Below are 288,358 nucleotides of genomic sequence, written 5' to 3'. Positions count from 1 at the left end.
GCCCTATAATGATTAAAAAAAAAAAACACTGTTTTTAATTAATCTGTAAAAATAATATCCCCTTTTTCAAATCGAGCCGTTCTCAGATGCCTGTCATTGTGGTGTCACGCCGACAGAGGCCGCTCCCACGATAGTTGATTGACATGAGCATCTTACCTCAGATCAGATGTAATAATGAACGTAGTGGTCGTCATTTACTCATCTGAGCCGCTGAAGATGCAGTGGATTACGTTTGTGAATGGAATGTGCCTCCCGATCTATATATATCCGTCCATGTCCACGCGAATCATTTGTGATCCAGTTTCACTTACAGCAGAAGTGAGTATAAGGGTTTTTTTTTTTTTTTATTAATCTTTGCGGTCGCCTTTCCTAACAATGTGCTAGTTAGCAAGTTTAGCACTAAAGTAGACAGGCTTGTCACTCCACAGAGAGATAAGAGGGGTGGGTGAGCAGAGCTCATTTGCATTTAAAGCAGCCTCGACCAGAGTGAGATGATTTTTGCAGAGCTGATTTTGGCAAGGGAAAAAGGTGTTGTTTTACACAACCATTGAGAATTTTTAACCAAAGTATATTATAGACTTTTCATTGAGACCCTAAAGAATCATATCAACTTGTGGAAAATGGGCATCTGATGACCCCTTTAATTATGAACACACTGGTTTGTATTGCAAACAGTTTAACAATTTTACGCACACTGTTATTCTTCTAATTATTTCCTTATAGAGTGTTTTCACGTTGCGTCATCAGTCAGCCATATTGGGAGCACTAAACCTAAACAATGCCACTGAACCGAACAAAACTTGCATATTTTGCTGGTTATTTCTGCTGTAAATGTTCAATTATTGTCATGTTTTGGGCTGTACTAATCGGTCAGAACGAGGAAAAAAAACTGTGTACTACAGACTGCCACAAGTTAAAACAAATCAAGGAGAAGAGTGCAAAATACTGAGGAACAAAAGGCATTTGTGGTTGACCAAACTGAACCATGATTTCCAGCGCAAGAATCTTGACCACATTCATGTTTGTTCTCATCATTTCCGGTCAGTTGTTTATTTAAAATGTATTTTAATGTAAACAGGTATAAAATATGATGAGAAAAACATTGTTAATGAGAAGACGAAATTGACAGGTTAAATTTATTTATCATTCAGAACGCACATTTGGAAGAGAAATATATTAATAGGAACATTTCAGCGGGTGATATGAGATGTAGGCCTAAACATCCTCAGTTTCGAAATGCGTACTCCCACGTAATATTTTAGAAGACCTTTATTCTTTCCTCTGACCAAAGCCTTTCTGTCATTGGTCAGATTTCGCCCTCATTTTTTTTTTTTACTGTATTTGGATTTACAGTAAAAGAAAAATACTGTATTTTAATGGCACCAAGAGGATATTTCCCATAATCCAACTTTAAAATACAGTAACAACCTGTATAACTGTTCTACAGTAAAGTACAGTTCATATTACAGTTAAATACTGTGTAATTTACAGAAATCGTTAACAGTACCCCCAACACTGGTAGCGATCAAAACGAAAGTACTTTAACACGTGTATGTATTGTAACGCTTATCCTCTTCCACCAGGAGGTGGCAACAACTGCCCCTTTAAAAAAAAAAGTATGTCATTGAATCATTCATTCAGGAGATTTCAAGTCAAACAAGTCTTAATAAATTGAGACACTGACTCCTTCATTGATGGTTTTTTTTTTGTTTGTTTGTTTAAATGAATGTATGTTTTTAAAAGACTTAAGCAATGAACACTTTGTCAGAACCACTACTAAGTGATGTTATTTTTAGTTTTCTGATCTTTTTTTCTCCAGAATCGTGAGAGAATCATGATTTCCAATTTATTAAAAACAACTGGGATTCTCAATTTATCCAGAATCATGAAGCTCTTGTTTAAACATTGTTTATTACTGCATTCTTTAAAATAGAAGTTTAATTTCATAAAGTTAAAAATGCACCTACTTTTTTTTTTTTTTTTTTTTTTTTTTTGCATTTTGTCTTTTTCAGTTGAATAAAAGACTATTTTCCCTATATATTTCATCATTAAGGATTCCTTTAAAAAAGTTATAAAATCTCGTGTCTCGTCTCGTCTCATGGGATAAGTGTCTCGTCACACCCCTAATAGTAATAAATAATAGATATGTAAAAATTTCTAAATAATTATGAAGTGAGCCTGGTCTCTGGTTTACTGAAGAATAATAATAATATAGTTATATTAATAATAGTATAATAATATAGTTAATATAGTTTACTAATAATATAATTTATGTCATACCAAACATTTTATGATGCGCCCTTGCATAGCAAGGGTCTATTATATTATTATTTTTTATTTTTAAATTATATACTACTTTTTTCCTGATTCTACCACACAAAAAATGATTATTATATAGTAGCAAATGCAAATTTCACATGCATCAGATATAGTGTTGTGGTTATTTCAAAAAGCAGTTTCATACAAATATGTTTCTTGCATTCAGTTTAACAAGAGAAAGAGAGCAAATTTTGTCATTCAAATGAACTTTGAATGAGTGGAATTGTCTATATTTAACTCAACTGCTTAAGTAATGTCAATGGTATGACAAGAAGTAAATCTTCATTTTAGGAATAGGTTTTATGAGCCTTCTTTAGGGGGGTCAGATGGCAGATAGCCATTGTAATGATGATCAAATCCTTTCTCTGTCTGTTTAATAAATAGTCCTCTTCCTCTGCAGACTGGAATACTGCTGTATTAGAATTGAAGGTTGTGCTGCTCTGGCTTCAGCTCTGAAATCAAACCCCTCACACCTGAGAGAACTTAATCTGAACAGAAATGCACTAGGAGATTCTGGAGTAAAGTTGCTGTTCTTCAGAATCCACAATGTAAACTGGAGAAACTACAGTGAGTGAGACTGGGTTTATACGTATCATTATTAAAAGTGTATGTTGCTTTTATCATATTTAATTTTCTATTTTATGTGATAGCATCACATGCCACACATACACACACACACACACATAACCAGGCCCAAATGCATGCAAGTACCCGAAAGAAACAAGTCAGAAACAAACTCTGTTAAATTCAGTTGTATAATGTTCTTACAGATGAAAACTGCAACAGGTCATTGTTTTTTAACTATAAACTTTCCACAAATACAACACCCAAAACAGACACACATTTCTGTACATTTTTTCTTTGAATGTTTTGCAGGTTATCTAATTGTTATATTGGAGATGAAGGTTGTGCTGCTCTGGCTTTAGCCCTGAAATCAAACCCCTCACACCTGAGAGAACTCTATCTCAATAATAATGAATTAGAACATTTAGGACTGAAACTGCTCTCTGCTCTAGTGAAGGATCCACAATATAAACTAGAGGAGCTACAGTGAGTTATTGATTTCCTTGGCAATTATATATGTGAAAATTTATAGTCATCATAAAAAGGTCACTAAAAATAATGTTCCCTTTTGATAACAATTATTATATAGGCAGTAATGTTTGATCTTTTTCTGCAATGTTTTATAGGATCTGTCCTGTACTATAAATGTCACAACAAGAGTTGCAACCAAAAAAACACAAATGTTTTCTGCCATGAAGAACAAACAGCTGCTTGCTTCCACCTAGTGGACAAACATTTTGTCTGTTAGGGTTATGAACTCACATGTAGTAATAACTGAAATATATCTGTAAATACATTTGTAAACAAGCAGTGATGTTAAAAGAACCCAGTGTAACATTCTTTCTCTTTGGATCCTGTTAAAAGTTTCACTACAACAAAATCAGTCAGCCAAATACATTTTATGTGTTCTGTTGTGCAAATTGTGAACATTTTGTCATCACTTACTCACTGTCCAAAGAGTATATGTCATAAATTTTATGTTGAATCAAACAAAATATTTCTTGCTGAAGTTACCTTTTTTAACATCTGTTTGATGCTTTACACAACAATGACTTTAAATGATCTTTTGGGAGTAATTTTTCAGCCAAATTTGATGTGCGATTAATTAGACATCATGTAATTAGTTAGATTTATTAATCGTTTATCATCCCTAATATATGTATGTATACAACTGTATGTATGCATGTATACAACCCCCCCCCCACCAAAAAATAAATAAACCTTACACAAATATGATTCGTATTTTTGTCTTGTCCTTGTTATCATTGAGAAAACCCAATTCTAAGATAGCTTATTTTACGATGATCAGTGAATTAGGTGTACCAAACAATCACTAAGCAAATAAGAATTAAATATCTAGCCGAGGAAATTAATATTGTCAGGAAATTAAGTGATTTTTACCTTTTGTGGGCATTTTTTAACCTTTTATAAAGCCATTCTTTTTTCTAAAAGTGTGCATTATCTGTTATTATCTTTTGCGTCAAATTCTTATATTTAATCAATAAAGTCATTTAGAATAATAAGACATTTTAGGCTGTTCTCAGACAAATAAAATCATTATCAACAAAATTCATTTTATAGAGGAAATATAGAGGAAACACAAACACTGCATCTGAATTGGCATTTAGATGTATTTACTCACTGTTTAATGCAGGACCTGAATACATTTAACCTGCAGTTACAAATGCATGAAAACTGTTTTAATACTTTAATCCATCTGCACTTTGTTACTTATAATGAGGGAATTCTAGAGTTCAGTCTGAACAAAACTCCAGGATTCTGATCGCCTCTGATTGGCCACTGCATTCTAAACTCAACAGAGTCATGTGTGATTGGTTATAATGCGCAACGCTGTAAAAACGCGTAAAAATAAAATGTGACCCTGGATCACAAAACCAGTCGTAAGGGTCATTTTTTCAAAATTGAGATTCATACATCATATGAAAGCTCAATAAATAAGCTTTTCATTGATGTATTGTTTGTTAGGACAGGACAATATTTGGCCGAGATACAACTATTTACAAATAAGGAATCTGAGGGTGCCAAAAAGATATTGAGAAAATCACCTTTAAAGTTCTTCAAATAATGTTCTTAACAATGTATATTACTAATCAAAAATTAAGTTTTCATACACTTACAGTAGGAATTTTACGAAATATCTTAATGGAACATGATCTTTACTTAATTTCCTAATGATTTTTGCCATAAAAGAAAAATCAATAATTTTGGCTTTTTGGTCCAGGGTCATAAATATGATTTAGTGAGCAGGTCTAAATTTAATACAGCAATCAAATCTTTTCATTTCATTTTCATTTTCACTAATTTTATGTTTAAAGTATTATATTTTTATTGAAAAACAAGGGGACCCCCCAAGCATATTTTTTTGGGTGTTACAGGGGTCCCTTATTGCTTATGGGAGGTCCGGGACCCCCCCAGCCCCTCCTCAATTCGAACACTGAACTGTATTCAGTTTTGGAAAGACATGAGGGTAAGTAAAAGATTTTTTTTTTTTTTTAACTGTTGTTTTGAGCCATCAAGCGCCCCCTGGAGGAAGAACCCCTCTGTGCCTCACGGGATTCCGTTATATACGTAAACGTTATTTACGCACACGTCAGCGTTCGGTGTTGTTTGGCTTTTAAATCGATATTGAAAATGTCTAATTCAGTGATTTCTGTCATTTCCAGGTTTTTGGAGGAATATGCGTCCAGCACGCCGAACAAACTGAAAGTGATAGACGCATATCTCTTCTACATTATGATGACGGGAGCGCTGCAGTTTCTCTATTGTTTATTAGTCGGCACGTTTCCGTTCAACAGCTTTCTGTCTGGTTTTATATCGTGCGTTGGATCGTTTATTCTTGCAGGTAATTGTTGTTTTTTTCTAAAGTAAATAACTATCCACTGTCGGTTTGTTTATGTTTGTGCTGTTAGCCTACTATTATTTAGAAATTCTTTATTTATAAACAAGCATTTTACTTATTTATCCTTGTGCTTTATTGCATTGTATTGATTATCAATTACTCCATATCCACTTTAGGTAATTGATTTAGTCTTGCGCGTTATTTGTTGATGTGCACAATAAAGTTAACATTAGGGAATAGTTTGTTATTGCTATTTAGAAAATATTCTTATGCAAATAAGTACTTTTATTTTTATTGCATTTAATCATGTCTTCATGTCTTCTTCAGTGTGTCTGAGAATCCAGATTAATCCTCAGAATAAAGGCGAGTTCTTGTCCATCTCACCAGAAAGAGCCTTTGCTGACTTCCTCTTCGCCCACACTGTGCTTCATTTGGTTGTTATTAATTTCATCGGTTAAAGCGTACACATGTGCTGATAAAAAGGTAAAATAAATTGACTTTAACTTAAACCCTTAGGAAAAATCTTGGCCTTAGTAGTCACTGTGTAATTTGTAACTTATTAAGTGTTGTGTTTTATCAATTTATGGCAACAAAAACATTAAAATATTGACTTAAAGATTAATGTTTAACAGATAACCTGTACTGTTAAACTGTAGTTTTGCATTTAAAATAATCATATTTGTTTTTGTCTTTAAAAATATTCTAAATATTTTCTTTCACACAAGCACATTAATGAATTTCTGTCTTTTTATGCAGATCGACTGTTGAGAAATGACCAAACCTGGAAAGCACATGCAGGAAGCAGAGAATAAATATCATGTGTGTGATAGTTATTTTCTTCCAATACTGACAGCACTTGCACAACTAATCAAGTTTTCCAGTGCTGTAACAAATCCTAAAACACTACTAAATAATATGTGATGGGCTACATTTTGGGCCCATTTATATAATCTGAGATGATTGAAGAGAATTCAGTCTAGGCTAATTTGCTCAAATGGAGTGTTGATTTATATTTTTTCTTTCAATTTCAAACATGTTTGTACATGCCTCATTATCAGTATTATACAGATATATATTTTTGATTTGATTCTGAAATAAATCATAATAAACCGTGCTGATTTATGTTGTCTCTGATCAGAGCATACACTACCTGTCAAAAGTTTTTGAACAGTAAGATTTATGTTTTAACAAAGTGTCTTAATTTATTTGTTTCAAACTACAGCAAAAGCAGTAATATTGTGAAATATATTTACTGTTTAAAATAACTGCTTTCTGTTTGAATATGTTTTCAAATGTAATTTATTTCTGTGATCAACGCTGAATTTTCAGCATCATTACTCCAGTCTTCAATGTCACATGATCATCAGAAATTATTCAAATATGCTGATTTGCTGCTCAAGAAGCATTATTATTATTATTATTATCAATTTTTAAAACAGTTGAGTATATTTATGTCAGCTTGGAGATGATGAGATTATGAAATGCTTGGAGGAAAGATCCACAAGCATTTATCTGAAATAAAAATCTTTTGTAACATTATACACTATACCTTTCAAAAGCTTGGAGTCAGTATAATAATAATTATTATTATTATTTTATTTTATTATTTTTGGGGGAATGAAATTATAGAAATAATACTTCTATTTAGCAAGGATGCTTTAAATTGATGAAAAGAGATGTTAAAGACATTTATAATGTTACAAAAGATTTCTATTTCAAATAAATGCTGTTCTTCTAAACTTTCTATTCATTAAAGAAACCTGAAAACATTCCACTCAGCTGTTTTCAACATAATAATAATAACATTAAATGTTTTTTGAGCAGCAAATCAGAATATTAGAATGATTTCTGGAGGATCATGTGACTGGAATAATGATGCTAAACATTCAGCTTCGAAATCACAGGAATAAATTATATTTTAAAATATATTTAAGGCAAGGCAAGTTTATTTATATAGCACATTTCATACACAGAGGTAATTCAAAGTGCTTTACATAAAAGGAAGTAGAACAATCATAAAAACAATGATCACAATAATAAAACAAAAAATGTAACATGTAAAAACTGATCGATATAATGATTTAAAAATGATTTAAAATAGAAAACAGTTATTTCAAGTAGTAAAAATATTTAATATTTTTACAGTTTTTGCTGTACTCGAATAAATGGAAGCTTGGTGAGCAGAAGAGACTTTAAAAATCATTAAAAAATCTTACTATTCAAAAACTTTCGACTGGTAGTGTATGGAAAAATACACACCTAACTGTTCTTTTGAATACACAAATCATCCAATCATCCATATATTAAAAAAAGAGAAAGAGCATCATTCCTATAGCTCAAACAACACCAAGTTCATGGGTTTGACTGCCAGCATTTAAGAGCATTTACTAATAAAAATGTGTTAAATGAAAACAATGCAAGTCGCTTTGGATAAAAGCATCTGTGAACTACATACGTGTAAGTGAAAAACGGAAAAGTAAATAAATAAATGCAAAATGCAGTACAACACTTAAGACTAATATGCAAATTTGATTTTTTTTTTATTTATTTATTATTTTTAATGTAATATTTTATTTCTTCCAAATGTTGCCTGCGTATACTTAAGTTTACTATGCATCCAAGTTGTTGTGAACTTTCCACAAGGGGGCGCATGGATGCCCAGAAAGCCCGAATCCTCCACTGTGCGTCATTGAAATGTCAGGAAAGTAACTGTGTATCATACTTCTTCAGCGCTGGACAATTAATTAAGTCTTAATAATGATACTAAGACAGTTGTTGAATGCAAACAATAAAAATATGAATAAAAAAAAATTATTTACTCTGCTAACCCCGCCCATTTTATCCGAGCGTGATGTCATCTACCCACTTCGATTTCTGTTGTTTTACGCGCATGTGACGTCACTAGAGCACATGCGCGGTAGAGTCTGTCTGCACAGCGCTTCCTAAACACGGATTCAAACTCTTGCGGGTAAAGTTTCGATTTATACTCTGTTTTCCTGTGTGTTATTTAAATTGCGTTTTGGATTCATTTCCCCCCTACACATGCGCACATGTTTATCGTGTTTCATCGCTGCCTTTTCGTATTTAATTCGGGCATTTTGGGCAAAGCCCAAACATTCAGCGATGAAACTCAAGACACTGAGTTGAAGGCTGTGAACGTGCTTACTGTAACTGATCATTATTAATGAATGCAGTAACTGATTATATGGTATTGAACATTTACCATGGTGTTTTCAAATGTAGTTATCATTCATGTATCAAAAATCTCTGATCTGAAACATCATTTTACCATGGTACCAACACATCATTCTTATTTGTAGGTGTGAACTGAAAGGGCAGTGAGTAAATTAACCACAATTTCCACCCCCATCAGATGCTGACTGACACCTGTCAGATGTTAATGACCTCATGGCATCGTCCTCTGAGGTGAACGTCCACATGGAGGAGGTGGTGGTGGTTACGACCCCTGACACGGCGGGTCAGACTTCGTCTGCCGAGGAGGAGAAGAACATACTGGTGGCGACAGATCTGGAACAGTCTGGGTGAGCATTTAACTATCTTGTGACTCGCCCCATGATCTCCCATCATGCTCCTCTTTCACACTCACAGCAGCTTTTGCCTTTTCATCCACAGAGAAAATATGATGGAGCAAACAATGGAGTCTGAGGCTGAGTCTAGTGCCACCATATCCCTGCCCAAGGACACTGTGTTGGGTAGGAATGGTGTTTTGCAGATTAAAGACACTCTAATGAACCAATAATCCACTTGAAGGGGTTCATTACAGATATTTTCCACCCAGTAAATCCACATTAGAATTTACTAACATTTTAGATTTTGTAGCACATATTAATTTCATTTATATACTGTTATAGATTGTTTTAATATTTTAAGTTGCCCTTTTTATAATTTTTTTTATTATTTTATTTAGATTTAGTTATTTTAGCACTATAAAACAAAAATAAAATTAAAACAGAAATATATATTTTTCCTTTAAATATTTTATAAACCCTGAATAAAATACCACAATTTATATTTACACAGTGAAAATATCTGAAGATGCAGATGTAGAGGGTGATATTCTCTACCCAATAACCTGTGGAGACAGCAAAGCCAACCTCGTATGGAAGAAATTTGTGTGTCCTGGGATCAACATCAAATGTGTGCAGGTAAATATGTGATCTAATGTTTAAAAACACACACTTGAAATCATTTATTTTTCTCTTTTTGATTTCAGATAATTCGATTCAGATAATTAATACAAATTTATAATGTTTTTTTGTTCAGTTTTTAGTTAATGCATTCATTTCCTTTGGAAATTTTAAAATGTAAATGATGTTATTAAGCTTATTTTATTATATTACTACTATTATTATATTATTATGTTTGCAGCAGTGCTGATTACTCATCTTGCATAAAAAAACAACAGATTCTGTATTTCTCAAACTGCATATATACATTATTAATATTTTTTTTATTAAATAATGTTATTATGGTTTATTGTTTGCAAATATAACTGATTGCCCAGTTGTCTTATGTAAAAACAATAGACTCTATATTTCTAAAATGGCATCAAAATACAAGTCTGCAATGATGTTTTTTTTTAACTAACATAAATAAATAAATATAATAATAATAATTAAAAATAAATAAATAAAATAATAATAATTAAAAAATCATTCAATTACAAATTCTTCTTAAAGTGATTATTAAGTCTTAATGAGCAAAATTGAATTTAAGAAAAAAAAATAACACTTTATAGGGCCTTCAAAATTAAATTTTTGTTTAACTTTTAATAAATTGCTGTTAAAAAGGTTCATGATTTTTTTTTTTAATTAGACATGCTTCTTAATTAATATTTATTAATATAACTATTAAACACAGTCTAAAAAAAAATAAAACTGGAAAAATGGTTCCAGAAAAATTTAAAAATAAAACGGAATTTGAGAAAATAATAAAACAGATTTCATAAGGCCCTAATGTTATTTCATGGTTTTCATGACTTTTCTATTATTCTAAAATGTGGTAAACAGTGATAATAAAGAATAAGCAGATGTGAATGATAATGTTTACTATCGTATATGTGACCCTGGACCACAAAACCAGTCATAAGGGTCTATTTTTTAAATTGAGATTTATACATCAAGTTTTCCACTGATGTATGGCTTGTTAGGAATAGGACAATATGTGGTAAGCAGTGAAAATAAAGTATTTATGTATTTGAAAATCTGCAATTTGAAGGTGTAAAAAAAATAAATATTGAGAAAATCGCCTTTAAAGTTGTCCAAATGAAGTTCTTAACGATGCATATTACTAATCAATGATTAAGTTTTGATATACTTATGGTAAGAAATCTACAAAATATCTTCATGGAACATGATCTTTACTTAATATCCTAATGATTTTTGGCATAAAAGAAAAATCGATAATTTTGACTCGTATTGTTGGCTATTGCTACAAATATACTCGTGCCACTTATGACTGGTTTTGTGGTCCAGGGTCACATATAAACCTTATCGCTCTGTAAACATTAAGAAAATAGTTCACTCATTATGAAAAATTACAGAAAAGCTCTGGAAGTACTGATTGTGAAGCTACTGCATTGTTTAGCTATAAATGTGCTGCTCTGAGTAACTGTTCTGGCCAGCCTCAGACAGTTTTATCTGTTCTTGAATTAATATAACTGCTTTCCATTTCCGGTGCTGTGGCCGTTCTCCTCATAATGCTCCATATTCATCACTGCTGTGTTCCAGCTGAACGAGCATCTCATCAGTCCAAAGGAGTTTGTCTATATAGCGGGAAAGTCTACGCTGAAGGACTGGAAGAGAGCCATTCGCCTTAATGGGACCATGTTAAGGTTTGTGGCGTAAAAAGAATATAAACTAGAGATGCATCCCAGCACTGGCAGTATTTATATTAGTATGGTAGAATATAAAGCACAAATGCTCATCCCAGATTTCATTGTTTATCAAACTGAAAATAAAAACACTGATGTTGATGTTTGGGATTTTTAAAATGTTTCTTATGCTCATCAAGGCTGTGTTTTTTGATCAAAAATACAGAAAAAAAAAATGGCCGTGTTGTGAAATATTATTACGATGTCAAATAATATTTTTCTATTTTAATACAAATTAAAATCGAATTTATTTCACATGATCCTTCAGAAAACATTCTAATATGCTGATTTGCTGAATATGCTATTTTTTGAAACCTGTAATACTTTTTTCAGGATTCTTTGATGAATAAAACATTAAAAAGAACATTTATTTAAAATAGAAATATTTTCTAATAATATATACTAGTGTTCAAAATTTTGGGGTCAGTACATTTTTATTTTTTATTTTTTTTAAGAAATTAATAATTTTATTGAGCAAAGATATGTTACACTGATAAAAAAGTGATAGCAAAGACTTATATTGTTAAAAAAATATATTTATTTTTTGAATAAATGCTTTTCTTTTTAACTTTTTATTCATCAAAGATCCTGAAAAAGTATCAAAGGTTCTCCAAAAAAAATGGATCATGTGACACATTTAAGACTGGAGTAATGGCTGATGAAAATTCAGGTTTGCATCAGAGGAATAAATAATATTTTAAATTATATTAACATAGGAACCATTATTTTATATTGTAATAACATTTATCTATTTTTTTTCTATATTTTTGATTAAATAAATGCAGCCTTTAATTCATTTCAACAAAAAGCTGTTATTTAGAATATTCTATTTATCACAGAAAAATGCATCATGGTTTCCGTAAAAATATTAAGCAGCACAAATATTTTCAGTACTGATTATAATCTTCCAATATGTGTTTCTTGAGCAGCAAATCAGCATATTAGAATGATTTCTGAAGGATCATGTGACACTGAAGACTGGAGTAATGATGCTGAAAATTCAGCTTTATATCACAGGAATAAATTACATTTTACAATATATTTGCATAGAAAACAGTTATGTTGATTTGTAATAATATTTCACAATTTTGCTGTTTTTGCTGTATTTTTAATCAAATAAATGCCCCCTCTGTGAACAGAAGAGCACTGAGGAATTGTTTACAGTAAGACCAGTAAATGGTGACATTTTGATGTTATGTTGAATGTAGCTCCTGGTTGTTTCTACAGGAAGATCATGGATTCAGGTGAGCTGGACTTCTATCAGCACTCCAGACTGTGTTCGAACACCTGCCGCAGTACCAAGATTGACCTGGTGGGGTCACGAGTGTCTCTCAGCAGCCAGCAGTCCACAGAAACAGCTCCTGCGACCCCCGCCTCCGTGGATGGTAAGAACATATAGATTGAATCTGTATAATTTCATGCATGTGCTGTATCATTTCAAGACTTTAATGCATGTTTATGACATCAATCATCTGTTAAAACCTTTAATAGTTTGAGCAGCAAGTAATTATTTGCATAAATTTGTATTGCTGTTTCAGTGAATGGATCCTCAACTTCATTTTCAGCAGATGTTGGTGACGACAGCACAGAATGGGTCACGGCTATCGGAGGTGAGAGACTTCTGTGATGCAGTTTAGTTATTCTGTGTATTTAATGAGTTTAACGATCTCACCGGCTGTTCTGCTCCATTACAGAGGACACCATGACGTTCTGGAGAGGACTGAAGGATGCTGGGCTGCTGGAGGAAGTGATGGAGGACCTGCAGAGAGAGATCCAGGAGATTCTCAAGGGCCTGGAGGAGCGAATCCATGACCCGCCACTACAGGTTAAAGGTCAGAGTTGCTGCAATCAGTTTAAACCCACTTACTGGCCAATCATTTGGATACATTAAATATGTTTCTAATAATCTTAAAACCCTTTTGATCTACAGGCTTTAATACTTCAGCGCATAAAATTAGTTTTATGGATCAATAGGCAAGCGGTGCTTATGTATGTGTTTAATATTAATGAATTTACAATTAATATATTAATTATATATTTATTATTAATATGATAATATCTGTATTTTTTATGGATTGTTAATATTTCAGAATATATTTCATAGATTATATTCATCTTGTGAGTGTATAAAATAATAATAATAATATATGTATATGAATAATCGATATAATTATATAATTATAAATTAAAAAAAATATATATATATATTTTGATAATATTATTCTAAATAAATATTTCAGTTTTCTATATTAATTAAATATTAATATAAATATTAATTATACAATATTATTTAATGTACAATTTTTAGAGGTTGTATTGTAATTATATATTTTTTTATTTCTATTTATCTATCTATCTGGCTATATATATATATATATATATATATATATATTAAAATTATGTTATTACACAATTTCCACACACTCCAAAAATATAATATAGGTATATATTAATTAATATATTATTTTATATAATAATTGCTCTATAATTATTGGTTATTAACATAATATATAAAACCTTTTATATAATATAATATAATATAATATAATATAAAAACTTACATGTATACACGCATAAAATTTATAAATGAATAATAATAATAATGATTTATCATTGTTCGTTACTGAAATCTGTCAACAGATGCTGCTCTGCTCAACAATATAGTCCAGAACTTTGGGATGTTGGACCTGGTGAAGAAAGTTCTTGCCAGTCATAAAAGCCAGATGGACCGCTGTAGGGAGCAGTACACACGCAGCTTAGTGGGTCAGTACCTGTTTTTGGGTATATCTCCTTATGTAGCCACAGACTTTTTGTGCATATACAGGAAAGTGATCCTCAACATTTTTGCATTTATAGCCCTAGAGCAACAGTGTGACGAGCATCGCAAACGCGCCAAAGAACTCAAGAGCAAATCGCAGCATCTCAACAACGTCTTGATGACCTTGACCCCCGTGACCTCCCCTCCCACCGCCAAACGCCCCCGTCTGACCCGTGCCGTCTCTGGTCCCGCCACCGTAGCCGCCACGCCCGCCCAGACCACGCACTTCACCCTCCCCATCACGCAGCTCACCGGCATCCCGCTGGACAAAGTGCTATCCGCTCCAAATCAGTCACCCCTGATCGGCGGATACACGGTGCTGACGTCACCCGGAGGGACCGAACTCCAGTCTGAAGGCTCTAATTTAACCGTCTTGAGCACTGCCGCAGTTCCGCAGGGCTCAGCGGCGCCCACTATTGTCAAAGTGGTCAGTCCGTTTCAGCTGGTCACATTGCCCACAGTGGGAGCTGGAGCCACGGTGCAGAATCTGACAGCACCAGTAGGGGGCGCCGCAGGCAGCACTGTAGTCGCGGTACCTGTCAGCACCGTCGGTAGCTTAAACACTGCCACCGTGGAGACCGTCGGGCCGCAGGCGGAAGCGGCTACAGAACAGAGAGACGACCAGAAGGAGTGAAATTCTGCTGAAACCGTGAAGCTTGGTTTTTGCTGTCAGTGTATCGTATAATTTGTATATAGAGGATGAGGAACTTTCTTGCTTTTTTATAGTTAATTTGCAAGTTTTTTGCAAAAACAGCCATGGCATGGTAATGAATGTCTTTATTTGCATTGCATTTGATTTAATTGTAATCTAATTACAATATGGTGAAATATAGGCTGAATTGTTTAAAGTGATAGTTCACCCAAAAATTTGTCAGCATTTACTCAACCTCAAGTTGTTCCAAACCTGTATGAATTTCTTTCTTCAGCTGAACACAAAAAAAGATATTTTCGAAGAATATTGCTAACCAAAGAGTTGCCGGTAGCCATTGACTTTCATAGCGTTTCAAAGCCAGCCAATGGCTACCGTCAACTGTTTCAGTTACTGACATTTTTCAAAATATCTTCTTTTGTGTTGAGCTGAAGAATAAAAATTCATAAAGGTTTGGAATGACTTGAGGGAGAGTTAATGATCACAGAATTTTAAGGGTGAACTGTCCCTTTAAGGATGTTTTTTTTTTTTTTATGAAACCTAAGGCACACTTTGTCCTTAAAATTTCATAGTTGACCAGTGTGTGTATAATTTGTAGTTATGTTTTTTGAATATAACGCTCTCGCCGTTATTTATACTGTTCATATAACGCATTTTCTTTATCGGTTTTTCCATATTGATGTTTTTCATTTTAGTATTTCTGAAAATACTTGTTACAGTGAAATCTGTAGTTGACGTAATTGATTATTTAAAATGCATTTTAAAACTTGGACCATGACAATCTTGTCTTTCAAAATAAATACAAATTGTAAAACAGCAAAATTGACCTCATAATCAACAACATAATATCCAAGATCTGTGAATGAAATGTCAGAATAGATGGTCATTGAAAAACCTGATTCTGAATATTTCTCAGTTCAACAGTGGAGTGTTTTGTATTTTTCTAACACACTTACCATAGTAAAACCAGGTATTTTAGCAAATTCACAAAAGAAGCATAAGCTCTGAGGTGCTTTTTCAGCACAAAACTCATGGGAAAAATAATTTCCAAGTGTTACATTTAACTTGTAATTCATTTGGCCAACAGGTGGCGCTGTTTACCTTAACATTATTGTGCAACGTGAGTTTTGACTCTCAGATGGACATGTCCTGAAAGGTACGTCTTTGTGGAAGAGAGTAAAAATGGTTTAAGCTTAAGTAAAATAGAAACATTTCATATTTAATTTATTAGAAATCGTAATAACGCGGGAAAAAACATGACTGTTTTAAGTTGGGGAGGGGAAAAAGTCACACAAAGCATTTACCGAACAATTTTAGCAGGTAAAGTTCTTGCCCTTTATTGGTCATCTTAAACAAGCATCATCTGCAGTATGTACTGATTGCTTACACAGGGTAAAGTTAACGGGAAACAACAAGTGGTCGGTCACTGAAACGTCCTGAGCGCATGATTGACAAGTTGACAGTGGTGATTGATGTCGTCCAGAGGTCAGCAGCTTTTTGGGATAGTAAAACAGCCTCAATACGTGTAAGATCATGATATTTAGGGGGAAAACTGAAATGCGTTGGCTTAATGAGTTCTGATTGGGTTATCTATTATACAAGAGCCTATAAAGCATAGTCCTCGTAGGATGAGGGCTCTTCGTCAGAGCGCACGGAGATTTTAAAATGGCGCCGTAAAAAGCCGCCGTATCGCTTTTGGTTGTCCCATCTCAACTTCGGGCGAATTCTTCGCATAAACCCGCCGTATCTCTTCTGCAGCGCCTGCGGGCTGGCGTTATCTACAAAGCTGCTTCTTTTTGGCCCGAATTTGCGGAGAAAGCCGCCGTAACGTTTAACTTCGTTTAAAGGAACGTCGTTATCATAAACTCCCGTTTCGTTTTCCGCGGTTACACCTTCGCCCTCATCGTCTTCCGTTATCGACGGGACGTCTCGCTCGCCCAGTTTCGAGAGCGATTCGCCGTATTTCTTCGCGAACAATCCTTTTAGTATGGCGTTCTCCTTCCAGGGTGAGGCGAAAAACTTGTTTTTGTTCTTATCGATCCTCTTGATGAAGCCCCCGTATCGTTTGACCAGGTTGGATGCTTTCTCTTGGAGGTCCTCCGCGTTTAACGCGCTTCGTTCTCCGTCGGCGTCTGGGTTGAGGTCCGCGAATTCATCTGAAAGCTCCTTTAAAGCCTTCTCACATCTGTCTAGCGTACTAGAAGATGGAACGGCGCCTTCACATTCTAAAGTACAAGTCTGGAAAAAGAAAAGTAGGTTAAGACGGACTCTTGTGGACTCTTGAAGTTTTGAGGATTTACATTCTGATACCCGACGTTCTTGAGAGAACGTTTCTTTAGTAAAACCATCACGTAAAGAACACAGAAACCGTTCTGCACTGAACATCAAGCGCCTTTAATCTATAAAGAACCACATACACTCTTAAAAATAAGGTTCCAAAAGAGTGTTTTTGCAGTGATGCCACAGAAGAACTGTTTTAGTTCCCCAACGAACCTTTCAGTGAACAGTTCTTAAAAATCTAGAGAACCTTTTCGAATATAAAGAACCTTTTCTGCATTTGAATGGTTCCATTGATGTTCAAGGTTCTTCAAGGAACCATCGATGCCAATAAAGAACCTTTATCTTTTTAAGAGTTTTGTCAATTAAGAACTCCATACAGCCAACATACTTCTTGATTAGATGGTTGTTTGAAAAAACATGTCATTTTTAAACTCTGCTCTTAATAAACATTAAGATTAGAACCAATTCGGGGTTTTATTGTCCGATACCATAAAGTTTTTTAAGTTATACGAATAACATTTTATCTAAAAACAGTTTTTTTAAACCGAAACGAATGCCGAAGCCGTAATTTGTAATTTTACAGCGGAAAGCAATACCTAATTAATAATCTCTTTCAGTATAGGTTTTCTCATTATGATTGATAATCAACAGGAGCGCGCTATTGTTGCGCTCTCCATGGTGCTGAATGCGCTCTCCCCAAAAGAGATGCGCCCAGTTTATCTGTAAATGACAAGGGATGTGACCATTTCTCAAATTTAAAATGTTTCTGTTACATAGAGACCTTTCTGTTGTTCATTTATAAGTGTTTGATTTGTATTCGATTAAGTTTAAAGCCATTACTTCTAATTTTTCAATAATTTGTCCATTTATTTGATATTTTACATTTGCTGCCATGCCACTCACGCTTCATTTGCTCAGTTTAGTCCGTGCTTTATACTGTTTGCACTTCTGATTACACGCTAGCTTTATTTCACCGTGCATAGTACAAATACAAAGCAAGTAACGATAAAGTTTAATGTATTATTTCAGTTTTGCCATTTTCACGAATTTTCCTTTTCATTCATTAAGTTTATGACCAAATTAATGCGCATGTAAGCAGAAGTGAGAGTAATCTTACCAAGCGGTTCACTGCAGAGTCCAGGTCGGAGATCTGTTGCGCGCATCTCAGGCATTGCGCTGAACAATCTGCCTGACTCAATGTTGGCAAGCTCAGCATCAACACCAAAACATACCACTCCATCATCTCCAGCGATTCCTGTGGTGCAAGAGAAGAAAACAGGCTTTAAGTGCAACATCTTCCTCATATAATCTTCTCTGCTGGGAGGTGTCAACATTGCATCAATTATGTTTGAGGTCATTGCTTTTCTAGGTATGTCTTTGTCTTACCAGTTTAATATCCAAAACCTTTTGTATACAGTGCGGCACGTGTGCCAAAGCAAATCTCCTGTTACCTTGAGTACCTACAAAGCTTCTTGTTCTCCAAGCGTCAAGGCGATCACTTGGGGAAGCTGGCTGAAACTTCTTTGTTCTCGTGTCCTTTGATAGAGTCACTCTTTATCCATCTACGGTTTGCTCTTACTTGGATTCAGTCTCCATACTTTTATTCACGCAGCCCACACAGCCACCTGAATGAACCAATGAGAACAACGAGCCGGCTGATTGATTGGTCCCACCCACGCGATGATGCAGCGTTTCGGCAATAATAATAAAAACAAAAACGAAATTAGCTATTATTAAGCGCAAAGCGGTGATTTAAAGCATTATGTAGATAGGCTTCAAAGTTTAGTGTAAGAAGTTAGTTATAATTATTTATTTAGCAAGGATATCTTTCACAAAATTAAAAACACACCCACTTTGAATAGGAGGATGTGCCTCGGGTAACCTGTATTACTGAGTTGCACTATTAGCTCAAGGCTGCAGGCTCGTCTCCTCTTTCTTTATTTCATTCCCATTCAACAAGTCCGTTAAATGTGCAGTGCAGGAAATCACAGTTCTTTGACATAAGCAATATCCAGACGACAGCAAGGCCCAGCACTCATTTCCACAAATGAGTCTTTGTCCTCCGTGAACCTCCCGGATTTAATGGATGTTCCGGTCGACAGTGCATTCCGTTCGTCCTTTATAACGCCCAGTTTCCGGAACTCCAAAATTCAATTCAGTGTGTACTGGGCAATTCAAGGAAAAACAGATGCAGTAAATCTGTGCTGTGGAAATAAGGTTTGATTATGACTCATTTCTAATAAATAGCTTCGTTTTTACTTAAACGTTCTTAAACAGAACTTCTTCGTTCCTAAACTGTGATATGCTAATCTATAATAAAGTAGGCCTAATATATCATACTATGTTTTTGTTGTAGGAAGGCAAAGTACTGTTGCTATGGTAACTTGATTTTTTTTTTTTTTTTTTTTACTACACGTATTTAAAACGCTCTTGAACTAATTTGTCTACGTTTTGGTGTGATGTGGGTTTTTGTTTTATTTTATTTTATTTTATCCACCTTTTTTCTCAACGCAGAAGTAAGCCTGTGGCTGTGGGTGAGACTTCCGGTTCATTATCCAAAATAAGGAAATAATGAGAAGAATAACATCGTGCAGTAAACGGTAAAACTGTTTGCACTACCAACCAGTGTGCTCAAAAATTAAGATAATACATTAAAACAATACGGTAAGACACCAATTTGCAATATCAAGAAGCAAAACTAGCTGTTTTGTACAGCCAAAAATAGCTAGAGGCGACCAGAAGCCACACCTATACAAATTACAAATGGCCACGCCCACTCTTACAGAAATAACAAAGTGGATACAATACAAGTGCGAATTACACACTGATCTTAGAGAAGAATTTTGTCTCTTTTTTTCTAGCCATGTTTTTTCTAGCCATGTTTAAATTCATCTGCCATGTTTTCTCTAGCGCAACCAAAAAGTCTTTTGCTAAGGCTAATTATCTAAAATACTAAAATTAAAAACACAAAAGTGATTATTCTTCTAATGTATAACTCAAAAAAGTGACAATGGTAGTAGTCAATTCACAATTTTACCATACTAATCTAAACGGAACCCCATCGATCAGCTGTTGCTATGGTTACCTTTGTCCATTTATTTTATTTTTCCTTCTGTTTAGTGCATTCTGACTAGTTGTAACGAGGTTTAGTGTTGATAAAGTGTTGTTTGCAAAACATTTAAATGATAGTAAATGTACGAGAACATTGTTAGGTAGGTTTGGGTTTTTGTACATTTAGAAAAAAATCAGTATTAAAAAGTAGGTTCTGGAACTCATGCTAACTACCCTTACAAAAATTAACCATGGTTTTAATACAAATAAAACCAAAACATGGTTGCTATACTTAAACCATGGTAACTACAAATTAATAATGTTTTGGTGTTCTAACCTTGGTTTAACCATGGTATTTATAGTAAAACTGTGGTTTAACAAATGGTAATCAATACGCCAAAAAAAAACAAAAAAAAAAAAAAAAAACATGGTTACTACACTTTTACTACAATGAAACCATGGTTAATTTTCGTAAGCGGAAGAGTTAAGTCTTTAATTTCATAGTATAAACTCCACAAAAACAGAAATAGATAACACGCCTAAGGCTAAAAAATGCACACTAGACTGTATGTTAGGTTGGGCTATCATTTGTAAATATTGAGTGCTCAAACCTACAAAATTTCCGTTACCATCTGAGATCTTTACACCTCATCCCCAACTCATCACCTCTGTAAGACCTGGAGCTATGTGATGTGATGTGATGCTGTCTCGTAGTACAGTGAGAGAGTCTCGCTGTCAGTGATCTTCAATAAATAAATGTCAGTTTCTAAGCAACCTCACCTAACGGTATAATGTGTGTTAGTCTCCTGAGCTCGTTTGGACATGTTGATCTTCCTGCTTGTTGCCAAAGAACCAAAGAAAAAAAAACTATTAATTTAGGTTGTCACGGAGGACGCACAAATTGATCTTCTCTCCTCCCAGGAGAAGTTCAATGACGTGTATGAGCCAAAAATGAAATGTTAGATCTGTAATTGTCTCCACAAACTCTATACACGCGAGGTTTTCACAGTAATAAAACAAAAACTGTAACGAACATAGTTCTAACTCTACGAAACAAGGTAAGCCTACACCGCAAATAACGGTTGATTTTTTGAACGTTTAAAACGGCCAATCAGAATCCATCCTGCGTCAAAGAGCGCGAATATTTAAAGCGGCAGAGACAAAACGAAAGTGCCCGCTTATAAGAATGTTATCGTGCGCTGGTGTTGGACACTAGTTGTCCTTATACTTATCGTTTTTGGTGTAAACATCTTTATAATTCCTTTATAAGCAAACACTGAAGAAAAGACACCAGAAACGTTGACTTTTTGAGACATTATTCCTCTGTAGTTCTCACATATGGGACAAGTCACACAGGAAATGTGCTGTTTTTTAACACTAACGCGTATTTTACCAGGTAATGCCTGTGTCTGAAAGCTGGAACATTCTTCCACACAATCCTGGAGGCGGTTCAGACAGAAGTGTGTCGTGTACCAGCTCTGTTGTAAGTCCTGAATAAATCATTAATCTAATGCTGCATCCTGTTCAAACACAATACTCAATTATCTATGTAGGCCCATCAGCGAACACTGTTTTTATATACTCTACCATTCTACTGTCAGTGTTTATCCTTCCCAGTAACCTGGAAACGAAAGCATGTCAATCCTGAGTCATTACAAATGGAAACATCCTGTTTTACATCTGAAATTGTCCTATGAAAATGCTTTTAAATGTTGTGCACGTGAGACCGGAACAGTGCCTGCAAATTAGCCTCAATTTGAAATACATTATAAAAACAGTGTGTTAATGGCCCTGTTCCACATCCTAATGACATAGAGAGTTTAAATCAATCCCTTACTATGTTAAGGCAGCTCACTAGGTCTTAGAATAGAACCATTATCTTAGAATAGAACCATTATATTGCTTTTATGATTATTCATTTGGCAGATGCATATGGTCAGTGAAAGCAGTTTAATTACATGTAAGTGACACTTTAAAAAAATAATAGTTATACTTTTGTATATACTTAAGCAAAGCAGCTAAGTAGAGAGCAGTATTTTATTTTATTTTTTTTTAAGTTTAATATCAATTAGATCATATAACAAAAAGTGGGGATCTCCATTAAGACCAAAGAATTTTGCTACAAAAGTATTCATTTTAGTGAAGATTGTTCAGATGGTTCACTGAATTCAAAAGAATCTGATTCAGCAGAATTCAAATGATTCAAAATCTTCTAATTCCACTGAGTTTAAATCATTCTCATTTCGATCTAACTGAATCAGATTAAACTGAATTTAAATGAATCTGATTCAAAAGAATCAGATTCACTGATTAATTTTGAAGTCAGTTCTTTTAAGGATTACAGTCGGTATCTAACTATTTAAATGACATAACTATAAATATATTTAAATATATAATTATTCATTTGAATTCAGTTAGATCAGATTCAACTGAATTCAACAGAATCTGATTCAAAAGAATCATTTTCAAAAGTGTTCTTTAACAGTCGGTATCTTCTTAAACTATTTAAATGGCATGTATTTAAATATATAGCTGATTATTTGAACTCAGTTAAATCAAATTAAACTGATTTCAAAAGAATCAGATTCAAAATAATCAGATTCACTGATACATCTAAAGTCACTTCTTTAAAGTACTACAGCCGGTATCTTTTTAAACTCTTTAAATGACATGTATTGAAATATATAACTATTCATTTGAATTCAGTTAAATCAGATCAACTGAATTCAAAAGAATCAGATTCAAAAGAATCAGATTCACTGATAAATTTGAAGTGGGTTCTTTTACAGACGTATCTTCTTTAACTATTTAAATGTCATGTATTGAAATATATAACTATTCATTTAAATTCACCTAAATCAGATTCAACTGAATTCAAAAGAATCATATTCAAAATAAGCAGATTCACTGATCCATTTGAAGTCAGATTTTTACAGTTTGTATCTTCTTAAACTATTTAAATGATATGTATTTAAAAATATGATTATTTGATTATTTCAGATTAAACTGATTTCAAAATAATCAGATTCAAAATAATCAGATTCACTGATTCATCTGAAGTCAATTCTTTTAAGTACTACAGTCTGTATCTTTTTAAACTATTTAAATGACATGCATTGAAATATATAACTATTCATTTGAATTCAGTTAGATCAGATTCAACTGAATTCAAAAGAATCTGATTCAAAAGAATCGTTTTCACTGATTCATTTGAAGTGTTCTTTAACAGTCAGTATCTTCTTAAACTATTTAAATGACATGTATTTAAATATATAACTATTCATTTGAATTTAGTTAAATCAGATTCAACTGAATTTAAAAGAATTAGATTCAAAATAAGCAGATTCACTGATCCATTTGAAGTCAGATTTTTACAGTTTGTATCTTCTTAAACTATTTAAATGATATGTATTTAAAAATATAACTGATTATTTGAACTCAGTTGAATCAGATTAAACTGATTTCAAAAGAATCAGATTCAAAAGAATCAGATTCACTGATTCATCTGAAGTCAATTCTTTTAAGTACTATAGTTGCTATCTTTTTAAACTATTAAAATTACATGTATTGAAATATATAACTATTCATTTAAATTAACCTAAATCAGATTCATCTGAATTCAAAAGAATCAGATTCACTGATTAATTTGAAGTCAGTTTTTTTCACAGTTTTATCTTCTTAAACTATTTAAATGACGTGAATTTAAATAAGTAACTATTCATCTGAATTCAGTCAAATCAGCTTCAACTGAATTTGAAATAATCAGATTCGCTGATTCATTTGAAGTCAGTTCTTTTACAGTCTGTATCGTCTTAAACTATTCAAATATCATTTACATATATATCTATTCATTTGAATTCAGTTAAATCAGATCTGATTCTCTGATTCATTTGAAGTCAGTTCTTTTAAGTAGTACAGTTCATATCTTCTTAAACTATTTAAATAACATGTATTTATATAACTATTGATTTGAATGTCATTAAATCAGATTTGACTGAATTCAAATGAATCTGATTTAAAATAACTGAAATTTTAAAACATACTTTAAAAAAACAATAATAAAACATGTTATTCACAAGACGGCACGTGGTCCTACTCTCTATTTATAGTGATTACATGCAACCATTTCCTACTGTCCTTCTCACCTGATTAGGTAGTGAGTCTGTAATGAGTTTTGAAAGCAGTGAATCCATGACGCAAAGACAATGAGGGAGAAACATTTATCTCATTTAGATTGAATTGCACCTGAACTTTCTCCTGCATGTGGTGTGATCGTAACCATAGCAGCAGAGACAATTGTATTGTTGCCATAAATAATTACTGTGGGAGTTGCAACTTTTAACTTCTCATTACATCCCTTAACCTCCGACCCATCCTCAAGAACTAACAGGCCTGGAGCAGCATTAAGAGGCGAAATGAGAAGACGCAAGTTTATTTATTTCACAGCTTGGTAAATAGATCGATGACACCGCATGACGTACTAGGCAAATTCAATGTTTTTCAAGAGCTCAGATAGAGACGTGGTGACAATGTTTGCAGTGATTCATTTTGATAAAAATACATCTCAGAAAAGGACCTGAAATATATGAACCGTGTTGCAAAGACCCGATCACGCTCTCCTTTTGAATTAGCAGATGAATGGAGTTATTTTAGTCCTTTTTCATACCGCATGTTCTAATGTCCTTAATATGATTTATTTCTGTACAACCATGTTCATTTACACAATTACAACAGAAATGTGAAGCACCATATATGACCGCATGTCTGACTCTTGCATAAAAAACATTTATGCAAGAAACATGGTTAAGAGCTGTGCACCTGAGAAAAAGATTTTTTAAAAACATGATGAAGGTCCAAAATCACAAGATGTGTTATTAGAAAACTATTTGCATGCCTGAAAAAAAGGATTTTGCCAAATAACAAAGATTTTAGACCAATTCTCGAAAAATAATTAATGTATCTTTATCAAGGACAGTTTGTGAAATGAAAAACAATGTTCATAAACTGTGCTTATTGGACTCACATTAAAAAACACAGGAAAAAATATTCACATATTCAGCCCAATTTTACTTTTTTTTGTTGTTGTTAATTTACAGTATAGCAAATTAAGTAAAGCCTGTTAGATAAATTCTATTAACCGAGAGGTGGAGTTTGCTTTAAAACAACAATAAACACTAATAAAACAAGAAGGAAAAAATAAGTTTCTTTTGCTAGTTTTGCACTTGAATTTTTCAGGTTAACTTCATGCATTGAATTTGATCAAATCCATATTTTTTTTAAAATGTTACATTTATAAATATACATATTTGCTCAAAATCTTGATCATAAAATGAAGCAACTAACCATAGTCATTATATAAACATCCCACAACATAACCACAACCTATTCACAATGATGTTGTTTCAATACTCTTTTTTTATCCAACATACATGAACATTAAACCATAACAGGTCTTTCCTGTTAATAAAAATGCCGTTTCAGTTAATAGCCTACAACAAAAATGATTCATGCATGTAAGCCTAGTCTCAAAACAAATAAAGCAAACTTCAGTTTGACACATTTTCCAAAAGTCATTTTAATTAAGTACATTAAATAAGCAGCAAAAAAATCATCAGCTAGTTTGAAAGTATTTTCTCCAGCGCTGAATGATATTTAGTGAGATCAACTGAAGATCAATCAGAAGCGGAGGCTTTGAGTCTCTGTTTAAAGTTCTGATTAGATGACTCGGAAGTCAATCCGTCTTAGTCACTAACACGCTTCATTTTTTCTGCCGTATCTTTGGAGACCAAGGTCACTTTCTACTGTACTAATTCTAGTGTGAATATAAGAGCTATTCAGACACAGAAACACATCACACGTCTTTATATTTTATATTTTACAGTGTTATTGCACTGACACGCTCACTGAAGGACAGGTTTAAGGACGAAAGGACAGGCCGATAAAGCTGTCGGCACGTTTAGCAGGAGCTTGTTGCGTCAAAGAAGCCACACGCCAGGATGAAGTTCGTGCTTTGCTTCTTTTAGGCTACTTTCTACCCAGCTAACAGGGAACATTCTCAGAATATTCTGTCGAGGTACTCACAAATTATTAAGAAATGTTTTTCTAGTAGGGGAGAGTGGGGTAAGATGAGCCATTTTTTACTTATGTGGTCCTCAAGATAAGGGAAAATGAAGGAGAAGTACAATGAAAGTATCTAAAGTAATTTCAGGATGTGTCCTATTATTTTAAATTATCTGAATATATCTAGGACAAAGGGTTCTTAAAATATGGCTTAAAATAAAAAGTGTTCCTGTGGCTCAATTTGCCCCAGGTTAGGGGTATGTTGACCCAAGTCAGTAGGTAAGATGCACCATCTGGGTTTTTTTTTGAAAACGAATTTAATAATCACATTTCATAGTTTGTTTCTTAAAGCTAACTTGAAATAAAACCAATCAAATAAAGTTTCGTTTTCAATCTTTCATTTTTTTGCATTTCTGAAACAATGTGTTAAACACTAAAGTTTTAACCTTCCTTAAAAACAGACCAAGCAAAGTTTGTTGAGTAAAATTAAATACAAACTGACTGTCAGTTAAACTAATAAACATTTTAGTCAAAAGATTATTGGCATGGTAGCTTTTCTGCAATGTTGAACAGGCCATTTGAGACTATAAAAAAAAGCCTCTTCTAGTTCTCAGAGAAGGATTTTGTGCATTTATACACTGTCCCTATCAAATAAACTACAAACAATATGTATATATATTATAAACTAAACCAGTTGTGTAATATCACATTAAAATACCAGTTTATAGAGATATAAGTTAACTTTGATAATTTAAGTGTTGGCTCAACTTACCCCACAGCATTTAGCTCACTTTGCCCCATAGCTGGCATTTTGGGGAAAAAAATAGCTAGCTTACCAATTCAGGCCAATATTTAGCTAAATGATTTAAACGGTTTTATATGTTGCTAAATCACCAATATGCATTGTAAATATTTTTAGACCTGTATATTTGCTTTGATGCAATAGCCATTACATCAGTTATGCTAAAAATGTTACTTTGACAAGCCAAAAATCTCTCACAAGAAAGTGTAAAAGTGTACAGTTGCCAAGACTTTCCCCACTCTCCGCTAATGTTAATAAAACGTTTGTTCAGAGCTGTCTAAGCTTTAAAAATGTGCTCAAAACATTAAACGACTCACAAAACATTATATATAATTCATGGAATGTTTAAATGTTCATCTAACCTTTTTGTTTCAGAATGTTCAGACAACATTCAAAAGTAACATTCCGTATTGTTTCATACTGTTCCATTCTGAAATAACGTTTTCAGAGAACATTCTAAAATAATGTTTTCATAACTTAATGAATATTAGCAATATATTTTTGCAGAATTGCACACCTAATTTAAGTATTGTATGAGCTATAATAATAGCCGCATGCTTTGTTCTCCAATGTCCATTCTTTGTTTGCAGTGTTGCAGCATAGTGTTGTTGCTCTCTTCATCATATTTATTTAAATACAAACAGCTCTCTTTCCTTTCTGTTTGACTGCTCAGAAATAATTTAAATCAGAGTCCGCTGCCTTTCTTCCCACAACCCTGATCTGAGATAAGTTTTTGAGATCGTCGTTAATATGCCACACTAGAGGTTCTGATCTGAGATCAGCATTTATAACGGGCAGAGCTCTGTGTGTCTCGTTAGCAGCATGAAGTCGTTCTCTGCGTGTGGAGGCTGAAAGCTTCCCGGCGTTTCCGGAAGGAGGACAAAAGCATTCCACTCCGACTCAGCAGGACTGGGCACCCGCAGTTCAAGGAGAACATGACGGGGGACAATGATTAGCACACATCTTTTGCTTCACATTTCTGACAATTAGAAAGAAAATTAGCCAGGTTGAAAGCCCATAAGGCATTAAAACACAAACGGCACTGATTGGACCTGATTGTATCGCTGATTTCACGAATCTCCTTGTGTGACTGTGTCCTGCATCCTCACCTTTTAGAAAGCATGCAAAGAAAATGTATATGCAGTATTTATAGGGATACATATTTGTTCTGATATAAACATAATACAGTGGAGATCAAAATATTGTTCATCTTAATTGCAAAACTGTAAGTATACCACGGTTCTACTAACATGTTTGACAAAATATTCAATTAATTTAAACAAAAACCTTTATTTTGTGAAACAGTGATGCAAATTAGAGAACAGCAACCACTGTAGCACAAAAGAAGATTACAACTAAAATATAGGAGGGTTATAGCTGTCAGAAATGAGTAGGAATTGTAGAGGCCCTTGCTTTGAATGACTTCAGCACATCTGCGGCCGCAGGACATCAGTAGTTTCTCACACTGCGCTTGTGTGATCTTGGTCTTCTTCTTTCACAGTTTGGTAATGGTTGTGTATTTCTTAGCCGTTATTATTCCTATATTCTTATCTTCAAGGAACTGCTATACCTGTTTTGAAGTGTGAATATACGAGGCTGATTGGGAGATGCTTGCAGGGAAGGAAATCCATGTGGCTGATAAACAGATTCTGATAAACATTTGCATTCATGCTGCCATGTATCTGTATAAGAGGCCCAACTCCTGCTGCAGAAAACATCGCCCCAATCATGACACTTTCCCCTCCACCTTTTGCTCATTTGTTTACGCACTCAGGCTTCAGTCTTTCTTCAGTTTGACGTCAGACAAAATGTTTCCCATTAGACCCAAATAAATTAAACTTGCTCTTATTGCTAAAGTGAACTTTGGACCAGTTCTCTCTCCACACAACGTGCTCCTCAGCAAAGGTGAGCTTAGCCTTTTGATTCTTTCTGCTGATGAGAGGCTTGGTCACTGCAGAGTGTAGTTTCAAAATGACAAGTCAGATCCGTACCCTGTTCAGCACTGAACTAGCAAGCAATTCCAGCTACAGTGTTGAACCGATTCCCCACTGAGAGTCTCCACATTATCCTGTCTTTCTGTGCATTTGTCTTATGTGGACGACCAGCCTCTTTGGGCAGCATGAATGAATTATTGTCATTGTAAACCTGCAATATTCAAGAAATCACTTCATATGCAGTGGCTGAAAGGGTCATCTCTGTGAGTTTCAGTCTGCTTACCCTTATAAAAAAGAAGTTTATTCAAGTGTGATATTAGTATACTTCTTTTAAACTACAAATAGGAAAGTATACTTTGTCTACTTTTTATGTACTTCTTAGAAATTACATTTAAGTATACTTGACTTATACTTAAATATACACTGACCAAATTAATAAATGCAACACTTTTGTTTAAGCCCCCATTTTTCATGAGCTGAACTCAAAGATCTAAGACTTTTTCTATGTACACAAAAGACCTATTTCTCTCAAATATTGGTCACAAATCTGTCTAAATCTGTGTTGGTGAGCACTTCTCCTTTGCCGAGATAATCCATCCACCTCACAGGTGTCGCATATCAAGATGCTGATTAGATAGCATGATTATTGCACAGGTGTGACTTAGGCTGACCACAATAAAAGGCCACTCTAAAATGTGCAGTTTTATCATACAGCACAATGCCACAGATGTCGCAAGTTTTGAGAGAGTGTGCATTTGGCATGCTGACTGCAGGAATGTCCACCAGAGCTGTTGTCCATGAATTGAATGTTCATTTCTGAATGTTCATAAGCCGTCTCCAAAGGTGTTTCAGAAAATTTGGCAGTACAGCTGCTGCAACAATCGGTTTGCATAACCAAAGAATTTCTGCACAAACTGTCAGAAACCATCTCAGGGAAGCTCATCTGCATGCTCGTCGTCCTCATCGGGGTCTCGACCTGACTGCAGTTTGTCGTCGTAACCGACTTGAGGGGGCAAATGCTCACATTCGATGGCGTCTGGCACTTTGGAGAGGTGTTCTCTTTATGGATGAATCCCGGTTTTCACTGTAGGCAGATGGCAGACAGCGTGTATGGTGTCGTGTGGGTGAGCGATTTGCTGATGTCAGTGTTGTGGTTTGAGTGGCCCATGGTGGTGGTGGGGTTATGGTATGGGCAGGCGTATGTTATGGACAACGAACACAGGTGCATTTTACTGATGGCATTTTGAATGCACAGAGATACCGTGACGAGATCCTGAGGCTCATTGTTGTGCCATTCATCCACGACCATCACCTCATGTTGCAGCATGATAATGCACGGCCCCATGTTGCAAGGATCTGTACACAATTCCTGGAAGCTGAAAACATCCCAGTACTCACCAAACATGTCACCCATTGAGCATGTTTGGGATGCTCTGGATTGGCATATACGACAGTGTGTTCCAGTTCCTGCCAATATCCAGCAACGTCGCACAGCCATTGAAGAGGAATAGACCAACATTCCACAGGCCACAATTAACAACCTGATCAACTCTATGCGAAGGAGATGTGTTGCACTGTGTAAGGCAAATGGTGGTCACACCAGATACTGACTGGTTTTTCTAAATCTAAGGCATAGTCTTTTTTTAGTCAAAATATATACAAATTAATACTCAAATAGGGACATAGTAGTATACTTAAAGTATGATGTAAAGTTCACTTAAAGAAAACTTACGAGTATACCTGCAGCATAAAACTACTAAACTAGTAGTTTACTGAGACTATACCTAAAAGTGTACTAAAAATGCTACTAAAAGTGTTTAATTAGTAAACTATCAGTATACCTATAGGTTCATTTTTTGTATAGCTGCAGAACAAACTAAAAACGTAGATATAAACTAGTATTCTCAAAGTTTACTACTGTTATACTTAAAGTATACTGAAATGTATACCTTTATATACTAGAGAGTGGGCCAGTTTAGTCCCAAGGAGTATTGAAATAGTACACATACAAGTATACTGGTACACTGACATTTGTATACTTACTGCATATAATATACTTAATAATATACTTGAACCTTACTTAAGTATACTTAATTACATAAACTTGAAATATACTTCTTTTTGGTAAAGGTAGCCTGCCATCTTGCAACCTTAGTGAAAATTGGATGAATGCTGACAAGTAAATAGGGTATGTCATCCCTGCTGAAAAAACAGCATATGCTGGTTAGGTAGGTTTTGATGCTGGTTTTAGCTGGTTTATGCTGGTCCTTAGCTGGTTTATGCTGGTTCTTTGCTGGTTTATGCTGGTCCTTAGCTGGTCATGTGCTTGTCCAGGACCATCTTAAACCAGCTAAGGAACAGCAAAAAGCCAGCATAAACAAGCAAAGGACCAGCATCCCAGCATCAAAACCTACTAGGTGCCAGATTAACACCAATAACTTGGCTTCCCTAAGCCAAGTAACTAAGGCTGTCACCGAGACAATTTTGAGCTCTGAAGATGTGTTTTTAATGATATCTGCCAGGCATCAGGGAAACTTAATGTAGCCTATGATATTAAAAGATCCTGCGCAAACGTGCATCTAAGTAGGCGTATCACACATCAAAGGTTTAAAAACATGCTTTTTGTGTCTAAAAAAAAAAGCTTTTTTCTGTGAGAAATAGAAGCGGAACATAGACACTCTTGTGGTGTAAACTGACGTCATATATATATATATATATATATATATATATATATAAGATATTGAAAGCTGGGTGAAATGGCCAGCAGTAGCATGATGCTTTCAATAGATTTTTATGTGTACGCGGGTTGCACATCACATCACATCACATCTCATGTTTGTCAGAATCTCAAAGTGTAGTTCTGTGTTCAGACAGAAAGGGGCGCCAGGCACCAGTCACCATTAATCACTGGGCAACAGACAGACAATACTCAAGACAATACAGGACCGCCCATAGTCAGTTAACCATATAAATATGTAAATTACCATGGAATTTAATCTGGTTTTTATTAATTGAGTTATCGTGAAGCCCAGCCTATTAGTTGTTTTATTCCTTTATTAATACACAGAGTCATTGTTTGAAACTAAATTGTTACATTTTTTACATTAGTACACTTTTCCCTCCCTTTTCTCCTATTTTCCATTTCTAGTGCTATTTACAACAAGGTGGTCTATATAATAATTTGAAAAATAAATAAATAAAAATGAGGGGTGCAAAAAGACAATCCTAATACAAAAAATAATAATAATAATAATAATAATATAATATTATCTATATTAATACTATATTTAATAAAATATCAGTTTAAAATATAATAATAATATTGCAGCAGCACAAATGCATACAACACACTAATTAGCAAATTGATGTGATTTGGGTTAATCAGCAGGTGTTACAGTTAAATAAAGATGAAAAACGAGAAGTGAACGAAAGAAATGAGTGATTGGATGTGAAAGCATAATTAGAGCATGTGTTTATAATGAAATTATAACGTATTGACAAATGTTTGTGGTTACAGAAAGAAATTCTGTGTTTTAGAGCTTGAATATGAGCTGCCTTTTTATCAGTGTTCATTTGAAGATCTCTGCTCTTCACAAGCTCCTTCTCAAGAGCTTCCCATTTGTAAATCTCCTCAGACAGACCTTCAAAGCTCTCACATCTTTTCCTATATGAGGCTCAGCTTCTATAATCTACTTCAGTATCCAAACAACATGTATATTGCATCATACGTTCATGAGTCTGTCAAGCTCCACCAGAGGTTGTTAAAGTAAGCAGTGAATAATAACTTGTTTTTTTTGTTTTAAATATTAAAATGCCATTGTTGTGATTTACGTAACTATAAACACAAATGTTTAGCTGATAATAATTTATTCATGGTGCCTTTATAAAAATATTTATATCATATACACTGTAAAACTTTTTTTTTTTTTTACATTAAAAAATGAGATTCAGTCTATCTACCTGAAAATTTCAAATATTTAAAATTTGAAAATGTAACATTTAAACTTCAAAATTGATTTAACATTTAAATTTCAGAATTTATGAGTGAAAACTGTCTTTCTAGAACATTAAATATATATAAACTGACCAAAATTATGAACGCAGCACTTTTGTTTTTGCCCCCATTTTTCATGAGCTGAACTCAAAGATCTAAGACTTTTTCTATGTACACAAATCTGTCTAAATCTGTGTTAGTGAGCACTTCTCCTTTGCCGAGATAATCCATCCACCTCACAGGTGTGGCATATCAAGATGCTGATTAGACTGAATGATTTTTGCACAGGTGTGCCTTAGACTGGCCACAATAAAAGGCCACTCTAAAATGTGCAGTTTTACTGTATTGGGGGGTCCGAAAACCAGTCAGCATCTGTTGTGACCACCATTTGCCTCACGCAGTGCAACAAATCTCCTTTGCATAGAGTTGATCAGGTTGTTGATTGTGGCCTGTGGAATGTTGGTCCACTCCACTTCAATGGCTGTGCGAAGTTGCTGGATATTGGCAAGAACTGGAATACGCTGTCGTATACGCCGATCCAGAGCATCCCAAACATGCTCAATGGGTCACATGTTCGGTGAGTACTGGGATGTTTTCAGCTTTCAGGAATTGTGTACAGATTCTTGCGACATGGGCCATGCATTATCATGCTGCAACATGAGGTGATGGTCGTGGATCTCGTCACGGTATCTCTGTGCATTCAAAATGCCATCAATAAAATGCACCTGTGTTTGTTGTCCATAACATAAGCCTGCCCATACCATAACCCCACCACCACCATGGGCCACTCGATCCACAATGTTGACATGAGCAAACCGCTCACCCACACAATGCCATACACGCTGTCTGCCATCTGCCCTTTACAGTGAAAGCCGGGATTCATCCGTGAGGAGAACACCTCTCTAGAGTGCCAGACGCCATCGAATGTGAGCATTTGCCCACTCAAGTCGGTTACAATGACGAACTGCAGTCAGGTCGAGACCCCGATGAGGACGACGAGCATGCAGAAGAGCTTCCCTGAGACAGTTTCTGACAGTTTGTGCAAAAATTCTTTGGTTATGCAAACCGATTGTTGCAGCAGCTGTCCGGGTGGCTGGTCTCAGATGATCTTGGAGGTGAAGATGCTGGATGTGGAGGTCCTGGGCTGGTGTGGTTACACGTGGTCTGCGGTTGTGAGCCCGGTTAATGTACTGCCAAATTCTCTGAAACGCCTTTGGAGACGGCTTATGGTAGAGAAATGAACATTCAATTCACAGGCAACAGCTCTGGTGGACATTCCTGCAGTCAGCATGCCAATTGCACGCTTCCTCAAAACTTGTGACATCTGTGGCATTGTGTTGTGTGATAAAACTGCACATTTTAGAGTGGCCTTTTATTGTGGCCAGCCTAAGGCACACCTGTGCAATAATCATGCTGTCTAATCGGCATCTTGATATGCCACACCTGTGAGGTGGATGGATTATCTCAGCAAAGGAGAAGTGCTCACCAACACAGATTTAGACAGATTTGTGAACAATATTTGAGAGAAATAGGCTCAGCTCATAAAAAATGGGGGCAAAAACAAAAGTGTTGCGTTTATAATTTTGGTCAGTATATATAAATCATCAGTCATAAGTGTAAAATTTCTTGAAATGGAGATTTATACATTGTCTGAAAGCTGAATAAATAAGCTTTCCATTGATGTATGTTAGGAAAGGACAATATTTGGCCGAGATACAAATATTTGAAAATCTGCAATCTGAGGGTGCAAAAACAAATCAAAATGCTGAGAAAATCGCCTTTAAAGTTGTCCAAATGAAGTTCATAGCAATGCATGGAACATGATCTTTACTTAATAACAGAAAAAAATTATAAACTTGGCTATTGCAAATACATTACGTTATATATTATTATTACATCAGTGGATATTACTGGATAATTAATATATCAGATCTGCTTTGTACCTCTCCAAAGACAAACATAAGCATGTTATTGTTAAGCTGCTTGCATGCTTTTTCTTTTATATTTGTGAAAAAGTAAAAATATCGGCCTTCATGTTGCTGTGGCAACGCGAGGTGACATGATGCATTGTGCAGTGTGTAAAAGTAAGAGAATGACGGAGAAAGCGAAGAAAGAGAGGCATGTGAGTCATAAAAAACTGTGACCCTGAAACTTGAGCAAAAAAAAAATCAGCCTACAGTAAGAAAGAATGAACGATATGGAGGGTCAAGAGAAATTTGCAGTCAAAATGACCTAAAATACAGACAATGGCCATTGATCGTGTTCGGTTAACTAGCTGGTGAGTCACAGAGAAATGTAATCAAATTGCTGAAATGCCTTAAGTGTTTGAGTGTAATTTCTAAACGTGAGTAGGAGAGGCAGAATTTAATGATGTGCAACCAGCGCAGTTGTGATTTGATCTTCAGCCGTCTTGTTGTTGTCACGTCTCAAAGAGGCCGTTCAGCCTGAAACCATCACTGGCATTGAGTGGGCAGCAATTAAAGCTGTAAACTGTTGAGCTCGGCCCCGTGGTGTTTGAATTCAATTACACGAAGTTGCTTATTGAAAGACGTTATATCCTTATATTCTGCAGGCTTTGTGTCCATTCTCCAGCTTTGTGCTTTGGAGAAATGGAGAAATCAATGATATCGATTTAATTCTTTTGTTTCACATAGTGATTTTACCTAAATTATGGTGCTATTTGACTTTTCACACTAAATTACAGAGAAAAGAGACTCTTTTCTTTGTAGAAGCTATTGATGTCTGTATAAATGATCTAAAATCATATTTCAGCTTTTCTTAACATAATGACAGGTTGAGTCTTGACTAAGCTATATATTTATTTGTTCAAAAGACACCTATTTTAACAACCTTTGCACCAATTATCAAACTTTGCTTGAATGAGAAACATCATAAAATTTGCTGCCATACAACTGAGACAAGATAAAATAATAAAAAATCCACTGACAAAAATTAGATTTTTGATAATGCTTTGGAAAATATAAAATTAGAAATTAAAAAAAATAAATTGAATGAAAAACATTTTTAGAAATAATAATAACATGAATAACATAAATCGCATCAGATTTACAATTATATATAACAGAGTCCCATTTACGCCCTGAAATATTGATGATAATGACTTTCCAAATAAATAATAAATAAATAAAAAGTAAGGAAAACTATTTAACTGATATGCAAAAGACAGCTGCCATCTATATGTGTGAACATTATTAAATATCATTTACAAAAACATTTAAAAAATAGCCTGCTGTAACAAAAAAATAGGGCTGTCAAACGACCGATCACAATTAATCGCATACAAAATAAAAGTTTGAGTTTGCCTAATATATGTGTGTACTGTGTGTAAATATTATGTATATATAAATACAAACACATGTACTGTATATATTTAAGAAATATTTACAAATGTATTTATTATATATTTTATATAATGTATATTATATATAAATAAAAATATTTTATACCTAAATAACATATTTTTTTTAAATATATACTTTAATTTGTGTGTATTTATATATACATAATAATTACACAGTACACACACGTTAGGCAAACTCAAACTTTTATTTTGTATGCGATTAACTGTTTGACGCCCTAAAACATGTAACATATATATATATATATATATATATACAGTACTGTGCAAAAGTCTTAGGCCACTAGTATTTTCATCAGCTAAAAAATGGTTTAAAATCAGTTAAAGTCGGTCTTTTGCTGTAGTGTGTCAGTAGGAAATATCAGATTACATTTCCAAACATTCATTTTGCCATTTTTCGTAATAATCCAGTGAGACTGTTGTTTGCACAAGGAGTCTGACAACAGCGAGTGCTCTGCACAGAGATCTGATGTCATCATCATCCAGTCTGTCTGGAATGACATGAAGACACAGAACAAACTCAGACAGACTAAATCCAGAAGAACTGTGACAAAGTCTCCAGGATGCTTCAAGAAACCTACATGCAAAGCTGCAGCACTCTTAAAAGTTTTAGGCACTTGTGTAAAAATGCTGTAAAATGAGGATGCTGTCATAAATAGATTTTCTTTATCAATTACCTTCTATTAAGTAAATGAAATCAACATTTGGTGCGACTATTCTTTGCGTTTACAGCATCTTTTGCTCTAGGTGCACTTGCGCAAAATTTTTCAGGTAGCTTTGCAGGTAGGTCTCTTGAAGCATCTTGGAGATGTTGCCACCTTCTTCTGGATTTACTCTGTTTCAGTTTGTTCTGTGTCTTCATGTCATTCCAGGAAGACTGGATGATGATGAGATTAGATCAGTGTGGAGCACTGGCTGTTGTCAGACTCTGTGTGCAAACAAAAATCTCACTAGATTATTACAATTAATGGCAAACAGAATGTTTGGAAATGTAAACCGATATTTTTTTACTGACACACTACTAGTGGCCTAAAACTTTTGCACAGTACTGTATATATATATATATATTGATGATTTATTAAACATCAAAAAAGGTAATAGAATATATATTCGGTTACATTTCTTGATGTTGAATAAATCAATTAGTATATGAATAAGCACATATTGTGATAAAACGAATATAACAAAAACAAAGAAGAAAACAAAGCAACATATACTGGCACAAAGAGACGTGGACACACATGAACGCAGCTCCCTGATGACGTCACGGTCTGTTTGTCCGTAGCTGCTGGAACACGCTGTACCGCACGTGCCTCCCTCCCCCGTCCCCTCACGTGCAGTCCCATGCTGCAGAGGATGGACCACCGCGCACCGACTCACACCGATCGGCTATGAAAAAAGGTTGCGAGATGCTATCATTACAGATCATAAAAATAGTTTTTTTAATCACTTTATGTTTGGTGAATTTCAGGCGCATCAATTTTTAATTAAGCGCAAATATGCCACCATTCCTCCACCCCTATGGAAGAGTGCATGGAATCCCCCTACTTAGCTACAGAATGACGCTGGGTGCGTTTATTATTTAATAAACCTGCCTCTTCTGTTAGCTACATTACACGAAATGTAAATATGGAGAAAATAAGCCTTTTTTAATGACATATAAGTTCAATATCTTAAAACAATTTTATGACTGAAAAATAAGAAACCTCTAATATGTGTTACTATCTGTAAACATTTTAATCTTTTATTTAACTTTATTTCTAACCTTTTATTTTATATAATATTATTATAATTATTATTATTAATGTATTTTGCTTATTCTATTGTACTGGCTGTGGTTATATATTTTTTCACATTATTAATAAATGTACATGACATTTTTTTAAATAAATTAAAACAAGAATTACGTATTCCCCATTCCCCATAAATATAGATTTTACATAATATTTTCTTTCATCCAGATTTCAGCCCATTTACAGGCACAAGTACATAAATAAAAACTATGATATAAGACATCACGTTCAAATGACAACACAAAACATAATTGATAATAATAATAATAATGTATTTTGTTTATTCTGTTATACTTCCTGGCTGTATGTGTAATTTTTTCACATTAATAATAAATGTATATGACACCACTCTACTTATAATAGAAAAAGGGGCCCATAAAAAACTTTTACCACATAGTATTACACCTATTCATAACACATAACATACTTTTTTTTTTTTTTAATAAATAAAAACAAGAATTATGCATTCCCCATAATTGTATTATAGATTTTATTGGACATACTATTTTATTTTATCCAGATGTCAGCCCATTTACAATCATACCCACTCCCCTTATTAAATTGCTTACAACTGTATAAATAAAAACTGTAATATTTTTTAGCATGTTCAAATAGAGAATTCAAACTCAGGTTAAGTGAGCCACTTTAAAAAAAACAAACAAACAAACAAACAAACAAAAAAAAAAAACAGCTTTTTTTATTTATTACTTTTGTTAACATTAAGGTCCAGCCATAATATTTCACTTCTATATAGTTAATCTAAAATGTTATTTGCAAGATATATGTGACCACAAAAGTAGTCTTAAGTAGCATGGGTATATTTAATTTTGAGTCAAAATTAATGATTTTTCTTTTAATGCCAAAAATCATTAGGATATTTAGTAAAGAACATGTTCCATGATGATATTTTGTAAGTTTCCTACCATAAATATAGCAAAACTTAATTTTTAATTAGTAATATGCATTGCTAAGAACTTCATTTGGAGAACTTTAAAGGCGATTTTCTCAATATTTGTTTTTTTTTTTTTGTTTGTTTTTTGTTTTTTGCACCCTCAGATTCCTGATGTCCAAATAGTTGTATCTCAGCCAAATTTTGTCTTATCAAATACACCATACATCAACTGAACGTTTATTTATTTGGCTTTTAGATGATGTATAAATCTCAATTTCCAAAAACCGACCCTTATGACTAGTTTTGTGGTGCTGGGTGACAAACAATAACCATTTTGAGATCATGCACTCCAGACAAATTTCTTCCCAGCTAGTCTGGTAAAGTGGGTCATCCCTTATTTATCAAAAATGATTCTGCAACTAAATTAAAAACACATGCTGTACTAACACATGATTAGACAAAGCATATTTAATTAAGAACCTTTGTTATTCTCTTAAAGTGTAAACCCTCTGAGCGCAGTACAAACTTAAACAGCCCACTTTACCTGAATTCAAGTGTCACGTTGTCACAAAGTTTTAATTTAACAAAAAAGAACAAAAACACCCTTAAATATTTAGTTTTGTAAACTTATATTTCCCTAAACACTGTGCGAAAAAATTGCTCAAATTGTATTAAACTAGAGAAAAAGCTTAAAAATAGGTCGCATTTGTGACACGCCTCCCCTGTGTTATGAATGAAATGGAACAGCCCGCGTATGCCACGCCCCCTCCGCTCTCTCCTGTTGATGTTATTAATGTTTATGTCAGTCAGACGTTTAATGGAGGAAGTGGCAAAAAACCCAAACAAACTTGTCGAGTTTCCCCAAGTCCGCAGCTTTTCAGGAACGTTATGAGAAATAGGGTCATTGCCCCTAAACATATGTTAACACAGGGGTTACAAACTCATGGAGCTGCGCAAAGGCACACAGGGGAGAATAACGAGCCTCCGGCGGGGCTGCAAGAGAGCCGAGCCGCCAAACGCGAACCTGAGGCGGGATGTCACTAAAGTTCTGCGCCCGCTGCCCGTGGAGACCAACGACGAAGAGGAGCTCATGGAGGAAGAGGACTGCTTCTCCACGGGCTTCCTCAAGAATGACAGTCTCTATCCCGCGATGTTCTTCAAGACACCCAGGTATAGCTTGATCCGGGAGGTGGGTCGCGGGAGCTACGGTGTGGTGTACGAGGCCATCGCCCGCAGGTCCGGAGCCCGGGTGGCCGTGAAGAAGCTCCGCTGCGACGCGCCCGAGAAAGTGGAGCTGGCGCTGGCGGAGTTCTGGGCCCTGGCGAGCCTGGAGAAGAAGCACGAGAACGTGGTGCAGCTGGAGGAGTGCGTGCTGCAAAGAAACGGGATGGCACAGAAAATGAGCCATGGGAACAAACGAAACAAGCAGTATTTGAGATTAGTGGAAACTTCACTTAAAGGTAAATAAACATTCAACCAGCACAAGATGAAGCTGTTTGAAAGCTTTTGCACTGAATGCATAATTCATCATATGAACTAAATGACTGATATTGATTGATATCTGATGCATTATTTGAGTTTTTTGTTGTAATACGTATGCATTCTGCGATGCGTAAAGCAATGCAACTTTCTAAACATGTTAAATTGCACGCTTTTAATGCAATGCATGCTATTAAATGCATGTCACCAAACGTGCACAAAGTAGGAAGAGAAGGCATTCTGTGCGTGAGGGAACATCATGTTCTAGTACCCATCATGCATTAACCCCTTCACGTCCGTAAAGGCCAGTTTGGATGTTCACCTCTGCTAATCAGCTTTGGTCTTTGTGTGCAGTTTTCAAAATTTTAGTCTTTTTTCCAGTAGATTTAATAATATTGTAATTTGAAGGCTTGTTGTCTAAATCAGATTTTGTCACTGAGCATTTACAGGATAAAGATTGATTTTAAAGCTAAATATAAGCTCTTAAAGTGTTTTAGAGTGGTGCATAACTTCAAGTTGTAAACTGGAAATAGACATTCTCATTCGCTGTTAAACTGGCATTACTTTTAAAGGCCTGGAAATTGTAATTTTTCCTGATATTTCCATGCACGTGAACCTTGGATATAGTTTTGACATTATTATTTACACATCTGGCAGCCTGAATAAATTTGATGTGTTTGTAATTTTTCAGATGGTGGTTTGGTGTGTTGAGGTTGCGTGTTTGTGGTGTCGTGTGAGCGCTATATTTGTGGTTATGCTCAGCAGTAGCAGGATCTATTTTGTGCTGACTGCTGTTATGTAAGTGTCACCAATCAGTGGCCTCGTCCACAGTGGAAAAACTAATCCTTATGTTGCAGGCTGGTTTAGAAATGAGTAGAAATGTCTTTCCGGATGCATTTTGGGTCATCTAATGTTGTTCTATAAATATGTGTTTGTATGAGTCTGGGAATTATTGACGTGTTTATTTGACATAGGCAAGATTTTTGTGTTTGTGACCTGTGATCAGTAGGTCAGTCTGCCTAATAAACACATTTACGGAGCACAACTTTGTTTATGACTAGAATTCGCAAGACCCCTTTAACCTAAAATGTCTCTTTAGTTCTAAAATATTTCTAAAATTTGAGTCAGGTTTGCATCTAGTAGATTTATTAATATGCTGTCATTGTGTAGAGTTGATGTACATTTACAGGATAAAGATTCATTTTTAAATCATTGCAATCACAAAAATAAATAAATAACTAAAATAATCTGGCTCATTAAATGTTAAAGAGTGGTGCATTAACTCTGCAATAGAAATGTCCAAATTTTTCCATGATTTTTTAAATATTTTCTATTTATTACAGAAAACTTATGCATTTACTGACTAGGCGTTCTGAATGTATGACCTTTAATGTAGGTCAGTTTTGCCAGTAAACACATTTATGGTTCATGCCTTAGTTTATAACAGGTATTGCCAAACTTCTTTGCCAACTAAACTCTTTTGACCTAAAATATTTACTTGAGGTACCCACTGAAATGTTCACATTCAGATATTCACAGTTCTGGATAGATTCTTTTTTTTAATCATTGCAATCACAAAAAAAAGTTTTAAAGTGGTGCATAACTTTAAAAAGGTAATTTGGAATTAGACATTTCTGTTTTTTATTAATAATTTATTATTTTATATGATTTTTTTTTTGAGTCTTAGAAGTTTTAAAACTTTTAAAATTCCCCAGCTTTGACATGAAGTATTGAATTTTTTAAGGATTTTACTTGTAAGATTTTTTACAGCAAAAACAGTAAAATTTTGAAATATTTTAACTATTTAAAATCGCTGTTTTCTATTTGAATATATTTTAAAATGTAATTTATTCCTGTGATCAAAGCTGAATTTTCACCATCCTTACTCCAGTCTTCAGTGTCACATGATCCTTCAGAAATCATTCAAATATGCTGATTTGCTTTTCACAAAACATTTATTATTATTATTATTATTATTATTATTATTATTCACATCATCATCAATATTTAAAACAGGTGAGTACATTTTCTTTCAGGATTCTTTAATGAAGTGAAGATCCAAAGATCATCATTTATTTGAAATAAAAAGCTTTTGTAACATTTTACACTATAACTCCTCAAAAGCTTGGAGTCATATTATAGAAATTAAAACTTTTATTTATACTTTTATTTAAATGCATTATGATAAAGACGTTTATAAAGTTACAAAAGATTTCTGTTTCAGCTGTTTTTAACATAATAATAATAATAATGTTTTTTTGAGCAGCAAATCAGAATATTAGAATGATTTCTGAAGGATCATGTGACTGGAGTAATGATGATAAAAATTCAGCTTTGAAATCACAGGAATAAATGACATTTTAAAATATATGCAAATAGAAAACAGTTAGTTATAATAGCAAAAATATTTCAAAATTTTACTGTTTTTCTGTACCTTGGACCAAATAAATGCAGGCTCAGTGAGCAAAAGAGACTTCTTTAAAAAAAAAAAAAAAACATTACAGATTTTACTATCCAAAAACTTTTGACTGGTAGTGTATTTATTACAAAACAAACAAATCACAGCATTAACAAAAAGCCTGTGGATTATTCATTTTTGTCTTAAATGTAAATGGCAGCAAATGTTTAATAACCCCAGTTTGGGAGTTTGGAAAATCCTGCTTCATGATCTACATTTGTTTTGTAGTTCCCAAGTGTTTATAAGTTCTTACAGCATTTGTATTGCTCACAGTCCACCTGTTCTCCATGCATTTCCCAAACCCTTGTTTCCTGATGTTAAGCTGAGTTAGTTATCACAGAACGCAGACAGATTATCAGTGCTTACTTTCATACAGTGCTCTTTGGAAGGCCTCCAAACGTGTCGCTTAGCGGAAATCTGCGCTTGGCTAGAGTCTGATTGGTGTTTTGCTAGCCTGTCTGAGTTAGCTAAACCAATATGTTAGTTTTACAGCTTGGAGTATGAACAGTAAAGCCGTTGTGGTTTGAACAGGACTGGGATTAATCAAAAACAACCATGTCTGTTTGTTAATGAGTCCGAAACAGCGGCTTATCAGTTAGAGACCAGCGACATTGAATAAAGAGCCGTTTCATCTGACTCAGCACAAATAACTCAGTGAAGCACATGAGTAGATTATGGAGTGGCTTTGATTTGCCAACTGTGGTTTACAGTAACCTCAAATGCTAGTTCTAACCAGAATTATTGAAGTTAACTGAAGCCAGTTGAAATTTTTACTGCAATAAATTATTAAATAACTTGAGCTGATTCATAGTTTAACTTGATGTACTAAAATACGTAAAACTATTCTATTTTAAAATTATTTTTAATTAAAGTGTGAGTAATTTTGTTGTGTGTTTTTGTCATTTGTACTGTATATGTGTATATCTGACAAAAACGCACAACAAAATTACTAAAATTTTAAGTTTTAAATTTTATTAAATTGACAATGGAAAATATTCAAAATATTACTAAATTATACAACAATAAATTTTAAAATACAGTTAAATAGAAATAAATATAAAAAATCTAAAATATATTGAATAAAAGATTAGTGTATATAGTATCTAAATATATTATCTGAGCAATACAATATATATATATATATATATATATATATATATATATATTTAAATTAATGTTTCAGTATTTTCAGTTTCAGTTTCATTTTTATATATATATATATATATATATATATATATAAAAAAAAATTACTAAAACATTTAAGCAAAATTAAATTGACTGGAAAATATTCAAAATATTACTAAATTATAAAATAATAAATTATAAAATACAGTTAAATATAAATACATATAATAAACTTCTAAAATATATTTGATAAAAATTAGTATATATAGTATATAAATATATAGTATCTCAGTGATACTGAAATAATATTGGTTCTGACATTTTCTTTTTAAGAAATGTGGATTAGTTGGGAAATTAGTTATTTATAAAAAATATATTTAATTTGAGTTTTTACGTTTTAATTTAAGGGAAAAAATTGTCTTTGTAATCTGAAACTGTTATGACTGACATAATACATAATTGGATTTATAATAATGAGAAAAAAAATGGAGCAGCAAATCAGCATATTAGAATGATTTCTGAAGGATCATGTGACACTGGAGTAATGATGCTAAAAATTCAGCTTTGCATGAGAAATAAATTACATTTTTAAATATATTCAAATAGAAAACAGCTATTTTAAATTCTAATAATATTTCACAATTTTACTGTATTTTTAATAAAATAAATGCATTCCTGGTGAGACTTCTTTCAAAAATGCATGCTAACCGCATTATGCTCTCATTCCAGGTGAGCGTGTCTTAGGTTATCCAGAGGAACCGTGTTATCTTTGGTTTGTTATGGAGTTCTGCGACGGCGGAGACCTCAACCAGTACATCCTCTCCCGGCGGCCCGACCCGCGGACCAACCATAATTTCATGAAGCAGATGACCAGCGCTGTGGCCTTCCTCCATAAGAACAACATCGTCCACCGGGACCTCAAACCAGACAACATTCTCATCTCACAGAAATCTGGCAACCCGGTAATCAAAGTCGCCGACTTCGGTCTCAGCAAGGTCTGCGCGGGGCTCAGCTGCATGGAGAGCGAAGGCGACAACCAGGTTAACAAAAACATGAACATTAACAAATTCTGGCTGTCGTCAGCGTGCGGATCTGACTTCTACATGGCACCGGAGGTGTGGGAGGGCCACTACACCGCCAAAGCTGACATTTTCGCCCTCGGCATTATCATTTGGGCCATGATCGAGCGGATCACGTTTATCGACGCCGAGTCTAAGCGAGAGCTCCTCGGCACGTACGTTCGACAGGGAACCGAAATCGTCCCAGTGGGTGAGGCCTTGCTGGAGAACCCGAAGATGGTCCTGAACATCCCGCAGAAGACGCGGAGCATCATGTCTGAAGGCGTCAAGCGCCTTCTGAAGGACATGTTGGCGGTCAACCCTCAGGACCGGCCTGATGCGTTTCAATTGGAGGTCAGAATGGACCAAGTCACATGTGCGGCGTAAGCCGACCCGATTGGCCAAAGCAAGCACGCAACTTCTTCAGGTGGGTTGCCTTTTTGTTATTGTTTTAGATGTTGTAGTCACCATTTTTGTTCACATCAGATCAAAATATTCAGGAGTAAAAGTCAGAAGTGTAGTTTAAATCGCATAATAAATCAAAACAAAACATCTTGGGTTATTTAAATGTTTTGGGCGCATACAGCGCTGCAGTGATATGTATTTTTGTAGGCCATTTGGCCTGATTTATCAACCTTCCTTGGCTAAATTTTGTTGTTACATTTTGTTTTGAAGAAAGACAAATATGAATAGTGATGAAAACCAAAAGTTTTCATTGTCACAGATGTATATTTGCTATTTTATCCACTATTTTATAGAGGGGATTACATGGAGTAATCCACTACTTTGTAGAGGGGTGTCAAAATAACAATTTTAAGATTTGGAGCCAAATCACATTGAGGAAAAATTACTTTAGAAAGATGGCAGCTTTGTTATTTTATTTTTGCATGGAGATTGGTAGCTTTGCTAGTAAAATCTGTTGACTTTAGTCATCTTTGTTGCATTGTATGCCATTGGTGATGGTTCAAAAATGGGAAAAAGCACTTTCTGAGTTGTCTTTTTCCAAAGTTTGCGTGGATGTAACTGAGGAAGTGTGCAAGATGTCTTAATATCCTTTTAGATTTTGTTTTTTAACAAACTGTTCTTTTGGTATCCTTATTTTTAAGGCCTTACAATGTTCAGTTCCAGAGATATTGAGATCTCAACATGGCTCTGAGAGTTAAATTGTACCAATTTTTATTGGTCAGAAATCAAATGTGGGTCACAGCTGATGTTGCCTACAGCTGATGCTTACTGTATTTAAAGAAGAATATCTGAAAAACAAATAATATTGAAGCTAGAAACGTATCTTGTTTCTTTCTACCAAAACAATTGCATGTAAAAATACATTACAGTCAAAATTTGTTGATATTTTTAATGTTTTTTAAAGAAGTTGCTTCCGCTTACCAAGCCTCCATTTATTTGATCCAAAGTACAGGAAAAACATTAAAATTTAGAAATATTTTTACTATTTAAAATAACTGTTTTCTATTTGAATGAATTTTAAAATGTAATTTATTCGTGTAATCAAAGTTACATTTTTAGCATCATTACTCCAGTTTTCAATGTCACATGATCTTTCAGAAATTATTTTAATATGCTGATCAAGAAACATTTTTTTATCATTATCAATATTTAAAACAGTTAAGTAAATTTTTTTTCAGGATAGAAATTAATACTTTTATTTAGCAAGGATGCTTTAATCCTTGATCAAAAAGTGATGATAAAGACACTTATAATGATATAAAAGCTTTCTCTTTTAGATAAATGTTGTTCTTATGAACTTAATGAACAATAATAAAAAAAATCCAGAATATTAGAATGATTTCTGAAGGATCATGTGACTGGAGCAATGATGCTAAAAATTCAGCTTTGAAATCACAGGAATAAATTACATTTGAAAACATATTCAAATAAAAAGCAGTTATTTTAAATAGTAAAAACATTTCACATTTTTATTGTTTTTGCTGTGCTTTGGATCAAATAAATGCAGGCTTGGTGAGCAAAAGAGACTTTTTTTATAAAAAAAAAACAAAAAAAACATTAAAAATCTTACTGTTTTACAACCTTGTACAGTACGTAAGTGACAGTAGTGTAAATTTATTCATGCATTACAGTACTCTAAGGTGCCAAATTGTTTTTTGGAGCTCGCTTCCCATAGTTCTTCACCTATTCAAGAGTTTCTCATCCGTCCTGCTGCTTTTGTATTTCTCTAATCATACCCACATATTTGGCCTCAGGGGCAGCATGTACCCTGCGAGGCTGCCCTGCCCTACCCATCGTACAACTCACAGGCCTGTTTGGTTTTCTGACGCCACACCCTGAGCTCCACGACTGATCTCATTAACAGGATCTGACACCTTTTTAGCAGCAGAATGCACTCTGCCAGAGGCGATAGCGTCAGAGTTTAATACATGACATACTCCAAACCAGGTGCTGTATGTGTTGGGTAGGAACCAAAGGTTATACAACGACAGTTTATTGCATTCTTTTATGGATGTTGCATTGGATGAGATTCAGCCGAAAAAGCCACAGGAAATTAAATGCATTTTAGAAGCCACTTTAGCATTTATATTTCAATTATACTGACACTGTTTATACAGGTTTAATTATATTCACACTTTCAGTGCCACAATACTGTAAATCTAATGTGCAATATAATTTAAATTATTCAAATGAATAATATTTAATATCAATGTTTTTATAATGTTTATATTATTTTAATTTTATTAATTTATTTTAACAATTTTATTTACATTTTTTTTATATGAACATTTATTTAAATATATTTTATTAAATTTGTTGCTTATTTATTTATGTATTTGTTTTTGTTTAAGGTTTTTTTCATGTTGGAAGATTTTAAATAGCTAAATCAGCAATAATCAGTATCAATAAATCAGTAAAATTAGCAAAATCAGTAATAAATATATTTCAGTAGTGATTGTCACATGCCACAATAATGTAAATGTACTGTAATGTGTAAAAATAATATTTAATATCAATGTTTTGTAATATTTATATTATTTTATTTTATCAATTTATTTTAACTATTTTATTTTAATTTTCATATATTAACATTTATTCAAATATATTTTATTTAATTTGTTGTTACTTATTTATTTGTTTGTTTATGGTTTTTTTCATGTTGGAAGATTATAAATTTGCTAAATCAGTAATAATCAGTATCAGTAAAATTTGCAAAATTAGTAATAAATATATGTCAGTAATAATTATAGTCATACGCCACAATAATGTAAATGTAATGTGCATTATAATGTCAGTTATTTAAATTAATATTTTTTAATATCAGTGTTTTTATAATATTTATATTATTTTATTTTATAAATTAATTTTATTTTTTAATTTTTATATTAATATTTATTTAAATATATTTTATTTAATTGCTTGGGTTTGTTTTTCATGTTGGAAAATTACAAATTTGATTAATAAATATATTTCAGTAATAATTAGTCACATCCCATAATAATGTAAATGTAATGTGCAATATTATGTAAATTATTCAAATTAATAATATTTAATATCAGTGTTATTTATATTATACAATACAACAATATTTATATTATATTATATAATTTTATATTATATTCATTTTAACTTTTTTTTAGCTTTTTTTTAATTTATTTAAGGGTTTGTTTTTCATGTTGGAAGCTTACAAATTTGATTAATTAATAAATATATTTCAGTAATAATTAGTCACATCCCACAATAATGTGAATGTACTGTGCAATATTATGTAAATTATTCAAATTAATAATATTTAATATCAAGGTTTTTAAAATGTTTATATTATATTTATATTATACTATATAATTTATATTATATTCATTTTAACTTATTTCAGTAATAATTATAGTCGTATGTTTTACTCTACCTTACTTTTTATTAAAATTTAGGACTGTTCGTCATGTAGACATTTACATATAATAAAAATAACAATTTATAACAAATAACAAAAAAATAACAATTCTTAAAATTACAATTTAAAAAATAACAAACTTAAAATTTACACTTGAAGTGTGACTCTTAATAACGCCAACGTTTCATACGCGCAACCAGGTGCCTTATGTTTTGGGTAGGAACATACTGTTATACAACATCAGTTGCTCCCACAAAGTTTATTGCATTCTTTTATGGATTTCGCTTTGGATGAGATTCAACAGAAAAGGCCAGAGGAAATTAAAAGCATTTTCGAAGCCGCTTTATAGCACAATTTTAATCAAGACTCGCTGGGTTGGTGTCCCGAGGCGAAAACGTACGAAAACAATGACTCGCTCAGACTAGCACGCATCTCCAGCGAAATGCGGTGACGACGGCTTATTTGGTGTCAGATGGGTTGAGCGTCGTGTGCACGGGACGTGTATGTGACTCGTGCGTCAGGGTTTTATGCCTCGTTCTTTCAGTGAGCATATAGAGCAGTTATGTAACACGCCTGGGCCCAAACCCTCCTTCCTCTCCCGGACGGCCTGAATGAAAGCAGCCATCCATCAAAACAAGCTGGCTGTTTGTCTCACAGGGGGTATTTTTGCGTATTGACACCCCGAGCGCTTTCCGTTCCCCTTAGACTGTTAGCCTGGTATAAGGAGATGATTGCAGCTGCGCACAGAAGCCCCCGTCTGTCTGTCCGCCCTCCCTAACCCCATACGAGGCACTGAGGTGTCTATGGTCTCACGTTCAGAACATTTTGTTCTTTGCCCGCCAGCGTCTCAATTGCTATTGTGTATATACTGCATATACTGCCTATGTATTACTGGGTACGTTACTCCCATGACAGGATTACAAATGTGACGAATCATTAAAATTATAAATATAGCAGAAATGATTCACACTTTCAGTAATTCACACTTTCAGTAATTCACACTACAAAAAAAAAGTATGAAAAGTATGTTACATGTAAGAGCATGTTTTTTTTTATGTTTTATTTATGTTTTTTAATGTTTCATAATTTTATGTAATTAAATGTTAATAAATTGACTTTTTTAACTTTAATTTTTAATATTTAATTTTATACTTGTATGTTTATTTATTTTTAGTGTTATTTTTAATACAATTATTTTTTGGTATTTTTATTGTTTTATTTAACTAGTAATAAGAATAAGACTTTTTATAATTAATATCTTATTTTATTATTTTTAGTACTATTTAGTTGCTTTTTTTTTTTTTTTTTAAATCACACTGCAATAATGTGTATAATTTTACATAATTATTATTATTATTTTTTTTTAATTTATTACTTTATTAATTTTATATGTAATGTTATTATTCCTTTATACGTTTTATTTTAAATAATTTATTTACGTTGTTTTATAATCATTTTAATTTGCTTATTTAATTTATATTGTTATATGTTTTTTTTAATTATTTAATTATTTAATATGTAATGTTATTATGTTTGATACTTTTTATTTTAAATATTTTATTCATATTGTTTTATAATAATTTTAATTTCCTTATTTAACTATTTAATATTTAAAATCAATTTTATTTATTTTAGATTGTTTTTTTTATATTTTTTTGTTTTAAATATTATTTTAAATATTTTATTTATAAGGTTTTATATGTAATGTTATTGTTTTGAATACTTTTTATTTTAAATATTTTATTTACATTGTTTTATAATAATTTTAATTTCTTTATTTAACTATTAAATATTTAAAATTGAACATATTTATGTATTTATTTATGTATTTTAGAGATTTTTATATGTAATGTTATTGTTTTTATACTTATTATAAATATTTTATTTATAATGGTTTATAATATTTCATACATTTTAATTTGCTTATTTAATTATTTAGTATGTAATGAGATATATATATATATATATATTTTTTTATATTTTATTTACATTGTTTTATAATCATTTTAATTTGCTTATTTAACTATTTAATATTTAAAATGAATTTATTTATTTATTTTAGAATTTGTTTTATATGTAATGTTATTGTTTTTGATATTTTTTATTTTAAATACTTTATTTGTAATGTTTTATATGTAATGTTATTGTTTTTAATACATTTAAAAATATATTTTATTTACATTGTTTTAATCATTTTAATTTGCTTATTTTATTTTTTGCTGTTTAATATTTAAAATTGAATTTATTTATTTATTAATTTTAGATGGTTTTATATGTAATGTTATTGTTTTTGCTACTTTTTATTTTAAATATTTATGATTTTTGTAATATTTTCATACATTTAATTTGCTTATTTAATATTTAAATTTTATTTTATTTATTTATTTCATATTGTTTTATATGTAATGCTATTGTTTTTTATTCTTTTTATTTTAAATATTTTGTTTATAATGTTTTATAATATTTCACAAATTTTAATTTGCTTATTTAATATTTAAAATAGAATTTATTATTATTATTGTTATATGTTAATACAGTTTATTTATATTTAAATGTGTTATTTTTAATATTACATTTATTTGCTGGGTTTTGTTGTTTGTATTGTAATAATAACAATTTTGGCAAATAGTTATATTTGAATCATAGCTATCATGTTTTTCCATTCTCTTTAACTGATTACAATTTAGGACAATTGAACACTTTATCAATTAAATAATAAAACTTAAATAATTAAAAATGAAGATAATTCAAATACGTTGCATTAATGTAAAAAAAACCCTTTAAAAACATTTTAAATCTATATTTTTAAATATTATCATTTTAAATTATTTATTTATTTTAATTTTTTAATATTTAAAAAAAAATGTTTTCATGTATTTGCCATTATTATTTTATTATTAATCATTTATTTATAACAAATTTAATTATTTTCAAAACTATGATTGACTGTGGTAATGTAGTGATTTTAGAAGTCAGTATATTGTAAATAAAGTCAGTAGAATCTTTTACAAATGTGAAATTCGCATTCACAGACACAACTATTTCTGTGCTCAGCTCATTCACAGACACAAAACCGTCTCAAGCCGCTCTCTAATTGTGTCTGTGTTGTTTCTGTGATCCTCGTCATTAGTTAAGTGGGTCATTGAGTTCACAGCAGCTGGAACATACAGTACAATGCGTTCCTCATGCTGCCTCGATAATTTTCAACAGCTTCTGTGCTCCCATACAATCATAGGTGATCTGAAAATGAGTGTTCATGTGAAAGTTTGAAAGTCGTTTGATCTGGAAGGAACTAAATGTAAGAAATGCATTGGAATGCACCAATATCAGTCATTTATACAGTCAGTTAAAGGAGCATTTGTCACTTTGCAGAACTCATATCTTGTTGAAGCTTGAACAAAACTACCATTGTTTGTTTGCGTCGTGGACAATCAGGCTCCTTCGGGAAAGCTGAGGTTAGTTTTGGAGTGTTTTCCAAGATTGCAGGGGAGGTTTTGCCGGAGCGAGTGTTTATAGACTGTTATGTAAGATGGAATAACATTTAGCTGATAATTGTGGAAAAACATGCTGTTTTTTCCATTTATTTAGCACACTTTTCCAATCCGAGGCTGCTTTTTTTTATTGTTAGTCTTAAACTTTCATGAAAGGTCATTTTTTAAATCTATCAGATGAAGTTAGATGTATAACATTTTATTTTAATTAAAGAAAAAACTTTTCAAACTACTAAATTAAAAGCCAAATGTAAACTGAAGTAGTTTGTATACTGTAAAAACTATTTATGAAATTATTTTGGTCATTTGTCTTAAAAAGTAAAATTATAAGATTAAAAAATCAAAATTATGACATTAATCTTAATTATGACATAAATCTATACCTTAAAAGTCATAATTATGGCAGAAAGTTAAATTATGAGTTATGATTAAGATAAGTAGCAATTATGAGATTAAAAAAAAAGTCATAAATGTGACATAAAAGTCAAAATTATGAGACACTAAGTTATAATTACAACCTAAAAAGTTATAATTATGGCAGAAAGTTAAATTATGAGATGTAAAAGTCATAAAGATAATGCACTTATGAGACAAAAAGTAATTATTTTGACACAACTTTAAATTATGAGATAAATGAGATAAAACATTATGAGATAAATGAGATAATTACAACCTAAAAAGTAAATATTGGGACTTAAATCATAAAATTATAAGATTAAAAAAGTCAAAATTGTGTCTTAAATGTAAGTTAAGAGATACTTAACCTAAAAAGTCGTAATTATGGCAGAAAGTTAAATTATGAGATGTAAAAGTCATAATTAAGACAAGCAGCAATTGAGACAAAAAGTCATTATGTTGACAAAATTAAAATTATGAGACAAATGAGATAAAAAGTCATAATTATTATATAAGTTAAAATTATGAGATAAATAAGATTAAAAATCATAAATATGACATAAAAAGTTAAAATTGTGGGTTAAATGTGATAAACATCATAATTATGACATAAAAAGACAAACTTATGAGATGCTAAGTGATAAATACAACCTAAAAAGTAAAAATATATATATAATTTTTTGTTTATTTATAATTTTTTGTTTTACATTTTTTTTCATTAATATTTTTCACATATTTTCCATTATTTTATTATTGATAATTTATTCATAGCAAATTTCATTATTTTTAAAACTATTTAAGAATTGTTCATTTTACACCACAATGTAATGTACATGACATGTAATTTGTAACGTTATGTAAATTATATCACATCAATGTTTTGTGTTTCCCAATTTTATATAATTATTTTATTTATTTATTTATTTAATTTTCAGTAGTAATAATACTTTTTAATACTTTATTTATGTTTCATTTTATTATTTTTCATAATTTTGCATTGTCACATTGAGTTAAACATGAAATTATGTAGGGTAGAAACACTTTTGTAAGTGGGGAGACAGAAAAAGTAATTTCTTGTCAAATCTAATACAATAATCTGTTTTATTCACAACACTTTTTTTTTTCGTTGTATCGATTTCTGTGAAAACTGTAGACCAAGGTTTTTTTCAGTGTGTGTCAGAATAACAGGCTGAAGGTGCCTTATTTACCTGATTTTGTTTATGCAGTCGTTTTTTAAAAATATTACTGCAAAGTACATTTGATCAGATCAAACTTAGAAAAACAATTGGACAGACGGCATTATTGGATTGCTTACAACCATAGTTGGCAGAGGATGAAATCGGATCTGATGTAGAAACAGCTTGCATGACAACATGTTGCATCAGTAAATCATTTACTGGCCAGCTGTCCGACACATGGACCTCCGATTACAAATACCAGCAGAACAACAAGCCATGTAGCCTGTGATTATAGTGAGTAGAATGTAAAGTAGAAATATCATCTCCATCATAGAAACACTAAGTCAGGTTAGTTCTGAGGTGAACGAGAGCAAGTTTCCATGTGAGGTTTGAAAAGGAAGCCCACATGTAGTTACACAACAGCTCTCAGCTCATAAATTTACAACAGCTACTGTGGTGGCATTGTGCTGACTCAGATCACACATCCATCAACACCTCCATGTTATTGTGTTCACCTCAGATATCAGCTGCGATCAGTAACCAGTGTTTAAACAGGTCTGATGTGTAAATGTTGAGTGTGGCTCATGTCTAGACCGGCTGAATTATGTTTTCAAATAAGTTATTCCTGATATTTGCTGAATATAATTATTACTTTATTTTCATAGTTTTGGTCTGTCTGGCATTTGAGCATGCAAGCCTTTCAAAGAAAGCTTAAGAAGGTTTAATTATGAGATGAGAAAAGTCATATAATAAAGATAGCAATTATGAGATGTAAAAGTCATAATGTTTAAATTATGAGATAAATGAGATAAAACCTCAGATATGACAAAAAGTTAAAACTGAGATAAATGAGATAAGTTATGACATTAGAAATCAAAATTCTGTAATACTAAATGATAATTATAACCTTAAAAGTAAAATTTGTGACTTGAAAGATAAGTATGAGATAAATTAGAACCTAAAAAGTCATAATTATGACAAAAAGTCAAAATTATGAGATGTAAAAGTTATAATTATGTTCTAAAAAGTCAATTATTGGATAATTTATGAGATTATTAAAATTATAAGATGAATTAGATAAAACATCATAAATATGACAAAAAATTTAAATTGAGGTAAGGGACATAAAAAGTCAAAATTATGTGATAGTAAGTGATAATTACAACCTAAAAAGTAAAAAATCGTGACTTACTAGGTTTAAATAAATTACAACCTAAAAAGTCATAATTATGACAAAAAGTCAGAATTATGAAATGTAAAATCATAATTAAGACAAGTAACAATTGTAAGACATAAAACATTATGAGATACTAAGTTATTTTTTTAAAGTTAATTTAAACCTAATAAGTCATAATTTTGACACGTTAAAATTATTACATAAAAAATTAGATAAAATGTCATAAATATGACATAAAAATTTAAATTATGAGTTGAGATATTTGAGATATATTTATGAGATATATTTATATTTTTATATAAAATAAAATATTTATCATTTATATAAAAATTGCAACTTAAAAGATACAATTATGAGATAAGTTACAACTTAAAAACTCGTAATTATATGACAAAAACTTAAAATTACAAGATGTAAAAGTCATAATTAAGAAAAGAAGCAATTATGAGACATAAAAGTCATAATTATGACATAAAAAGTCAAAATTATGAGATAATTGTGTTTAAAAATGATAACCTAAAATGTTAAAATTCTAACTTAAAAAGTTTTAATAACTAGACTTTTATATAATGAATAATTGGTCCCTATAAAGAAAAACTATGAGATAAAATCATAATTACAAGATATAAAATGCATAATTATGAGATAAAAAGATGAATTATGAGACACTAAGTTAGAATTACAACCTAATAAGACATAAGAGTGGCAGAAAATTAAATTATGAGATGTAAAAGTCATAATTCAGATAAAAAGCTATTATGATATATAAAAGGTATAAGACAAGTTAAAATTATTAGATAAATGAGATAAATCATCATAAATATGACATGAAAAGTTAAAATTATGAGATAAAAAGTTGTGGCATAAGTCTGAATTATGAGATACTAAGTAATAATTACAACCTAAAAGTCATAATTATGGCAAAAAGTCAAAATTATGAGATATAAAATGCACAATTATGAGATAAAAAAACGAATTATTAAATAATTATGAGATACGAAGTTATAAATGTTGCCTAATAAGTCATAATTATGGTAGAAAGTTAAATTATGAGATGTAATAACTGTGTTTACAAATTATAACCTAAAACATCAAAATTCTTATATAAAAAGTTAAAATTATGAGACAGACTTTCATGTAAGTAATAATTATTAGCTAATAAATTATGACATAAGTTAAAGTTATGAGATACTAAGAAGTAATTACCTAAAAACCCAAAAAGTCATAATTATGACATAAATAGTTAAACATTATGAGGCAATTTATGAGATATAATTGTTTATAACCTAAAATGGCAAAATTCTAACATAAAACTTTGAAATAATGAGACAGACTTTTATGTAAGTAATAATTATGGCCTTAAAAGTAAAACCTGAGATAAAATGTAAACGTTATGACATTAACGACCAAAATAATAAGATGCTAAATAATAATTATGACCTAAAACGTAAAAATTATTACTTAAAAAGTTAATATTATAAGATAAAAAGTCAGCGTAATGAGATATAAAATTCTGAATTATGAAATAAAAAAGATTAAATGATATTTGCAAACATCTTTGTAAATTTATTAGATAATAAACTATGACACAAGTTGTGAGATACTAAGAAGTAATTACAACATAAAAAGCCATAATCATGACAAACGTCAAAATTATGACTTTACATGAAATAAACACTGACTTTTTATCTCCTGACTTTTGCTTTTTCTGTCATAATTTAGACTTTTGTATTGTAATTGTGACTTGATTTGCCATCAAAATTTGATTCACCAAAGCATGTTTTTTTCCCTGTGTGTTGGAGAATGGCTATGCATGGTTGAGTAACGGTTTTGTTTTGCTCTCTCTACAGGTTTGCAGGGTAGGATTGCCCACGGATGAAAATGAAAAAGGGACAGCGAATCCTGGAACTGTGAATTACATTTCGTGACCGCTTCCAAAAAGCAGAAGTGAAATCAAATGACTTTGATATCTATATTTAAAACCCCTCACGAGGAAATGCTATGCAGGTTTCTTTATCAACGCACTCTTTTTTCTACTCCGGTGCTTTCTAAACTGACCACGTCTTCTCCTACTCCGATCTCACCAGCAATGTTTTCAGTTCTCCCTCGTTCTCTGCTGTGACTCGTGCTGTTGTTTTGGACCAGATTTAGACACACACGTTGCACTATGTCCTCAAACAAACAAACATATCCACTCTGCACCTCCGTGAAAGCTACCTACTGCCCCATTCGTCTGGAAAGGGGTTTACCAGAGAGTATATAGATGTAAATAGTTAGACGTAGAAAATGAAGCACTAGGAACGATCGAATGTTGATGAATGCTCTAAAATATTCACAGGACAACAGAGAAGGAAGTTATTATAGTTATTATAGAACTCACAACCATGAAGACATACTGTGAACGATATAATGTGAATGGCTGGGTACATAGCAACCCCGTCTCTCCTGTAGGTGTAAATGCTTCTGATCAGAAAAACAGCACCTCTTAAAAGAAAAAAAAAAACCTTTGTGCCTTATTTTTAAATTTTAAGAAAGTGTTTGGATGGTTCTCATTATTATTTTAAATTTGTCATTTTTTGGGGGGATTTTTAAAATGATTTTATTTTATCCAAAATGTCATCACACACACACACACACACAAAAAAAAAAAAAAAAAAATATATATATATATATATATATATATAATATATTCATTTGACAGGATCCATTAATGCAGTTGCAAGTTGTCAAAGAATTACATTTTTTTTAATTCAAATTTTCCCTTTTTTACTCTCTTCATCAAGATACAGATCAGGTATAAACAAAAAGCAGACTATTTTTTGTACTAATGCCATTGAAAAGGAGATTATTTGATTTTCTATGCAGACTCGACTGTTGACGTTGTGTAAATAATTTGGTGAGGGATCAAATACGTTATGTTGTTAATTTTGGTTTTCGTCTGACGGACTTCACATTGTTGTAGCAAAAAATCTGATTTCCTTTTGGCTCTTTACATCAAAAAAGGCTTTAAAATAGACGTTACATTCACATTGTTTTGGTTCCGTTGGAACAGTTTGAATTGTTAGAAAATGTAGCAACTCACGTCATGTGATTCCATACGGAATGTTGCATGATTCTGTTTCTGTGGGCACCGTTGAGTCACTGTAACTTGATTTCTCTTCAGTACTGTTTGACCCAAACACACTACTAGATACTTTAGAGATGTGTCAGATATCAAGTCTAGACCTCTGTGAAAAATGTGTTAAATATTTGGTTTAATTATAAAGACAGATGTTAATTGTACTCCTGATCACATTCAAGGTTAAAGAAATGAAAGGTTAAAAAAATGAAAAGTTGCTGGAAATGTACTCACCCTCAGACCATCCAAGATGTAGATGAGTTTGTTTCTTAATCAGATTTGGAAAAATGTAGCATTACGTCACTTGCTCACCAATGGATCCTCTGTAGTGAATGGGTGCCGTCAGAATGAGAATTTGATAAACAAATCAAAATAATCCATAAGTAATCCACACCACTCCAGTCCATCAGCTAACAACCTAAAAAGTCATAACTATTACATAAAAAGTCAAAATTATAATTGTTTAAAAATTATAATCTAAAATGACATAATTTTAGCATTAAAAAGTTTAAAAATTCTGAGACAGCCTGTTATCACTATAATCCACAAGTAATCCACAACACTCCAGTCCATCAGTTAACAACTTAAAAAGTCATAATCGTGGCCGAAAGTTAAATTATGAGATGTAAAAGTCATAATTGAGATAAGTAGCAATTATGAGATACGAAAGTCATCATTTTGAAGTTAAAATTATGAGATAAATTAGATAAAAAGTCATATTTATGACATAAAAAGCCAAAATTATAAATTGGGACTTAAGTAAAATTGAGGTAAAATTATGAGTTAAAGTCAACATTATGGGTAAGTCTGAATTATGAGATACTAAGAGAAACTAAGTAACAAATTCAACATATAATGTCATAATTATGACAAAAAGTCAAAATTATTAGATGTAAAAGTCTTACTTAAGACAAGTGGCAATTATGAGACATGAAAGTTATAATGATGACATAAAAAGTCAAAATTATTATTATGTTTCAAAATTATAACCTGAAATGTCATTATTCTGATATAAAAAGTAAAAAATTATGACTTGCTCAACAATGGATCCTCAGTGAATGGGTGCTGTCAGAATGAGAGTCCAAACTGCTGATAAAAACATCACAATAATCCACAAGTAATCCACACCACTCCAGTCCATCAGTTCACATCTTTTGAAGTAAAAAGCTGCATCATTACAATATTTTTAACTTTAAACCACTGCTTCCAGTTAAAATGCAAGTCCATAATATTGCTTCCTCTTGTGAAAAAGTCATATGGTTTGAATTAGGAGAGAAATATGCACAGATCAAGTACTGTTTACAAGCCAAAACAGACCAAAACAGTTATAAACCAATATGTCGGTGGATTTTGATGTGAGAAGACAATGGAAGATGTTTTTTTTCACTGGAGGAAACATTTTGTTTTGTTTTGTTTTTTGGGTTTAGGTTAAAATGACCTAACAATGAATTTGTTTCTTGATTTGGATTAATTTGTTTCAAGTTTCTAGAGTGGTGTGGATTACTTGTGGATTATTGTAATGTTTTTTTATCAGCTGTTTGGACTCTCATTCTGACGGCACCCATTCACTGTAGAGGATCCACTGGTGAGCAAATGATGTAATGCTCCACTTTTCCAAATCTGATGAGGAAACAAACTCATCTACATCTTGGATGACCTTATGGGTGAGTACGTTTTCAGCAAATCTTATTACTATTTCACAAATTTGAGGTCGCAATAAGAAGCTAGTCGATATTTTTCCTCTTAACTGGACATTTGTACCGGTTTTCCTTCTGTTGGTTAGAAATTATTTCTATTCAGTGTTTTGGTTTACATACTCAGTGTTTCTACCTCACTTTTCCTCACTGTTGTGTCACATTTAGCTCTGTCTTTTGCTGTTTGCATCTTTTCAGTGGCAGTACTTTTATTCGTAATGTATTAAACGTCTCGGACATTGCATTTCACTGTTTGTTATGTTGGGAGTCGCAGAACGAGATTACCTGTAGTAGTGTTTCAGATACTTTCTTCAGGTTTCTTGACTTGGGGAGCTTTTTATCAAAACAAAATCCACAGGAAGGTCATGTTTTTCAAAGGACGTTGTTAGAATCGTACTTTTAGTCTCATCTTGAAATACCAAAAAACCTCATAGACTGGCAGTAAGGTCATGTTTCTTGTCCCTCAGGTGTTTACTGAAAAATGTTTGCAGGTCAAACAAACACGACGACCATTTAACAGTCCATTTTCTCTCAGTTCTGAGCAATACTAACCTGACCAGAGATACGCACATTGACTAATCACTACAGACACGGAAACCAAACTGTTATCTTTCTACTGAATCGTTTTCTTTCTGAGTTTCACAGATTATTTTGAGATTGCAGATGTTTTATATTGTACAAATGTCTTCTTATTGTTAATATTGAACTGGGTTTGGTTTATGATGCTATGAGCCATGTGATGTTTTTGCAAAGCAGTCTTTCTTAAATGTATGTAGCTTCTTGTTTTGTTGAAATAAAGAAATAGAAGTAAATATTTCTGTCTTGATTATTGTGTATTATGAGGTTTTGTCACAGTTATGTCTTTTTATCTCATAATGACTATCATTTGACTTTATTTCTACTTTAATTGAACTTTTTATCTTATAAACCCAATTATTCTATGACTTTTTAATCTCCTAATTTCTATTTATGTCATGATTACGACTTAAGAATTTTCTACTTCTACTTTTTATATGACTTTTTATCTGATGATTATGACTTTTTATGTCATAATTTCTACTTTTTATCTCAATGACTATCATAATTTGACTGTTTGTTTCTGCTTATGTGGCTTTTAATCTGATTGTTATGATTTATCTGATAAATATGAATTTCTACTTTTTGTGATGATGACTTTTTATCTCCTAATTTCTACTTGTGTGTGTATGTATATATATATATATATATATATATATATATATATATATATTTTTATATATTTATTTATTTATTTATTTATTTATTAACTAATTCATAGTTTTTATATAATTATGACAGTTATAGTATAGACTTTTTGTCACCTTATTTAACTTTTTTTTGTCACATAATATAACTTTGTCATAATTTCAACTTTTTATTTCCTAATTTGTTTTTTATGCCGTAATTTCAACTTTATGTGTCATAATTTCAATTTTTTATCTCCTAATTTATGCTTTTTATGACATAATTTCAACTTTATATCATCATTTCAACTTTTTATTTCCCAATTTATTTTCATGCCATAATTTCAACTTTGTGTCATTATTTATTTTTTTTTCCTCTTAATTTCTGCTTTTTATGTAATAATTTCATGTTTTAATCTCCTAATTTCTGCTCTTTATGCCATAATTTAATTTTTTTTTTTATCTGCTAATTTCTACTATTTGTCATTATTTTGACTTTATGTTGTAATTTCTTATTTATTTTGGTCATTATTTTATGACTTATTATGATTTATCTCATAAATATGAATTTCTACTTCATGACTTTTTATCTCCTAATTTCTACTTTTTGTCATAATTTTGACTTTTTGTAATAATTTCTTTAATGCCATAATTACAACTTTGTCATAATTTCTTCTTTTTATGCCATAATCTTTTTATCTTGTAATTTCTGTTTTTTTTTTTTTTTTTTTGGCCATAATTTCAACTTTATGTGTCATAATTTCCCATTTTTATCTCCTGATTTCTGCTTTTTATGCCATAATTTCACATTTTTATCTCTTAATTTCTGCTTTTTATGACATAATTACAACTTTGTCATAATGTTGTTTTTTTCCTCCTCATTTCTTACGTAATAATTTCATCTTTTTATCTCCTAATTTCTGTTTATGTCATAATTTCAACTTTTAATTTCCTAATTTCTGCATTTTATGCCATAATTTCAACTTTATGTAACATAATTTCACATTTTTATTTCCCAGTTTATGCTTTTCATGCCATAATTTCAACTTTGTGTCATTATTTGTTTTTTGTTTTTTTTTTATGTAATAATTTCATGTTTTTATCTCCTAATTTCTGCTCTTTATGCCATAATTTAAATTGTTTTATCTGCTAATTTCAACTATTGTCATAATTTTGACTTTATGTTCTACTTTCTCATTTATTTTGGTTATTATTTTACATTTTTATGTCATAGTTGTGATGTAGAATCTCAACATTTTGACTTTTTTGTGTAATTATAATTTTTTAAATGTCATTTCTGAAATAGAAATTAATATTTCTGTTTTGATTATGCTGTGTTAGGCCTGCTATTGCTTCAAAATTTTGAATTATCATTACCAACCTGGTCACATTTGGCACAATTGAAAATATAATCATTTTTTAAAATTGTATGTAAGGTTCACTTGACTTCTCGTAAACATGTCACAGTAGATGTCTGTCAAACTTTCCAGCCTTTGTTTTTCACCGTTGGCCTGTATAAACACGTCTAATTACCTACACAAATACTTGCACGACATGCCGTGACTTTGTGGTGAGCTTCTGTCAAATACGTGACTGACTGAGACATGTGAAGCTTCATAACTTCCTGTTCAGTGAGAGCATCCTCACGTAATGATCACAAAACATGAGCTGAATGTAAGGTCACCACTGAGGTCGGTGTTGTGCTAAAGGGTCTGCTAAAGGAGGTCAGTAGTGCACGGCGGATCATAATCTGTTGTAATCAGTTTTGCAGTGACGGCTCAAGCAAGTAAAATGCAAATGCAGCTAATGGCATTAGAGGTCAGTTGTGTAATAAAGTCAAGCGCTTCTAGAGAGCCGTCATTTGCATTCACACTCATTAGTTACTGAGCTGCTGCAGGTGTACAGTATCAACTGTACTGTATGAGCTTCATTTTTGTTTAGTTATTTTATTTTATTTATTTATTTTTTGTCAGGATACAAGGCTGCTTGTCATAATTTTGAAGTAATTAATGTCATAATCTATACTTCTTATGTCACAATTTGAACTTTCAATTTATCTCCTAATTTCAGCTTTTTGTCATGACTTTGTGTCGTAATTTTGACTTTTTATCTCCTAATTACAGGTTTTTGTGTAATAATTTTGTCTTTTTATCTCCTTTTTCTGCTTTTTGTCATAATTTTTCGACTTTATTATTTTTATCTCCTAATTTCTGCTTTTTATTTCATAATTCCAATTTTGTCATAATTTATACTTTATTTAATCTCCTATTTCTTGCTTTTTGTCATAATTTCATTTTTTATCTCCTAATTTTTGCTTTTTATGTCATAATCTCAATTTTGTGTCATAATTTATACTTTTTTTTATTTCCTATTTCTTGCTTTTTGACATAATTTATACTTTTTTATCTCCTTTTTTCTGCTTTTTGTCATAATTTTTCGACTGTGTCATCATTTCTACTTTTTCTCTCCTAATTTCTGTTTTTTATGTCATAATCTGAACTTTGTGTCATAATTTATACTTTTTTTATTTCCTATTTCTTGCTTTTTGTCATAATTTCATCTTTTTATCTCCTAATTTCTGCTTTTTATGTCGTAATTTCAACTTTGTGTCATAATTTCACATTTTTATCTTCTAATTTCTGCGCTATGTCATAATCTCAACTTTGTCATAATTTATACTTTTTATTTCCTATTTCTTGATTTTTGTCATAATTTCATCTTTTTGTCTCCAAATTTCTGCTTTTTATGACATAATTTTAACATTGTGTCATAATTTATACTTTTTTATCTCCTTTTTTTTCCTGCTTTTTGTCATAATTTCAATTTATACTTATACTTTCTTAGCTCATAATTCTTGCTTTTGTTATAATTTCGACTTTGTGTCATAATTTCTACTTTTTATCTCCTAATTTCTGGTTTTATGTAATAATTTAATCTTTTTGTCATAATTTTGACATTGTGTCATTATTTCAGCTTCTTTTTATCTCATAATTATGGCTGTTGTCATTTTGACTTTTGATCTAATTTCTACAATTTGTCATTAATTTAGGGTTTTTGTTATAATTATGTCTTGTCTCCTAATTTCTAATTTCTTTTAGTCATTATTTTACATTTTTATGTCATAGCTATGATGTAGTATCTCATCATTTTGAGATATTAAAAGATATTGCAATTAGAGGTATTACAATTTTTCTACTCTGTTTATGCGGTGACACTTTTTTTTTTTTTTTTACAAATTTTATGCTTATATTATATGATAAAATTTACTAATATAATTAGTATGGTAAGTAGTATAATAATAATTTCTGTTGAAATAATATTTTACAAGAAAGGAAGAAGTTTTGTATAATTTCAAAATAATAAGCAATTATAAAATATATTTTCACACATATATTGAAATTATTTTTCTCTTTTGTTAATTACAATGATCATTATATTCTCTGTTGGATCATATTTTACACAGACATACAAACTTAATATAATTTATACATATATACATAATATATTTTAATATAATTTTGTAGAATTATATTCAAATATAAATAATTTCTGTTTAGATCATATTTTATACACTTAAACACATATATATGATTAGTAAATAGTTTCATATTTCATTTTTAATAAGTTTCACAAATAATAGATCATTTTACAACTTAATTGTAATATTTTAATATATATCACGTATATACACGCTAATTTTCCATATCATTTTCACAATAAATATTGAATATAATTACCATTATTCTGCACTGTTTAAAAAAAAAAAATAATATATATATATATATATATATATATATTTTTTTTTTTTTTTTCATCAGATAGTGTTATTCATATATAAAAGTCATTATCTGTAAGGCTACAGAAAATAAAAGACACAAATCGGTTTATATTGATTTTTAATAGTGTCTGTTTTTAGCTGGACACTTTTAAAATGCCATGAAATATATGAACGTCAGAGGATTTGTAGACACTTCTAAAGAGGAAGTGTGTTGTTTTTTCATTCCACATGCTCTAATCTGCAAGGACAGGAAGTGTTAGAGCTTTTCCTTTCCAAGCTGCTGTGACTGGATGATATTATTACCATGACGACTGCAGCACATCAGGACAGATGATGACCAGCGACAGAGTGGGAATGAAACGCTGTTCACTCTTGTCTGTCAGTGTCACGCTGCCCTCACACTCCGAAAGTGTTATTTATGCTCTTCAGGAAGTTGATCTGATGTTTCAGATGTCTGAAATTCATGACTGAATCTTAAAACAAAATTATGTTAAATACAGATTCAATTACACAACAGTCTGTAAGATTTAATGTTGTTTAATGTTGTTGAAAGTGTCTCTCCTTCGCATCAAGACTGTATTTATTTGATCAAAAATACAGTAAAATACAGTAAAAATGTGAAATGTTATTATGATTCAAAACAACTGATTTCTATTTAAATATATTTTGTAATTAAGTTGGCTTAAGAAAGCCAATTTACTGATCTACTATTTAAGATTATTATTCTTCTTCTTCTGAGCCAAATTTCAGTATCTGTCTCCTCCTAGAGTTTTCAAGCTAGAACCACCAAACTCGGCCCAGACCTTCAGACTGGTCTGACTCAGTGTGCTGTATCTTTTCAGACTGATCCGGCTTACGGTTTTCGTAAACCAGACTTTCCAAACCACCAAAAATCCCATAGACTTACACTGACGGAATGTTCAAATGAGCAACACTCTTTAAATTCCCAGAATCCCTTGAGGCTCAATCAAGCTTCCCTTCTATGTACTATTTCTAATCCATTTAGACTCATTTAAGCTTCCACGCTAATTTTTCTAATATTTCTAGCTATCTAAATCATGCTAGCAACATGCTAGTAATTTGCTAATCATGCTAACAAAATGCTAGTAACTTGGTAATCATGCTAGCAAATGTGCTAGTTACATGCTAATCATACTGGAAAAATGTTAACAACATGTTAGTAACATGTTAATCATGCTAGAAACATGCAAGTAACATGTTAATCATGTTAACAACATGCTAGTAACATGTTAATCATGCTAACAACATGCTAGTAACTTGCTAATCATGCTAGCAGCATGCTAATCATGTTAGACACATGCTAGCAACATGCTGTTAACATGCTAATCATGCTAACAACATGCTAGTAACATGCTAATCATGATAGAAAAATGCTAGCAACGTGTTAACAAATCATGTTGTTAACTTGGCAATCAACATGTTAATCAATCATACTAGAAACATGCTAACAACATGCTAGTAACATGCCAATCATGCTAGCAACATTCTAACAACATGTTAGTAACATGTTAATCATGCTAGAAACATGCTAGTAACATGCTAATCGTGTTAACAACATGTTAGTAACATGTTAATCATGCTAGTAACATGCTAATTGTGTTAACAACATGTTAGTAACATGTTAATCATGCTAGTAACATGCTAATCCTGTTAACAACATGCTAGTAACATGTTAATCATGCTAACAACATGCTAGTAACATGCAAATCATGCTTGCAACATGTTAGTAACTTGCTAATCATGTTAGCAGCATACTAATCATGTTAGAAACAATGCTAGCAACACGCTAGTAACATGCTAATCATGTTAGCAGCATGCTAGTAACATGCTAATCATGATAGAAAAATGTTAGCAACATGCTAGTAACATGCTAATCATGCTAACAACATGTTAATAACTTGGTAATCATGTTAGCAACATGCTAGTTACATGCTAATCATACTAGAAACATGCTAACAACATGCTAGTAACATGCCAATCATGCTAGCAACATTCTAACCAAATGCTAGTAACATGTTAATCATGCTAGTAACTTGCTAATCATGCTAGCAACATGCTAGTAACATGCCAATCATGTTAACAACATGCTAGTAACATGCTAATCATACGTAAAACATGTTAACAAGCTAGTACCATGTTAGCCATGTTAGAAACATGCTAGTAACATGCTAATCATGCATGAAACATGCTAGTAACTTGCAAATTATGTTAACAACATGCTAATCATGCTAACAACATTGTAATCAGCCTATAAAAATACAAACAACAAGCTAATCATGCTAAAACAAGTTAACAACATGTTAAATCATGTAAGCAATGTGTTAATTGTAATATTTTAATATATATCATGTATATACACGCTAATTTTCCATATCATTTTCACAATAAATATTGAATATAATTACCATTATTCTGCACTGTTTAAAAAAAATACTTTTACAACTGCTTCAAACTTTCAGGCTAGGCTTTCTCAAGCCAACTTAAAGTTTGCTCTCAAACTTTGCTCATCTACTTTATTCCTGTGATGCAAAGCTGAATTTTCAGCATCATTACTCCAGTCTTCAATGTCACATGATCCTTCAGAAATCATTCTAATATGCTGATTGGCTGTGAATATTTTCGTCAAAACTGATTATTTGATGAACAGAAAGTTTGAAAGCAGTTATTTAAAACAGAAATCTTTTGTAACACTATAATTGTCTTTACTGTCACTTTTGATCAATGTAATGCATATTTAGGCTACTAAATAAAATAGTACTATCGTACGTAGTTATATTTATTTATTCATTTATGACAATTACCGTTTCTTTTCACTCTAGAGGCAGTACTAGTTTTTCATAGCTTTTATTACATGTAAACCTTACTGTGACTTGATGCTAAATAACAAATTAGTATATTACGTGAGTTTATATAAACGCATGGTTGATATCGATGAAGAAGGACTAAAACAGAAGATGAAACGAACATATTACACGTGTTTCATCTATCTTGTTGATAAATGTGACTCTTTTGTTGTGTTATTCATCACTGAGATGCTCTTCATTATCTGGCCAAATGTCAAATTAATTGGCGCTCATTCAAAATGGCGAAGGTTCATGTTAACCATTATCAGCTCCTGCGCTCTTTACGTGCATTATGAAAAAGCGGGAGAATCAGACTGAATGTAATTAATCTCATTGAGTTTAATAAATACCTCGGGAGACCCTTTGTATTCAATCTTTTCATCCTGGGTGAAGAACTACAGCGAGAAAGAGACGAGAAAAGGTGGATGATTCGAGTGCGAGGCGGACTTTCTTCTCATGTCACCGTCACAAAAGACTCCATCAACACATTACGAATATACAGGTTTGTGCTTCTCTGTGACTAAAAGGACCAGCATTGATCTCGCTTATGGACGGACGTGGTTTGAAATGCAGAAAAAACAGGTGAATAAACAAACATCAGTCCACCTTCCCTGTTAATGAGCTTGTCGGGCAGGACAGACATCAGGCCTGAACTCTCACGTTGAGTCACCGCGACGAGCACAAAAGAGCCGAAGCTTTGAAAGGCGACAGAAGTGCGGAGAGCTGAAAAGGTAAAAACTAATGGAGGACACTTTATTGTCTGAAGCCTTTTCACGCTGAGAGACGCTGTGAGTCAGTTATTAAGGAGACAGACTTGGGGATCCATTAAAAAGTCGAAATTTCATTTGTACATCTATGTTTGAATATTGTGTGTGTGTGTGTGTGTGTGCAGATTATATGATGAAACACAACATCTATATAAAATATAGAATATAATATAAAATATAAAGTCATTAAAAAATTAAATTGTGAGTACCTAATTTTTTAGTTTAAATGCAATAATAATAGGCCTATATCACATTATATATATATATTAGGGGTGTAACATGTATTCGTACCGAACCGTCACGGTACGGGCATTTCGGTTCGGTGCCTTAGGCCTCACAACGAATACAGGCAATTCACCCTTAATCCAGAAGGGGGCGCCCGCAGTAATGCAATGCTGTTTCATAACCACTAGCAGAACAGCGAATGCCAGGAGTTGCACACTTGAAAACAAAGACCACTAGACAGTGACCATGTGCCGATTCTGAACGCTTCTCTCACTGACAAAGGAGTATAACATTACTTTAAAGGCTTGCGCACTCAACTGTCTGCGACATGGAGCTTTGTGCTCTTGTATCCTACCTCTCTCGTTCAGCACAAATCCAAATATTCCATATTATTTCCATATTTGCGATGCATCCAAATGCTAAACTATTATTTATTATGTAAATGATAGACTTTGTACTTCAGTCGTGTTCTAACGGTGACACAGTGAGGCGGGCGCGCTGATGTTTAGTTCACTGTGTTTTATTTTGATAAAGTACCAACTGCGCTGTCAAGTTAGTAATGCTAGAAGCCTGAAACTGATATGTTTTGTGTTTGTGTGCACCGGCGCAATTACTTCAACTTTCCTCATACCAGCAAAATCAACTTAAAAAACAAATAGGATGTCACTTTCTGCCATTTGAGTTTCCTTTCTGTCACAAAACTGAACTGAAACTCAGCAAATATAGGCTACGTTACGTGTTGCACTGTTTTTTCCCCTTGTCTGTCAGTTAACTAAATTAAATATATTTCAAGTATTTATTCCTTGTATGTATATATGTACTGCAGATTTTATAGCCTACATATGACATTTATTTTATATATTTAGTATTTTTACGTGTAGGTAGAAAAAAATGTAATTTTGTACTACTGTCTGTTTAATATAAATGAAAAGAAACCTAGCATAGTAGATTTGTTTTTGTTTTTGTTCTGTTGGACTGAAATTGTACTCTCAAACTGAGGTACGTACCGAACTGTGATATCTGTGTACCCTTACACCCCTAATATATACATATATTATACCTAATATATACGTTCAAAAGTTTGGGGTCAGTAAGACTTGTAATAGTCTTTAAAGAAGTGTCTTATGCTCATCAAGGCTGCATTTATTTGATTAAAAATATAGAAAAAAAACAGTAATATTGCAAAATGTTTTTACAATATAAAATAATGTTTTTTATTTTAACATACTTTAAAATAGAATTTATTCCTGTGATGAAAAGCTGAATTTTTATCAGCTGTTACTCCAGTCTTAAGTGTCACATGATCCTTCAGAAATCATTTTAATATGCGGATTTATTATTAGAATGATCAATGTTGGATAATATCAACAGTTGTGCTGCCAAATATTTTTTGGAACCTGTGATTTTTTTTTTCAGGATTCTTTCATGAATAACATGTTTAAAAAGTACAGTGTTTATTCAAAATATAAATATTTTATAACAATGTAAATTATTTATTATTAACTTTTAAGAAACTTTTAATTATTAACTTAATACATCCTTGGAGAATAAAAGTATTAATTTCTTAAAAAAAAAAAAAAAAAAAAAAAAAAAAAAAAAAAAACAATAAAAATGTACCGACCCCAAACTTTTGAACGGTAGTGTATATATATATATATATATATATATAAATGTATGTAATTTATACAAAAATATAATTAAATGTTACTAATTGAATTTTTTTGTTTAAATGTAATAATAAGAGGCCTATATTTTATACAGTATATATTTATATATTTTTAGAAATATATTTATTTCACATATTGCATATGAACTTGTATTACAATCTATTAATTCAAAAATGAATGCAATAAAAACTACAAAGTGAATAATTGAAATATATATATATATATATATATATATATATGTATGTATGTATATATATACACAATTAATTAAAATAATGAATAATTATTAAATTAGTTTATATGTAAATGTATATAATTTATACAAAAACTAAATGAAATGTTTGTCCAATTGAATTTTTTTTATTTAAAGTTAATAATAATGGACCTGTATATTATATTTTATTTCATATATATTAATTACATTTCATTAAAAAAAAAAAAAAAAAAAAAAATTCAATAAAAACTACAATTAAATATGAATAACACTGTTAATAATATATATAATATATATATATATAATAATATATATTTATATATTATGGATTTTTTATACATACACACATAAAATTATTAATAAAATAATACTTATTAACTACATTTATATATAAAATAATTTTATATAATTTATAAAAAAAATTAAATGTAAGTAATTGAGTGTAGTTTAAATGTTTGATGAAATATATATATATATATATATATATATATATATATATATATATATATCTACATCTATACATCTATTACAATCTATTATAAAATAATTGTTAAAAAAATTATAAACCTAAAATAATTATATATAAAATATATATTTATATATAAATTATATATTAATAATTATATATAAAATTACTTATATATATATAAAACATTTATATAATTTATACAAAAATTAAATGTTAGTAACTGAAATATTTTGTGTGTGGGTGTATATATATATACATATGTGTGTGTCTGTGTGCATACACTGTACATTTACACCTGAAACACCTGAAAGAAAACAAAAATGTATATACTAATGTAATATATACTCTGGGTTTCACGCAGCAACTGATGCATCTTGATGCTTTTTAAACTCAAAACGTGTCGCAAAGGTCGTTTCATTAATGCCCTTCAGCTTTTAGTTGTGTGCAGAAATAAAATATTAAATTCACTCTAAATTAAGACTAGTGAGAAAATATGAAACCCTAAAGGAGAACATTTAACAAAGCTGTATTTGATTAATCACTAGTAACCCTGGTGTACAAGATCACTTTGACTAGTGCAAAAACCTAAACCTAGTGACTGTTGCAAGCACATCTGCTGCTTTAATAGGACCATAAATGAGCAGAGATGAGCTTAAGAGGGATGCAGAAAACCTGAGAGATGAGAAGAAAGGGATGCAGACAGAAGACAGCAGTGGTCATTTGTTGGTCATGACCTGACAGACGCAGACAGAACAGAGACAAGCGGGACACGATGTCCCAGAACAGTTTGTGTCGGCTGACGGATCTGACCCACTTCTACAACTCGGCTGTCTCAGCTGGTATGTGCCACAGCGGCGCCAGACCGCCAGACACCCACGTGACCAGAGAAGCCCTCGGCCCAACGCTTCTTAAAAACACACTCAGTATATTGCAATGCAACCATTAATTTTTGCATTTAACCATAAACTCTTGATTTTCATATATGTGTATATATGTGTATATAAAAGATGATAATTTAACATTGGAAGGATCCAGGTATCCCACTGGCTCTTCCGATCCTTTTCATCAACACTCCTGGATGGGGTTAATCCTGTTTTCTGGGAATAGAACTGCTAATCTGTTCTTGGCCCAGAGCAAAGTGACACAGCACAAAGTCAAATCAGACTATACATGCTGTGGGAAATACCATGCGTCATGCATGCAAAAGTGGCCCGCAAAAAAAGCCATTTTATGCTTACAGGGGATATTGGATGCAAAATTGTTGTGAAAATGTTGTTGTATTGTATGTCATAATACATTTATTTGATTATTATTTATATATATATATATATATATACTCACACACACACACATATAAATATATACACTTTGAACAGTAAGAGAACAGTAATGATTTTTAAAGAAGTCTCTTCTGCTCACCAAGCCTGCATTTATTTGATTAAAAATACAGCAAAAACAGTAAATGTTTGAAATATTTTACTATTTAAAATAAATGTTTTCTATTTTAATATATTTTAAAATGTAATTTATTCATGTGATTTCAAAACTTTTATTATTATTATTATTATTATTATCAACATTTAAAACAGTTGAGTACATTTTTCAGGAGTCTAAATAGTCTATATATAGATGTTAAACTTTATATATTCCATTACCTTTTAATTTTTATATAAATTATATAAATGTTTTATATATACATAATTTTATATATAATTTATATAAAATATATATTTTATATATAATTATGTATTTATGTTTTGTAATTATTAATACATTTATTTTTAACAGAATTCATTTTTTAGAATAGATTGTAATAGATGTGTGTGTGTGTGTGTGTGTGTGTGTGTGTGTGTGTGTGTATTTTATTGAATTAATCTTTTAATTTTTTTAAATTAATAGATTGTAATAAATGTTTACATATATAATTTGTGAAATGAATAAATATATATGAAATAAAATATAATATATAGGCCCATTATTACCTTAACATGTAATTTAGTTTTTGTATAAATTATATACATTTATATATAAATTAATTTAATAATTATTATTTAAATTAATAATTTATTTTTTAATTGAATTATTTTTACAATAGCTTGTAATAGATGTTCATATATGTGTGTGTGGAAAATATATAAATATATATTATTATATATTTTTGACAATTTAATATATGTATAATACTTTTATTTAGCAAGGATGCTTCAAATTGATCAAAAGTGATGCTAAAGACATTTATAATGTTACAAAATATTTCTATTTCAGATAAATGCTGTTCTTTATTTTCATCAAAGAAACAAAATCTAAATCTACTCTACTCAGCTGTTTTGAACAAAATAATAATAATACATGTTTTTTGTTTTTTTGTTGTTGTTTTTTTGAGGAGCAAGTCAGAATATTAGAATGATTTCTGAAGGATCATGTAGTAATGATGCTAAAAATTCAGCTTTGAAATCACAGGAATAAATTACTTTTTAGAATATATTCAAATAGAAAGCAGTTATTTTAAATAGAAAAAATATATCAAATTGTACTGTTGGATCAAATAAATAGAGACTTCTTTACAAAACATTAAAAATCTTGCTGTTCAAAAACATTTGACTGGTAGTGTATATAAAATTTAAAAGGTATACATTTATATTACTTAAAGTATCTTTGGATAAAATGTATAGACCTAACTGTAAATGCTCTGATGCAGAAACAATTTTTAAGCATGGCTCTAAAATGTTTTTTGATACAAAGGTGCTGATACTCAAAAACAACAGATGGAGGCGTATGAGCTCAACACAGCTGTATTTCACATGTGGGAGAAAGTTTCACAAACTTCAGACACTGAAAACTCTTGTAGTGATAAAGGTCACAGATATCCATCAGAGGCCTGTCTAAAAAGACCTTTGACCCTCTGATATATTTATATTTTATAAAACAGCCCTTTGCGCACTGACTAATTTTGTTTTCGCCTGCATTGATGTACTTTGTCATCCAGAAATGTTATGTAATTCCTAGTTTTAAAGAGGTTGTAGACCCAGAGGAGTCTGATGTGGGTAAATAAAAGGTGGCACACACTAAAATATCGCTGCTGCGTGATGACAGAGCGCCTGCAAGGTGTTGTGGTGGGATGTGGGAGTCATTCCCACTCTGCGCCGGTGGCACGAACACACAGCCGCCCACTAAGAGTCATGGCAGAGGCCAGATCTCCATCGCTCTGTGCTCAGTGCTGCGAGGGACATGAGCAGGTTACAAACGCTGTAGGAGGAGTGAACACGGTACAGCAGGGGTGACTGCTGTTATAACCCTCAGACACACAGCACTGCATTGTTGTGCACTGTGTAGTGGGCATGTTTTATTTTTGTTAACACTTCTGAGAACGTGTTATGACATGGTCAGTTGGTTTCGGGTCCTGGTGTATGTTAATGAGGACATAAATATGTTATATGTTACATATATATGTTAAGATATTTAATATATTAATATTAAATGTTGTAGAAATGCAATGATGCAAAATCAATATCTTGAAAGAAGAAGAAAATTTAAAAACAAATGACTTGCAAAAAAACTTTGGTTCTTTTTTTTTAAGCTTTGCCTTTTGTTTAAACGACAGAGGAACGGACGCGCGCGCCCCCCAGCGGTGAACACGGGGAAGGCGTCGTGTTTGTAAACTACCGACTGAAACGAGCAACACATCAGCCTTAAGACACGGGATTATTATAGGATTTTGTACAGTATAGCTTTATGTAGCCTAAGTAGTGATGAAATCTGTGAAATGCTTCTTTTTTATAGACCCCAATAAAACATTTTTAAGTTTGTCTTTTGTAAGATAATATTATTCCATTTTTGACACTATTGTGGCATGAATAATAAAACGAACACTTAAACCACAAGCATAAGTTAGACAACACACATAAGCCTAACTGTAGAAATAATTGAGGGAAAAAGCCTTAAGATAAATGTTTCTAACGTTTTGAGCTGCATACAGTCATGTGAAAAAGTTAGGACACCCTACTGAATTTCTATGGTTTTCCATGTCAGGACATCATTTAAAAAAAACTGGTCCTTGGCTGGTCTTAAATTTTTGAAAATAAAACCTTATTTACTGAACAAAAATAAAGCCAAAATGGAAAAGCCATGTGTGACAAAGTTAGGACACCATTACTGTTAACATCGGAATTAAGAGGGTAAATAACAGTCAGGCACTGCTAATCAAATACTTTTGATTAACTGATCATCAGCAAGTCTGAGCGCCTCTATAAAAGCATAAGCTTTGGCAGTTTGCTGGTCTGGAGCCTTCAGGTGTGTGTTAACACAATGCCAAGGAGGTAAGACATCAGCAAACATCTTAAAGAAGCAATTGTTGCTGCCATCAATCTGAGACGAGTAATACGGCCATTTCCGAACAATTTGAAGTTTATTCACAAATGGAAGACATTTAAAACAGACACCTCTCCTTCCAGGAGTGGACGTCCCAGAAAATTCACCCCAATATCAGACTGTGTAAAGCTCAGAGAAACGGCAGACAACCCAAGAACTACACCTCAGACTCTACAGGCCTCAGTTAATATGTTAAATGATAAAGTTCATGACAATACCATTAGAAAAATATGGGACAAAAATGGCATGTTTGGAAGGCTTTGCAGAAGAAAGCCTCTTCTAAACCAAAAAACAAAAAACAAAAAACATTGCAGCACAGTTTAGATCTGCAAAGTTGCATCTGAACAAAACACAAGTCTTCTAGAATAATGTCCTTTGAACAGACGAGACTGAAGTGGAGATGTTTGGCCATAATGCACAGCGCCAAGATTGGTGAAAACCTAAAGAGCATATCAGCACAAACACCTCATACCAAAAGACAAACATGCTGGAGGAGGGCTGATCATTTTGGGCTTGTTTTGTAGCCACAGGACCTGGGCACCTCACAGTCACTGAGTTGGCCATGAGCTCCTCTGTATATCAAAGTATTCTAGAGTCAAATGCGAGGGCATCTGTCCGACATCTAAAGTTGAACCAAAATTGTGTCATGCAACAGGACAATGATCCCAAGCACACCAGCAAATCTACAACAGAATGGCTGAAAAGAAAAGAATCAAGGTATTGCAACAGCCCAGTTCAAGTCCAGAGCTCATCCTGACTCAAATGCTGTGGTGAGAGCTGTGCATAAGCAAATACCCACAAACCTCAATAAACTGGAGGAATGTTGAAAAGAAGAGTGGTCCAAATTCCTCCAGAAGGATGTGAGAGACTGATAAAGTCACACAGAAAATGAATGCTTCAAGTTATTGCTGCGAAAAGTGGATCTACAGGCAGTTGAATTATAGGATGTCCCAACTTTGTCACACATGGCTTTTCCCTCTTGGCTGTATTTTTCTTAAATAAATAATGACACTGTGAGATATGACATGTGATGATGTTTATCTGAGGATTTATTTTCCAGATTTTAAGACCTGCCAAGGACTAGATAATTTTTTATTGTGTCCTGATACAGAAAACCATGAAATTCAATAGGGTGTCCTAACTTTTTCACATGACTGTATTCACATACCGATCTAAATCAAATGATTCACGATCATTTCACGACGAAATGATTCAAATGATACGCGCTCCGAAGTCCCCATTAAAAGTTTCACAAACCCGCTCGGTCTGATTAATGATTCACGGGCTTTAAGTCTCGATTTGAATCAGAAGATCTGATCTAAATCAAATTCTGATCTAAATCAAATGATTCGCGCGCGATTTGAAGTTCCGATCTGAATCCAAAAAAAACGCGAACCCGCTCAGAACCCGTTCTGATCTAAATCAAATGATTCACAAAACACGCTTTGAAGTTCCGATCTGAGTCCAAAAATCGCGAACCCGCTCCGATCTAAATCAAATGATTCACAAAACGCGCTTTGAAGTTCTGGTCTGAATCCAAAAATTCATGAACCCGCTCCGATCTAAATCAAATGATTCACAAAACGCGCTTTGAAGTTCCGATCTGAATCCAAAAATTTGCGAACCCGCTCAGAGGTTCTGATCTAAATCAAATGATTCACAAAACGCGCTTTGAAGTTCCGATCTGAATCCAAAAAATCGCGAACCCGCTCCGAGGTTCTGATCTAAATCAAATGATTCACAAAAGGCGCTTTGAAGTTCCGGTCTGAATCCAAAAATTTGCGAACCCGCTCCGATCTAAATCAAATGATTCACAAAAGGCGCTTTGAAGTTCCGATCTGAATCCAAAAATTTGCGAACCCGCTCAGAGGTTCTGATCTAAATCAAATGATTCACAAAACGCGCTTTGAAGTTCCGATCTGAATCCAAAAAATCGCAAACCCGCTCCGAGGTTCTGATCTAAATCAAATGATTCACAAAACGCGCTTTGAAGTTCCGATCTGAATCCAAAAATTCGCGAACCCGCTCCGATCTAAATCAAATGATTCACAAAACGCGCTTTGAAGTTCCGGTCTGAATCCAAAAATTTGCGAACCCGCTCCGAGGTTCTGATCTAAATCAAATGATTCACAAAACGCGCTTTGAAGTTCCGGTCTGAATCCAAAAATTCGCGAACCCGCTCCGAGGTTCTGATCTAAATCAAATGATTCACAAAAGGCGCTTTGAAGTTCCGGTCTGAATCCAAAAATTTGCGAACCCGCTCCGATCTAAATCAAATGATTCACAAAAGGCGCTTTGAAGTTCCGATCTGAATCCAAAAATTTGCGAACCCGCTCCGAGGTTCTGATCTAAATCAAATGATTCACAAAACGCGCTTTGAAGTTCCGATCTGAATCCAAAAAATCGCGAACCCGCTCCGAGGTTCTGATCTAAATCAAATGATTCACAAAAGGCGCTTTGAAGTTCCGATCTGAATCCAAAAATTCGCGAACCCGCTCAGAGGTTCGGTCCGATCTAAATCAAATGATTCTTTGAAATCAAAAAATTGATTCAAATCAAATGATTCACAAAACGCGCTTTGAAGTTCCGATCTGAATCCAAAAATCGCGAACCCGCTCCGAGGTTCTGATCTAAATCAAATGATTCACAAAACGCTTTGATTCACAAAAGTTTGAAGTTCCGATCTGAATCCAAAAATTTGCGAACCCGCTCCGAGGTTCTGATCTAAATCAAATGATTCACAAAACGCGCTTTGAAGTTCCGGTCTGAATCCAAAAATTTGCGAACCCGCTCCGAGGTTCTGATCTAAATCAAATGATTCACAAAACGCGCTTTGAAGTTCCGGTCTGAATCCAAAAATTTGCGAACCCGCTCCGATCTAAATCAAATGATTCACAAAACGCGCTTTGAAGTTCCGATCTGAATCCAAAAATTTGCGAACCCGCTCCGAGGTTCTGATCTAAATCAAATGATTCACAAAACGCGCTTTGAAGTTCCGGTCTGAATCCAAAAATTTGCGAACCCGCTCCGAGGTTCTGATCTAAATCAAATGATTCACAAAAGGCGCTTTGAAGTTCCGGTCTGAATCCAAAAATTTGCGAACCCGCTCCGAGGTTCTGATCTAAATCAAATGATTAAATCAAATGATTCACAAAACGCTTTGAAGTTCCGATCTGAATCCAAAAATTTGCTTTGAAGTTCCGCTTTGAAGTTCTGAATCCAAAAATTTGCGAACCCGCTCCGAGGTTCTGATCAAATGATTCACAAAACGCGCTTTGAAGTTCCGATCTGAATCCAAGTTCCGATCTGAAAAAATTTGCGAACCCGCCGAGGTTCTGATCTAAATCAAATGATTCACAAAACGCGCTTTGACGTTCCGATCTGAATCCAAAAATTCGCAAACCCGCTCCGAGGTTCTAATCTAAATCAAATGATTCACAAAAGGCGCTTTGAAGTTCCGGTCTGAATCCAAAAATTCGCAAACCCGCTCCGATCTAAATCAAATGATTCACAAAACGCGCTTTGAAGTTCCGGTCTGAATCCAAAAATTTGCGAACCCGCTCCGATCTAAATCAAATGATTCACAAAACGCGCTTTGAAGTTCCGATCTGAATCCAAAAATTTGCGAACCCGCTCCGAGGTTCTGATCTAAATCAAATGATTCACAAAACGCGCTTTGAAGTTCCGATCTGAATCCAAAAATTTGATCCCGCTCCGAGGTTGAATCAAAAAAATGCGAAGTTCCTGCTCCGAGGTTCTGATCTAAATCAAATGATTCACAAAACGCGCTTTTAAGTTCCGATCTGAATCCAAAAATTCGCGAACCCGCTCCGAGGTTCTGATCTAAATCAAATGATTCACAAAACGCGCTTTGAAGTTCCACGAACCCGCTCAGTCCGATCAATAATTCACGTGCTCCGAAGTCTCGATTATAATCAAAAGATTCGTGAAACCTCTCCAAAGTTCTGATCTAAATCAAATGATTCACAATACATGCAAAAGATTCCCGAACCGGATCAGTTCCGATCTGAATCAAATGATTCGCGATCCCGCTCTGCAGTTCCTATCTGAATAATTCGCGATATGCGCTCCCAAGTCCCGTTTTGAATCAAAAGATTCACGAACCTGCTCCGAACTCCGAAGGTTCGATCTAAATGATTCAGCATACGCATTTCGAAGTCTCTCTTTAATAATAATAAAAAAAAAAAACACACACGAACCCTCTCCTGTAAATTATACGCGCTCGAAGTCCCGATTTGAATCAAACGATTCGCGAACCCGCTCCGAAGTTCCGATCTAAGTCAAATGATTCACAAAATGCACTCCGAAGTCTCGATCTGGACCAAAAGATTCGCGAACCGCTACGAAGTTTCGATCTAAATAACAAACATTGTGAATCATTTTGCGATGCAATGGTTTAACTGATTCGAAATTTAAAAATTAATGGCTCTTCAGAACTGTGTTTCGCTAGACAATATCTTGAAATGAATGATCAAAGATTGAGTTTGAGTTTAAATCAATCAGAGCGGTTCCAGCGAAAATGACTCACTCAATTGAATCGTTTGTCTTCCGCTTCCGCTCCTTTCGCCATGTTTAAAACAATGTTTGATGGAAACATTGTAGATTATGATCAAGTTTGTAGCTTAATTCTCTATATTTGTAATTGTTTGACTGCTGCAATTCAACTGGTGACAGTTCAATAGAAAATCAATTGAAAGCATCCAGTTATCCTCATACAATTTAAGTCAATGTTAAATTTATCAGTATATATTGTAATAAATATATTAGAAACCATAAATAAGTGTCTCAGTGGCCAAGGACGAAAGATCCATGACATGATGTGTTGCAAACAATAAAAAAAAAAAAATTAAATATGCAGGGGTTAGGGGCTAGTTGTCAGTTTTTACTGGAGTGAATGTTGTTTAGGATGGGGATGATTTTTATAGTTGGTTTCTATGCATATATTTCTATATGTCTGTTTAATTCAATATAGCCATGCTTTACTGTAAAAAAAAAAAAAAATTCAAATCGGACTTATAAATTTATATGTTTGTGTGTGTGTGTGTGTGTGTGTAGTAAGGTTATCTATCATAATTTTCAATTATAATATAATACTCGTTAGCTCAGCATGTCCAGGCTTTATGTACCATGCATCTTCAATCCATATGTTTGATGCAATCTCTGTAAAGAAATGAGCACATTACTGGACTCTGAAGGCATATTTATGATGCTGGATTAAAGTTCATTCTATGCAGAAATGGCTGGAGGATAAAATAGCAGGTGGTTTTTATGACTGCATAAATTGTTTGCATCTGTTGTTGCTGTACAGTGTAATGGCTTTCCACTAAAGTGCTGTTAACATTTGTCTTGAGTAGCGCCGAAGCTCTTGATTTAATATCTGTGTGGATTTTTTAGCCCTTGAGATCTTCAGCATTCATAGTCTGAGAAAGACGCTCTCCGCCGGGGATCGAGCTGTTTATTTCTCAAATAAGATGCGGGACCTGGAGATCTTCATGATTTTATGGCTGTAAAGATTTCTGACTGTCATATATTAAAGCAAAAACACACACAGCCTGTGCAAATGAAGCATGCACACACACATACAAACACAGATTAACATATATTTGAAATAACAAATGACTTCAGGATGACAAAGCATAAAAAACTGAAATGTGAATGTGTGTGTCCTTCATGTGCTCTTCATGTCTTTGTTCTCTGGTGGTCGTGTTTTAGTGTGAGTATTAATGCCACTGAAGTTTAATTCCTGTCTTTGGTGATAATGAGTCAGGAGATTCATAAAAAAAACGTTAATTAAGACACACAGGGTCTGTCGTGCGTCACTGGAGGACACACCATCCTTAAAACTCTTCTCAATGTCCGCCGAGGGCAAAATCGCTCAATCAGTGAGCGGTGGATCTGAACCAGCGTTTGAATACTAGAGTCACATTGTCATCAATGAAAGCTATTAGCATCCTAGACCTTTACAACACTGGGAACTGAAGCTCTCAAAGACAAAAACTCAAGGCCTTTGACTCAGATTAGTAATGATGTCATTCAGTGTAAAATCCTATATATATACAGTGGGTACGGAAAGTATTCAGACCCCCTTAAATTTTTCACTCTTTGTTATATTGCATCCATTTGCTAAAATCATTTAAGTTCATTTTTTTTGCTCATTATTGTACACACAGCACCCCATATTGAGAGAAAAACACAGAATTGTTGACATTTTTGCAGATTTATTAAAAAAGAAAAACTGAAATATCACATGGTCCTAAGTATTCAGACCCTTTGCTATGACACTCATATGTTTAACTCAGGTGCTGTCCACTTCTTCTGATCATCCTTGAGATGGTTCTACACCTTCATTTGAGTCCAGCTGTGTTTGATTATACTGATTGGACTTGATTAGGAAAGCCACACACCTGTCTATATAAGACCTTACAGCTCACAGTGCATGTCAGAGCAAATGAGAATCATGAGGTCAAAGGAACTGCCTGAAGAGCTCAGAGACAGAATTGTGGCAAGGCACAGATCTGGCCAAGGTTACAAAAAAAATTCTGCTGCACTTAAGGTTCCTAAGAGCACAGCGGCCTCCATAATCCTTAAATGGAAGACGTTTGGGACGACCAGAACCCTTCCTAGAGCTGGCCGTCCGGCCAAACTGAGCTATTGGGGGAGAAGAGCCTTGGTGACAGAGGTAAAGAAGAACCCAAAGATCACTGTGGCTGAGCTCCAGAGATGCAGTCGGGAGATGGGAGAAAGTTGTAGAAAGTCAACCATCACTGCAGCCCTCCACCAGTCGGGGCTTTATGGCAGAGTGGCCTGACAGAAGCCTCTCCTCAGAGCAAGACGCATGAAAGCCCGCATGAAGTTTGCTAAAAAACACCTGAAGGACCCCAAGATGGTGAGAAATAAGATTCTCTGGTCTGATGAGACCAAGATAGAACTTTTTGACCTTAATTCTAAGCGGTATGTGTGGAGAAAACCAGGCACTGCTCATCACCTGTCCAATACAGTCCCAACAGTGAAGCATGGTGGTGGCAGCATCATGCTGTGGGGGTGTTTTTCAGCTGCAGGGACAGGACGACTGGTTGCGATCGAGGGAAAGATGAATGCGGCCAAGTACAGGGATATCCCGGATGAAAACCTTCTCTAGAGTGCTCAGGACCTCAGACTGGGCCGAAGGTTTACCTTCCAACAAGACAATGACCCTAAGCACACAGCTAAAATAACGAAGGAGTGGCTTCACAACAACTCCGTGACTGTTCTTGAATGGCCCAGCCAGAGCCCTGATTTAAACCCAATTGAGCATCTCTGGAGAGACCTAAAAATGGCTGTCCACCAACGTTTACCATCCAACCTGACAGAACTGGAGAGGATCTGCAAGGAGGAATGGCAGAGGATCCCCAAATTCAGGTATGAAAAACTTGTTGCATCTTTCCCAAAAAGACTCTGTATTAGATCAGAAGGGTGCTTCTACTAAATACTGAGCAAAGGGTCTGAATACTTAGGACCATGTGATATTTCAGTTTTTCTTTTTTAATAAATCTGCAAAAATGTCAACAATTCTGTGTTTTTCTGTCAATATGGGGTGCTGTGTGTACATTAATGAGGAAAAAAATGAACTTAACTGAACCCACTGTATATATATATATACACACACAAATTAAAGTTCATATAATGTATATTTTATATATACATATTATATACATGCTGATACATATTATATCCATTAATTAAATTCTATTCTATATAATCTATTTTATCTATATATTAAATTCTAATATATACTCTATATATTCTATATAATTTGTATATTAAATTCTAATATAAATAACAGTATAAACATTTAATATTTTTTATCTTTTTTAAGGTTACTGCTGAACTGTCTTTCTTAATCAATGTACAGAAATATTTTTATTTATGAAATATATGTATATATATATATATATATATATATAAATTGTATATTAAAATATATATGGATTAAAAATAATGTTAATTTAATTTTGTATTTTTATATAATTAAATAATACTTATTAACAATATTTCTTTATTATGTAGGTTTATATTAACTTAGATTTATTCTGTTATATATATATATATATATATATAAAAACTATATATAGATAATATATGGATTAAAAATGTTTATTTAATTCATTTGATTTGGTAAAAAATAAACAATATTTATTTATGAAGTAATAGATTCTGTAATAATATTTATTTATTAATAATAATACTATTTTATTCATAATACTGTTAATTAATAATATTATTCATAATAACTAATATTTATATTTTCATTATATAGGTTTATATTAATTGATAGATTTATGGATTTTTATATATATATGGATTCAAAATAACATTTAATTTATGTAATTTTGTATTTTTAAATAAACAAACAATATTTATTTATGAAATTAATATTAATTTATTAATAGCTGTATAAAGCATATATGCATAATGATGGTTAAAAAGAAAAATAGACCATTAAAAAGCTAAAGCTAAAGAAAACCTACATTTGTAGAAAAATAATCTAAAAAATAAAAATATAAAAATACAAAGTTTATTTTTATTTATTTTTTTGCGTTATACACAAAATTAGTCATTAATTCTGTTAATAAATTGTTAATTGTTAGCATCGGAGTCATCGGAGCGCATTTGTGAGAACAACTCTATGTAATATAATATTTCACAAAGTCATCCATATAAAGGACACGTTATTCCTGTCATGTGTGGAACAGATTTCATCTTTATGAAAACAGAGTGACCTTTCAGTCGCTTTATTATTATCTTATCTTTGAATGTCCAGCAATCATCTAAGCTTTCAGTGTGAAGATCACTGAACTGAATATTTCTCTTTCTTTCGTCCTGCCTGATTTGCAGGTGTGATGAGTTCTCCGTCTTCATTCGCTCGCGTGTGATCCAGCATCAGAGCGACGGGATGCTCATCACATGTGTGGGTGTTTGTCCAGCAGGCTCACGGCGGTCATGACAGATGTGTTGCTTTGCAGGACGAGGTAAAGCTCTCCAGCCCGGTGGAACGCAGTAATCCTGCAGTTTTAGGCCGAGATTCATCATGATGAGGGCCATAAATCTGAACATCAGGCCTGTGGAGACCCACCGAGACGCTACTGGATCATACAGTGTGAGAGAAAGTGGAAGATGAGTAGGTGTGATTTCTTGAACTTATAAGGGGAAAATAATACTAAAAAGAACAAAAGCTTGTCAAAGAGTTGTAAGCCAGGAACCAAACCAGTCAGCCCTCAGATAAATTCACAAACTCTGATTTGAAACTAACAGTTTAGGAAAGTCTGAATAAGTGAGTAAATAAATAAAATAAATCAATCAATTAATTCAATAATAAATTTAAATAATAAACAAACAAACCATCTTAAATTATCTTAATTCTACATAAATACATTTAAATAATAAATGAATATAGAAATGAAAATAAGTGAATTGATAAATGTAAATAAATAATTGTAAATATTTAAAATAATTACAATTAAAGAATAAATAATTAAAAAATCTGAAATCATCCTATGTAAATAAATTAATATAATAACAAATGCATTCAAATAAATTAATTAAAACAACAAACAATAATAAATATACAATGTTTATAAATAAATAACTACACTTATATATATATATATATATATATATATATATATATACTTATTTATATTTTAACTACACTTTTACACATATACACATATTATAACTTTTAAATAATAAATAAATGAGCCTTCTTAAATAAAGAATTGCTTACTTATTTACATACATAAACTAAAGCAATTGTAAACACATAATTTTAAATAAGTGAATACATTTAAATAAATACTTTTAAACATTTAAAATAAATAAATTTAAATAATACATAAGTAAACAATCTCAACCATAAATAAATCATTTTAAAATAATAATTAAATAAGCAGTCTTAAATAAATCATCTTAAATAGTAAATATTTAAATATAGTAATTTTTAAATAATAAATAATTAAATAAGAAGTCTTAAAAAACCATCTTAATAAATATGCATATGTAATATAAATATAATATTTATATTTATTATAATGTTAGATTAATATTATTATAAGAATGTAATTATTATTATTTATATAAATAATAATTATTATTTAATATATGCCTTCTTAAATAATTACTTATTAAATTATAATAATTGATTTATTATATGATTAATTATTATAATAATGTAATTATTAATATTATGATTATTATTATTGTTATATATAAATAATTATAATTATATATTATAAGCCTTCTTAAAGAATTACTTATTTGTTAAATTATAATGATAAACACATTAATATAAATAAATATGCAATGATTATAAATTAATAAATGCTTACATCAACGAAACTAATTTTAAATATATAATTTTAAATAATTGAAAAAATATATGTAAATCATTTTAAACATTCAAAATAAATAAACACATTAAAATAATACACAAGTGAACAATCTTAACCATAAATACATTATTTTAAAATAATAAATAATTAGCAGTCTTAAATAAATAATCTTAAATATTTTAATATAATAAATATGTAAATATAATATGATGTATGAAATATATATATTTAAATATATTTATTATATAATAATGATGATTATTTTTAATTATTATAATAATGTAATTATTTTTATTGATTGCTAATAATAATAATAGTAATTATATAATATTATATTAATAATATTAATATAACTATACATAAATAAATACATTATTTTAAATAAATAAAGAAATAAATATTTTTTGTATTACTTTTACAAGCAGACAAGCATCGTAAGTTGACTGACACTTTTCCTTCAGATCCTCTGTAAAAGGCACGACATGAGGTCTGTTTGCTTTTGCAATTAAGCTTGTTTGTTATGTCATGCGTCAGAAAGCCAGGGTGCTTTGACGCAGCCGAGTGAACGTCGACAGCAGCAGTGTCACACTTGGGACGGATTAACGCGAAACACGACGGGCGGAAAGTTCAAGTGCCCTTTGGTTTGCTGAATGAATGGATCTGATCCCGTCGCACAGATGATCTGTGAGATGCTGACATTTGCTTTGTTCTTTATGTAAATGTTAATCAGTCCTGCTGAACAGTGTTGATATTATGAGGAGATTCAAGAGTGTTTGGACAAGTGTTTTAATCCTATTACGCTGAATGAATAGAAATAAATCATTTTTGAGGCCCTTGATTTGATCCGATCTGAACACGTCAATAAGCGTTTTCAAATTTGCATTTGTTTTTATTTATTTGTTAGTGGTAGGCTGCGGTGTTAATTTACTGTCATAAGGAGAGTAATGTTTTTGTCATTTTAGTAGGGTTTTTTTTATAATTAGTGTATATTAAGTGTTTATAAATGTTTATTTCAGTTTAGTTTTAGTTATTTAAGATGACTAAATTAAATGAAATATTACCCTGGCAATCCACTGAAATAGAAAGTTTTTTTTTATATTTTATTTTAGCTAACATTCATTTTATTTCAAGTAATGTTTTTTGTTTGTTTGTTTTGTTTTGTTTTGTTTTCATTTTCATTTTAATTCAGTTTTAGCTAAAATAATGCTGCTGTGTGTGTATATATACTATAATATAGTAATATACACAGTATGCTTATGCAAAGAAGCAAGCAAATAATTAACCATAATTAAAAAATAAATGAAAATGTCTGCTTTTTTAATTATTTTATTTAACATTCATTTTATTTCAAGTAATTTTTATGGTTTTAATTTTAATGCAGTTTTAGATATCTATAATAACACTGTTGTGCATAATATAATATAATATAATATAATATAATATAATATAATATAATATAATATAATATGCAAATGAAAACAAGAAAGCAAATAACTAACCAAATCTAAATAATAAAAAAAAATATCTGCTTTTTTATTTTATCTTAGCTAACATTCATTTCATTTCAAGTAATGATTTTTGTGGTTCTAATTTAAGTTTTAATTCAGTTTTAGGTAGCTATAATAACACTGCTGTGTATTAATATAATAATATAAAATAACGTTATATAATATAATATAATAATACACACAATATGCAAATGCAAACAAGCAAGCAAATAATTAACAATATTTCAAGAATAAATAAAAATGTCTGCTTTTTTATTTTATTTTAGCTAACATTAATTTTTTTTCAAGTAATGATTTTTTTGTGAATTTAATTTTAGTTTTAATTCAGTTTTAGATAGCTTTAATAACGCTGCTGTGTATTAATATAATAATACAATATAATATAATATATAAATCACACAATATGCTTATGCAAAAAAGCAAGCAAATAACAATATTTAAAGAATAAATAGAAATGTCTGCTTTTTTATTTTATTTTAGCTAACATTAATTTTACTTCAAGTAATAATTTTTTTGTGGTTTTAATTTGGTTTATAAAATATAATATAATATAATATAATATAATATAATATAATATAATATAATATAATATAATATAATATAACATAACATAACATAATATAATATAATATAATATAATATAATATAATAATACACACAATATGCAAATGCAAACAAGCAGGCAAATAATTAACCATATCTAAAAAATAAATAAAAACGTCTGCTTTTTTTATTATTTTATCTTAGCTAACATTCATGTCATTTCAAGTCATGATTTTTTGTGGTTTTAATTTAAGTTTTAATTCAGTTTTAGGTAGCTATAATAACACTGCTGTGTATTAATATAATAATATAAAATAACGTTATATAATATAATATAATAATACACACAATATGCAAATGCAAACAAGCAAGCAAATAATTAACAATATTTCAAGAATAAATAAAAATGTCTGCTTTTTTATTTTATTTTAGCTAACATTAATTTTTTTTCAAGTAATGATTTTTTTGTGAATTTAATTTTAGTTTGAATTCAGTTTTAGGTAGCTTTAATAATGCTGCTGTGTATTAATATAATAATATAAAATAATGTTATATTATATTATATTATAATACACACAATATGCTTATGCAAACAAGCAAACAAATAATTCACAATATTTCAAGAATAAATAAAAATGTCTGCTTTTTTATTTTATTTTAGCTAACATTAATTTTATTTCAAGTAAGGATTTTTTGGTGGATTTAATTTTAGTTTTAATTCAGTTTTAGGTAGCTATAATAACGCTGCTGTGTATTAATATAATATAATATAATATAATATAATATAATATAATATAAATAAATCACAATATGCTTATGCAAAAAAGCAAGCAAATAACAATATTTAAAGAATAAATAAAAATGTCTGATTTTTTATTATTTTATTTTGCTAATATTCATTTTATTTCAAGTAATGAATTTTTGTGGTTTTAATTTGGTTTATAAAATATAATATAATATAATATACTATAATATAATATAATATAATATAAATCACACAATATGCTTATGCAAGCAAGCAAGCAAATAATAAACAATATTTAAAAAATAAATAAAAATGTCTTCTTTTTGTCCTACATATGGTGCAGTTACAACAACTACCAGCAGTGGCAAACTAGACAGTGTTTACCAAACAAATATTCACACCTGTTCAAGTTAATACTGTTTAACTCATAATCTTAATATTTCTCATAAGGTTTACACCATAGATATATGGTTTACACCTCTATTTAATGAGTTATGTATTTCCTGTTGAAACAGGAAGCTGAGGTACGACATCAAAAAAGGCGTTTCCGTTTTTTAAATTCCCAACGGCTTTTAGTTTACACACAGACCAGCTAAACTACCCTCAGCAACTTCTTTAATGGTCAAAAACAACTTTGATATCACCAGCCTCACATACGACTGCAAACCTTCAAGATTCTAAGGATGAGGATGATGAAGATGAACGTGAACCTGTGTTTTTACGGTAACTGTTACGTATAATTTATTTGAGCCAAGATGGCTGCCAGTAATGAGGCGCGCAATTTCTGTATGCTAATGTTTGCTAACATTTGATCGGACGAAATGCACAATCTAGGGTTTTAGGCTATTTTGTTCTGTTTTTATCACTTTTTAAATATGTTAATTTGCTAAAGTTTAATATATTGGACATCAGAGCTAAGAGACGTAGATTATATGTTTTTAAAACATAGGTTTTATTGGTCGTTGAACATACAAGACAGTCACTTACACTGAGTCTATTAAAAACATAGAAATGTCAACAGTTTTATTGAGTTACACTGCCATCTAGCGATGTGTGTTGTGTCCAACAACTTTATAATCTGAATTATATTTGATGGAGATGATCGATAACGTTATTGCCTATATTTTAGCGATCTTCCATCAAGTGTAAACAAGTGTGCATAGAAGTTCTCTCTGTAAAAATAAGGACAATAGTAAACATTTAACCATTTATTTATGAAAATGACCAACATAGGTCATTTTAAATTATTTTAATACATCATAATCAAGTCAACAATATAAGGTCTGCTTCCAGTTCATTCAGGTTTTTCCATTCTAGTTTTTGTCTATGAAGAGTTTGGATTTTAACACAAAATAAATGTCATTTATGTAGCCAACATACAATACATGTCATGTTTATGAACTTTCATGAGAGTATAATGTATGTCTTAATCTCGAAAGGTTAATTACAACGAACTATATTGTAAATCTATAAAAAGCATGATTGTCATGCAAAAGCATTACGCCTGCTGCATCAAACGCTACACAAAGTCAATCCTTGAAGATAATTTGCAGCAAAAATAATCGTCTAAAGACGATGAGATGAATAGATGATCAAAAACTGTCTGCTTGTATTAAAAATGATCTTAAAAACATCTGAAAACAGTTTTTCTTTCACTATATATAAAGCTGCAATAGAACAAATGGTAAATTTAATAAAAAAAACGTGCTTGTTACTTGTTGAATTGCATATAAAATTTCCATCCATGTGGATTACACAGTTTTAACATTAACTAATAAACAAAATGTGATGCATATTTGTCTGTCATACATGAAACAACATGTAAGAAAAAGGTAGGACTTCTTCTTTTTATTCATTCAAACTGCTTAAAATCAGCACAAATCTTTTATTGTGATTTATTTTTTTTTAATTGTTGTTAATTTATGTTAAAACTGTAGTTTATGTTAATACGAATCCAAATTTTATATGCAATTCAAATATAAAAACCTTAAATTTACACCTAAATAGACCTAAACTGTGTTTCTTCCCATGTTTTATAGTGTATAATAATGTCACCACAGCCCTAATTCAAGTCTTTTGTCATAATGAGTCAAAAGTTTTATAAAAGACATCGATTTACATTGCAAAGTCTTTTGCACGTCACTATAAGATATGCACAAATCCTACCAATGTCAGCCAAGAACAATATCACTCAAGATAAGAGATGAATGATGTTTGCGAACAAAAATATTTACACTCATTAGGCCTAATCCACAAAAACCTGTTCATTTATCCTTAAGCTTTTCTGAGACCTGTGTAGATGTCAAAGAAAGTTTCAAAAATTAGGGCTTGAAGCTTCTGAAAGTGTCAAAAATGCTCTAGATTTGTGAAAAGTGAATTGTTTTTAACTGTTATCCAATGTGACGTATTTCATGATTGATGCTGCTTGTTTATAAGAAACAGATCCATCATTAAGATGTCTTTTTATTTTAAACCTTCTGGTCAAAATATGAGTCTGTAATTCATAATAATGCTTCTTTCAGTGAAAAAGTCTGTCTTGTGTTGTCTTCTCACATCAAAATCCAACAACTTGTTTGTTTAAAGCTGTTTTAGGCTGTTTTTGCTTGTAAACGGTGCTTAATCTGTGCATATTTCTCTCCTGATTCAGACGAAAGCAAGATTATGGACTCGTATTTTAGCTGGAAGCAATGGTTTGAAGTTAAAAACGTCTTAATGATGGATTTGTTTCTTACAAACACACAACTTTTGGCTTCACAAGATGTTAACTGATGGACTGGAGTGGTGTGGATTAATTGTGGATTATTGTGATGTGTTTATGAGCTGTTTAGACTCTCATTCTGACGGCACCCATTCGCATCCATTGGTGAGCAAGTGATGTAATGCTGCATTTCTCCAAATCTGATGAAGAAACAAACTCATCTACATCTTGGATGGCCTGAGGGTGAGTACATTTTCAGCAAATATTCATTTTTGGGTGAGCTGTTCCTTAAAACAAATGTTTTGTGTCTGTCATCAGGTTCTCATCCCTTACAACACAAGAGCCGCCAACAGCAAGACAGACATCACCAGAAGAGCTGAGACACTTTCCATCTTGTATCCATGGTTGAATTCTCCTTCCCTGCCTATTTCTACAGGTATAACGTGCACTTGTGTGGGTTCTTTAGGAACAGCGTCAGGCTCCGTCGTCATTAGTGGACGCCCAGGTAAGACAGTTGGAGCATCGGTGTCTTCTGATTCCGGCTCCTCGGATGGACGAAAGAGATTCTCAACTACTGTGAGGAAGAGAGAGTTTTGAGTCATATTTTAGTTTTCTATGACCATTTTCCACCCTTTTTTATTTTATGTTAACTTTAAATTGATTTGATAAAGTCTTCACATTACCGCACATGTTGTTGTCACACACTGGTTGCTCATCTGGACACTTTGAACATGGATCTCCAGATTCGTATGGTTTTTGTCCCTCAGCATTTCCTCTAATAAAGGAAAAAGGAAGGGATTATTTGATAGATGTTTTATTTTATTACACTGAAGTAAAGTTGGTGTAGGACTTACTTCAAAAACTTTGTTTTGACTCCAAAATTGCTATTAAATTTTACAAATAATTACAAAGAAAGGGCAAGTAACTCATTGAATAAACATTAAATTTTGAAGTAGATAAACTGAGATAGCATTTGTTGTAAAACATAAAAAACAGGCTTTTAAATGAGCGAAACAGCTAAATCAATATTAAAACAAACATCATATTAATTCATTAATTTATTAATTCATTCATTTGTTCAGCTCAACATCTGTCATTTTTATTTAAGAACCAGGATGGAAAACATTGACATATTAAAGAATTTCTAAAAATACTATAGTAGAAATTTTGAATATATATATAAATGTGCAAATTAAAGAATTTAGTTATCATTACTTAAATATAATTTATAGATAGACAATTTTAATACATAGATAATTTTAATATGATTAAATTTTCATGTTTTTAAAACATATATATATATATATATGTATTTTTATTTATTTATTTGTTTTTTTTTCAGTTTATTTAAGAGGTATTTATTAGTTTTGATTCTAATATAATTCTAATATAATTATTGTGAATAGTGTTGTTTTTACAATTTACAGTAACTACTTAATTAAATAAATTATCATTGATTTTGAATTGTTACTGTAAATAAATAAAGAAAGAAATAAAATAAATTGTATTATAATTAAAATATTAAATAAATAGGCTTTTAAATTAGCTAAAACAGCTAAATCACTTGAAAATCTCAAAAAATCTCATTAATTTATTAATTCATTAATTTGTTCAACTTAACAACTGTCATTTTCCATCAAGAACCAAGATGGAAAACATTGGCATCTTAAAGAATTTCTAAAATTGTACTAGTTTTATATTTTTTTTTTTACTAGTTTTACTAGTTATGTCAAGCTCTAATATATTTACAAATTCTGAATATATATATATATATTAATTATGAAAATTATAATTTTACCTAAATACAATAATTACAATTATTTAAAATAATAATTATACTCTTAAAAAACTCTACGTTTTCATTTAAAATTTCATTAAAAAATAAAAATAGAAATATTTAGTTATTTTTACTTAAATATATTTTTATATAATTGTAATATGATTATTATGATTATGTAAATATGTTTTAAATATGTAAAAATGTTTTTAAAATATGAATATGAATATTTAATGTTTTGATTATAATATAATTCTATATATAATTATTGTGAATAATATTGTTTTTTATTTTCTTTTAAGTTAAGTTATTATTGATTTAAATAGTTACTGTAATTAAAGTAAAATAAATGGGAAAAAAAACAATATTAAGCGTAATTATATTAGAATCAAAATATTAAATAAAATGCAAACACAAGTAAATTTAAATAAAAAAAATTAAAAAATAAATAAAAAATAGACTAAAAATAAAAAAAAACTGAATACAAAATAAAAAAGACTGCATCTGTATTTATATTTGAGCTCATATGGTGCTAAGTTAGCATCATAAATACTGTAAAAGTGTTCGGGTCATGTTCAGTGTGGATCATTCTAACACTCTTACGGAGGGAAGTAATTGCAGACGAGAAGAGTGACCTTCTCAAAATCCAGATATTCAAGTTTGTCACAGAGATGAGTAGCACAGCCAATTTTAAAGCTGTTTGCCCAGACCATCTGTAACAACAACAGAAAAACTCATCGTTACATCTGTGCATTCAAGCTGTGAAAACCAACCAAACGTGGCGAACGGAAATGATTTTCACCTGAGTGTAATGGCCACACATTTTGTCTTCAGAACAGTTATTGCTTTCGTAGTTATAATCCACATGCTCTTCAAACCTGTGTGTGCAAAGAAATGAGGTGTAATTCTGCTTATAGATAATATTCCTGAATATCACAAATTTTTTATGGTTTAGTGAAGACATTTGTCATACCAGCCCAGCATTGCTTTGGTTACATTAAATGGTCCAGTGCCTACAAAGAGATTTTCACCAATTGTGAGTTCCTCAAGTTCAGGGTTATGATCCCAGATGCATTTTGCGGCATATGCTTCCGCCACCACACGCAGTGCCTCGCTCCACACCTCAAACGAAACAAACAATTTTGTCGTTGACTTTAAGTTATTTTTACTCACATTTTATATAAACTATTTAAAAGATATTTTGTATAGATCAGTCAGTGAGGGAATCTTGCAATGCTTCTTGCAAAGAAGAAAAATATATTTTACATATTCAATGGAAAAAAAAAAGATAAATAAAACAGGGATTATTGGAATATGTTTTACAAAAATAAATTTCTACTTCAAATTTAATGTAATTTCACATAAATTCTAACTAATTGAAAGCCAAGTTTTTTAAGAGTAAACTTGTATTTAGGCAAAGTTATAATCTTCATAATTAATATGGCACATGAGTATTAGAGCATTAAAACAAAAAAATGTTTTCATTACCATAATGTAAAAAAATGAAAATTTTAATAGTAAAGTATTTATATTGTAGTGTAAAGTATTTTATTTTTATGGTAGTGTTTGTTGTTCTTCCTTCAATTTATGAATGAGTAAATAAATGAATAAGCTTTGTTTTCTTTATGCAAAATAACATTTCTATTTTAATTTTTAAATGAAATTTTAAATGAAAACAGAACGTTTTTTAAAGAGTATAATTATTATTTTAAATAATTGTAATTATTGTATTTAGGTAAAATTATAATTTTCATAATTAATATTTCAAATGAGTATTAGATCATTAAAATATAATGCAAAAAAAGTAATGCTTTCATTACCATAATATAAAAAAAAATCATTTTAATAGTAAATCATTTATATCGTAGTGTAAAGTATTTTACCTTTATGGTAGTGTTTGTTGATCTTCCTTTAATTTATGAATAAATTAATCAATAAATAAGCTTTGTTTTATTTATAAAAAATAACATTTCTATTTTTTTTTGTTTGTTTTTAAATGTGCATTAAAATATAATGAAAACAGAAACTTTGTGACAATGTAAAGAAATGATAATTTTAATAGTAAAGTATTTATATTGTAGTGTAAAGTATTTTGTATTGTAAACTATTTTATTTTTATGGTAGTGTTTGTTTTTCTTCTTTCAATTTATGAATGAGTTAAAAAATGAGCAAGCTTTGTTTTTTTATGCAAAATAACATTTCTGTTTTTTATTTTTAAAATGCATTAGAATATAATGCAAACTGTTTTTTTTAAGAGTATAATTATTTTTTTTTTAAATAATAGTAATTACTGTATTTAGGTAAAATTATAATTTTCATAATTCATATTTTACATGAGTATTAGATCATTAAAATATAATGCAAAAAAGTCATGTTTTTTATTACCGTAATGTAAAAAAATATAGTAAAGTATTTATATTATAGTGTAACATTTTTATGTTGTAGTGTAAAGTATTTTTGTAAGTATTTTATTTTTATGGTAGTGTTTGTACTTAAAGAATGAATGAATAAGCTTTGTTTTCTTTATGCATAATAACATTTCTTTTTTATTTTTAAATGTGCAATAAAATGTAATGCAGACAGAAAGTGTTTTAAGAGTATAATTATTTTAAATAATTGTAATTATTGTATAAAATTATAATTTTTATAGTTAATATTTAATATTGAGTATTAGATCATTCAAATATAATGCAAAAAGTAATGCTTTCATTACCATAATGTAAAAATATATATATATATTTTAATAGTAAATCATTTATATTGTTGTGTAAAGTATTTTTGTATTTTAAACTATTTTACTATTTTTTTTGGTAGTGTTTGTTGATCTTCCTGTAATTTATGAATAAATTAATACATTAACAAGCTTTGTTTAACATTTCTAACATTTCTATTTTTTTATTTTTAAATGTGCATTAAAATATAATGCAAACAGAAACTTTCTTAAGAGTAGATGTATTATTTTAAATAATAGTAATTACTGTATTTAGGTAAAATTACAATTTTCATAATTCATATTTTACATGAGTATTAGATTATTAAAATATAATGCAAAAATGTAAAAAAAAATGATAATTTTAATAGAAAGTATTTATATTATAGTGTAAAATTTTTATATTGTAGTGTAAAGTATTTTTTTGTATTGTAAAGTATTTTGTTTTTATGGTAGTGTTTGTTGTTCTTAATGAATAAATGAATAAGCTTTGTTTTCTTCATGCAAAAAAAATTCTATTTTTATTTTTAAATGTGCAATAAAATATAATGCAAACAGCAAGTTTTTTTAAGAGTAGAATTATTATTTTAAATAACTGTAATTATTGTATTTAGGTAAAATTATACTTTTTATTATTAATATTACAAATGAATATTAGATCATTAAAATATAATGCAAAAAATAATGCTTTCATTACCATAATGTAAAAAAAACAAAAATGATAATTTTAATAGTAAATCATTTATATTGTAGTGTAAAGTCTTTTTGTAATGTTAAGTATTTTATTTTTGTGGTAGTGTTTGTTGATCTTCCTTTAATTTATGAATAAATTAATAAATGAACAATCTTTGTTTACATTTCTAACATTTACAAGCTTTGTTTTCTTTATGCAAAATAACATTTTTTAAATATGCATTAAAATATAATGCAGACAAAATTTTTTAAGAGTGAAATTATTATTTGACATAATTTGTAATTAATGCATTTAGGTAGAATAATAGTTTTCATAATTCACATGAGTATTGGAGCATTAAAATATAATGCAAAAAATAATGTTTTCATTACCATAAAAAATTATCATTTTATTAGTAACGTATTTATATTGTAGTGTAGTTTGGTAGTGTTTGTTGTTCTTCCTTTAATTTATGAATGAATAAATAAACTAATAAGCTTTGTTTTCTTTATGCAAAATAACATTTTTAACATTAAATGTGCATTAAAATAAAATGCAAACAGAAAGTAATGTTCTCAGTATGACATTGCACAAAAGAAGAAACAAATAAATAAAACATAAATAACCAAGTTTTGTTTATCTTCATGCAAGGCCATGTTTTCTTTTCATTTTGCAGTGAAATATGACCCAGACAGTACCACCCTATTGTTGTATAAATGTAAGTGAACAAAACATGTTTCGCAAGAGGGCCAAAAGCTATGAATCTTTCCTTAGCTATGCACTGAATTTCACCCACAATACAAACACGAGACCGTAAGACAGGATGACCACATGGGGCTTTATTAAAACACTCACACTCAGCACAGTATTCCTGCGGTTTCATATAACATGCACATTCCTCAGCGTGTCACACACACACACACACACACACACACACACACACACACACATACATTGCACAACAGTATCAGTACATCCACACACCCACACATACTCCATCCAGTCAAAAGCAAGCCGCTTCATGGTTTCTGTTCAAAAAGTCCCTCTTTATCAGATAAAGCATGGTCTCATGCATTATAATACCAGCTTTGTGCTGCTGTGATTCTTGCATTCACATGATAAAGCTGGGGTATGTTTCACACAGCAACAATGTTTAAAGAGACAGTTCACCCAAAAATGAAAACACTGTCATCATTTAGTTACCAGTCCCCATTGACTTCCATAGTAGCAAAAAGATTTGGAACAACTTAAAGGAGAAGTCCACTTCCAGAACAAAAATTCACAGATAATTTACTCACCCCCTTGTCATCCAATATGTTCATGTCTTTCTGTCTTCAGTCGTGAAGAAATTATGGTTTTTGAGGAAAATATTTCAGGATTTTTCTCCAAATAATGGACTTCATTGGTGCCCCAATTTTGAACTTATAAAATGCCGTTTAAATGCAGCTTCAAAGGGCTCAAAATGATCCCAGCTGAGAAAGAAGGGTCTTATCTAGTGAAACGATCGATCATTTTTTTTTTTGGAAAATAATGTTTTTTTTATACTTTTTAAGCACAAAAGCTTGTGTAGCACAGGCTCTGGGATGCGTGCTCACAACACTACATACTATTGAATCACGTCGAAAGGTCATGCGGAACTACAGACCCAGTGTTTACAAAGCGAACACGCAAAGACTAAGAAAGTGCAAGTAAGTTTGCAAACGCCGTTTACAAACAAAAAGGTACAACCATGTCCTTCTCTCAAGTTGTAGGAGAAAATAAAATGGAGTTGTTCGCCATACTCAGTACACAGACGATGAACTTACACGTGATTCGTAGTAGTGATGGGAAGTTCGGATCATTTTACCGACTCGGACCTTTGAGTCTCGTTCAGGAAAATTAACAAATCTTTTTTCGAGTCATTTCGTTCATTTTAGCAAAATATAATTAAAATTTTACGTGTTACTTCCCTAACACATCTACTGCTTACACAAACGTTGATCACACTACAAACAAGACAAAACTATAATGCTATAAGAAACAGAAAAGATTAATTCATTGTTTACCTGGGACTTTAGTCTATGATTAGCTCACCTCACCTCTTATCTGACAAGTTTTCAGATTTGAGTCGTTCGTTCATCTTTTGGGGCTGTCACGTGATGAACGAACGACTCAAAAAACCCGAAGACTCGAAACATGTGAACTAATTCCAGTGCAGAACCTAATAGGATGTTGCGCATGCGCAACTGAATGAATCACTCCCCGAGACGACTCGTTCTTCCTGAGTCACGTTAAAGATTCGTTCAAAATGAAAGAATCTTTCAAGAACGACCCATTACTAATCCGTAGGATCGTGGACGCGCATCCCAGAGCCTGTGCTACATGAGCTTTTGTGCTTAAAAAGCATAGAATTTATTATTAGATTTTTTTTAAATGACCGATCATTTCGCTAGATAAGACCCTTCTTCTTTGGCTGGGATTGTTTAAAGCCCTTTGAAGTTGCATTTAAACTACATTTTATAAGTTCAAAATCAGGGCACCATATCAGTCCATTATATGGAGAAAAATCCTGAAATGTTTTCCTCAAAAACCATAATTTTTTCACGATTAAAGACAAAAAGACATGAACATCTTGGATGACAAGGGGGTGAGTAAATTATTTGTAAATTGTTGTTCTGGAAGTGGACTTCTCCTTTAAAGATGACAAAATGTTCATTTTTGGGTGAAATGTCTCTTTAAATGAGACTAAATATTGAGCGATTTATTACATGTTTCATTTGGAATAAGTATAATCATGATTATAGTATTACTTAAACTCTCTTGTGTTTCAAAAGTAATTGCGCCGCATGAATATGCATCATGACTCAATTACTTTGGATATTGATGTGCTAATTATTGTTTACAGCAGTAATGAGATCTAATTCCAGTGATTGATGGAAGATGATGAGATGCTCTGACCTCATAACCCATATGCAACACACAAACTTTGAGCTCAAAGCCAAAAACATTAACAGCCCTCATGAGATGAAAGATCAGACTCATCAGAAATGTTTCTTGAGCAGCCAATCAGCATATTCAAATGATTTCTGAAGGATCATGTGACACTGAAGACTGGAGAATTGATGCTGAAAATTAAGCTTTGCATCACAGAAATAAATTACACTTTATAGTATATTCAAATAGAAACCAGTTATTTTGAAATATAATAATTTTTCACAATATTACACATTTTACTGTTTTTTCAATTAATTAAATGCAGCTTCGGTGAGAATAAGTGACTTATCTACAAAAAACATTTAAAAATATTACTGACCCCAAACGTTTTAATGGCACTGTATAATAAATATAAAAATTCTATATCCAAGTGCATTTTAATTTAAGAAGGTTCAGCTAAAAATTAAAGATGTTATCATAGTTTACTCTTCATTGACTTTTTGAAGAATATACACTACCAGTCATAAGATTTTTAATGTTTTTTTAAAGAAGTCTCTTGTACTCACCAAGCCTGCATTTATTTGATCCAAAGTACAGCAAAAACAGTAACATTTTGAAATATTTTTACTATTTAAAATAACAGTTTTCTATTTGAATATATTTTAAAATGTAATTTATTCCTGTGATTTCAAAGCTGAATTTTTAGCATCATTACTCCAGTCACATGATCCTTCAGAAATCATTATAACATTCTGATTTGCTGTTAAAAAAAGACATTTATTATTATTATTATTATTATTATTATTATTATGTTGAAAACAGCTGAGTAGATTTTTTCAGGTTTCTTTGATGAATGGAAACTTCATAAGAACAGCATTTATGTGAAATAGAAATCATTATAAATGTCTTTATCATCACTAGTTTAAATATTTGAATTTTGAAGAATATTTAGTGCTGTCAAACTCAAAAATCCTCAAAGATTTAGTAAGATCCATTTCTTTCAAAATTCCGCAGAGGAAAGAAAATCTTACTGGTTTGGAGCGACATGAGTGTGTCCTTAAATAATGACAACATTTGCATTTTTGTATGTACCTTTACTTTAACTTTTAAGACATCTTACTCATTACTTTGGTTACACCAAAGAACCAAAGCCAAATGTGTTGTGTCAGGTGCATCTCTTACCACTTTCTGCATGAAGGCGGCGCTGGGCTGAACCTTAGAGCGAACCTCATTGTGCATGTCCACAATAGTTGATTTCTCCTGCTCGGTCAGGTGACCAGTGGCTAAACTCAGAATGACCCAGAGCCCGACGCTCCGGAGGGCCACGTTCCAATACATGCTGCCTCTCCCCCCTGAGAAGCCTAAACAAGCCGTCGGCAGTCGAATGAAACCTCTCCTCTAGTTGCCCTCAAGTCTGTCAGTTGCTGTCCTTAAAGTCTTCAGAGCAAGTGAAAGTGTCTCTCTCTGGACTGTTAGTGTGTGGAAGAGGGAGAGAAAGTTAGTACGGGACCCTCACAGCACGCCCATGGTCATATTACACATCTCACACGCACATAAACTTAACTCGCATTGCTCGGCTTCCTTACCTCATCTGAAGGTTTCACATGACTCATTTACAGCTGTCTGAGTCAGATCTAACAAGGAACACACTGAAACGGTAAAGATTTGAGACAAGATTGTGTTTTAGTCACTCGGCCTGTCATACCAGCTTGAGAAATGCCTGAGATAACATGGATTTGATTTGATTTGACCTCCCCGTGTTTTCCATACAGTCCTGGTCTCATTTCCTCAGTACCAGGCTCTGCTGTCTCTGGCAGGGATTCACCCTTATATTCAGCCCGTGCGCCCTACAGTGGGTCCCTCCCTGCCGCGGGTTACGCTAAACCAGCTCCCGTTTACTGTAAGTAACGCCAATGGAATTCTTTACCGCCTTTCTAGCTGAGCTGCAAACAGAGAGGATTATTTCATTGAAAGGATAATTATTATTAAAAATGATAAGCTGCTCTGGTTGCCCTACAATTAAAGTCACAATATTTCAAGCTTTCACAAGCTTGAAGCAAAATGTAAAGAAAAATTGCTTTTAAAAAATGTTTGTAGTTTTTTAGTTGTTTTTTTTTTGTGTGTGTAAAAATCATTGTATCAGTGCTAGAGTCCTGTGGGTCGTAGCTAGGGCGTGCTGCTTGGTTGCTGGGGTGTTGCCATGGTGTTCAGGGACTTGCTATGTGTTACTATGGTGTCGTGTGTGGTTGCTAGGGGGCTGTTCAGTGTTCTTGGTGGTTGCTTGTGTGTTGCCACAGTAGGCGTTTGCTAGGGTGTTTTGGGTGGTTGCCAAGGGGTTTGTATGTGGCTGCTAGGGTGTTCTGGGTGATTGCCAGGGGACTGTTACTGTGTTCTGGGTGGTTGCTAGGGTATTACTACAGTAGGATGATGTTAGTGTGTTCTGGGTGGTTGCCAGGCAGTTGCTATGTGGTTGCTAGGGTGTTCTAGATTATTGGTAAGGGACTGTTACTGTATTCTGGATAGTTGCTGGGGTATTACTACAGTAGGATGTTGCTAGTGTGTTCTGGGTGATTGCCAAGGAGTTGCTATGTGGTTTCTGTAGTGTTCTGGATAATTGCTAGGGGGTTGTTACTGTATTCTGGGTGGTTTCTGGGGTGTTGCTACAGTAGTTTGTTACTAGGGTGTTGTGTGTGGTTGCTAGGGTGTTCTGGATAATTGCTAGGGGGTTGTTACTGTGTTCTGGGTGGTTTCTGGGGTGTTGCTACAGTAGGTTGTTACTAGGGTGTTGTGTGTGGTTGCTAGGGAGTTACTATGTGGTTGCTAGGGTGTTCTGGATAATTGCTAGGTGGCTGTTACTGTGTTCTGGGTGGTTGCTGGGGTGTTGCCACAGTAGGCATTTGCTAGGGTGTTTTGGGTGGTTGCCAAGTGGTTTGTACGTGGCTTCTAAGGTGTTCTGGGTGATTGCCAGGGGACTGTTACTGTGTTCTGGATGGTTGCTGGGGTATTACTACAGTAGGATGTTGCTAGTGTGTTCTGGGTGATTGCCAGGGAGTTGCTATGTGGTTTCTAGAGTGTTCTGGATAATTGCTAGGGGGTTGTTACTGTGTTTTGGGTGGTTTCCGGGGTGTTGCTACAGTAGGTTGTTACTAGGGTGTTGTGTGTGGTTGCTATGGAGTTGTTATGTGGTTGCTAGGGTTTTTTGGATGTTTGCTAGGGGGTTGTTACTGTGTTCTGGGTGGTTTCTCGGGTGTTGCTACATTAGGATGTTACTAGGGTGTTATGTGTGGTTGCTATGGAGTTGCTATGTGGTTGCTAGGTTTTTTTGGATGTTTGCTAGGGGGTTGTTACTTTGTTCTGGGTGGTTTCTGGGGTGTTGCTACATTAGGATGTTACTAGGGTGTTATGTGTGGTTGCTATGGAGTTGCTATGTGGTTGCTAGGTATTTTTGGATGTTTGCTAGGGGGCTGTTACTGTGTTCCGGGTGGTTTCTGGGGTGTTGCTACAGTAGGTTGTTACTAGGGTGTTGTGTGTGGTTGCTATGGAGTTGCTGTGTGGTTGCTAGGGCGTTCTGGATAATTGCTAGGTGGCTGTTACTGTGTTCTGGGTGGTTTCTGGGGTGTTGCTACAGTAGGTTGTTACTAGGGTGTTGTATGTGGTTGCTTGGGAGTTGCTATGTGGTTGCTAGAGCGTTCTGCATGATTGCTAGGGGGCTGTTTAGTGTTCTGGGTGGTTGCTAGGGTGTTGTCACAGTAAGCGTTTGCTAGGGTGTTCTGCGTGATTGTCAGGGGACTGTTACTGTGTTCTGGGTTGTTGCTGGGGTATTACTACAGTAGGATGTTGCTAGCGAGTTCTGGGTGGTTGCCATGGAGTTGCTATGTGGTTGCTAGGGTGTTCTGGATTATTGCCAGGTGCTTCTGCTGTGTTCTGAGTGGTTGCTAGGGTGTTGCTAGATGGTTGTTAGGGCATTCTGAGTGATGTGGAGGTGGTTTCAAGGTTTTCAGTGTGGTTGTTGAAGTATTGCTAGGTGGTTATAAGGCTGTGCTGGGTGGTTGCTAGGCCATTGCTAAGTTGTGCCTAGGTGTTCTAAGTGGTAGCTAGGTAATTGCTCTGTAGATGGTAGTCTTAGGTGATTACCAGGGTATTGCTATAGTTGGTTGCTGGTGAAGTGTTGCTAAGATGGTTTTCAGAGAGTTGCTATGTGGTCACTAGGTGGTGCCTCACCGTCAACAACAAACCTTGTAAAGTAAGGTCATAATGTCCTTACAATTATAGGGCTTTCTCAGCAACATGTAGATGTGCATCATATATTGTTCTCTGAGTGACATCTGCATGTCAGGGAAATTATTTTCACATACCTGGCAGTGTCTTGTATGATTATATAATGTGTCATGTGTTAATGAGCTGATGGATTGTGTCTAAACCAAACAAAATTCTTCAGTTATCATTTTCAGTCGTAATTCACTTGTATGTGGCTCTTAAGTAATCTGTTCATGTGAGTTGCACTATAAAGTTTATATTGCTGGTTTTAAAAGTAAAGGCTTGATCGTACTGGTGTTAAACTGGTTTATTTTCTCTCAACTGTAAGGCGTTGTTCAAGGCGTGGACACTTTCACTGTTCAGATTTTGATTTCCAGCTGCCAGATGTACAGGCATAGCAACACCAGACTCCAAACACCATAACACTGCACATGTGTGCAGCTCACGGCCAGTGACGTCTTGCAGCATTGTTCAGAAATGCACCAAAATCCCCTTTATTTCATATGTTTGGGTTCTGAAACTGTTTTGCATTTTAAAAATAATTGCACTTGTCATTCTGCTTTTGTTTTCTGTTTATTCTAAATGACAATAATATCGTAAAATCCCCAGTTGATGGGTCACCTAGGAGAAAAATGATGTGATGTGGATTTGTGGTTGAAGTTCTAAGCTTTTTTCTACACTGTTTGCCTTTAGTTTTAATGTAGTGACAACACATTCTCATATATATATATATATATATATATATATATATTATGCATAGTACATACTCATATTACAGCGTATGCAATGTTGGGTGATTTGTTTAATGGACAGAGATGCTTAGAGATAGGAAAACAAAAACAGTTCATCTGATCAAAACCTCATCCAAACTGCAGATAAATCTCTGCTCTGTATTTCCCAGATGTGTATGTGTCTTCCTGTGATTGCTCATCCATTCAAGCTTTCCAGTCTCAAGTGGATCTTTAGTTTGATTCCCTGAGATCATGTGTGGAATGGATTTAATGCTATGATGTGTGCTGAAAAAATAGAAAAATAAGTTGAGTAATGATGTAAAATGTTATATATATATATATATATATATATATAAATAAATAAATTATTCTAATAATATACTCTGTAGTGACCCAAAAAAATAGAAATAAATTTGATTAACAATTTTAAAATATATATTTTTTACATTTTACATATATGTTATAACTATATATATATATATATATATATATATATATATATATAACTTATACATATATTCTATTATAAATGATCTTTAGAAATTTTACATATGAGTTATAACTTATGTTATATATATATATATATATATATATATATATATATATATATATATATATATATATATATATATATAATTTTTTTTAATTATAGTTCATAAACAATAAATAAATAGATGCAATTATTTATTCCTTAATTCATATATTCATTATTTTGATTTTTAAATAAAGATACAAACTGTTACCATATAGGAAAGCAAAACGTGCAATATCCTTTGTCCAAAAAAAGATCAAAATAGTTGTTCAAACAGTTGATATTGCCACAAATATATTTTGTATATATGTATATATATACATATAGAGGCTATTTATTTATTTAAAGAAAAGTTACTCTAATTGCAGAATCACCCCTGCATGAATGATGTATTTTGTTTAATGAATCACATCAGAGCAAGACGTCTTTAAACCTGATTAAAGTGATTTTCATGGGTGGAGAGCATTTTACCCAGCATCCTTCACTCATGAATCACACACAAGTTTGCATAAGTTTGTCTTTAAACGACTTTGCACATGATGTTAGGTGATGTCATGTACTAATGTACATCTCATGTCAGATGATTCACAGGTCATTGACTGCTGTTAAATTGTCTGCCTGTCATTATTTAACACATTGTAGTGTATTGATATTTAAACTGTATGACAGGGCAGTTGCAGAGAAGTGCAGCTGAGATTGTTATTGTGAATATGGGAATGTTTGTCATCGCCGCTGACCCTGCCTTTGCTGTAAGTGTAGAAACAGCCGAGAGCAGTTCCAGATGTGTTGGGAGGGGCGCTGAATGTCTCTTTAGGGAACTTATACAGCCGGGCCTCTGTGATTTCAGCAACTGCCCGTCCCGCCCTGAATATCCCACCCTTCAGCGGTCTATAGTTCAGTTTTACTTCACTGCAACAACACAATGTCCTGACGAAGATTTAAATCGGTCAAATGATATAATCAAAATAACATTATGATATAATGTTTGGGTTAGTTATGTCATGTCTTTTCATTAAAATTTGCCATGACCTACAAATACTGTTTTAAGCTTTAAATTATAATTTAATATTTTAACATTTTAAATATCCAGTATTTCTGTTGTAAAATATATTCATGTTTTGATTGATTTTGAAAAAAGGTGAATTAATTCTAATAATATTATATATAGACTAAAAAATCATTCATATACAAAAATAAATTTATTTTTTATTCATTTATTCATTTTGCTTTTTTAAATAAAGATACAAGCTTAAATTTCCAAAATTATCCAAAATTAATTTAACATTATTTTAATTTAACAAGGAAGCAAAAAGTTCAGCCGTTTAGCCTTTTCGTTTTAATTTATATTCAAATATTTAAAAACATAATATTTTAAATATCCAATATTTCTATTTTAAATTATATTTCATTATATTCATTCATTCATAATATTAGATTTAATTTGAATTTAATAAATTATATTAATCATATATGTAATATTTATAACCTGGTTATATTCACAATTATAATATTTTCACATATATAATATCCAATGCGCTGTAATGTCCCGAGTAATTTTTAGTTTTGATATTTGCGTCTGATTGATAAAAATATTTATGATGTTAATAATAAGTCTAATTATATTTTAAGATAACTGTGTTTATTTTAAAATCTATTTAAAATGGCTAATATGTTAGAACTATAAGTCTATTTTAGATGTATATAGGTAAATTTAGGTTAAAAATAAATAAATAAATAAATAAATAAATAAAAATCAACCTACGATGCAGCCAATGATCTCCACTGAAAATTTCTAATAAATAATTATTTTAACAATGATTTGCTAAGATATTCTTTATGCTGCTTTTAATTTTGCCCTTTCATTTCTTCTCCTATAGATGTCCCTGTTGGGCTCATGGACTAACAAAACAGGACTTCATGGCTCCAAACCAAGATTTGATTCAGGAACCCCCATGAATGCCATAAAATCTGTCATCTTCGCTCAGTTGGTTTTTTGAGACGATTGCTTGAGTTGTAATAGGGGCTAATGTTTAAAGTAGCTCGGTATATTTCTAATGCATCTAAATTGTTCTCTATTAAATGTGACTAATTAGAAACCCACTCTGGTTGATCTGAAATGTACTGATATTAATGACTATGTTTGTGCTTCTGTTTTAGCTGAAAGACATTAACAAGCTACAGGTAAGTATATTAAGTTCACGTTCGGATGCGACACAGTTGTAGTTTTAGCAGGCGGTGGGATTAAGACACAGTTGGTAAAAGTGGATTGAGAGAAGTTAATTCAGGCTAATCTGTGAGTTTTGGGGTTAATCATGTTAGGGACCGGTGTGACAAGAGATGTGCTCAATGAAAACAGCAAAAAAGCATGAAGGATCCCTCAAATCACTGGACTGCAACTCAGTTCAAACACATCAGCAGTAAATTTTCGAAGGGATTTTTATTTTTTTAATTATTTACTTTTTTTGTGGTTTGGACGATTTATGCAAGTCATGTTAACACTTACATTTTGCGTCATAATATTTTCCTTTTGAGTTTCCAGTTCTTGCATTATTTTCCAACAGTACAAAAGGACATTTCAAGGGAACCTCCCTTTTAATTGTCACATCTTGTCCTTTGCTTTTACGCGTGATGAAAGCGAGAGTGAGGTCACCTTCTGTAGCATCAATCTTTGAGCTCCATCTCATTGATCGGAGCTTATGCACCTCATTTTTGAGTATAATTTGTGGATAATTGTGTCAGTTGTGACTCATAAACTGAGGTGAATAAGCTCAGATCAGTGAGGCCTACAATCAGTCAGTTCCAAACAGAAATGCAGAACCTGTTTTGACTGAAAGAAAACAATTTGATAAAAAGATTAAATCAAAGAGTTAGTTTTAATACAGCATAGCGAGAAATTTAAAAGCAATTTTTGTGGGCGTTTAACATTTTTTGGGGTCAAGAAAGTTCAGAACACAACATAAGGTTTGTTGTTTAATGATTATTTCCTTCACTTGAAGAAAGAACCAGCGAAGAAATGTTTCTGGCTAATTTAACCTGAATCCAGATTACACCCAGAACTCAGGCGGGTTTACATTGATTACATACCATAAACTTGATAACCGTAACCAAGTCAATGAATGACCAGGGGGAATGTCATGGTTAAACAAAAGCCATGAGCTGATTTCACAGAGCTTCACTTTTGTTAGCTTTTGCTAATAGAGGAAATGGCAAAATATCTGACCTATGTACCAGTGCCCTCAAAGGAAAGTAGGCCTACATTTGTTTAGTGAAATAAAATTAAATGCATCTTATTCTACAATAACAAAGTGATAAAACGTGACTCACGAGTCACAATTTGTTTTTTTAATATGATTATATACACTAAAGAGGAAGTATAACAACAGCTTGTACAAGTTAAGGCTCGTTCATACCAAGACGGATAACTAAGGCATGGTAAAGTTGTAATCACATTGCTGCAGTTTTGTTGCCTGCTGTAAGTGCTTTAAAGTCAGGTGGACTAACCACAAATTAGCCATGGTTTTGCTACACTAACCATAGTTTAACCATGGTATTTGTAGTAAAATTGTGGTTATCCTATTTTAATTTATATACATATATATATATATATATATATATATATATACAGTAGTCAACATTTGAAGTGGATCAAAAAAAGTGAATCAAAGTTGTCCTAAGACAAGAACGGGTATTGTTTTGGTTTTAGGACAACTTTGATGAAAGGTTTTGATCCACTTCAAATGCTGACTACTGTATATATATATATATATATATATATATATATATATATATATATATATATATATACAGGTCCTTTTCAAAAATTAGCAAAAAATATATTGTGATAAAGTTCATTATTTTCTGTAATGTACTGATAAACATTAGACTTTCATATATTTTAGATTCATTACACACAACTGAAGTAGTTTCAAGCCTTTTATTGTTTTAATATTGATGATTTTGGCATACAGCTCATGAAAACCCAAAATTCCTATCTCAAAAAATTAGCATATCATGAAAAGGTTCTCTAAACGAGCTATTAACCTAATCATCTGAATCAACTAATTAACTCTAAACACCTGCAAAAGATTCCTGAGGCTTTTAAAAACTCCCAGCCTGGTTCATTACTCAAAACCGCAATCATGGGTAAGACTGCCGACCTGACTGCTGTCCAGAAGGCCATCATTGACACCCTCAAGCAAGAGGGTAAGACACAGAAAGAAATTTCTGAACGAATAGGCTGTTCCCAGAGTGCTGTATCAAGGCACCTCAGTGGGAAGTCTGTGGGAAGGAAAAAGTGTGGCAGAAAACGCTGCACAACGAGAAGAGGTGACCGGACCCTGAGGAAGATTGTGGAGAAGGACCGATTCCAGACCTCGGGGGACCTGCGGAAGCAGTAGACTGAGTCTGGAGTAGAAACATCCAGAGTCACCGTGTACAGGCGTGTGCAGGAAATGGGCTACAGGTGCCGCATTCCCCAGGTCAAGCCACTTTTGAACCAGAAACAGCGGCAGAAGCGCCTGACCTGGGCTACAGAGAAGCAGCACTGGACTGTTGCTCAGTGGTCCAAAGTACTTTTTTCGGATGAAAGCAAATTTTGCATGTCATTCGGAAATCAAGGTGCCAGAGTCTGGAGGAAGACTGGGGAGAGGGAAATGCCAAAATGCCTGAAGTCCAGTGTCAAGTACCCACAGTCAGTGATGGTCTGGAGTGCCATGTCAGCTGCGGTCAATGCAGCTAGCTATCAGGAGATTTTGGAGCACTTCATGCTTCCATCTGCTGAAAAGCTTTATGGAGATGAAGATTTCATTTTTCACACGACCTGGCACCTGCTCACAGTGCCAAAACCACTGGTAAATGGTTTACTGACCATGGTATTACTGTGCTCAATTGGCCTGCCAACTCTCCTGACCTGAACCCCATAGAGAATCTGTGGGATATTGTGAAGAGAAAGTTGAGAGACGCAAGACCCAACACTCTGGATGAGCTTAAGGCCGCTATCGAAGCATCCTGGGCCTCCATAACACCTCAGCAGTGCCACAGGCTGATTGCCTCCATGCCACGCCGCATTGAAGCAGTCATTTCTGCAAAAGGATTCCCGACCAAGTATTGAGTGCATAACTGAACATAATTATTTGAAGGTTGACTTTTTTTGTATTAAAAACACTTTTCTTTTATTGGTCGGATGAAATATGCTAATTTTTTGAGATAGGAATTTTGGGTTTTCATGAGCTGTATGCCAAAATCATCAATATTAAAACAATAAAAGGCTTGAAACTACTTCAGTTGTGTGTAATGAATCTAAAATATATGAAAGTCTAATGTTTATCAGTACATTACAGAAAATAATGAACTTTATCACAATATGCTAATTTTTTGAAAAGGACCTGTATATATATTTGCATTATTGACACACTATTTGCTATTTAATACTGTAAAGCTGCTTTGACACAATCTGTATTTTTAAAAGCGCCATATAAATAAAAGTGACTTGACTTGACAAATGGTAACCAAAACCATGGTTACTACACTTTTACTATTATAATATCAAGGCTATTTTTTCTTAAGGGATTTGTATCTGTGTATACTTACTTTTCTCTTTATTTTGTTTTTATAACTGTATGATTTGATATTTTGTTTAGTTTGGTTTAATAAAAAAAGAGAGAAATCAGGAAAAAAGATTTGCTATACATACTCCGAAGTCACGATCTGAATTAAATGATTCGCTAATATCGCTATACTCGCTCCGAAGTTCCGATTTAAATCAAATGATTTGCAAACCTGCTCTGAAATCCCAATCTGAATCGAATGATTCACAATACGCGATCTGAATAATGATTCACAAACTGGCTCCGAAGTTCCCATCTGAATCAGATGATTCGTGGACCCGCTTCAAAATCCCGATCTGAGTCAAATGATTCCCGATTCGTGACCCCATGCTCTGAAGTTCCGATCTGAATAATGATTCGCAAACCCTTTCCGAAGTTCTGATGAATAAAAAGATTCGCGATACGCGAAGTTCTGGTATGTAGAAACTATCAAAAGTTCTGCTAATCTGAGTTCATTCTCTGTATTCATCCTTTGTGCCATCCTAAGATGTAATTTTATTACCCAGTTTTTTTCTTTTTGTTTGTTGCCCTGGCAACCAATGTGTGTTGTATTGTGTTTTTTTTTTTTTATTATTATTATTATTTTGTCTGTAATTGTACTGTCTTGACGTTTTGGATATCTGTAATGTTTAATAAAAAAAAAGCGGTCCGAAGATCTGATATAAATCAAAAGATTCACGAACCCGCTCCAAAGTTCCGATCTAAATCAAAAGATTCGCGCTCCGAAGTCTCGATCTAAATAATGATTCGCGAACCATCATTTCAGATCAGCACTTTAGAGTGCGTATCACGAATCTTTCAATTCGCGAAATGATTCGCGATACGCGCTCCAAAGTTCTGATGAATCAAAAGATTCGCGATACGCGAAACAACTAGAGCGCTTCGGAACAGTGAATCATTTTGCTGCGCATGTTTAGGCTAACTGATTCGGAGTTTCGAAAAGCTCTGTTTCACCAACATTAGTGCTTTTTAAAATCATTAATTTCGAAATTCGAAAATGAATGGCTCTTTTAATCTGCTTTTGCTGGTGAATCGAATTCGAGTTTGAATCAATCAGAGCGGTTCTAGCGTAAATGACTCACTCAGTTGAATCGGTTTGTCTGTTCCTCCGCTTTTTGCGCTTTTAGCCATGATTATAAGACACCGTCAGTACTGTCAGTACTACTAGCCTACTGAATTAGTTTGCTAGTTGTATGACAGTAACTGAAAAAAAATATTATGTTTACAGATGTTTGCATATTTCTTTTCAGACGATAATTGCTTTCCACGTGAAAACTTCCAACATAAATCTACTAACATATTCAGGTGAGGTAACCGGTTTACTGCTAACTAGTGAAACACCTCATTTAAATGACGAGCTGCACCTCAAAATACATGCCAGATGTTAAGTTGGTGACAGTTCAATAGGAAATAAGTTCACTGCATCCAGTCATACCATTGAAGTAAATGTTAATTTATATATTGTATCATATTTAATTAGTATATGTTGTAATATTTAAGAAATTATTGTTGTATCTGATTGTATTAGTCTATACGAAGTGATAAGTTAATGTAAAAAGAGCAAATTGGTTACTACTGAGGCATTCTGCATTATGTTTTATCTACTGTTATAGACAGTGTTTACTATGCAGTAAGATAATATTTCATTCTGAACAGCAGCGTTTACAGTAATCTCAGGCTTTCAGCCAATCAGCTGCGGCTTTGTGTGTAAAACATGCCCTGATTGGCTGAGAGCGCTGCGCTGGTGAAAAAACTCACACGCTCTGTGTTTTACTTTAGAACAGCTAAGAGACACACAGGTGAGCGGCTGCGATTCCTGACGGACAGGTAAGACTTTATCTGCCTTTTGATGGATCTTTGACGCGATTTCAGACTCTTGTAATGACCGAGTGTTTCAAATGCGTTCATAATTAATTAAAAAGACGTAAAAACTTAAAGTAAACAAACTATCGTAGCGTAAATGTAGGTAACAGGTTACCTGTAGAGTGTGTCAGTAGTAGTTTTTATGGCAGTAGGAGTTTGTGTGGCAGATGGTAAATACCTGTTCACTTAAACTTTGAAGATAATGTTACTTTACTGGATTTTCTTTAAAAACAATAGGTTTATTCCTAATTCAAAAGGCATTTCCTATAATGCAACTTTTACAATTGCATATGGTCCAAAACATTATTTTAGAACTATCAAAAGTCATTCGTTCAGCAGCTCATATGTTTAATGCATTTGATGAAACTGAAAGCTTGTTTGTTGTGGTTTAACTAGTGTTCAGTGACACCTAAACAGTTGAGGGCTGGTCTTAAATCTTTCCAGGGTGTAGTGTTCATATATGGGTGTTGTTTGTGAATGATGTATAGGTTATATTGAATAATGCAAACAGAGAGGTCTGTTGCTTTTTTATGTGTACTTTGCAGGTGAATGTGGACTATGTGTGTTTATTCTCTGTAAATGATTGGCCAGGAGCAGCAGATGACTGGCCTTCATGTCACTGGCTAAATATTTCACATTTTTGTCACATTATTCTCATGGAACATTATGTAACTAGTCTGGGATGATGGTCAATTATACAGGTCAGCATCATTAAACTAAAATATACGAGCACAGAATGCTGCTATTGTCCAATCGGAATAGACCAGTCAAGAGAGCAGTGTAATATAAAGTTATAAAGTTATGTAAAATATAAAGTTATATGAAATATTTTCCATACGACTTGAATATTCTGAATGCACATGTTAGTCTTTTTCAAACACGTTTACTGTAGTACAAAGTACTTCCAAAATATAATGCGTTTTTTAATAATGATCAGAAATTAAATCAGAAATAGATAAAATTGTAGTAACGCTAGTTAAACGTTTTGAATAAAGATCATGGATTCAGAAAAATTAGCATTACATCAATTTCACATTCTCTGGCATATTTTTAAATAATTAAAAAAATGTAAACAAATGCTGATATTTGGCGGTTCTATCTAAAAATGCATAGTACACAAAAATATTCAATGAAACGGTTTCAGTTACATAACTGAAATTAGGGATATTAACTAAAGTTAACTAAAACCATAAAACAATTTTTGTTACTTAAAATAAACTTTGACTCAAAAAAAGAAAAAGAAAAAAAAAAACCTGCTGTTAAACGATTAATTGCGATTAATCGCATCCAAAATAAAAGTTTTTGTTTACATAATATAGGTGTGTGTACTGTGTGTATTTATTATGTATATAAATACACAGACATACAGTATGTATTTTGAAAATGTCTACATGTATATATTTATATTCATATAACTGGTATTATATATAAATAGTTTTAATGTATAAACAACATATTTTTCTTAAATATATACATGCATGTCTGTGTGTTTATATATACATAAATATAAACAGCACCCACACATACATTATGTAAACAAAAACTTTTATTTTGGATTAATCGTGATTAATCGTTAAACAGCCCTAAAAACCCCACAAAATTAGTAAAACTTTAACTAAATTGATTATAGAAAAATAATTACTAATTCAAAATAATACTAAAATAACCCTGATTTAAATTATTAACAAAAAATTATTTATTATTATTTTATAATTTAATTAAATTCTTTAATTAAAAATTGTAATATTTAAATCAAAACATAAAAATCCTAAAACATTAAAGAAAACTGTAATACTATATTAAATAGTTTTTTATTTTAATGTATTTTTATTATGGATTCTTATGTTCATTTTATGTTATCGAGCTTTCATCAATTTCTTATTTTCTGGCATATCTTGTCCACTTCATAAGCTGATGCTGAAGTTACATTTCCCTTTTTTTTTTTATAACTATCAAGTCACAAACTTTCAATTAAATTAAACAGCTGATATTTGATGGCTATGCTTTCACACTGACATCCTGGTTCTTGTTCTGTCTATTTTGAGCCGGCACTCCCTCAAATAAACAGAGAAAACATGAAGACATTCACTTTATGAAAACAATAGTGCTGTGTGGGCTCAAGGGCAAGACCGATGATACGCCGCAGAACCTGATTACTTCATGCTATTTCAAAGCTTCATTGAGCTCACTTGGCACATTATACCGATCTGATTTCACCTGTTTGCATTTTGATCATAGCTGAAGACAAACCATCCTGAAGCCAAAAGGCAAAGTGATTCTGTTAATACATAAATAAACTGAGCGAGCAGCAGGAATTTGCAGAGATCCATTAGGCGCAGTGGCATTCCTGGGCAAACACAGGCTTTTCTAGGTGTTGGCCGAAGCCATCGCCCTCTTCGTTGTGTTGTTTCTCGCACAGAGAGGTGTGTGTTTGTAATTAGCTCACCTCAGCGAGGCACAGCACCTCAAATATGCTGAATGACTTGAAAACTTTCGCTAACAATGGCTGGCATTCACACTTGTTCACATTTCTCCAGGCGCTGCTGTCGTCTGTTTTTCTGGCTTGATCTGCTTTGCTTTTTGATCATCTAGGGGGGCGTTCACTTATTTTTACCATTTAAAAGTTTGGGGGGAGTAAGACTTTTCTTTTTAAAATAAAGAAATGAATGTTTTTATTCAACAAGGATGCATTACATTAATCAAAATAGGCATTTATAATGTTTAAAAAGATTTTGGTTTCAAATAAATGAAGCAGCACAACTGTTCTGAACATTTAATAATCAAAAATGTTTTTTGCGCAGCAAATCAGCATGTTAGAATGATTTCTGAATGACCATTTGATACTGAAGAGTGAGTAATGATGCTGAAAATTCAGATTTGCATCACAGAAATAAATTGCATTTTAAAATATATTCAAATAGAAAACAGTAATTTTAAATTGTGATAATATTTCACAATTTTTTGTGTTTTTGCTGTATTTTTTATCATTTAAATGCAGCCTTGGTGAGCCTTTTTTCCAAAAATAAGAGAAATCTATTGTATTTTTATTATTGGCCTTTGTAAACTTTCATTAGACAAAATGTTCTTGGATATTGTAATGCATTATACTTAAAAAAAACTTAGATATACTTAAAATTAATTCAATACTAATACACATATATATAGTCAAACAGAAATATTATGTAAAATAATTGAAAAATAATTAAAAATACTTTAAGCCAAAATTTGTATGATGTATTATGTATTTTTAATGTTATGTAATTATTTTTAAATATTTAATTTATTTTTAACTAAAACAAAAAAGCAGATTGATTAAAAATGTGTTATTCATGATGTATTTTTAAATAATGTAATTCTTTTTTAATTAATTAAATTTTAATTCTTAAAAATGGTTGGATGGTTGATTGAAATTGTCAATTTTAAGCACATCCTTTTTTTCCCAACAAGATTTCAGCAAAGTAAATTTGCAGTGCTGCTTTAAAATTCATTCACTGTAAAAAAAAAAAAAAAAAAAAAAAAAAAAAGATAGTTGTTTCAATTTGTTTAAATTTAAGTAATAATTTGTTACTTAAAATGTTTAGTTTCAAATCAACTAAAATATTTCAATTTTTGTGTTTTTACAGTATTTTTGATCATTTAAATGCAGCCTTGGTGAGCCTTTTTTTCCAAAAATAAGAGAAATCTATTGTATTTTTATTATTGGCCTTTGTAAACTTTAATTAGACAAAATGTTCTTGTATACTGTAATGCATTATACTTCAAAAAACTTAGATATACTTAAAATTAATTCAATACTAATTTATATATATATATATATATATATATATATATATATATATATATAGTCAAACAGAAATATTATGTAAACTAATTGAAAAATAATTAAAAATACTTTAAGCCAAAGTTTGTATGATATATTATGTATTTTTTATGTTATGTAATTATTTTTAAATATTTTATTTATTTTTAACTAAAACCAAAAAAGCTGGTTGATTAAAAATGTTATTCATGATGTATTTTTAAATAATGTAATTCTTTTTTAATTAATTAAATTTTAATTCTTAAAAATGGTTGGATGGTTAATTGAAATTAAGTCAATTTTCAGCACATCCTTTTTTTTTCCAACAAGATTTCAGCAAAGTAAATTTGCAGTGCTGCTTTAAAATTCATTCACACTGTAAAAAAAAAAAAGAGTTGTTTCAATTTGTTTAAATTTAAGTAATAATTTGTTACTTAAAAGTTTAATAGTTTAGTTAGTTTAGTCAAATAGTTTAGTCAACTAAAATATTTCAGTTGTCACTTAAATTAACATTAAGTAACTTTCAAGTTGATTAAACTAAAAATTTTAAGTCAGAGGGGTAACAAATTGAAGTTTAACTTGAAATATTAAGTTGAAACAACTTTTTGAAATATTTTTTTTATTACAGTGCAAGGCGGGATAATCTTGCAAGTGTTGACTTCATAAGTACACCTGTGATTCCCTACAATGCTTCTAGGTTTCAGTGCTGTGAATCCCAGAATCCCAGAATCCCAAGATCCCATTCAGCTTTAGATTTCACCTTCAGCAGTTTCATTCTGAAATCACATGCTCTCCATTAGTAACATTAGTAATCTGGGCACATCGTGTTCTCTAGGCGTAGTCTTTTAGTGTTAGCCTTTATTTTGATTTGCTCATCTCAATAGGTGTGTCAGGCATGCTTATATTCTTTCATGTCACACTGTGCTTGTGTAATGGGTGGATGCAGGTATTTACTGAACGTCTAGCCATCTGTGCTTAGACATTCATTGATTAATGAATCGATTCGCAGCCTGTGCAATCTAACATTTTGCATGCAAAAAGTGCAAATCATTGGTCACAGGTCTGTCCTGATGGGTCATGGACAGCAGGGACAAACAATGATAAATGCAAATACCCAAATGCAACTAAACACACATGGTTAGGAGAGCAAAGAAACAGGATTTCTACTGTGCATCTGAGCCAAAAAGCTGTGTGTCCAGTTAAACACTACTGTATTTTGGTCAGTCATTCAGTAGAATATAGTCAAATTATACAGATGCAAATCTGGGTTATTATAGTTAACTAAAACTGAAACTAAAAAAATAAAGTGAAACAAATTTCTTTTTTAAGAATTTTCATTTACTTTAAATAAACATGAAATAAAATAAAATCTTTAAAGAAAATAATGCATTCATTTGATCAAAATAGGCATTTATAATGTTTCAAAAGATTTCTGTTTCAAATTAATGACATTTTTAAATTACATTCTAAAATATATTCAAATAGAAAACGGTTATTTTAAATTGTAATAATATTTCACAATTTTTAGTGTTTTTACTCTATTTTTGTGCAGAATAGACCTTTTTTTCCAAAAATACTAAAAAAAAATCAACTAAAATATTTCAATTTTTGTGTTTTTACAGTATTTTGGATCATTTAAATGCAGCCTTGGTGAGCCTTTTTTTCCAAAAATAAGAAAAATCTATTGTATTTTTATATTTGGCCTTTTTAAACTTTCATTAGACAAATATACTTGTATGTTGTAATGTATTATACTTTTAATAATTTTCATTTACTTTAAATAAACATTTACTGAAATAAAAAATAATATTTAAAGAAAACATATTTCAGCTAGTAGCCAAGGTAGCACTTCTTATTTTCATATTGTTTAAATTAACCAAAACAAATTACTTTAATAATGAACTAATACTGAAATAAAATTATATAGGCAATAAATAAATAAAAATAAATTACTAAAACTTTTAACGAAAATAAAAGTAATTTAAAATATTAATAAAAACTAAAATAGCATCTCAGTGATACTGATGCAAACATGCTTACGTTCATGTCCAGAAACAATGAACAAAACTAGACAAGATGAAATCAGATTCAACCCGGACTACTAGTTAAATTGTCTGCTTTCGAGTCTGCTAAACTGATATCTCACACATGTCTGTACAGTGTGGCGTCGACAGTGTGACTATGGTCATTTTTACCGAGATGGAGATGGAGATAGAGACACTCCTGAACAGTTATCAGATGGGGAATACCATTGTACTTTGAAATACATCATGGCACTTTGATTCATATTCATATACTGCAGTATGCAGATGATACTCTAAGTTCTTCAAAAAGCTAAGCAGCTAAATCATATTGGTAGTGTCCAAAACACTATGTCCAGAAAACATCATTTATTATCAAATCATTATCAAATATATTTTTACATTTATTCACTACCAGTCAAAAGTTTTTGAACAGTAAGATGTTTTTAAAGAAGTCTCTTCTGCATACCAAGCCTGCATTTATTTGATTCAAAGCAAAAACAGTAAAATTTTGAAATATTTTTACTATTTAAAATAACCATTTTCTATTTGAATATATTTACTATTTTAATATATTTTAAAATAATTTATTCTTGTGATTTTTTTTTTTAAGCATCATTACTCCAGTCACATGATCCTTCAGAAAGCATTCTAATATTCTGATTTGCTGCTCAAAAAACATTTACTATTATTATTATATTGAAAACAGCTGAGTAGAATGTTTTCAGGTTCCTTTGACGAATAGAACATTCAGAAGAACAGCATTAATCTGAAATAGAAATCTTTTGGAACATTAAAATGTCTTTATCATCACTTTTTTAGGGCCCTGTGATGAAAACGCGGACAGAATCACTGAATCCAGTCATAAAAACGGAATTTATTGAATAATGCGGAATGTCACAGAATTTGTCAAAGTTTGAATGAATTAATCAAAAGTGCATCGTTAAACTTAAATGTTGAAAACATTTGCAATATGGACTAGTATCTGTAAATATCACACCGCAAAAATACCATTTAAATGTGAATCCTGCATGTTCTGTGTGTCTCTGTTTTAATGAATGGAGCAGATGAGAGAGTTTTGTTTACTACACACACTGAAGCGCGTGACGCTCGCAGTGATTTCAGCGTCTGTCGTCTCACTAAATGAGGACATAAATACATGAACAATATCTGCTGAGAGTCACTTCATGAGCATTTGACCGTTCCATTTTAGGAAAACTAGCGTTATATCATAGACACAGAAATGTAAAGGTAGACACGGCAACCCGTCAAAATAAAAGTCCGGTTAACTTGAAGGCATAGTGCCAGACATATATTACTACTTTTACTACTACTACTACTAAAATGAAACAAACATTATTTTTTAGGGTATAAGTCACTCAACATTTCTTCCATGTTTTAATTTTAATAGTAAATTCCCCTTTGTTTGGCAAAAAAAAAATAGTTTAATTTTCAATAATTAAAATATAAATGAAATTAATTTTTTATGCCGTCATTTGATAACCAGAACATTTTAAATACACAACACAGAATTTCTGAGGGTAAAAAAAACCTTTCATAAGGCTATTTTAAGAATAAATTTGAATAAATTATGTATAATTAGACATGCTAAAACACAGAATTTGATAACAATAAAACATGGTGAGAAAAAAATTAAACACTTCATTTTTGTTAAACCTTTATTAAATTGATGTGAAATTGTATAAGTTTCATGATTTTAATTAATTAGACATGCTCTTTGATTAATAACATTTTATTTAACCATTAAAAAGGAGTTAAGAAAAATTAAAACAGACAAAACATTTGGAAAGTATTTGAAAAAAAAAGTAAAAAAAAAAATAAAAGTATACATTTCTAAAATGTCTTTCCTAAAAATGGGAAATTATATAGTGTATAATGTTACAAAAGCTTCTTATTAATTCTGTTCGTCAAAGAATACTGAAAGAAATGTATTCAGCGGTTTTAAATATTGATAATAATAATAATAATAATAATAATGTTTCTTAAGCAGTAAATCAGCATATTAGAACGATTTCTGAAGGATCATGTGACACTGAAGACTGGAGTAATGATGCTGAAAATTCTGCTTTGATCACAGGAATAAATTACATTTTGAAATATATTCAAATAGAAAACAGTTAATTTTAATAGTAAAAATATTTCAAACTTTAACTGTTTTTTCTGTACTTTGGATCAAATAAATGCTGGCTTAGTGAGCAGAAGAAACTTATTTAAAAAAAAAAAAAATCTTACTGATTTTTTTTTTATTTGTTATATATTCATATATTTGAATTAAACTTTTTATTATTTTGTTACTATTATTGTTTTATCCGTATGTTTATATATATGTATTTTCTTTATAGATTGGTCCTCTATTTTCCACCGCTAAATAAGCTACTTAAAGACCCGCACCAGTAACTGAACTCCTCCAATGTGCAATGCCAAAAAGTGACACCTGGCCCGGGGGCGTTTCCACTGAATCTGTGTCTGGTATGGACAGTGCAGGAAGCTGTGATAGCGTGCTCAGCATCAACTCTGGATTTGTGAGTATGATGCAATTCATTCATTTCCTAGAACATCTATGATTTCATCGTAGACCCTCACTGATTTCCTAGAACAGTTTATCCAAAATAAACACTGATTCATCCTTATGTAATTTCAAACCTGCTATTGCGGTTATATTTTCCATGGAACGATCTTAGATCTTTTCCATGCAAAGACAGTTTACAGTAATCATATCTGCTAAGCTCCGAAGACACTAGACAAGTATCATAAAAGTGACTGGATTGGATGACGTTTTAAGTTTGCGCTTGATACAAGATTAAGTGAAATATTCACTCGTGGGTTAACCACTTCTTTATCCAACGTTCGATTTTTCAAACATGAGGAACTGAGTTGAAAAGCTGCTTTTTTACTCATTACTGCTCAAAAGAGGAACAAGGAAACATTGTGTTATCTTATTTGAACTTATTGAAACTCATTAATTTTTAGGGAAGCTGTGTAGTTCTTCTGTCACTGTTTACTCATTATGTTACTACAACCCTTTGTGACCTTATTTCCTCTGTGGAAAACAAATGCCGTTCTATGCATATATAATGAATAAGCAGCTTGCAAGCTTCAAAAATAATTTTGAAAGAACTCTCTTCTGCTTACCAAGTCTGCATTTATTTAATAAAAAACAGTTAAAAACTGTAATATTGTGAAATACTATTACAATTTAAAATAACAGGTTTCTATGTGAATATATAGTAAAATGTAATTTATAACTGTGATGCAAAGCTGAATTTTCAGTATCATTACTCCAGTCTTCAGTGTCACATGATCCTTCAGAAATCATTCAAATATGCTGATTTGCAGCTCAAGAAACATTTCTGACTATTTGACTATTATCCATGTTAGAAACCATGATAAATGTTACTTTTTGTGTTATTTTCTTTAACGAATAGATAGTTCAAAACAACAGCATTTGTTTGAAACTAAACAAAAAACTAAAACACACAGAATCTGCAAAATGTTAATTATTTTACCAAAATAAGTGGGATCATACAACATGCATGTTGTTTTTTATTTAGTACTGACCTGAATACGATATTTCACATAAAAGACATTTACATATTGTTCAGAAGTTTACATACACTTGATTCTTAATACTGCGATTCTTAATACTTGAATGATCCACAAATGTGTTTTTTGTTTAGTCCCTCATTTGTCCTGAACAGTTAAACTTTCCGTTATTCTTCAGAAAAATCCTTCAGGTCCCACAAATTCTTTGGTTTTTCAGCATTTTTGTGTATTTGAACCCTTTCCAACAATGACTGTATGATTTTGAGATCCATCTTTTCACACTGAGGACAACTGAGGGTCTCATATGCAACTATTACAGAAGGTTCAAACGCTCACTGATGCTCCAGAGAGAAACACGATGCATTAAGAGCCGGGGGGTGAAAACTTTTGAACAGAATGAAGATGTGTACATTTTTCTTATTTTGCCTAAATATCATATTTTTTCCATTTAGTACTGCCCTTCAGAAGCTACAGAAGATACTTATACGTTTCCCAGAAGACAAAATAAGTTAAATTTACCCTGATCTTCAAATTCCAAAAGTTTTCACCCCACGGTTCTTATTGCATCGTGTTCCCTTATGGAGCATCAGTGAGCGTTCTGTAATAGTTGCATATGAGTCCCTCAGCTGTCCTCAGTGTGAAAAGATGGATCTCAAAATCACGCAGTCATTGTTGGAAATGCTGAAAACCAAATAATTTGTGACACCTGAAGGATTTTTCTGAAGGACAACAGGCAGTTTAACTGTTCTGGACAAACAAGGGACTCATGAACAACTATCACTAAACAAAAAAACACAGCTGTGGATCATTCAGGTAACAACACAGTATTAAGAATCAAGTGTATGTAAACTTTTCAACAGGGTAATTTTTATAAATTCAACTTATTTTCTCTTGGACTATATGTAAACATCTTTTAAGTGAAATATACAGGGCAGTACTAAATAAAAAATAACATGCATTTTGAATGATGTCTCTTATTTGGTAGAATAACTAACATTTTGCACATTCTGCAACCTCATTACCCTAACTGTAAATGTCTTCACAGTCATTTTTGAACAATTTACTGCATCCTTGCTGAATAAAAAGCACACTTTTCTTTGTGTGATAGAGCGATGATAGTCTGGAGCACCTTTCTGCAGAGGAAAGAGCCTGTCTCATGTTCCTGGAGGAGACCATTGAGTCTCTGGAGGCAGAAGACGACAGCGGTTTGTCTAACGACGAGCCTGATCAACCATCTAATGGCTTGAAAGGGAAAACCGCTCAGCAGACATCCATCTACCAGAACAAACCTGAGGGTAAGCAGTGTGCCTTCAAACACAAAGTACCTTTAAAGATGATTTGTTTCAATAATGGCTCACAAATGTTCTCTTTCAGAGCTGTTAGCCCATGAGGATCCGAACAAAGTGATTGGAAGAAATCATAAACCAGCTCAGAAGTACCTTGTGCCAACTCCATTACTCCTTGCCAGTGCCAAGATAGTCAACAAACCAATGGAGTCGTCTCCCAAAGAAGCACCTGTGGCATTTATTGATGCTCCTGATGGGTTTAGATCAAGTCCTGACCTTCAACAACCTGGACAGACAGTTCCAGAAGAACCTGCTCCAAAAGTAGGAAGTTCAAAACCAAGCATTGGACAGTCAAGTGATCTAGTGGACTTGCCTCCTTCGTTCATACCCGAACCTCCAGTCAGAACAAGTTTGCTTAACAAGTCGAAAGCCAAAGAGGATGCCCTGAAGAGTTTCGCTGTCAAGTCTCAGGCGAAGCAGGAGAAAGCTTCCTCAGAGGAATCGATGGAATTCATTCCTCCACCTTCAGACTTCATGGACGAACCAGCGCAGAAGATAAGCCTTGCTAATTCGCCAAAACCTCCAGTTAACGATGGGCCACCAGAATGGGTTCCCGAACTCCCCAAAGTGGAGTCTCACGTTTCTGGTGCATCCATCAAGCCAACTGAGGTGACCAAATCAGACCCTGAAACGCCAAGCGGACCGTTGTCCCACAATGACATCGAAAGCCTACGCAAGAAGGCTTCCATGAAGAAAGTACCTCACTTGGCTCCATTAATGCTTGGGCACCATTCTGCATCGGACAAACCGATGACGCCTTCGCCGTCTTCAGAGCACGTGCTGAAAGACTACACCGACTCCAAAAGCCCACCGGTTGTGGCGCCCAAACCCAAGAAGCTCCCGTCAAATATCATCCTCAAAAGCCACAAGGACACAGGTGCAACACATTCATTACTTCCTCAAGCCGAGCGTCCACAGATGGATCCGCAGAAGATCCGAATGGAGGCTTTGAAAAAATTAGGCCTGCTGAAGAACGAAGAGGTTGACTCGGGCCACGGCGTGCCTCCTTCTCATTCGCCAACGTTCAAAGCTAAAACTCGGCCTCAGTCGCTTTGCATGGCATCAGAACCCGTTCAGGAAATATCTAGACTTTCCGAAAGCCCCGTACCGGGGGACATGCAACTTCTTGCAGACACTCTAAAGCACCAAGACCAAAAAACCAGGGAAGGTTCTTTGAAGAAGCAACCGACGAGGTCCTACGAGATCAAAACGGCGTCGCTGGAGCGTACAAGGTCAAGGAGGGTTGAACCGACCCCGGAGGCGACGGTCCCAGACAGGACCCAAGTTGAGTTGTCGCCAGGCCAGTTACGAAAGACCAGAGATCGACCTCCTTCTGCAGGGAGCGCAAAGGACTTTGGTATTGGCCAGCAGGTTGAGGATTCAACCAAATCACTCAATGCTGCTGCGGTTCAGCCTGGGAATGACGGGCAAAAATTGCCTCGCTCCGGAATAAGCGTGATGATTTCTCCGCACGGTAAAAATGGAGAGAACCGAAAGGAAGCCTTGAAGAAACTGGGACTGCTGAGGGACTAATGGATGACGCCACTGGCCTTTCTCGGGGTACTAAATTCGCAATTTATTTGGGGTATTAGGAACATTAGCACTGAAAGGGCAATTGCTGATGATACAGACTTTGACATCATTTGTGATGCTTTTGGTTTTCGGCTTGGTGGTCGAGTTGCATCTTTAGCTACCTGCTTAAGTAATTGACACAGCGTAATATATGCACTTTCTTCTAAATTGTTTTGGTAAGGCTGCGTCCACATGAACTTGGATTAATCTGAAAATGTTTTCTGCTTTTCTATCGTTTTCCAAAAGTTGCTTGTCAACTTGAAACCATCTGCTTAATAAGTAAGAAAACTCACTGAGATGCAAGTACAAGTAATCAGATTACTTTTTTCAAGTAACAAGTAACAGATTACTTTAAGATTTAAGTTTAAGATTTACAAGAAAGTAGTTACTTTTTCAAAAAAGTAATCTTTTTTTCCCATTTATCTGTCCTGTCTCTGTTCTGAGAGAAACTGGGAGTGAGGTGCAGAGGCACTTCCTTCAGGCTGGTGTAAAAGTTCCCAAAAATATCTATAGTTGTGTAAATATATTTTTGCCATCTTTTGTATATTTTTGTCACTACATTGAAAAAATATTAATATATTTTAAGAAATAATTAAAACTTATATTTTAATACTGTGTGATGGGAAATGTATTTTCTTGCCCCTAAAATACATTTTGAAATATATTTTATATATATATATATATATATATATATACACTATCGTTCAAAAGTTTGGGGTCAGTTCTTTTTTTAAAGAAATTAATACTTTTATTCACCAAGGATGTATTAAGTTAATAATTAAAAGTTTATTAAAAGTTAATAATAAATAATTTACATTGTTATAAAATATTTATATTTTGAATAAACACTGTACTTTTTAAACTTGTTATTCATGAAAGAATCCTGAAAAAAAAAAAAAAAAAAAAATCACAGGTTCCAAAAAATATTTGGCAGCACAACTGTTGATATTATCCAACATTGATCATTCTAATAATAAATCCGCATATTAGAATGATTTCTGAAGGATCATGTGACACTTAAGACTGGAGTAACAGCTGATAAAAATTCAGCTTTTCATCACAGGAATAAATTCTATTTTAAAGTATGTTAAAATAAAAAACCTTATTTTATATTGTAAAAACATTTTGCAATATTATTGTTTTTTTCTATATTTTTAATCAAATAAATGCAGCCTTGATGAGCATAAGAGACTTCTTTAAAGACTATTACAAGTCTTACTGACCCCAAACTTTTGAACGGTAGTGTATGTATATGTGTATATGTGTATATGTATGTATGTGTATGTATATATATATACACACACACACACAGTGCACACATGTTATGTAAACAAACTTATTTTGGATTGTGATGACAGAACTATATACTACATAATATATTATTATAATAGAAACTGTATCATTTTTGCCATTTGGGGGGGGGGAATTGGTTTTGGTGGACAAACTTGCCTCAAAAGATGTGTTTTCAAATTGATCCCAATCAAGTGGACGTGGCCCAAGAAAAAAAATGTAAATGGATATTATTTTGCCATGGCATTAAGATAATTATGGTTTTCAGATCACTTTTACTTTTTTGTAAAATGTAAATATAGTTGCAGTATTTTCCTCTGAAAAAATGACAAACATAAGATTTCCACAAGATGAATTTTTAGTCATTATAGATTCTGATTGTATGTTGACTCAAATCTCGTCTCATCTCTGGTGTATATATTTCTTTGTTTAAAAGTGCCATTCACACCATTTTAAAAACTTTTAAATAAAAGTTATTCTTGTAAAATAACACGCTGTGCAGAAATGTTGGTAACACATGGAAGTAATTCCATATATTTATAAGGAATTTCTAAGGAGTTTTAGAGGAGTTCTGTAAATATGATTCATATGAAATCCTTGAAACTCTTTGGGTCAGAGTTCGTTGTCCTTGTCTCTGACGCACAAATAGCAATCCATGTTTTTCTTGTCAACAGAGTCTGGCTGAGGTAACATTCTGAGAGTTCCTTTCATAACATCAGCTGCTTCTGTCAGGCGGGAACTCGTCCAACCTGATCCGAAGCAGCAGAGTTGTGTGTAAATGACCTGCTTTTCTTTGTCAGCAACCATTTGAGCCTGAAGTGAGTTGGGCAGATCAAGTTTTCAGCTCATTTACGTGCTTCGGCAAGCGTAAGAATATCATAGCATTTGAACAGGTGCAAGAGTTTGTGTGCCGTTTGGCTTAAAACATATAATAACTAGCCTACAACAGCACAATAAAGCAAGCACTCAGGACAATGCAGTACAACACAAAAGATTTAAAACACTGGAACAAAATGATAAAAGTTTCGAATCTTCAAAAGTCAAGTCAGACTCTGGAATGATCAAACGTGCCTTTGAGAGTGAAAGACGCGTCAGAAATCACTCGCGTCACTAGGTTTACAATCCGATTTGACATGAGAACTGATAAAACATACCTGAGATGTTTCACCTGCACGTTTTGGGTGTTTGGGTTTTAACTAACCCGTGAGACTAGATCTACTAGTGGTGATTTCATTACACTTCCGTTAATTCACTTTTCATATGATCTCAGCTGGTCGTTAAAAACCCATATCATTCGGCAGCTATTCAGAATATAGTCCTTTGTTTACATGGATAGTAAACTTTCTTCATAATGGTGTCAGGACAGTCCCATGCCGATTTTTTGGATCATGAATGACTGCAGTTTCTTAGGCCTGTGACGCCCTCTAGTGGAAATGTTTATTAAAATACCCATGTGCAAAAACCTGTTCAGTTTACTTAAATATAATAAGAAAAAAAAAAAAACCTTTTGTATGTATTTCTAATTCCCAGCTTTGCATTGGACTTGATTGTGAGCGATAATGTCTAAATTAAGTGTTATTTTATAAGTTATTTTATAAGCATTGTGGGATCAGTGTTATTTAATTATACTTATATGGTCATTTAGATTTCAGCTTCTACTTATTTTACTTCAGTTAATGGCCAAGGCAATGTTTCTCATTTTCTTTTAAGTTTCTCATCTAATATCTATATTTCATGCCAGCTCTATTTCAATTAATAAAAACATTTATAGTTTTAGTATTAGTTTTAATGAATGATAACCACACTATGTGTTTGCAGTTTTCATTATAATTTTAGTTTGTTTTTTTAAATGTTGTACTTTTATTTTTAGTTTTTCTTATTTTTAATTATAGTTGTAGTAATTTAGTACTTAAACAATATTATCATTTCACTAATTTTCATTCAAGTTTTGATCATTTTTATTATTTATTCATTTTTATTTATTATTATTTAAACAATTTGTTGTGCTTTTATTTTTAGTTTTACTTATTTTTAATTATAGTTTTAGTAATTTAGTACTGAAATAATATTATAATTTTTACTAATGTAATTTTCGTTCAAGTTTTAATCATTTTAATAACTTATTATTATTTTGTAATTTTGTGTGTGTGTGTGTGTGTGTGTTAGTAATTTTAATATTTTAATTTGTATTCTCAGGCAACATTTCTACTTTGTTTTTTAAGTTCAAATTTTCATCTAATATTTTATTTAGCATACTAACATATTATTTCTGCCATGAAAAAACGTACAGTACTCCATTTCAAATTCAGCCCATGCTTGGAAAATATACAGGAAAAAATATACAGATGAGGTCAAAAGTTTGCAGAATGTGCAAAATGTTAATTATTTTACCAAAATAAGAGGAATCATACAAAATGCTTGTTATTTTTTATTTAGTACTGATCTGATTTAGACTTTTATGTATCACATAAAAGACGTTTACATATAGTTCACAAGAGAAAATAATAGTTGAATTTATAAAAATGACCCGGTTCAAAAGTTTACATATGATTGATTCTTAATACTGTGTTGCTACCTGAATGATCCACGGCTGTTGTTTTGTTTAGTTGTTCATGAGTCCCTTTTTTTGTTTGTCCTGAACAGTTAAACTGCCTGCTGTTCTTCAGAAAAATCATTCAGGTCCCACAAAATCTTTGGTTTTTCATCATTTTTCAGGACCATTCAGTAAGAATACAGTATTGAGAATCAAGTGTATGTAAGTGTATGTGGACTAAACATCTTTTATGTGAAATCTTATTCAGGTCAGTACTAAAAAAATAACATGCATTTTGAATGATCCCTCTTATTTTGGTAAAATAATGAACATTTTAATGATCCTGCAAGGTGTATGTAAACTTTCGACTTCCACTGTACATACTATATACTGCTGCAATAGTAAAAGTATTATGCTAATATGACATTCCAAACATAAACATTCTGAAAATTCAAATGATGTAATCTGACAGTGGTATCAACACACACCAGGTGGCCACAGACCCTGCGGAGAATGTAAATCAGTGTAAATCACCATAGCGCTCTTGTATGGACAGGGATGGTAACCAAAGGTTGCAGGTTCAAATCCACCAAAGACTGGTTTGTGAGCTATCATCACTGTGCCCTTGAGCGAGACATCTCAGGGTACCGCAGGAGAATCGTCCTCGCAAAGTGAACTGTAAGTCACTTCGGATAAAAGCCTCGGCTAAATGAGTAAGCAGTAATTAAAAAGCCGCAGGAGGTCCAGATGGTCGGTTTCTAGGGGTCAGAGCTGTTTGCGGCCTCTTTAATGATGGATGAAGGGAGAGCAACATGTTTTTTGCTCTCTGGTGTTACTAAACAGCAGAACACACTATAGTTTACCTGGAGAGAGCTGTTAGCAAACAGGAACAGGAAGAGTGTGCTCGGCTGTGCCAGGCCTGTGTGACAAAACTAACTCAACTAACCATAGTTTAACCATGGTATTTGTTGTAAAACTAGACAAATGGTAATCAATACGTCAAAAACACCTACACCTTTACCATAATAAAACCATGGTTAGTTTTTTATGGGATTTGTATCTGTGTATACTTTTTCTTTTCTCTTTGTTTTGTTTTTATAACTTCACTGCCTTAATGTTTTATACTGTTTAATAAGAAAGAAAGATAATTCGAAGTCCCGATCTGAATCAAACGATTCGTGAACCATCTCTGAAGTTCTGATCCAAATCAAATTATTTATGATACGCACCCCGAAGTTCCGATTTGAATAATGATTCGCTAACCATAATTTCAGATCGGGACATCTGATCATGTAGGCCTATCAGGAAGCTTTTAATTTGCGAAATGATTCACAAACACGTTTCGAAGTTCGGATCTGAATCAAATGATTCGCGATCCACACTCCGAAGTCCCGATCTGAATCAAATGTTTTGCGATATGTACTCCACGATCTGAATCAAATGATTTGCAAATCCGCTGCGAAGTCCTGATCTAAATCATGATTTGCAATACACACTCCGAAGTTGCGATCTGCATCAAATGATTTGCGAATCTGCTGCCAAGTCCTGATCTAAATCAAATAATTCGCAATACGTGCTCGTCACGATCTGAATAATGATTCACAAACCCGCTCTGAAGTTCTGATCTGAATCAAATGATTCACCATACGCGCTCTGAAGGTGCGATCTGAATCAAATGATTTGTGAATCCACTTTGTAGTCCTGATCTAAATCAAATTATTTGCCATAGGTGCTACGAAGTTGCGATCCGAATCAAATGATTCGCGAATCCGCTGGGAAGTCCTGATCTAAATCAAATGATTCACGATACACACTCCGAAGGTGCGATCCGAATCAAATGATTTGTGAATCCACTTTGTAGTCCTGATCTAAATCAAATTATTTGCCATAGGTGCTACGAAGTTGCGATCCAAATCAAATGATTCACGAATCCACTGGGAAGTCCTGATCTAAATCAAATGATTCGCGATACACACTGCGAAGTTGAGATCTGAATCAAATGATTCGCGAATCCGCTGGGAAGTCCTGATCTAAATCAAATGATTTGCAATACACGCTCGTCACGATCTGAATAATGATTCACAAACCCGCTCTTAAGTTTTGATCCGAATCAAATGATTTGCGAATCCGCTGCGAAGTCCTTATCTAAATCAAATGATTCGCGATACACACTCCGAAGTTGCGATCTGAATCAAATGATTCGCGAATCCGCTGGGAAGTCCTGATCTAAATCAAATGATTCGCAATACACACTCGTCACGATCTGAATAATGATTCACAAACCCGCTCTTAAGTTCTGATCCGAATCAAATGATTCGCGAATCCACTGCGAAGTCCTGATCTAAATCAAATGATTTGCGATACACACTCCGAGGTTGCGATCTGAATCAAATGATTCGCGAATCCGCTGGGAAGTCCTGATCTAAATCAAATGATTCGCAATACACGCTCGTCACGATCTGAATAATGATTCACAAACCCGCTCTTAAGTTCTGATCCGAATCAAATGATTTGCGAATCCACTGCGAAGTCCTGATCTAAATCAAATGATTCGCGATACACACTTTAAGTTCTGATCCGAATCAAATGATTTGCGATCTGAATCAAATGATTCGCGAATCCGCTGGGAAGTCATGATCTAAATCAAATGATTCGCGATACACACTCCAAAGTTGCGATCTGAATCAAATGATTCGCGAATCCGCTGGGAAGTCCTGATCCAAATCAAATGATTCGCAATACACACTCGTCACGATCTGAATAATGATTCACAAACCCGCTCTTAAGTTCTGATCTGAATCAAATGATTTGCGAATCCGCTGCGAAGTCCTGATCTAAATCAAATGATTCGCGATACACACTTCGAAGTTGCGATCTGAATCAAATGATTCGCGAATCTGCTGGGAAGTCATGATCTAAATCAAATGATTCGCGATACACACTCCGAAGTTGCGATCTGAATCAAATGATTCGCGAATCCGCTGGGAAGTCCTGATCTAAATCAAATGATTCGCAATAACCGCTCGTCACGATCTGAATAATGATTCACAAACCCGCTCTTAAGTTCTGATCCGAATCAAATGATTTGTGAATCCGCTGCGAAGTCCTGATCTAAATCAAATGATCCGCGATACGCGCTCGTCACGATCTGAATAATGAATCACAAACCCGCTCTGAAGTTCCGATTTAAATCAAATGATTTGCGATATGCGCTCCGAAGTTGCGATCCGAATCAAATGATTCGCAAATCCGTTTCGTAGTTCCGATCTAAAACAAAAGATTCACTAACCCACTCCGAAGCTTCGGTCCAAATGATTCGCAGTACGCGATTTGAAGTCCCGATTGGAGCGATTCAAATCATTTTGTGCCGACATGGTTAGCTGATTCTGTGTTTAAATCATTGCAAGCGATGTTAAAATTCAAAAATGAATGGCTCCTTTGAACTAGTAAATCATTTGAAATGAATGTTTGAAGCCACGATTTGAGTTTGAAGCAATCTGATGTTTACAATTAAAATATCCATATTTCCAATCAAAAGATAACAGCTTTCAAACATCCAACACAAATCTACAAACATATTCAGGTGAGCTAACGGTTTATTGCTAATTAGTGAAACACATAATGACGAGCTGCACTTCAAAATACATGTTAGATGGAAATATTGTGCATTATGATCGAGTTTGTAGCTTAATTCACTATATTTTAAATAGTATCCCTGCTGAAAAAAACAGCATATGCTGGTAGGTATGTTTTGATGCTGGGATGCTGGTTAGGTATGTTTTGGTGCTGGTTTAAGCTGGTCCTTTGCTGGTCTGTGCTGGTCCTTAGCTGGTTTATGCTGGTCCTTTGCTGGTCCTTGACCAGCAACATGACCAGCATAAACCAGCTAAGGACCAGCTTAAACCAGCAAAGGACCAGCTTAAACCAGCAAAGGACCAGCATAAACCAGCTAAGGACTATCTTAAACCAGCAAAGGACCAGCATAAACCAGCAAAGGACCAGCTTAAACCAGCAAAGGACCATCTTAAACCAGCAAAGGACCATCTTAAACCAGCAAAGGACCAGCATAAACCAGCAAAGGACCATCTTAAACCAGCAAAGGACCAGCATAAACCAGCTAAGGACCAGCTTAAACCAGCAAAGGACCAGCATAAACCAGCAAAGGACCATCTTAGACCAGCAAAGGACCAGCATAAACCAGCAAAGGACCAGCTTAAACCAGCAAAGGACCAGCATAAACCAGCAAAGGACCATCTTAAACCAGCAAAGGACCAGCATAAACCAGCAAAGGACCAGCTTAAACCAGCAAAGGACCATCTTAAACCAGCAAAGGACCAGCATAAACCAGCTAAGGACCATCTTAAACCAGCAAAGGACCAGCATAAACCAGCAAAGGACCATCTTAAACCAGCAAAGGACCATCTTAAACCAGCAAAGGACCAGCATAAACCAGCTAAGGACCAGCATAAACCAGCTAAGGACCAGCATAAACCAGCTAAGGACCAGCATAAACCAGCTAAGGACCAGCATAAACCAGCATAAACCAGCTAAGGACCAGCTTAAACCAGCACCAAAATCTACCTAACCAGCATCCCAGCATCAAAACATACCTACCAGCATATGCTGTTTTTTTCACCAGGGGTATGACCGCTGCAAATCAGTTGGTGACAATTCAATAGGAAATCAGTTAAAAGCATCGTCATCTCATACCATTAACTGAACGTTACATTTGTTAGTATATATTGTGATAAATATTTGTTGTTGTATGTGATTGTATTAGTCTATATGGAGTGATAGTCACTGTAAAAAGAGTAAATGAGAGATGCAGATTAATACATTTAAATTCATACATATACACCCTTTAATGCAATTGAAACATACAGTACTTTATTAAAATGCTTCGACTGAGTAGCTTTTTGCACATTTTTATTCAATTACCAGGATTTTATTAGGTCTAATTAGCAGCAGAAGAGAGCAGTCTGCAAAAGTAAGTACTTCGGCCTGCTTTAATACTCCTCCTTCACATCTGCTGAAAAAGAGGAAGCAACAAATTTGAAGAGAATGCCTTTTATTGCGACATCCTAGAGCGCTTTAACCACAGAGACTCAGGCCACACATCTGGATGAAGATGGTGAATCAGAGCCGCAGGATGGCGGCGGGGTTACGCGTCCGGCTGCCATCATGATCTCCTCAAAATCACGTTACTGTGGTTTTCGACAACAAAGTTACGAAACCTTTGAGGTTTGCCAGGAACCTCTTTAAAGGCCTCCCAGAAGAGCTCGCACTAATAATTACATTTTTCATATATTTGGACGTTTCTACTGAGTGACTGGACAATTAGGACACATTCAGAGCTGATTTATTTGGGCTTTTCTGTTTGTTTGTTGATATTGAGAGGGAAGCAGTGTCCCGGGGGAATAATAGTTTGCATTTTTTATTCAGAGCCAATGATAGTCTGCGTCAACAAAATTCCAACAAAATACTTTTCATGTGAGTGAGTCCATTGTCTACAAATTGTAAAAACAGTAAAATTGTGCACACACACACACACACACACACACGCACATATACATATATATAAAATGACAAATTAAAATACTATAACTTAACTAAACTTAAAATGAAAACAGAAAAATGGAAAATAATTAAAAAATAATAATAAAAACTGTAATAAATGAATAAAATAAATTAACACTGAAACTCTTTATTTACATAAAAAATAAACAAATACATAAATAATAAAAATGATAAAAACAAAACGACTCAAACTTTAAATAAAACTGAAATGAAAACAGAAAAATAAAAAATTGAATAAAAATAAATATAATAAAAAACTAACTAAAAATATAAAATAAAACAATATATTATTTAATATTTGACGTTAACTGAAATAAAATTTAAAAGTGGTGTACTAAAAAAACTAAAACTAAACTGGAAATAAAATTGAATAAAATATCATTATGTAATATACTGACACTTACAAAATAAATAATAAAAATGAAAAAATCTGTGTTATAGATAGTTATAGTATTTTAATTTTTGTATTTAATTTTGTCATTAAAAAAACTATAACTAAAACTTTAATTGACAATTTAACAACACCAAAAACTAATAAAAATGATAAAAACAAACCTAAATTATTAACATTTTATTTAAAATTGAAAATGTAAAAAGAAAAAGAAAAAAAAATAAAAAATTAATTTAAACTCTCTCTCTCTATATATGTATCATATTATTATTATTATTATTATTATTATAAATTATTATTATTATAAATATTATTATATTATATTATATTATAATAATATTATATTATAATATAACTTGGAATAAAATCAGCATTAACTTAAGTAACATAAGGTATTTATTTTTTTTTTTTTTTTATTTAATAATATTTTATAATGAAATAAATGAAAAATTGTATAGTTATGTTATCTACCAGCAGGGGCACTGTGCTGAAGCTAACCAGCTAAACTGCCTTAGGGTTTGACGACAACCGATTGGTTGACATCTCGGAGGGCGTGGCTTTGGAGAAAAGGGTGTGGCTGAATGAACTGGGTGTGGTTTAATTCAATTGCTCCTTTGGGATATTAGCATTATGGCTAACCTCTCATTGTTGCTTTTGTATCTTATAGGTCAAGGCCTGAGGAGAGATGTGTTTGCTTGCAGACCAGCACGTACCAGAAAAACACCAGAGATAATGATGTCATGGGATTATTTTCACATTATGCCCGTATGATGTGCGCAGGCCCAAGTGTCTCATCCTGCAGGTAGGCCGAGAGCTCATGAGAACCTACTTACACGAGCTGATTACCACTGCAATCACCACAGATAATCTCCTGAACTCATATCTTCAGCAATTACCCTCACAGCTACTCCAAATGAACACAGATTAGACACAATCATCCCAAAATAGACCTAAGGGTGCAACACAGTTACAAGGAGGTTGTTTGTAAATGCTTTCTTTGGTTTATTGGCTCATAAGAGACCCTTCAGAGACAAACATGTCTCCTGTAAGCAATGTAGCAGGATGCATTGTGTTTTGCCTACTAACGGAGCATCTCATTGAAATGGAGTCTAATATTTTGAATTAGATTTTATTTGTATATTTTTTTATATATTTTAGTTTTTAAATTACTTTTTTACATGTCTACATAGTATTTGTTAGTTTTTATTCATTAGTTTTAGTTTATTTGTGACCCTGGACCACAAAACCAGTCATAAGTAGCACGGGCATATTTGTAGCAATAGCCAAAAATACATTGTCATTTTTTCTTTTATGCCAAAAATCATTACGAAATTACGTAAAGATCATGTTCCATTAAGATATTTTGTAAATTTCCTACCTTAAATATATTAAAATGTAATTTATGATTAGTAATATGCATTGCTAAGAACTTTATTTGGATAAATTTAAAGGTGATTTTCTCAATATTTAAATTTTTTTGCACACTCAGATTCCAGATTTTTAAATATCTCTGCCAAATACTGTCCTATCCTAAAAAAAAAAAAAAAAAAAAAAAAAAAAATGCCATATTTGCCATTTGCCATATTTCAGATGATGTATAAAAATCAGTTTCACAATTGACCATTACGACTGGTTTTCTGGTCCTGAGTCACATTTACTTTCAGTCATTTAGTTTCAAAAATAAATGAGAAATTTTGCCTTGTTAAATGTATTTCAGTTAGTTGCTATATTTTTATTTTATTTTACTTTTTATTTTATTTTATTTTATTTTTAATTAGTTTAAGTTACAATTAGTAACAAAAACAAGAAAAAAAAATTTTTTTGTTTATGGTTTTAGTGTTAGTTAACAGCAACTATAATCACATTTAAATTGAATTTGCCATTAGTGTGTTGCATAGCTAATATTTTATGTGTTAATGTAATATTTTAACAATAATAAATCATATATCTGTCATGCAAACATTTGCTTAAATAATCGGTTTGTTATTTGAATTAAATTTATTTATTTATTTATTTATCAAATATTTATTCTAGTGCTGTGCAATGATTATCATGATTACGTTTTTGTTTGACCATTTGTTTACATAATATATGTGTGTACTGTGTGTGTTTATTATGTATATATAAACACACACATGCATGTATATATTTAAGAAAAATGTTTATATATTAAAAATATGTATGTATAATATTACTTATGTCAATTAAATATATACATGTAAATACATGTGAATATTTTCAAAATATATACTGTATGTGTGTTTTTTTATATATATATATATATAAAAAAAAAAAATATACAAATATATAGGAAAAACTTTTATTTTGGATGCAATTAATCGTGATAAAAAAGTTGCACAGCACTAATTTATCCATTAAGTTTTTAAAAAATATATATATTATTATTATTATTATTTTATTTTTTATTTTTTTTACTGAACATGTCACATTGGATTTTGCTATTATTTATATTCCCTTTAAATAATATATGCAATGCTGAATTTCTGAATTTGGCCAAATGAAGTTAACCTAGAAGACAACATAATGTTTCTGCATACAATTTAGGACATCCCTTGTGTCATATAATAAATTATATTTTTAATTGTTTAATGTTATTCTTATTTAATGCAAAATATTTAATAAGAAATGATATAATTTGCATAACAACTTGAGTTTATTTGACTTAAAAAAAAAAAAAAAAAAAAAAAAAAAAAAAGTTTTTAGTATTTGTCACATGACTTGTGTTTTAATGCCAGCATTTGACGTGATTTTACAGTCTATGATGCTTTAAATTGCTGCCAGCTTACCAGGTTCTGGAACAGAGCTTTAATCTCGGTCACATATCGTTTAACTGTGTCCAAATAGGTTTCCACCTGATCTCCTCAGCCCTGATTGTGATAGCAGACCATGTCGTGATTAAACTGTGGGCCAAAACACGTCAAATCATCCGATCAAAAAACAAACCCACATCCCTACATCATACCTGTGTCTCCACCAAACTCTGACCTCTAACTTATTTAATGTGGTTTCAATCCTGAACAAGTTTCTGAAGAATCCATATGAACTTATTTTAAGGTGTTTTAATGATGTTTAATTATTTAGTTGATCCTTTTTATCCTTTATCCTCATTTCAGTTGTTCTACTTCAAAACGTCAAGTTTAATTCTAAGTGTCAATTGCAAGTAAATTATTATTATTAGTGAAATGCTTGTTATAAATATTAATCAGCACAACTGTTTTCAAAATTGATGAAAAAATCAGAATATTAGAATGATTTCTGAAGGATCGTGTGATGCTGAAGACTGGAGTAATGATGTTGAAAATTCAGTGTTGAAATCACTGGAATAAATTATATTTTAACCCTTTAACTGTCACTCCCATTTTTGAACACAGACATAAAAATGTACTATCCAGACTTAAATTATTATAATTCATAAATGAAAACATTTGTAATATAATTTTGATGTACATTTTCCATGGTAATGCAATGTCTGATTTTAAAATGCCTTTCAAAGGATAAATTTTGAGATTTTAAGTTTTGAACTGATATATAATTTCTTATGATTTCTAAAACATGACAGGGAAAAAGGCAAAGAAGAAAGTCTTTTGTGCCAAAGGTCAGAACTCATGTTATGATGTAGATTTTTTTATGTTGCACTCCTGACAAATTTTAATCTATTATTTTTTCCTACGTAATTTCAAACACAAAAATATGGTAGAATATCTATTTAGGAATTTTAGACTTTTCCAACGATGTATAGTTTGTCATGATTAGATTAGGATTTAATTGTGATATGGTAAAGTAAACCTAGGCGTCCCACAGGGTGGACGGTGACAGTTAAAGGGTTAAAGTATATTAAAATAGATATCTGATCTTTTAAATTGTAATAATATTTCACAATATTGCTGTTTCTACAGCATTTTGAATCAAATAAATGCAACCTTTATGAACAGAAGAGACTTTTCTTTTTTAAAAATATATAAAATCATACTGATCCCACACTTTTGAAAGATAGTGTACATTTTAAATATCCACCAAACTCTGACCTCATCTTATTTGATGAATAAGCTTTAGAAGAATTTATATGAACATACAAACTTATTTTAAGGTGTTTTAATGATGTTTATTTTATTTTTTTATTATTAATTATTTTATCCTTTATCCTTATTTCAGCAATTCAACTTAAAAACATCAAGTTTATTTCAAAGTGCTACTTGCAATTGAATTATTATTAGTGCAGTACTTGTTATAAATATTAATCAGCACAACTGTTTTCAACATTGATGGAAAAAAACAGCATATTAAAACGATTTCTGAAAACAGGAGAAATGATGCTGAAAATTCAGCTTTGATCACAAGAATAAATTACATTTTAAAATATATTCAACTAAAAATGTGGTATTTTAAATTGTAATAATATTTCACAATATTACTGATTTTACTGTGTTTCTAATCAAATAAATGCAGCTTTTATGAACAGAAGAGACTTATTTTAAATATTAAAAATCATACTGATCCCACACTTTTGAATGATAGTGTATATATTAAATATCCACCAAACTCTGATCTGTAATTATTTAAGTTTGTTTTAATCCTGATCTATAGATTTATTTGATGCTGTTTTAAGGTGTGTAAACAAGGACAGAGTGTTACTTTTCATTTTTCTCTTCTGTTGGTCATCATCAGCTGTATGTTGTGCTGCTCATCTCGACCTCTAGATGTCCCTAGAGCGCACCTTGAGTTTCCACCAGGTTACATAAATCTGCCTGATACTTTCCGCAATCTTCTAAATCTGTTTCTCCTTTGAAAGATTAAAGTCAGATGAGTCAAGCCCTTCAGAACCCCATCAAGCAGATAAAGAGGGAATTGTGTCGGCTTTCCGAGTGTCTCTTTCTGAGACGCAGCGAGACTGCGCTTGGTTTAGTCTAATTGCATGACTCAGACTCTAGTATACTCAAGAACTGTGTGGGCAAATCCAGGTTGATGAAGCTTACAAGACAATCAAAATATCCTGCCTGATGTTACAAAACATCTGTCCGCTGGGTGGTCCGATGGACTTGTGTGACTAATGGGAAAATATGTGATAGAAAGAGTTGAAAAGTCTGAAAATGTGTTCTGATTTATTGGGAAATGTTTAGTTATGGTTTATATGATCAGGGAAACAATTTTGTTGTTTGTTTGTTTGTTTGTTTGTTTGTTTTTTTGTAAATAATGAAAATTAATACTTTTAATCAGCATTAAATTGATTAAAAGTGACAGGGAAGACATTTATAATGTTATAGAAGATTTCTGTTTCAAATAAATGCTGTTCTTTTGAACTTTCTATTCATCAAAGTGTCCAAAAAAATCAACAATGACAATAATCAGAAATGTTTCTTGAGCAGCAAATCAGCATATTAGAATGATTTCTGAAGGATCATGTGACACTGAAGACTGGAGTAATGATGCTGAATTTCAGTTTTAATCACAGAAATAAATTACATCTTTAAATATATTCAAATACAAAATGGCTATTTTAATTGTATTAATGAATTTTTTTTTTTTTTTAATTCTGCAGCCTTTGTCAGCATTAAAAAAATATACATACATATATATATGTATGTATGTATGTATGTATGTGTGTGTGTGTGTGTGTGTGTGTGTGTGTGTATAATGTGTATATATTTATTTGAACTGTAAGATTTTAAATGTATTTTTTTTTTTTTTTTTTTAAGTCTCTTCTGCTCACCAAGCCTGCATTTATTTGATCCAAAATACAGCAAAAGCAGTAATAATGTGATTTTTTTTTTTTTACTATTTAAAATAACTGCTTGCTATTTGAATATATTTAAAATTTGTAATTTATTCCTGTGATCAAAGCTAAATTTTCAGCATCATTACTCCAGTCTTCAGTGTCACATGATCCTTCAGAAATCATTCTAAATATATATATTAAAACAGTTTTTTTTTTCAGGATACTCTGATGAATAGAAAGATCCAAAGACCAGCATCTCTCTCTCTCTCTCTCTCTCTCTCTCTCTCTCTCTCTCTCTCTCTATATATATATTTTATTTATTTATTTTTTTTGAGGAAAGAAATTATAGAAATTAATACTTTTATTTATGTTATATTCATCAAAGAAAGCTGAAAAAATTCAGCTGTTTTCAACATAATAATAATACATTTTTTGAGCAGCAAATCAGCATATTAGAATGATTTCTGAAGGATCATGTGACTGAAGTAATGATGCTAAAAAAATCAACTTTGACATCACAAGAATAAATTACATTTTCAAATATGTTCAAATAGAAAGCAGTTATTTTAAATAGTAAAAAATATTTCACATTTTTACTGTTTTTGCTGCACTTTAAATTAAAAAAATGCAGGTTTGGTGAGCAGAAAAGACTTCTTTAAAAAACATTATACTTATTATAACAGTCTCATATTAGCATAATATCATCAGCTGCATGCACAGTGACTAAATTAAGCATGCTTTTACCAAATTTTGAATAAATGTGTCTGTGAGGACCAAAATATAGATTCGGTGTTGAAGGAAAGGTATTTGAAAGCTGCGCGCCGTGACCCAGTTCTCACATCCAGGTTCACGACGTCGAGAATATTACAGAGCAGAAAGGTGAAGTCATGCGAATCAAGCAGTTCATTTGAAAAAAGGCAAAGCATTAAAACTAAACAGTAACTTTGGCGAGCGCAGTAATGATGGAGCAGGGGACAGGCTGAAGCTTGCCTCCGTCTGCCTTTGTTGAACTGTACTGGGGCTTGACAGCAGGAGGAAGTTTGGAGAAAAACTCGAGCTGAATGTTTAATGACAGCATGGAATCTGTTATTCGGAGGAGGAGTGACCTCGAGTTAAAACATGAGAGCCAAAGGAATGTCCCGAACAATTATCTGGCGATATTGAGAGAAAAAAAAGAAGTCTATTGTGATTTCATTCCGCTTTGTTTGGATGTGTGAATAATGAGTCCGACTTTCTCCGGGACAAAAGCTGCGGTAAATTCCCTGTTATGAAACCGGCAGAAAGGCCAAAGGTAAACGCGAGCTGCAATCGCACCAGATGTCTGAAGTCGTGAAGGACCCTTCAGACAAGGGTGACTAAGTTTCCGAGAAAACTCCATCCAGAAGTTTAATTTTCCATCTTTTTTTTTTTTTTTCGAGAGGTTTAAGTATGAAGTCACACCTCTGGCATGTTTTTTAATTGTTGCAGGGGTTAATTGTCCTCTGTAGAAAACCCTGAATCATTTTTGTGTTTGAGCAGGCCTGTTCTGACACGATTATTCTGGCTGCCTACGATCTTTCAGTACGTGGGATGCGGTGCACGCTCAGCCCGAAATGCCTTCGGGATGCGAATTTGCGAGACGGATCGACGCAGCCGAAATATGTAACCGAGGATCAATTATCAGTTGCCCAACGTGTCTCGGCCGCGCATACTTTCTGGAGTTTTGTGGCGAGATTAGAGGGAATCCGTGAATTGCACGTGGCTCCCGGAGCGTCTGACCTCTGTTGCCCCACGGAAGCCGTTTCCATGGCAGCCCCCCACTCACCCGCGCTCCGTCCCGCTGCTGATTGTGAATTCCTGCAAGGTCAGAAAGAGAGAAACTCGTCTGTGCACTTGGTGGAGCGAAATGTGTTGCCGCTCATACAAGAAACTGCTGTGCAGTGATTTAAAGGAATGGGTTACTCACCCTCAGGCCGTCCAAAACGTAGACGAGATCAGATTTGGAAAAATGCAGCATTCCATCACTCGCTCACCAATGGATGTGAATGGGTGCCGTCAGAATGAGAGTCCAGACGGCTGATTAAAAACATCACAGTAATCCACAAGTAATCCACACCACTCCAGTCCACCAGTTAACATCTTGAGAAACCAAAAGATGTGTGTTTGTAAGAAACAAATCCATAGTTAAGACATTTTTAACTTTAAACAAGTCCATAATCCATAATATTGCTTTCTCAAGTGAAAAAGTCAAGCCAAAAGAGTCCAAAACAGCTATAAACATTAGATTTTGATGTAAGAGGACAGCAGAAGATGGAATTTTCACTGGAGGAAGTGTTATTGTGGATTATGGACTCATGGTTCAAGGTTAAAACATCCTAATGATTGATTTGTTTCTTACAAAAACACAGCTTTTTACTTCTCAAGACATTATTTGATGGACTGTAGTGGTGTGGATTACTTTTGATGGAAATGTCACCCTCAGGCCATCTAAAATTTTGACAAGTTCAGATTTGGAAAAATGTAGCATTACATCACTTGCTCACCAATGGATGTGAATGGGTGCCGTCAGAATGGGAGTCCAAACAGCTGATAAAAACATCTCAATAATCCAAAAGTCATCCACACCACTCCAATCCACCAATTAACATCTTGAGAAACCAAAAGCTGTGATTGTGAGAAACAAATCCATAGTTAAGACATTTCTAACTTTAAACAAGTCCATAATCCATAATACTGCTTTCTCCAGGGAAAAAAGGAGAGTCAACGGTTCGAAGTTAAAACATCCTAACAATGTATTTGTTTCTTACAAACACACAGTTTTTACACACAGCCTCAAGACATCAATTGATGGACTGGAGTGGAGTGGATTATTGTGATGTTTTTTATCAGCTGTTTGGACTCTCATTCTGACGGCACCCATTCACTGCAGTGGATCCATTGGTGAGCAAGTCATGTAACGCTACATTTCTCCAAATCTGATGAAGAAACAACCTCATCTACATCTACATTTTTAGCAAAAGTAATCCACACCACCCCAGTCCATCAATTAATGTCTTGAGAAGTAAAAAGTAAAAAGCATTCATCATTAGGATCATTGTTGTTAAAATATGTGGCTATAATCCATAATTTTTTTGCTGTCATCTTACATCAAAATCTAATGTTTATAGCTGTTTTGGCTTGACCTTTTCACCGGAGAAAGCAATATTATGGATTATGGATTCATATTTCAGTCAGAGGTAATGGTTTAAAAAATGTCTTAATTATGGATTTGTTTCTTACAAACACAGTTTTTCGCTTTACAAGATGTTAACTGATAGACTGGAGTGGTGTGGATTACTTTTGCTGAAAAAGTACTCACCCTCAGGCCTTCCAAAATGTAGACGAGATCAGATTTGGAAAAAAAAGTAGCATTACATCACTCGCTCACCAATGGATGTGAATGGGTGCCATCAGAATGAGAGTCCAAACAGCTGATTAAAAACATTTCACAATAATCCACACCACTCCAGTCTATCAGTTAACATCTTTCAAAGCAAAAAGTTTTTTTTTTTCTTTTACTTCTGACTCAAATATGAGAAATATGCTTTCTCCAGAGAAAAAGTCAAGCCAAAACAGTACAAAACGGCTATAAACATTAGATTTTGATATGAAAGGACAGTAGAAGATGGACTTTCTCACTGGAGGAAGTGTTATTAAGGATTATGGACTCATATTTTAACAGTTTGAAGTTAAAACATCCTAATGATGGATTTGTTTCTTACAAACACACAGCTTTTTATTTCTCAAGACATTAATTGATGGACTGGAGTGATGTGGATTACTTTGGCTGAAAATATACTCACCCTCAGGCCATCCAAGATGTAGGTAAGTTTGTTTTTTCGTCACATTTGGAGAAATGTAGCTTTGAATGCTCAATGAATGGGTGCCGTCAGAATGAGAGTCCAAACAGCTGATGAAAACATCACAATAATCCACACCACTCCAGTCCATCAATTAATGTCTTGAGAAGCAGTAGCTGTGTGTTTGTAAGACACAAATCCGTCATTTGGGTGTTTTAACTTCAAACTGTCACTTCAGGACAAAATATAAGCCCATATTCTGCTGTCCTCTCAATAAAAATGTAGTGTTTATAGCTGTTTTGTACTGTTTGGGCTTGACTTTTTCACTGGAGAAAGCAATATTATGGATTATGGACTCGTATGTTAGTCAGAAGTAATGGTGTCAAGTTAAAAAAAAAGAAATGATGGACTTCTCTCTTAGAAACACAGCTTTTTACTTCATAAGATGTTAATTGATGGACTGGAGTGGTGTTTATTACTTGTGGATTATTGAGATGTTTTTATAAGATGTTTGGACTTTCATTCTGACAGCACCCATTCGCTGCAATTGATTCATTGGTGAGTAATGTAATGCTCATCTACATCTTGGATGGCCTTAGTGACTCCATTTTCAGCAAAGTTTAATTTTTGGGTGAACTGTTCCTTTAAAATTGTTCTTCCGACTTTATTGTTTAACCGTTAAAACTGAACAAATCGAATTAAAATTCAAAATCCTTTTAAAATAATAGAGAGAAATGAGGTACCACTCCTGCAAGGTCTGAAAGACCTTGTACTAACATTTTAAACTTCAAATAAACAACATTAAGTGAAAATAAGACTAATAAATGACTGTATGATGTTGGAGAAATTTGTTTTATTTAGCTGTTCCTTAATGCATGAAGACATTCACAGCATGATAATAAAAAAATATGAAAAACAGCCGTTTAGAAATAAACATATGCAAAAATGACGTCGGGTTTTTTCTTTTTCCACATTTACCAGTTAAAAGCGTGTTTGCCGTTTTTTAGTACGCTTTCTTGTGTTCTTACATTTAAATAATTAGCGAACGCATTAACCGCACAATTAAAGTTTTGCATTTTATTATTTCTAGAACTTTTCAATTCTTTTAAATTGACCAATTAAAGAACCATTGACTAACAATTAGAGAAAGAGAAAGAGAGAGAGAGAGAGAGCAACGCGCTGTTGTGCATCTCTCCTCCCCCTTCCTTCCCCTCTCTCTCTCTCTCTCTCTCTCTCTTTCTCTCTCTCTCTCTGTCTGTGTCTCCTGCAGGACTGAAGATCATGAGCGCTCAACTCGACCGTGTTTCTCCTCCTGATCTCCGCGCACACAATCTCCGCAAGACCAAGAAATAAAACGCACACACACACACTCTCTCTCTCTCTCTCTCTCTCTCTCTCTCATCCAACAGACGCTCCGTGTTCCAGCGCCGGGAATAAAGCTTGGTCATCCACGTTTGGACTCAAAGTCTCGCAATTGTCCGCTTTGGTTTTATTTGCCCCCTCAAGGTGTTTAATATGATGTTCATTGCTGTCCTGATGCGCGCTGGCTTTGGATTATTCAGCGTCGCTCTGATCGCCTTTGTCCAGCAGCCAGCCGGCGCTTCTGCCAGCAGAAACCCGCAAGGTAAGTTTCCCTTTTCACCCTCCACATGATATGTACCTTTTGGCTGAGGAATGACTCCGGGAAAAAATAACTGTTTGATGATTCGTGCTCAGTAAGAACAACTTAGGGGACGCAGTTTTCCCCAAACAGCGCTCAAGTAGACTTAAACAGGTATTTTTAACATCTTTGAATTGTTTATACCGTGCAGGTGTGTTTATTAGAACGTGTGGAGAATTTCGTGATAGATTTATTTGCTCACTGACAGCAATAATGATGCACCTAACTGTAAAACATACCGCATTTTAACAACTTTTGCTAGATGTTCAAGAAAGCAGTCCTGCCTGCCAGAGTCAGTACGTTTTTGCTCACTGCACATGCATGGTGTCAAATGTTTGGAAAAAAGCAGATATTTAGAAATTAGGCGGTGTCAGCCATGGGACAAGTCCTTAGAATGGCTCTAAAATGAAATGATTTTGAGTTCAGTCTCTAGATGTGTAGTGTAGAAATGGGGGTTTCACAGAAATGCTGTAGAAGAACCATTTTTGCTTCCCTAAAGAACCTTCAGTGAACTATTTTGTTAAGAACTGTATAAAGAACGTTTTAATATTCTAAAGAACACTTGGTGCAACGTAAAGATTCCATGGATCGCTGATGCCAGTAAAGAACATTTACTGAGTGTAGAATGAATCATTCAAGAGTCCAGAGGGCAGTGCCTGGTTGCAACAAACTTCTAAAGTTAAGACAAATCTTAGTTATAATTAAAAACAAATGATTACTAACGTTTTTCTTAACTTAAGGGGTTTGTCGCAATCGTCTGCAGTTCCTTCTTAAGCATCTGTAGAATAAAGCAGTTTAGAGTTCACAGGTTCGTGCACCTCTGGAACACCTCTACAATGGTATGATCTAGTATCTAAATGAAGCATCTCTAAATTACATCATTTCTGACTGTTGCTTTGAAAGTGTTTAGTGATGGCATAAAGATCCAAAACCCATAGAACTCAAATTCCAGGCACTTTATTTCCCCTGCCCATCTAAAATAAAAGCTTGAATTTGAATAAATTGCTTGGGAATTAAATGACGTGTGTTTTCAAAGAACAAAGAGCAATGCAATATGCCTGTTTGTGGGCAGGTTAGTAATGTAGTGAGTTATGTCAACATTTGGCTGTAAAAGTACACTTCAAAGTAAAGGTTCTTCATATGCATTGATTGTTCCATAAAGAATATTCCAATGCACAAAAGGTTCTTTAGATTATAAAAATGCACTGTGAAAGTTCAAAATGGTGATGTCATAGAATAACCATTTTTGGTTCTCCAGATAACCAAACCTTTTTCTTAGTATTAAGAAGATTTTGGTAATCTAAAGAACCTTTTTCATAGTCTTCAAAATAAAGGTTCTTTACACTCTTAAAAATAAAGGCTCCAACTGGGTGTTTTTGTGGTGATGCCATAGAAGAACCATTTTGGTTCCCCAAAGAACCTTCCAGGTTCCATGGATGTTCAAGGTTCTTCACGGAACCATTGATGCTAATAAAGAACCTTTATTTCTAAGAGTGTATTGGCATATATGGTTCCACGAAGAACCTTTAACATCCATGGAATCTTTCATTCTTTAGTTTATTAAAATACTCTTCACACTAAGAATACATGAGAACTGTTTACTGAAAGGTTCTTTTGGGAACCCAAAAAGTTCTATGGCTTCTATGGCATTACTGTGAAAGCACACTTTTGGAACCTTTATTTTAAAGAGTGTAACAAACCTTTTGTGCAACAAAAAGATTCCATAAATGTTAAAGGTTCTTAATGGAATCATGGAATCATAAATCATAATTTTGTTTTTATTTGAATTTTTTTTTTTTTTTTTTTTTTTTATATAAAGAACTGTTTACTGAAAGGTTTTTTTTTGGGGGGGGGGGACCCAAAATGTTCTTCTATGGCATCACATTTTGCAGTCAACATTTTGTGCTATAAAAAGATTCAATGAATGTTAAAGGTTCTTCATGGAACCATAAATGCCAATAAAGAACCTTTTTCATTTTTAGAATGGTTATTTTTAGAACTGTTCACTGAAAGGTTCTTTGAGGGGCCAAAATGATCTTTTATTGCATCACTATGAAAAAGGTTCCAAAAGTGTGTTATTTTTAAGTGTTAATGAATTCCATGAATGTTAAAGGCTCTTCATGGGACCATAAATGCAATTAAGAACCTTTTATTTTTAAAATGGTGTTTTTAAAAACTGTTCACTGAAAGGTTCTTTGAGTAACCAAAATGTTCTTCTATGGCATCACTGTTAAAACCACTGTTGGAACATTTATTTTTAAGAGTGCAATCAATATTTTCCACAGTGAAAACATTCCATGAGTGTTAACGATTTTTCATGGAACCATAAATGGCAAAGAAGAACCTTTTTATTTTTAAAATGTTCTTTTTAGAACTGTTCACTGAGGTTCTTTGAGGAACCAAAATGTTCTTCTATGACATCACTATGAAAACACCCTTTTGGAACCATTATTTTTAAGAGTGCAATCAACATTTTGTGCAATGGAAAGATGCAATGAATTTTGGAACCATAAATGCCAATACAAAAAAAAAAAAAAAAAAAAACTTTCAATTTTTTAAATGTTTTTTTTTTTAAGAACTGTTCACTGAAAGGTTTTTGAGGAACCAAAATGTTCTTCTGTGGCATTAGACTGCAATCAACATTTGGTGTAATGAAAAGATTCAATGAATGCTACCGCTTCTTTATGGAACCATAAATGCCAATAAAGAACTTTGTTCTTTTGGAAACCCAAAATGTTCTTCTGTGGCATTACTGTGAAAATGCTTGTTGGAACATTTATTTTTAAAAGTGCAATCAACATTTTGTGCAGATTCAATGAATGTTAAATGTTCTTCATGGAACCATAAAATAAAGAACCTTTTTATTTTTAAAATGGTTCTTTTAAGAACTGTTCACTGAAAGGTTCTTTGAAGAACCAAAATGTTCTTCTATGGCATTAGAGTGCAATCACTTTGTACAGTGAAAAGATTCAGTGAATGTTGAAGGTTCTTCATGGAACCATAAATGCCAATATAGAATCTTTTTTTATTTTTTAAATGGTTCTTCTAAGAAAAAATGTTCTTTGAGGAACCAAAATGTTTCTTGTTCTTTTGGAATTTTTACTTTTCAAAAAGTGATGGAACCTTTCCATTGCATTGCAGGTTCTTTTCATTCCTCAATTAAATTCCTCAAACTAAAAAAATGCTTTTTAAGAACTATTTATTGAAAGGCTCTTTAAGAAACCAATAACGACTATGTAGAACAGCTCTGAAATGAGGTGTTTTAAGGGTCTCTAGAACACCATCAGAATGAAGACGTCTCAGGTCCAGAAGGGCAGAGCTCTAGATCCCAGCTGAGCCCTCATTCACCTCCATTCCCCATCACTCACCGACATGCTCTCCGCACAAACAAATGTCAACAAATGGCGACTCCCGGGGCTCGATCCATGCCGACCACATGTTGCTCAGTTCCATATGTGGCCGAGAGCTGGAAAACAGTCTCAAGGAGGCCATTTAAAGGTATTTAGCACCATAAAGTCAACTATTTGACGTTCACCTGTGACTCTTAAGGCGGGCGCTAAACCGCTGGGTATTTAGCACGCTTTTGCATGAGGACGGGAGGAATGGATGTTACGTTTCGTTTCGTTTCGTTTGGAGGTCACGGCTAATGGGTTGTTACGCAAGTGATGTCAGCAGTCACTCATGTACGCATGTGCACGTCTGGTATGTGTGCATTTACGTTTAGTGATGCTCTTAAGGTTTCCTTTTCCTGTCGCGCTGACGGGACGGCCGAGAGAAAGAGACAGAGAAGGGGAGCAACGGGAGGGAGGGGGTTGGGGGTTGTTTTGCATCTTGGGTGGTCTGTTTCCCATTGTGGGAAAACTCAATATTTACATTTTGTAATTAGAACTACTTTCACTCTTTCATTTTCCACAACAAGGATTTACGCACATCTTACAGGGGAAGGTGGCAGCGTCAGGCCTAATGACCTGCACCTGTTCGTCACCGCCGGACGCTCAGGTCAGCGCTGGATGTGCGCATGTGTGTTTGGGATGATGTTGCGGAAATGTTTGGGGTCGTTTATGAAAGCTGTTCTGTTTTTTGAGTCTTGTGCTCCAGATGTGATAGCAGAGCTGTTGAGTTTGAGGTAACGCACTGAAATCTGTCATAGCAGAGTGTTTCATTGTTTATTTCGCTATTTCTTTTGCTCATTTTTTTTGTTGCTCTCCCTTTTTCATTGCCTATTTTGTGTCCTGTCAGATTTATTTCTTTCTTGGTTTGATCTTCCTTTTGCTTTTTGTAATTTTCTGTAACTTGTTCACCAATTATTTTTCTTTCTTCCTTTGCTTTTTGCTCTTTCATGCTTTTCTTTTCATGCTTCTTTGCTCTTTTTTTTTCCTTCTTTTGCTCTCTTTTTGCTCTTTATTTCAGTTGGTTTATTTCACTTTTTAAAATTCTTTATTGTAATGTAACGTCTTTTTATTGTTGCACAGTTGTTTTTCTCTCGTTTTTATGTTCATTCTTCATTCTCGCTTCTGTCTTCATTAGTTGATGCATTACTTTTGTTGCCGTATTTATTAATCTTTAATAAATAACTGTTCTTTGTTAGTTCGTGGTAGCTCCTCTTAAGTTCCTCTTAATAATGTGTTAGTAAATGTTTAAATGAACTTAATTAGTTCATGTGAATTAATGTAACAAATGGAAATGAGTTTTTGTCTCTGGACATGAGTGTTTTGTCTGTCAAACGCATCAGTAGCGTATAAAACCGACAGTGAGTGATTAAAGGGTGTCGTTTGTCAGGTCAGTATTTATTAAACGCAGATGTTCACCATGAGCGTCTTTGTCCTTCGTCAGCGTCACCATAATTGCAGGTTACCAGCACCGTGAAATGATCATGATTCATTATAATAATCATAATTCCGAGTAAATGGGATAAAGAGGCTTTTAAAAACCCATGTGTAATAAATGACTTGGCGAAAAAAGTAAACCCTGATGTTACAGGAGGAGAACGGCTCGGTTTAGCTTTTCGCTCTCCTGGCCCGGAGCTGCTGGCTAACAGTGCCAAGGCAACCGGCGGTGAGGATGTGACATGCCGCAGCGGTGTGTGTGTTGATGTAACCTCTAGTCCGTCTCCCCGTTCACCCCGAGGCAAAACCCCTGCCGGGCAGACCCTGCTGGACAGCTCCAGTGTGGGAAATACACATTTCCCCTGAATAGCAGGAGCCCGGGAAGGAGGGGAGAGCAGCGGAGGCCTGCCGGGGAGGGGTGGCGTGACAGCGGTTTGGGGGTTTGTTTGCTTTGTGTTGCCTTTCACTCAATGAAGTTGGAGTATTCTTTTGTGAGTCTGGAGCAATGGCCTTGTCAGAGGCGGGGACGGATGAGCTCTCGCCGCTTCGATTTAGAGAATATCTGGAAGCGAACAACCTTGTATGAAAGAGAAAATTGAGAATGGGGTCTCTTTAATCTGCATTTTTAGCATGTTGTGAGATTAAAGATAATGGAGAGTTTTGCTTAAGTTTCATGCTTCTCAGATGTTCCTCTTGGGATAAAAGTCTTTCCAAAGATTTTGGAAAGTATTTTAATGTCTCAACTTTGCAAAAAATATTAAGATTTTAGTAATATCTCACATGTTTCTTCTAGACTTCAAATTAAATGAAAGGAAATTAACACTTGGTTCATCTCGAATGTTTCACTTGAGGTAAAAAGCCTTCATAAGTGACTCCTTAGAAATTTGAGGACATTTAATGTCTCAAACTGTGCTTCAATCAAAGGTGATCACTATGAACTTCAAATCTTTATCATAAAATCCTAACAAAAACAGATGACCAGAGCATGCATTTGCATGGAACTTCTTCGTTTTCACCAAGACTGTCATTAGATTAAATGGAGAGAAAATTGAGACTTAAGTTTCATGCTTCTCAGATGTTTCTTATGTCTCAAACTGTGCTCTAATTTCACAAAATGTAATCCGACGTAATTTCAATATAAACTTTGAATGTTTATCATAAAATTCTCTACAAAACAAATGATCTGAGTATGGATTTGGACAGAAAATCATTAAGATTTTAGTAATATCTCAAATGTTTCTTCTAGACTCTCAATACATTATATGGAAGGAAAACAAAGGTTATTGAGCTTCTCAAACATTTCTCTTAAGGGGAAAAAAAGCATCTCCTTAGGAGTTTAAGAGGACATTTAATGTCTCAGACTGTGCTCCAATTTGGCAAAATCGAAAATCAAAGGTGACTTTACTATAAACTTCAATTGTTTATCATAAAATTCTAACAAAAACAGATGATCTGAGCGTGCATTTGCATGGGGAAAAAAACAAACACTTGAGATCTCTATAATATCTCAGTTTTCACCAAGACTGTCATTAGATTAAATGGAGAGAAAATTGAGACTTAAGTTTCATGCTTCTCAGATGTTTCTTATGAGGAAAAAGACCCCATATGTGTCTCTTTAGGAATTTCAGAGGACATTTTAATGTCTCAAACTGTGCTCTAATTTCACAAAATGTAATAAGATGTATTTTCAATATAAACTTCGAATGTTTATCATAAAAGTTTTACACAAAACAAATGAACAAATGATGATTTGGACAGAAAATCATTAAGATTTTAATAGTATCTCAAATGTTTCTTTTAGACTCTCAATATATTATATGGAAGGAAAACAAGGGTGTTTGAGCTTTTCAGACACTTCTCTTAAGGGGGAAAAGCCTTCATAAGTATCTCCTTAGGAGTTTCAGAGGACCTTTAATGTCTCAAACTTTGCTTCGATTTGCCAAAATCAAACATTTAGCATTAAATTCTCACAAATACAAATGATCTGAGCATGCATTTGGATGAAAAACACTGAGATCTCTATAATATCTCAATTATTTCTCCAAGACTGCCTTTGACTCACGTTTCATGCTTCTCAGATGTTTCTCTTGAGGAAAAAGCCCCCATATGTGTCTCCTTAAGAGTTTCAGAGGACATTTTAATGTCTCAAACTGTGCACTAATTTGCTGAAATCTGAAATCAAAGGTGATTATTACTATGAACGTCAAAAATTTATCATAAAATTCTCACAAAAACAGATGATCTGAGCATGCATTTGGATGGAAAAAGACACTGAGATCTCTATAATATCTCAATTGTTTCACCAAGACTGTCATGAGATTAAATAGTGAGAAAATGTAGACTCATTCTCTTGAGGAAGAAGACCTGACATGTATCAAAAATCTATAATCACAGGTAAATTCAGTATGAACTTAATCATTAAAGTTTCCCAAAACAAATGATCTAAGCATGTATTTAGACAGGAAAAAACATTGAGATCTCAATAATATCACAAATGTTTCTTCTAGACTCCAAATATATTGAATGGAGGGGAAATGAAGACTTTTCAGCTTCATGATTTTCAGATGTTTCTCTTAAGATAAAGATATGCGTCTCCTTAAGATTTTGGAAAGTATTTTAATGTCTCAACTGTACTAAAAATATTGAGATTTTACTAATATCTCACGTTTCTTCTAGACTCCAAATTAAATGTATGTTTCTCTTGAGGTAAAAAAAACCTTCATAGGCGTCTCCTTAGGAGTTTTAGAGGACATTTAATGTCTTGAACTGTGCTGGGCAAAATCTAAAATGAAAGATGATTTTACTATGAACTTCAATTGTTTGTCATAGAATTCTAACAAAAATAGATGATCTGAGCATGCATTTGCATGGGGAAAAAAAAACTGAGATCTCTATAATATCTCAGTTTTCACCAAGACTGTCATTAGATTAAATGGAGAGAAAATTGAGACTTAAGTTTCATGCTTCTCAGATGTTTCTTATGAGTAAAAAAAAAAGACCCCATATGTGTCTCTCTAGGAATTTCAGAGGACATTTTAATGTCTCAAACTGTGCTCTAATTTCACAAAATGTAATCAGTTGTAATTTCAATATAAACTTCGAATGTTTATCATAAAAGTTTTACACAAAACAAATGAACAAATGATGATGTGGACAGAAAATCATTAAGATTTTAGTAATATCTCAAATGTTTCTTTTAGACATAAAATTCCCCCAAAACAAATGATCTGAGCATGCATTTAAACATAAAAAACAATATCGCAAATGTTTCTTCAAGACTCCCAATATATTGAAAGGAGGGGAAATGAAGACTTTTCAGTTTCATGGTTCTCAGATGTTTCTCTTGAGGAAAAAGCCCACATGTGTGTCTCCTTAAGAGTTTTAGAGGACATTTTAATGTCTCAAACTAAAATCAAAAATCAAAGAGATTTTACTATGAACTTCAAATGTTTATCATAAAATTCTCCCAAAACAAATGATCTAAGCATGCATTTGGAAAGAAAAAACACTGAGATCTCAGTATTATCTTAGATGTTTATCAATATATGAAATGAAAGGAAAATGAATACTTCTGAGTTTCATGCTTTTCAGATGTTTGTCTTGAAGGGGAAAAAGCCTTCATAAGTGCCTCCTAAGGAGTTTCAGAGGACATTTAATCTCCCAAACTGTGCTCAAATTAGACAAAATGTAAAATCAAAGGTAATTTTAATACAATCTTCTAAACAAATAATCTGAGCATGCATTTGGATGGAAAAACACTCAGATCTATATAATCTCATTTATTTCTCCAAGACTGCCATGAAATTAAATAGAGAAAAGTAAAATTTCAAATTTCATGCTTTTCAAATGTTTCTGTTCAGGAAAAAGCCCCCATATGTGTCCCCTTAGGAGTTTCAGAGGACATTTTAATGTTTCAAACTGTGCTCCAATTTGCCAAATCTAAAATCAAAGATAATTTTACTGTGAACTTCAAATGTTTATCATTAAATTCTTAGGATGGGGAAAGAAACACTGAGATCACTATAATATCTCAATAGTTTTGTAAAGACTGCCATGAGATTAAATAGAGAGAACTTTTTCTCTCGAGGAAAAAGAAATCACATGTGTCTACTTAAGATTTTCAGAGGACTTTTCAATGTTGCAAACTTTGCCAAGACACCAAAATCTATAATCAAAAGCAATTTCCGTATGACCATTTATCATGAAATTCTCCCAAAACAAATGATCTGGGCTTCTAGACTCCCAATATATTGAATTTTGAGTTTTATGCTTCTCAGATGTTTCTCTTAAGGGGAAAAAGCCTTCATAAATGTCTCCTTAGGAGTTTCAGAGGACATTGAATGTCTCACACTCTGCTCAAAATTTAAAATAAAAGGTCATTTCAATACAATCATTAATCGTTCAGCATTAAATTCATACAAAAACAGATGATTTGAGCATGCATTTGGATGGAAAAACACTGAGATCTCTATAATATCTCAATTATTTCTCCAAGACTGCCACAAGATTAAATAGAGAGAAAAGTGAAGACTCAAGTTTAATGCTTCTCAGATGTTTCTCTTGAGGAAAAACCCTAACCCCATATGTGTATTTTAAAGATTTTCAGAGGATATTTTAATGTTTCAAACTGTGCTCATATTTGCCAGGACACCAAAATCTATAATCAAAAGAAATTACACCATGAACATTTATCATGAATTGCTCCCAAAACCAAATGATCTATGCATGCATTTGGACATGTCTCCTCTAGAGTTTCGCTGGAGGTTTTAATGTCTCGAATTGTGGTCATTTTTTGGGATCCCCAAAATCTGTAATTAAATGTAATTTCACTAAATCTATAAACATTTATCATCGAATTCTTCAAAAAAACAACTTATCCAAGTTGAAAGAAAAAAAAAAAAAACACTGAGAATTTAATATCTCAGCTGTTTCTCCTAAACAGTAATGAAATTAAAATGACAGCAAATGAAAACTTTTTCTGCTTCCCAAAATTTCCTCCTGATTAAAAAAAAAAAAACTTTACAGTACATTCAAAAGTCAGAGGTCTCAGTATTTCACATTAAAACATCTGTGTGGCTATCTCTCTGTGTCAACTATATTTTTATGACACCAATTTTTACTTCTTTCTTTCAGAAGCACCTCAGGCAAAGTTAATTTTAGTACAAACTTTTAGCTAATAACAACTGTTCCATTAAATCTCCTGTGCAATGGCAGAAACCTGTCAAAACTAATTTCCACTTTAAGAAATGAGAATATGGTGGCTCTTACGAGGTATTTTATGTATAGCTGTTTTGTTGTACATTTGGTGATGTTTTATCGTGTTTATTTCATGGATATTTCCCCAGTTGTTGTTGTTTTTTTTTTTTTTTTAAACAGTTCCTCTCTGGACTTAGTGCACGTCTTTCTCACAAATGTCTCGCTTTCTCTCCATTTAACCCACAATCCAGAAAATCTCTCACCAGTTTTCCTCCTTTATTTTTGTCCCAAAGTGGAGTGTGCATTTTTGAGGCAAGAGTTGAAGCATTTATAGTCGGCCACATGGCGAAATATGTTTACTGTTCAGTCTGATTTGAAGTGTGCAAAACCCAAAACGAGTTTGCCACTGCGAGAGTTTCGTGAAGCCTACAGATAAGACGGATCAAACTTGTGTTTGTCCTTAGAAAGAAAAGTACTATGGCATAGAGTTTTGCGACATCAAAACCCAGAACATTAATTCACTGTAGAGTCTCTTGAGATTTTCCTATGCACTCTTAAAAATAAAGGTGCTTCACAATGCCATAGAAGAACCTTTTTTGTCTAAATGGTTCCATAAAGAACCTTTAACATCTGAAGAACCTTTCTGTTTCACAAAAGGTTCTTTGTGGTGAAAGAAGGTTCTTCAGATTATAAAATGGTAAGACAGAGATGGTTCTTTAAAGAAAAAATGGTATCAGTGTGAAGAAGCTTTTAAAGGACCTTTATTTTTAAGAGTGTTGGTTGTAAATGTTTTTTTCTTCAATTTATGAATAAAACATGGTCTTGTGGTAAATTTCAATTCTCAATTCTTGGATGTTCCACTCTTTAAACGTAAAGTACACACACCCATACCAAAAACACAAATTTTGAAGTTTTGTTTATTTTTATTTTTAAGAATGTAATTCAAGATGAGTTTGTTTCTTAATCAGATTTGGAGAAATGTAGCATTACATCAGTTGCTCAGCAATGGATTCTCTGCAGTAAATGGGTGCCGTCAGAATGAGAGCCCAAACAGCTGATAACAATAATCCACAAGTAATCCACACCACTCCAGTCCATCAATCAACATCTTGTGAAGTGAAAAGCTGCATGTTTGTATTAAGATGTTTTTAACAGTCGCAATCTATAACATTCTCTTCACCAGTGAAAAGTTTGAATCAGGAGAGAAATATGCAAAGATAAAGCACTGTTTACAAGCCAAAACAGTCCTAAACAAATATGTGGGTGGATTTTGATGTGACAACAGATGGAGTTTTTCCACTGGAGGAAACATTATGGATTCATATCTTAGTCAGAAGTGACAATGTAAAGTTTATCATGTGCCTTGATGGATTTGTTTCTTAGAAACATGCAGCTTTTGGTTTCTCAAGAGGTTAATTGATGGATTGGAGTGGTGTGGATTACTTGTGGGTTAATGTGACGTATCAGCTGTTTGGATTCTCATTTTGACAGCACCCATTTACTACAGAGGATCCATTGGTGATGCTACACTTTTCATTTTTGGGTGAACTATTCCTTTAAGAAACTATGTCATGTAGTGCTATGAGTTTATATCTTAAAATAAAAGGCATTTGGAGTGGAACGGCTTTTCTGTATAACTTAATTGTTGGTGACTGTTAGCAGGCAAGAGTGGCAGTACAGGCTTTTTTTTCCTCTCGTCGCAGGCATCGTTAGGAGACAGAAGGAAAGCAAACATGCTTTGGCTAATTAGCGGGTTGGGCTGGAGGTATATACATAGCTTGTGTGCGCTTTACGCTCTAACGTACAATTACTAAGCCAGAAGTGACACTGCTGGGTTTAGATCATTAAGAGTTTACACTGATGGTGCGGTCAGCTTCAGAGGAAGTGTGGAGACCACATCTGTAGGTGTTAGTGAGAGCGCGTGAATGCCTTCCTAGTTAAATGTGTGAATGTCACATGAAGAGGGAGGAAATACATCTTAATTGAAGGCTTTTATAGGGAAATCAGTGTTGGATTAATGCATTAAATGACCGCGTTTTGCGTTTCTTAACACGGCGTGCTCTTATTCTTTTTAGGAGTTCAATTCAGGGATGTTATTTACGAAATACAAATGTGAAATGTATGATAATCTGAGCGTTTTCACTGTTGTACCTCGTGCTTTCTCAAATCTTCGCATGCATGTGTAAAATCCAGAGTGTCTTAGAGAGGAATCTATTTTAAGCATGTCAGCGGCAAGGGTGGAGTTGACACTAGGAATAGGTGAAGTCCTCTTAAACATGAAAAACGAAATTTGTTTTTATGCTATGCTTTCATTTTAGTGAAATTGCACACGTTAACCGTCCATACCGTACAACAGAGTGCAGAAGAGATTATGTGTTTTTGTAGGCCAAAACCCAGAAGCAAGCATTTTAGCTCTTTCGTTTCCATCGTCCTGAAGCCAATGAATGGGTTTTTGGTTAAATGCCTAAAATAATTGGTCGTGAACTCAAGCTTAAGCTATTTTCACGTTTTATTCTACAACATAAAATACACCAGTACAACCTCCTTAAAGCTTTACTTGTCTCGGAAAATGCATTAGCTAACAAGTGACTAAATGAAGCTACAGAGGTTGTCAGGCACATTGAGCGTCATCATGTTGAACAGGTAAACTCATCTACTCACTAGTTGCTTTCACAGCCTTGTTTGTTTATAATCATGCTCTTGCAAACTATTCCAACTCAAACTTTAAGGAAAATGTTTTTAAATAAAGGCTGAAAGAGTTGTCGGAAACTTAACGATGGTGACGTTAAACTCATGTCACTTAGGCTACGTTTGGCTTTTTACTTCTGCCGATTGTATTCAGGCTTCAGCTGATGATGAGCAAAATGTGTAAGAATCTATGATTCTTTTGTTGGTGTCAGAGCTAATTTTCTGCATTAAATTAAAGGCCACTGGAAAAGTCCTGTTGTGTTTTTGTTGGCCTACAAAAATACATCATCCCTGCATAATTAGTGATAATCAGGTTGACCCACAACCTACTCGTCGTTGAAACAGACACTGGAAAATGACTAATTGCTATTTTAACTTTTACAAAGCTCAGTTTTAGAGGTTGTTAGCTTTCTTAACACGTATGACCCTGGAGAAAAACATTGTTTAAATAACTTGTATTAAGGTTTGCACTTACATCACCGCTTGGTCAGCTACCCAGATGTGCAGCCATATTGGAGATACTCAGATGTAAACAACAGCATGGATTACACGGTTAATGCACTACTGAATAATCATATAGAGAAGGACTTAGTAAGCAGGAAAGGCCGCAATGTTTTAACAAAGTAAAGTTAATAGGTGGTAAAGATATGTACGAGCAGTATAAATTTTAGACATTAGCCTAATATTTCACCTACCTGACTGGAAATGATAAGAACAAACTCGAATGTTACCAAGATTATTGCTCTGGAAATCTTGGTTCAGTCTGGCCAACCACAAACACCTTGTGTTCCTCAGACAGTTTTTTTGCATTCCTCTCCTTGATTTGTTATAATTTTTGGCAGTCTGTAGTACTCCAAATGTTTTTCCCGGTCCGATTGATGAGTAAAGCCCAAAACATGACAATAATTGACTATTTTCAGCAGTAATAATTGGCAAAATATGAGAGTTTTATTCAGTATAGTGCCATTGTTTACATTCCATGCTGCCAATATTGCCGACTGATGACACGTCGTAAAAACACTCAGTGGATTTGCAGTAGATGTGCAGTAGATATGGGTATTTTCTGTGTTTAATAAATGGCTTAAAGGAGAAGTTCACTTCCAGAACAAAAATTTACAGAAAGTGTACTCACCCCATTGTCATCCATGATGTTCATGCCTTTCTTTCTTCAGTCGTAAAGATTATGCTTTTTGAGGAAAACGTTTCAGGAATTATCTCCATATAATGGACTTCAATGGTGCCTGCGAGTTTGAACGTCCAAAATGCAGTTTAAATGTAGCTTCAAATGGCTCTAAACGATCCCAGCCGAAGAATAAGGGTCTTATCTAGCGAAATGAAAAAATAATAAAAATGTATATACTTTTTAACCTAAAATGCTTGTCTTTTCTAGCTATGCGATGCACATGCGTACTGTGTAATGCGGGTCAATACACTTAGGGTATGTCAAAAAACTCCCATCTCATTTTCTCCACTTTTTTTGCATGTTCACTTTGTAAACACTGGGTCGGTACTTCTACAGCGATGTAGGATGAATTTAAAGTTGGAGGAGAAATTGAGATGGTAGTTATTTTTTCTATATACCCTAACTGTATTGACCCAGATTACAAAGAGTACGCATGCGCATAGCTAGACAAGATGAGTATTTGAGGTTAAAAAGGATCTACTTGTTTTTTTTGTTTTTGTTTTTTTTTTTTTTTTGGAAAATGACCGACTGTTTCGCTAGATAAGACCATTCTAATTTGGCTGGGATCATTTAGAGCCATTTGAAACTGCATTTAAACTGCATTTTGGACACTCAAACTCACGGGCACCATGGAAGTCCATTATATGGAGAACATTCTTCAAAAAACAATTTCTTTACAACTGAAGAAAGAAAGGCATGAACATCTTGGATGACAATGGGGTGAGTACATTAACTGTAAATTTTAGTTTTGGAAGTGAACTAATCCTTTAATGAAGAAAAGCTCAGATCTTATATTTTAGGTAAAACCAACCCAGTCTCAAGGGAACACAATTATTTTACGATTTTGCATGAAATAGTTTTATGACCAGTTTCAAGTAGTTATGGCCACTGAAATTTCTCCAGTCACTGACAGGTGTGGCAGAAAGTTAATTCTGGATCCTTCCTGTAAGAGTATCATGAGAGCGGCTTCGCGTCTGCCGAAACAGATGGCAGGGAGCTAGTCGAGAAACTTCATGTTGAGATGATCTGACCACAGCTGGCCATTAAAGAAGAGCTTCTAGACCGAAATGAGAGAAGAGAGCTCTCCTCACCCTACAGGAGGGATGTTCAAATATAGAGAGGCTCTTTTCCTTTTAAATGTACATGAGGTTGGTGTATAGGCTGTTTGAGTATGAATTCAGACAGGATGAAGGCTTTGATGATAAGAGTAGCTGAAGTCAAGGCTGACAGTCAAGTGAAATGACAAAGCTCTCAAACCTTGTAAAAAGCTTAAGTGATGCCGATGAGAAGGAATGGGCCTGTGTTGAAGTAAAAGTGCATTAAGTATCTGTTATTCTGTCTGTTTAGCTAATTTCTGTTTAGAAATTTTATGTAATTATGTAAAATAAGCAGTTTTGTCTTATTTGCTTTGATCACATTGCATTATACACTACTATTCAGTAAGATTAGATTTTTTTTTTTTTTTGAAAAAACCTCTTCTGCTTATCAAGGCTGCATTTATTTGTTTAAAAATACAGTAAAAATAGTAATATTGTGAAATATTTTTGCAATTTAAAATAACTAATTTATGTTTGAATATATTTTAAAATGTAATTTATTGTTGTGATGCAAAACTGATTTTTCAGCATCATTACTCCAATCTTCAGTGCCAGGTGATCCTTCAGAAATCATTCTAATATGCTGATTTACTGCTCATTTGCTGAAAACGGTTGTACCGCTTTATATTTTTGTGGAAACTGTGATGCATTTTATTTTTCAGGATTCAAACAACAGCATTTATTTGAAATAAAAATCTTTTGTAACATTATAAATGTCTTCACTGATCAATTTAACGCGTCCTTGATGGAAAAAAAATCTAATTATTTAAAAAATAAACTCTTACTGTGTGTGTATAGCCTTCACTAAAAGTAATGTATTTAAACTGAAATAGTGCACTGTTCATTTACAAGGCTGTCAATACATTGCATGCTATTCAGAATGACCACTTCAGTTTTGTGCAGTATTTTGTCTCATAAAAATATAAAATTTAATCTAAGAACTAGCAAAACACTGCAGGAGTAGCATTCACCATATGTGCAGATAATACACAGTTGAAAGCAGCAGGTAGCAGAAGTGTGGAAAGTAATGCGTTTTGGTTGTCAGAATCTTTAAGCCGTGAACAGAATTAAGAAGGCGGTCACCTTGTCTGAACATCCCGGCCTGATTGGCTTCATTTTGCGGCGTACATAAACTCTCAGCCGGAACTAGTCACAACCCTGAACGGATTTAAGCGAAAGTGACTGTGGATAAGAAATCCAGCCTCATTCTCTTTAATTAGGATTTTCTTGCCTGTCACGGATGGCCGTGTCCTCAGACGAGCCGTCAGAGCCGTGCCGGAATCTGAGTTGTCGCGGGTCGTCTGTCAGCGGCCCGGCAGGTAACGGCGCTGTTTGCACAGAGGTGTTTGTGATAATCCGACTCCTGTTAAGAAAACACAAGCAGGGCCGCCGGAGCAAAGCGCCGGCTTATTCATAGTGATGTCAGGCACCGAGTGGGATTATACGACAGCAATGTCAGACATGAGGAGAATCTATATTTAACAGGAATTTCATATATATGTTTTCCTGTTGAGGCTTTTTGTTATTCGTTGAACGTCAACAGTTCTAGAAGCGACGGCACAATGGCTTGTTGTATTCATTTTAATTCTGTTGTAGGTCTGCAACACATTGTTCCCGCTCAAGGGAATTAATTCTTTTCATGAGACTTCCTTCCATTTGTTGTGGCGCATTTATCGATATCAGGACTCAGACGCCGAGGGCTGAGCAGCCGCAATGTCAGTATAAAAACCCTCTGACTCACATTTTCCTTCATGACATTGAATTAATGCCATCTCCATTCCCAAGAACACGCAAACCATGCATACTAAGGACAGAGGTCCTGAATTTATAACTAATACTGGGTGGTTGGTTTGCAGGGTGGAATGTTACCAGTTTATTTGTAAGCACTGTTAATTTGGGCACATCTGACTAAAATGTGTGTTTATCAAGACCTTTCGAGATGTTTTTGCTTAAATAATTGAAGCTACAGTTGAGGTCAAAAGTTTACATACACCTTGCATCTGCAAAATGTTAATTATTTTACCAAAACGAGAGGGATCATATAAAATGCATGTTATTTTTTATTTAGTACTGACCTGAATAAGGTATTTCACATAAAAGATGTTTACATATAGTCCACAAGAGAAAATAATAGTTGAATTTATAAAAATGACCCTGTTCAAAAGTTTACATACACATGATTCTTAATATTGTGTTTTAACCTGAATGATCCACAGCTGTTTTTTCCCCTTGTTTGTCCTAAACACAAATTCTGTCCCACAAATTCTTTGGTTTTCCAAAATTGTGTATTTGAACCCTTTCCAACAATGACTGTATGATTTTGAGATCCATCTTTTCACACTGAGGACAACTGAGGAATTCATATGCAACTATTACAGAAAGTTAAAACGCTCACTGATGTTCCAGAAGGAAACACAATGCATTAAGAGCTGGGGGTGAAAACTTTTGAACAGAATGAAGATGTGTACATTTTTCTTATTTTGCCTAAATATCATATTTTTTCATTTAGTACTGCCCTTCAGAAACTACAGAAGATACTTACATGTTTCCCAGAAGACAAAATAAGTTAAATTTAACCTGATCTTTAATTTCAAAAAGCTTTCAGCCCCCAGCTCTTAAATGCATGTTTTTTTTCTTCTGGAGCATCATTGAGCGTTTGAACCTTATGTAATAGTTGCACAAGAATCCCTCAGTTGTTCTCAGTGTGAAAAGATGGATCTCAAAATCATACAGTCTTTGTTGGAAAGGGTTCAAATACACAAAAATGCTGAATAACCAAAGAATTTGTGGGACCTGATGGATTTTTCTGAAGAAAAGCTGGCAGTTTAACTGTTCAGGACAAACACAGCTGTGGATCATTCAGGTAACAACACAGTATTAAGAATCAAGTGTATGTAACTTTCAGAACAGGGTCATTTTTATAAACTCAACTGTTACTTTCTCTTTTGTGGACTATATGTAAACGTCATTTATGTGAAATACCTTATTCAGGTCAGTACTAAATAAAAAATAACATGCATTTGTATGACCATTCTTTTTTTTTGTTCAAATAATTAACATTTTGCAGATTCTGCAAGGTGCGTGTAAACTTTTGACCTCAACTGTACTATTTTGACACTATACTATTATAATGGAAATCTTAGCTTAGATTTCCATGAACACTAAAGGTAGCAGCTCTACTGTCACAACATTCATCTACAATGCCCGACAAGCTCATTTTTATCTAATCTTCCTCTTTTTTTCACTCATTTGTACTGTAAGCGTCAGTGAATGCACACAAGCATGGAGTCCAGATTCTGCTGACCTCGACCTCTCCAACAGCACATTTATTTATTGGGTCATAATGTAAACAGCATGCCTCAGATTATGTCTACAATGCAGCTCTTCTGGGATCCAGAAGTCTTTTGAGTGTACCCAATTTCTTTAGGCCAGATGGAGCTGAAAGCTGAGACTTTTGGAAAGAGAGTAAATTATGGCCTGTTGATGATGCAGTGCATTTTGGAAGGGCAGTGGGTGGCATATTGAGATATAGGTAATGGTCAAATCTTAAAATATCCTACTTAAGTCTATAGAAGCTTGCGGCTAGTTTAGCTTGTTCAGTTCGCAAGCACATTTTAGTTGTTTGCATTATAGAGGGTTTGCACTTGCATCACATTTTGGTCAGTTACCCGGTTGCGTGGCTATGTTTGCGATATTTGGATGTAAACAACAGCATGGATTGCATGGATAATGTACTACTAAATGCGTTGTTCTGCTAATTTATGCTGTATTAACCACAGAAAAAAACGTGTGGAAGCTGCTAAATTATATAGAGAAGGACTTAGTAAGCAGGAAAGGGCACAATATTTTGACAAACTAAAGTTAATAGGTGGTAAAGATATGTAAAGGCAGAATTAGCCTAATATTTCACCTACCTGACTGGAAATGATAAGAAGAAACATGATTGTTGTCAAGATTCTTGCCCTGGAAATCCTGGTTCAGTTTGGCCAACCACAAATGCCTTTTGTTCCTCAGACATTTTTTTTTTTTTTTTTTTTTTTTGCACTCTTCTCCTTGATTTGTTATAACTTTTGGTAGTCTAAAGTACTCCAAATGTTTTCCCAGTTCGACCAGTTAGTATATCCCAAAACATGACAAAAACTGTCAATTTTCAGCAGCAATAATCAACAAAATATCGAAGTTTCATTCAATTCAGTGGCATTGTTTACATTCCTTGCCACCAACTGCAGAACCAAATGCATAAAAAAACACTCTTTTGAGTTGTCGTTGTAACTTTGCATCAATGAAACTGACAAAAATTGATATGACACTTCAGACAGACTTGTGTTTTGGATAATTGTATGAACTTAATTTATCAGCATTCATCAGCAAAATGTATTAAGTTTATTTGTATTAGGGATATTTACACCTATTTCAATTTGATTTTGGATATCAGATACAATACTTAGCAAATTTCCTTAGCTAATGCCGTAAACTATTAGTTTATACAGGTAACATATACATTAGTATAATATTAAAGGGAAAAATTAATCTTAGGAGTCTAAATTCAATTGGTATTTATTTTTTAGATAAAACAATCAACACACAAATAAAAGCTGAGTCCTATATAAACATTTAAATAGCACAAAAATCCCTTTAATATCAAATTTATAATGAGATTGGCCTAATTATGTTTCTAATCCAGTTCGTTGTTGAAATATAAGCATTTAAACCGTGGTTCCTCATGGCTGTAAGTGTTTTCATAACCGTTTTATTCAAACAAATGAGAAACGAAACATGACTAGCATGTTAAATAAAAAGATTATAATGTATATATAATGTAGTGCTTCTATTTATCAAAATGCTCCCATCTATAGTATTTTTTTTTCTAGCTAGCTATTGAGCCGTTGTCACTTAATGTCTATCCTGAGGGAAATATGACAGTTATTTTCAAGCTGTTTTACTGACGTCTTTTTGCGGTTTAAACACCGAATAAGCGACGACATGCGACCAGATACGATACATTTCAGTAAGCTGTACTGTTTCAACATACCTTTTGTTCTGATGTTCATTCATTCATGTGTATTTCATCATATTAGTTGTAAAGCGGAAGATGATCGAGCGCGCCGTGCTGCAGTTTGAAGTGAAGCGGCCGCAGCGATCTGTCACGTGACATCAAAGAGCGCCAAAACGGTATTTGTTGTTTGAATTTCATCATAAAATTGACAGAATTTGAAAGCTCGGAGTTCGTTTCTTGTCAAAAATAACAAAACACAAAGCTTATTGTGACTGGATGGCAGGCGCTAGAAATAATATTTAGTGGAGATTCGTTCACACTTCAACTGAAAATTAACCATGGTTTTATTATAGTAAAAGTGTAGTAACCATGTTTTTTGCCATATTGACTACCATTTGTATAACTACAGTTTTACTACAAATATCATGTGTAGCAAAACCATGGTTAATTTGTAGTTACCATGATTTAAGTATGGTAACCATGTTTTTTTTGTTTGTTTGTTTGTTTGTTTTATTTGTAGTAAAGCCATGGTTAACTTTTGTAATGTTGTCGACCCAGCTCTAATTTGAATTTTCTGGAGAAAAACGTAGATTTTTGCCTATTTATTAGCATCATTTATTGGTTTATCAGACATTTTTTGAAGATAGGGTTAGGAGTAAACATTTAAGCCACTTATATCTATCTATCTATCTATCTATCTATCTATCTATCTATCTGTCTATCAGTCTGTCTATCTATCTATCTATCTATCCATTGGCCATTTATTATTTATAGGTATGTGAAGAAGGGACAGGAAGTGCTGCGTGAGGATCATTGCGCCTTTGACTTACAGACCTGATTTTTACAAGATGTTTGTTTAGAAGACAAATCAGCATCATTGATTACATCATTTAAACCGCTACATATCGACCAAACGCATGTCTTCTTAGTTCGTCATGTCGTTAGGGTAATTCAGATGGCGAACGCAAAACAGCACAATGCAGACAATGTTGTTGTAGGACAGCAAGATGGATGTGTGTGTTTGTGTGTGTATCTCAGCGAGTGTGTGTTTGTGTGAGTCTGTTTACAGACTGCATGTGTTTACATTCCGGGGAGCCGGTCCAAGCTTCAGAGACTGCAGTAAATGAATGAAAGGAAATGCTTTATTCTGCTCGGTAATGGAAAAACACTCCACGAATTCAGCTGTGGTGAAAATGAAGCGTTCGTCTGCCAGCTCGCACCAAGATGGCACAAAGTCCCCCGACGCCATGAGAGGAGATCCTGGGAAACGCCGGGAAACTCGTACTAATTCAGTTAAATGTCTCCTGTGTGCCGAATCCTTGTGACTCCATAGGTGGGGTTTTAAAGCATAATTACAGCTAACAGGGAACATTCTCTAAACGTTGTGGTATGGTTTTCTCAAAGTTAAGAACTTACAGATTGGCTACTTGTTAACGCTCTTCCAATAACGTTAATGGAACAAAAAATTGTTTATGTATTGTTCATGGAAAACATTTTAGTTAAACATTTGTCTAATGTTTTTTAAATGTTATTTGTTTCGGAACGTACGGAAAACTTTCAAAAGTAACATTCCAATAATGTTTTGCAATATGATAAAATGGAATGTTCCCTTAACATTTGCAAAACGATGGAAAAATGTTACTATTTTATGCAAATGTGAAGGCTGCATTACAAATTTGCTTTGCGTAAATGAGTTCATTAAAAAGCAATCCAATAGGGCAGATGAAATAAGTTACATTTTTTACTAGACAAAAATGGTTTAATATTATTTAAAAGTTACACTTTCTACCAATATTTCTGTGTTCTATGTGTTGCTGTCTATAGAGTACGTTGATTTTTACCTTTGCAACATGTAGTTTATCAAAGGTAAGATAGCAACAAAATAGTAGTTCAAAATAGTTTAATATACTTTAAAAGTGACCTTTTTATACAATATTTGTGCTTTAAATGTGTTTTTATATTTGTTAGAGTACTGCATTTTAACTTAGCAGGATGTTAAACAAAAAGTAGTTTATCAAAGTTAAACTTTCAACAAAAAAGTATTTTAAAATAGTTTAATATCATTTAAAAGTGATGTTTTTATAGAATATTTGTGCTTTAAATTAATTTTTATATTTGGTAGAGTAACTTGGCAGCATGTTAAACAAAAAGTAGTTCATCAAAGGTAAACTATCAACAAAAAAGTAGTTAACAATAGTTTAATATAATTTAAGTCACTATTGTACACAGTATTTGTGTTTCATATATTTTTATGCTTATTAGAGTACTGCGAATGTAAACTTAGCAACATGTTAAACAAAAAGTAGTTTATCAAGTATAATGTGTCGACCAAAAAAGTAGTTTAAAATAGTTTAATATAATTTAAAAGTTACATTTTTAAAACAATATTTGTGCTTTATATTTTGTTTTTATATTTGTTCGAATACTGCATTTTAACTTAGCAACAAAGTAGCTTATCAAGAGTAAACTATCAACAAAAAATAGTTTAAAGTACTTTAATATCATTTTAAAGTGACTATTGGTCCTAATATTGTTTTCCATATTTTTTTTTCAATGATTATCAGAGTACTGCGATTTTAATTCAACATGTTAAACAAAAAGTACTTTATCACGCATAATGTGTCGACAAAAAAAAAGTAGTTTAAAATACTTAAAATACTTTTTTTTTTAATGTGACTATTTTACACAATATTTGTGCTTTAGATGTATCTTATACTTATTAAAGTACTGCATTTTAACTCACCAACATGTTAAACAAAAAGGTAGTTTATCAAGAATAAACTACCAACAAAAAAAGTTAACATCTGTGTCTTTTTTGTATTGTAGTTCTGCATTTGTAGCTTTGCAGTTTTTTTTTAATGTCATATTCTATTGGAATCAAGTCAGTTTGAACGTAGACAGTATTAAGATGTGATAAGTGAATTAATTTAATGTAAATTAATCACTGATTAGGTTAATGAGCTGAATACATTTGGTTTGGATATGGGCAGAAAATGGGAAATTGTCAGATGCTCACATATTCACTTGCTTGCTATCTGACCTGTCGAAACCCTTATGTTATGAGCTGAACGTTGATTATGTATAGATTACGAACTTAAGTTTGCATTTAAATTCTCGTTCAACATATGAGAGTATCAGCTGGATTTCTGCATGCATGCAATTGTTCATGTATGCATTTTACTCTCCGAATGGCCATTTACATTCACATATTGTATGATTTTATGCACATCTTTTTTTGTGCTTGACCTAATCAATTCCGAGTGCATAAAATCAAGTGCAGACCATTTTCTCTTTGCATATCCTGTTGCACTTAAAAATACGTCGGAAATGGAAGTGAAGTTGTTTGCGAGAAGGGCTGAAGTGTGCCTGAAAGGACTGATGTCTGTTGACAAACCTCGATTCATATTCTCACCTCAATTTTTCAGATCAAAAAAAAGTCACGTGACTCAACCCCGGCCAAACATTGCACTCTGTGATCCGCTCAGGTTGTCTGGATGCAGTGCTTCACCTCTGATGGAAACATCCTCTGGCTCTTTCAGACTTGGACTCTTTTCATGTCTGGGTTTTGGCATTGCTCGTCGTTGTCTGTCGGATGAGCCTCGAGGGCCGTGAGATAACGATCGCTGATTTTGTCAAAGATAGCGTTCCTCAGACACTTGGTGATTGTCAAAAGAAAGTCAGACTTTTGTTGCCTGAGCATGCATTAACATCAAAGGTGTGATGAAGTGATAAATGCTGTCAGTTTATGTTATTAGTATGATGCCACGGCTTATGAATGAACTGAAGACACCACAGGAAATTTGTGATAGAACAATGGTATGCAGCTTTACAATACTAAAAATATAGAATTTTTTTAAAATGCTATGGGATATTAATATACATTTTTGTTTGTTTGTGCATCCTGTGCATTTTATTTTATTTGTGCGTCTGAGAATTTAATGCATAGCCTAAATGCTTCTGCAATGCAGTATGCAAACTATGCAAAGTGACTATTTTATCTAATAATTACATGTGCTATATATTTTTATGCTACTTATTTAATGCAAAATTCCATTGGAATCAATTGTTGCTACTTTAGAAAGCAGCTGCCTTCATAGGCAGTATTTAAATAGGGAAAATGAATTAATCTACTGTTGATTATGAAAATTAATCAGGTTAATGCGTATACATTAGTCTACATTCATCAGTGTATTTGTTCTAGAATCATTATGCATTTTTGATATAAATTTATGCATAATAGTTCAGTGCATAACCTAAATGCTTCTTCAATGCGAGATGCAAACTATGGTGAATTTAAATAAAAATATGGCCTTATATAAAGCCCTTTTACTCAAATAGAGGTCAGTTTGCTGTAAAAACTCAATGGCACTCGGATGGCTTTAAGAGTCCAACAACAAGAAGTCACCTTGATTAACTCTCCAATTTAAGCTGTCCTTGAAGCCATTGCAGTTACTTTTTAAGAAAGCCCGTTTACGTCAGCAGCTCAACAATTCTTGAACTGTAAGTATGCATTGAAAAAGTTCATTTGAGATTTTGCAAGTCATTTTTGACGCCCGCACAATTTACATTCAGTCTGTATCAAAAAGCTGACTTCTTGAGGACCCCCTGAAATTAAAATGGGTGTTAATTTGGTCTCTGGCCTCATTTATATGCTAGCGCAGTCCTAAAAATGAAACTTTTAGCAAATATGCACATGTAAAATTGATGATATGTCTTGTTCACTGGATCTGGACTGACTATCAATAGAAAGTGCTGGTTTCAGTGCGTGGTTAGTACAAGTCCACATTGCTCATTTTTATTTATTGTACTGGAACACAGCAAACACATAAACTGTAGACATAATACATAATAAAATAAATAAATAAATAAATGAAAGACTGCAACAAAATTACTAAAACTTGAAACCAGGAGATCATTTTAATTATTAAAAAATATATATAAATAAAATAAAAACGATTTTTTTTTTTTAAATGATAGCTTAAATTAAAATAAAATATAAAATTTATTTCAGCTAGTTACCAAGTCCACATTGCTCATTTTTAGTTTATTTTGATGTACAAAAATGACTAAAACCAAAGCTGAAATGCATTAAAAAGACATAAAAATAAAAATAAGAATTAATAATAATGTAATAATAACAAAATTTCTAAAACTTTAAAATGACAGCAGAAGATGGATTTTAGATTTTCTAAAAATTGAAAACAATGCAAAATAATAATAAAAACTAGTATTTCAAGATTCAGTGTTGCTTCATTAACTAATATAGTTAATAAAAACTAAAAACATAAACAAAAATAATTTTAATTACCTTAAAGTAAAAGAAAATGTAAAGAAAATAAAGAAATAGACAGAAAAATAATTTATGTCAGCTGGTTACCAAATCCACATCGTTTATTTTCATTGTTTAACTTGCTGTACAAAAATAACTAAAACTAAAGCTGAAATGCAATAAAAAGACATATTTAAAAAATAAAAAAATGACAAAACCAATGAAATTTAAAATGGAAAAAATAAAAACCAGTGCAAAATATTAATAAGAACTAGTATTTCAAAACTTGAAATGTGCAAAATAACTAAAACTAAGACTGAAATGCAATAAAAAGACAAATAACTTTAAAATGAAAATGGAAGATAAAAACAAACAAACAAACAAACAAAACAAAAAAAAAAAAAAAAAAAAAACACAAAATATTACTAATAACTCAGGTTTAATTTCAAGGTTCAATACAAGGTTAATGTAGTTAATGCAAACTAAAACCATAAAAATAATTAAAATTATTTGAAATAAAATTAATGTTAACTTAAGTAAAATAAAATAAATAAATAAAAATGATTTTATTTCAGCTAGTTACAAAGTCCACATTGCTCATTTTTTTATTTAGTTTAATCTGTTGTACAAAAATCATATAAAAAGGCAAATAAAAAATGACTAAAAATTGCTAAAACTTAAAAATGAAAATGGATGATATAAAAATAAAAACCAATGCAAAATGTTACTATAAACTAGTATTTCAAGGTTCAATGCAGGCTGATACCATAAAAAACAATTGAAATTATTTGAAATAAAGTTAATGTTAACTTAAGTAAAATAAAATAAATAAATAATAAATGTAAAAAATGTTATTGATTATATTTCAGTAAACATTGCTCTTTTTTTTGATGTACAAAAATGAGCTAAAACTAAAACTGAGTATCAATCAAAACTATGCAGACATATTTTTTTTAAAAACAACAACAAAATTGCTAAACCTAAGTAAAAAATAAAATGGTTATAGTGGATGTTTTTATCAGGAACCAGTTGCATGAAAGACTGTGTAGGTGAGACATATACCCCCCCAAATTCCTTATTTAAATATTTAATACATCTAACCATTTCATGGGGTCTGTCATAACTGGATGTTGTTGGCGTTCGACTAGACGTCGTTTAACAAGTTGAGCTCCGTCTGGAACGCTCGGAGTTATTCCAAACCGGGCCAATGGCACTGGGTGCAGTTTTATGAGGTGCTGAAAAGACGACAACCTTAAGCAGGTCCTCTGCCAACCCTGAACCTCCACCCCGACCGACTCGTCTGTTAGCAGACTGCTTTCAGTCTGACAGCGTTCGTCTGAGAGAAAACCTTGATCACAACCCGTACTGGAGCTTTGCCTGTCTGTGATTGACGGTTATGAACTGTCATATCAGCAACACGTCATTTGTGCAACATTTTCTCTGTGCGTCTGATTTCTTTGCACCACTTTCCCATTGGCTGGTTTTGGTTTTGTCTGCGTAGTCTGTCTAGACTAGTTTTAGATGACTAAACGAAATGTGCGGGTTTCATATTTTGAGCAATTCAGCATGTTCTAACTGTATTGATTCTACATTGGGCGCCACCTCTTTGGGTTAGTGTTGCAAACTCAGACAAGCTTTGTTAAACATCTTAAAGGAATGAGCTGGGGATTTATGTGGTTTTTGGTAAAATGTGCTCATAAAGTGGTCAAATTTTGATTGGATATTATTCATATATGAGCTGGATTGAACTGTGACATTGCAAACCATCGCTATTAACCATTTTTCTGATTTTAAAAAGTGCTTACAATTATATCTGACTCACACTGAAAAAAAAATTGGTGTATGTTGCAAAAGATTTAGCATGAAAACAATTTTCACTCAATTTTCACACTTATAAAGAAACAGCAAGCACAATTAAGCATGATATTTTGAAGTAGAAAAACTAAAATAGGGTTTTCTAGTAAAATGTACTGTAACAATAATTTTTTTATTTATAACTTTATTTTTCATAAGAAATTTCACAAATAATTATGAAGAAATGGCAAGTAACACATTGAATTAAACATGAAATGTTGTAGAAAGTAGATTTAAGACTAAAGTAGACTTGAATAGTATTTTTCTTGCCCTCTGTGTAAATCATTTGTTTCTTTATTTATTAAATATTTTATTTTTAAACAAATATTTTATTTTTTGAATATTTTATTATTTTTAAAATATTTTTATTTGTATTTGAATAAATCAAAATTTAATTTTGTATTTTTTTAAAGATTTTATTTTATTTTTTTTTTTTTAAATACTTATTTTATTTTATTGTAAATGTACTCCAATTATCTTTTTTAAATTTACAGCTTAACACATTGAATTAAACATGACATTTTTAAGTTGAAAGTAAAGAAGAGTTAAACAGTATTTCCTTGCTCTCTGTGGAATTTATTTATTTATCTGATTGATAAAAAAAAAAAAAAAAAAACTCATACAGATTTACATACAGACAACATAAATCATGGCAGAATTGGGTGAACTGTCCCTTTAAGAAGAGCCTTGAAGAAGAAAATTTTCTATTATTTGCTCACCCTCAAGTTGTTCTGAACATGTTTGAGTTTCTTTCTTCTGTCAAACATATAAAAGATGTTTTGAAGAAACAAAACATCTATTATACAATTATTTTGGCATTGAACAAAATTCTAAAATAAAATAAAATAAAATATTTAACAAAATTGAATAAAATAAACACAGTTAAAAAAAATTATTTTACAGAAATAAAATATAATACAATAAACTCTTTAAAAGTTATAATACAATAAAATCTTAAAAAAAATACAAACAAAATACAAAAAAAAACAAATAAAACTAAATAATAACAAATAAACAAAATAAAATAATACAAAAATATTTTATTAAAAAAATCTAACAAAATAATACTGTAAAATATTATAATATGTTTGCCATATTTTCTGTTAAATCATAAATTTAAATGAATCTGTAAATGAAAAAAAAAAAATAGATAAACTGATAAATCTTTTATAAAATGATAACTGGAGTACACTTACAAAAAAAATAAAATTAGTAAAATCTTTGAAAATAAAAGGATAAATAATAAAATAAAAATTAAATCTAAAAAAGACAAAATATAATACAAAATTAAATATTTAGCAAAAATAAAATATTTAAAAATATATATATACTATGGAAGTCAATAGCTACCGTCAACTAACTTTTGAAGCAAATAATTTTATACTAATTATTTATATTTTATTAGATTTTTTTTAATTGGACTGTTTTAGGATTTTGTTGCACTAATTTTGATTTTATTGTGTTAATTTTATTCAATGCTGCTTATTTTATTTTATATTTTTTTATTTTATCATTTTGTTCAGAGTTCTAGCTCAAAATAAATGTGTAATTAATAATAATTATATAATATTAAATTAAATATTTAGCAAAAATAAAATACTTCCTCAATGGCTATCGTCAATTAACGATTTCTAAAGAAACTCTTACAAGTTTGGAACAACATGAGGGTGAGTAAGTGATGCTCAGTTTTCATTTTTGTGTGAACTGTCCCTTTAAGCAAAAGGTCAACTGCACTGCAGTTTGGGCAGTTCATAAACTCTGAGCTTTAAATGACCGTGGTTGTTGTTTGAAGACGGCCAGCATCACTCAGCGCTTACAGTAGCGCTCACTAAGGACGCCGGGCACAAATAGAAGCAGGCGATATTTCTTTTACGAGCTGTTCGGAGGACAAACACTGGGCTCCTTCATTAGACGTAGGCGATCTGGGAAGAGGCGTCGGGGGGAGGATGCTAAATTTTGCTCTAATGTTGACGTCTGCATTTCATCAACACCCTTTTTTCTTTCGTCCCGTCTGTGCGTCGCCTAATAGCCCATGAGATGAAGACTTTGTGCTGGCTTTGCATGTGACGGCCTGCCAAACGACACCTCTCTCTCTCTCTCTCTCTCTCTCAGAAGCGATTAAACATCGCTGCGCCACATGCTAACGGATGTTTGGCCAGAAACGAGAGGTTGTCTCGCCGCTACTGTATCTGGCTTTCCACCAGCACGTCGGATTGCCTGCCAAACTTGTGAGGGCAAAGTTAGACCCACTTGCTGGAATAATATTGATTTAGTTGGGGGAACTACCTGAGAGTGAGTGTAAAGTGGTCGGGATACTTTTGGATTTTGCTCTGCAAGAGTTTGGATCGCTGCTTCGGAATACATTACTGCATACATTAGTACAATATTACTGCCAGTTTATCAGGTGTTGTCAAAGAACAGGTTCATTGGTTTTATCGCACCGTCTCCAGTCCATAGCGCCCTCTGTGGAGAAATGTTGACGAAATACGTTTATTCGATTTTTTTTTTTTTTATTAATTTATTTTAAATATTATTTTATTTTATTTTTTAAATGTGTTTTATGTTAATATTGTATTTTATTATTTTGTTTAATTTTATTAGTTTTTTAAGGATTTCATTTTTTATTTTATTGTAATTTGTTTTTAATATTTTCTGTTAGATTTTAAATATTTAATATTATAATATATTTAATCAATATAATAAATTTTGACTTTATATATAATTATTTTAAATTTGTCGTATTTGATTTTTATTTTAATATGCTTTTATTTTTATTATATGTTATGTTGTTTCATATTTTACAGTATTATTTTGTTAGATTCATTTAATAAAATATTTTTGTATTATTTTATTTTGTTATTTTGTTTATTATTTTTATTTGATAAAGATTCATTTTTTTGTTTTATTATTTAGTTTTATTTGTTTTTTTGTTTTTTTTTTATTATTTTATTTTGTTTAAAATTTTATTGTATTATGTATTTTATGATTTTGTTCAAAGTTCCAGCTCTAAATAAATATAATAATTATTTTTATTAATTTACATGTTAAATTATCAGAGTGAGCATATGGCTCATTTATATTTATTTATGTTTTTTTTTCTTTTTTAATTTTTAAAGATTTTATTGTATTAGATTTTATTTCTGTAGAATTAGATTTTTTTATTGTGTTTATTTTATCAATCTTAAGTATTTTATTTTATTTTAATTTCTTTTAATGTATTGTTTTTTTTTATTTTACTTTTTTAGGATTTTATTGCACTATATTTGATTCTTTTTAAGATTTGATTTTTTTAAAATGTTTCTTTTAATCTTGAGTATTTTATTTTATTTTATTTTAGAATTTTGTTCAATGTTCCAGCTCAAAATAATTTTATAATAATTATTTATATATTTAGACTGTTCTAAGATTTTATTGCACTAATTTTGATTTTATTGTGTTAATTTTATTCAGTGATTTTTATTTTATTTTATTTTATTTTACTTTATTTTATCATTTTGTTCAGTGTTCTAGCTCAAAATAAATGTATAATAATTATTTATATTAATTTACATTATAAATTAGCAGAGTGAGCAAATGGCTCTGCATATTATTATACATTTATTTTGAGCTGAAACATTGAAGAAAATGTAAAAATAAAATAAAATAAATAAAATAAAATATATTTAGAGTTTGAACTTAATATATCATAGCACTCTTTTGATGTAGACCACTAAGTAATTACCTAGCAACCACCTAAAACACCCTAGCAACGCCCTAGCAACCACAACATACTAGCATTGTGTAGTCAAAATTTCTTCATAAAATCATACATTCTTCTTTATTCTAATTCTTTTGAACAGTTTCATGAAGTTTGCTTACTGAAACAATATTTTTGTGAACATAACATTTTATTATTAATTATTCATAAAGTTTTGCATGTAAGATATGTGCTGTCTGCATTAATCTTTCCTCTCTTCTGAGATTATTTCTGTCCGGGGTGAGTTGTTTTAAGAGTAAAGCGGGGCCTGGACAAACACTGAGGGTCTCACTGCGAGCAAATATCATTCTGTGTTTGAACTGCACACCTTCAGCGCCGTCCGTCCGTCCATCCATCCGTCCGTCCGCTCGACTAAATATACTGAGCAGCGCTGACCCCATCATTAATCAGTGAGGAAACGCTCCTCTCATGTCTGAGCCAATTGAGCACAACATCCAGAAAAAAAACATGCACAAACTGCGCTTTCAAGAAATGCTTTAAACTTCAAGGCGTCGAGGTTTGGCTCGGTTGCGTGACCCTGTTGCCCTCGCTGCTGGATGCAGTTACTACACCTACACCGTTTTCCATTCACAAACATTATTCTGATAAACTGGATTAAAATCAGCGTTTATGCAACTAATATAGTAGCTCAAACAGTCAAGCATACAGCTAGCAGCACCGAGGTCATTGGTTCAATTCCCAGGGAATGCATGAGGTTAAAAAAGGTATTCTGTAGCTTGAATGCAATGTAAGTCACTTTGGTGAAAGCATCTGCAAATGCAATAATGTAAAAAGCAATATTTTGTTTTTGTAGGTTGTGTGAAATGGATTTTTTTCCCTTCTGAAATATTTCAAAATACAGTGCATGAATTATATGGACCATTTTTATTATACATTATTATCTGTATTTTTTATTCAATCCCATAAACTATATATATATATATATATATATATATATAGTTTATGGTTTATATAGTTTATATATAGTTCATTATTAATAACTTAATTTAGCTTTCATTTCAAATAATTTCTACTGTAGACTCTTATTTATATACTTTTATTTTTATTATTATGTATATAGTATTGTATTATTAATAGTATGAATTAGTTTTTATTTTAATTTGGCAAGGCAACTTTTATTTTTTGGCATTTTTAAATCTAATATTTATATTTTAGTTTATTTTCACCTTTTTCAGTATGAAACTAGGCTCTTAAATGTGTGATTTTAATATTGTTAATATACTATTATATTATTAATCATTTCAGTTTTTGTTTTAATTTTAGTCTTAGAAATGTTAGTAATTTGACTATTACTTATTTTATATTATTTTTATTTATATTCTTTTTATACTATTATTAATAGTTTAAATTAGTTTTGATTTTGATTTTTTAATTTAAATTTTAAAAAAATTAATGTAAACATATTTTAATTCAATTAGTTGGTAAGGAAACATTTTTTTTTTTAATCTAATATTTATATTTTATTTAATTTCAGCTTTATTTCAGTATTTTCAGTAGCAAAGGCTCCTAAATGTGTGACAAATAATTATTATATTATTTATATATTATTATATTATTAATAATTTGAATTAGCTTTATTTTTATATTTTCAGTTTTAGTTTTTGTTTTAACTTTAGCTTTAGAAATGTTAGTACTTTGACTTAAACTTATTTTATATTATTTATATTTATATTATTTATATAGTATTATTAATAGTTTGAAGTAGTTTTGATTTTTTGTTTTATTTTTCAAAGTAAACTTATTTTAAGTCAGTTGGTTGGCAAAGCAACATTTCTTTTTTCCATATTTTTTTTAATCTAATATTTTTATTTTATTTTATTTCAGCTTTATCAGTAGAAAAGTAGGCTCTTAAACGTGTGACGAAATATGTGTTATTACATTATTAATAATTTGAATTAGTTTTATTTTTATATTTTCAGTTTTAATTTAAGTTTTAGAAATTTTAGTAGACTACTTTTACTTAAACTTATTTAAGTTACTTTGTAATGCAACATTTCTAAAAAGTTTTTTCATCTAATATTTATACTTTATATTTCAGCTTTCAGCATTTCAATTAACTAAAACAAGGCTCTCAAATGTGTAAAAACTGAATTTTTCCTCCTGTCTTTAATGTTACAGATAAAGATTTCCGGATAATTATTTTACGTTTCCAAAAGATAACTAGATAAAAAAAAGTTTGTCAAGGCGAACTTTAACTAGACCAGAAAGTTTGAAAAAAGTTTGAAAAGTTACATTTTTTAAAAAAGTTTAAAGAAGAAAAAAAAACTGTTTTATGTTTTCAGTGTGAAATAGGTTGAAGTTTAAAATGGTTTTAAAAGGTTAAAGTTTGAATGTTTTGAAACATAGATATATAGGCTCAGATAGTTACTAGCATGTTTTTAACATGATTAGCAAGTTGTTAGCATAATTAGCAAGTTGTTAACATGTTTCTAGCATGATTAGCAGGTTGCTAGCATGTTTCTATCATGATTAGCAAGTTTTTAGCATGCTGCTAGCATGATTAGCAAGTTGCTACCTTGTTTTTAGCCTGACCAGCAAGATGTTAGCATGTTGCTAGCATGTTTTTTATCATGATTAACAGGTTGCTAGAACGTTTCTAGCATTATTAGCAAGTTGCTAGCATGATTCTAGCATGATTAACAGGTGTTAGCATGTTTCTAGTATGATTAGCATGTCGCTAGCATGTTTCTAGCATGATTAGCAGGTGCTAGCATGTTTCTAGCATGATTCTAGTATGAATAACATGTTGCTAACATGTTTCTAACGTGATTTTGGCATGATTAACATGTTAATAGCATGTTGCTAGCATGATTAGCAAGTTACTAGCATGTTTCAAGCATGATTAGTAGGTTGCTAACATGTTTCTAGCATGATTAGCAGGTGCTAGGATGTTTCTAGTATGATTACATGTTGCTAGCATGTTTCTAGCATGATTTTAGTATGAATAACATGTTCCTAACATGTTTCTGGCATGATTTTGGCATGAGTTAATAGCATGTTGCTAACATGATTAACAAGTTACTAGCATGTTTTAAGCATGATTAGTAGATTGCTAACATGTTTTTACCATGATTAGCAGGTTGCTAGTACGTTTCTAGCGTGATTACCAAGTTGTTAATATGTTTTTAGTATAATTAACAAGTTGTTAGCATGTTTCTAGCATGATTCTAGTTGCTAGGCTTGTCTAGATAGATAAATAGATTAGAAATATTAGAATGGAAGTTTGAATTGATTAGAAATAGTACATAGAAGGGACGTCTTGATTTAGTCTCAAGGGATTCTGGGAGTTTAAGTTTGAATAGTGTTGCTCATTTGAACATTCCGTCAATGTAAATCTATGGGATTTTTATGATTTTTAATCTTTAATTTTATGAAAACTATAAATTGGATCGGTTAGAAAATATATAGCAACCCGAGTCAGATCAGTCTGAAGATCTGGGCTGAGTTTGGTGGTTCTAGCTTGAAGCGTTCAGAAATTTGGCTAAGAAGAATAATAATAAAAAGCTTAAGTAGCAGATCTTGAGAAAGCCAACCTAATAATTTAAGAGAAACTGAACGAGTAGTTTGTTCTTTGCATTCAGCCACCATATGTGCTTGTGGCGTCTTCAGCCAATCAGCATCAGCTTTGTCATGACATCATGCAGCTCTTGAGCATTTCACAGCAGGTCGTAATTACCGTAATTCCGAGATGACAACGCGTGGCATTTTACTCATAGCTTTCCATGCTGTCGGACTCGGAGGTAGCGCCTAAGTAGCGCCAAAACAAACCTGTTGGCGGTTCAGGAACACGTGATTGCTTTGGCGTTGTTAGTGTTGCCATAGAAACACACAATTCAGATAGAGTAGAATGTCACGTGTTTTCATCTCGGAATTACGGCATGGCGTGAATGCAGCATGAGATACGTTAATGCTAACGACTAACACAAAGAAACACACAGAATCCTCAGATGTGTTGCTAGTAGAAACAGCCTCTCATAAACAGAGAGTTGAGTTACACAGAAAGATTACAGCAGCCGTGAATACTTTATTGAGCATTCTTAAAGGTTTATGTTTCTAGGTCAACAGCGAGGAAAGTATTCATGAAGTCACTTTTCATGCTAGCCAAAGTAATAAAGACATTTTATGTTCTGCTGGAGCACATAAATCTCTCTGAAGTGTGGGCAGATAATGTGGATCCTCACAACATTTGACATGTTTAGGGAAGTTTTTGACATTGAGTTTGGTTTTCTCGTGATGGAGTAGCTGAATATGAACACGTGCAGAAAATCAACAAATATTATTCAAACATGTTCGGCTTCAGTTTGAGCTCTTTAAAGGGATAGTTCATCCCAAAAAATGAAAATTCTGCCATCATTTATTCTGTATGACTTACTTCTGTGCAGCACAAAAAGTGAAATTTCATGCATCTTTTGACTGCTTTGTGTGAGGAAGAGATCATATTAAGTGATTCTTTTACGAGATCAAACTCAAAAGAATGATTGATTAAATAATCATTAATGGTTTTGGTTTTCACCTCTTTAAAGGAGAAGTTCACTTCCAGAACAAAAATGTATCCTTCATCTTCATCCAAGATGTTCATGTCTTTCTTTCTTCACTCGTAAATAAAATGATGTTTCTTGAGGAAAACATTACAGGATTTTTCTCTACTTATAGTGGATTTCAGTGGTGACCATGAGTTTGAACTTTCAAAATGTAGTTTCAATGCAGCTTCAAAGGGCTCTAAACGATCCCAGGGTTCCCGAGGAAGAAGGGTTTTATCTAGTAAAGCAATGTCATTTTCTAAAAAAAAAAAAAAAATACAAGTTTATTTACTTTTAACCTCAAATGCTTGTCTTGTCTAGCTCTGTCACGCGTATGTGTACTCTGTGTAATCTGGGTCAATACAGTTAGGGTATTTCGAAAAAACTCCCATCTCATTTTCTCCTCCAGTTTTAAAATCATCCTACATCGCTATAAAAGTACCGTCCCTGTGTTTACAAAGTGAACGTGCAAGGAAAATCAAACACCCTTTACAAAAACAGCGATGTAGGGCAGTTTTGAAGTTAGAGAAAACATAATTTCTTTACGAATGAAGAAAGAAAGACATGAACATCTTGAATGACAAAAGGGGTGAGTAAATTATCTGTTAAATGTTTAATCTGAAAGTGAACTTTTCCTTCAATGGTGCTTTTCTGAAATTTCACAAAAAAAAAATTCTTAAAAGTGATTATTGATATATTGTTATAGCATTTATTGTTTTGATTAGCTTTTATTTTAATTTTCATATTTTCAGTTTTCATTTTAATTTGTTTAATTTTTCTCATTTTTGTTTGTTTTTTTAAACACTTCTATTCAGCTTTCATTTATATTTTATTTGAGTTTATTTTTAGTACACATTTTCTGTTAGTGCCAAGGCAACATTTCTAATTTTCGTTAAAGTTTTTAAGTTCTTCATCTAACATTTATATTTTATTTCAGCTTTATTGTAAATATATTTTATTTAAGTTCCGTTTTATTTCAATTAACGGAAACAAATTTTCATAATTGTGGTTTTAGTTACCAGTAACAACACTGCTGAAATCAAGCTATTAATATGTGGGGCATTGAAATCACTTTTGAGTCACAACTTCACGCTCGCTTTTTACTTTCACTTTCGAGATTCGCCATCACACATACTCCATGTAAACTGTGGAGTGGCAGTACTTACCACACATTTTACAAAATTAGATGTTTGTCACTTGTGCTCAGAATATCCAAATTATTTGCCATTGTCCTATCAGTCATCTCTCTTTACTCTGTTTATGTGGTACAGGAAATTTTATGTACTTGTAATGGTACAGGTTACCGCTAGCAAGTGGCTAACCATGCCTCTTTAGGGGCTCCGTAGAACGTGTTATTATTTGTTTTGCGTGCCTTTACGAATACAGGTTCACTGTTTGGGCACAACCTTAGACAAAATGTAAAAACTTCTCCATTTTTAGTTGAAAATGGTGTCGCCCCCTCAGTTAACAATGCTTTAGAAATTCTGCTTTTGTGTTCCATGGCAGCAAGAATAAATCACTGGGGTGAACTATCCCTTTTAAAACCTTCTCAGCCCACATATTTTCTTTATATCCATCAGTGCAATCAGTCTCTCTCGTTTTAATCTCAGCTGTTGTTTCCACTTTGAAATGCACAAAAGAAAGAACAAAGAGGCAGAAAAATAGTTTGGCATCTCCTAAAATATGCCTCCCTCCCTTCTCTTCCATCGTGCCGTAGAAGGTTCTCTAATCTCATAGACAGATTAACAGTGACATGTTTATTTTCTCTGTAAAACAGCATTTGGGTTTACAACCACCCAAGCGCTTTGGGCTCATTGTGATTGATTTAGCAGTAATAAGGAGTCTGTTTCGTCCGTTTTATTACATGAGAAATTGTTTTCTTTCTTCTGGGACTGAATGGAGACGCTGATTGATTTTGCCGTGCGAGCATGATTGCAGCTAATTGGTCTCATTGGTTCTGCTGTGCGATGGTGATTGTGGGTAATGGGTCTGATTGGCTCTGTTGTAGAAGTGGGATTGTGGTCAGTGAATCTGACTGATTGTGATTGGCTAGAGCTTTCACATGGGTCAGGGTTTGCCTCTGCTGGTTGAGTTTTTAACTGCAGCATGCTGGACTAACTAGACCAAGCTAACCAGCCTGCCATCTTATTAGTTCTTAACTCTCTGTATTGCATGAATCTGATTGGTTGTGTTGTATAGTTACTGGATTGTTGATAATTGGTTTGCAGTACGGTTGCAATTTTCTTTCAAATCATTTAGCAGTTTCCAGCCTTCCTCCATTAAACAAATGACTTCTCATTTTCCAGCTATTGTATAGTAGGGTTGAATTGGTCTGACCTTTGTGCAAAAGCCTGTTTTCTCATTTACTAAAGTGTAAAGACTCTTCGTTCTTTCGCACTGAGCTTTAGCTATGGTTAAATTAACATTCCCCAATAAAATAACTTTTATTGGTATTCATTTTATATCAAACCAAACAGTACTGTTAAAGTGCAAGAGGTTTTAGTTTTTTCCATGTTTTAAGTGCACAAGATTTTAAGTGCATTTTAAGATTGGGTGAAAAATCTGACCCTATATCATTCCATCTTTTAATAGGAATAGTTTACCTTAAGACTCATGCTCGTGCACTTTTCCAAGCATGCATTTTCCAATGAGCAGACTGAAATAAGTCATTATTCAACAAAAACTTCAAAACTTGTATTTGCATCAGTGTTGAGATGCAAGAAATGGTGTGCCCAAGTGGCTTGCCATATTTGATGTAGTGGATGCCAAATTTCATTGATCCTTGCATGTGTCGCTACTAAACTGAATTTAAAAAAATGACATTTTTTGCTGAGAATAATGGAATAATGACTTAAATTTCAGTCTGTTCCTCACACAAACATATAAAAGCCTGTTAATGCACGCTAAATAAAAAAATTGCAAGATATAAACTCTCAATTGCTAGAAAAAGGTTTTTCAGACTTTATAACTTGCATTTGAAATAAAGTCAGACTTGCAAGATATAAACATGCAATTCTGACCTTTTTCTCACAATTGCGAACACTCAGGCTTTTTTCTTGCAATTCCAACTTCTCTTCTCAGCAGTAAGATATAAACTTGCAATTGCCAGAAAAAAGACTATTTATATACAATTGCAAGTTTATATCTTTCAATTCTGACTCTATATCTCGCAATTCTGAGAAATAAGTCAGAACGGCAAGATCTAAACTTGCAACTGCGATAAAAAAGTCAGACTTGTGAGAATTTGGAATTATTTTTTATTCATTTGCAGAAACGGGCTTCCATTCAAAGCTCTTATATGGATTAAAAAGACTTGAAATATTGTCATATCGGCGTTGATGGTTTATTCAGAAGCTTTAGGGCATAATGTTCAGTTGTTGCATCTAAAAAAACATCTACATTCCTCTTTTTGTGTTGTGTGAAAGTTAGAAAGCCGTGTGGAAGTTAGAAAGCCATTTGGAACGACTTGAGGTTGAGTAAATGATGACAGAAATTTTATTTTTGGGTCTTTATGACTGGGCATTTGGACAAATGGGTTTCTGACTTTAAATGTTGTTGAATGCATTATTTTTCTTCCTTTCACTGGCCTCAGTGCGAGATCTGATGAATGGTGTGTTTTATAGTATTAGGGCTCTTAAGGAAAAGGACCTATTTGTCTTCTTTTCGCAGCGGGGAGACACTTCAGTAATGAACAAGCACTCTGGGTGCTGTACTAAACTCCTAAAAGCTTTGTACTGTAAACAGCATGTGAGTAATTTAATGACTAATGCCACCATAAAGAACGTCCACCGCTTTCCTGCACCATCAGCAGAGAGATTCCCGCATTTGTAACAAAGATGTGAAGGACGTCTGTGGATTCTAGAGTGAAAACTAAGGTTTCAACTTGATTAGATGTTGGTTCGAGTGTTGGCCGACAAGTGTTCAAATGAAATGGTTGTCGTTTCTTACCAGCAGCGATGAGGAGGCTCTGTGGAAACTGGCTCGGGATTGTTGGAGCTCTAACCCTGTAATAAGCTCTAGCCTCCTGCTTTGATGGGCATCTGTTTCCTTACAGCAGCGAGACAGAACTGTACTGTGAAGACATATTTGACTGTTCAAACTGTGTGGAATCACTTTTTTACAGCCGAAGCCAAACAGTTTTGTAGTTATTTTGATTTTGCAAAACGCACCCTCATGTTCAACACATACTTGCCAAAGAGCTCTTAGAATTTACTGCATAATTTGATTTATGTCTGGCGGTTTGACTTGGGCCTGTATGAAACCACTTAATAACCACTCAGAACACCCTAGCAACTGCTCAGAACACCTTAGCAACTGCATAACAATGCCCTGGCAACCACTCAGAACACCTTAACAACTGCATAACAATACTCTGGCAAATGCCTAAAAGAGCTTAACAGTTGCATAGCAACACCCTGGCAACCACTCAAAACACCTTAGCAACTGTATAGCAATACCTTGGAAGTCACTCAAGACATCTTAGCAACTGCATAGCAACACCTTTGGCAACCATCCAAAATATTATATTAACTGCAAAATATTATATCCAAAATATTATATCAACTCCTTGCCAACCACTCAAAACACCTTAACAACATCCTGGTCACCACTCAATACACCCTAATAGCGCCCTGAAAACTGCTCAAAACACCTTAGCAACTGCATAGCAGTGCCCTGGCAACCAGTCAAAACATTTTAGAAACTGCATAGCAACACTCTGGGAACCATCCAGAACACCTTAACAATTGCGTAGCAACACATTGGCAACCACTCAAAAACACCTTTAGCAGTGCCCTGGCTCCCACTCAAAGCATCTTATCAGCTCAATAGCAATGCCTGGCCAACCACCCAATACACCTTAATATTTGCCTAACGACACCTTGGCAGCCACTCAAACACCTTAGCAACTCCCCTGGCTACCACTCACCATGTTAACAGTTGCATAGCAACATCATAGCGACTATTCAAAACATCTAAGCAACTCAGAACACCTTAGCAACTTCATAGAAACACCCTGGCAACTACTAAAAACACATTAGCAACTTAGCAACACTTTGGAAGTCACTCAGAGCAAGTACAAGCAAGTACATAGTAACACCCTGACAACCATCCAAAACACACTATCAGCTGCATAGCAACTCCCTGACAACCACTCAAAACACCTTAGCAGCTTCCTGGCAACCACTCTAAACACTTTAGCAACTACATAGCAACACCTTGGCAACCATTCAGAACACCTTAACAGCGCCCTGGCAAACACTCAAAATACCTTAACTGCATAGCGGTGCCCTGTCAACCATCCAGAACAACTTAACAAATGTATAGCAACACCTTGGCAACCACTCAAAACACCTTAGCAGCCTCTCTGGCAACCTCTCTAAACACCTTAGCAACTTCATAGAAACACCCTGGCAACCATTTAAAACACCTTAGCAGCTCCCTGGCAACCTCTCTAAACACCTTAGCAACTTCATAGCAACACCCTGGCAACTACTCAAAACACCACAGCAGCTCCCTGGGAACCACTCTAAACACTTCAACAGTTGCATAGTAACACTCAATTCAAAACACCTAAGCAGCTCAAAATACCTGACTCAAAACACCTTCAAAACTGCATAGCGACACCCTGGCAACCACTCAAAACACTTTAGCAACTGTACAACACCTTGGAAGTCACTCAAAGCATCTTAGCAAATGCATAGCAACACCCTGGTGACCATTCAAAACACTCGATCAACTGCATAGCAGCTCCCAGCCAACCACTCAAAACACCTTAATAACACCCTGGCAACCATTCAAAACACATTAGCAACTGTACAACACTTTGGAAGTCACTCAAAGCATCTTAGCAAATGCATAGCAACTCCCAGCCAACCACTCAAGACACCTTAATAACACGAGGCATCCAAAACACAACTCCCTGCCAACCACTCAAAACACCTTAGCAACTATATACCAGTGTCCTGGCCAACCACATAGCAACACCTTGGCAACCTTCTATATCACACTATCAACTGGGTAGCAACTCAGTAACTGCATCCTGGCAACTGCTTAAAACACCTTAGCAACTGTATAGCAGTGCCCTGGCAACCAGTCAAAACATCTTAGCAGCTAATAGCAACAGAACGCCTTAAGTATTGCGTAGCAACACATTCGCAACCACCCAAAACACCTTAGCAGTGCCCTGGCATCCAGTCAAAGCATCTAAGATAGTGTATAGCAACGCCTGGCCAACCACACAAAACACCTTAACAATTGCACAGCAACACCTTTGCAACCACTCAAAACACCTTAGCAACTGCACAGCAACAGCTTGACATCCATTCAGAACTGCACAGCAACACCCTTGTTGAATAGCAACTCCTTGTCAACCACTCAAAACATCTAAGCAGCTGCATAGCAACACCCTGGCAACCACCCACAGTACTCTATCATCATGCTATTGAGTTTTGCACAAGCATTAACTCTAGTTTTAACCCACAGTTGTTTTAAAATGAAATTTCTACAGTTTCTGAAGAAAAAGAACATTAGAAGATTGCCTTTTGTTACAGTAACCATGACAACCCTGTTGACCTTTATCAGGACAGAAAGTGTGTTTGTTGTCAGGCTAAAACTATACACTGCAGCTCGACTGCAGGAAATGCCAGAGCGCTGCTAAAGGATCCTAATGTTGAGTTTGGCTTCACTCCCAGAGGTCACAGCAATATGAGATGCTGAAGGCCTCGCAATCACGTCTGAACCGGGATCAGCTCTGCCCGTTTGTCGTCTCTCTCCACCTCTGACCAGGTTTTGGGTGGAATTGTGAAAATGAATTTACTCTGCCACGCTGGATCAGCAGCTTTTCGCTTGACTGTTTCTATTTACTTGCCTGAGGCAGAAACATGTGTCGGTTTTTCTCCAAATAGTGACTCGAAGCCTCTTGATTTCCTTTCTCTCGGCAGATGTGGACGAGTGCGCCGAGGCCCTGGACAGCTGCAGTATGGATGCCATCTGTCAGAACACCCTCAAGTCATACAAATGCATCTGCAAATCAGGATACAAGGGCGACGGGAAACACTGTGAAGGTGAGAAACGCTTACTAAGAGATGAAGATGCAAAAACATCCAAGACAAATAAGCAGTGTTGGGTGTAAGGCATTACCAAATAATATTAGTTAGTAATTAAAATAAATGCACTGGGGACCCGATTATAGCACTTAAACATTGAAAAAGTCAGATTTTCATGACATGTCGCCTTTAATTTAAAAGAGATGTTTATTTTTTGTACATCTTATCATTTTATGCAGCATTAATATGCAAAAACCAGCAACAGACATTGAAAGCAATAGACATCAAATACAGTTTCCTAGCTACACTCTTTAAAATTGCGTAGATTTAAAATAAGATAAACATGTTTGAGATCAGACTGCATTAGAGAATATATGTGACCATGGACCACAAAACCAGTCTTAAGTCGCTGGGGTCTATTTGTAGCAAGAGCCAAAAATACATTGTATGGGTCAAAATTATTGGTTTTTCTTTTATGGCAAAAATCATTAGGAAATTAAATAAAGTATCAAAACTTAATTTTTGATTAGTAATATGCATTGCTAAGAACTTAAGTTGGACAACTTTAATGGTGATTTTCTCAATATTTTGATTTTTTTGCACCCTCAGATTCCAGACTTTCAAATAGTTGTATCTCGGTTAAATATTGTCATATCCTAACCATATATCAATGGAAAGCTTATTTATTCGGCTTTCAGATGATGTATAAATCTCAGTTTCAAAAAATTGACACTTATGACTGGTTTTGTGGTCCAGGGTCATATATATTAAATAGGCCTAACAATTTAAGTTAATTTAGTGCAATTGAGTATTAAAAATAATGCAAAAATATAGCTGCAAGCAGCAATTACGGGGCCAATCACTAGACAAGCAAGGCAGCAAGCATCAGAGCAACTGAAGCAATGAGTAATTGAAGCCATTTTAAGATGACATTAGTCAAAACGGGTGAAAAATCATAAAAACAATGACTAGTAATGTGATTTAATGGGTGATTGGACCAATAGGTGTGTTCAGTGTGAGGTGACTATGACACAAAGTTTGGTGTCAATATGTCAGTGTTTTGCAAAGATAAAGCCTCAGAGTCATTTTGACATAATGGCTCACGTTTGTTGCGATGCTGTACGAATACGGTTTCATCTATCGACATGAAATCCATAACCTTCTGTCAGCACAGTATAAAGATGATAAGACTCAATTTTGAAGAAAATCAGATCTAGGACAAGTTATAAAAAGTATGTTTTCAACATAAATCAAAATGGCGGACAGGAAGTTTGGCCGACTATGGCAAAATTGGTATATACGATTAACGAAAAAGGAACGGAAAACTTACGAGCTTTTAAATTTTGGTGTTCATTCAAATCAGCATGAGGCAAGGATTCATAGGAAAAAAAAATCCTTCTAGACCTTACGGTTCAAAAGTTATTAGCATAAAATGATTGAAATTTGGACAAGTGGTGGCGCTAGAGAGTTTGAGTTAGAGATTTCAAACTTGCTGTGGTTAATGTTGAGACTGTCCTCTATCTGTGTGCCAAATTACACAACTTTCCCGCAAGCGGTTCTATGGGCTGCCATAGACTTCCAGAGCAGAAAAAGAAGAATAAGAATGCCAACGGATACAATAGATGCTATCACACTTTTGGTGCTTGGCCTCTAAAAAGTCTACTTCAAACAGATTGTTAAACTCAGCTGTAGGTTTTGTCTGCTGCAATAATGAATTATTTTAAATACTCATGTATGCAATGAAGTGAATTAAATGGCATATCATGTAATTAATTAGATTTTTATAAATCGATTGACAGTACTAATTCTGGATTAAACTGACAAACTATTTCTCTTTTGTTTTCCAAGCAGAGATATCTAGCCAAACTTGAGGTTTATACCATGAGAAAACAAATGCCGGTGGGGAAAGAAAAATAAACGAGATTGAAATCTTAATATCTTATGCTTCTCAAATACATTTATCTTGTTTAGCATGGTCAGATATTTTTTCTTGGAAACAAGACAGAATTACTGATTAAGAAACGGTTGTTTTTGCCATGTAGTCTATAATAAGATCACTCTGGTCGATACTGTATATGTGTGTGTCTGTGTGTGTGTGTGTGTGTGTGTTCAGACACTTCAAGGTCTTCTTCTCCATGTCTTATTTCTGCAGTCTGCAGTTCCTTGGCTGCATTTTCAGACTTACCTGAGGGAAGGGAAATAGGTGTTCAAATGCAAGATTAAAAAGATGACAGATTCAATTCTTTTGCCTTTGGTCGTGAAATAGAGCATGAAATATCTTACACGTCACTGATAACTTAGACTTGGCCTGGTAATTACTTCCCAATCCCAATCACATTAATGCAGGGCCAGAAATGTATGTTTCTATTTCTGTTTCTGGAATTGATTTCAAGGGGAATTTTTATGTCCATAAAGACAACTTTTTATAATTACTTCATTAAATGCATCTTTGATGTCTTTTAATTCAAATATTTAATTTTAATGATTTGCTTTTATCAGTCAAAATGCTCATCTAGACTGTTAAAAAATTGTACACCGCAAGGAACTGAAGCATGATAAACTGTTAATGAATTTGTTTAATTCTTTTGACGAATTAGACAATCAAGACTTCACTTCATTGGTTGTCATAGTCACTGTAAACCTGATTAAGTTGGCAAAACTTAAACAATATGAGGAAATTAGTTCCATCAAAATTTTTTAAGTTAAGAAATTCATTCTCAAATTAAGAATTTTGAAGAGTTAGTAAGATAATTTAAACATTTAACTTAAAATGATCATATGTGACCCCTGGACCACAAAACCAGTCATAAAGGGTAAATTTTTTGAAATTAAGATTTATATATAATCTCAAAGCTGAATAAATAGCTTTCCACTGGTGTATGATCATCAGACTCATCAGAATCGTGAGCAGATCTAAATATAAAGCCGCTATCAACACTTTCATTTCATTTTTACTTTGTCAGTGGTTCTCAGCACACTGATGCTGTACTGCAGAAAGATATGGTCATGTCTTGTTTTCTCGTGGCCGTTTGCCTTCAGGGGAAGTTTTTGCAGCTCAGTTGTATTTGGAGAGGTGTATGCTGCTTTTGGACCCACTTAGCCAATGTGATCCTTTCTGGATACAAACATCCTAAGCCCAGGCAAAACACTGGAAAGTGAATGAGTTCTGGAATGTTTGCGCTGCGTTAAAACGGCACTCCTGACTGAACCGGGATCAGTCGCGTAAAGCTCTTGATATGGTGTGGAAACACAAATGTGCGCTGGGGAGATATGAGCATCGCTGTTCAAATATACTTCTCCACGTGCTGAATTTCTGCGCACACTGAAACACAAGCACCAGAACTGGATCCTAATCCCCTGAAAGCTATTGCAAAACTCTTGATAGCTATTTGCTACAAATAACGTGGGCTTGGGGTAAATAACAGGCCTGAGCCTTGAGAAAGCAGCGCTCGCCTGTTTGGCTGGTCACACTTCATAACTAGCTTAACCAGCGAGGGTTTTATGTCTTTCTTTCTTTTTATACTTATATTTAGGCACAATTTATAGACCTTCAAAACTATTTTCATGCGTTTACGTGTAAAGCTTTAGATCAAAAGGTTTTTGAGATCATGAGAAATTAAATGCAGGCAAATATGTGCAAACTTTTGACTGGTTGTGTATAATGTATATAAATATAATAAAAGCTTGTAGCTTATTGCTTTAATTGCTTTTAGCTTACTTGCAGTTTGTTAAATTGTGATGTGATAAGTTAATTTTACACACATATTCATTGTCAGTTTCACGCAATCAAAAATGCAAATATTATTCAAGATATCCTATATATACTATTTTATAATATTAATATTTTAATGGAATATTTATGCTGACCGTTTCTTGTTTTTTTTTTTAACTTATTTGCATTTAGTTTACGTTGTTCTGGGTTGTGACAAATGAATTTTTCTCACATATTCAGTATACAAATATTCCATTTTGTTTTAGAAATTTGTCTTAGAATTATAAAAAACTAAATAAAAATATGATGCATATTTATTATGCAGAAAATAGTTTAATATTTTATTACACAGTATTTTATAATTCATAAAATATTTTAATACAGTTTTTTAAGTCATAATTACTTGCTTTCAGTTTATTTGCAGTTTGCTTAAATTAAATAAATGTTAATTTATCACACAAGGTACGGATATATATTTTCTCTTAATAAAATAAATAAATTAAAGACATAAACACAAAAAAATTATATTATTATATAATATTATAATAAAATACTTAAACGTAAAATATATAGTATTTTATAATTTATGAAATGTTTTAATAAAAATTTTTAAGGTCACAATTAATTTGCTTTTCATTTATTTGCAGTTTTCTTGAGTTAAATAAATGTTAATTAACTTATCGCACTGCAGGACAATGTACAAATATTCCATTTTGTATCTTAATAAAATATAAAAATAATAATATAAAGGGAAAATATAAACAAATAAATTATATTATATTATATTTTTATAAAATACTTGACATTTTTTTATTATGTAATAATATTACATTATTAGTTATGGTTTAGGTTATAGTTTAGGTTATCTGCAGTTTGTTTATTGTCTGTTTAAATATCTATATATTTTAATAAAATATTGTAAGGTCATTATTACTTGCTTTTAACTTATTTGCAGTTTGTTTAAATTGTCATGTGGTGTGAGAAATGAATTTTACACACATATTCATTGTACAAATAATGCATTTTGTCGCAATCAAAAAAAAAAACAAATAATACAAAATAATGCAAGATAATAAACTGTTATTTAAAATGAAGTATATCACTGATGAATACTGCTGTCTAAATTGTGTCAACCGTAAACCAACCTTAACCATAAATTATTGGTCTTTTTTAGCATAGTCAATCCATGCAGACAATTTTAGATATTTTCAGGTTCATTTTGCATCGTTCAGTCTATATGTACATCATCTGAGTCTTAATAGGCAATTTATTATGTCTCTTGAATGCAGAATGAACGTTTATTCCACATCCGCAATCATCTCAGCCTGAAACAAATGACCCGTAAACAATACGACCATAATGAGTAGTGCAAAGTGCTTTTTTTTCTCTCCATTTCTCAAAATTGCCTCTGCCGTAGATCGTTCGGCCTCATATGGAGACGCATTAGCCGAGGTAAAACAGCTTGTAATTCTGTGGAGTGAAGCTGGTGCAGAACTGAAATAAAAAGCAAAAGTGCAAAGACTTTGTACTGTGTTGGAGGTGGGATAAAAAGCATTCAGGAATAAAGACAAATAAAGCGCTGTACCCCAGACAGCGAGCGCCTCTCTCCATACTCACTGAGGCCCGACGACTACAAAGCGGAGCAGAGGAGTCTGGGTAATTAGTGCTCAATTGGGCGTCAAATGAGAGGGGATGGCCTGCGTCCCCCTCCACAGACATCCACTTCTCTCTCCGGCTCGGAGATGTTTATTCAGCTGCTCTCGCCGTCCAAACATAAGGCCTAATTCACTATAATCACCACAGTTACTGGCACACAGAAGCTCGTATTGAGCTAAATAAATTAATTAGGAACAAATTAAAGATGTTTCAGCCAGTGCATTTTAAAGAGTCAAGGTTTCTTCAGCAAAAATGTCGTAATTTATTTTTTTAAGGCCTTCGGAAAAAAACGTATTTTGCTGCTGTATTTTTAAGACGTATGTAAATGACCTGCGTTGTGATTGGCTAACTTTCATGTTCATGTAGGATGTAGGAGGTTTTTGAATACTGATTAGGTCTTGATATGTAAAAGTGGGCGGTCATATGTTAATGAGCTCTTGGTTGTGTTTAGAACTGAGACCATTTCTTGCTTTGTTTATATTTGGGCTGGCAAACTATTAATCGCAATTATATATATTATATTAGGCAAACTCAAACTTTTATTTTGTATGCAATTAATCACGATTAATTGTTTGCCAGCCCTAGTTTATATATAATAGTAATATATATTTGTAATATACACTACCGTTCAAAAGTTTGGGGTCATTAAGACTTGTAATAGTCTTTAAAGAAGTCTCTTAGGCTCATCAAGGCTGCATTTATTTGATTAAAAATATAGAAAAAAAACAGTAATATTGCAAAATGTTTTTACAATATAAAATAATGTTTTTTATTTTAACATACTTTAAAATAGAATTTATTCCTGTGATGAAAAGCTGAATTTTTATCAGCTGTTACTCCAGTCTTAAGTGTCACATGATCCTTCAGAAATCATTCTAATATGCGGATTTATTATTAGAATGATCAATGTTGGATAATATCAACAGTTGTGCTGTGCTGCCAAATATTTTTTGGAACCTGTGAATTTTTATTATTTTTTTTTTTTCAGGATTCTTTCATGAATAACAAGTTTAAAAAGTACAGTGTTTATTCAAAATATAAATATTTTATAACAATGTAAATTATTTATTATTAACTTTTAATAAACTTTTAATTATTAACTTTAATACATCCTTGGTGAATAAAAGTATTAATTTCTTAAAAAAAAAAAAAAAAAAAGAAACAATAAAAATGTACTGACCCCAAACTTTTGAACGGTAGTGTATATTACAAATAGTAATGGTAATATATATTTGTTTTTTTCTTTTTGGTTAGATTAGATTAGATTTCACTTATGTAAAAGTGAAATATTTTATTACATATATAATTTATATAATATAGGCTATAATATTTAATTAAATATTATATACTATATAATAAAGTGTGAGTATGAGTATATTCATTTTTTTATGATTGAAATACAAAATGTGATATTGTACATTGAATAGTTTATGATATTATATGAAATTTAATAAATGAATAAATTCAATAAATGAAAAATAATTCTTAATAAATGTCAAAATATATTTCATAATAATGTCAATATTTTATATTATGACATTTATTATATTATTGTATTATATGAAATTTAAAAATAATTAAAAAATGAACATTATAATATGATAATGTGTATATAAATATGTTTATTTTTATGATTAATAGACAAAATTTTATATATATATAATTTTTTTAGGATAGACAGACAAAATGTTACATTTGTATGTTGGATAATTTATGATATTATATGAAATGTAATAAATTAAATTTCGTATCATTTAATACATTAATAAATGAAAATGTATGAATAAATGTCAAAATGTAAAAATAGTGTGTGTATATATATATATATATATATATATATATATATATATATATAAAATGTGTGTGTCTTGAATTAATTGAAAAGAAATGAAATAATATAATAATTGTGTTTCATATTTAAATGTATATACACCAGCATTCAAAACTTTAGAGCTGGTAAGATTTAATATCTGCTTGCCTAAATTTATTTGATCAAAAGTCTGTAATATTATGAAATATTTTTGTAATTTAAAGTAAATATTTTCCATTTAAATTTACTGTAAAATGTAATTTATTCTGGTGATCAAATCTGAATTCTCAGCATCATTACTCCAGTCTTCAGTGTCACATGATTCTTCAGAAATCATTCTAATATGCTGATTTGCTCTTCAAGAAGCATTTCTGATTATTATCAGTGTTGAAAACAGTTGTCCTGCTTCTTATTTTTGTGGAAATTGTAAAATTTTTAGTTCTTTGCTAAATTTAAAGTTCAAAAGAACAGTATTTATTCACAATAGAAATCATTTGTAACATTATAAATGTCTTTTCTGACACTTTTGATCAACTTAATGCATCCTCACTGAGCCCTCAAACTTGGGCTTCAAAAAAACCCAGCGTTTATCTATGCTATAAACCTTTTAATGTTTAATGTGATCGTTCTTGCAGATATCGATGAGTGTGCTAGTGAATACAATGGAGGATGCGTTCACGAGTGCATCAACATTCCCGGAAACTACAGATGCACGTGCTACGACGGCTTTCGCTTGGCCAACGACGGACACAACTGCCTGGGTAAGCCATCATTTCTGTACATATGGGACAAAACAGTTAAAAAATCAAGTCCTTGCAGGATTCAAGACAAACAATCATTATTGCTGAAACCCAACTTATGTGGTTGATACTCAAGCGTGTCTAATCAAACTCCGCACCGACCGCGACTGAGGCCCAAAGGGCCGTCACTCTATCCTCCGTGTCAAAATAAAGCGGTTTACGTGGTTAACCGATAGAAGAGGGCGATAAATCTGTCAGATTTGGGCCCTGACTGCTGAGCACACGGTTCTGTGGTATTAATTGTATTTTCAGACCGCGTGAGCTCACGTTTTTGACATTCGGTGGCTCGTATGCCCAGCCGTTCCAGGTCAGTTAAATCAATCTGAAGGGAATGTGTGTGTACGGGTGCGTTTGTGTGGGAGATTTACATCAGGTTACAGTCTTATACTGACCTCGGCTCTTTAACTCAAAACAGATGTCCGGCGCGTCAAACAATCAGCCCAATGAAGATGTGAAATTGCTGTTTTGCTGTGATCGGTGGGTTTGCGCCGAGCGTTTGTGTGGGTTATGTGGGTTTTAGCAAGAGCACTGCTATTTCAGCCTTTCGTGGGCATTTAAAGGACCCATCTGCCATTTTTAGAAACACATTTTTGCATTTTGAGGTTTTCTCTGACAGAGTTTGAAGCAATCTGATTGTTATCCAAATGAGAGTTGGGCGAAATGCTGAGTTTGAGAACCGACTCCAGTTTGATTTTAAAATTTGAATCAAATTTAAACTGAATCGATCATGTCACACAGGATATTGTGTTTAAATAGTTTTTAAAAAATTCAAAACCATAGAGGAAATTTTATTAGACCAACACATCTTGTGACAAACAATAATTAATCTTGTTTTTTGGTCATTTTTATTCTCAAAACGCAAAAATTGAATGATGTAATTAATGTTTGAGCATTTAAAATGGTCTAATAATTTTTATCTGTTGTTCTGAATTTCTCTTTTATTTTTGGGAAAAAAGTTTTTTGGGGAAAAAAAAAGGTATCAATAAACACTATCACCACATTTTTTTTAGATTTTATGTTTTTGATCATTTTATAAAAATAAATTTGAATATTGAACCATATTTGGGACAAATATTAAATGCATTCAAGTAAAAGTTGGGATATTTTAGAGCATTAAGGCTCAAAATGTATTATTCACAAATGTTTTATACATTTAGTTAAAATATAAATAGATTAATATTATATGAAATCATAACAAAAATTATAAAGTAATCATTGTGAAATATTTTATTAACACATTATGTAATATTATTAATAGTGATAATTGTAGACAGCATTTATCAAAAATAAATTTTGATCAAATATTAAATATATTAAAGTCACATTTTGGTAGAGAATTAAGTCTATAAAATTACAATTCAGTAAATTGAAAAAAAATGTATTATAAATATTTGTTTATACATAAATATTTCTGTTAATTATAATATAAATTAGAATTAATTATAATATTAATATATAATGTTAATTATAATATATATATATATATATGCTGTTTAAATATTAACATGCTTCTTTAAATATTTTTCATGCTTCTTTGCAAATTATTTTATATATAATTATATATATATATATATATAAATGATATATATATATATATATATATATATATATATATGTAAAATTAATATTGAATATTAATAAAAATAAAAATAAAATAAATAAATATTTAACAAAATAATAAATACAAACAATACACACACATACACACACACATATATATATATATATATATATATATATATGTGTGTGTATTGTTTGTATTTATTATTTTGTTAAATATTTATTTATTTTATTTTTATTTGTATTAATATTCAATATCAATTTGTATTAATGTAGTATTATTAAAATGTATTAATGCTGGGTAAACAATGGTACACAAATTCAAAATTCAGCATCAATTGAAAATGGCATAATATTTGCATATTTATTTGCTATATATATGTGTATATATATATATATATATATATATATATATATATATATATATATATATATATATATATATATATATATATATATATATATATATATATACACACACATTTTATGATGTCTTATTTTTACTTAAAATGTAACACTGCAATATAAATTTAATAGTAAATAATATATTGAATAATTAATTACATTTAATAATTAAAAAAATAAATTAATAAATATATTTCATTAAAAAATATTATATATATATATATATATATATATATATAAAAAAATAAATTATAAATAAATATATTTCATTAAAAAATATATATATATATATATATATATCATATTATTTATACATTTTTACAACAATCTCTCTCTCTATCTATATATCACTCAATGTTGCATATATGATAGTGTTCTTTTTTGAACTGAAAATATATATTGGCTACAAATATTTCAATTAATATAATAATATTATAATATAAAAATACTAATAATATGTATAGAAATATTAAATAGATTTTTTAAAAGTTTAATTTGATATCATTTTATTTTGGAGAATACATTTTATTTTATTTTATTTTATATTATATTCAGTCATATACTGTTGACAGTCCTTTATATATATTGTATATAATATCATGCTTTTTCCAGAAAATTAATATTGAAAATATATTTATATACTGCACAGTCAGATTGCTCTGAACCGCTCTTGCTTCATCTCGTCACACACACGAACGCTTTGTTCCAATCCATTTAGCGTGAGTCTCATGTTTTGCCGTGGATGATTTGCGCAGCTGTATGGATGAGCTGTAGCGCTGTACGCGGCTCTGATCATCTATATCTGCCCACCAGCAGCCGCTTTTGATATCCGAGCGTGTGTGTTATCTCTCATACACCCTTCACTAACTCTTTTGTAACTCGGCGTTCTGTTCTTCACAAATGAACGCTTCACACAGATGAACTGTGGCTAAAATAAACAACCCACTTCTGGAGGATCTCTAATCTATCGACTCGCAGTCTCTCTCCTCCCGAGGTTTCTTTAGGATACTGAGTAACTTTTGCTCCAAGGTTAATGTGTTCTTGGTTTGAAGACTAAAAATAACCGGTCGCTTTGTTTCTATGGTGTTTTTAGTGGGAAGAAAAGTCAAAAAGTTTGTAATCTGTGCAGAAAAGACTTCTTTTTGCTTGCCTTCAGAGTTGGAAATGCCAGTTGAACTTGTGCGCTGCTCATATTTCTGTTTATGATTTAATAAAGCGATTGTTTGGTACTGTATGCACTTGAGTATTTGTCTTGTTTTCTTTCGGTAACGGAGTGGTGTTATCGGGAATGCTGATGAAAGAAGACAATGTTGATTTTCGTCTGTTTATTTCACGCAATCAATGCGCAGGTTGTGTCTGTACGGAGCGTTAAACATTGATTTACAGATTGTTTCGCTCACAGATGTGTCTTTGTGAAACTGTGAGAAACGGCTGCTGATTGCGGCGCTTGTATTGATGTTCCTCATCCTCGTGTTTTTCCTCTTCTCCACAATTTTCATCAATTAATTCAACTCGAACAGCCCTCCATTCAAGCCTTTTGTAGATCTTTTTTCAGCGTTAGCTACATTTTCTGGAATTTTTTAAAAAGCAATTTTATGATTAAAGTTTGAAAATCTCCCACTCAGCTTTTTTTTTTTTTTTTTTTATGTTCAGCATCCAAAATTTAACCATTATGGATAACAACAGCATGATATTGGCAAACTGAATTGCAATTGTTCTTCTTCTCATATATTGTAGCCTATTCTATGTTTTAGCTGACAGCCAAAAAAATTTGTATTTATTTATTTATACAAATACTGAAAAAAAAATACATACAAATAATAAAAATAATCTGAAAAAACTGCCATTTTATTGTCAATTTAAAAATTGAACACTTCAATATGAAATATAATAATTAAAAATAGATTTTTAACAATGAAATATATATTATATATACTGTATTTTTTATTGATTGATTTTTATATAAATATTATTTTTTATTTATTTTTATAAATATTCCTTATTAATTTTGTATTAATTTGGTATTATTAATATTTGTAAAAGTTTATTTGTTTATTTAAGTGTATTTATTAAGTAAACAATGGGACAAAAATTCAGTATTTATCATTAAATGACAACTGAAAAATATTTGCATATTTAATTGCAGTTGTTTTTTATGGATTAAATTATTTACACTACACTAAAAATGTGGCACAGATGCACATTTAGCAGTGGAAATAATAAGAAATAATAAAAAATAATACATATAATAAGAAAATAATACTGAAAAAACTTATCCTTTTATTTATTCAATATTTTTATTTTCTTTTATTTATAAACTTATTTCTATTTTATTTCTCTTTAAAATTGAACACTTCAATGTAAAATATAATGATAATGACATAACAATGAAATATGTAGTATACTTAGATATTTACATATTAGTTATATATATATATATATATATATATATATGTGTGTGTGTGTGTGTGTGTGTGTGTGTGTGTGTGTGTACACACACACACACACACACACACACACACACAAAATACCAATATTAAAAAACAATACATACAAATAATGAGAAAATAATATAAAAAAATGACCATTGTATTTTCACTTGAAAAAATGTAATACTTCAATGTAAAATATAATAATAATAAAATATATATATATTTTTAACAATGAAAAATAATTATGTATTATTATTATTATTATTATTATTATTATTTATTTTTTCTTTTTAATATATAAAACAAATATTTCAAAATAATACATACAAATAACAAGTAACAAAAACAGCATTTTATTTTCGCTTTAAAAATGGAACACTTCAATACAAATTATAATAATAAATAATAAAATAATAAATATATATGATGTTTACATATTTACATATTATTGATATTTTTATTATATCATTATTTTTTATATATAAATCTATATCTATATATAATCTATCTATATATAAAAGTAATTAAAAAATACATACAAATAATATGAAAATACCGTTTTTATACATTTAAGATTATATTTTATTTTTAGTTTAAAAATTGTACACTTCAATATAAATGATAAAATTAAATAATAAAAATATACATTTTTTAATAATAAAATACGTAATATATTTACATATTATTTGTACATTTATATTTTATATACATACATACATATATATATATATATATATATATATAAAAATATAAATAATCTATAATGTTAATCTTATCTGCTGTTTTTAAGTTGACAAGTATGTCTGCGATATCAATAGTTGACATGAAAGATTTAGCAATGCTGAGACTGAAATACATACTTGGATTACATTATAAACTCTGTATTGACACATTTCAGAAAACAAAGACATCAAAAGCATCTACATTTACTAGAAACATATCTCACCCCTAAGCATTTGGAAGGAGTTTGACGTATGTCGGCAACCATAACGGCTGTCAGGGCCGTATATATATATATATATATATATATATATATGTATATATATATATATATATATATATATATATATATATATATATATATATATATATATATATTTTGCACAGATAAATATCTGCTAAAATAAAATTCTCCAAATTACTAATGTAGAATGGATAAAAACTGTTTTAGAAAGCCATAAAAAGGCCATAAAAATACAAAACATACTGTTGAAATACTGTGAAGTAACCTCATCTCCTGATTTTGTTTGATTGATCATCTTGAACATTCAACCAGGGCAAAGAGGAAGGAAATAGTTAGAAAAAGACAAGAAGTAGAGGAGCGGAACAAGGAATAAGAGAAAGAAAGAGAGAGAGAGGTAATTCTTGAGCACAGAAATCCTCTCAGGAGATTTTTAAAGAAATGTTTTAAGTGCAAATAGCATGAGCTCTGCTCTGGGTTTCACCAGAATCCTGTTCCTTTTCCAAATATTTGCTTTGGACGCAGGCCGCGATCTGCACATAACACATGTCGCTAACGCCGTCCGCCGACCGGCACGGCTTCACCAAACTCACCGGCGGCAGGAAATCACGGGTTTGTTTATGCTGCGGGAGCAAGGTGTTTGGGGTTTGAAGTGAGGCATTGATATTAATGCAAGCTCTGACAGCCGTTATGGTTGTCGACATACGTCAAACTCCTTCCAAATGCTTAGGGGCGAGATATGTTTCTAGTAAATGTAGATGCTTTTGATGTCTTTGTTTTCTGAAATGTGTCAATACAGAGTTTATAATGTAATCCAAGCATGTATTTCTGTCTCAGCATTGCTAAATTGCTGTAAAATTAATCTGTTTTCTCTTTCATGTCAACTATTGATATCGCAGACATACTTGTCAACTTAAAAACAGCAGATAAGATTAACAGATAAGTGATCAAACTTCATGACATGCATTTAATGGAAACTCCAGAACCCTGTTTTTTACTGCTTTAATAAAGAAAAAAGCATGTTAAGACAAGACAATGCAGTATCTTTGTGTACCTGCATGGACAACATTTCGGGTCTTTCTAATTCTGATGCATTCGGTAGCCACGACCACACTGACGTCTGATTGGTTCAGAATCCTACACCATGCATATTAAACACCCAGTATTTGCATATTTATTTATTTATTTTTTTTATTTATTTTTGTTTTTATTTCAGAATCATACACTATGCGTATTAAACACCCATTATTTGCATATTAATAGTTGTTTATTTATTTATTTAAATTATTATTTATTGTTTTTATTATCTGTTTGTTTTTGTCTTTATTACTATGTTTATTTGTTTATGTAAATGTACATTTATTTTTATTTTTAAAAATTGTATTTATTCTTTTATTTTTTTAAATTTCAGAATTCTACACTATACATATTAAACACCCAGTATTTGCATATTAACATTTATTTACTATTTATTTAAATTATTATTATTATTTATTTTTTGTTTTTTATTTATTTTCATTGTTTGTTTTTGTCTTTATTATTGTTTATTTATTTATATGAATGTAAATTGATTTATTTTATTTGGTACATGTTTGTTTATTTATTTATTATTTCTTTATATAAATGTAAATTGATTTATTGTACATTTTTATTTATATATATATAATTGACCAATTGAACAATATTGACCAATCTAATTATAATATGTTCGGTAGACACGCCCACAGTGACATCTGATTGGTTCAGAATCTTGCAACATGCATGATAAACATCCTGTATGAACTGTCTGTATGAACTGGATTTTGTCATTTCATACAGCATTTTCATTTTCACCAAGGACAGAATTTGATTCTGGTAACTTCATGTCGCAATTGTCCAATGGTGGGAATGTGAGTCTGTGTGTGTGTGTGTGTGTGTGTGAGTGAGTGAGTGAATGCGAACGCTGGGAAATGGTTATATTCCCCCCACGGCTGGGCTGAAAATGGCCTAGATTGGAAACTCTATCCCAAGGCCTCAGTGCATTGGACAAATAGACAGAAAATTAGTTTCGCATGAGGCTTTATTAAGCGTGAGCTTGTGTATACAGCAGCCTGACACTGATGCCATGTATCTGAGAGAGAGATCAGGTTGCAGTCTCATCCTCAGAGAGGCAGACGACACACAGAAACGTCTCGAATGAGAACAAACACTCACACATTTGTCAGTTTGACGGGCTGTGCCCTCACAGGACACAGATGAGTTTTAGTGGTAAGTGGGTTAAACTCAACTCAACACCTGCTGTCAGTGGTACTGAAGTCTCTGATCACATTTTAGACAGAGTGTGTGCGTCTCATCGACTTTAAATCAGCTGCTATTTATGTTACGTACAGTATGTTTCAACCTGGATTATTTCAGATGCCTGCAGCGTTTTCTCCATGTCTACGTTTCTGTTATCCAAAAGTTAAAGTTAAGGTTTCTGTTCACCTTTTCAGACCCAGGCCTATTTTCTCTTTTAGCTGACAGCCAAAAATGACCTTTTATGGCAGTATATCAGTGTTTTTTGTCATTCAGTTTAGTAATTTTATATTATAGTGTGTGTATGTGTGTGTGTGTGTGTGTGTGTGTGTGTGTGTGTGTGTTTGTTGTTTGTTTTCTATTTCTGATTATTATTTTTGATTTTATGTTAATTTTGTACATTTATTTGTTTGTTTGTTTGTTTGTTTGTTTATTGGAATAAGGCAGGAGTGTTTGAAAAACATTTTTACAATTTTAAAATAATATTATCTAAATAATACAAATATTTATAATAATAATACTAAAATAATGTTATATTATATTGCATTTATTTTCTATTTCTATTTATTAATTTATGTTCTAGCTTAATTCATTTTATTGTTATTAGTATTATTGTTATTATTAGTGAGTTAATTTATTTAAATGTATATTTATTTATTTATTTATGGGAAAATAGTAGAAGGAGTGTTTGAAAAACATTTTTACAATTTAAAAATAATATTATCTAAAATAATAATATTATAATATTATTACTTTTATATCAAATTTTATTATATGTATTTATTTATGGAAGGCAGAAGGAAATATTTTTTTGAGAAATATTTTCACAATTTTTCAATAATGAAGGCTGTTTTTATATTTAGTATTTAGAATAATTCATTGTGTTTATTAATTAATTATCTTTATTAATTTTATACCAATTAATAGTAATAATAGTATTAATATAATATTTAGCATTTTTATATTTTATATTAATTTATAATTATTATTATCAAGTTTGTTTAATTATTTAAATGTGCATGTATTTATGGGAATAAGGCAGAAGGAGTGTTTGAAAAACATTTTTACTATTTTAAATTCATATTTAATATAATAATAATAATATATTTTATTTTAGTAAAAACATTTTTATATGATATTGTATTTATTTATTGTGTGTTTGTTGTCTAATTATTTAATTATATATGTATTTTCTTGTATTTATTTATTAAAAGAAACAATGCAAAGAGAGTGTTTGAGAAACATTTTTACAATTTTTACAAACTGCAATTTATTTATTTAGAATTTAGAATCATTTATTATTTTTATACCAAATCATTATTATTATTATTATTATTATTATTATTATTATTATTATTATTATTATTATTACTTTTTATTTCAGTAAATGTATTTATACACTAAACAAATATATATATATATATATAATTTGATGGCAATCTTTTTTATATTTATATTCAGTTTATGTTTGTGTAAATGGTCCTTTACGCAAATAAAAAAATACCATGGTAACTACAGTATTATGTCCCAAAACACCATGGATACTACAAATACTGTTACCATCATAAGATTGCTACAGCCTAGTATTAACCACTGCTGTCATCGAGAAATAAAACTAAAATGACAGGAGAATTCTGCAGCGTCTGACATTATTACAAGAAAATCCAGGATTTATTTTGTTAATGATTTTATAGTAGTAACTAAATATAATATTTTGATGATATCATAGTTACCACGGTACAGTTCTAAAATAAGCTTAAACTCTGCATCAATCAAAGACAGACTAATCTCTAACTATGATCAAATAATTCAGACGTCATGTTGATTTAGGATCAGTCTAAGTTTGGAAAACGGCCCCCATGTCATTAAACAGCATACTGCAGGTTGAAATGTATTCGCTTTTAATCAGCTGTTGAATGATCAGGTCGTGTAACGATCCACAAAGCCCGAAAGACGATGAGTCAGTCAACACACGGTGAGATTTTGCATCGACTTTTATTGTTTTTATACTGAGCTAATGATATGTTCTGTCCCCTAACCCTCATGCAAAGCTCTCTGCATGTGTATGTTTTCATTAAGACGTTATTTAGTGTGTTTATGAAGCCGTTTCCTCGCAAAGCAGAGGTGCCAACAACATCAACACCAACTGAACTGATGGAAGTTCACACAAGCAGGTCGGCAGTAATTGTAAGCCAGAACACATACAGACAAAACACATATTGGCAGAATGAGAGGCCGCGTGAAATCACCAGGACGTACTGTTTAATGATCTAACGCCGTCTGTTTCTGAGGTTTTCTTCGAAAACGAGCGAGTCGCACGTCAACACCACAAATGGACATGAGAAATGTAGCCGTGGACTGTTTAGACGGAGAAAGAAAACAAACAGCGGGAGCGAGATGTTCGTTTTCATGGGCTCTTCGCATGAAATTTGCTTTTTAATCGAGATTTCGTGCACCAAAAGTGACCATTTTTTACTCTACTATATATATGCAAATTAGCTGTGCTGTGATTGGCTTGCCAGGTTTTCACAACAAAACCCGCCCAATTGCTACTTAAAACTAGCCCAATAGTAGCCCAGTGGTGGTAAAAATTGCATTCTGAGGGGTAAAATAAACATTTTTGGAGGGATTCCCTGGGTAAAATTAGCATTCCAGGGGCTAAATATCACGTTATTGTTTTGGTTGCTTCAACCCGTGGACATGACCAACAACCCGTGGCAACAGTGTTAATGAGTAAGAAGTTAGTAATTATGATGATTTCTGATTTCTGATTTTTGCAGTTTTGTGTCAATAAATGTTTTGTAATCTTATAATTGAAATATTATACTGTTTATTTCCGTTGTTTAAAAGGAATTAATGCTTTTATTCAGCAAGGATCCATTACATTGATCTAAAACTAGTCACTTACTAAATTTATCGAATTAATTGCAAAATAAATTTGACTGTGAAAATAGCTTTGTTACCGACAGACTTCAAAATACTGTAAATGATGACAGAATTTAATTTTTGTGGGTGAACTATATATTTAATATTTTTGTTTATTTATTTATTTTTGTTTTGTTTTAATGAAATGATACTTTAAATCCAAAACTAAATCTGCCAGCAGGTGGCAGTAAATGTCTTTGAGTCATTCACTCATTCGATTTGATTCGTTCAAGTGGCTGATTCATTCAGGAATTAAGTATAGGTGCATTTCACTAAATTAGAATGTCGTGGAAAAAATCATTTATTTCAGTAATTCAGTTCAAATTGTGAATCTCGTGTATTAAATAAATTTAATGCACACAGACTGAAATAGTTTAAGTCTTTGGTTCTTTTAATTGTGATGATTTTAGGTCACATTTAACAATTCTCTACAAATTAGAATACTTCATAAAACCAATAAAAAACATTTTTAATGAACTGTTGGCCTTCTGGAAAGTATGTTCTTTCTTCTTGTCCTTTTGTCTGTGGTTCAGGAGTGGCTTAACAAGAGGAACTCGACAACTGTAGCCAAATTCCTTGACACGTCTGTGTGTGGTGGCTCTTGAAGCCTTGACCCCAGCCTCAGTCCATTCCTTGTGAAGTTCACCCAAATTCTTGAATCGATTTTGCTTGACAGGCCTCTCAAGGCTGCGATTCTCTCGGTTGGTTGTGCATCTTTTTTTTGAAAAGATGCACAACCAACCGACTTCATCATTTATGAAGTCGTCCTGCATCATATTTGTCAACAGTAAACTGTATGAAATATAAGATGATGTACAGGTCTGGGGGTGGGGCTAACGTGTTAACTGCGTTAAAATATTTTAATTGTGATATTTTTTCATAACTAATAAAGTTAACATAAACTGACAGCTCTAGTAAAAACATTTATAATGTTACAAAAGATTTTAAATTAAATAAACACTGTTCTTTTGATGTTCCTAGGGTTATAAAAAAATATTCGAACTAAAGCGAAAAACCGCGATACATTACCACGGTATATACGTACTGTTTAATGATCTCTAGATATATTTATGATTTAAGCTTCGTCCTGTATGACTAGCCACACTGCTGTCATTAGAAGCTTTAGACAGTCAAGAATCGACATTATGTAAATATATTGAACTGAAAACAATGCGCTTGTTTCTGTTTCGACAGTTTATTTTAAATGTGTTTTATCAGCAGTCGAGTCTCGGTTAAAGGCAGAAAAGGGCGTGATATTTTAACAAATTAAAGTTAATAGGTGGTAAAAATATGTACAAGCAGTATTAATTAAGATATTAGCCTAATATTTCACCTACCTGACTGGAAATGATAAGAACTAACACGAATGTTTTTAAGATTCTTGCCCTGGAAATCCTGGTTCAGTCTGGCAAACCACAAATGCCTTTTGTTCCTCAGACAGGTTTTTGCATTTTTGTCCTTCATTTGTTATAACTTTTGGCAGTCTATAGTACTCCAGATGTTTTTACCAGTCCGACCAATTAGTGCAGCCCAAAACATGATGATAATTGACCATTTTCAGCAGCAATAATCAACAAAACAGTTCGTTTCATCTGGTTTAATGGCATTGTTTACGTTCCATGCCGCTAATGTGGCCAATTGATGAATGTTAGAAAAACAACTATACGTTTTAAAATATTTGTTCTTTTATAAATTAGTGCTGGGTGTAACTTTTTTTATTTTAGTTAAAAATAAATATTTTTTAGTATTTTAGTTAAAACATGCATTTAGTAATTAAATAGCTTTTCTTTCCTTTCTTTCTTCTTTTTTTTTTCTTTAAGTATTTGTTAACTAATATTAGAATAGTAGACACTGAAGACTGGAGTAATGATGCTGAAAATTCAGCTTTGCATCACAGAAATGAATTATTTGAAATTGTAATAACTTTTTACAATATTTCTGTTTTTACTGGATTTTTTTTTTAAATTGAATAAATACAGGCTTGATGAGCAGAAATGTGGAAGGTTGTTTCTGCCATAGGATAAAAAAAGCAGTTGCAGCTTTTATCTCACAGAAGTCAGATTGTGAGATGAAATTGTGAGGTAAAAAGTAGCAATAAATGTACCTTTTTGTTTACAGAAACGAGCTTCCATACATAACCTTCCATGCCTAACCTTTAAAAATCTTACAACCCTAAACTTTCAATAGTAGCGCTTATGTACGTATTAAAAGGCACAATTGTAATGATAAATATATAATAATGTGGCTGTATTTTTACTCATCTGTGTATCTGTGTCTCTGTCAGATGTGGACGAGTGCGCAGAAGGAAACGGTGGATGCCAGCAGGTCTGCGTTAACATGATGGGGAGTTACGAGTGTCGGTGCCGTGACGGATTTCTCCTGTCTGACAACCAGCACACCTGCATCCAGAGACCCAAAGGTAAGAGACTGATCACAACACAATGATATACAGTCAATGCAGTCACATGCTAACATGCTAACCTTACTATCTCTGCAGTATATAGTGTGTGTACTGTGCACAGTATGTGGATTTTGGATGATTTGTTCATGATAGATTTGTTTACGGTGCAGTACAATTCAGAGTACACTGATGTATACCTCATAATGCAATGCACACTTGATGGATGATCTGGAAAGTGTTAGATTACTAGTTAGATTACTAATATTACTAATAATATTATTTTTATTTATTTATTTATTATTATTTTTTTTGGAAATGATTGGAATGTTAATAATAAAGATCTTTTTACGCAAAATTAAATCAAAGTTGTAAAAACACCCATTTAATTTGCACAATTAAATACATATACCACTCATGGGCAATGTAATGGTGTCATATGACAGCCAGTGATATTTTAGCATTGTTTTTATATTATAATAGTGTTATAAATATTTTAAGTTTTCATTTAATTGTAGTTATTTTTATTATTTATATATAGTAAAAATGTTTTTGGTTATTGAAAATGCAAAAAAAAAAAAAAAAAAAAAAAAAATACTGTATACATGCAAATGTGTTGTTAAATTAGTGAAATATTAATATTATTGAATATTAACATTGCTGAAATATTAACTTTTAAACTCTACTACATTTTAATACTATTTAATATTAGTATTAATTTTTATATTTTTATCATATTGATAAAAATATGAAATACAAATATACATTAAAAATATCAAATGTGAACTGTTTTAAGGAAATCAAACACATTTCAAAATTTAAAAAAATGTTATTATAGTGTTTATAAGTATTTTGTGTATGTTTTTTTTTTTTAGATTTAATTTTAGTGTTTTTTTGTAAATTTGTTACATGCTTTTGTCAGTTTTTTTATAAATATTTATATTCAACCTTTTTTAAATTTCAGTTTTAGTAATTTTGGTACTGAAACTTGTTTTATTTCAATTATTAAAAATTAAAAATTTAAAAATGTATCTTTTGGTTATTGAAAATGCATAAATAAATAAATAACACACATTCATTCATTTTTTTTTTATTTATTTATTTAAAAATAATGGGATCATGTGCCAATCTGTGATAATTTAGCATTATTCTTATATTTTTATACTATGTATTAATATTTTGAGTTGATGTTTTATTTTTATATGTTTAGTTTTTATTTTAATTTTAGTTTTTTTGTTTTTGTAAATTTGTTATGATGTTATATATATTTTTAGATTTATATTTATCATATTTTTAGTTTCACTTTTAGTTTATTTCATTTATTGGTCAAGGTAACATTTCTCATTTTCATCCTGTGTTTAAGTTTTTAAGGTTTTTTTTTCACACTTCTTCAATTACCAAAAACGTTTTTAATAGTTTTAAGTTTAGGTAACAATAACTGACTCTGTATACAGTATATACTGTGTATTATTCAGTAAGTTGTAAGCGTGTATTTTATTCTGAACACAGCCATTGTTTCTGTGCCGTTTATGTTGTGATGTTAGTGGAAAAGTGCTGTCTCTTCAAAGCTCAATCTCAGGAGATGCTTTTGGCCGGCTGAACTCGTCAGTGTTTGCGTTTCATAAGCACACTGTTATTTGAGTCGGGGAATAGTATGTTTCAAACGCTGCCCCTCTGATTCAAGGCCTTTATTGTCTCTATTCTGTTGTTGTTTTCCTTGCTGGAAAAAGTTTGATAAATACCGGCGTTAATCCCCCATATTTCATGTTAATATTAGTTTTATTGCTCCCAGATTAAAACCTCTTGGATGGAGAGGTTCAAGCAGCATAAATCCACAAACGCTTCGATGTGGAAATGCCGTACATTTCTGTTATGATCGGCCGCGGATCTGTTTGCTATTACGCTTATTGTTGCAGCACAATGTGCTTCAGATAGCTGCGGTTTAGGAAGAGACGATGTTGGACAAGCCGACAGCGAGAGTGACGTAACTCATCGTCCCACTGCGACGAGGGATTGACGGTTAGCATGTGTACACGAACGTCAACACATGAGAATGAGAGGAATTGGGTTTCTCCTGCTTTTTGTGAACATTATACGCCACTTGTTTATTTTGTTTTAAAGCAGAGTTTCCCAAACTAGGGTTGGTGTGTTAATAATTGGTGCTTATTTGAAAATTTAGTGCCAACCATCATCTCAGTTAGATTTCAACATGACATCAAAATGATTCATATTTGCTTTTGCATTAAACATCTCTGGTCTTATTTAGCATAAGTTTCTTTATGATGGGGTTCCTTCTTCAGTCTATTAATTCATTAAATCATAAAAATATAAAATACATTTTTTAATATGAACATGCAAATCTGTTGTTAAATTATTGAATATTAATATTACTGAAATTTTAGCTTTTAATATTTAAATTGTTCTATTTCATATTAATATTATTTTTTCCGTAATATTCATAAAACAATTACTGTTAATGTTAGTTTATTTTAATACTACTTAATACTAATAAAAAATTAATTATTGAAAAATTAATGTTATTGAATATTAATATTACTGAATTATTAACTTTTAATTTTAATGTTATTTCATTTTAATACTATTTAATATTAATATTTTTTATAATGTTAATTTAAAAGCTTTATACAGTTTTGTGACTGTTCTGTTAACTGACATTAGAGAGCCATAAACATATAAATGTGTTTTTAAGTGATTGAATATTAATATTAGCGAAATATCAACGTCTATATTAATATTACTTTTTTTTAATACTATTTTATATTATTATTTTTTAATTTTAAAAAACATGCAAATGTATTGTTACATTAGTGAAATATTAATATGATTAAATATTAATATTACTGAAATATTGATATAATAATACATTTTTGTATTATTATTATTATTATTATATATTATTATTTATATAAATACTACTTTATTTTAATACTATTTAATATTAGTGGTCATTTTTAGATTTTTAATAAATAAAAAAATAGATAAATTGTAAACTGTTTTAAGGAAATCAAGCACATTTCAAAATAATTGAAAAAGATATTGTTATATAATTGTAGTGTTTATAAATATTTTAAATTTGCTTTTATTTATATATATATTTTTTTTTCGTAAATTTGTTACATGCTTTTGCCAATTTTATTATAAATATTCATATTTAGCCTTTTTAATTTATTTCAGTTTCAATCATTTTGGTACTTAAACTTATTTTATTTTGGTACTTAAACGTATTTAAAATGTTTTAATAACTCATTATTAGTTAAATAATGACTGTCCTCGACTGCTAGTATTTCCTAATATTCTTGTATTATGTTATGTTATTATAGTATTTGTTTTTTGTTGACTTTGTAATTAACTTAGACTTTTTTTAAACATTTGTTCTTATAATTAATTTTAGTTTTTTATTTTTATTATAAATATTTATATATTTATATTAGGTTTTATTTTTTAATTTCAGTTTTAGTAATTTTACTTAGTCTTATTTTATTTCAGTTAGTTGTTGAGAAAACATTTTTTATTTTCGTTTTAATGTTTTATATGTTTACGTTTTTGACTGCTAGATCAAATTCATAATACATTAATGTTTCTAATAATAATTTAATTAATAATTTAATTATTTTAATTTCTTGTAATGGTGCACCTGCATGTCATTAGAGAATCATGAACATACCAAACATGTTGTTAAAATATTGAAATATGAATATAATTGAATATTAATATTACCGAAATATTAACTTTTTAGTATTACTTTATATTAATCTGAATTAAACGTTTTTTTTTTAATTGTTAGCTAAACAGTGACTGTTTGTCATTGTTTAGCTAGTTTAAACACTCAGATGTTGCACATAGGAACATAGTAACATAGTAAATTTATTGCTATAAATCCGTGTCTAGTTTCTCCCGTATGCTCGTTATGTCAGTGATCTTTGTGCTTTGCTGCGCAGATGAAATCCAGACATTTCTTTGCATGTTTGTTTTGACTAGTCACCGTGACTCAGTCGATACCTGCGCCAGACGCCGACGTCTGGTTGTCTTCACAAACACTTTCTTAAATAAGCGCTAAAGTCTCTCAGATGGACGCAGAGCCGCCGCAGAATGAAACGGGAGGAAATGAAGGCAGTTCACCGCCCGAGGCTGAGCGCTCATTTCATGGGAAGTGCTTTCTAATCAAACAGACGAACGCTGACTGGATGAAGCTGGAGAAAAGTGTTTCTGCTGCATCTCCAATACAGGATTGGGGTCTGTTGTGTCACGGACAGCAGGGAAAATGCGTCCTGCGGCTTTTGTTGCGGCTGTCAAAGGTCGAGCGTTCAATCAAACACTACAGCGCAAACTCATCTGACGCTCTCCACCTTCAGCCTCAACAATCCACTAGAAATACTCTATTTCCTGTGAAAATGTCACACTGCAGAAGTAAAATGCATGTTGTAATTGATTTTTGATTTGTCAGAAATACCCATGACATTTTTCTCTAAGCTTAGTGACTTTTTCTTATTTAGGGAATTGATGTGCGTTATTTTATGTCACTTTCTAGTCTCTGAGGGCATTTGCATTTGCATTTATGACATTTATGCCTTTGCTAAAATGTAAATTCTATCTGAGCCATTCTCTATGTTGATAGCATTTTTAGTATTTTGTGCATGTAATTTCATTTGGAAGCAAACCCATAATAATTCATGTATTAATTGTTTACCTGCGTGTCACGTGACCATTAACCAGCGTTAGAGAACCATATGCAAATATCTTGCAGAAACAGTACTTTTGTATATTAATATTACTTGACATTAATGGTAATTTTATATTTGTATAATATTAATAAAACTTTTAACTGGTTTTAAAGGAAATTAATAATTTTAATATAAATTTTACTTAATTTAAGAACTAATGTTGCTAAATATTTAACCGGTCAGTCATTTTAATGTTAATTTTGCTTAATTCAATAAGAATTAATATTACCAAACATTTAACCGGATTTAAAGGAATTTAGTCATTTTAATATTAATTTTACTTAATTTAATATTATTAATATTTTTAAACATTTAACCAGTTTTAAAGGAATTTAGTCATTTTAATATTAATTGTACTTAATTTAGTATTAATTAATATTGCTAAACGTTTAACTGGTTTTAAAGGAACTCAGTCATTTTAATATTAATTTTACTTAATTTAATATTAATTAATATTTCTAAACATTTAACTGGTTTTAAAGGAACTCATTTTAATATTACTTTTACTTAACATTATTATTAATTTAATGTTAATTAATATTAATATTTCTGTATCTGTATGATATTAATTTAAAAAAAACTATTTTAAAAGACATCAAGCATATTGTTAGCTAAATATTGACTGATTGTTTTTGATTAGCTACTTTGGTTGCTAGTTCAAATTCCTAATGCATAAATGTTTCTTTAACTCAAACATTTTTATTAATAATAATAACAGTAGTAGTAGTAATAATAATAATAGTAATAATAATAATAATAATAATAATTATGACCACCATGCAAGCCTGTTGTTAAATTATTAAAATACTAATATTATTGATTATTAATATTATTGGAATATTATATTTTTTTTAAATAGTAATGTATTATATATATATATATATATATATATATATATATATATATATATATATATATATATATATATATATATATATAATATTAAATAATATTATAAAATAATATTTTATATTAATATAAATTATTTAATAATATTAACTTTTTAAATGTTTTTTTTACTAATTTGTAATTTAATCTACTTTATTAATACAAACTAATATTTATTTATATTAATATTTAAACACTTTAATTCCTACATAAATGTTTCTTTAATTCAAACATTTTTAATAATAATAATTAATAATAATAATAATAATAATAATGACCACCATTAGGGAACTATGAACTTGCAAACCTGTTGTTAAATTATTAATATTATTGAAATATTACATTTTTTAAAAATAGTGATATATATTTAAATAATGTAAAAGAATATTATACGGTAATATTTTTAATATTAATACTAATACACATTACTTAATATTAACTTTATTTGTATATTTCTAATTTGTAATTTAATCTACTTTATTAATAAAAAAACAATTAAATATAAACGTTTTATTATATATTATAATATTCATTATAATATTATTATTTAAACACTTTATAATAACATAAATGTTTCTTTAATTCAGTTATAATATTCGTAATTTGTGAGAATATAAATGTTTAAAAAATAGTTAAGTATTTTTAAATACCATATGTTTTCATGTTTATTTATTTATTGTAATGTGTGATAAATATTAATGTTGTCATTTGATTTATTTATTTATTGACTGTTTTTTTTGTTGTCGTTGTTGTTTTTTTGGTTGAGTTAGAGTCCAGTTAGGCCCTTCTGTCAAAAGTGAATTTAAGCTGAACACAAGGGTTACGTATAGTGTGTGTAGTGATTAGTAGCAGTACAGAGTTTCATACAGTCATAGTCTGTCAGCTGTGATGGGTTTAGTTAGTAATGCATCACAGGCGCGGTTACGAGTCTCACTGCGGTTCCCGTTTTCCCTGCTTTCTCACACCTGCACAGTACAAATAGCGTTTAAAGTTTATGAATGTCAGCCCATGTGTTTTGTGTTGCAGTGGTCTGGCAAATGTTTACTTAGTAATAAAAAACTGCTTCCTTCGTCTTCAAGTGTCGTTTGTTTGAGACTCAGGTGACGCAGAGGCTCTTGCTGGACCGATGACTTACATGAGTATGAATAGACACACACATACACACAGAGCTCTGGAGTGTTGTTAGTGGATGCGTTTCCATCATAGCAGAAACCTAAAGAAATTTTGTGCTCAATTTATGCTTTTTGGCCAAATGCACATATATACATGCTGATTTACATGTCTGTGCATTTGCAAACAGCATTTGTGGCATATTTAACTTCTGCAATGTGACGTTTTTGAGTAAAAAACAATATTTATCTGTGTTTTAAATGGAGAGGAGAAAGCGAGTTATGTTTGGCTGTGATATAGTGGTGATGTAGTGTTCAAATTTGGGATAATTTGTCCTGCATCGTTTAAACTATCCTTCAAAATCCTTCAAATCATGTGTTGTTGAGGAGAAATGCACTTGCACTTTTATTAGCAATTTGATTTATGATTTTCACCTAGTGGACATTGAAGCTGAAAGACTTGCATTGTAAAACTTGTAAAATAATTACATTTTGCCAAACATTTCTTGCACAAAATTTTCTGGACTTATTGTGCACAAATTCTGACATGAAAAGACATTTAATGCAAAAGCAAATAATTGTTTTTATTTCATGTTGAAATCTTATTAAGGTGATTTGAGCGATTGTATGTTTTAGTTATAATTGTAATAAAAAGAATTAATAATACATGCAATTTATATATATATATATATATATATTTATATATATATTATTATATGTAATAAATACATTTTACAAATTATATATTTTAGATTTCTGTGAAAGTCATATTCATATTATTATTTTAACTAATATTTAATTAATTATTATTATCACTTGCAATTATAAAATGAAACATATTTAGTAACACACACACACACACACACACACACACACACACACACACACACACATATATATATATATATATATATAAAGCAAATTAATATGTTTTCAAATTACAAACTAATTTGTTTTTCATTTTTTTGTTATTGTTTTTAGTAATATTATACTATATATATATATATATATATATATATATATATAATGTATGTATATATGTATGTATGTATGTAATATTTGCATATTAGTCATTTCAGCTTTAATAATAGTATTTTAATATTTTAACTAATATTTAATTCATCATCATCATTATTATTATTATTATTATTATTATTATTATGTGGAATTATAAAATTAAACATTTAATAGTACATATAATATATATAAAGCAAATTAATATATTTTTCAATTACAAATTCATTTTTTTAAAATTTTTTGTTATTGTTTTTAGTAATATATTATATATTAATAATGAATACATTATATATTTCTGTAATATTAATATTGCATATTAGTCATTTCAGATTTAATAATAATATTTTATTATTTCAACTAATATTTCATTCATCATCATCTTTATTATTATTAGAAAAGAAGAAGAATATCATCAAATAATTTTTTATTATGATTTTGGTTTCCAACGATAATGGAAACAAAATATGGGAGATAAAATGTTAGTTTTATAGTTTAGTAGTTTTCAGTAACCAGTAAAAGTGCACTATAGTTGCTCTTATTTATTATTTTTTGTTTTAATAATTTATTCTCATATTGTTTTAATATATGTATTTATTGTGTTTTGTTTTATTATTTATGTCATTATTTTATTTGTAATTTTTTGTTATATTATTCATTCATAAAGTTTTGTTTTATTTACCTAATTTTTATTTATTTATTGATTGATTTTTTTTGTTTTATTTTTTGGTTTAACAGATTCACAGTATATCCAAAGTCAATGAGTAAATAGTTGTGATCTCATTATAAACCAAAATAATAATGAGTTTTGGCATAATCAAGCATGTCTTATATGCACATGCAACGTTTTAGCACGCTGCCAATTTGAGAGAAACCCCGTAGAGCGTTTCCGAGGAAAACGTGTCTAATCTGGTCATTCCGATCGCAAGTATTCCAGCGACGCGGGGCTGGAGTTCACATCATTACGAAAGCACGCGAGGATTGTTTTTGGAGCGCATTCTGTACATAAATAAATGCGTAATTGCTCGGCATCAAAGGTGCTCGTCACATGCAATTATCGAATTTCCAGGATTCCGTGCTAAAGACCTGCAATGACCTGAACTGCGGTCCAACCGCTGGAAATCCAAGACCGTTTAAGTTTACCTCCATCCCTGAGGTGTCAAACATCAGATTCTCAACCTCATCAGACTGAAAAATCCCATCGCTTTGGGCTGGAAAGAAGAGGAGACGCGGCTCTGCCAAAGCTGAAATGCTTTTGATTAAATGCAATTCTATAACGGAGCCTAATCAAAGCGAAATGCAAATGAAATATCTGTTTTCTTCTGTTATATCCTTTTGGCCTTGTAGAATCTGATCTGCTGGTGTATTTGTTGAACAAACATAATTTGGGGTGGATAAGTGGTTTTCTGCTGTCCGGATCGATTACTCTCATCCCAGTGTTGTTTCTGTGTTTGGTTTCTGTGGAATTGCTTGTAGACAGCAACCGTCCAATAACCGCCGCTTTATTTCCACTCGCTGGAGTTTATATCAACTTGTTAAATTTTTAATGCTTCGTTACAGTTGTTTAATTGTCTCGCTGTCTTAAACCCTGTGGTTTGTGTGCAGATTTTGACCTTTACAGCCGCATTCACCTTTTCCGCCGGATTAGAGCGACTGTCGTCACATCGGACGTGTGTTTTCGAGCGTTTTCCAAATGAACATGTTTGGGAAATAGGCTAGCTAATTTGTCATTTAGCAGAAAAACACATGTTCTGCGTTAACGAAAGCTCTGGTCTTTTGTTTTTTAACAAATGGTCAGTGAAAGGAGGTGTTTGTGCTGGTTCTCAACCACAAGAGGTTTTTTAGTTTTATATTCATTTATTAATTTTAAAAGCAGTCAATCAAGTTTTTGAACATGTCTAAATAGAGTTGTTTATTATTATATTTTTTTTTCTTGGTAATTTCTTTTTCATATTTTATTTCATTATTTTATTTAAAAACAATAATTAATCATTTAATATTATTATTGTTTAAATAGTAATATTTCATGGAATTAAAATGTATAAATTAAGTTTAAAACTTATATTTGTGTTTTCTAATTATTAATTATTTACTTCTCGATGTAATTTTTTATTTTAAAAAGTCATTATTAATATAGCATATTATAGTAATACAATATAAAACAAGTGGCAGTTGATAGAAAAAATATATAGTTAAAATATTATATATAATATAATGCTTAATAAGAATACTAAACAAATATATTATAAATAAAATGCAATAGTAATAATAATAATAATAATAATAATAATTATTATTATTATTATTATTATTATTATTATTATTATTATATCATTTTATCTTGCATAAAATATATAAAATATATAAAACAATAATTTTTTAATAGTAATATAACATACTTTTTTAATTGATTCAAACAATACAAATTTTAAATAAATATTATAAATAAAATAAAAATAAATAAATAATGTTATTTCTACAATAGCAAGTAACATAATATTTTATATTATACATAATATAAAATAATATATGTAAAATATATGTAGTTAAAATATAATTATAATTAGAGTATATATATATATATATATATATATATATATATATATAAACAAATATATTATAAATAAATATAATAATTATTATATATAATCATCATTATTATTATTTTTACAATAAGAAATCACATAACATTTTATATTACAGAAAATATAAGATATATAAAAATAAAGCAATAATTGTTTATTTTAAATATTAATATAATATAAAATATACTTATTTAATTGATTTAAACATTAAAAATATTAAGCCATTATTATTATAATATAATATACTATTATATATTATAAATAAAATAAAATAATAACAATAATAATTACTATTATTATTACAATTACAAATCATACGTTTTATATTTCTTGTGCAATCATTTTGATAATAGGATCGAAACAATTGATCTTGACACATGCAGTCAATGCTACAATTGCTATGTAAAAATGGTTAAATGAGCACTTTAATATTAATTATAAGTTCTTATGTTACATAGTAGTTTATATAACATGTTTATTGGTTTTGTCTATAAAAAACACTCCATTATTGCTTTAAAAAGTCCCAGGGAGCCACACTGTACTCTATTCTTGGAAGTCTCAGTTGACTGGCCTTAATATAGGAGGCGTTTTACAGTATGCACCCTATAAATTACATTTTATATGCTTCAGGGGCAAGTGTTGGCCTTTAATTGTTCACAGGTAGCGGTAATTACTTCATGTGTTAACCAGTGAACTGAACGGTAATGTCTTATATTTATTTGCTCTTTTCTTTGTGTTCTAGCTGCATAATAGGTCAATCAGAACATGAAACATTTTCTGTGCCGTTGAGCGTACTTTGATACGGCCTTTTATGTTTGTTTGGAAACAACTCTGTTACACAACGTACTCAAAACACTCCACAGGTTTGCTGTTTGGCTTGTGGGAAAAAAGCATGTCAGTAAATGAAGTCTGTATGGTTCATGGGACGTGAGAAGAGCGTGTTTACACATCAGTCGGCGACCAATCAGCACCGCTTTTCACTGCGCCAACTCTTCCAGAAAGGTGCTAAAAACATGAAGATTACTTGTAAATACAAGGACGTCAGATAGCATCCCTCACGTCAGATCGCATGTTATTGTTGGCAAGCCGATCTGAGATGTGGATCTGAGATTCCTGAAGAAATAACCTTGATATTACTGTGGTGTTTTTTGCCTTTTCGTTGTACGAAAATATATGCCTTAGGCTTGCAGGAGAATATTAAGAGTTTCCAAAGAATCTGCTCACCAAGCTTGCATTTATTTGATCCAAAGTACAACAAAAACAGTATAATTTTGAAATATTTTTACTATTTAAAATAACTGCTTTCCATTTGAATATATTTTAAAATGTAATTTATTCCTGTGAATCAACCCGAACCTTTTAGCATCATTACTCCAGTCTTCACTGTCACATGTCAGTGCAGGCTCGGTGAGCAAAAGAGACTTCTTTAAAAAATCGTACTTTTCAAAAACGTTTGACTGGTAGTTTATTTTGGATAATAGGATTGTTTTGCTGATTTTTAACCACATTGTTTAAATCCATTCACATCCATTTCCTTTGAATGTCATCAGTCACTCCAGTTTTTTGCGATTCTGCATAGTTCACCATGTAATTCGACAAAACCGCATGAAGTTGTTGACATAATGGTGAAGAAACATGCATGAATGAGAAAATAATTTACAGGATGGATTTGCTCCATGTTATAAAGAGCTACTAAAGGGATCGCTGTGATATTATGTTAGATAGACCAGTATATCCTCTGCAGTGAATGGGTGCCATCAACATGAGAGTCCAAACAGCTGATTAAAAACATCACAATAATCCACACCACTCCAGTCCATCAATTAACATTTGTGAAACCAAAAGCTGTGTTTGTAAGAAACAAATCCATTATTAAGATGTTTTAACTTTAAACTGTTGCTTCTAGGCAGTCCGTAATCCATAATAATGCTTCCTCCAGTGAAAAAGTCCATATCCTTTTGTTCTCCCGCATCAAAATCCACCCACATATTTGTTTACAACTCTTTTTGCTTGTAAATGATGTTTGATCTAAGCATATTTCTTTCTTGATCCAGACTTTTTCACTGAAGAAAGCAATATTATGGAAAGAGGACTCATTTTTTAGCCAGAAGCAGCGGTTTGAGGTTAAAAACATCTAAATGATGGGTTTGTTTCTTACAAAAACACATCTTATATGACCTGAGGGTCAGCAGTTTTTTATTTTCAGATGAATTATTCCTTTAGGCAGAAGTGCTTCTCTAAAAGTTATGTGTTAGAATTTGATAAGACACAAAAATAAGCTTTCTGCATTTTTGTGTTTTTATTCTGTCATGTGTGACTTTTATGCATCTAAGGCTGTGTCTACATTAATCCGGCATCATTGTTTTAAAAAGCTCTTCATTCACATTAGCATTCGCCTTACTGTGCATGTGTAAAACCTTATAAAAGCTCACTGAGGTTATACAGGCGGAACAAACGTGATAAGTTTTCATGCAACTGACTCTTTGAAACAAGGTGTCAGCTTTAAAATACTGTCATTTTTCAAGGAATTCAAACAATAAATAGCATTTAATGTGACATGACAGATCGCTGTATTGCCATTTTAGATCAATCGACATGTAAACTGATCGTCTTTTCTTCTTTACTTAAAACACAAAATAAATATCAGAATGTATGTTATTTCAACCACAAAAGACGTCAGTACACAATTTTTCAAGTTTAAGTTCACCTAAGTTAATCTACTCTCCTGTCAGATTCAGCATTATGATTAGTCAGATCACCTATCAATCAAGCTCTTTGCGAAGTCAATTATTCTGGAAGAAGAATTTTATTTATGGAAAAATTGCATCAATTTCTGACGTGCCGAAATCACGCTCACTCAAGAATATATATTTGATCTAGTGCTGTCAAATCGGTTAATCACGGTTAATCGCATCCAAAAGAAATGTTTGTATTTAGTTTAGAAGTCTCTTCTGCCTACCAAGCCTGCATTTATTTGATCCAAAGTACAGGTGCATCTCAATAAATTAGTATGTCGTGGAAAAGTTCATTTATTTCAGTAATTCAACTCAAATTATGAAACTCGTATATTAAATAAATTCAATGCACACAGACTGAAGTAGTTTAAGTCTTTGGGGTTTTTTTAATTGTGATGATTTTGGCTCACATTTAACAAAAACCCACCAATTCACTATCTCAACAAATTAGAATATGGTGACATGCCAATCAGCTAATCAACTCAAAACACCTGCAAAGGAGCCTTCAAATTGGTCTCTCAGTTTGGTTCACTAGGCGACACAATCATGGGGAAGACTGCTGATCTGACAGTTGTCCAGAGGACAACCATTGACACCCTTCACAAGGAGGGTAAGACACAAACATTCATTGCCAAAGAAGCTGGCTGTTCACAGAGTGCTGTATCCAAGCATGTTAATAGAAAGTTGAGTGGAAGGAAAAAGTGTGGAAGAAAAAGATGCACAACCAACCGAAAGAACCGCAGCCTTGAGAGGCCTGTCAAGCAAAATCGATTCAAGAATTTGGGTGAACTTCACAAGGAATGGACTGAGGCTGGGGTCAAGGCATTAAGAGCCACCACACACAGATGTGTCAAGGAATTTGGCTACAGTTGTCGTATTCCTCTTTTTAATCCACTCCTGAACCACAGACAATGTCAGAGGCGTCTTACCTGGGCTACAAAGAAGAAGAAATGGACGGTTGCCCAGTGGTCCAAAGTCCTCTTTTCAGAAAGAGCAAGTTTTGTATTTCATTTGGAAACCAAGGTCCTAGAGTCTGGAGGAAGGGTGGAGAAACCAAATGTTTTTAAGCAGCAAATCAGCATATTAGAATGATTTCTGATGGATCTGGAGTAATGATGCTAAAAATTCAGCTTTAAAATCACAGGAATAAATTACATTTTAAAATATATTTAAATAAAAACAGTTATTTTGAATAGTAAAAATATTTCAAATTTTTACTGTTTTTGCTGTAATTTGAATCAATAAATGCAGTCTTGATGAGCGTAATTTCGTATAATATGGTAAGTGTGGTATCCTAATTATAAAAACCTTATTTCTGCGAAAACTTAAACCCTTTTGGGACTGTTTTATGGCAGAAATGTTAACAAGAAGTAGTGCAGATTCTGTGCAGGTCTGGAAATTGCATAGAGCCATTACCATTCGAATCATTTTCTGTCAATCTTGAGATTTTTTCTTAAGGTCTTTGACACATTGGTGTTTAAATCCATCCCGTAGACCCAATTTTATGAGGAAAATGTGAACAAAAACTTGTGCGGATTCCATCAGGGCCTTAAAATTGGCATAAAAATTGCTCTGAACCACTGAATCAGTGATCATTTGAATGATTTTCACTAACTGAAAAAAAAAAATCATTTTAGGCCTAAGTTCAGTGTTCTTTCCCTCAGCCAGTGTCATGTTAAAAATGGCAATTCAACAGTTAACGTCTGATGCGTCATTTAATTATCTGATGCACTTCCTTTGTTCTTCAAGACTTTAAGTCTTATAATTACAGTAATTCAATATGAGGTCAGATGCAACATTTGAAGTTTTTTAATGTTCTGTAATTAACCACAAAAAGCCTTTGGAGTGAATGCATTATGATCGTTTGATCTGGGAAAATTGAATTAAATGCTGTTTTTAGTGCTCCACCGCTAAATCCTCCTCATTTCGCCTCAAACTCGCATCCCTGGCCGTCTCTCAATAAAGTGTCTCTGCGTATTTCAGCGGGCAGACGCGTTTAACAGGCTTGTATTTGTTTTAACAGGCCAGGGGTGATAGCGCAGACCCTAATCGCCCACTTTTTTATTCCCTTTAAATGGCTTTCCCATCGTTTTTCCGAACGCATGTGTGAATTTCTGCTTATTTCCGATCATTCGGCTCCATTTTTCTTAAGCCGGGAGTCTCAGGAGAGATTAGAATAACGCTCGTAATGATAAAAACGGCAGGAATTCGGCAGGGAGTTACAGGCCGGCCTCAGAGGGTGGGCTACACCTCGGCCTGGAAAAAAAGGCTCATTGTATCAGCACTTGAGCAGTTTACTGCTCTTCTGGGTCCGTTTCTTAGCCCGGACCTGACCCGGCCGTGATGAATGGGTCTGCAGTCCCGAGCAGAGAGGCTCTCCTGATGCAGTCGCAAAGGTCTTAGACCATCGGTAAGTGATATGACTCGCTCTCTCTGGACTGCTTTTGAACTCGAACATGATTTACGTCTCATTTTTTGAGGTCTACATCAAGTGACCTGCACATTTTATACAGCTTTTCCCAAAGCTTCTTTCTCCGTTCGCTCTGATTGCTCCCTTAAAGGCCTTTTAAATGACTTCTCAACGCTACTTGACCTCTACATGAAAAGCGTGGAAGATACAGTCATGAAAAAGTGGTTTTATGAGATTTACACACAGTAAACGGTGAAAATATGTACAATTAGTCGTAAGGTTATTTGAATGTTTTTCAAAGAAGTATCTTCTGCTCATCAAGGCTGCAATTATTTAATTAAAAATGTAGTAAAAACATCAAGATTGTAAAAAATTATTGCAAATAAAAAAACTGTTTTCTATTTGAATTTAATTTTTAAAAGTAATTTATTTCTGCGATGCAAAGCTGAATTTTAAGCATATTCACTCCAGTGTTCAGTGTCACATGATGCTTCAGAAATCATTCTGATATGCTGATTTGATGCTCAAAAATAAACATATTATTAATATAATATTATTATCAGTGTTAAAAACTATGGAAGCCTGTTTCTACCAAGGAGAAAAAAAATAAAAATAAATATATATATATATATATATATATATATATATATATATATATATACTTTTTTTATATTAAATATTTAATAGTAAAAATAATTTTTAATTTCACAATTCACAGTTCTAAGAAAAAAAACAAAGATAAAAATTCAGCATTTATTACATTTTACCTATAATTATGAGTTTACATCTTGTAATTTTATTTATTTATTTTTTTTTTTATCTTTTGGTCTGGCTCAAATTCAAAATAAAAATTAAATAAAAAAGGTAATTGTGACTTTTTATTTCACGTTTCCGACTTTTTTCTTGCAATTAAGAGTTTCTGTTTCACATTTGTGCATTTATATCTCGCAATTCTAGATTTAGTTTTTGCACTTCTGAGATTATATGGCACGGTTCTGACTTTTTTCCTCAAAATTATTATGTGAAATAATATTGCAATTCAAAACAACTATTGTTTTCTATTTGAATTTAATTTAAAGTGTAATCTATTTCTGTGATGCAAAGCTGAATTTCCAGCATATTTACTCCAGTGTTCAGTATCACATGATCCTTTAGAAATCATTCTAATATGCTAATTTTGCTGCTCAAACAATAAATAAATAAACAAACAAATAAATAAATAATAATAATCTTGAAAACTATGGAAGCATGTTTCTGCCATGGGAAAAAAATAACTTTTTAATTCCACTTTTTAACTTTTTAAGATATATACTCAGATTTTGTTCTCTCTTTTTTTGTATTTTTTTTATTTTTGTAATTATGAGTTTACATCTTGTAATTCTTTTTTTTTTTAATAAAAAAATTTAAAAAAGGTAATTGTGACTTTTAATGTGACATTTCCTGAAATAAAATTTATTTCTTGTAATTCTGAGATTTTATCTCACAGTTCTGAAATTTTTCTCAAAATTGTGAAAAAAAATTAACTTTTTTTTATTCCATGGCAGGATAAAACATGTGCTGCTTCATATTTGTGTGAAAATTGTGATAATTTTTAAAATTATCTTTGATTTCTTTGATTGATAGAAATTTTAAGTCAAAGAAATCTTTTGTAGTATTGTAGTAGTTTGTAGTAATTTGCAATTTAATGCCTCTTTGCTGAATAAAACTATTAATTTCTTGAAAGAAACAACAAATTTTTATACTGACCCAAAACTTACTGAAATGTTGCCTGATTTGGTCGCATTCAATGCTTGAGATGATTATGCATAAAAATAGTACTCATCATCATTTGAAATAATTGTGCATATCCTAATTAAAAAGCCTTTGCAATTTCATGACATCACCCTTCATAAACTTCCTGTAGAGTTGGACAGTGTCATGCAAACAAAAAAATGCATGTAATTCACAGTATGATTATACTGTAACTGACTGCATTCTGACAGGTCGGTAGCAGAAGGGTTAAACTTGAAATTATTGACTGGTTAATGCTTCGCATCATTAACGTGATTCATGTGAAAAGACCTTAAGTATCTGTATTCGTGGAGTCTGTGGTTTACCAACGAACAGAAGTTTCCTCATCTGTTTGTTTTCCAAGGAATCATGCAAATATGCATCACATCAAGCCCAACCGTTTATTCTCAACGCTCTAAGTTTGTCAAGACGTCTCAGCAGGGCGACGGCATTCAATCGCTCGCTGAAACATCATCATTCACGGCTGCGGCGAAGATATTTCGACCGAGAGAGTGAATTAGAGAAATTGGAAAGTTCCTCACACGTCGGTTCCCAAGAGTACGAGAGTAAAAAATGGTCCGATTTTGTTTTCTGGCAGTAGAGACGGAAAACAAAAGGTTCTAATTAATCAAAGTGATGCGGGCAGATGTGAAAGGTTGTGAATTACTAATTGAAACCAAAACGCTCAGTCCTGTCGCCCCTCTGTCCACATTTGTCAGTGGTTTTCATCTGTGGAGGGGAAAAGGTTTCCTGTAAAACCTCTGCTAAAATACTGCCCTCAGGGTCTGTGTGTGTGTGTATTTCTGCTCTCAGTGTTGTTATTTGAGGCCTAAACTGCTACATTTTATTAGTAGCATTTTGACTAACCAAACCTGTTAAGAGATGGGCTGTTTGAAAATGTTCCTAAAATTTGACTGAATAAACATTTCAGAGATGTGCACATTTAAAATGTATAATCATGCTGGAAATAGCATGCATTTTTTTATATTTGTAATTTTTTTGTATATATGCACTGCTGAAATATGCAGTATACAACACAGACCATTATATCCCACAATGCAATGCCTTCAACTTGACTTCCGTATGTTAATATTTATGTATTTATAACATACAGGTGCATCTCAATAAATTAGAATGTCGTGGAAAAGTTCATTTATTTCAGTAATTCATCTTAAATTGTGAAACTCATGTATTAAATAAATTCAATGCACACAGACTGAAGTAGTTTAAGTCTTTGGTTCTTTCAATTGTGATGATTTTGGCTCACATTTAACAAAACCCACCAATTCACCCTATGAACAAATTACAGAATAATTTGTCCATCTCAACAAATTAGAATACATAAGAAGTGAATTGTTGGCCTTCTGGAAAGTATGTTCATTTACTGTACATGTACTCAATACTTGGTAGGGGATCCTTTTGCTTTAATTACTGTCTCAATTCGGCGTGGCATGGAGGTGATCAGTCTGTGGCACTGCTGAGGTGGTATGGAAGCCCAGGATTCAGTGGCCTTCAGCTCATCTGCATTTTTCGGTCTTTTGTTTCTCATTTTCTGGGTTCAGGTCTGGTGAGTTTGCTGGCCAGTCTAGCACACCAACACCATGATCATTTTACCAACTTTTGGTGCTTTTGGCAGTGTGGGCAGGTGTTAAATCCTGCTGGAAAATGAAATCAGCATCATTAAAAAGCTGGTCAGCAGAAGGAAGCATGAAGTGCTCTAAAATTTCTTGGTAAACGGGTGCAGTGACTTTGGTTTTGCTTTTGGACATTGCACCCCAAATCATCACAGACTGTGGAAAGTTAACACTGGTCTTCAAGCAACTTGGGCTATGAGCTTCTCCACCCTTCCTCCAGACTCTAGGACCTTGGTTTCCAAATGAAATACAAAACTTGCTCTCCTCTGAAATGAGGACTTTGGACCACTGGGCTATAGTCCATTTCTTCTTCTCCTTAGCCCAGGTAAGACGCCTCTGACATTGTCTGTGGTTCAGGAGTGGCTTAACAAGAGTAATACGACACCTGTAGCCAAATTCCTTGACACGGCTGTGTGTGGTGGCTCTTGATGCCTTGACCCCAGCCTCAGTCCATTCCTTGTGAAGTTCACCCAAATTCTTGAATCGATTTTGCTTGACAAGCTTCAGCACTCTGTGAACAGCCAGCTTCTTTGGCAATGAATGTTTGTGTCTTACCCTCCTTGTGAAGGGTGTCAATGATTGTCTTCTGGACAACTGTCAGATCAGCAGTCTTCCCCATGATTGTGTAGCCTAGGGAACCAAACTGAGAGACCATTTTGAAGGCTCAGGAAACCTTTGCAGGTGTTTTGAGTTGATTAGCTAATTGGCATGTCACCATATTCTAATTTGTTGAGATAGTGAATTGGTGGGTTTTTGTTAAATGTGAGCCAAAATCATCACAATTAAAAGAACCAAAGACTTAAACTACTTCAGTCTGTGTGCATTGAATTTATTTAATACACGAGTTTCAGAATTTGAGCTGAATTACTGAAATAAATGAACTTTTCCACGGCATTCTAATTTATTTAGATGCACCTGTACTTTAACATACATTAACATATTTTAACATATTAACATTTTCATAATTGGATTGTCAAAAATAAAGACACTTGTACAGAAGATTTAATTTATGATTTATTAGTATTGGCTTTTATTTTATTTTAGGTTTTTTTTTTTTTTTTTTTCAGTCTTCATTTAAATTTTAGCAGATATATATTTTACCAAAGATTTTACCAACATATATTTTACTAGAGCAGATATTATATTTTATATGTACATATATATAAAATATAAAATAAAAAGCTATTTTAGTACATCATGATAAATTAAATGAAAATGAGAAATTATGTTTAATTGTATTTTAGTTCAATATTGTTTTATTTCGAGTAGCAATTTTTGTATGGTTTTAGTTTTAGTTTTAGTTTTGTTTAATTTTAGTAACTATAAAAACCCTGAATTGGACCAGTATTTAGTAGTATTTATTAATTATTATTATTATTGGCTTTTTTATTTATTTATTTTATTATTATTTTATATATATTTTATTTGACCCTTATTTCAGTTAACTAAAATTACTTTTAATGTGTATTAACTTTAACAGTGTAATTAACAGTAATAACACTGAAATAAATGCCACTAACTTATTTATATATACACTTGATGAGGACATGTGACAGCAATATCTCATACTAATGTCTGAAATATTTTTATATCCAAATGCATTTTGTTTCACATGCTTAAAATAGTAAGCAGTGGCAAGGTGATATTTACAATATTAGTAGTATATTTCCATTTAATTGTTTAATGCTTTCATGAACAAATCATTTTATCTTGACATATTTTCCTCTAAAGTTTCTTTCTCGAAGTTTGGCTGCATATATAAGTGACCCATGTCAGATAAATGTGATATAAGCTGCTTTCTCGTATGCCCTTGGATACAGACGCTCCCTTCAGCTCCCCACGGCTCTTTCTGCTGCTTTCCCAGGGTGCCACGGGTCTGTTGACACAGATGCGTCCTGGGGTCTGAAGTCAGTGGGGTGCTTTCATTCTCCTCTTACTGTTCAAACACTGCTGAACATGATTCTGATCTGGGGTCAGGCAAAGAAAAGCAACACTCACCCGGATTTGGGCCGTTTATCTGGTTCTGAACGACTGGTGCTTTTCTCACCAAGTGGAACCGGACATTTAAATGCTCTTAAACAGAGCTGAGAATCTTGTATATGCTACAAAACCATTTCTGAAAGTAGCTTCAGTGTTTCCTAATCAGTGTCAAAAGTTTAAAATGTCCCAAATTTTTCTGACTTTTTTCTGGAGTGAAAATTTTGAGCGAAGCAACATAAGCAAGTAGGCTGTATTATATTTCTAATATGCATATTCTCTACTGTTCAAAAATGTAGGGTCAGTAATATTTTTTAGGAAAGAAACTAATACTTGTATTTTTTTAATTTCTTTGTTCTATAGTGCGCTTTAATGGAACTAAAGACGTGCCCACCTGCATGGATAAAAATCACGGCTGTGCCCACATTTGCCGAGAGACGCCCAAAGGAGGCATCGCCTGTGAGTGCAGACCTGGATTTCAGCTCACCAAGAACAACCGAGACTGTAAATGTGAGTCAAATCACAGTTCATCAGCATGAGAAATTACATAAATGCTCCCTTTGAGAATGATGGATGCATTTGAGAGATGCTTTTCTACCCTTTTATGGATGGATGGATAGAAGAATGAATGTATGAATGGATGGATGGATGGATGATAGAACAATGGGTGGATGACTGGATGAACAGAACAATGGATAGAAAAATGGACTGACAGAATAACAGATGAATGGATGGATGGATGAATAGACACAATGGTTGGATAGATGGACAGAACAGTGGATAGATGGGTAGAATGATGGATGGATGGAGGAATGGACAGAATAAAAGATGGATGGATGGATGGACAAATAGTGGATGGATGGACAAAATTATGGATGGATGATTGGATGGACTGAACAATGGATGGACAGAATGATGGATAGATGGGCAGATAAATGGATGGATGGGCAGAACAATGAGTAAATGGACAGACGGATGATGGATTGATGGACAGAACAGTGGATGGATGGGTAGAATGATGGATGGATAGATGGATAAAAGTGTATGGAAGGACAGAAAAATTAATGGATGAATGACAGTTGGTTGGATGGATAGACAACAGTGGATGGATAGGATGGATGGATGGATGGATGGATGGATGGATGGATGGACGGACAGAACAGTGGATGGATAGATAGAATGATGGATGGATGGATGGATGGATGGACAGAACAGTGGATGGATAAATAGAATGATGGATGGATCGACAGAACAGTGAATGGATGGATAGAATGATGGTGGATGGATGGATGCTGGATGGACAGAACAGTGGATAGATGGATAAAATGATGGATGGGTGGATGGACAAAACTGGAAGGATGGATAGAATGATGGATGGATGGATGGACAGAACAGTCAGTGGGTGGATGGATGGATGAATAGATTGATGGATGGCCACAACAGTGGGTGGATGGATGGACGGACGGATGGATGGATGGATGGATAGATAGATTGATGATGGATGGACAGAACAGTGGATAGATGGATAAAATGATGGATGGGTGGATAGACAAAACTGGAAGAATGGATAGAATGATTGATGGATAGATGGACAGAACAGTCGGTGGGTGGATGGATGGATGAATAGATCGATGGATGGCCACAACAGTGGGTGGATGGATGGACAGATGGATGGATGGGTGGATGAATGATGGATGGACAGAATAGTGGATGGATAAAATGATGAATGGGTGGATGGACTGAACAGTAGATGGATGAATGGATGGAAGGACAGAACAATTAACGGATGAATGAAGGGTGGATGGATAGATAAAATTACGAATGGATGGACGGATGGATGGACAGCACAGTAGATGGATAAATAGAAGGATGGATATATCTACTGAACAGTTAATGGATGGATAGAGTGATGGATGGATGGATGGATTAATAGACTGAACAGTAAACGGATAAATGAATGAATGGAAGGAAGGACAGAACAATTAATGGGTGAATTAAGGGTGGATGGATGGACAGAGCAGTGGATGGATAGATAGAATGATGGATGTATGAATAGTGAATGGATGAATAGATGGATAGATGGATGGATGATGGGAAGGACAGAATTATAGATGGATGGATGGATAGAAGGATGATGGATGGATTGGAAGGACAGAATTATGCATAAATGGATGGATGGATGGATAGAACGATGGATGAATGGATGATGGAATAATGGGTGGATGGATGGATGATTGGAAGGACAGAATAATTAATGGATAGATGGACAGATGGATGGATAGACTGATGGATGGATGCACAAAATAATGGGATGGATAGATACATGAATGTATGGATGGACAGAAAGATGGGTGGATGATGGAAGGAAATGGTTAGTGATCTCTAATCCCTTGTTGTTCTGGTTTAGTGACCTGTAACTATGGTAACGGTGGATGTCAGCACATCTGTGAGGAAATGGACCACGGGCCCAGGTGTTCATGTCACATGAAGTTTGCGCTTCACTCTGATGGAAAGACCTGTGTAGGTGAGTTACACCCTCTACACCACCACAGCACTCCACCTGGCCAGCTGCTGCAACCACAATCAAGACTTCTGACAGTCTTCACCAGTTTTATCCAAAGAACATTGATTAGACTAGAAATTATAGGTGTGATTGGTAACGTCAGCCAAAAGGAAAATAGTTGTAGAGATTATGAAGACCACAGTAGGGTTGATTTTGATTTCACATTGACTTCCTAGTGAACTCCAGACTTTGTTAAAGCAAAACCACCGGCTTTAAGAGACTTCTGATGGAAACTCTGAACTTAATGTTCTGTGAAGTCCAGCGTTTGGCTTGATTTTATGTGGTGGAACCGAATCTCGGAGTTTCACTCTTTGTTCAGAACATACAGTGAGAAATGACTGTTCTGTGCATCTCGAGTGTTTTACAGTGAGCACATTGTCCTTTAGTTACGCGTCATTTACATACATATGTTTGCATTTCCATTAGTCTAGTCACGGATGAGGATTTACAGGCGCCGTGGGAGCTCTAAACTGAAAGTTGAGCGCAAAAAGACACTTACACATGAGATATAAACTTGATGTATTTGACCATATATCACACGTAGGAAATCAAGATCATTGAATGTGAAGAGTTATGTGTTTTCCTGCTCTAGTCGTCTTTTTTTCTGCTTAACCTTGCTTGCTTGATTCACTGAACACATTTCACTTCAACTTTTCACGTTATTAAAAAGCACTGTTTAATGCTGTTTAAAGCTGCAGTGTGTAATTTATGAGCCGTTAGCATTACTAAATGAATTTGCAAAAGTAAAGATTGTTTCTTTATAGTTGTCTCTGCATTTTAAGCATCGTTTTAGTGTTTTAACATCCAAAAAATGACACACAGCAGCTTTATGAACTGAATAATAAGTGTGTGTATGTGTGAGCCAATTTCAGCTGTTCTGTGCACCTCTTTAGCCAATCACAGCTTTGCTTTGCATCACTACAACCAATCACAGACCTTTGTATTGCTGAGCCATTATTTGCGAATAACTGAATTACATATATGGAGATAGACAGATAGATATGAAGATATATATGTAGGTATATGGTATAGGTAGGTATAATTTTTTCATAGATATAATCTGAGGTAAAGTATGTTGCACTATAACATTTCTTGATAGACTGATGCCAAAATATAAATATAAAATATATAATAACAAAATATAATAATAATAATAACAAAATATAATAATAATAATAACAAAATATAACAAAATATATAATAACAACATATAATAATAATAATAATAAACAGTAATAATAATATATATTATTATTATTGTTGTTGTTTTGAGCATAATATAATGCTTTATATATTATAATATTTTAGTTAAATTGTATATTTGCATAATAGTGTATTATTATTAAGAAATTAAGAGAAGCAATTATCATTTTGAATTTAATATAATTATTAAATTAATAATAATTATTATAACTATTTGAATTTAATTATAATTATATACTTTATATTTTATAATTTTATAATGTCAAATTTGCGTAATGTATTATTATTATTAAGAAATTAAGAGAAGCAATTGTCAAACATAACTGATTATTATGATTATTATTATTGTTGTTGTTTATATATATATTTGTTCTTGATCTTTTATCCTTTGCTTAATTTTTTTATAACAATAATAATAATAATAATAATAATAATAATAATTGTAGTAAATAATAATGGTAATTTACTATTATTATAATAATAATAATAATAATAATAATGTGTTACTTTATATAATATAATACAATGAATATAACTTTTTGATAATATAATTAGCATAGTAATGTATTACTATTATTACTATTGTTATCAAGAAATTAAGAAAGGCAATTATCAAATATCGTAACTGATTATTATGATTATTATTATTGTTTATGTAATATAATACTATGAATATAATATTTTTATGAAATATTGTATACAATTAGCATAGTAATGTGTTATTTTTATTATCATTGAGAAATTAAGAGAAGCAATTATCAAAAATAGTAAGTAACTGATTATTATGATTATTATCGTTGTTGTTGTTTTTGGATTTGTTTGACCATTTATCCTTAATTTCCTAACAACAACAACAACAATACTAAAAGCAGTAAATAATAGCTGTAATTTACTATTTAAATTATTATTATTAATATAATATGATACTTTATATAATATAATACTATGAATATAATATTTTTGATAATATATAATTAGCATAGTAATGTATTATTATTATTATTATTATTATTATTAAGAAATTAAGAGAAGCAATGATAAAAAAAATAACTGATTATGATGATTATTATTTTCATTGTTGTTATTAAGTTTGTTTTTGATAAGTTCTCCTTAGCTTACTTTCTTATTTTAATATAATTTATTAAACATTTTTATATCATTTAAATAATAATAATAATTAAATGATTATTTAATAATAAATTCTTAATATATTATATTATTCTGTATAATATATTTAATTTATTTATTTATTTTTTTTAATCTATTATATTTTTTAGGAGGGTTGTAATATGATCTGGACGTTTGTTGTGAGATTCACTCATAAATAGGTTTTAGTTCATTAGTAGTTAGTTAGTTAATTAGTTTTTAGCTGTTTTGGTTTTTTTTTTTTTTGCCAAAAAATTGAATATTTAATACACTGTTGTTTATTCACATTGAACTCGAATGATGTGAAGCCAGTATTACCATCAGTGAGCAACAGAAACTGATGCTTATAAGAAAAAGACACTTTTTATCTGTTTGTGTAAGCTCAAGCTGAAAACGGCTCTTGGGAGCGTCGCCCGTTATAGCTGGAAAAGTCATAAAACAAGCTGCCCCGCAGACTTCAGGATGGCATTATGAATCCTTAAGTTAGCAACCGGCTTCACATGCAGCCACATCCAAACAGAAACAAACATACACATGCTTTCGAAGACAGAGCTTCAGAATCCAGCCATAATATCAGAGACCATGTTTCCGGGCGGTTAGTTTGGCTTCTGATCGGTTTTCTGCACGCCTCTTTCGCTCTGGATCCAGCTCTTATGTCAAGGTCTCACTCAGACGCCCTATTATTACCCCTCTGTTCCCCCGAAACCTGCCAGCAGCGCCGCAAATGAGACGTCTGGCTTGTCTGACAGCCCCCGAAGACAAAATCGAGCGCACTGCTGAGTAAAGCGCAGGCCGCAGAGGCCAGAGGGCTGCGGTGAATCTGTCAGGGTCGCACATTTCCCCCCACAGGAATCCAGATCGAGCCGTTTGCCCAAGGCTGGGCTGCGGTCGCCGGGTCGCTCTCTCACGAGCTCTAATAGGCCAGAAAGCCACAATAAAACAAGCTGAACTTATTAATGAGCCCCTGTTGAGCGATGGGCTGGAGTCACCGAGCAATTGATGTGGCCTACCCACAATCCCCTGAGGAGATGGAAAGCGTTCGCATGATAAGACAAGGTGTGGAGAGAGCCTGGATGGATGTTTCGTCAACGACAGCCACTTTTATGTCCTGGAGGTCGACTTACGAAAGTCACATTTAAGCTTTCTTGGAAACTTTTTACTACATACCTTTATTATTTATTGCCATCATTTGGTACTTTTTAAAAATGCAGTACTAAAATATATGGTGTTTAAAAAAGAGAACAGCTTATGTCTATATGTTTTTGAGACTTTTATGCAAACCAAGGCTGCATTTATTTGATTAAAAATACAGTAAAAATGGCAAAATTGTGAAATATTATTAAAGTTTAAAATAACTATTTACTATTGTAATATATTGTAAAATATAATTTATTTCTGTGATGCAAAGCTACATTTTCAGCAGCCATTACTCCAGTCTTTAGTGTAATAATAAAAGAACTCCTTTGTAAAATCAAAAATGTCTTTACTATCATTTTAGATTTAATGTTGGGGAAAATCATTCATTTATTAAAGAAATTGTATATAATAATAATAGGAATTATTATTATTATTATGATTTGATATTATTAATGAGAAATTAACAAAAAGCAAACAAGATATTGAAAATATTGTGTATTTATAGTTGCATAAATCACTGGCTATAAAATTATAGCAATAAAATGGATTGGATTTGAAAAAGGATTTTGAAATTTAAAAAATTTAAAAGGATTTTTTTATTTTAAAAAAATGAGAGGAATGACATTGTGATGGGAATTAAATTTGTTGGTTTAGAATAAAAATGAGAACAATTATTTTTATTGTTATTTTTCTTCTTCTTCCTCCTCCTCCTCTTCTTGTTATATTTTATATAAAATAAGTTTTTTGTTTTTCGATGTTATTTTTTTTTTTCTTAATAGCTTAATTTCTTATTAATAACAATTACTATTATTTTTAAGTTATATTATTATTATTAATAATTATATTAAATTCATTAAATATTATTGTATTATATATGTTAATATTAATATATATAAATATATATATATTGTAATAATTTATATAGTAATAATAATATATACACACAGACAAATAAAGAAATAAACATACAAACATACATTGTTATGAATAAATAAATACTGTAATTATAAGTTTTTGTCATTTCTAAGATAATATATAAACATACATTGTTATGAATAAATAAATACTGTAATTATAAGTTTTTGTCATTTCTAAGCCCCCCAAAAATATATGTATATATTCTCCTTAGCTTAATTTCTTAATAATCATAATAACTTTTATTAGAATATATAATTACATTTATTATATAATTAATATATAATTAATTGTTATATAATAACAATTATAACTTATGAATATTATTATTGTTGTTGTTTTTAATGTATGTTTTAAATGTATTTTTCAATCTATTTCTGTTTTTGTTTAAACATTATAGCAATAAAAGAAGCAAGATTTAGATGAAAATAAGAAATCTTTCTAGTTGTTAAAAAAGTACTTTAAATTCAACTAGTCAGAATGTAATTTAGAGAGTTTATTTTCTAATCGTCTGTGCGGCCAAAACTGTCCAAGTTGAAGAAACATTCAGCACAAGCTTTCATTTTTAACTCTTTTTAAGTCTTGCCATCTCACTGTGTGTTTTCCCCCTCGCTTTGTTTACAGCATATTAAGAATAAAATGGTTCCGAGGACCAGACGCAGCATGTGTTAAAGACATTTTCAGATGCCATTGCAGTGATTTGGTCAATGACTGGAGTCTGACCAACACTTCAACATCTCTGGCTGGATTCAGCCCGACGGCAGAAATATAACTCAGCGTTTGCATCGATGAATCAGATCTCTTGCATTTTTGTTAGTCAGACCTTATTAATACAACAATATCCTTATGAACAATTTAACTCGGAATAACTTCTAAGTGATCTCTGCTCATTTTTTAACCGAACGTCCTTTGATTCGTGGCTCTGCGGAAAAGCTCTCAGACTTTAATCTTGAAATGGCACATTGGTAGAGTAAAATCAATCACTCTGATCTCACTGGGTGGCTTTTGTGCTTCTTGAGCTACTTCATCTATTCTCTTTCGCTCTCTCTTCAACCTCATTGACTGCTTTTCTTTAGTAGTGATGGATTTTGGTCGCTCTGATTACTTTTGCACTTTATACGGCTTCCATCCTTCACAATCTGTCACTGACGGTTCGCTTTGCCAAACGGGTTTGGTTTGAAGCAACACATTGAGCGGAAGGGATGGCAATAAAGCAAACACTTTCACACTTCCACAAGTATTGACAAATAACACCTGAAGAGAGCAATGCGTTAGCATTCCCATTCATCTCGGTGACAGTATCAGTCGTACACGCTCCCATTAGCGACTATGCTAAGTGGTGACGAAATTAGGTGTTTTTTATATGTTATTTGCACACTATTCAATCAGAAAACATAACTGCTTTTTAATTGGATGATGATTTATGTGTTAGAAAATACAGTAAAAGCAGTAATATTGTGAAAAGTTATTGCAATTTCAAAAAAGTCTTTAATATTTGAATATATTTTAAAATGCAATTTATTCCTGAGATGCAAAGCTGAATTTCCAGCATCATTACTCTAGTCCTAAGTGTCACATGATTTCTCAGAAATCATTCTAATATGCTGGTTTGCTCCTCAAGAAACATTTCAGATTATTATCAATGTTAAACACATTCCTATAAGAAGTCGTATGTTTTTACAAGTAATACAAGGTTACACCTCTTTGTATCAACTAGTAAGTGATGTTCACTTTCCAGTGGAATTCTCTCTTAATACATCTCTCAGAATGTGAAAACGCCAACAGCTAACACCTAACCACTAAGTGTTTTTCCACACGGGTCCAGGCATCTTCATGCGATCCTACAATCAAACGACATAACCAGGCCCTCCACATAAGCCGGCGGATTTGCACGAACATTTCCGTAGAAGTAAGACACTTAGCAAACAAAAGCGTTGTGGAGATTCTTAGCCTGAGAGAGATGCTAATCTGAAACAGATGCTCACATCTGGCTGGTACACTCAGTCCCCAGGCATCATATTGTAAAAAATGTTTGTTTCATGAGTTCAGTGTTGCGCCTTTCGGGCAGACAGGATTTGTTACTTGGTAGTTTTGGTTAAACTGTCACAGCGCAGGTAAGTGATTGAATGTCTTAGATGAACTGCAGTGGGAATCATTGCCACAGTTTATCTCTGCATGACACCAATTCACACCTTCCTGCTCATTTCCAGTGTTTACCCTGAAGGTTGTAGTCAAACTCACTTACACTAACCGGTCTGCATCTGTTTGCACTGCGTTGAGAGTGTTGTCTTGTCGATGCATGAGAAGACTAACACTCTGCCTTGTTGCTCTCTGTACGAAAGTGTAAGAAACTGATTTAACACCATATTAGTTTGACGGTTTAAGGGGCTCTAAACCAGCTTAAACCAACTACAATCAGTACACAACCTTGGGGTTGGTTTAAGCTGGCCTTTTGACAGGGAGTTTATAAAGTAGATTGCTCATAAAAGGGTCAGTTTGAGTACTAGGGCAACTAAAAACACGAGTTTGACTGGCCAGGGTGTTTTATACAGTTTATAAAGTCAATCTTGGAAGACTAAGCAGTGTTTTTGTAATGTGTGTGTGTGTGTATGTGTATGCAGAGGAAAGAAGTACCCCACATCAGCCACTGCAGCCAGAGCTGTTACCCAATGGTAAATATGACCATTTCTCTAGCTTGATTCCTATTGGCTACTTCTTGGTGGGCGTGGTTATGCTGGAACTCCTACTAACCTTTATCGCACCAATTGCACTGATTTTTTGGCTAATTTTTTCATTCTGACAAGCTGGGAGATCACCACAATGCAGTTTACCTCCATTAAAATGGTTTACCCAATGGTAGATATGTCAGTTTCTCTAGCTTGATTTCTGTTGGCTGATTTCTTCAATAGTGGGCGTGGTTATGCTAGAATGCTTACTAACCTTTATTGCAGCAGTTTTAACATTTGCACCAAATCTTGGCTAATTTCTCCATTCTGACAAGCCAGGAGATCCTTTAATGCAATTTACCCCTATCAAAAAGATTTACCCGTCGGTAAATATGAGCATTTCTCTAGGTTGTTTCCTATTGGCTGCTTCTTTTTGTAGTTATGCTGTAACCCTTACTAACTTTTATTGCACCGATTCTTGGCCAGTTGCTCCATTCTGGCAAGTCTGGAGATCATCACAACGCAATTTACCCCAGTTTAAATGGTTTAGCTATTGATAAAGAAGTCAATGTCTCTAGCTTGCTTAATATTGGCTACTTCTTTCAGTAGTGGGCGTGGTTATACCAGAACTCTTACTAACCTCTATCACAGCGATTTTAAGATGTGCATCAAATCTTGGCTAATTTCTCCATTCTGACAATCCAGGAGATCATTCAATGGAAATGACCTCCATTAAAATGGTTTACCCAGTGGTAAATACGTCAGTTTCTCTAGCTTGATTCTTGTTGGCTACTTTCTTCAGTAGTCAGTGAGGTTATGCTAGAATGCTTACTAACCTTTATTGCAGCAGTTTCAGCATTTGCACCAATTCTTGGCCAATTTCTCCATTCCTGCAAGTCAGGAGATCACCACAATGCAATTTATCCCATTACAATAGATTACCTAATGGTAAATAAGTAAATCTTTTTTTTTTTAACTTGCTTCCTGTTGGCTAGATCTTTAAATAGCGGACTGGGTTATGCTGGAACTCTTACTAAACTTTATCAGACCAATTTTAACTTTTGCACCAACTCTTGGCCAATTTCTCCATTCTGGGCATTCTGGGTAATGCAATTTATCCCCATTAAAAAGGTTTACCTGACAGTAAATATAAACATTTTTCTAGTGTGATTCCTATTAGCTACTACTTTTTGTAGTGGAACCTTTATTGCACCAATTCTTTATCAGTTTCTCCATTCTGGCACATCAGGAGATCACTACAATGCAATTTACACCAATTAAAATGGTTTAGTTAGCACGTCAATGTCTCTAGCTTGCTTCCTATTGGCTACTTCTTTAAATAGTAATAACTCTTACTAACCTTTGTCACACAAATTTTAACATTTAGCTTGATTCCTGTTGACTACTTCCTTCAGTAGTGGGCATGGTTATGCTTAACTGCTTACTAACTTTTATTGCAGCAGTTTCAACATTTGCACCAATTTTTGGCCAATTTATCCATTCTGGTATGTCAGGAGATAATCACAATGCAATATACCCCTATTAAAATGGTTTACCCAGTGGTAAATAAGTCAATTTTTCTAGCTTGCTTCCTATTGGCTACTTCTTTAAATATTAGGCATGGTTATGTTGGAACTCTTACTAACCTTTATTGCAGCAATTTCAACATTTGCACCATTTTTTGGAATTTTTACATTTGCACTAATTTTGGCCAGTTTCTCCATTCTGGCGAGTCAGGAGATCACCACAATGCAATTCACCCTCATTAAAATAGTTTACCTGATGGTAAATATGAACATTTCTCTAGGTTCATTCCTAATGGCTGCTACTTTTCATAGTGGCAAATTGCTTAATTCTGGCAAGTCAGGAGATCACTACAATGCAATTTACCACCATTAAAATGGTTTAGTTATTGGTAAAGTCAGTTTCTCTAGCTTGCTTCAGATTGTTTATTTCTTTTAGTAGTGGGCTTCATTTTGCTGGAAATGTTTCTAAATTTTATTCCACCAATTTTACCAATTGCTCCAATTCTTGGCCAATTTCTCCATTCTGACAAGTCAAGAGATCACCACAATGCAGTTTACCTCTATTAAAATGGTTTACCCAATGGTAAAAATGTTGGTTTCTCTAGCTTGATTCCTGTTGACTATTTCCTTCAATAGTGGACGTGGTTATGCTTGAATGCTTACTAACCTTTATTGCAGCAGTTTCAACATTTGCACCAATTTTTGGCCCATTTCTCCATTTTGGCAAGTCAGGAGATCATCACAATGCAATTTACTCCTATTAAAATGGTTTATCCAGCACTAAATAAGTCAATTTCTCTAGCTTGCTTCCTATTAGCTACTTCTTTAAATAGTGGGTGTGGTTATGCTGAAACTTTTACTAACCTTTATTCATTTCACTAATTGCTCCAATTCTTGGCCAATTTATCCATTCTGGCAAGTCAGGAGACCACCACAAGATAGTTACCCCCACTAAAATTCTTCACCCAATGGTAAATAAATCAATTTCTCTAGCTTGCTTCGTACTGGCTACTTCTTTAAATAGTGGGCGTAGTTATGCTTGAAGTCTTACTAACCTTTATTGCACCATTTTCAACATTTGCACCAATTTTTGGCTACTTTCTGGCAAGTCAGATCACTACATTGCAATTTACCCCATTAAAATGGTTTACCCAATGGCAAATATGTTAGTTTCTCTAGCTTGTTTCCTGTTGGCTACTTCCTTCAATAATAGATGTGATTATGCTAAAACTCTTACTAACATTTATTGCACCAATTTGAACATTTGCAGCAATTCAGGGCAAATTTCTTCATTCTGGCAAGTCAGGAAATTGCCACAATGCAATTTACCAGCATTAAAATTGTATTCCTTTCAAACTGTCTGAATGAAACCTTGCTTGCAGCATACTCATTGGAAACCGCCTGGGTCTCTAAGAAGGCATGTTTAATGAGGTTTTAACAATGATGTCGCTGCAGTCTCCTATGAGTCTTTTTTATATGAAAAATGGATCAGAAAACTGTGACCTGGGATAAGTTCTTCTAATGGAATTCAATTGGACTTGCTATAACACGTCACCGCACTTCATTTTTCAAAGTGCCTCACACATGACTTCAAATTGTGAAAGAGTTTTGTTTTGGGTGCACACTTTTGATTGCACAGGGCTCTGAGATTATAAATGAGACTTTTCAGCTCTGGCACTATATCTGTATGCTGGCTATCGGTGAAACGTACTTGTCTTGGCATTTTGTTTATTCGGCCTGAAATAAGTGCACGGCAAATACTCCAAAGCCCAAGGACAACCTTTGTCCCAAAACCAAAAAACGCGTCTCACTTTGTTTCTCTTTCTGTCAGCTCGTGCTATTTTCTCACCTTGGAAAGCATTGGCGTTTTTGAAAAACGAGCTTGTTTGCACGTCAACCTTTTAACATCGGAGTGGATTTAATGGGGACCGATGTGTTTGGTTGAGGTTGAGAGAGACCCGTGCCAACAGCTGTCATATTTACCAAATAACTCTACCTCTGGCGGCATGTTCCCGACTTGTTCCAACCCTTTCACAAATGAATTGTGCCAACATTTGCAATTGTGAGCGGATTCCTGAGTGTTAGCTAGATGGTTTTGCTTAAGTAAGGTGAAACGTCCAATTACAGTGATGACGGTGCAAACATGCCAACAGCGTCTGGGGTTTACATGCATTATTGCACAAAATACACAAATCAGGAGACTCTCTTTTTTTTTTTTTTTAACAGCTGTCTTTTTCGGTTAAAGTTTCAGCTAGAATGGCAAGAACAAGGGCAGGTGAGATAATCTGATCTCTTGGGAAGCCATTAGATGACCTAATTGCAGTTAATTGAGCGCAGTCTAGAATTTTGCCTCGGTAGAAACTCCTTCTCCCTGAATTTTCCTTGGAGGTGGTTTTACATTAGCAACCGGCCTGCTGGGTACTACTTAATGAGTGTGCTTTCCCTCTCTTAACATTTAACTCCTCTCAAAGAGTGCCGTATAGAGAGAGTTTATGGAGATAATGGTCGCGTTAAGTGTTGGGAAGCGACCAAAGCCGAGTCGTTCATTCTGGTGTTTCTGACACAAGCGAAAAGGGGTTTGAACAGGTCTTGGCACGCACAGGTGCCTCAAAACCAGCCGCTGTTTTGTCTATGTTGCCTGAGGGATGGTGTTAGATGCTTGATGTTTGAAGTGTATGTTTGAAGTCAGCAGAGAAGGTCTTAGTGTAGTTTATTTGTAGCCCTCTCTGACGAGAGGAGCTTGATATCTTTGGCAGCAGACATCAATCTGAAGCTACTGTATAGCAGGAATGATAATTATATCTCGATTAGGTCAATTTGGGTGCTAAAGCTGTAGCTTTATGTTTTGTTAAGAGCGTTTAAATGATGCTTGCCTATGAAAAATATGCCAGTATGATGGAGTATTTGCTAATCCACTTTTGTGTGATTGCTAGGTGGTTAAATGTAAAAACAGTTATTCTGCAAAGCTTTGTTAATATTACGAGAATTTTATATTTTTTTTGTTTTATTTAAATGTTTAGTTTTTGGTTAAATTATATTGTTTTTATTTTTGAAAATGTTTGTAATATTTTATTGTTAGGAGTATTAAAATGTAAGATCATGAAGTGTGTGTAATTATGATATGTTTTGATGTTAATTAATAATTTTATGGTAAAACTGATTAGAGCGATTTGAAATATTCTGCAGAGATTTGTCCAGTAAATATTTATGTATGTGTATATGTATGTTTTTTTTTTGTTTTTTAAATTGTGCATATATTTTAAGAGCATTGAAATGTAATTAAGAGCTGTTTTAATGTTAATGAATCATTTAATGATAAAACTGTGATTTACAACAAGATATTCTGCAGAACTTTTCCAGTAAATATTTCTATTATATTTTTTATTAAATTAATTTCTATTATATTTATATTTATAAAAATAAAATGATCATTTTTATATTTCATGTTATTTTATTTTTAGAGTATTAAAATATAAGGACATACTGTGGATGTAATTATAAGCTGTTTTGATTTACTGTTTAATCTGCAGAGAGAATTTAATTTAGCAGTTTATTATTATTATTTTTTTTTTTTTTTTTTTTTACATTTTTACATGTTTATCCATTTTTTTTAGAATTAAATTAGAATGATAAATAATTTAAATATATTTTGGAAAAATGTTTGGGAACATTAAAGAGAAAGGTTATAAAGTGCATGTAAGTTATGAGCTGTTCCAGTATGAATGAATCATGTCATAGTTAAACTGATTAGGTTGATTTACTACATGAGAGGATCAGTTGAATGTTGAACCGATGCCATTCAGGTTATCGTTGACCCGTGAAAGAGGACTCCTTCAGACAGTCGGGCCGAATAACACGAGAGTTTTGGTTTGATGGTTAACTCTGCTCACTGCACGGATCATTAGTGTTTAGTGGAAAGCGCGCTTCAGTAAGCTCACAGGTGTCTCGCAGTGAATCAAACACCGCTTATCATCCCCTCTATCAAAAGATTATATTTATATCCACTCGCACAGCTGTATCAAATCTTTTCAGATGACAGAATTTACCCACACAAAGGCGAATGCTTTGTGTGCGAGCGTGTTCCAGCTCTCAAAGCCGTAGATGTCAAGCATTATAATCAGAGATTGATGCAGTTTGTGAATCTCTAAGCGTTTCAGAGGCGTGTTGTGACACAGACCTGCACCCTGGCACACACCGCCGACATCTCTCGGTCTCTTTTATAAAGTTGTGCTTCTGAATGCAAGCAGAGCTGTGTGGTAAACCCTTATTCATGACAGTTATTGTGCTTAGATTATTAAGCGAGCCGTATAAGAAAAGAAAACAGTTTTATTTATTATTATAATTATTTTAACCATGTTAAGAGCTGGTTTATTTGTACAAAGTGACTGAAAGACATTTTATTTTTAATGAGAACTGGCGATTTGAGACTTACCGATGCAACAAAGTTCAAGTTTATGCAGATTTGTAATGCTTAAAGTGTCATTATCATTATGAATGATTAATATGCTGATAAACAGGTGCTTTAGCTGAACGCTGAACTCTAACATTCCCGTTAGACAGCGCTCCTACACTCAGTAACAAGGTGTTCGACAGACGTTTGCTGCTCGCTTGCATGCGCTGCGTTCATGACTAAACTAATCAAAGCTGTCCAGAGTGGTTTGATATCCATGTATATTTCAAGCTGTTTCTGTCCTGACTGCTGCTCTGTATGTGTGTGTGTGTGCGCGTGTGTTTTCAGAGACGTGTGCTGTTAATAACGGAGGCTGTGACAGCACATGTCATGACGCCGTGACTGGAGTTCGCTGCAGCTGCCCGGTGGGATTCACCTTACAGCCGGACCGCAAGACCTGCAAAGGTACATCACACTGAGATCATCCTCTGATCTCACAGACACAGACAAACCGAATTGAACAGTCCTAATTGGGAGCACCATGCATTGTTCTGTTCTAGTTAAAAGAGAAAATGATGCATGAGGTGGTAAAATCCCAGCTGATTAAAAACAGATTTTGAGGGGTCAGTGAGAGCAAACATTTCTTTGCAAAAATGTAGTTTGAAATGAAAAAAACTTTTAATGGCTAGATGAATGGATCGCTAGGCAGATTGATGGATGAACAGATGGACTGATGGGCAGATGGACGGATAGATAAATGGAAGGGCGGACAGATGGATTGATGGACGAAGTGAAAGATGAATGCATAGATGGATTAACAGATGGATGGATAGTCCGATAGATAGAAGGATAGAGGGATGGATACATAGATGGATGGGTGGATAATCAGATGGATGGAAGGATGGACTGATGGTTGGATGGATAATGGAATGGATGGACAGATGGATTGATGGATGGATGGAAGGATGGATGGATGGACTGATGAAAGATGGATGGATGCATAGATGGATGGATAGACACATTAATGGATGGATGGATGATTGGAAGGATGAACAGATGGTTGGATGGATAATGGAATGGATGGACAGATGGATTGATGGATAATTGTATTGATGGGCGAAAGGATGGATGGATGGATGGATGGATGGATGGATGGATGGATGGATGGATGGATGGATGGCTGCACAGATGGATGAATAGATGAATGGATGGACTGTGAAAGATGGATAGATGCATAGATGGATGGATGATTGAAACGATGAACAGATGGTTGGATGGATAATGGAATGGATGGACAGATGGATTGATGGATGGATGGATAATTGTATTGATGGGCGAAAGGATGGATGGATGGATGGATGGATGGATGCACAGATGGATGAATAGATGAATGGATGGACTGATGAAAGATGGATAGATGCATAGATGGATGGATAGACATTAATGGATGGATGGATGATTGAAATGATGAACAGATGGTTGGATGGATAATCGAATGGATGGACAGATGGATTGATGCAAATAAGAATGGGCGGATAGATAAATGGAAGGGCAGATGGATGATGGATGGATAGACAGATGGATGGAAGGATAAATGGGACAGATTGATGGATGAATAATTGTATTGATGGGTGAAAGGATGGATGAATAGACGGATGGATTGATGAAAGATGGATGGACGCATAGATGGATGGATAGACACATGGATAGATAGAAGGATGAACAGATGGTTGGATAGATAATCGAATGGATGGACAGATGTATTGATGGATGTAAGGATGGATGGATAGACAGATGGACGAATAGATAAATGGAAGGGCAGACGGATGATAGATGGATGGATAGATGGATGGAAGGATAATCGGAGGGATGGATAATTGTATTGACAGACGAAAGGATGCATGGATGCAAAGATGGACGAATAGACGGGTGGATGGATAATTAGATAAACTGATGGATGGATGGATGGATGGATGGATGGATGGTTGAATAGACGGATGGATGGATGGATGAAAGGATAATCGGATGGATGTAAGGATGGACAGATGGTTGGACGGATAATTGAATGGATGGACAGATGGATGGATAGACGGATAGATAAATGGAAGGGCAGATGGATGATGGATGAATGGATTGGATAGACGGATGGAAGGATAATCAGATAAATGGATGGATGAATTGATGGGCGAAAAGATAGATGGACGGATGGTTGAATGGATAATCGGATAAATGGACAGATGGATGGATAAACAGATAAATGGAAGGGCAGACGGATGGATGAATAATCAGATAGATGGATGGATGGATGGACAGAGAAAATTAAAGGGCAGATGGATGATGGATGGATAGATGGATGGAAGGATGGATGGATGGATAGATAAATGGAAGGGCAGACAGATAGATCGACAGATGGATAGATGGATAATCAGATGGATGATCGATAGATAGATAGATAGATAGATAGATAGATAGATAGATGGATAGATAGATGTAGGAGCAGTGAGGTACAAATTTCGAATCATATTTCTTTACATAAATGTCGTTTTACATGGACAGGTTTTACACTGTCATCAATACTGGAGCGTTCAGCAGATTTTGAATTCAGAGATGAGAAATCAAAAAAACTCCCACTCAGACTCATTATTGCATGCCGTCATTTCTGAATTACCGTAATTATGAGTTCTCATCTTGTAAACAGCATTCACATCTTTGAAGATCTTGTAATTACATGTTGGGAATGTTTCATGAAAGCTCAGAGTTCTCCTACGTTACCGTTTTGACGTCACATTAAAAACCACTAAAATGGTGGTGCTCCGGGGGGTAAAGGTGTAGTTAGCAACCTCTACATCTAATTCGGTTTGGTATTTCTTATAGTACAGAATTATATATCATTCTTACTGTTAATTTTTGTTCTTAAATTGAAAGAGTTTTAAATAATTAATTTTAAATTTTTAATTAAAAAGTTAAGAATTCTTTGCTGATACAAGGTTTGTAAATATAAAGTGGGATTTTTTTCTTTTTCTTTTCAGTTTATTTTCTTACAGTGTAAATTGAAAGAAAATTTATTTTACAAGAAAATAAATTCATTTTCTTCTTTTTATTATTTAATTTTATAAGGTTCCTAAAATATTAAATTCTATAAAATTTCAACAAAATTCTTTTCTTTTCTTTTCTTTTCTTTTTCTTTTCTGTATGTGGTTCTCCAACATTTTCAGCTGCTAAAATGAAATTTCCTTAAACGTAGCTCTCGCTCTTGATCTCGCAGCCAGAAAAATGTCAGAAAAAGTTTATATAAATCAACGACTTCTTTTAAAAAAAAATAAAGAAGCACGAAAAATAGATGAGGCAGCACAAAAGGGTTTAACGAAGAATAAAAGAGTTTCCGAAAAAGGTGAAGAGCAACTGGAAGTGCAGACTTGCGGGTTCGTGTGGCCAAGACTGGGAGCCTGCGTCGCCTCTAGCGCTCATAACGTTACGCTAACAAGACCGATAAAAGAACATTGAGTTTTATTAGTTCTGCTGTAGAAGAAACAAAGAAAAACATCCCCAGACAGCACTGGCACGAGAAGACACGGAGCCTCCTTCAGGCCCAGAGCGAGAGTTTCTTCTGCTCCTAATGCCGTTATTTTCTCCAGATGACGCAGTCTCTTTCTGAGATGAACGCCTCATTTACTCAGATGATTCAGCCGTAATCAGAAACATCCAGAGCAGCTCAATCAAAGCCTGTGGAAAGCAGGACAAGCTGATGATATATTGATCCCCGATTCCGAGAGAACAGGCCAGGGGAGACGTGATCCTGAAAGACTCCCTCCTGTCGCAGTCCCACAGCGGCCGCACAAACGCTCTTAAGTTGCACATTCTCTCCATGTGTGTCCGTCACAATCGTCCTCTCATATTCCATCCTTTCTCTTATTCTTGTATGATGGGCTCATTTTCTCACTTCTTTTCTTTGGAGTGCAAAAACTGATGTAAACCGTATGTAATGGAAGTCGCATCGGATAAAAGCCTCTGCAAAATACGTAAATGTAAATGAAATATCACTGTTTAATATCACAAACTTCTCTAGTAAAGTAATAGATTTAAAACACATTTATTTAATACTAAGTGTAGTTCAGGTCTGTTAACATATTTACTGGCATATTGCTTGAGACTGATAAAAATTGTAATTAAACTTTCTTTGGAATACTATCATGCACAATGCATATTTGTTAATATTAAGCCTAAAATATGTTTTAATGTGACTATTGATGAGGATTGTATTATCTTTAAATAATATTGGTCTAAAATTGGTGTAAATAAAGTATACTTGCAATAGTTCCACATTAGCACAATCAAATATACTTAAGTCTATCTTTAGTTGGACTTCAGCACTACTTCCACACAATTAAAGTGCATTAAGTACAAAATGAGTTGTTCCAATTGATCATTTAAATATAGCAGTTTATTATACTAAAAGTACAATTGCAGGGTATTTTCATTAAGTACATAATATGTAAATGTATTTGTGGTATACTTAGCATGAAATAAATGTATTTTAAATACATTTTAGTATATTTATTGGTATATTGGACTCAAATATTTTGCTTAAGAAAATCAAGTGAATTTCTCGGGCAAACTTTATGGCAAAATTAGCAATATTTAAGACACTTAAAGCTCCTGGGATTCTGCAGAGTCTGACTTTTACAAAATGACAAACAGTCTGATTATGTTTAATTAAGTCTGCGGTGGAGGTGAGCTCTTAGGTGAAATTAATTAGGAGTAAAATGTGTTTTAATTTCCTATGAAATGACATGGAATTACTTTTAATAGTTTTTTAATGGAAAGCTAAATTATGTGGTTATTTTTGTCTTTTTCTGTTACGTGCTGTTCTTTTAATTGAAAGGGTTTTTTAGGACTTGAGCACTGATGGTGTGGGGACCCTGTTGGAATTGCTCAGATTTTTCTCCTTCTTCTCTGAAATGAATTGTATTTTTGAGGGCTTAAACATGCTCGAAAACTCATGAAACTTTGCACACACGTCAAAAGAGGTGAAAATTTACATCAGATATGGGCGTGGCAAAATGGCTTGATAGCGCTACTTATAAAATTTCAGCAAAGTGCCCCTCGAACTGTGTTTAACATACTTGTACGAAATTTGGTAGACACATGTAACACACCAATACATAGTTCCTCGGTACAAAGTCCAAAACCCAACAGGAAGTCTGTTATTTTGTCCTCAACCTATCCTAGGTGTATATGACTTTCTTCTTTCAGACGAATGCAATTGGAGTTATGTTAAAAAATGTCCTGGCTCTTCCAAGCTTTATAATGGCAGTGAATAGGTGAGATTTTGAAGTTCAAGAAAGTGCATGCACCCATTGTAAAAAAAATTATCCATGAGTCTCCAGGAGGTTAATAAAGACCTTTTGATGTGAATCGATTCATTTTTTTAAAGAAAAATATTCATATTTAAAACTTTATAAACCGTAATCTCTAGCTTCCGCTAACTGTTGTACGTGCATTCGTGAGACAGTGGCGTTACAGGGGGATGATGGATGTAGCTCCGCTGAGAATATTCTAGTCTCTTGAGATACAACATTTTATTCTTTACAAATCCTCTTTTTTTTTTAGATTTTTATTTTTGGCATTTTCACATTTATTTTGACAGAACATATAGCAGTGACAGGAAACGAGAGATAGTGGGGTGGGATCGGAAAAGCTCCACAAGCCGGGATTCGAACGCCTGGAGCACAATGCTGCTATGTGTAGGCACTGCCCACAAGGCTATCGGCACCAACAAATCCTCATTTTGTACTTCTAATTCATTACCGGTGTTTTGTTTTGGTCTCTCCTCTGTGCTTCTGTGTTTGCTTATGTCCTACATCACATGCTGGAACGCCACTCTCTTGTGAATGCACATACGACAGTTAGCGGTTTATGAAGTTTTAAAAATGTATATTTTTCTTACACAAATGCATCGATTCACTTCAGAAGGCCTTTATTTATCCCCTGGAGCCATGTCGAGTACTTTTTATGATGGATGGATGCACTTTTTTGGGCTTCAAAATCTCAACAGCCATTCACTGCCATTATAAAGCTTGGAAGAGCCAGAACATTTTGTAATGTAACTACAATTGTATTCATCTGAAAGAAGAAAGTCATATACACCTATGATGGCTTGAGAGTGAGTTTTATTTTTGGGTGAATTATCCCTTTTATTCTTTTGTATTTATTAATTATTCTTAAAAATGTGAAATGTTTGTAATTAGGGCCCGAGCACTGATGGTGCAAGGACGCTATTGGAATTGCTCAGTTTCTTCTTCTCCAAAATGAATCACATTTTTGAGGGCCTAATCATGTTCAAAAACTCACAAAACTTTGCACACGCACCAGTAGTGGTGAAAATTTACATATGATATTGGTTTCAGAAGTGGGTGTGGCAAATGGCTCAGTAGCACCAACTATAAAATTTCACGAGCTATGTTTCACATACAGTACATCAGTAGGCACATGTAACACACCAATATCTACAAAAAAGTCCCCCGGTACGAAGTCCGAAACCCAACAGGAAGTCTATTCTGAATTTTCTCTGCAAGTTTTGTGCCAGTTTTGCCATTTTCAGGCGTTGTATTTAAAGAAACTCATCCTAGAGATTTAAACAGATAGCGCTACTTATAAAATTACTCATAAAATTTTGCCACCCGCTGGCAACAGGATATGTCATGTTTTACACTAACTCAAACATACCATGTTCAATCTGCACCAGATTACATGTTTGATCAAAGTCCTTGCTTGAGGACATGCATATGCAAAAACTGAGTTACAGTCATAGCGCCACCAGCTGGCAGCAGGCAGTTTGGCACATATAAATAACTTTGACACATTCCTCCTATGTTTACCACTTTAAATGTATATTGAATGAGTCTTTTCTTTTGTTTCTTTTCTGTCCTCTTCACTTCTTCTGATTCAAACGGTAAGCTGATAGTTTAAGCCCAGACAAATCTGTCATATTTACGGTCAGTCACCCCTTTACCTTTTGATTATTTCATGTATCCTCCACTGCTGGTTTGAATCACGGTGAACTGAAGGGAACAGCACTAATCCAGTGCATGTGTATCTGCTCAGACTCTCTCTCTTTCTCGTTACAGACATTGACGAATGCCGCATGAACAACGGCGGGTGTGACCATGTGTGCAGAAATACGGTCGGCAGCTTTGAATGCAGCTGCAAGAAAGGATACAAACTTCTGACCAATGAGAGGACGTGCCAAGGTAGAACGACCAATGAAAATGTCATATCTTTATGTACAGAGCATTGACCAATTAGGGGTTTAGATGTTTTTGCCTGAAAACAAAACAAAATTGCAAAGAGATTCTGGTTTGCTGGATTGTTTCTCTGCTGCTGGAGACTGTGGGCAGATTGTTTGTGATCCAGCCGGGTTTATTAGGTTAGTTTGGTCAGGAGAGGTTGGTGTTAATACAGGAGGAATCCCACAGAGATCATTTAAGGTAACGGCAGTCTTCATAAACGTACACCTCTAGTCCCTCGCTGGTGTTTGAAACGCTCTCATCGATTGACACTGTTAGACACCAGGCCTGGGAATATTTTTGGAAACGATGGTTTGATGTCAGTCTATTCGGTTTCTCGCTATAGCCTCCTGTTGATCTCACTACAGCGTCAGTTCAACCATATCGGAACCAAACACGCGTGTTTAGCTTCCGTAATATGGTGTATTTTAGTTATATATTTATATATAATTGATTAGGCGTTCAAACGTGTAGTGCTGAAACCCTATTGTAATTGTTAGAATGGTCGGGGATCAGTGATCTCCACGTAAAACTGACCGGGCAGAGCAAAGACTTGAAACTTGAAGGGATAGTAGTACCCACACCGCCTACAGTGTGACCAAGGCTCGCCCCAATCGGCCTGACGGGGGCGCTACAGTGATCAAAAGTTTGAAATCGCTTGTAACTCCTAAACCGTCAGTCGCAGGCGCAAGTGTCTTATGTCATTGGAATCCTTGTCTCACGCCACTTCGGGTAGTTTGGATTTTTTGCAAAACCTACTTTTGTGAACTAGTCCTAGGTTTCTCGCCCAATCAGAACCAAACCAGTTCAAAAAGATTCTCTGGAGAGCGAATATCAATAATTATCAAAATAAAGTCTAACTTTTGACTCGCTGTCACAAAGGGACACCAAAACATTTGAAAGGGGCAGGGCCACTTTTAGTAAAATGCCTGTAACTCCTGAACGGAAAGAGATATCTTTGCCAAACTCCGAACACTGTAATGTAATGTAAAAGAGCTCAATCTGAGGTCGCAGGACCAAAATCACGGTGCTTGGTCACTTGGTGGTGCTATAAGAGGGAAAAAACATAAAAATGGTTATACCTACACAACCATCTGTCCTATTAACATAAGAATTGTTGTGCACGGACTTGGTCCAAAGTGCCACAAGTGTCTATAAGGACATTTGCGTATCTCAAAAAACCATGGCCGCCATTGGCTGATGAATTTTGAGCACCTAATAGACTGATCGGAATGAAACTCGGTGGGCCTGTTTGACTCACAGCCCTAAAAGACTGTGAGAAATTCAAAAGAAATCGGCCACTGGGGAGCGATATTGCATTTTTCAAGGATGTAAACAGTCGTGCATTGTGCTTTTTTTTTTCGCAATACATGCAGTATTCCTATCATATGACAGAACTCCTCATTCCGGACAACTTTGCCTCTAGAACCACTGCTGTCAATCAAATCATTTGTTAAATGATTGTGAAGATGTAAAAAACCTACTTTTGTGAACAAGTCCTAGGTTTTTTGCACGATCAGAACCAAACCAGTTCAGAAAGATTCTCTAGAGAGCGAATATCAATCATTATGAAAATAAAGTCTAACTTTTGACCCACTGTCAATTGGTGGTGGTACAGGAGGGAAAAAAACATAAAAATGGCTATACCTATGCAACCATCTGTCTTATTAACATAAAAATCGCTGTGCACAGTCTTGGTCCAAAGTGCCACAAGGGTCTATAAGGACATTTGCATATCTCAAAAAAACATGGCCATAGACATGGTTAACGTAGGCTGATCGGAATACACATATATGCAATATTCGTATCATACGATAGAACTCCTCATTCCAGACAACTTTGCCTCTAGAACCACTGCTGTCAGTCAAATCGTTTATTAAATGGTTGCGAAGATACTTTTGCACACTAGTACTAGATTTTCGCTCAATCTGGAAAAATCACTACAGTACAATTCTCTGGACTCTCTAGTTCAATTTACCCAAATTTACCCAAATCCTGTAAAGCCTAAAGGAAAACTAAACTTGGCGAAACCTGGTAAGCACATACGACAGGTGATTCTAAACAAGTATGCAAAGTTTTACGGAGTTACAAAACAATATTTCTATGCTAAACCTGTATTTGCAAAAAAAGATAGATAACTATAGATGATTTCATCTCTAACTTAAAGTTGCAGCATCTTGTGAAGCTGTTGAGTCTGACTTCATCTGATGTTCCTTCTGCTTGTTTTTCTTTCTCTCATGTTGGCTGAGTGTGGGAACGGTCTGTGCTCAGCACTTTGGCTGCAGTGAGGGCATCTCCTCCTGTCTGCTCAAATGCCATAACCATTGTTTTAAGGAATGTCAGAATGTCAAGTGATAAAATAATCCGGGACCTTTTGCCCTCGTCTACAATAGACTCCAGAACTGGAGAAAACAGAATTGTCTGGCATTTGTTGTTGCTGGTTTATATTGGAAGTTTTCATAACTTTTTTTTGCCCATACTTAGTTTTAAGAGTTTGTTCAAATCAGTTACCTGAAGCACTTTAACAAGTCAAGTCTGCTTTATTTCTATAGCACTTTAGACAATACTCATTGTTTCAAAGCAGCTTCATATTGATAAATCTTTATCAAATATGAGACAAATTCAGCTGTGAAAGACAATAGTGTCATTATTCAGCTCCAGTCAGTTCAGTGTTGATTCAGTGCAGTTCAATAAGTGACAATGTTGCAAAATTTAATTATAAGACAAATTGAGGTAACACTTTACAATAAGGTCATTTGTCAACGTTAGTTAATGTATTAACTAACATGAACAAATTAATTCTCATCCAATAGCGTAAATGCTATGAAATTCATAATATTAGTGAATTGTTAATTTTAGTTTCGTATTACTGATGAACTATAAAGCATTTGAGTTCTAAGACTCAAGGTTTGATATTTGCACTGCAAAAATAAATTTTTATCCTGTTCAGTATTTTTGCCTTGTTTTCTAGTACAAATATCGGAACGGTGTAAAATCAAGGTACATAGAGAAGTAAAATTGTGTAAGATACTAAGTTCTGTTTACTAAAAAAAAGCAAAATGAAACATTTACTCATATTCATTTAGATACTTAATATTCACTAATATTATAGATACTATAGCACAGACACTATTGGATAAGAATTAAGCAGAATAATAACTCTATTGTCTTTTGAAGAGCTGCTTTAAAGCCGAATCAAATTTGGGAAATACTTCACATTAAGGTTCATTAGTTAACTACATTAGTTAACATGAACTAAGAAAGAATACTTCTTTAGCTTTTATTAAGTTGGCTTGAGAAAGTCAACTTACTGAAATGCTATTTAAACATAATATTCGTCGTCTTCTTCTGAGACTACAATGATCAACTCTAACTCCTAGAGCTTTAACTCTACAAACTCCAAACTCGGCCCAAATCTTCAGGCTGATCTGACCGGGTATGCTGTATCTTTTCTAACTGATCGGACTTACGATTTTCCTACAAATGACAATTAAAATTGGGAAAAATCCCATAGACTTACACTGACAGAATGTTCAAATGAGCAACACTATTCAAACTTCCACTGTCAAAACTCCCAGAATCCTTTGAGACTCGATCAAACTTCTATGTACTGTATTTCTAATCCATTTAAACTTATTCAAACTCATCTATTTATCTGTCTATCTATCTATCTATCTATCTATCTATCTATCTATCTATCTATCCCTAGCAACCAGAATCATGCTAGCAACTTGCTAATCATGGTAGTAACTTGCTAATAATGTTAAAGCATGCTAGTAACATGTTAATCATGCTAGAAACAATGTTAAGCTAGCAACATGTTAACAACATGATATCTATATATCCATCTAAGAATTTCTATCTATCTATCTATCTATCTATCTATCTATCTATCTATCTATCTATCTATCTGTCAGATTAACCTTCAAAACATTCAAGCTTTAAGCTTCAAAAGTACTTTAAACTTCAATCTGTTTTAGACTGAAAACCATCAAACTTTTAAAACTTCTAAAGTCTTTTAAAACTTTTAAATCTTTTTAAGACTTTAAAACTTTTTAAAACCTTTACAACTTTTTAAAACTTTCTGGTCCGTCTTTCTCAAGCCAACTTAAAGGTTGTCTTGACAAACTTTTTTATCTAGTTAATCTTAGTGTTTTTTTCAGCATTTACTATTGCATTATTAAAATCACAAGTTGTGCTTGTTAACATTAGCAATAACAATAGTTAATGCACTGTGAACTAACATGAATAAACAATGAATGACTATTTTTATTAACTAACATTAACAAAGATGAATAAATAGTGTAATAAATGTATTGTTTATCTTTCGTTCATGTTGTTAATATATTAATGTTAACATTTAATGCATTAAATCATGACAAACTAAACTTCAAACTAAACTGTTCCACCTTTGGTTGCAATTATTTATGAAAAGATATAATGCATTACAACATACATTACCCTTTTTCTCATGTAAATGTAACAGAAAACAAGACAAAATCATTTTTGCATTGTAAAAGCTCTCGATGAATAGCAAAGCATGCACAGAAAACCTTTTAGGGCTATAAAACACATAGCCTGTAGTGCATTTGCAAAATAATCATTCCATCAGCTCTATAAATCAGACTGCATAGTCGTCTATGAGGAAACGAGACGTTGGCGCTGAGTGAATGCTGAGGCTGAAGCGTGTAAACAGACTGTTTGCTCTGTGTGAGGATTAACAGCCTCAGTGTTCCCCTGCTGTCATCAGCCCAGCGACGGGACGCGTCCTTCAACGCCTCTCCGAAAGCCTGGAGACATTCCTGGCTCTCTTAAGAGCTTTTTGAGGTGTATTTAGGGGGAGGTGTTATCAGATCCCCAGTATTCTTGAGGTGAGAGCCACTGATAAAGCCCGTATCTGTGCTCTGTAAACAGAGCAGCTGTCATTTCACTCTCACAATGCCATTGTTTCAAGCTGTGAGATTAAGTGGGACCTGCATGCCCGGGTCTATAGGGGTGAAAAAGTCAGAATATCTCACTTGTTGTTTTGTCAGGGGCCGTTTACGTTTGCTCATACTTGGTGAGGAGTTTTCAGCTCGTAACTCTCAAATCATGCCGAGACGTGTGTGATTATCTTAAGTGATTGAACTTAAAATTTTCTTTGGGCAGATGATAAAACTGATATAAAAATCCCACAGAATTGCATTGAAGCCATATCTGAAGACCAGAATTTTAAGGATGCAGGACTCTCTTCATTTAGACCTGAAAAAAATGCACCAACCTAGGACATCCTAATAAAGACCCCAAACTCCCCTGTAACCAAACAGCAATGATCGGAGACATTTAATAATATTATTAATTTGACGCCACTGGCACTATTGGATGAAAACAAAACGTGAGCTAAACTGAGACAAGTAATGGCACTTGCTGTTTTCTGTAGAGCTGCTTAAAGCTGAATCGAAAGAAGATACAATTACATTGAAATTAAATGTAATTTTATGAAAAATGTAACAAAAATGAAGTGACTATACGTTTAAAAGAAGAAAAATGTCTGCCAGTGGCCAAAAATATAATAAACTCACTTAATTTTGATAACATTTTCAGAAAACAAGACTTATTTTCTTAATCCTAAATCTGCTGATGTGAAAAAAGTGAAACTAAAGTTAAATAAGTGTATTTTTATTATGAAAAGATGCACACATAGTATTTTTTAATTTTGATATGAAATATATATTTTTCAAAATATGTTTTACTCTAAAATGGTTTGACTATCAAAGCTGTAAACTGAAACAAGTTTTTTAAAACTAAGCCAAATTTGAGGTTGATATCTCAAATATTAAGCTTTCAGTAAGGTTTTGTTTTGGGCACAGTACATTTTTTAAAATTCGTATTTATTTTTATTTTTAATTTTTATTTTTGTTAGTTTTTCTTACTCCGTTGGTTGATATTTTCTTTTGCTATGTAAGCAAAATAAACTCACTTAATTTTCATAATATTTTCAGAAAACAAAACTTATTTTCCTAACTTTTTAACCAGTTTTTTTTTATTTTTTTTTTTAACAAATTGGAATTGAAAACTTGCTAAATGTTTTGAGACTTGATATGAGTAAAAAAAAAAAAAATATATATATATATATATATATATATATATATATATATAAATGGTCATGTATTTACGAAGGTTAAATAATCCTAAATACACAGTCACACTTTACTATTGAACTGCACTGAAAATGAATGGGAAGCAAATTTCATCTAGTGGAAATGTTTGGTACTGCACCCAAACAAAATCTTACTGAAAACTCATTTTTTTAGATATCAACCTCAAATTTGTAGTTTTAGGGTAAAATTTGTTTTGGTAAATATGTATTTAATGTGGCATTTTTATGTAGTATCTTTTTGTGGATATTTCATAATAATAAACTTAAGTAACTATTTCTTTTTTTTTTTTTGGCAACTTTAATCTGCCAAGTGGCTTTTTAAAACACAAAACAAAACAAACAGACTTAATTCTGTACTTTAAAGCCTTTAAGATTTTTGACAGTTTAAGCTGGAAAATTAATTTTCAGGTCTATGAAAAATGAATAACGAGTAATACATGAATCATAACTATTTCATAAATATCATTACATAGTTAAATAAAAATTAATTATTTTAATAGGGGACAAGTCGCACATTGATTAATAAGCCATTTAAATCATAATAATGAGCCTTTAATTGCCTACATAGACCAATAAGTGCTCAAGTGCGTGCATGAAGCTTGCCACAGCACTATAAGTAATGATTATGAATGTGTCAGGGAAAAACAGTAAGGAGGCTGCATTAACATTTTAATACTTAATTGATAAACTAGTGCTTTCTTTGTTTTGGGCTTAAGAGATGAAGTCGGCGACACTGACTCGTCATCTCCGCAGTAGTAAATGCGCCTGTATGCAAGTTTCATATGGATTACATAATCTGAGAATATTTGTTTTTATTAGAATTGGTTTATTTAAAAAAAGTAGACATTTTGCACTCTTCAGATATATTTTTCATGTCTGTAAGGCAAGTATATATGGAGTTTCGATTAATTTTTGAATAATATTAGTGATTTGACTGCACTGACACTATCAGAAATGAACTAAATTGAGCTGGGTGACAGCTTTTAATGTTTTTAACGGAGTTTGTAAATTAGATATTTGTTCAATACAACAGTTAAATAAGAAGTTAATAATAAGTGACTTACATTGTCTGACTATAACACTATTGCCTGATTTTGTTCACAAAAATAGTCTGAAACGAGTCACAACCGAGCCGCTGTGCATCTCCATTTAAACACAGCAGTGTTTCATTTATGAATGAAGGTGTGTTTTTAAACGAATCTAGTGAGTCACTGCACTCATGCCACCTCTGAGTCTCATTAAACATGAAAATACAGTTAGAAAGATGCCTTTACAAAGGTAAAAACAATATGTATTGTATGAAGCACTGCATAAATATGACTTGACCGTAGGAACAGTGTAGCAAATCCCTTGCGGTCTCCTGGCATCATGGCAAAGGATTTGCACGGACAGGCAGCACTCACTTTTTCCTCAGAAAATCTTGTAATATTTCTAATATAAATAACCCCTTTGATTCTGCTCTTTCTGTTACTATTCCAAGTTTTTTTTTCACGGTACCCACTTAGCACAGAGAACTGAAATGCGCGATGAAAGAATGAGAGAATGCAGCGCTGCACGTACACACACCTGCTGTCAGACCCGCATACTAACGCCCAAACACTCTAAAAATACACTTCCTGGCATCTTAGCAACACAGCCTGACCTTCAAAAACCCTTTTTTATATTTAAAACCTGTTGTTTTAGCTCTGAGGTAAGGTAATAATTGGGTAGTTTCTGAATAACATTTTATTCAGCAATCTATTTTAGGTGCCGTAACTGGTCACAGTTTCTTTTTTCCATTATTTCTAGTCACCTTTTGGTGACACTACCTGTCAAGATTCTGGAAACATATACAATAAGAAAAATCCTTAAAATAGTTTTAGTAGTTTTAGTAGAGCTATAGCCTGTCACACTGAGAGCCCAAAAGTCCATGAACTGCTAGAAAAGTATTTTTGTGGCTTTCCAGTACAAATAACTAAACATTTACTTGAAGCTAAATTACTTAAGATATTAAGTCATTTTTGATCACAATGATGTCACTTTATGCTTAAATCAAGAATATCTGCCAATGCAGATATAGCAGATTTTTTTTTCATTCTAAGTGTGAAGTCACTTAATTTTGATCCATTTTTGGGGCACTTTCCTAATAACGTGCTAGTTAGCAAGTTTAGTGGCTAAACGCGGCTAAATGCGGCTAAAGTAAACAGGCTCGTCTCTCCACAGAGAGAACAGAGGGGCGGGGCGAGCAGAGCTCATTAACATTTAAAGCAACCTCGACCAGAACAGGATGATTTTTGCAGACCCCTTTGGGGTCATCGTATGCCCATTTTCCACAAGTTAATATGATTCTTTAGGGTCTGAATGAAAAGTCTATAACGTGCTTTGGTTAAAATTTCTCAAGGGTAGTGTATATAACACCTTTTTTACCTTGCCAAAATCAGCTCTGCAAAAATCATCCTGTTCTGGTTGAGGTCGCTTTAAATGGTAATGAGCTCTGCTCGTCCCGCCCACCTCTTCTCTTTGTGGAGTGACAAGCCTGTTTAGCCGCTAAACTTGCTAACTAGCACGTTATTAGGAAAGGCAAACGCAAAGATTCATTAAAAAAAAAAACCTTATACTCACTTCTGCTGTAAGTGAAGCTGGATCACGAATGATTTGTGCAAACATAGACGGATATATGTAGATCGGGAGCCGCATTCCCTTCACAAACAAACGTAATCCACTGCATCTTCAGCGGCTCAGATGTCGGGAGTAAATGACGACCACTATGTTCATTATTACATTCAGCAACACAACACCTCAATCACTCAATCGGAGATATTCTTGTCTAACTAACTTGTCTAAACAATGGAGGTCTGACTGTTACAGCTGATCTGAGGTAAGACACTCATGTCAATCAACAATGGTGGGAACGGCCTCTGTCGGTGTGATATTATTTTAGTGTTGGGCGCAATATGCTCAATTTTCATATCGTCCTATCATCAGCCTGTGAGATCGCGATACACTATATTATTTTGCTAATTTATTTAATTATTTACTTACTTAGTTTCATTGCCGGCAAATTAACCAACACCAGCATAAGGCTAAAAGCAGCCTAATGTTTTAATATAACTTAATTTGTGTCTAACATGGTAACAATTTAATGGAAACATTACATATGCTTACATTTCCTTAGTTATTCAAAAAGCAGCTACAGAAAACGAGCAAAGAACATTTACATTTCATTTCAAAGCATCATCACTGACTAGCCTAGCCTAGTCTAGCATGAGTTCATGCACTTTAAAGGAGAAGTCCACTTCCATTTTATTATGACTTAATTTGTATTTAACATGACAACAATTGAATAAAAACATTGTAAGTTACTAATTATAATGCTTACATTTCCTTTTTCAAAAAGCAGCTACAGAAAACGAGCAAAGAGCATCATCACTGATTAGCCTAGCCCCCCCCAAAAAAAAAAAAAAAAAAAACAGTTGTGTTATAAGTGAGTCTTTGGGATTTATTTTAATGATATTTAAATGGACTGCACTGTGACATCATAACATCCTGAAAACAAAAGCTGTAGTCCAAACGAGCCATTCGTTGTAGTTCTTGAAAAGGGATTGTTTAAAAACAAAATATCTCCCTTTGGAGAGGACTTTGAGATTTGTAACTTTGTAGATCTATTTTATGCCCAAACATACACACCACACACTGACTAAAATTCAAAAAGTGAAAAAACATAATAGGACCCATTTAACTTCAAGTTAAATCAGTGTCACATTGCAATCATGTTAAATTTCAAGGAAATGTTGTGCAATGTTGCATACCTAAATCATATGTTATAAATATCTTTTTTCTCCTGCCACAGTATGCATCTATAACTTTCTATGAGTGCTGTTGCATTCATTTGTTTTGATTTCTGCACGAGTCTCTCTCACATACTCACTTAAGTTACGCAAGTTTCATCTGACTCAACATAAATGCATTATCAGTTGCCGTCAAAAAAGGACCGGCACATGTTCACATTGTGTATTTGTTCACTACTCCTGCGTCCACTTGGATGGGTGAAATGCAGAGCATTGGGACACCATTGCACAGGACACCATACTTGGCCACACGTCACATCTTTTCCAAAAAAGACCAAGCAGCACAAGATGGTTGAGAATGTTTAGATATTTGTACTGGAAAAAACATGCCAAAATACTGAGAAACAACAATTTTTGCAGTCTGCTGGTTGTGCCTTCAGTTGCCTTTGAAAAAGAAATGCAGTCTGACTTTTTACACTAAATCCAGGCCGTGTTGAGTCTCAGGTGAATCAGAGGAAGCATGTTGGGTTATTCATTGTTGTCTCTGGAGTCTATAAAGTCCTTCAGTGTTATTCTCCTGCTGAGGCGTTGAGTGATATCCCCCCCACTGCACTCACATTCAATCCTAGAAGTGATGTTCACCAAAGGCAAGAAACAGTGCAGACATCAGCAGGGCGATTTGTTAGATTGAACAAGAGTTTCTGTGGCATGTATTGATTGTGTAACCTTCATTTATGGAGCTGTGCTTTCTCAAGGCCTGACAGATGAAGCTGCTTCTCGATGCCACACTCGGAGGTAACTTGAGGACGATGTGGCCTGAACTGATCTACCAAAATGCTGAGAGCTTGAACAAACAAAAACACAAAACTAAAATTGAAGCTGGACTTTTTTTCCCATGATATTCACTCAGAGATGAGATGTCCAGGGAACTTCTGCAGTAATGAGTGAGGTGACAGTCAACAGAATCCAGAGACCGACCCAAAAGGGTCTTAAGTTACGACACATTCCGTAATAAGGCAGACGGGGGAGCGTTTAAGGCTAAATCATTTCCATATGTCCTGAGGAAATAAGGATGAGGGGTTTAAATACCTCAGCTCTAGCCAGGTAATATGTGCTAATGAACAGCAGAGAGTTTATTAAGACTTTAAAACTGGGGATTCCACCAAAATGATTGATGTCAGATGGAGCGCCACATGTTACTGTTCATCGTGGCTACCGGTTTTCCACACTACGGTGTAAATTCAGTAGTTATCATGTTTGTGTTTCCTGTTTTTGCAGATATCGATGAATGCTCATTCGATCGGGCGTGTGACCACACATGTGTAAACTCACCAGGAAGTTTCCAGTGCTACTGCCACAAAGGTTATGTCATCTACGGCGTGGCTCACTGCGGAGGTAAGCCGTGCATTATGGGAGTTTCTGCGTTGCAAGAACAATGTCCATTTCCTCTGCAGTAAAGAAATGTCTAATAGAAAACTCATGTTGGTTGGTAGGACCTTGGGCAAACACATTCAATGAAAACTGAGACTTTCCTATATAAATGCTCTCCAGTTTCCTTTGGCAGCAAACAAATCTGTAAAGGTTATTCTGAGGTTTGCAACCACCCTATTTTGCAACCAAACTATTTTCTTTGAGTGTGCGAGACTTCCGATTCATTAGCATAAAACTGTTTGAGCTGCAAACTGGTGTGTTTATGATTATGGTAATAGTTTGCAACATAAAGCAGCATAACAGACTGATGTAATGACTGTGGAAACCTTGCACATTAAAGTAGGGCCCTATGAAATCTGTTTTATTCTTTTCCAAATTCCATTTTTTCCATTTGAATCTTTATGGATTCCGTTTTTTTCCTGTTTCAGTTTAATGGTTAAATTAAATTTTTATATCAAAAAGCTTGTCTAATTAATTAAAATCATGAAATTTAAACAGTTTAACATCAATTTCTTAAAAGTTTAAAGGGGTCATCGGATGCCCATTTTCCACAAGTTGATATGATTCTTAAGGAAAAGTCTATAATATACTTTGGTTAAAAATTCTCAATGGTTGTGTAAAACAACAGCCTTTTTACCTTGCCAAAATCAGCTCTGCAAAAATCATCCTGTTCTGGTCGAGGCTGCTTTAAATGTTAATGAGCTCTGCTCGCCCCACCCCTCTCTTCTCTCTGTGGAGAGACGAGCCTGTTTACTTTAGCCGCGTTTAGCCGCTAAACTTGCTAACTAGCACGTTATTAGGAAAGCCGATCGCAAAGATTCATAAAAAACCCTTATACTCACTTCTGCTATAAGGACTGTTACAGCTGATCTGAGGTAAGGCGCTCATGTCAATCAACTATCGTGGGAGCGGCCTCTGTCGGTGTGACACCACACCGACAGGCATCTGAGAATGGCTCGATTTAAAAAAAAAAGGGGATATTATTTTTACAGATTAATTAAAAACCGCTGCATGGATTTTTATCATTATAGGGTAGATTTGTACATACACTGCCAACACACATTAATGTTCAAACAACATGAAAAAGTGAATTTTGCATCCGATGACCCCTTTAATATGGGATTATTTTTGTGCCAATAAGAATGAACGTAACTTTGTAAAACTGAACGTAACTTTCCAAGAAACGATCAAAAATATGCCACTGCAAAAGAAGAAAAACACAATGAAAATGAAAAAACGAACTCAGTCGCACGAATTTAACATGGTCTTCAAATATGCTTCATTCTTTGTTAATGATTTTCAAAGAATCGTTTTCGCGAATCATGGATTCTGAATGCGTTGCCACAGCTTTCGCTTACGCTTCGCAAATTTTCGTTTGCTGTTTTGGCACAAACCTCTCGTGGGGGCGGGCTTAACAGCGATCTACTCTGATTGGCTAATGAGCTTTTGATGGACAGTTGCTCTCTGACCTGGAATCACAGACGGTGACGTCAGTGGCGCGCATATTGCGGTGTGCAATACGTCGTGCTTTGTTTATATTAAGTATTAATGTTATTAGTATTTCACCTAGGGTCGTCTCTTAGTTTCTAAAGATGAGCTCCCAGGAGAGACACGGAGCAGCATCATCTTCCACCTCAGCTTGTCCCTCAGGGCAGCTTGAAGTAAGTTCGTGTTGCTAAAGTAACGTTAATCAATAACATCGATAAAAGTTTTATTCATGTACAGTGTGCAACAGTTCTGATAGTTTCTATAAACAAAGCACGACGTATTGCACACCGCAACAACTTTCCAATATGCACGCCACTGACGTCACCGTCTGTGCTTCCAGGTCAGAGAGCAACTGTCCATCAAAAGCTCATTAGCCAATCAGAGTAGATCGCTGTTAAGCCCGCCCCCACGAGAGGTTTGTGCCAAAACAGCAAATGAAAATTTGCAAAGCGTAAGCAAAAGCTGTGGCAACGCATTCAGAATCCATGATTCGCGAAAACGATTCTTTGAAAATCATTAACAAAGAATGAAGCATATTTGAAGAGCATGTTAATTTCGTGCAACTGAGTTCATTTTTTCATTTTCATTGTGTTTTTCTTCTTTTGCAGTGGCATATTTTTGATTGTTTCTTGGAAAGTTACGTTCAGTTTTATAAAGTTACGTTCATTCTTATTGGCACAAAAATAATCCCATACTTTAACAAAGAAATTACATGTTCAAGGCCCTATGAAATGTTTTATTTTTGCCCACCTTATGTTTTATTGTTACCAAATTCTGTGTTCTAGCATGTCTAAATATTAATTATTTATTCTTACAGTACCCTTGTGAAATGTTTATTTTTCTCATAAATTCTTTGTTGTGTATTTGCCTTTTTCTGGTTATAAAAATGAAGGCTTAAAGCATTAATTTCATTTATCTTTTAATTAATGAAAATTAAAAATATATATATTTTTTGGCAAATAAACAGGATTTACTATTACAATTTTAAAAAACTGAAGAAATATATGATTATTCTTTAAAAATAATGTTTTAATAATTTTAGTAGTAGTGATAGTGTTACATACAGTAATACGTACCTTTACAATTCTGTGTGAATATGATATGACGATGGTTTTACTCAAATGATCACGAAGTGACTCTCAGAGCAGTTCTAAAGATGTTGTTCATGTATTTATGTCCTAATTTAGTGAGACTGTAGACGCTAATATCACCACAAGCATGCGTCTGCGCCATTTATTAACACAGAGACACGCAGCATTCATATTTAAATAGTCGTTTTGCAGCTTAATATTTACAAATATTAGTCAATATGGTGATTTTATTTAAGTGTAATGACCTACTTTTGGTTAATTCATCCAAACGTACTGTCATCATTCCGTGACATTCTGCGTTAAACTGTAAATTCCATTTTTATGACTGGATTCCGTGATTCCGTCTGCGTTTTCCGCATTGCAGAAATCATAGAGCCTATTAAAGTTACAAATGGCCTTGCGCTCTTACATTAACTAGATAAAAAGCAAGTAACCTAGATGTTTCAGGCGTATCTTTGAAATAATGGGTACGTTCACGGAAGTCTTATGAAAGCCTTGTAATGCTATAATCAATTTCAGATAAATCCAGTGCTAAAAGCCATGGTTATCATATCAGTCAAATGGTTTCTTCCCATATAAGTGAGTGGCTCTCGGCCAGAATAGGCTGAATCTCGTTTCAGGGCTGGTTGAGCAGATGAGGACTCATTTAGTGATGGATGTGTCTTACTATTGTTGAGAGGATCAGAAATAATGAATGTATCTCTTTGTCCGTTAGCACTTAGATAACACCCAGATTTATGGACTTCTCTCTTTTGTTTCCAAAGGACGGTCATCAGTTTCCCATTGATGGCTTATCTGCTGGGAAATAAAAGTTAAAGGCCCTGATATACTCACTCTTTGCTTAGAGATAAAATGTTTGCGATACCTTTGCATCAGTATACTGGTACAACTTCAATTTCTACTATGAAGCAGCGCTTGAATGCATTCATGTGTTTACTTTCGTCTGACCTCGACGGACTAAACAAAAGAAATGAACCGGAGAAGATTTCCAGAGCACAACATCATTGGACCAATGGTACTTTGATGGTGTTTACCATCCGGCAAACAGTTTTGAACCCCTGAAACAAACTTCGTTTTGGCTTGATTTTGTTCAAAATGATGCCACACCAGTTTGTTCTTCAACCTCACTTGATATAAAGGGTTCATACAAGGTGCTTAAAGTACTTTGAAAATCAGTTTTTGAAATTTAAGGCCTTTGAAAACCCTTGAAAAAACAATATTCCTGAAGAGGTACTTGAAAAGTGCTTGAATTATTGAAAGGCAGTGTATCTATGAAATAAGTGTTCACTTTTTTTTCAATAAGCACATATCTTTTTATGCAAAATTCACACAATTTTGCTTATGTCAGTTAAACTACCAAGCTACAAAGTCATGTAAACATGGCTGAAGACGTTAAAAGAGGAACAGATGAACCAAATCAATTGAGTCATTTAGGCTGGAACCGCTCTGATTGATTCAAACTTGCAACTTCGATCATTCATTTTTGAATTTCGACATTGCTTGTAATGATTTTAAAAAGCACTTGTAGTGATGGGTAAAACAGAGCTTTTCAAAACTGCGAATCCATCAGATCTTTGAATCCCAAAATGATTCAGTGTTTTGAATTACTCCAGTTGCATCATGTATCAAGAATAATTTGTTTCGCGTTACGTTAATCATTTGATTTAGACTAGATTGGTTCGTAAATCATTTTGCGAAATGAATGATTCGAATCATCAGAAGTTTGGAATTTCGGTGCAGGTTTGCGAATCATTTGATTCAGTTCTGGACTTCAGAGTGCGTATGACGAATCATTTGTTTCAGATCAGGAATTCTGAGCAATTTCCCGAATCTTTTTTTTTTTTTATTATTTTATTTTATTTCCTAAACAGTAGAAAACATTAAACCATTAAGGCAGTACAGTTATAAAAACAAAACAAAGAAAAAAGGAAGAAAGTATACACAAATCCCTTAAGAAAATTAACCGTGGTTTTACTATAGTAAAAGTGGAGTATACTTTTTGTAATACTTTAGTAGTGATACTTTGCATGTGCTTCGCTTTATTTTATTAGTATATTTTATCTCTTTTTATATATATATATATATATATATATATTTTCTGAAAGAGAATACATTCGAATTGAGATCTCTGATTGAAATCCTTAAAAATCTAAAAAGAAGTTCATTTCATTTTCACTATATCTGTACGAACCCTGTTGTAAGGACGTTGATAAAATAGTCCATGTGACATCAGTGGTTCAACTATAATGCTATGTAGCTACAAGTACTTTCTGTGCACAAAAAGAAATTAAATATCTTAATTTATGTTGTGGAGTTTACAAAGAACTCTGGTTTTGGACTTTCTGCATTCAAGTAGATTGGAGCTAGACTTCCACGACTTGAAAACAGCTGTCTGAGAGTGTCATCAAGTGGACTGACTTGCCATAAAAGGCACTTTGACCAAAGTCTGTAGCTAGAAGAGGTTAACAGAAGTGCCAATCTAACATTGGATTTCTCTTCTCTGGTCCCCTTCCTTACGCCGAAGATTAAAAAAGGCTCTGGATCCAGACAGGGAAAGGAAATGTGAAAGTCAAAGGTTTAGCCTGGAGCCAGTTCAAATCTGATGAGGAACAAAAGAACGACAAAGAGAAGGAAAACCAGACTAGCCTAACAAACGAGCTCTGGATTCCTTGAAGAAACACAAAAAACTCCTGCTCTCCCACTTTCTCTGTCTCTGTTTCTAATCCGCTCAAACTATCTCTGTTTTGTCTCTTGTTTGGCTTTTGTTTTCCTCTGCTGTTTTTTCCAGTGCTGGGGAGTAACTAGCTAAAAGTACTTAGCTTTTAGTCCATGTTAGATTAACTTGAAATGGAAATGCATTGTTGGATAAACAATGCATGGGTTGCTCTATATACAGTCAAATATTATCAGTTGTGACTGTCCATATTTTTCTATCTATGGTTTTTTTATAACAAAGATCAATAATTAGTGATTGTCTGTTTTGTTTTATAGATATTGACGAGTGCAGCATTAATCGGGGTGGCTGTAAATTCGGATGCGTGAACACTCTGGGCAGTTACGAGTGTACCTGCCCTCCTGGTTACAAACTGCACTGGAACAAAAAGGACTGTGTCGGTATGTAGACAACAGTGCCACCTAGAGGCCATTCTGATGTTACAAAAAACTTTGGTTCAAAAGCAAATAAAAAGACTGGTAATATAGTTTCTTATTTGTGACCCTGGACCACAAAACCAGTCATACGGATCAGTTTTTTGAAATTGAGATTTATACATCATCTGAAAGATGAATATGCTTTCCATTGATGTATTTGGCCGAGATACAACTATTTGAATATCTGGAATCTGAGGGTGTAAAAAAAAATCTAAATATTGAGAAAATGACCTTTAAAGTTGTCCAAATGAAGTTTTTAGCAATGCATATTACTAATCAAAATTAAGTTTTGATATATTTATGGTAAGAAATTTACAAAATATCTTCATGGAACATGATTTTAACGTAATATCCTAATGTTTTTTGGCATAAAAGAAAAAACGATAATTATGACCCATACAGTGTATTTTTGGCTATTGCTACAAATATACCCGTGCTGCTTAAGACTGGTTTTGTGGTCCAGGGTCATCATAGATTTGATGCATATTAACATCAGACAAATTCAGTGTACTTGCTTGAAGTCAAATGTTTAATTTCCGCAGAGATTGTGAAGTGTACGTCCAATCTGGTGGCCCCCAAAGCCACCCTTACTTGCAATAAGATGGGGAAGAAAGAGAGCTGCTCTCTCACATGTGCATCCAAAGCACATTACCTGTCAGGTACAAACAAATGCCCTCCAAAATCCTTAAAGGAGAAGTCCACTTCCAGAACAACAATTTACAAATCATTTACTCACCCCCTTGTCATCCAAGATGTTCATGTCTTTCTGTCTTCAGTCGTAAAGAAATTATGTTTTTTGAGGAAAGCATTTCAGGATTTTTCTCCATATAATGGACTTCATTGGTGCCCCGATTTTGAACTTCCAAAATGTAGTTTAAATGCAGATTCAAAAGGCTCTAAACGATCCCAGCCGAGGAAGAAGGGTCTTATCTAGAGAAACGATTGGTCATTTTTTTTAGAAAAATACAAATTTGTATACTTTTTAAGCACAAAAGCTTGTGTAGCACAGGCACTGGGATGCACGTCCACGATGCTGCGAATTAGTTCTTGAACGATTCTTTCATTTTGAATGAATCTTTAATGTGACTCAGGAAGAACGAGTTGTCTCTGATTCGTTCAGTTATGCATGCGCAACATCCTATTAGGTTCTGTACTGGAATTAGTTCACCTGTTTTGAGTCCTCTGGTTTTTCGAGTCGTTGGTTCATCTTATGGGGCTGTCACGTGATGAACGAACGACTCAAACCTGAAAACTTGTCAGATAAGAGGTGAGGTGAGCTAATCATAGACTGAAGACCCAGGTAAACAATGAATTAATCTTTTCTGTGTCTTATAGCATTACAGTTTTGTCTTGTTTGTAGTGTGATCAACGTTTGTGTAAGCAGTAGATGTGTTAGGGAAGTAACACGTGACATTTTAATTATATGAACGAAATGACTCAAAAAGATTCATTCATTTTGCTGAACGAGACTCAAAGGTCTGAGTCGGTAAAATGATCCGAACTTCCTATCACTACTACGAATCACGTGTAAGTTCATCATCTTATTTTGTCCCACAACTTGAGAGGAGGACAAACAGTGTTTACAAACTTACTTGCACTTTTTTAGTCTTTGCATTCGCTTTGTAAACACTGGGTCTGTAGTTCTGCCTACGTTTCTGCGTGACCTTTCGACATGATTCAATAGTACGTAACGTTGTGAACGTGCATCCCAGAGCCTGTGCTACACAAGCTTTTGTGCTTAAAAAGTATTTTAAAAATTATTTTCCAAAAAAATGACGTTTCGTCTATTATATGGAGAAAAATCCTGAAATGTTTTCCTCAAAAAACATACTTTCTTCACAACTGAAGACAGAAAGACATGAACATCTTGGATGACAAGGGGGTGAGTATATTATTTGTGAATTGTTGTTCTGAAAGTGGACTTCCCCTTTAATTTAACAAGCTTGCCAATTCTACTCTAATGCCTGTGATCAATTTTCATTTTACGTTTCACAGAATCAGACAACAGCTATTCTGTTAGCTGTGGAATACCCATCCTGCGAGGCAAATCTCAGAGCAGATTGAACGCAAGCAGCATCCAGAGCTGCGTAGGTAAGATCATACCTTCCTTATTTTAATAGCAGAGCTGGGTAGTAACTGATTACATGTAATCTGGATTATTTAATTAGATTACAAAAATTAAGTACTTGTAATTGGATTAAATTACATTTTAAAATAGTTACTTTTTTTATGGATTGCATGATTACATATTATTATTATTATTTATTAATTCTCCCTAGTTCCTCTTTTTTGTCTTTTAAATGCTCCTTTCTAAAATAGCCGACTGGTTATATGCTTACTCGTACAACGCCAAAAAATGTGTATTTTGGAGGGAGATTTTTACCCTCTCAAAAATGCAGTTGGGCTAGTTTTGAGCAGTGGCAGACAGCAGTGAAGTATTTTTACTCTGCTTTAAAAGTACTTTTCAAGTGTCTGTACTTTTATCAGAGTGTTTTTCTTCTATTGTACTTTTCACAGCACTACATTTCATATTACTATTACTCAAGTAAAAGTAATTCAAAGATTTACTTGAGTACAAGAAAGTACTACGTTTTTAAGTATCAGGTAAAAAAGGTAAAAAACCAACAAGTTCTATTTATAAAATATAGTGCATTAAAAAAAGTGTGATATTACGCTTTGGAATGTAGTGAAGTAAAAGTTTTTCAAAGGAAAACACTGATAAAGTACAGATACTTTTTAATTTTATTTGAGTAAAGTAAAAATGCTTCACTACTGTCCACCTCTGGTTTTGAGTAGCAATTGGGTGGGTTTTGTTTTGAAAACCTGGCAACCCTGATAACAATAAATGGAATATTATTTTTATATCATTGTGGTACAAGATTATCCTGTTTAAATCAATGTGATAAATAAGACCGGTCAGAAGTATTCTAAAAGTAGCCTGATTATATTACCTAAAATGTGTGTAATGGATTACGTTAGTTGGAATCAATAACAGATTACAATTTGGTCATAGGCATTTGAATCGTGGCAATTAATGGTATGGACTTTCCACAAAAAGGGTATTGAGGAGTATATCAGTCAAGGCTTGAATAGGGTACACTTTGATGTCTGGTTGTATTTTGTATTTTACCATTACAGGTAATTGCATTAGAGGTAATCTAATTTTTTTTTGTTGTGAGATGTGTTGCAGAAACCATTAAGCATGTTAACTATAAATGTATTAATAACTATAAACCAACGTTAGGTCCTAAACTAGGTTCATTTTAGACTAAACTTGCAACACTGTTACCCATTTTGGCATAGTGTTTTTTTAATCTTTAATATTTATCATAATCTATGAAAGTTTTAATATGAAGGATTCTACATATAAGCTAAAATGGATCATAAATTATTTAATTTGATCTCCTGTGGTTAACAATAAACATTTTCTTAATGCTAAGCTCCTCAATTTCACTGATCATTTGTTGAAAATGAAAAAAGACTTAATTTTCTAAGAGATTCAGATCCTATTTTGTACTCGATTTGTTGAAAGTGCCGGCAAACAGGACCTGGAAACCGATGAGACGTTTCTTTTGAACAGCTGCAGTCGATGATTCCGAGAAACATAATGACAGATACATCGCAGCTGTCCAATTACATGATCACTTGATGCGCTTGGCAAATTAGAAACTTATTTACCATGCCTGATGTTTGTTTTGATGTCAAACTTGTTTCACATTAGGATGCCTGTCACGGCACACTCTAATCTCAAATTGCTGTTCCTCATAAGTGCTCAGAGTGAGCATAAAGCTAACTTGAATCTGCTTTAAATGTTCACAAACGGCCCAGCTGGTTTGCTTTTTTCAATCAGGCACGTTGCATGTAGCGAGCCAGCAGCTGTGAATTAATGTAGTTAGCTAGTAGTTGTCAGCAAGGGCTTTATATGAATCATGTTGAGCTGCGTGTCAAGGCCTCTTTGTTTGCTTGTAGAGACTCAGGCTCCTCCAGTCAAGCAGACGGCGTCCTTCCGGATCAAGAACGCCAAATGCCACCTGCACCCGAAGCATAAGGGGAGGGCGGAGGACAACGGCAGACAGATCGGGCCAGGTCAGAGGTCATAGGGGCCAGGAAATGAAGGGTACCATGTCATTTTGATGGTCCCTGTTGTGGAATCAGGTCGTGGAACTGTTTGTTGAGGGAGATGTATTTTCATTTAGTTCACCCAAAAATTTAAATTCTGTTATCATTTACTCACACTTACAGTTGAGGTCAAAAGTTTACATCCCTCTTGCAGAATCTGCAAAATGTTAATTATTTTACCAAAATAAAAGGGATCATACAAAATGCTTGTTATTTTTTATTTAGTACTGACCTGAAAAAGATATTTCACAAAAAAGATGTTTACATGTAGTGCACAAGACAAAATAATAGTTGAATTTATTGAAATGACCCTGTTCAAAAGTTTACATACGCTTGATTCTTAACACTGTGTTGTTACTGAATGATCCACAGCTGTTTTTTGTTTTTTTTGTTTAGTGATAGTTGTTCATGAGTCCCTTGTTTATCCTGAACAGTTAAACTGTCTGCTGTTCTTCAGAAAAATCCTTCAGGTTTCACAAATTCTTTGGTTTTTCAGCATATTTGTGTATTTGAACCCTTTCCAACAATGACTGTATGATCTTGAAATCTATCTTTTCACACTGTGGACAACTGAGGGACTCATATGCAACTATTACAGAAGGTTCAAACTCTCACTGATGCTCCAGAAGGAAAAACAATGCATTAAGAAAAAAACTTTTGAACAGAATGAAGATGTGTACATTTTTCTTATTTTGCCTAAATATCATATGTTTTCATTTAGTACTGCCCTTCTGAAGCTACAGAAGATGCTTACATGTTTACCATAAGACAAAATAAGTTAAATTTAGCCTGATCTGCATGGTTTTTTCCTTCTGAAACATCAGTGAGCGTTTGAACCTTCTGTAATAGTTGCATATGAGTCCCTCAGTTGTGCTCGGTGTGAAAAGATTGATCTCAAAATCATACAGTCATTGTTGGAAAAGGTTTAAAAACACAAAAATGCTGAAAAACCAACAAATTTGTGCGACCTAAAGGATTTTTCTGAAGAACAGCAGGCAGTTTAACTGTTCAGGTCAAACCAGGGATTCATGAACAACTATCACTAAACAAATAATCAGCTGTGGATCATTCAGGTATTAACAATCACACAGTATTAAGAATCAAGTGTATGTAAACTTTTGAACGGGGCCATTTTTATAAATGCAACTATTATTTTTTCTTGTGGGACTATGTAAACATCTTTTATGTGAAATATCTTATTCAGGTCAGTACTAAATAAACAATAACATGCATTTGTATGATCCATCTTATTTTGGTAAAATAATTGACATTTAGCATTTCTGAAAGGGGGATGTTAACTTTTGCACTCAACTGTATGTCATACCACACCCATAAGACTTTGGTTAACATTCATGCATACACATACGGTAAACACAGAAGCATATGTATATTGCGTGTTTACATTAAGTGATTTGCTTTATGTATGCATATTTATATGTAAATAAAGGTATAAATGAAACGTGTTCATCAAATAAAGTGATTGTATTGTAACTAAAGTCTGGGTTTGAAACAACATGAGTGTGTGTAAATGATGACAGTTTTCATCAAAAAACCCATTATGGTAAATTCCATGTTATATATTTAAAACAGTTAAAGGAAAAGTTCACTTCCAGAGTACAAATTTCCTGATAATGTACTCACCCCCATGCCATCCAAAATGTCCATGTCTGTCTTTGGTTGAAAAGAAATTTTGATTTCTGATTTTTCTTCATAAAGTGGACTTCAATGGTGGTCAGTGGCTTGAAAGTCCATATTGCAGTTTCAGTGCAGCTTTACACAATCCCAACCGAGGAATAAAGGACTTATCTAGCAAAACGATCCGTCATTTTCTAAAAAATAAATAAATAAATAAATAATTTCTATACTTTTCAACCACAATTGCTCGTCTTACACTGGCTCTGTGATACGTGTCTTCATGCATGGTGTAATCGCATTGGAAAAGTCACACGCGGTTAGTTCATCTTTGTACTTTGGTTCAAAAAAGTAGAGTAGGGCGAAAAGCTCAATCTCATTTTCTCCTCCAACTCTAAAATGGTCCGACACGTTTTATCTTTTTTTGTAAAGGGTGTTTGACTTTCTTTGCATGTTCGCTTTGCAAAAACAATAGGTGCAAGACAAGCATTTGTTATTAGAAAGTATATATAGTATAATTTTTATTTTTTTTAGAAAATGACAGTTCGTTTTGCTAGATCAGGCCCTTATTACTCGTCTGGGATTGTGTAGAGCCCTTTGAAGCTGCACTGAAACTGTAATTTTGACCTTCAACCTGTTGACCACTATATGTAGAAAAATCCTGGAATGTTTTCCTCAAAAACCTTAATTTCTTTTCGACTGAAGAAAGAAAGACATGAACATCTTGGATGACATGGGATTGAATAAATTATCAGGTTATCATGCATCTCTAAAAAACGTGAAACAATAATACCTAAATGCCCTTGTTGTGTGAACAATGACTTGATTTCCAGGTGGCCAACCGTGCAACCTCTGCATGGTCACGTTCGTTAACCTGAAGTGTGACTCGTCTAAGAAAGCCAAAGGTCGTCGGGCACGTAACCCATCGAACAAAGAGGTCACTCGCATCACTCTGGAGCTGGAGGCTGAGGTCAAGCCAGGAGACGCCACTGGTGAGTCTGACATCAGCCACCCTCTGTCTACCTACAGAAGATGCAGGAAGAGCATTGAAGTGCTGTGCATGAAGGTCATGATGTTCTTGTTCTCCTGTAGGGAACTGTAACATCATGTGTCAAAGGCAGCGCATAGAGCAGCAGATGAAGTCGTACATTAAAGCCCTGAAAAAATCCATCAACCAAGAGCGTTTCCTCATCCGTGTGGCCGGATTGGAGTACGAGGTGGCACAGAAGCTCCCACAGGCCGCAGTGAGGCAGGAGAACTGCGGACCGGGCAGAGAGAAAGACAGCGGCCGCTGTGGTAAGAACAGAAGAGTGAGTGGGGCCTGTTATATATGAACCCCCTTCTCCATTGCAACTTGATGCAAGAGAGCTATCTTAAAACAAAGTGTCAAGCCCAAGATGATCTGGGACTTGCACTTTGTCACAAAACAGGTGACTTATAGGCTATTTAGTTGAGACTCTACATTAGTGTGGTCTACAAGGAGGAATATTTTATGGATGTCCTGCAGTAGGGTTCATAAAACTAAACTACAGCATATGGAAAAATGTTGCCAAATGGGATTTGGCTTAGACTCTGATTGTCTAAACTTGTCTGTTTTTTATTCAGAAGTGCTGCAAAATGTATAAAACGAACAGAAGTTATGCCATTGCTATTCTTTGACAGTGATAGTCATCTGAGATTGCTTGCAAACTTTTATAAAAAGGAATTGGAAAATATTGACAGCAAATGCTATGGAATCAAAACTAATTTTTCAAGCCTCGAGTTACTAATTATAGTATTTGTTCACTTAAAGTCAGATTTCAATTAAAAAATGGCATCTGTCAAAAAGAAACAGAGCTCAGAATTGCAACTTCCTCACTGCTGCCCCCTGCTGGCTGCTCTCTCTTAGTCAGATGTTTGCCTGGGTCATACTACCATGGTGAGCAGGAACGCTGCGTCCAGTGCCCACCTGGAACATTCCAGGAACGTGAAGGTCAGCTGGCCTGTGACCTTTGTCCTGGAGGAGACCGCCACGGCCCACCAGGGGCCCGCAACATCACGTCATGTGCAGGTAACTAGAGTTAATCGATGTGCCTTCTAATGTAGATGAAAATGTTTCCTACATTAGGCACAGATTCATTTTTCTTTTAAGAGTTATTAATCATTCTTGGTTGTTTTTATGTCTCTTTATAGGTCAATGTCCACCAGGTTATTTCTCCAGCGACGGGTTCAAGCCCTGTCAACCGTGCCCCTTGGGAGCATACCAGCCCGACCCAGGACGAACACTCTGTTTCCCCTGTGGAGGAGGGCTTGGTACTAAAAGAGAGGGTGCCAGCTCCTTTAACGACTGTGAGGTCAAAGGTCAGACATTTTGATACTCTACAGTGCAGTGCATTTACATAAATGTGACCCTGGACCACAAAACCAGTCATAAGTAGCATAGGTATGTTTGTTGCTATAGCCACTTTTATGCCAAAAATTATTAGGATATTAAGTAAAGATCATGTTCCTTTAAGATATTTTGTAAATTTCCTACCGTAAATATATCAAACTTAATTTTGGATTAGTAATATGCATTGCTAAGATCTTCATTTGGACCACTTTAAAGGTGATTTGCACCCTCAGATTCCAGATTTTCAAATAGTTGTGTCTCAGCCAAATATTGTCCTATTCTAACAAACCATACAATCAATGAAAAGCTTATTTATTCTGCTTTCAGACTCCAAAAATTGACCCTTATGACTGGTTTTGTAGTCCAGGGTCACAAATCTAGACAGTGGACATACTATTATCTTTGATGTTTACACCAGTGTAATTTTAGCATCGAGATATTATTTTAGTACTATTTTGAAATGTTATTTTTTAAATTTTAAGTTGTTTGTAGTTTTTAAAAAATATATATATTTGTATGTATTTGTTAACTTTTATTTCTTGAAATATTTACATTTTGTTTTAGTGTATCAGGTTAAAGTAAACGCAAATGAGAAATTCCTTGGCAGCTATCTGAAATAAATTGTTTCTGTATTTTAATTCAGTTAAAGTTTGTTTTATATTATTTTAGTTTACTATAATACACGAAATTTGGGGTATGTTTGTGTGCAGACATCAGTAATGAATGTTTGACTCACAAAATCATTTAAAACATGTAGAAGTATGTTCTTCTGTAGTGTAATATGGTTCAGATATTCAAAAAATGAAAGATTAGACCACCTAAAGTGGCCAAATTAAGCCTTTCATTTACTAAAATTACTTTCATGTGGTCCGTGCATGTGAAGGAAGCTTCGTGCTAAATCAGCCCATGTGATATTGGTGTTTGTGTGTGTGTAGTGTTATGTTCTCCAGGTCATTATTATAACACATCAGTTCACCGTTGCATCCGCTGTCCTCATGGAACATACCAGGCTGAATTCAGACAAAACTACTGCATCTCCTGTCCAGGAAACACCACCACCGACTTTGATGGGGCCATCAGTGTGTCTCAGTGCAAGAGTGAGTCTGTTCATCCTCAAGCACAACTGACAAGTCCCTTATGCTGATAAGAGTCTGTTTTTGATTGGAAATCTGGAAGTAAAAGCAAAAAAAAAGCATTTCTAGAAATGTTCTTAGTGAGCAATTTACTATAACGTTGTGTGTGTTCAGATCGGGAATGCGGGGGTGAAATAGGCGAGTTCATCGGATACATCGAGTCCCCCAACTATCCAGGAAACTACCCAGCCAATGTAGAGTGTATCTGGACGATCAACCCTCCACACAAACGCAAGATTCTGATCGTGGTTCCGGAGATCTTCCTCCCATCTGAGGATGAGTGCGGAGATGTCCTAGTGATGAGAAAGAATGGTAAGATTTTATGTTTGTCCAGGTTTAACCTTTATCTCAAGTGTCAAAAATGATTTCACACTTTGAGTACAACATACTTGCATGTAAAGTCAAAATATTGACTTAACAGGGTGTCTACAGTTTCTTCATGTTAGTGGTGATGGTTTGCTTCTAAAAATAGCTTTGATTTGAATGCTAACATTTTCTTTTCTTAGGGTCAGCGACCTCTATCACCACCTATGAAACATGTCAGACGTATGAGAGACCGATCGCATTTACGGCCCGATCGCGCCGCCTCTGGATCAACTTCAAATCCAACGATGTGAACAGTGCCCGTGGATTCCAGATTCCATACGTCACTTACGATGGTACAGTCTTGAGATTAGCCCTAGTCTATACACATTTGTGACCCTGAATCACAAAACCAGTCTGAAGTAGCACAGGTATATTTGTAGCAATAGCCAACAATACATTGTATGGGTCAAAGTTATTGATTTTTCTTTTATGCCAAAAATCATTAGGACATTAAGTAAAGATCATGTTCCATTAACATATTTTGTAAATTTCCTACCTTAAACATTTCAAAACTTAATTTTTGATTAGTATATGCATTGCTAAAAACTTCATTTAGACAACTTTAAAGGCGATTTTCTCAGTATTTACAGTAGATTTTTTTGCATCCTCAGATTCCAGATTTTCAAATAGTTGTATCTCGGCCAGATATTGTCTTATCCTAACAAACCATACATCAGTGGAAAAATAATTTATTCAGCTTGATGTATAGATGATGTATAAATGTCCATTTCAGAAAAATGACCCTTATGACTGGTTATGTGGTCCAGGGTCACATTTATTTGTGTATTTAAAGAAAAATAATCCTACAAATTCATATCAGAATTGTGATTGGTTTCTATTTGTTCTTGACATGCATTGCCACTAAAATGTGTTTGATTTTCTTTCATTTAGAAGACTATGAGCAGCTGGTTGAGGACATTGTAAGAGATGGAAGACTTTATGCCTCTGAAAACCATCAAGAAATACTCAAGGTCAGTTTCGCACTGACTACACGGCAAAAATTTTCTTTCTTGGTATTTTTGTCTTGTTTTCCAATACAAATATCTAAACATTCTTAAATTAAGATGCATTAATTAGAGAAGTAAAATGACTTAAAGGGATAATTCACCCAAAAATGAAAATGATATTTTCGATGAAATCCAAGAGCTTTCTGACCCTTTATAGACAGTAAGCCACATTCAAGGCCCAGAAAGGTAGTAAGTACATCATTAAAATAATCCATGTGACATCAGTGGTTCAACCTTAATGTTATGAAGCTAGAAGAATTTTTTTTGTGAGCAAAGAAAGCAAAAATAATGACTTTATTCAACAATTCCTCCTTTTCACGGCAAAAATATTTTATCTTTTTGTGAGCACCAGCGGAAGCCACGTCGGCTTTAACCAATCAGTGAACAGATTATTAATAACCAATCATAAAACATTTAACTAAACTTATAACGGACAGTTGAAAATTAAGATGATTGTTTTTTTTATGCTTTTAAGGTAATTCTTCAAAAACAACACGTGCCAAATGGAAAAAAATAATAATGACAATAATTAATAACAGGGTGACACAAACACAAATTTCCATTACATTTTATTCAGTTTTTAGTAAATACAAATGTGACCTTGATCCCTGAGACCGCGTTGCGAACACCGCCTCAACGGCACAAAATGCGTCCACTACAAGAGAAGGCGGCAACCGCGTGGTGATTTCACTGCTCGCCGCGTCCCGTGTGAAAGGGCTTTCAGTTCACCGTCTGTATATTCTGGTTCAAATAAGCAGGGCTGTCAAAATCTTCAGATATGTTAATGTGTTTTTTGTACCTTTCTATGCCTTGAACATGTCAGTTGCATTGCTGTCTATGCAGGGTCAGAAAGCTCTCAGAGTCATCAAAAATATCTTTTTACAGATAATATATTCATCCCTTGTCATCCAAGATGTTCATTCTTCAGTTGTAAAGAAATTGTTTTTTAAGGAAAACATTTCAGGATTCCTCTCCCATATCCCATGATTTTGAACTTCCAAAATGCAGTTTAATGCAGCTTCAGAGAGCTCAAAACAATTCCAGCCGAGGAAGTAGGGTCTTATCTAGCGAAATTATTTGTTATTTTCTAAAAACATTTACAATTTCTATACTTTTTAACCTCAAACGTTCATCTTGTCTAGGTCTGCATGAACTGTTTTTTCCGGTTCAAGACATCTCATTTTCTCCTCCAACTTCAAAATCGTCCTAAATCATTGCAGAAGTACCGACCCAGTGTTTACTAAGTGAACATGGAAAGAAGGTCAAACACCCTTTACAAAAAAGGTAAAACAGTGATGTAGGATGATTTTGATGTTGGAGAAGAAAATGAGATGGGAGTTTTTCGACATACCCTAACTGTATTGAACCGGTTCACGCAGACCTAGACAAGATGAGCATTTGAGGTTAAAAAGTATGTAAATTGTAATTTTTTTATATTTATTTTTGTTTTTTGTTAGAAAATAACCAATCATTTCGCTTGGCCCTTCTTCCTCGGCTGGGATAGTTTTCCAAGACACAAGTCTCATTTATTACATCTCTTTAACAAACACCCTTAATTTCCTCAAAATGTGTGTTTTTTTTTTGCCTAAATTGTGTTTAAGGACTAGAAATATTGTTTAAAGGAATAGTTCAACCAAAAATGCAAAATCTGTCATTAATTACTCACACTTATGTCATTCCAAACCTGTAAGACTTTAGTTCATCTTGTAACACAAATAATATATCAACTACCAAGGCCCAGAAAGGTTTTTTATGAAGCTGCAAGAGTACTTTTAGTGCACAAAAGTAAATTTGAACACAGACTGTTTTATCTATGTTCTTACTAACTTTCTGGGCCTTGAACGTGTCAGTTGTGTTGCTGTCTATGCAGGGTCAGAAAGCATTTGGATTTCATCAAAAATATCTTAATTTGTGTTCTGAAGATGACAAAGGTCTTACGTAATTTAGCAACAGAATTTTAATTTCTGGGTGAATTATCCCTTCAAGCTGTGTGTTTCCATGCAAAGACCATACATGATGACTGAATTTATTCTGGGTCTCTTATACCATTTCTCTCCTTTTGGTTTTTCACCAGGACAAAAAACTGATTAAAACTCTGTTCGACGTGCTGGCTCACCCAAACAATTACTACAAGTACTCAACCCGGGACTCCACGGAGATGCTCCCGCGTTCGTTCATACGCCTCATCCACAGCAAAGTCTCCGCCTTCCTGCGTCCATACAAATAGTCCAAAAGCGCCATCCGCCTCCACACACCTCCAGACACCTGGCCTCGAGTCAACGGGATCCTACACACATTTAAAGGAAATACACACACTCACACACACACAAACACAACCACAACCACACTATGCAGATGTTTCAATTTACCTTTTTCTGTTCTTTTTCTTATCAGTCATCTCCGAGGGGGGAAAAAAGCTTCTGTGTAGTCTACATGTAACGCAGTCGTAATCGAGCCAAACTGAAGTGTTTCCTTTCTTTGCGTGTCGGTCACCATTCTGTGATGTGTCGATGTTTTTATTTTGTTTGGTCGTTTGCACGCTCAGTCCTGAGGCGTCCCGTAGAGGGCGACGACGGTTTGGGTGGTTTCCACGCCATCCCGTTAGGAGCGACGTGTGAGTTTTAAGCACGTCCGATTGTGTTGTACAGACAAACAAACGTTGTAGCATGTCAAAGAAAAGAAAATCTATTTGTCGAACTGGAGCTAGCTGTGATCGTGCTTTAAAAAAATAGGCTTTTCCCCCAAGTTCCAGCTCTCGTAAACTCGTAGTTCTCAAAATAAACGTACAATCTTTTGTATATCTGTACTTTTAGTGTGCTCTTGGTAAGATCTAATTCATATCAAGCTTTTCACAATGTTAAAGCATTATATTTGAGCTCCTAGAGCATACATGTAATCTCTAAAGGTCATGCTGTTAAAACAGTAATGTTTTATTAAGGTCTGCCTGTTCGGATTGTATTATTGTCAACTGCATATTCGTCTATTTCCTAATATTCAAGTTAATTTAACAAGGCGTAAGAGATACGTGGGTTATCGGAAAGGCTCGGGTGATGAAAGGGTCGGTTGGTATTGTAAAAACAGTGGACTGTTAACACTCAGTTCTGTGAGAGTTTTTTGCAGGACATGCAATTGCTGCTTCTTCAGAAACGTCACTTTAAGGCTTCGGTTTGACCTAATGCGAATACAGAGAAGAGCAGTCGAGGGGCCGAACTCTTTCACAGGTCGGAAGTAATGTTTTCATAATGCAGACACGAATCACTGATAAACATAAACCACAGGTCGGATGGACTTGAGTAAAAAAGAAAAAAAAAAAAAAAAACACGGCATCGCTCCACATAACGACCGTTTTGAGATTGTTTTGCACATTACACAAGGACCCAAAGAGAAGCAGCGTTCGGGTTACAGGTGTTGGGTTTCACCGGACCTGAAGTGCAAAAGTGTCAGGATAAACCTGTGGATGTCGACATTTATGAGTGTTTCCTGTATTAATTATGAACCCGTTAGTATTCCTCACAAATGTGTTTATAGGTAAAGCCCTTCACATAAAGTGAGAAAAGAGCCAAACTTTGAGAAGTTCAAACCATACCCAGTTTTGATATGTAAACAAACAAGGACTGGTCAAAATGGTAGTTTACTGTTCTCTCTCTTTTTTTTGTATATTGTAAATATGAAATAAACATAGACTAATTGGAGTCTGAGAAATAAGTCCAAACGCAAGTTGTTTTTCCCAACCTTGTATTTAGAAATTCACTGTTGTGCTATCCTCATGTCCAAAGGCTGATGCAAAAAAGGTTGTATTCAAACTTTAAACATGAATGCCAGATTCATACTCTACGCAAGTATGCAAACACTTGATCCCAGGTATATGGGTCATTCTACAGAATTGGTGCAAACTGCTGTCCCACAACAAAAAAACATTTAAGTATTCAAATCATAAATGTTTACTAAGATCCTTTTATTATCTGTTGAAACCCACAATAATATTTAAAATATCAGTATGCTTATATATATATATAAAAATCATCATTTAGAGGGTACTTGCAATTGGGAGGTGGCTGTCCCGAACCCTAACCCTTAAATTTCCAGTAATGAAAATACTGAAATAATGTTTTCATTTTATTCCAGTGTTGTTTTTAAAAATATCCTTTTTGATTTTTTTAAAAAGTGGAGTTCAACATTTATTTTATATTTTCTTTGTAAATTATGAAACTTCGGTAGTGACATAAGTGAATGTTTTAGTCCATTGGCTGAGACTGATTTTAACTACACCCCTTCATTTATGATCAGGAAATATTTGTGTGTCCCTCTCTCTCATAGCTACATGGTGAGTAGATAGGCCCAATGATAACGTTTCGGTAGTGACATCTTTGTTTTTCCTGAGTGTTATCCCATAAAATTGTCACTACCGTAACAGTCACGACCTAAACATTTGGTGAAGTTTTGATAGTGACATCTTTGGGTTTTTTTGGGGGGGGTTTATCCCATAAAATTGTCACTACCACAACAGTAACGACCAAAACATTTGGTAAAGTTTCGGTAGTGACATCTTTGTTTTTTTTTTTTTGAACGTTATCCCATAAAATTGTCACTACCAAAACAGTCATAACCAAAACATTTTGTGAAGTTTTGATAGTGACATCTTTGGGTTTTTTGGGGGGTTTTATCCCATAAAATTGTCAGTACCATAACAGTAACAACCAAAACTTGTCATCATTTTGGTAGTGATAAAAGGGAACACACAATCCTTTTGTACAGTTAAGCAAAATTTTTGTGTATGTGGGTTAAAAATTCTGTAATGTGGTGTGGTCGCTACTAAAACATTATTGTCACTGCCGAAAATGTGCTGTCACTACTTGGGATGTTTTGTCAAAAATAACATATGCTGAATAATGAACCAAGATGTTATGATAGTGTTTTGTTCAATATATATTCAAACTAATGAATCTATAATCTGAAATCAGTATGATCAACTTTTTGCCTTTTTCAAAGAAAAATTGGATTTATAACACAACATAATCTCATAAATCACACTTGAAATATTGTTAACATTTATTGATTTACTTCTGAAAACTTTTTAATAAAATAGAAAAAAAATATTTACAAGGAAGATGTAAGCAAAATCTTAACAGATCAATATAACTCTTATTAAATTATATTACTGTATTTCAGTAGTGACAAATTTGGGGAAAGGACAAATATTCCAAAACTTTCTGAAAATATAATATGAGAATTAACTGCACAATTAGTGCAGTATTATGTACGTTAGATATAATACAATTTGCATACATAAAAAAAAAAATTCCAAAATGTTTCCAACTTTGAATCAATTCTGTAGAATGGCCCATAAACATTGACTTACACAAGACATTTATGCTACATGCACATTTCAGAATGTAGTGATGGATGAAATTACTAGAAATGTTTGCATTTATGTACTTGCGTATTTCTAAACTGGCTTTAAAAAAAAAAAAAAAAGACAATTTTGTGATGTTGACTTAGCTGGCTCCACATTGGGTCAAATGCATTTTTTCATAACCTTTGACCAACCCTCTTTTAATCAGTCTACAGACACACATGGTTGTCCCACCCAAAGTGTGTTAATTTACAGAAAATCTAACCCTCAAGACTGTATCATAAAATCAAGAACTAAAGAGAACAGAATGTGTGTGATATTTGCAAGGGTTATTTTATGAAGCAGTTATTGACATTTTAGGTATTTTGTACATTTGTCATCTATTACAAGGGTCACTAATATAATTGTTTAAATGTATAAATATGATAGTATAAAAGCAAAAAGAAAAATGAAAAAGAAAAAAAAAACAGCTTGGGTTAATCCAAGAAAGAAGTGAAATGTCAATATTGCCCCGCTCGCAGAGACCAAACTCAAGTTCAAGTCGCTGTCTACTACTAAACATGTCATGTCCTGTGTTGCAGTACTGCAGGTTGGATATCTCCATAAAAACAAAAGGATGGGTCATATGTGAAATAGCCACGATTGCCATGAAATCAAAAGTTTGTGGCCAAAGTAGTCAATATTTTGTTGAATGTTCACTAAAAGAATTGCAGAGTATTAGCTACTCTAACTAGTCAATGTCATTGGCGGTCTGTGACTGCTGCTTTATTTTTTATAATTTCCCCTTTGTCTTTGCGCTACCAAACCCATTTCAAACAATGTTAAATGTTTTGATCAATCCATGTTGCTGTTTTAATCTGTTTGTTTTTGTTGTCTTTTCCCCATTTTTCTGTTTCAATTTTTTTTTTTTTTACTTTGCCACAATGTTTCATGGAATGGGAAATGGTATTTGCACTTGAAATTTGTTTATGCTCATGTAAAAATGTCTGGATTTTGTATTGTCTTTTTAAATGAAAGAAATTGGTGTTCTTAAAGTTGTCTGTTTTGATTTCTTTACATGTATACATAAAGTCAATGGAACACAGATAACAAGCAAAAAAAATACACTCATGCTCAACAAGGCTGCATTCACTTGATCAACAATGCAGAAAAAACAGTGATATTGTGAAATATTATTAAAACGGTTTAAAGTAATGTTTTTCTATTTTAATACGTTTTTAAAAAATTATTTATTCCTGTGATGCAAAACCATTACTCCAGTTTGAAGTGTCACACGATCCTTTAGAAATTCTTCTAATATGCTGATTTATTACTTCTATTATCAATGTTGAAAACAGCTTAACATTTTTTGGAACCTGTGATTCTTTTTTTTTTTCAAGATTCTTTGATGAATAAAAGTTAAAAAGAACAACATTTATTCAAAATAGATATCTTTTCTAACAATACAAGTCTTTGCTATCACTTTTAATCAATTTAACACATCCTTAGTGAATAAAAGTATTCATTTCTTAAAAAAAAAAACAAAAAGAAAGGAGAAGGAATAAAAATTCACTGACCACAAACTTTTAAATTATAGTATATATTCTAACAAAATATTTAATTAAATAATTAAATAAACGCTGTTTTAATGCTTTTTAACTTTTTTCTTTTATTAAAGAATCCTGAAATAAGTATGACAGAAAATATTAAGCAGCACAACTGTTTTCAACATTCATAATAATTCAGCTTTGCATCACAGGAATAAATTACAATTTAAAATATATTCACTTGTAAAACAGTTATTTTACAAAGTTGTTTCTGGATTTTCGATCAAATAAATGCAGCCTTGATGAGCGTAAGAAACTTAAAAAAAAACAATAAAAATCTTACTGATCCGAAACTTTTGGACGGCAGCGTATAAGATTAAAAAGGTTAAAAAATACAGAAATAGATCAAATATTCATAAAGCAGTAGAGTACATAAATATTAAGTCAAGTTAAGCTAAACTTATTCCTTCTTTATGTCAGAATATTTTTTGCCATTAATATTTCTTGGCTTTTCATCTAAATTTCCATACCCACGAAAAATTAACAATATTTCTCTCAGTATTTGTCAAACTAATATTAAATATGCCTTCAAATTAATTTATA

The 288,358-nt window shown here is 32.9% G+C and overlaps 7 protein-coding genes across 13 annotated transcripts; 5 read left to right on the top strand and 2 right to left on the bottom strand.

Moving 5' to 3' along the window:
- The first annotated feature begins 5,445 nt into the window (after window positions 1–5,445).
- LOC127154347 (dolichyl-diphosphooligosaccharide--protein glycosyltransferase subunit DAD1) lies at window positions 5,446–6,857 on the top strand. Its single transcript, XM_051095809.1, has 3 exons — window positions 5,446–5,746; window positions 6,071–6,226; window positions 6,500–6,857. The coding sequence occupies exons 1-2, from the start codon at window positions 5,536–5,538 to the stop codon at window positions 6,199–6,201; spliced, it is 342 nt and encodes a 113-aa protein (XP_050951766.1). The 5' UTR covers window positions 5,446–5,535; the 3' UTR covers window positions 6,202–6,226; window positions 6,500–6,857.
- Window positions 6,858–8,655: 1,798 nt separating this feature from the next.
- gmeb2 (glucocorticoid modulatory element binding protein 2) lies at window positions 8,656–15,589 on the top strand. 2 transcript variants are annotated; one of them, XM_051095759.1, is made up of 10 exons: window positions 8,656–8,711; window positions 9,117–9,285; window positions 9,377–9,456; window positions 9,785–9,909; window positions 11,494–11,597; window positions 12,864–13,021; window positions 13,175–13,246; window positions 13,331–13,468; window positions 14,277–14,399; window positions 14,493–15,589. In XM_051095759.1, the coding sequence occupies exons 2-10, from the start codon at window positions 9,152–9,154 to the stop codon at window positions 15,086–15,088; spliced, it is 1,530 nt and encodes a 509-aa protein (XP_050951716.1). In that variant the 5' UTR covers window positions 8,656–8,711; window positions 9,117–9,151; the 3' UTR covers window positions 15,089–15,589. The 2 variants fall into 2 exon arrangements, with proteins under 2 accessions (XP_050951716.1, XP_050951715.1); XM_051095758.1 differs by having other exon boundaries at window positions 9,356–9,456.
- A 790-nt stretch (window positions 15,590–16,379) lies between these two features.
- On the bottom strand, window positions 16,380–19,063 carry pdyn (prodynorphin). Of its 3 annotated transcripts, none has more exons than XM_051095891.1 (3): window positions 18,770–19,063; window positions 18,501–18,638; window positions 16,380–17,341 (listed from the first exon to the last, which is right to left on the bottom strand). In XM_051095891.1, the coding sequence occupies exons 2-3, from the start codon at window positions 18,624–18,626 to the stop codon at window positions 16,709–16,711; spliced, it is 759 nt and encodes a 252-aa protein (XP_050951848.1). In that variant the 5' UTR covers window positions 18,627–18,638; window positions 18,770–19,063; the 3' UTR covers window positions 16,380–16,708. The 3 variants fall into 3 exon arrangements, with proteins under 3 accessions (XP_050951848.1, XP_050951849.1, XP_050951846.1); XM_051095892.1 differs by having other exon boundaries at window positions 18,848–19,063; XM_051095889.1 differs by having other exon boundaries at window positions 16,381–17,341; window positions 18,835–19,060.
- Window positions 19,064–39,947: 20,884 nt separating this feature from the next.
- stk35 (serine/threonine kinase 35) lies at window positions 39,948–61,132 on the top strand. The gene is made up of 3 exons (XM_051096222.1): window positions 39,948–40,748; window positions 45,080–45,835; window positions 57,357–61,132. Exons 1-2 carry the CDS (start codon window positions 40,232–40,234, stop codon window positions 45,793–45,795), a joined length of 1,233 nt encoding a protein of 410 aa, XP_050952179.1. The 5' UTR covers window positions 39,948–40,231; the 3' UTR covers window positions 45,796–45,835; window positions 57,357–61,132.
- A 29,119-nt stretch (window positions 61,133–90,251) lies between these two features.
- On the bottom strand, window positions 90,252–101,556 carry LOC127154472 (peptidase inhibitor 16). 3 transcript variants are annotated; one of them, XM_051096012.1, is made up of 7 exons: window positions 101,414–101,556; window positions 101,010–101,296; window positions 94,505–94,653; window positions 94,334–94,409; window positions 94,135–94,244; window positions 92,438–92,529; window positions 90,252–92,328 (listed from the first exon to the last, which is right to left on the bottom strand). In XM_051096012.1, the coding sequence occupies exons 2-7, from the start codon at window positions 101,163–101,165 to the stop codon at window positions 92,084–92,086; spliced, it is 828 nt and encodes a 275-aa protein (XP_050951969.1). In that variant the 5' UTR covers window positions 101,166–101,296; window positions 101,414–101,556; the 3' UTR covers window positions 90,252–92,083. The 3 variants fall into 3 exon arrangements, with proteins under 3 accessions (XP_050951969.1, XP_050951971.1, XP_050951970.1); XM_051096014.1 differs by having other exon boundaries at window positions 90,252–92,325; XM_051096013.1 differs by lacking the exon at window positions 101,414–101,556 and having other exon boundaries at window positions 101,010–101,383.
- A 9,161-nt stretch (window positions 101,557–110,717) lies between these two features.
- On the top strand, window positions 110,718–126,898 carry LOC127154471 (specifically androgen-regulated gene protein). Its single transcript, XM_051096011.1, has 5 exons — window positions 110,718–112,258; window positions 112,733–112,780; window positions 121,000–121,179; window positions 123,309–123,495; window positions 123,575–126,898. The coding sequence occupies exons 3-5, from the start codon at window positions 121,075–121,077 to the stop codon at window positions 125,077–125,079; spliced, it is 1,797 nt and encodes a 598-aa protein (XP_050951968.1). The 5' UTR covers window positions 110,718–112,258; window positions 112,733–112,780; window positions 121,000–121,074; the 3' UTR covers window positions 125,080–126,898.
- Window positions 126,899–135,571: 8,673 nt separating this feature from the next.
- On the top strand, window positions 135,572–287,263 carry scube3 (signal peptide, CUB domain, EGF-like 3). Of its 2 annotated transcripts, XM_051096811.1 has the most exons (24): window positions 135,572–135,711; window positions 145,871–146,085; window positions 188,449–188,571; window positions 196,367–196,492; window positions 209,373–209,507; window positions 230,714–230,860; window positions 232,758–232,874; window positions 239,936–239,986; window positions 246,245–246,361; window positions 253,024–253,146; window positions 264,367–264,483; window positions 270,090–270,212; window positions 270,791–270,907; window positions 272,244–272,339; window positions 274,218–274,334; window positions 276,833–276,991; window positions 277,092–277,295; window positions 277,888–278,049; window positions 278,172–278,339; window positions 279,306–279,467; window positions 279,618–279,815; window positions 280,010–280,162; window positions 280,761–280,840; window positions 282,951–287,263. In XM_051096811.1, exons 2-24 carry the CDS (start codon window positions 145,977–145,979, stop codon window positions 283,101–283,103), a joined length of 3,057 nt encoding a protein of 1,018 aa, XP_050952768.1. In that variant the 5' UTR covers window positions 135,572–135,711; window positions 145,871–145,976; the 3' UTR covers window positions 283,104–287,263. The 2 variants fall into 2 exon arrangements, with proteins under 2 accessions (XP_050952768.1, XP_050952769.1); XM_051096812.1 differs by lacking the exons at window positions 135,572–135,711; window positions 239,936–239,986 and having other exon boundaries at window positions 145,723–146,085.
- The last annotated feature ends 1,095 nt before the right edge of the window (window positions 287,264–288,358 follow it).

Source organism: Labeo rohita, chromosome 23, assembly GCF_022985175.1.
Source record: "Labeo rohita strain BAU-BD-2019 chromosome 23, IGBB_LRoh.1.0, whole genome shotgun sequence".
Lineage (NCBI taxonomy): Eukaryota > Metazoa > Chordata > Actinopteri > Cypriniformes > Cyprinidae > Labeo > Labeo rohita.
The sequence above is the reverse complement of the archived record's forward strand: the minus strand, read 5'-3'. Positions and strand labels throughout refer to the sequence as shown.

What these genes read in the sequence shown, in the direction of transcription:
- stk35 (XM_051096222.1), top strand. Translation starts at nt 40,232, where the DNA reads ATGGAGCTGCGCAAAGGCACACAGGGGAGAATAACGAGCCTCCGGCGG. An exon ending in AGTGGAAACTTCACTTAAAG is followed by an intron (nt 40,749 to 45,079) that starts GTAAATAAACAT and finishes CTCTCATTCCAG; the next exon opens with GTGAGCGTGTCTTAGGTTAT.
- gmeb2 (XM_051095758.1), top strand. Translation starts at nt 9,152, where the DNA reads ATGGCATCGTCCTCTGAGGTGAACGTCCACATGGAGGAGGTGGTGGTG. An exon ending in ACAGATCTGGAACAGTCTGG is followed by an intron (nt 9,286 to 9,355) that starts GTGAGCATTTAA and finishes CACTCACAGCAG; the next exon opens with CTTTTGCCTTTTCATCCACA. An exon ending in CTTAATGGGACCATGTTAAG is followed by an intron (nt 11,598 to 12,863) that starts GTTTGTGGCGTA and finishes TTGTTTCTACAG; the next exon opens with GAAGATCATGGATTCAGGTG.
- LOC127154471 (XM_051096011.1), top strand. Translation starts at nt 121,075, where the DNA reads ATGCCAAAAAGTGACACCTGGCCCGGGGGCGTTTCCACTGAATCTGTG. An exon ending in TCAGCATCAACTCTGGATTT is followed by an intron (nt 121,180 to 123,308) that starts GTGAGTATGATG and finishes TTTGTGTGATAG; the next exon opens with AGCGATGATAGTCTGGAGCA. An exon ending in CTACCAGAACAAACCTGAGG is followed by an intron (nt 123,496 to 123,574) that starts GTAAGCAGTGTG and finishes GTTCTCTTTCAG; the next exon opens with AGCTGTTAGCCCATGAGGAT.
- LOC127154472 (XM_051096012.1), bottom strand. Translation starts at nt 101,165, where the DNA reads ATGTATTGGAACGTGGCCCTCCGGAGCGTCGGGCTCTGGGTCATTCTG. An exon ending in TGTGTGGCCATTACACTCAG is followed by an intron (nt 94,245 to 94,333) that starts GTGAAAATCATT and finishes TTGTTGTTACAG; the next exon opens with ATGGTCTGGGCAAACAGCTT. An exon ending in GTCTGCAATTACTTCCCTCC is followed by an intron (nt 92,530 to 94,134) that starts GTAAGAGTGTTA and finishes TTCCTTTATTAG; the next exon opens with AGGAAATGCTGAGGGACAAA.
- scube3 (XM_051096811.1), top strand. Translation starts at nt 145,977, where the DNA reads ATGATGTTCATTGCTGTCCTGATGCGCGCTGGCTTTGGATTATTCAGC. An exon ending in CAATGAGAGGACGTGCCAAG is followed by an intron (nt 253,147 to 264,366) that starts GTAGAACGACCA and finishes CTGTTTTTGCAG; the next exon opens with ATATCGATGAATGCTCATTC. An exon ending in CAGTGTGTCTCAGTGCAAGA is followed by an intron (nt 279,468 to 279,617) that starts GTGAGTCTGTTC and finishes GTGTGTGTTCAG; the next exon opens with ATCGGGAATGCGGGGGTGAA.
- pdyn (XM_051095891.1), bottom strand. Translation starts at nt 18,626, where the DNA reads ATGATGGAGTGGTATGTTTTGGTGTTGATGCTGAGCTTGCCAACATTG. An exon ending in ACTCTGCAGTGAACCGCTTG is followed by an intron (nt 17,342 to 18,500) that starts GTAAGATTACTC and finishes TTCTTTTTCCAG; the next exon opens with ACTTGTACTTTAGAATGTGA.
- LOC127154347 (XM_051095809.1), top strand. Translation starts at nt 5,536, where the DNA reads ATGTCTAATTCAGTGATTTCTGTCATTTCCAGGTTTTTGGAGGAATAT. An exon ending in TGGATCGTTTATTCTTGCAG is followed by an intron (nt 5,747 to 6,070) that starts GTAATTGTTGTT and finishes TGTCTTCTTCAG; the next exon opens with TGTGTCTGAGAATCCAGATT.